This window comes from Carassius carassius, chromosome 9 (assembly GCF_963082965.1).
Source record: "Carassius carassius chromosome 9, fCarCar2.1, whole genome shotgun sequence".
Lineage (NCBI taxonomy): Eukaryota > Metazoa > Chordata > Actinopteri > Cypriniformes > Cyprinidae > Carassius > Carassius carassius.
This window is the reverse complement of record NC_081763.1, coordinates 29,363,482-29,651,839: the sequence shown is the minus strand read 5'-3', so window position 1 is coordinate 29,651,839 and position 288,358 is coordinate 29,363,482. Positions and strand designations below refer to the sequence as shown.

Sequence of the window (288,358 nt, the reverse complement as noted above, 5' to 3'; positions counted from 1 at the left end):
ATTGTAGTATGTTGAAATAAGTATACCAAAGGTACTACAAATACAAATAAAAAGTGTAGAAAAAATCATATTAATAAAAACAAAAACACAGGAAATGGGACATTGACGGTTAATCAGTATCAATATGATCAATACCTAACTTGATAAAACAATTATGTTATCCACATTATATTGCATCTGCAACAACATTGTGAACTTTTAGAAAGATACATTTGCTCATTTGCTTTCAAATGACTCATTATGCAAACACATCGCGTTCTCTGCACGACAGACCTGCGACTGGCAAATCACCGTGCTGCTTCAGTTCTAATACGCTAGGAAATTAAATGAAAAGTGAGGTGGAAGTTGTTAACTGTGAGAAGATGAGTGACAGGGCAGTTTAAACAGTGACAGGATACATGATGTAACTAAGTAACACTATTATGATGAACTAGTATGTCCCAAAGCTTGTCTGCTATTATGCTGCACACAAGTATGTCATTTTTCTTTACAAAAAGAGTAGGCTACGTATTTTTAGGGCACAGTATAAGCAGGCGAATTGGTAGGTGCCTTGAATATACCAGGAAGGTGCAGCTGAGTAAGGAGGTGGATGCTGAAGGCAGTAGCCCTTGGCTGGACATCAGATCTTGAGGGTCCCTGGTCGAGAGATCCTCCTCAGGCTCCATGGTCCCCTTGGGTGCAACTGCTGTCCAGTTATCCTGTCCTACATTATGAAGAGCAATAGATAACTGCAAGCATAGATATGGACCCGAAGCCTCAAAAGTCAAAATATTATGGGGTCTTTAAAGAAAACATGTAGAAGAGCATGCAAGATGTTTATAACCTCATGAGGCTAGTTCGAAGATAAATTATAGTGCTCTGTGCTGTCCAACCTTTGAAAGAGTGCATTTGAATAACTAAATCTTTGTGTTTGATTGCTATCTGACCTATATCATGCCTCATTTCCTATGTGGATAATATCAAAGGAGGCCGTTTTGACTAGGGAAAAATATATCCATGTCGGCTCCCTTAATAAATGGGCTTGTCTGTGTAGCTTTCATGCGTTTATAACCTGCGATGTCAAGTCGATCTGCAAACGCTGTCCTTCTCCAGGAACACAGTCTGTTAAAAATATTTCTGGATGTGTGCGGCGAGGATGGAACTCACTCACGGAAAGCGGCCTGTCTTTGGAATCTTCTGCGTCCAATCACATCGCGCTCTCCATGTCCTTTATGGATTCAAGTTGCACGAACGCACGAGAGCTTATAGAGCATGTGTGCGTTGCGTTTTTTGCGTCCCGGAGCGTCGCTGCCTTCCCTCGGGAGCAGCGGGGAAAGCATGTAGGTGCAGCTAACGGTGAAGACCGCCTTTGCACTCTAAACACCGGACTCCATGTTGTTAGTTTCGCAGGGATGGTGACGTTGGTGGGGAGGGGAAATAGTTTATGTATCAGCCTCGCTGTAACTCTTTCACAGCAGGTCGAGAGATGAACGACACCTGAGCAGTGCGCTAACAACGGCGCTGTCGCGTGCGCGGTGCTTAGCGGACTGTTTCAGTACTTTTAGTGCGTGAATAACGTTCTTATAAATGTCAAACATTTTAAGAGTTAAAAGAATGTAAAATGCTACAGTTCAAAATGGTAAAATTATTATAATTATATATATATATATATATAATTATATATATATATATATATATATATATATATATATATATATATATATATATATATATATATATTGTAATATTTTACAGGAACGTTTATGTTACAAATATAGAATTTATTAAGTAATTGTACATTATGAAATCAATTTCTTTTATAAGATTTTTAAGTCAGCTGTTATAAATCTGCTATATGAATAAATGGAAATATCAGTTACCTGCATGATATCAAGAATAATTGCTACTAATAGGCTACATCTGTATGTCTGTCTGTCTGTCTGTCCGTCTAACCATGTATTTGTGTGTGTGTGTGTCTCTGTCTTTATGTCTAAACACTATAATGTTCAGTCATACTGCTCATAGATGTCTTTGGTAACTGTTATGTAGCTACTATGCGCAAATACTGTAACTATTCATATTTTAGCAAGAAAATGCCTTAGAACTTTTAAAGCTATGCAATTATTTAATTAACAAATATTAAATAAATACATTGAATAATTAAAATCAAGCTACATTTAAGGTGAATTGTTTTAAATATGGTTTAAACCACAGCATTAGTTTTGTTAATTTACAAAATCATTTTAGCTAGATTTGCTGATTTTTTTATATTAATGTTATTATATATTAATGTAAAATAGGCAATGTGTGTGATCAAAATTATGTACTTTAACGTTATCAATTTGTAAAGGAACTTTGCTTTTTACCAAATGTAAAGGCAAATTAAAATATTTGCCCATTTCTAATATAATGTGTAAAAACAAACCAACCAACAAACAAAAATATAATAGATATGATTTTTAGAAGGAATTTATTATGCATTCATGTACTGTTTTCACAATTAGTTGATTGTGTTCATTGTTGCTGCTACAGTCAAGGCAAATAGCTTTGTAGAGAAAAGCAGAGAAACACACACACACACACACACACACACACACACAGATAATGTCTCAACTGTTACATTCTGTGAACCACTTAAGTACAATAAATCCCATTAATCATTTATCTTTTTACCTCCCAATGCTCCCATTTCTGGATTTCCCGGTAGAAGGTGTTTCCTGGGCATTCTGTGGCATCGCTCTGCCTCTGTCCATATAAGTTTTAATCTGAGGACAGTTGTCCTCCGTTTATATTGCAGCTTGGGAAGCCGTACCGCACCATGTCCATCACACTCTTGACAGGAAGGGTGGAGGTATATAATCACAGATGAAGCAGAACCCATAGCTTATAGAGTTGTACCCTTAAGTATGGGCTCCGACCCAATTCCAGCCACGGCCTTCGTATAGGTTTCCATCAGAACCTGTAACAAAGCTACTGGGCACAAACAATGATAATTATAAGAAATTAAACCACACAATCGGCTTTATGGTCGAAACTGGGACTTTCTTAACCTGTATCCCATGTCAGACCATCCATTGGTTTGCTTGTAGCGCTGCATGTCACTGGCACATTGGTGGTGCAAGGCCTGGAGGGTTGATATGTGGTGGATTAAAAGGTACGGCACAGGGAGAGACAGACAGAAGGGAGAACCACTGCATCTCCCCATTGAGACCTCGTAATGATCTTGGGACAGACTTGAGAGGGAAAAACGCAATATGAGAACATATTATTGCTACTGACAGATGGTGGTGTTTAGATGATATTATTAAAATATTTATAATTTAACAATGCTAAAAATAATATAAAATAGTAAAAATTGAAGGTGCAGTATGTTAAATTAAAAGCTAGTGGTTGAAATGGTTACTGCAGTCCAAATTCAATATATTGGATAGAGTTGTTTCCCTCTTCCCCTTCTCCTCAGACTCACACCGGTTGCCAGATTGAGGACATGTAACAGGAACATAAGGTGATTAATTAGCTATCCGCTGATTAATTAACTCATTAGTTCCTTGTTTGGTATTGTGTTCCATTCCATTGTCCAGAGTTCCATTGTCTTGTCTAAGTCTGTGTTAAAGGATTAGTTCACCCAAAAATTTGCTTGTGTTTTACTCACCCTCAAAAGCTGTGGTTGCTGTGTAAGTTTTGAATTAAAGACTGTTCTCTTGGATTATTTGTCTTCTTGTGCTACTTAGCTGCCTGTAACTGCATTGATATATCCTCATTTTAATAAACTTTTTGTCATATAATTCTTTTGTTGTAATTGGCAGTGGGTGAAATCCCACAAACCAAAACAAAAACAGACATTCCAGCACGGAACACGCATTTCAAAGTGGAAAAACTGGCTGTTCCATTGCTTTTCATATCTGCTCTGTTTCTTAGTATTTTTATACTTTAGTTCATTAAAAAAACTACTGCACCATTAAGTCAGCTTAAAATATATACTTAAGAATAACAGTAAATAAAAAATATAGCAATATTTAGTAAGACATTGAAATATTTAAATACATATTTCAAATATTTTAAATAAATAAAACAGTCTGTTAACATTAGTCATAAGTAAACTGATTTAGTTGGTGGTTTAAAACTATAAAATAATTAAAAACATTGAAAAAGTTATATTAAGATGTATTCATAGAAATAAATATTGTTTAAAATATTTTTTATAAGTCATCAGTGTAAAATGGTTAACATAAATAATTTAATTAGCTGAACACACATAGACAGATTGGTCAAACCCTTGGTTCATAACATCGTCCAGCCTCTTTCTCTCAGACTCATTTAAGTTGCGACGAACTGTTAAAGCCTGGACCATTTGTCTTTTTTAGCAAAGAGAAGCTGACAAGCTTTTTGAAGTTCATCCTTCGTTTCTGACTAATCAAACGGGCGCTGCGTCGTCAGGCTGGTGGCTGAAGTAACTATTCAGCAAGTCACTCACGATGGTTAGACGTGGAAACTTCTGACTCGAGGATGAAGCCGTTCATACTGACGATTGTTAGGGCAAATCAGAGACCTTTGGGGTTGCAATGCTATCCCAGAAACCTTAAGTGCCAAAAGGAACAGTGGATTGCTAATTGTGGACTTGATCTAGAAAAGAGGCAACCAGGTTGTGGGTCAAGGTTAAAGGGTAAAGGCCTTGGATGGTGGACTGCAGCCCAGCCAATATATTGTTCTTGTGAATAGGTGGAAACGGTGTTAATAAAGCTTATATTTTACTATATATCGAAGCAGCCCTTGATATCTAATTTACTTTGTGATATGTTCTTAGGATACACTATTAAAAATCAAAGCGCTTCAAAAGGTTCTTCAAGCGATGCCATAGAACCACCATTTTTTGGTTCCACAAAGAACCATTCAGTCAAAGGTTATTTAAAGAAACATCTCTTTCTTACCCTTTTATAATCTGAAGAACCTTCTTACACCACAAAGAAGCTTTTGTCATACAGAAAGGTTCTTCAGATGTTAAAGGTTCTTTATGGAACCATTTAGAAAAAAAGGTTCTTCTATGGCATCATGAAGCATCTTTATTTTTAAGAGTTTAAACAACCTGACCAGTTCACCAATTAGAAAAATAGCTAGGATTTTCATGGAAATTTCAATTTCAATCTTATTTGATAGAAGTGAATTCAGGTCAGTTGGGAAAGTTTTGACATCGAAATGACTGGAACAAAATGTCCCAATTATCCTGGATAAACCATGTTTTTTATAATCCAAAAAAAGTGTTATTCCTTGTTCTGAAACAGAGCGCAGTTTAAAGATCACTAGTCCTTTCAGTCCATATCATTATACAGTTATCATGGGATCAAAACTAGGCGCAGTATCTTAATCAGCTACTTGTTAAACATTTTGCAAATGATTGTTCAAAACTTACAGATGAATCAGGACAATAATAAACTAGGTCCAAAAAAAATCATATTGTGGTTGTTTTACTTCAATAATTACATTCAAAGCACAGAATCATAATTTTTACTTGTGTAAAAAAAAAAAAAAAAGCATAAAGTTTTTATGCGTCTGATTCTTGGAACTCACTGCCATGTTTTGTTTTTTAGATCATTTTTCGCATAACGGCTTTGGATTTGTAAAGTTGTTCAGGTGTAAAGAGGATTTTTACCATTTATAAAGTTGACCCTAAACAGCACATAACTGACGATAAACACATACAATAAACAAATGTACATACAAAATGTACATATTGATAACATAACGAGTGTTTGTGTACAGTTCATGGTATATGATTATGCAAGAGCACACATAGCCAAACTAAACTCAAAAAAACTCAACGAGTTCAACGTCTCTTTATCAAAGTTCCTCGCTTCATCATTCTATATCAAGTTTTTGTTTCTCTCTTGAACAGAGAGCAAATTCAAACTCCGGTTGCTTCTTTTGTGTTTGCGCTGCATAGCAGGAATCACCAACAAGACCTCAGCGATCCATTCCACTGTCGTCCTGGGGTTGCCCTTGAAAACAAGCCACTCGTAACCGTTCACAACAGTCCAGCTCCTCCTGCAGGAAAGAAAATAATCAAACATTGAAGTCATTATAGACCCATCATACTGGCAACATGTGACATGTGGACCAGAGTACTGAATGAGAGAATGGGGAAAAAAATGCTTAGTCACTGGGAACTGACTGGCTCCAGTGTTATATCTAGGTTTTATGTATAAACAATTACAGTATTCTATTAATATTTTTAATTGAACTTTAGATTTTTAATTTTTCGCTGGAAATATAACTACTGTACTATATGCTAATATTATTTTCTAATATTATTTGCAAATATCACCCATGTTATTCACATCTAAACTGGTTAGAAAAAATCATTTAGAAATTGCAATTAACACACTGAATTAAACATGACATTTTTATGTAGAAAGACTGAAATTGATTTTCTTGTAAAACATACTCCAATAATCTTTTTATTTGGTTTGTTTACAACTTACAAACATGTTACAGTGTATATGTGTGGCCTAGGTGATGCGAGCTTAGAAGGAAAGTCATCTCAGAGGCGAAAAAGCGCCATTTATTTTTGATGATGGATTACAAAAGTAAACTATGTCCTAGAATTATCCAGGCTGTTGTTGTAAATAAGAACTCATTAAGTTCTTATTTACTCTCTTTATTTAGGCTCATCCTTAAATGACAAGCCTGGTTAAATAAAGGTTAATTATAATAATATTCACAAACAAATCACATAAAAGAAAAAAGTAAATGGGGTCCATTTTGATTTCATGTTGACTTTAAAAACAAAATTTTACCAGGCTCTCCTCTCGCCCCTTTAGGTCATGCACTCGCTGCTTGAGCAGTTCCTCCAAACCAAGCGATGCATCTCTGCAATCGTTCACACCACGGGGAGAGTCCTCAACCAAGCTTCAAACATACATGATAAAAAAAAAAACCTGTCAGAAACCGCGTCTCAAACTACAAAATCTGATGTAATTCCACCAGAAAACTGCAGATTTGTTTTCATCATGCAACAATGCTACTAACCAGCAGAGGGTACCAAGCACATGTTCATGTACAGAGGAATGAGGCGAGCGAAGAACTGACACCAGCTGCTGAACCATCCCCATAGACAACACCGTATCTGAAAAAGAAAGTAGGATCGAACATGAAATTCTAGCTATATTTCCTTCCAAAGTTGTGAATTTAACCTAAATGCCAAACTGGGATAACGCATAAAATATTTGTGAATAAAGCACAGTTTCCATCCAACGAGTCAAAGAGAACAAAATCGTCACATAATCTGGCACTAAATATTACTAAGAAAAGTAGGAGAAGCATCAAAATATTATAATTTTCAGCTATAATAAATTCAACAGTAAATTTTTAAATGACCTAAACAACATTTGAGATGCTGTGCAATGAAATTGATCCCCTGGTTAGACAAGTTATCATTTCCCATCATGTAAACGTCACATGACTTTTTCGATGCACATGAAGAAATTTAAGCGGTAAATACTTTTCCGTCTTCTATTATTTGCATTAACTCTTTTTCAAGTCAAAAACCACTTCAATGGAGCGTAAAAACCTTGTGAATTAAGGGATTTTTTTCTACCGAATTTTGGTGTTTTCATTACTCGTTTATAATGCAAAATTTCAAAATGCGCATAAATGCGCAAATGCGCATAAAAACAGGGCAATGGAAACATAGTTACTCATACAATCTGACTCATGATGGTCTAGCCCAGGGGTGCCCAACCCTGCTCCTGGCGATCGACTGTCCTGCAAGGTTTAGCTCCAATCCTAATCAAACACACCTGAAGCAACCAATTAAGGTCTTCAGGCTCACTCAAAAATTAAAGGCAGGTGTGTTTGATTAGGGTTGGAGCCAAACCTTGCAGGACAGTCGATAGCCAGGAGCAGGTTTGGGCACCCCTGGGCTAGCCGAATGCGTCCAGATTCAGCACTACCTTTGTGTTCTGGATGACTGGTCAGAAGGTTTAACAGAAGGAACGCGGATTTAGTTCTCAGTTTCTCACTGTCTGACTGCATCCCTCTCATCAGCACTGAAAAGCCATCATGTGACAGGAAGTCCCGCAGACCTGCTTCCTGTTCCCGGACTAAACCTGCGAAGAGACAAGAGTTGTAGATGCTTTACTTCAGAGACAGTATAAAGAGGAGACTTGCTGCTGGAAGCCTTTCAATAGAAAAAAAAAAAACATTGTTGCGTCGCACAAAATATATACCGTTGGTTTATCAGCATTTGAAAAGTAAGAGCAAACGCTTTCCATGTTTTTTGTCGTTAACATCAAAGATTGTGCATCCCATCAAAACCTACAGTATTTTGAAACAAACTAGTCAATCAGTAAGAGCTGACAAATCAGATGTCCCTGCAAAAACCATGAACGAAAGAGAATATTACCCAGAGTACATTAAAACTAGTTGTTTTCTCAAAAAAGGTCAACGCACACATGAATTTGTTCTTGTATCTGCATTTCTATGCAGAGGAACCTAACAGCTAATTTCATTTAAACATTACTTAAGATGACTAAAACGAGATGATTAGATGATTTCTAATGACAAAATAAATTTTAGTTCAAAAGTTAATAGCAAATCCTGATGTGGTCATGAAAACATGAATATCCTGATATTCAGTGTAAAATCTTGCTCAATACCAAATCAACATATGACTTTATTACAGGTAAATATATGCACATTTATACTTACAGGACACTGCGTAGAGTGCTTTAACTCGAACTGTGCTGTTTGCGTCGTGATCTGTGAGTTGCAGGAGTTTCAGCAGCGCCCCCTGGTTTAACAGGTAGAACTGCACCTCTGGCATATTCTGGGCACAGCTGGCAATAAGCTGAGCCGCCCTCCATCGAATCCCGGCCTCGGAGTGACAGAGACACCGTGACATACACAGATCCAGCCCGCCCAGCTTCATCAGATCTGCAAAACACACAGAGATGTGATGCACGTGTTACAAGATGACAAACAAGGAGGTTTGAAAGGCAAACACACACACACCTCTGGCATTGTCCAAGTTCTCGCAGAGCTCAGAAAGCATTTCCAGCGCTTCCTCTCGCTCATCCTCCTCTTCCTCCTCCTCCTCGCTCTCTCTTCCCCTGCATTCATCTCTACTCAGCACTTCCAAACACTGTTTCATTTGCTCGACCTCATCCATCTGTCCTTTACACACTTCTGCAAGAGCTCCTCTCAGAAACTCAATCCTCTAGAAAAAAAAAAAAAGAGAATTAGACTTCTATTTGGATAAGAGAAAGTACTTCAATATGCAACACAAACATCAACACAACAGAAAACACTTATAAATCTGTCGGGAACACATTTCAGAGATTAGTAGAAATATTTATTGTCCAATGCATCACGATTCTCTCTTCAACGATTCAAATTTATATCGAAATAGATCTATGCATTAGTGTGAATGCAGCCTATTAAAACTGCCACTGTCTATGACCTCAACATTAATAATGAAAAGACAATAATGCAGTGGAAAAAAAAGAAGAACCCATAACTATGATTGTCTGTAAACTTTCGGAAACTTAAAGCACTCTCAAATACTGAAAATATTTTTTGTTTATCACTTGTAATTGTCTTTTTCCCCTTATTACTTTTTGAAACTATACGCAGTCTGTTACATTCTAAACGATTGCTTTATTATTAATTTGTAAATATTTTTTTTTAAAAGCAGTCTGCTTATATAATTTAATACAAAAGCATGAAACAAATTTGCTAAAAATTTTATATGAAATTGTAGCCATGTGGAGTAATATTTAAAGCTGAGGATGCAACACATCGTGATGCATCATTATATCGAATCACTGACATGAGATTCGTGATCTAATTGAATCGTGAAGCCAGTGAAGATTCACAGCCTGATCAGAGATTGCATGGTCGGTGAAATCACTGTAGCACCGTGAGCTCATCGCACCTCTTGTGTCATGGGTTCTCGTGGAGCAGGACCTTCAGACGCAGAACCAGCCTCCACAGCCATCTGAAGCACACCTTGCAAATTGCGGGGGTGATTCCTGTTACCTCTGCCTTCTGCCATCTAAGGAGAACAAGACAACATACTCTTTCGGTTTGCTTTTCGAACAGATCGATTTTAGAATATTCAATATTTTAATAGAATTTTAAGAGACACAAAATCACATGTTACAATTTGTAATTCTAAATATTTGTTTGGTTGACTTTGTGATAAAGTCATGTTGAGACCAATTTTTAATTCATTTTCATTATTATTTATTTCACTTAATGGCTATTTTGTCACAGTTGTTTTTTATGTGATACACAACACAGGTAAACATTTCTTTCTTTTCATTTACAGTTATATTTTCACATACATTTTTCTTCAAGTATATTTATTTTATTCCACTTTCAGATATTTTATCATAGATAATGTTGTAACGTATTTATCCCTATTTTTTAACTCACATATGAAATGGCCAAAATTCACTAATTTGGGGTAAATTTTAGATTCAGATTTATTTCATTATAAAAATCTTTAGAAACTATAATAAGCTTATCTCATATTTTCTCTAAACCATGTTTTTATTAGGTATCAAGATCTAAGGCACCCGGTGTAATTATATCTATATCTTATATACACACACACACACACACACATATACATACATATATATAAATATATATATATATATATATATATATATATAATTATAACGATTCACATTCAGAAAAATAAGAATCGATCAGAAAGCATAAGTTAAAAATCAAAGGAAATAGAATATAAACTAAATTAATTACGGAGATGCACAGAAGAACAGAAAAGTGGCATGTAACGTTAGGCCTTTTTACAGACTCAGGCTCAGAAGTGCATTCAAATTCATAACAACGCAATATATTAATTTATTTAATATATATATATATATATAATATATTAATTTATATTATTTAACTTGTATCTCACATATAAGCGTCCAACAGCCAAATATACAACGAAACGAAATCATTTTCTAGTCTAGGTAACGTTACAAAATAGAGATTAAAAAACAAACAAAGCTGACTTACGTTTGTAGATGCTGTGTGCCAAAGTTTAGTAGCGGTATCCGTTACACGCTCGTGTGTCAAACAGTTTCCAGCAGCAGAAGTAATAACGTGCTCGGCTATCAGAAACACCGCTAATATAAACTCTTCATCGCGGCTCCAGAAGCTTCCAGATCTTTGCGGCACGGCGGCGCGTGTGGAAACCGTCGACGCGCAAACGCGTCATCAACTTTACCGTAACGACTTGGATCCTCCTTTTAACCCTCTGTTGGTCGCAGTTAAAAGTGAACGAGCACTTTTTTTCCTGTAAAATAATTGTTATATATTTTTGTTTAATAATATTTGTACATTTTTGTTTTGCATTTTGAGAGTATGGTACTGCTCAATATTTATGCAATAATTATGATAATATTTTCCCCATTGAAAATAATAATAGCAAAAATAAGAAAAACAATTCAGAGCATTTTTATATTACTTTTCAAATATGGCAGTATTTCATGTTAAAATAGAGAAAATGCCAATTTCTGAATGCAGATTTGTGGCATCTGATGGGAGAAAAAAAGGGGGGGGGGACCTTCTGCAATTCCATGGTTTTAGCCACTTTAAATATATATATATATATAATTATTTCGTTTCGTTGTATCATGTGACAGGTTTTTACACTGCTAACTCATCTTTGCCTTTTATTTGATTTAATTCTTACTTATATTTTTTATAAGTAACCTTAAAAATATATAATTTGGTTTGTACAGCAAAATACATATCTGACCTTTTTTAAGTGAGTCGCTAAAGAACCGACTTAAAATATTAAGTGGGCGAATGGTTTAGAATGTTTACGGTAAGGTACAGAACGCGTCCAGTGTTGATGGCGTATGTGTGGGTCTCCGCGCATGCGTGTTTGTCATTGTCCGCGAAATGGCTGCGCTCGTGGGCGTCCGCGCGTGCCTCTCCGGTAAGTTACAAAACGTGTTAATTTTGCTCTTCGCGTGACATTGACATTGTGTCCACGCTACGAGTGTTTTGCGTGCAGACTCTATCATCTGTGCGTGTATATGTGAATGTGAGTGTGGACAGAGGAAGGATGCTGGTGCGCTCCACAAGCAAGGTCAAACTCCTCAGCCTGTGTCTTGTGGAGCAGCTTTAATGACTGCAGTGCATCAGCTTGCGCATGCATATATAACTTGGAACCCGTCCTGTGTCAAGATTAGACTTCTGGCATATTGTTTCAATCTCGTGCTATTTTCTAACAGCTGTGCAAAGAGACTAATGCTTTGATTCATTGGTTTTGCAGTGGCTTGATTTAATGCGATAATAAGCCCTGATTTTAAATAATGTTATAAATATTATGTACGTAGATGAACTGTTGGGTTTGTGTGTGACAAGTGACATAAAGCAGAATTTCCCCTCGTGTTTTCCAGCTCTGCAGTTGACCTCCCCGAGTTTACTGCACAGCTCTTACAAACTGGTGAGTGTTTTCATCTTCAAATGTTCAGAACCTCATGCAATAATTTCATTATCGTAGGGAGTAAAGTCAGATAAATTATGTCCAAATCAATTTCTACTTAAAGCTAACAGTCAATCAAACTGTTATATAATTTTTTATTTATTTATTTTTGCTATGTATGAACCTTAATGTCAGTAAGTTATAATATTTAAAGGAACATTTTACATAAGTAGTGTTTTTTCCCCTCTCTTAGTGTGCAGTTCCTCTTAGTCGAAGGAATTTCGCAGCGGAGGCAAAGAAGGTTTTCTCTCGTAGTAAACCCCATTTGAACATCGGGACCATTGGTCATGTAGATCACGGCAAAACCACGCTGACCGCCGCCATCACCAAAGGTGAGCTGATGACTTGCTTTCATCTCATAATAATCACAAAGTGGTGCGCTGACTGTGTTTTCCTCATGTGTTTGAATCAGTCCTTGCTGAGGCCGGCGGTGCTCGTTATAAGACATATGAGGATATTGATAATGCTCCTGAAGAGAAGGCTCGAGGCATCACCATCAACGCCTCACATGTGGAGTACACCACCGCTAACAGACACTATGCTCACACCGACTGCCCCGGACATGCTGACTACGTCAAGGTATTGCACACAGAAAACACATCTGAATACACTGCCATTCAAGGGTTTAGGGTAGCCTGAATGCACTGTAAGTCGCTTTGGATAAAGTCGTGCGCTAAATGTATAAATGTACGTTCAGTCAGAGAAGAAGTTGAACAAGGATGCATTAAATTAATCAGTAAAGGCATTTATAATAACAAATGTTTCTTAAGCAGTCAATCAGAATGATTTCTGAAGGATCATGTGACACTGAAGATTGGAGGAATGATGCTGAAAATTCTGCTGCGCATTACAGAAATAAATTACATTTTATTAGAAAACGGTTGTTTTAAATTGTAATGATATTTCACAACATTAATGATTTCAAATTAATGCAGCCTCGGTGAGCATAAGAGACTTATTTTACTTGTGTGTTCGTACATTATCATTGCACCTGTGTTATAAGAGCACATCTCTCTGTCTGAAGAACATGATCACAGGCACCTCTCAGATGGACGGCTGTATTCTCGTGGTGGCGGCGACTGACGGTCAGATGCCACAGACGCGTGAGCACCTCCTGCTGGCGCGGCAGATCGGCGTGGAGCACGTGGTGGTGTTCGTTAACAAAGCTGATGCCGTGGAGGACAAGGAGATGCTGGACCTGGTGGAGCTGGAGATCAGAGAGCTGCTCACAGAGTACGGCTACGACGGAGAAAACACACCAGTTATTATTGGATCGGCACTTTGTGCTCTAGAGGTAAGAATAGAGGCGGATGGAGATGGAGATATTTGATTATGCCTCCTATAAACAGTCATATTGTGAAATATAATCATTACTAATAACTAAGCATCAAATGAGTGTATTAGAATGATTTCTGAAGAATCATGTGACTGGAGTAATGATGCTGATAATTCAGCTTTGTTCACTGGAATACATTACATTTTAAAATGCATTCGAACATAAGGCAAACATTTGTTTAAGTTGTGATGTATGTAAAGGCAGTGGTGAAGAGACTGGAATGATGTGTTTTTTTGAACTATGATTGTGTGTGTGTGTGTTCAGAACAGACAGCCGGAGCTGGGTGTTAACTCCATTATGAAGCTGTTGGATGTGGTAGATAATTATATTCCTTTGCCAAAGAGAGATCTGGATAAGCCTTTCCTGCTGCCTATAGAGGGGGTCTATTCTATTCCAGGTCTGTGTTTTCTTCTTGTGGTACTGCTGGTGTAGTATCTGTGTTTGAAGTTGCTTTGGGTAAAAGCATCTCTAAATAAATGAATGTGTTTTATGTTTGTGTGCTTGACTGTATGAATCCTGTGTGCAGGTCGAGGTACTGTGGTCACTGGGACACTAGAGCGAGGGATGATCAAGAAAGGAGATGAATGTGAATTTCTCGGACACAATCGCAGCTTTAAGACCGTCATCACTGGTGAGAAATGTATTTCCTGCTCAATGCATAAACATGCATTTTATCTTTATAGGCAGTACTTCAGTGTGCAAAATACATTTAATATATTTGATATGGATCTTACATCTGTGTTGTGATACAAAAAAATAACACCCTTTGGTATTTGGTTATTATAATATGGTTATTGAATATATTTTGGTTATTTATATATATTGAATATATTTTTTTCAATATATTAACATATTTAAAACCGATTCACTTCTATTATGGCAAGCTAACTTGAAACACAAAGAAAGTGGTTTTTTTTTTTTTTTGTATTAATTTGAACATGTTCTTGAGCTTTGGTGCTCATCATGCTGTTAAAATTGTTTTCGTTAATTGAAATAAAATATCAATATTAGATTAAAGCTTGAAATTGTTGCTTTCAAGCTTGGCGGGCGTACACGGTGCGATTTTTGCTGTCGTTCGAGTTTGCATGCGATTTTTTTCAATCGTGTGGAAATCGCGTATGCTCGTATGGTCGGGGCTCGTGTCATTTGCGATGAATTACGAGCCGAGCAGAGTGGCTTACGAGCACTTCCCGACCTCCCGATCATTTTTAAACATGTCTAAAAAGTTTGTGAGCTATCGGTTTAAATTCGTGACATGTGTGCGGTTGAACGAGCCGATTTGTTGATTTATCTGAAGTAGAGCCCGACCGATATGGATTTTTGGGGGCCGATGCCGATATTAACTCGAAAAGAGCCGATTTATAAGCCGATATTTTGATTTAAAAAATAATCTGGATATTAGACCCATTTCCTATAAACTGCACTTACACAACATTCAATAGCAAAATATCTGCCTGTTCTATGTATGTGGGCTGTATAAACCATTTTCCAGAATGGATTATGTTAAAAAAAAAAAAAGCCTTAGATTACAGTCTCAATGACTAAACAATTGCACATCAAAAGTATATATTTTTTAATGATCAAAAAACAGTCTGGTTTTAAACATTTAACACTTTTACTTTCTTCCAGTTGAAGCTGGTTTTAACAGTCTGTGTGTGTACTGTAAATAAATTATAATACTAAAGTTAAAGTATTTGCAGAAGTAGTCCCACACTTTGCTGCTACAGCATTCACCTTTTTCAGCCATCTGTAGGCAGAAAGAGAGACATAGAAAGAATAAGCATGTGTATTAATAATATCACCATGTATCATTACTCATGTCATCATTAGAATTATAATAATAATAAACAGGGATCTCCTACATAGGCAAAAATGAGAAATATATATTTTTTATTTGTCAAGCAATAGGTATTACCTACTTATATTTAACAATATTATTTCAACATTTTCCTGTTATGTCTGTAAAGCTGCTTTGAAACAATATGTAAAAAAAAAAAAGCGCTTGTTCAGCTCACATTTATTTACATGTCCCCTCTGGTTTAATCATTTCTGACGCACCTACTGTAGTCACTATAACTACACTATATTTACTCTCACAGAACATCGTCTTGCCTACTATTACCGGAAGATTACGGAATCAATTCGAAGTTGAATGGTTAACGTTAGTGTCATGAACACACCGCTGTCAATTTTGAGAAGAACCACCTTCAAACAAGTTAATAGCAAGCATTTAAGGGGCCTGCTAAAAAGGAAGCTATTAGCGTTAGAGTAACGTAACCAGCCTGAATTCACCAAATTAGGGTAGCCTCTTCTTCCTTGCTTTTCTCTTAATTCTCATCAGCAGGACTAGCGCTATCGCTCGCTTCTTACAATGGGACAGATACATGTTTGCTGCTGACCGAAAGGAGGAACAACAGACTATGAAAGAGCTCCCGCTAAACGTTTTTAAAACTCCGCCTACGCCATAGCGCAGCGCAAATCGCGTTGTATCTGAAGGGCATCGCTGAAACCAGCGGCAAGCGCCGTGCATACCGCGTCCTGTGTGAAAGGCCCAATTACGCGCTCATTATGTGGGAAACACACTGCAATAGAATAAGAATAAGTTAAACCCTAACGTTATAGTTTGACCTCCTATTAACGTTCGCGCTCTTCCACTGATAAACATGGTATTAGCTTTGTGGCTAATCTAATATAGCAATGCATTAGCGGCTGTAAGTCATGTTACAGAATATTTAGAAGTGATAATGATAGGACCGTTAGCTAGAACTACCACACAGTTTTTATATACAGGGTATGAACTAAATCTACAATCATTTCACATGACGAACGACAGACTCACCGTCAAAACAGTAAGTTACATCTCCATGGCTTGGCTGATCGCTTTCTTCTGTAGTGGACTTCTGGCGCTGTTGTTAACTCTGGAGCTGCAGAGCTCCCTCTGGTGGGCACACTATGCAACACTCATAACATGAGTGAAGCATGAGACTCTGTTTCTCATGTTTCATCGGCCGTTATAAATGCCGATGCCGATTTAAATGCAATTAGCTTATATCGGCCGATAATATCGGCCGGGCTCTAATCTGAAGTTGACCAATCACGAACTAGGAAAACCACAGAAGAAGAAACACGAACAGGGCAGCGCCACGGCGAATGTGGACTATTGACCAGGAGGATAAACTCGCTGAAGTCTGACAGGAACAGCGAGCGCTGTATGATGTTTCTAGCAACGTGTACTATGCTTTTTAGTTCTCTCTCTCTCTCACACGCATATGTAGTTTATAGGGACTCTCCATAGACGTAACGGTATTCTATACTGTATATCCCCATACACTACCTCTATCCATTACGGAAAATGCATGTTTAAAATTTCTATTAAACACCGTATAGTATTTTTTAAAGCCATTTGGTTTACGAGGGCACAGGAATTGTCCTCACAAACCATGTTTACATTGTAATACCTATTTCAGATATTTATAAACCTACAAGAACACACACACACACAGGGTGACCAAACGTCCCGGTTTCCTATTGCTGAAAAATAACATGTACGTGTAGGAAACAGTCACAGCTCGTATCAATATTTTATATGCAGTTATGATAGAGGGAGAGCAGTTATATTAGGCGCGTTCGACTTGAAGCAGTGGTGCTTCAAGTCGAACGCATCTATCAACTTCGTGCGATTGCTTCTGGAATTCGCAGGTTGTAAAATCGTGTCGTATATCATCTCGTCCGTACGATTTTCAAATAAACTCACTCGTGCCGTGTGCGTGGACATACGATCTTCCGACCATCCGAATTTGCACCGTGTACGCCCGCCTTAACTGAAATAAAGTTCAAGTTGAAGTACTAAAATTGTTGAATTAAAAGCTAATTAAAATATTGCTGAATGCTTTAATAGTGTACAAATAATACTAAAACAACAAATATAATCATTATTATTATGTGTTTAATTAGTAACTTCGGTTGTTGTGTGATTTAAGTGTTTTTAAGCCATAATAATAAAATAAAAATATTAGGTGAAAAGTGTATAAAGTTTCCTAGGCAACTAACTGAAATAAAATAAGATTAAGTTGATGTTCTAAAACTGAAATATAAAATAAATTAATGCTGAATAGAAATGTTTAACAAAAGACTAATAAAAATGACAAGCACGTAATAAAATTACTTAAACTATAATTAAAATGAAAACGGAAAAGATAAAAATAAAAGCTCTTTTAAAAAATTACTTAATATTATAATAGTATATAAATAATACAAAAACAACTAAATTTTATTATTATTATTATTAATAATAAGAAGTTGCTTTAGTTCTATGGTGTGTGTTTTAAAATATAATATGAGATGAAAATGTAAAGAATCTTGCCTTGGCAACTAACTGAAATAAGTACTAAAATGGCTCAAACTAAAACTGGAATACAGATGATTTAAAGCTAAATAAAAATAAATTACAAAAGCACAACAAAATGACTAAAACAAAAACTGAAAATATGAAAGTAAAAGCTATTTCAAAACCTTAATAATATAATAGTATAATAATATAATAATATTAAAACAACAACAAAGAAAATTACAAATTTATTTTGTTGCTGTGCCACGTGTTTTTAAATACACTGACATTTTCACTATATCAAGAAATGATGTGGAAACATAATGGCTTAAATCAAATATTTTAAGCGGTTAATTATTTTTTTGGGGTCCAAGAGGCATGTGATACAGCTTCACGCAGAAATTCAACTCTGATTGCTCTGATCTTCTCTGTTTCTCGCTCATCCTCTCAGGTATTGAGATGTTCCACCAGTCTCTGGAGCGGGCGGAGGCGGGCGATAATATGGGCGCTCTGGTGCGCGGTCTGAAGAGGGAGGATGTCAGGAGAGGCATGGTGATGTGCAAACCTGGATCCATCCATCCACACCAGAAGATCAAAGCTCAGGTGTGTGAATCTAAAAACCGTCCTCTGCCCTACTTCACAAACCAATCAATCAATCATTTAAACTCTTTGTGTTCAGGTGTACGTCCTGAGCAAAGAGGAGGGCGGCAGGCACAAACCATTCTGCACAAACTTCATGCCGATCATGTTCTCTCACACCTGGGACATGGCTTGTATAGTAGAGCTGCTCCCAGGGAAGGTACGTTTTAGCTGAGCAAATATAATAATAATATCAGTGCTAGAAGGGTTTGCTCTAAATCTGTCTTTTTCTCCGTCTCTCTGTTCGTAGGAGATGGTGATGCCGGGAGAGGACACGTCTCTGATCCTGGCCCTCAGACAGCCCATGGCTCTCGACAGAGGCCAAAGGTTCACTCTCAGAGACGGCAACCAAACCATCGGCACGGGCCTGGTCACAGAAATCCTCCCCATGACAGACGACGACAAATACAACTGGGGCTGAGAGAGAGAGACGATGTTGATAAAAGAGGACACTCTTTGAGACTCTGGCGTCTGAAGCCTCTTTGGACTTGAGTTCTAGAAATGTTACTCTAGAATTTGAATTGTGGCCCTGTTTATATCGCAAAAATAAATCTGTTTGCTAAGGAGGATATATGTGTCCCGATTGATAATGTCTTCATGAACCCTTAAAAAAATGTAAGCCCACCGGTTTTCTACATGAAGAAGCAAGTATAACTCGAATTAGAAATTTGGAATAATTTCTGTCTATTTCAGCACATCAAAATGTTTAAATTAAATTATTCTTTAAGCTGTCAATTATTCACAAGGAGAAAAACAGTACATTTGGGAAAGTTTTCAAATTTAAACTGTACTTGGCTTGTCATTCCATGCTTTTCATCTGCAGACACGCGCTGGGTTATTTTTCAGTGTGTTTTCATCTGTCTAAAAAATGTGGCTAATGTAATAAAATTATTTCATTACATCCGTAGACTCAGCTTTGTGTCTGTTTTGCATTTAACCACCTTTCAACATTCTAAAAAAATTTAAACCGAAAAGTGTTCAGTGATTAAGTTGCAATATACATATTTTTAAACGTGTCAAACATGTCTTGACATTGAAATGGCAATTTTAATGTCCCAGTTATTCCTTTAAAGCGTGATGTTTAAATCAATACATTTGAGTGCGTTGGTGAATGATTTTAAAGAATCTGTGCTTGAATTTTGCGTTTTGACAGTAAACTCATTCATTAGGTCTTTGTTGTGACAGATATTTTAATATTAATACAGCAATTAAACAATATATGGTGTTCAGGAAGCTTTACAATTGCAACCCAGTTGGTGACTTTAACAAAGAAATGTCTTGGGTTGTATCAAGACTTCAAACAAACAAAACCACATAAAACAAATGACTAATGTGATTTACAGGTGTTGATCATATAATTAGAATATCATCAAAAAGTTCATTTATTTCATTAATTTCATTCAAAATTTGAAACTGGTATATTGCATTCATTCACTACATACAGACTGATATATTTCAAATGTTCATTTCTTTTAATTTTGATGATTATAACTGACAAATAAGGAAAATCCCAAATTGAGTATCTCAGAAAATTTGAATATAAATTAAGACCAATACAAAGAAAGGATTTTTAGAAATCTTGGCGAACTAAAAAGTATAAAAATTAAAAGTATGAGCATGTACAGCACTCAGTACTTAGTTGGGGCTCCTTTTGTCTGAATTACTGCAGCAATGCGGCGTGGCATGGAGTCGATCAGTCTGTGGCACTGCTCAGGTGTTATGAGAGCCCAGGTTGCTCTGACAGTGGCCTTCAGCTCTTCTGCATTCTTGGGTCTGGCATATCGCATCTTCCTCTTCACAATACCCCGTAGATTTTCTATGGAGTTAAGGTCAGGCGAATTTGCTGGTCAATTAAGAACAGGGATACCATGGTCCTTAAACCAGGTACTGGTAGCTTTGGCCCTTTGTGCAGCTGCCAAGTCCTGTTGGCAAATGAAATCTGCATCTCCATAAAGTTGGTCAGCAGCAGGAAGCATGAAGTGCTTTAAAACTTCCTGGTGTACGGCTGCGTTGAACTTGGACCTCAGAAAACACAGTGGACCAACACCAGCAGATGACATGGCACCGCAAACCATCACTGACTGTGGAAACTTTACACTGGACCTCAAGCAACGTGAATTGTGTGCCTCTCCTCTCTTCCTCCAGACTCTGTAACCCTGATTATCCAAAGGAAATGCAAAATTGACTTTCATCAGAGAGCATAACTTTGGATCACTTAGCAGCAGTCCAGTCCTTTTTGAAGCGAGACGCTTCTGATGCTGTCTGTTGTTCAGGAGTGGCTTGACACAAGGAATGCGAAGCTGAAACCCATGTCTTGCATACGTCTGTGTGAAGTGGTTCTTGAAGCACTGACTCCAGCTGCAGTCCACTCTTTGTGAATCTCCCCCACATTTTTGAATGGGTTTTGTTTCACAATCCTCTACAGGGTGTGGTTATCCCTATTGCTTGTACACTTTTTCTACCACATCTTTTCCTTCCCTTCGCCTCTCTATTAATGTGCTTGGACAGCCAGCCTCTTTTGCAATGATCTTTTGTGTCTTGCCCTCCTTGTGCAAGGTGTCAATGGTCATCTTTTGGACAACTGTCAAGTCAGCAGTCTTCCCCATGATTGTGTAGCCTACCGAACTAGACTGAGAGACCATTTAAAGGCTTTGCAGATGTTTTGAGTTAATTAATCGATTAGAGTGTGGCACCAGGTGTCTTCAATATCGAACCTTTTCACAATATTATAATTTTCTGAGATACTGAATTTGGGATTTTCCTTAGTTGTCAGTTATAATCATCAAAATGAAAGGAAATAAACATTTGAAATATATCCGTCTGTGTGTAATGAATAAATATACAAGTTTCACTTTTTGAATGGAATTAGTGAAAAAAAATTAATCTAATTATATGACCAGCACCTGTAATTTAATTATTTTACTATTCAGATAACTGTATTCATTATTTAGAAATACATTTGAATAATGTATTTACATTTTAAGTAAGATATGACCAGTATGTTTCTTGATATTTTTGTGGTATCAGTTTATATCTTAAAAGTATAATACAATTTACTTAGTCTTATTTTTATTTTTTTTGGAATACATATTTCTCCAATCAGATCTTATGAACTAAAAGCAGTTTGAACAGGTCATACAAACAGTTGTTTAATGGTCTACAAACTACGTGAAATGTTATTCGCAAGCTTTTAATATTCTGTCATATGACATTTCTAGTGAAATATTCATCGGGAGACTGAATACAGGATTTGATTTGATTGGATAGCGTGAGTTGATATGTTTTTTGGTCTTTGTGCCTTTGGTTGTGTGTGTGTGTTTGTGTGTGTGAGAGAGAGAGAGAGAGAGAGAGAGCACAATAACAGAAATGATTAAACAGTCCATTTTTCAATACTTACATGTAAAAAAAAACTATTATACTAATAGTTATTATACTATTAAAAACTATTATGCATCCTGTAGCTGTTAGGTTTTAATCTTAAAGATAAACTCAAGGTTTGTCTTTTGTCTCTCTTTAAATTGCAGTTTCACTGCAGCTGTCTGTTTCTCTGCATCTCTTTGATTCATTCTCTCTTCTTCCATCCTTTTTTCTCTAGATCAGGACTGGGATTCCATTCATCTGTTCATATGAGTCTGAAACAAGCGTTTACACACAAACTTTATCACATGTAAAGAGACACGCATGTCTTTAACACACACACACACACTCACCATCCTCCATGTTACTGTACGGACAGTCTGATCCAACCATAATTTCATACGACTCTGAAAGGAAGGATATAATATATATATATATATATACACCTAATATTTTGTTTGTTTATTTCATTCCAAACTGTACATGTGCATACAAACACATAATGAAACACTTGCCGGTGTCTGTTTGGTCTAGAGCGAGATCTTGTTTTTGATCTTCATCAGGATTGATATAGTCTGTGGCATTTTTAAAAGAGATTATCACACATTATCACATTCATTTGACTACTATGTGTTAAAGTGAATAGAATATCCGATCCCTGACACCCATTTGGGTGTGTGTTTGATCCCTCACCCTCATCTTCAGCGTCGTGCTGGAACTGCTGTGTCTGTGTGCGAGGCTGAGCATATAAACACCCCTCCATGTTCTCATACGACTCTCCATCTGAAGAGAAAAAGAGACCGAGATACTACTTATGCAACGTCCTTCTCTATAGGACTCACTCCACAGTCTACAGCTTTAATCAGCAGACAAAGTTTTGGGATGTATATTATGTTTAGTAGTGTTAATTAGGGGGGAAATCTTATTTTCGGCTAAATAAATAATTATGCCATAGACAATTTCAGACTTTTTTATGCCAGTGTCCTTTTTAGAACTGTACAATACAACAGGTTGTTATTGTTAACAAAAACTCCAATTATGCAATTGTATGCAATTGAAATAAATCCAATAAATAAAACTATAAATATTAGATGGAAAAACTAAATGAAAATTAGAAATGTCAGTTGAAGCACTAAATTTTTTTTTATATAAACAGAAATATATAATTAATAATAATAATAGAAATTACTAAAATTTAAATTATAATTCAAATAAGCTTCACAGTGTGCTGTTTGAATGCATATATATATATGTGTGTGTGTGTGTGTGTATATATATATATATATGAAGTATTGTGTCCTCCCTCACCTGTATCAGTCAAATTGCTAGGCAGTTGTAGGGTGTTGTTGTGAAGATCCTCTGGCCCCACCACTTCCTCTTCCCCCATTGCATCGGGGTTAAGATAATCTAAAACCACAACCATTTAATTGCACAGTAAAACCACTCACATAATTACTATTGGTCAGGAAATACCTTCATCTGCAGAAACATAATATGTGACTTTGTCTTGATTGCTGTAGATAGCTGCTTCTACATTCTCATAGGATTGTGTGTCATCTGTTGAAAAAACAACAATTAATTAATGACTGCCTTTTGAAATGTATAATGTCAGTGACCAGTTAAAAAAAAATTATAAAGAAATAATACTATGTTGAAAACTATGATTCGAACATCGTCTAACTAAGCTTTATAATGCATATAAAAGTTATTTTACCCTTTTTGTTTTCATTGGTAACCATATGTCTCTGAGTATTGCTCTTAGTGTACCTGTGACAACACATTCAGACACATGAATTAACCATCTTCAGTGCATAAAAATGAAGGGCAAGGCTTGAATTGATTAAGTAATAGTTCACCCAAAAATGAAAATTTGCTGAAAATATTTTCTTTCTTCGTCAGAACAGATTTGGTCACTTGCAGTGAATGGGTGCCGTCAGAATGAGAGTTCAAACAGCTGATAAAATTGAAAATTGAAAAACATTGAAAAAGTAATTTTGTCTGAATCAGGAGAGAAATATGCACAGATCAAGCAGTTTTAATAATTCATATCAGCTCTAAAGTAATATATCAGTGGATTTTGATGTGAGAGAACACCAAGAAATGGACTTTTTCACTGAAGGAAGCTTTATTATGGATTATGGACTGGCATTTTGGCCAGCGATGGGTTAAGGTTAAAAGAATGTTAATGATGGATTTGTTTCTTACAAACATGCAAGTTTTCATTTCACAAGACATTAATTGATGGACTTGAGCGGTGTGGATTATTGTGACGTTTGGACTCTCATTCTGACGGCACCCATTCACTGCAGAGCATCCGTTGGTGAGCAAGAGATGTACTGATAAATTTCTCCAAATCTGTTCAAATGAAGAAACAAACTCATCTAGATCTTGAATGGCCTGAGGGTGAGTACATTTTCAGCAAATTTCTGAAAGTTATTTCTGATAGTAGTGTACATTTTGGCAAACATTTACCCATCATTTGACAAAGAAAGAGACAGAGAGTAAAAAGAAAAGATAAGAAATGATAGGGAAAAAAAAGAAAATGCATCACCCAAAGTCGGTGTAAGTGGCAAAGTGTTCGTTTGTGTTTGTCCGCTGCTTTGCAGGTGCTGCAAGAAATAATTTTTTAGACTGTGTGTGTATATATATATATATATATATATATATATATATATATATATATATATATTTAGTCAGCATGAAGTTGGAGTGTTGACTATTTCTCTGTGTGTGTGTGTTTGGGTGTGTTCACACTTACCATTTCTGCGTTGTTGTGTTTTGCAAACATATGTGAACAACACAATCCCAATCAGAAATGCTGACGCAGGAACTGTGTAGAGTATCCAATCAGGTCGAGATGCTAAATGCAACACATACAAATAAATGAATAATTGAATCAGCAATTGATTTATAATGACGTAATGCTACACACAAACATACCTGTGTTATTAGAGTGGTTTTTCACTTGTCTGGAATCAGGAATGCTTTGGGACACGTTGTCAAACTTAGTTGTGTTCAAGCCTGTGGACATGTTTTAAATGTTTTTCTTTAGAGCTGAACGTTCACTTCATCATGCTGGTTTATAAAAAATAATGAACACACTTCATTTTACCAGAGAATATTATTTCAATCATTCTGCTTCAGAATTTAAATTACTTCCTATGTATGAAATGTTAATAGTAATTTCTAAGTCTAAAATCTGAATTTGATTGAAGGGTTCAAGATAAAATTCTCTTAAAATACATGAAAATATGATTTAAATAAAATTAGAAGCTATTCAAAACAGCAGGTCTCTGCCACTATTAGGCCAAAAAATTTTAAATAACAAAATAAATAAATAATCAGTTGCTGCCTTAAATTTTGAAGTTCAATCAAATTAGTTTTTTGTTTTTTTTTCAAGTCATTTCAATTGAAATGATGTTAAACTGACTTTAAATAAATTGAGTTGAATCTTGTATAACTTCAGTGAAGTTGAAGTTGATTAAATTATTTGGATTAACTTAAAGTAATGCGGGAAAAAACTAAAAATGTTGCCTTAAATAATTTTGTTCAGTGTTGTGTTCATTCTGTGATTTTAACATTTGAATCAAAGTAGTAAAAAGGTTTTTTTTTGAATAATAATCTAAACATTGTTTTGCATTATTAGTGAAATTATTATTAGTGAAATTATAAGGAAGAAACTGAAAAGAATGTTTGACATTCAGATTTTTCACGTGGTTTGACATTTCTTTTGAAAAACAGCATCATCGTCTAGATTTGCTTCATGTGACAGTCTTACTCTTTCAGTCTTACTGTTTCTTTTCATACACGTACAGACCGATCCCAGGGGAGGGACTGCATGTAGTTTTCTCGGCAGCTGCCACATGTTTCCTTTCTTTAACACGCTACCCAGAAACAAATATCTGCAACTGTATTTTCTCTGAAGTGATGTTTTCACTGTTAAGGCCTTAACTATCAAACATGCACCCAAGCACCAAAAATTATACTGTACTCCATAATTTGAAGTGCAATGTGTGGAAAAACTGCATGGCAATTAATAGAGACCAAAACCAATGATGTATTCCATTCAATGTATTCAATGTCTAAATAAGTTGTAGTTTAATGCTTAAATTTTTAAACACACAACCACAATTTCAAAAAATTCTGCTTCAGCACACAATCTGTATATTACATGCATGATTATAGGTCAGTATTGACTACTGTGGAAGATACCCCTTTTTCTTTTTTTTAAACATTATATAAACTGTTTTCCAGATAAATATGAAATATCAGCACTTTACTAACTCCTCCTGTCTTTACCTTCAGAAATGTTCCCAACTGTTGTGGTCATCTTGAAGCATCAGAAAGAAGACCTTGATGCACACGCAAAGATGGGCAAACCAGAACTGACAGTAAAAGAGAGGAGGAGGAAGACAGATGTGGCGGAAGGAAGGAGAAACGAGACAAAAACATCAAATGTAAAAAAGGAGAAGTGAGAAAGTAAACATATTGTAAACATGATCCTCACCCAACATGTAAATGACTGTCTTCACAAATAAACTTTCACTTGTCTTATATGCTTAGCATTTAAATGGAAATATAATAATGTCAGTTATTTAAATTATGTACTGAAATTGAAATATATACGGTAAAAAATGCTTCTGCAGTTAACAACTACACTGAAAAAAACAATAAGTAAATTTACTTAATTTTTATTTGGCAAGTTTTTTTTTCAAGTAAATTTAACACATTTGGAAATTAAGTAAATCTACTTAACTAAGTTAAGTAAAAGAAAAAAACTAATAAGTACATTTTATTGAGTAAATTTTAATTAAATAATATTAAATTAATGCATTTAGCAGACACTTTTATCCAAAGCGACTTACAGTGCATTCAGGGTAACAATTTTCACCTATCGTGTGTTCCCAGGGAATCAAACCCCCAACCTTGTGCTTGCTAATGCAATGTTCTACCACTGAGCTACAGGAACACTTCAAGATTTTGCGAAAAATAAGTGCAAATTTCACTTACAAATCTGATATAATTAAGTAAAATCAGTTGTTCTTTTAAATATTTTGGAAAATTAATTTGGAAAAGTTTTTACACTAATAAAAAACCAGAGATTCTAGAAATTTCTAAATGATATATTTTTTTTCAAAACAGTTTTATCAAATGAGGATAAATAGTCTCTCACTTCTGTCCCTTTAAACCAGTTTACAGCAAAGACAGCACGAAGGACTGGATTCACGTGATAAATATTCTGCAATTAAGAAAACAGACAAAAGAAATTGCACTGTAAAACCCGATAAGTAAACTTTACTCAAACCGTTTGAGTAAATAGATTGCCTTGATATAAACCATGTAAGTTTTAAAACTTTGCATTTAAGTAATTAAGTGATTAACTAAGTGCTGATTGAGAATTAGTGATGAACAGCTGCTGTTAACAAACAGAATCACTGAAGAGAAACACAAGAACTACTACAACTGACTTCAGACACAGCCTTAGATGAAATCAACTGAAATAAAATACATGAAATCTCTCAAGATCTGTTTAAACAACCCCACAAACAGCATCACCAGCTCCACTTATTAATAACCAGACTGACTTTATTTCTGTCAGACGTCTACAGAAGATCTTATTGAGAATGAACTAAGGTTTAGATGTTGATTTATTGTTTCATTTGAAGTAACCATGTTAGAGATCAGTGTTTGCTTTAGTTGTCCTCTTGACCCTTGATATCTGTCTTAATCTTTTCTCTGGCTGTTATAACCCTGTGTTTCTAAAACATGTTTGTTATAACCTAAGAGCCCAGAAGAAATATCATCAGATGTTAACCTGTATCAAGGTGTAGGTTGTTATACTTCATATTGGTGATGATAATCATCAATTGTTGATCCGTACGGAGTCTCATCTCTGATGAAGTAGGTGTAGTGTAATTAGTCGAAGTGGTTCTAGTAAAAATGACACTAAGAGCCAGTGGTTCTGTGATAATCAGTTAATATAAAAATGACTTTCTAAACATTTTGTACACATACAGATTTCTTCTATGCCAGTAAGTGGTCAAACACAGACATTAATAATCAGAATATGAACCTCTACAATGGTGATGATAAAAACATGCTGCAATGTATGCTGGGTACTATTGTATTACAAAACTCATCCATGGCTCCCAGCATGCTCTGCAGCATTTTTTTTTTATGGTCACCATTGTTGAGGTTCATATACTGATTATTGATGTCTTTGTGTGACTGTTTGACACCATAGAAGACCACACAGTTTGAAAAGTCATTCGTATTAACTGATTATCACAGAACCATTGGCTCTCAGAATCACTTTTACTACAATCAATCTAATAACACAACACATATTTCATCAGAGATTAGACTTCTTACTGTTCAATAATTGATGATTCTCATCAACGATATAAAAACCTACACCTAGATACAGGTTAGCATCTGATGATATTTCTTCTGGGCTCTTGGGTTATAACAAACATGTTTTAGAAACATATGGTTATAACAGCCAGAGAAAAAATTAAGACAGAAATCAAGGGTCAAGAGGACAACTAAAGCAAACACTGATCTCTAACATGGTTACTTCAAATGAAACAATAAATCAACATCTAAACCTTAGTTCATTCTCAATAAGAACTTATGTAGACGTAAAGTTAAAGAAATAAAGTCAGTCTGGTTATTAATAAGTGGAGCTGGTGATGCTGTTTGTGGGGTTGTTTAAACAGATCTTGAGAGATTTCATGTATTTTATTTCAGTTGATTTCATCTAAGGCTGTGTCTGAAGTCAGTTGTAGTAGTTCTTGTGTTTCTCTTCATTGATTCTGTTTGTTAACAGCAGCTGTTCATCACTAATTCACAATTAGCACTTAGTTAATCACTTAATTACTTAAATGCAAAGTTTTAAAACTTACATGGTTTAAATCAAGGCAATCTATTTACTCAAACGGTTTGAGTAAAGTTTACTTATCGGGTTTTACAGTGGTTTCTTTTGTCTGTTTTTTTAATTGCAGAATATTTATCACGTGAATCCAGTCCTTCGTGCTGTCTTTGCTGTAAACTGGTTTAAAGGGACAGAAGTGAGAGACTTATTTACCCTCATTTGATAAAACTGTTTTGAAAAAAATAATTTTACATTTAGAAATTTCTAGAATCTTGGGGGTTTTTTTAGTGTAAAAACTTTTCCAAATTCCCTTTTCCAAAATAAAACAGTAAGTAAGTGAAATTTTCACTTATTTTTCATAAAATCTTGGAGTGTTCCTGTAGCTCAGTGGTAGAACATTGCATTAGCAAGCACAAGGTTGGGGGTTTGATTCCCTGGGAACACACGATAGGTGAAAATTGTTACCCTGAATGCACTGTAAGTTGCTTTGGATAAAAGTGTCTGCTAAATGCTTTAATTTAAATTTACTCAATAAAATTTAACAGGTCAAGTTACATGTACTTATTAGTTTTTTTATTTATTTTTTTTATTTTTATTTTTACTTAACTTAGTTAAGTAGATTCTTAATTTCCAAATGTGTTAAATTTACTTGAAAAATGATTGTGCAAAAACTTGCCAAATAAAAATTAAGTAAATTTACTTATTTTTTTCAGTGATTTGTTGAGATAACTTAAATATCTAAACTTAATTAAACTTATAAGGTCAAACACTTTCTCAAGCTGAAAGAAGAATGCATTATTACTTATTCTAATGTTGACTTTTAAGTTGTGATCACTTTGTGATTTATAAACAATATGCACAGCTTAGTGATGTCATCTGCACTTTATTATCTTTTTCTTTCTTTATCAAGCAATCAGATATTTTCTTCACATATAAATATCATTCAAAACATCACAAGCGTGTCTTTATGAGTAACGTCCACTAATCACTTCTCAGAGGGGCTGACAGGAACAAGTCCGATTCATATTTCACCCCACAATCAAAAGAAAGGAATAAGAAAACACATTTTGCCAAACCATTGGTCTAGCTGTGTGTAAAGCTTAAGCACGCGCAGCCGCATTGTGATATCACCGGGTAGCGCGCGCGAATCCACGCGCAGTTCTTGAGCGCGCGCGAGCCCTGCTGGCAGTGCCACCGGAGGAGCGTGACGCTCACGGACTGCACCGGTTTACAAAACATCCCCTCCGGTAAAGAGCACGAGCGATCGGTCAAGCACTGTCCTTCTTTGACGTATCGCGGCCAGAATCGCGCACCCAGATCTTTCCACACCGACAGCACCGGGCACCGGGTGTACGACCACAACCACCGGCGCACCCTACGCTCCGTTCTCGCCGCCGCTTTGAGACCAGTGAAATCCAGCTGCTGGAACTCCAGAGGAATCGCTCCGGCGAGACAGGTCCCGTCCTCTAGCGTGATGTCGGTCCCGTTACCTGGAGTCGGTGAACCGATCGACGAGAAGACGGGGTCAAAACTGCTGCCTAGTTTCCGGCGCAGTAGTCGAGGAGCTAAATCCCTCTCTCCCGGTTCCAGCGCCGGGTCAGGGTCCTCATGCAGGTCCGGTACCGGCAGGTGATCGCTAGGCGACGGGCGCACGCGCAGCTGAATCTGAGCGAGTGCGAGCTGAACAGAGACGGACGCGCAGAGCACGAACGCAGGAGACACCTTCATTTCCACTCAAGCCAAGAAAAGTTCATTAAACGTCTGATTTAAGTTTATAGGTGAGGTTTATGAAACAAAGCGTGTGTCTTCTCTTTGGTGACTGAAGTCGGTCTCCTGATGAATGGAGCTTTTTCTTTGGAGGCGCCAAACGCGTCATGAGTTGCGCCGCTCGCCCTCGGGGTCCAGCTCACTGTGTCACCAGTGTAACAACTACAACAATCTCCCACAGGTGAGCTAAGACCCATGAACAACTATAACACCCTCCCACAGGTGAGCTGAGACCCGTGGACACCAGAATTAACTGAACTTAAACTGCATAACATTGTCTTTTTGGTATTATTTATATACTCTCTCACTTTCTCTCTCTCTCTCTCTCTATCTCTGATAATATTTAATGATTTAATAGATACATTAGTTGAATGTTTAATTCATTGATAGTATTGGTTAATGTTTTGTAGTATCTTTTCTATTATTCACTATTATATATTCCAGTATTTTATATATTTTTGGTTTTTATTTTAATTTTTATTTAATTTATAGTATTTTGTTACTGTATGTGCATTAGTCATTATTAATATTTTGTTATATTACTATTCCGGTTTATTTTTTATTTCAGTTTTGGTTTTAATTTAATGTTTGTTTGTTTTTTTTGTTTTTTTCAGTTAGTAAGTTTATTGCTTCTACTTAAAGGGACAAATAACCCAAAAATAAAAATGACCCCATGATTTACTCGCCCTCAAGCCATCCTAGGTGTATATCAATCAGAGTTACATTCAAAAATGTCCTGGCTCATCCAATTTTTTATAATGGGGGTGAATGGGTGTTGAGATTTTGAAGTCCTATAAAGTGCATCCATCCATAATAAAAAGTATTCCACATGCCTCCGGGGGTTAATAAGTGAAGCGATGCATTTGTGTAAGAAAAATATCAATATTTGCAACTATATAAACTGTAATATCTGTTCTGGTTCTTCTGAACCAGCTAATCAAGGTCTTTCTTTATTAATGACTTTTAATAAAATACACTTTTTATGATTGATGAACTCACTTTATTTTGTTTTAAAATCTCAACCACCATTCACTGCCATTATTACATCTACATTTAGATTATGCTTTTATGTAAAGCAACTTACAGTGCATTCAGGATACACATTTTATTTTTTTCAGTATGTCTGTTCCCTTGGAATTGAACCCAAAACCTTTTGCACTGCTAACACAATGCTCTACCACTGAGCCACAGGAACAGTGTATTCTGAGTCCATGTACAGTGGAAAAGTAATAGATCTAATGGGACGTTATATGTTATTTGACAGTAACATACTATTAAATGTACAGTCGTGGCAAAAAGTTTTGAGAATTACATAAATATTAGTTTTCAAAAAGTTTGCTGCTAAACTGCTTTTAGATCTTTGTTTCAGTTATTTCTGTGATGTACTGAAATATAATTACAAGCACTTCATACGTTTCAAAGGTTTTTATCGACAATGACATGACATTTATGCAAAGCGTCAGTATTTGCAGTGTTGGCGCTTCTTTTTCAGGACCTCTGCAATTCGACTGGGCATGCTCTCAATCAACTTCTGGGCCAAATCCTGACTGATAGCAACCCGTTCTTTCATAATCACTTCTTGGAGTTTGTCCGAATTAGTGGGTTTTAGTTTGTCCACCCGCCTCTTGAGGATTGACCACAAGTTCTCAATGGGATTAAGATCTGGGGAGTTTCCAGGCCATGGACCCAAAATTTCAACATTCTGGTCCCCGAGCCACTTAGTTATCACTTTTGCCTTATGGCACGGTGCTCCATCGTGCTGGAAAATGCATTGTTCTTCACCAAACTGTTGTTGGATTGTTGGAAGAAGTTGCTGTTGGAGGGTGTTTTGGTACCATTCTTTATTCATGGCTGTGTTTTTGGGCAGAATTGTGAGTGAGCCCACTGCCTTGGATGAGAAGCAACCCCACACATGAATGGTGTCAGGATGCTTTACTGTTGGCATGACACAGGACTGATGGTAGCGCTCACCTTTTCTTCTCCGGACAAGCCTTTTTCCAGATGCCCCAAACAATCAGAAAGGAGCTTCATCTGAGAATATGACTTTGCCCCAGTCCTCAGCAGTCCATTCACTATACTTTCTGCAGAAGATCAATCTGTCCCTGATGTTTTTTTTTGGAGAGAAGTGGCTTCTTTGCTGCCCTTCTTGACACCAGGCCATCTTCCAAAAGTCTTGGCCTCACTGTGTGTGCAGATGCGTTCACACCTGCCTGCTGCCATTCCTGAGCAAGCTCTGCACTGGTGGCACTCCGATCCCGCAGCTGAATCCTCTTTAGGAGACGATCCTGGCGCTTGCTGGACTTTCTTGGACGCCCTGAAGCCTTCTTTACAAGAATTGAACCTCTTTCCTTGAAGTTCTTGATGATCCTATAAATTGTTGATTTAGGTGCAATCTTAGTAGCCACAATATCCTTGCCTGTGAAGCCATTTTTATGCAACGCAATGATGGCTGCACGCGTTTCTTTGCAGGTCACCATGGTTAACAATGGAAGAACAATGATTTCAAGCATCACCCTCCTTTTAACATGTCAAGTCTGCCATTCTAACCCAATCAGCCTGACATAATGATCTCCAGCCTTGTGCTCGTCAACATTCTCACCTGAGTTAACAAGACGATTACTGAAATGATCTCAGCAGGTCCTTTAATGACAGCAATGAAATGCAGTGGAAAGGTTTTTTTGGGATTAAGTTAATTTTCATGGCAAAGAAGGACTATGCAATTCATCTGATCACTCTTCATAACATTCTGGAGTATATGCAAATTGCTATTATAAAAACTTAAGCAGCAACTTTTCCAATTTCCAATATTTATGTAATTCTCAAAACTTTTGGCCATGGCTGTACAGTTTTGGGGAGTCTAAAAGAAAATGTATAATTTACAGTGAAAAACTGTAAATTGACCAGAATGTTTTTTTTTTCTTTCATTTAAATAAATTAAAGTCATGTACATTATTAGTTTATTTTACACCTTATGTTGTTAAATAAATGTTTATTGCATTATTTTAGTGTGATGTGTGTTATGAAACTTGGATGTGGGATTCTAGGCCTACTATATTCACACAGAATATCCTTACAAGATGTAAATTCTTACTGAGATTTTTTACACCGATTTCCAGTCATTTATAGTCTGCTGTCGATGTTAAACAAGCCTGGCCTAACAATACTCTAGATTCACTATAGAATCTGGACCACGAGACACTATAAAAGGTTTGGACGTAGACCGTCTACGTGACAGAGTACAAATACATGGCCTTCAAGTTGACACTTCATCACACATTGAATGAATGACGCATTTTATCACTTTAAATTAATCAGTTAGCTCACTTCTCAACCTCTGGCCTATAACGAGCACTGAGTTTATGCCTTAAGGATTTACGTCAGTGACACCCCCTTAAAACATCCGCTTACACACACAGTAAACACATGCACAAACACACCCCTCACCCACGCGCTTTAATACATCTAATCATCAGGTCAAGCATGCCGGGGCAGCCTTCAGTGAGGTGATGCTTGAGCTCCTAGACAGACCAAACAACACACCCATGCAGAAACATATAGCTACACAAATACATGCATAAACAATAGAGAGGTCATATTAGCATTTTAAAGATTGTAACATATCATGTTCATTTACTCATGCTAAAAATACCTACATTTGGTCTTAGAACTAATATTGATTTGGGATATTATTTGAAATGCCTTACATTCTTTAAAAATATATATTTATTTGTTTGTTTTTATTATTATGATTACAATTTTTATATTTTTATTTTTATTTTTTGCAGTGATGTCATAGATTTTTTTTCAGTGAACTGTTCTTGAAATAACCATTTTATAGTGTGAAGAATATTTTAAAAAAATCTAAAGAACATTTTCCCACTCTTCATAACATTTTCTGCAATTAAAAGATTTTATGGATGTTAAAGATTCTTCATGGGCCATCAATGCAAATAAAGGAAATTGTGATACATTTATGAATAAAACAATTCCTAAACCGATGGTTGATTAAAATGCTCATGACATGACATGTTTATGTTGTTTTTAATATGTTCTATAAAGAATTGTCTTATAATTGTATATCTTCTAGTTGTCATTAATATCTCTGTATTTTCCTGTTTATTTATTTTATTTAGCTCTGAAAGATTTGGTTTTAACCGAATGGTTTCAAAATAAATTGAAAAATGTAAATTAATTGAATCATTAGTCAATAATTTCATCACTAACCAATAGCTAATAACATTTATTAGAATAGTAACAATATTTAATGTTAAGAGCTGACACTTCTGTAGTACATTTCGTTAATTGTTACAGTATTGTTACATATTATATATGTATATGATAATTTTTACATTATCATATTTTTGTTCTCTGTTTTTTCGTTTTAGTTAACCCTCGGTTTAACCCGCCCTCCTCCTCTTTTTTACTTTTAATTTTAACCCTTGGATAATTTAAACCCTTTGGTAAGTGATATTCACAAATAATGCTTACAAATGTTGCGTTCACCAATAATGCCCATTAATGTGCTTGTGTCCCTTTTTCAAGCATCTCTGTAGGACACATTAATTATATCAAATAGAAATGAATTTCATCTAATCTTACTGTCTGTTTTAACCATAGACTGTATACAAACATGGACGTAGTGTCCATGACGTCACCCGTAGACTCCTGAAGTGTGGTTTCTGAAGCCTTTACTGTCTATGAAAGTGTGCAGAGCGGGCAGTCGCCATCTTGGCAGCGCGTCACCGCGCGACTCTCCCGGACAATCAAAAATGGACAAAAAGGCGGAAGCTGACTCCCTTTTGCAGCCAGCCTCAAGCGGGCAGTCGATGAATTGGGGCCAGGCGGGAAGGAAGTCGACCGGAAGTTGAAGTCGGCCGCGTGCCGCCATCTTGTAGCAGAACTTCACTTGCGTTAGCATTCCATTGACTCCCATTCATTTTGGCGTCACTTTGACAGCGAATAACTTTACATCTGAGGCATTTAAAGACTCCATTTGTCCATTATTTATTTCTAAAGATACACGACAATGTATAAAGGGCTCCATTACCTTCTATGTTACATTATGGCCCCATAGAAACAGTTTTTGTAAAAATAGGCTAACGATTGCGTCATAACCACTCTGTCGTACAGTAGAGAAAATACCGTACAGACGTACAGGAGGAGAAGCTCGCAGGCAATCGGGGAGACATCAAGAGAGAAGCCCATAGATACAAGCCCTGGCGTTACATTTTAAAATACTATACAAAATAATTAATCAGAATACTTACTCCTGCTCACTCACGCCAAAGAACTCCTCGCTCAAGCTCGCCGTCTCTGCAAGATTAACGATGGCAGTTTGCCACACAGCTACTAGAAGATTTACAAATGTCAGACAGGTTGCTGACGTCATCAAGCTTAGTTTGAGTCTGCGCGTCAGAAACGGAAGTGCTAAAAATCGCAAAACTAAGACATATTCTTATGAAAACTTGTCTCAAATGAGTTCCAATGGGGTCGCTGTGTCCATTTCTTTTACTGTCCATGGTTGGGGCTCGGTTTTATCAAACAAACTTCAACAACATAACAGCAGTGTCAGCATAACCTCAAATACTCTGATGTGGTGTTTCAGTAATGAAGAGAGTTTGTTTGCTCAATTTTTCTTAATGTGTGATGTTGTGAATGTGAGAGGCCAGCTGTCTGACACAGGTTAGAGATTGGCGGGAAATGAAGGCATGTGTTTGGCCCTGCAGGGCTGTTCCCAACAGTAATGACGCGGGTGTGAGTGGTTCGTGTCCCACCGTTAAGCCGGCAGCTCACATCTGTCCTTCAATATTAATGTGCACCAAAAACAATGTGTAGCCTCTCTCCAAAAAAAGTGGTTGAAATAAAGTAACCTGTGCTTGACATTATTGCTGTCAGTGGCTTACAAATGGAAGTGAATGGAAGGCACTCTGTTATCATGTGTTCTTACTACATTTGCCTTTTATTTTACTGGCTTTGATTTTGTGTGTTTTCTTAAGTACTTTCGCATGATCCGAGAGGTCAAGGTCACAATAACACAATGTTTCTTTTTCTGATGGGTTTGTTCAAATTAGTGTATTGACAAATCCTATACAGAAAAGTTACAAAATATTTGTTGGACACAAAATCTATTTAGCATTTCCACTTTTATTGTCCATAAAATATAGTTCTGTAAACAGAAACACACACGTGGGGTAAGTTGTCACAAACAGAACCTGCTTTTACCTAAGTAAACATGGCACTTTATACAATGTATGTATGTACAATGTTTGACACCAGGACAAACATCATGTTATTCAGGCATTTTTGGGAAACACAACAAGCTAAATTACAGATCAGCATTTCTATAAAATATGACATATTCTTATGAAAATGTTGCCAAGTTATGACTCCCATTATAACACATCTTTTTCATAATGGTTTGCCCCAAGAGCACATTAACATGCAAATTTAGATGCAATGCATAGATACAATTTATAGAATAGGAAAACTAATTTTATGGACATTTTACACACATTGCATAAAGTAAAATAGTATCAATTCATTCTGTTAGCCTATATCATGATATAACATAGTTCAGAATCAACTTTGTACAAAGTTTGTTTAAAAATAGCCTGAAACCTAATCAGTGAATAAATAAATAAAATATTGTTTTTGCCAATGCATGCCATTAATTTGTTTCTTATGCTAAAATCAATGTAATGACATAAAAATTTATCAAAAAACTTCTGGTTCTCAAGAGGATATTATTATTATTTTGTTGGTTTTTTTATAGAATTGCAGCTGGTGGTAGATTAGGATAAACAAAAACTGTTGTATTACTGTTGTAATAATAATAATCATCATATCAAGGGGAAGTCGTGGCCTAATGGTTAGAGAGTCGGACTCCCAATCGAAAGGTTGTGAGTTTGAGTCCCGGGCCGGCAGGAATTGTGGGTGGGGAGAGTGCATGTACAGTTCTCTCTCCACCTTCAATACCACGACTTAGGTGCCCTTGAGCAAGGCATCGAACCCCCAACTGCTCCCCGGGCGCCGCAGCATAAATGGCTGCCCACTGCTCCGGGTGTATGCTCACAGTGTGTGTGTGTGTTCACTGCTCTGTGTGTGTGTGCATTTCGGATGGGTTAAATGCAGAGCACAAATTCTGAGTATGGGTCACTATACTTGGCTGAATGTCACTTCACTTTATTCTTTATTATATAGATATAATGATAGAAATAAAGTTGGATAAATAAACATTATAATTGTAACAAATTTTAGCGCTTTCTTATTTTAAAAAAAAAGGTTTTAAGATATTGTTGAACTTGTGTCTTTAAAAATCTATTTTGTATTTATTTATTTTGTATTTTCCCCTTTTGTTTGTATTTATGTTGCGGTTTTAAACACGTGCTTTGGCCACGCCTTCTCATCAGCTGACGGCGCGCGTGACACTGGGCAGTGTACTGACTTCCGAAAAAACACGAATCAGAGTAAAAGTATGTGAATCAACGGTAAGTTTGTTTATTGAAATGCAGCTGATAGTCATATGCGTGTCATGATCCGGTATCTGTAAGGTGAATGAATGAAAAGCTCGATCCGTACTTCCGGTGTGTTTGTTTACCTTCTGCTGCAACATTGTAACAGTGTAAGAGCACCGCTTGTTTTAAAAACGGTGCCATTATGTGCTAAATAATAAGAAATAACTATAATAATAATAATGCAGATGTTGACAGATCAGGATGTCCGTTTACATGGTAAGTTTCTTTACCGGGAAAATTAGTTTGACAGTACAAAGTTAAATGTTATGTGACATTTATGTCACAAAAATAAATAAAACGTTCTCAAAAAGGCAATGTTTGTTAAATCGTTGTATTTAATGGAGGTCAGGTAAGTTTATTTGCATAGCACTTTTAATAATACATATGAAAAGTACATAAAAAGTGCTTATTGATCATATAAGTGCTAAACGATAATCATATAATAGCACCTTCAGAAAGTTTGCACCATACACGTTTATGAAAGTACTTTCTATTTCTCATGTGGTCTGTGTTGGTTTGAGATGACCAATGACTAAATAAAACCAAGATGATTTATTTGAAGACTACATTAATGCATTAAATAATTTAAATTGTCATACGAACGTACATAATAATCTGTGTGTTCAAGATGCCCAGGGAATAAAACAAAACCAAGATAGTCCACTAGAAAGAGCTGATATTTCTGGTTTCTCTTCACAGGGTGTTTTTAAGTGTTAGCGGTGGGATTTCGGGAGAGATGCCGTCCAATAAGAGTGTCTCAGACGCCCCAATCACACAGTTTGTGAACTGTAGGATACTGAAAGACCACAGACTACAATGGTAACATATGATAGCCTACCTCTCATTTATTTACAATTATAATCATATGTTACAATTATATCTTTCTAAGATAAAGGATTTTTTTTTTTTTTTCAGCCAGCACTGATTCTCACGTATCAGAGGCTAACGGGCCTTTACCAAATCAATAACTATTGTGTTAGATTTTGGATATTATAAATGTATTCATTCAATGACTTGGTGTACCTAATATTATTTGTTTGAAAGCTGGTTATAACATTATGATAAATATCTGACCGCAGATGAAATGTAGACTTTTTGCACGTTTATGATTTTGAGGGGAAATCTGTGTGTTTGTAGGGAAGACCTGTGGGTCCGCGAGGGCAAGATTCTGAACCCAGAGAAGCTGTTTTTCGATGAAGAGGGTTATGCCGATCACAAAGTTGACTGCGGGAAAAAAATCATTGCACCTGGATTCATAGATGTACAGATAAATGGTAAACAAGACTCTGAAACCTGCATAAAGTTAATGTGGAAGTACACAGCAAGTTGACATTGTTACCTCCATCAGTTTATGTAAAAGTTGCTGTGTTCTCACTGATATCTTGTAATGCTAAGCTCCTCCCCTATTCACACTCATAGGTGGATATGGCATCGACTTCTCCCAGGCCAGTGGTGACATCAGAAGAGGCGTGGCTCAGGTGGCCAAAAAGATTCTAGAACACGGGGTCACTTCCTTCTGCCCGACCCTGGTCACATCTCCACCGGACATATACCATAAGGTACAATCTATACATCTTCATTAGTCTCTCAGATGCTCAACCGCACACACAAATAAATCTCTGCTGTTTTTCCTTGAGATATCTCTGTATCTTCATATCTTCAAAATGCTGGAACTTTTTTGTGCTCTTATGCTATTCTGTTCACAAAGGATGCATTTATTTGATCAAGAATATAGTAAAAACTGTAATATTATGACAATTTAAAATAATTTTTCTTTTTTAAATATATTTTCAAATGTATTTCTGTGATCAAAGCTGTATTTTCAGCATCATTACTGAAGTCTTCAGTGTCACATGATCCTTCAGAAATGAAATCAGTGTAATATGCTGATTTGCTGCTCAAGGAACATTTCCTTTTATTATCAGCGTTGAAAACAGTTGTGCTGCCTAATATTTTAGCACTAGTAATGCTGCTGTCGTTCTCTCCACAGGTCATTCCTGAGCTCAGAGTTCAGGACGGTGGGCCTGAAGGGGCAGGAGTTTTAGGCAAGATGTGCACACAAAATAAATAGACTTTATTTACTTCATTCAAATTGTGATGTCTGTTGACCTGGATTTTTAAACTAAAACTGAAACAATAAAGAAACATTTTTGTTTCAGGTATTCATCTGGAGGGGCCGTTCATCAGTGAACAGAAGAGAGGCGCTCACCCTCCTAAGTTCCTCCGCACTTTTAAAGCGGGGGGCGTGGCCGACCTGATGGAGACTTATGGGCACCTCGACAATGTCGCCTTGGTGACCCTTGCACCAGAACTAGCCAATAGCGCGGCTGCAATCCGTGAGCTGTCAGGAAGAGGCATAGTGGTGTCACTTGGTGCGTATGTGATTTCTTTCTTTCTTATTATTTCTGATCAATTTCTCAACTGGTTGAACATTTCTCTTTCCAGGTCACTCTATGGCTGATCTCTCTCAGGCTGAAGAGGCTGTGCAGAATGGAGCCATGTGCATAACGCACTTATTTAATGCCATGTTGCCTGTTAGTATCACACACACACACACACACATACGCATACATATTAATGCAATGGCATACATACATGCATGCACATTCAGTAATTAACAGTTATTTGCATTAGATTACATACGGTAAGTCTGTGCACACATATGCATGTTTAGAATAAGACCATATTCTGAGTATGCAATCGCACCATGCAAACATAGATTTTTACCCAAAAAATCTAAATCGTTTTAAAATGTGGAGATGCATACCAACACACCAGGTATTTAACATTTTCTTTTGTTATAGTTTCATCATAGAGACCCGGGCATTGTGGGATTGCTTACAAGTGATCGTATTCCACCAGGTCGGATGGTTTACTACGGTATGATCGCAGACGGGATACACACACACCCTGCAGCACTGCGCATCGCATACAGAGCTCATCCTGCTGGTATTCACACACACAAATCTGTTAACAAAACTGATCGTATAATACATTACAAAACATTTTAATGCATGCATCCCTGTTGAATTCTCTCTGCAATTAATAATTAATTAATTAGTAAGTTAATCCATGTGTAAGTATAGTGTATGTCATGTGTGTGTGTGTGTGTGTGTGTGTGGCAGGGTTGGTGCTGGTCACTGACGCTGTGACAGCGATGGGTCTGCCTCCTGGTCAACACTCACTCGGACAGCAGCAGATTGACATCCAGGGCCTTCATGCTTACGTCGCAGGTCAGCATCATATTCTTCCTGCTCTGTGTGTAGCAAACTAACCCAGATGCATCTTATATTTACTGTAGTAATAAATTGTTTGTATGTCAGTGGAGCAGTGTTAAGTTTAACTTTGCACTTTGAATTTGGGCCAATTTCTCTTTGCCAATTTATTTCTTTATTATTATTATTATTATTATTATTATTTACTTTTAAGATTAGATTATTTAAATTAAATTCAGAAGGTGAAAGGCATTTCCAACCTTGCTTTTACTCAAGATTTGAGTAAAATTCTTTGTAATATTACCTCTGTTGAGAGTTTAGAGTATTTTTTAATAAGGGTATAATTATTTAGCATAACTGTTTTAATATTTTTAATATTATATCATTTAAAATACTGAAAAACAAATAGCACAGGTAAAACATATATGCACAACCTTTTAAAAGTTTTATGTTTTTGAAAGACCTATTGCTCTTATTTATGTGATGATTTTGAGTGTTTTGTTTACATAGATTTGTGGTGCTATTCTAGAGAAATTTCCATTAACAGCATGTTTTATTCATGCATACACAATTTCAGGCACTACAACTCTGAGTGGCAGCATTGCGACCATGGACATGTGTGTGAGACACTTCAGAGAGGTGTCAGGTCAGTGTGTGTCTGATTAAGCTTGCATGTAGGAACTGGTTGCATGTTATTCTATTACAGCACTTTGTGTGTCTATCATAGAGGTTTTATACTGATGTTTGTGTTTGAGCGTGTAGGCTGTACAGTAGAAGCTGCATTAGAAGCTGCATCGCTGCATCCTGCTCAGCTGCTGGGTATCAGTCACAGGAAGGGAACTCTGGAGTTCGGCACTGATGCAGGTATAAATATGTCACTTATTAAAGGAACAATTCACTCAAAAATGACAAGTTACTGAAAATGTACTCACCCTCAAGCCATCCAAGATGTAGATGAGTTTGTTTCTTCATCAGAACAGATTTGGAGAAAGTGAGCACTTGCTCGCCAATGGATCCTCTGCAGTGAATGGGTGCCATCAGAATGAGAGTCCAAACACGCCTTAAAGATGGATTTGATCCTTACAAACCTGCAGCCTTTTGCTTCAAAAGACATTAATTGATGGACTGGAGTGGTGGATTACTTGTGATGTTTTTATCAGCTGTTTGGACTCTCATTCTGATGGCACCCATTCACTGTAGAGTATCCATTGGTGAGCGATACAAAATTTCTCTAAATTCATTCAGATGAAGAAGTTTTTTTGGGTGAATTACTTCTTTAAACTCATACACAATATTCAGAAAAGCTCAAGTGCATTTAATGTGATAATAGCAAATCACAGCATTGCCACTTTTGCTGTGGTTTTCCTGTCATCATATGTGATCCTCTTTGATAGAGAAGCATATACTAGAAAATATGAAGATCTAATTGCACATCTTAGGTGTTATTAAGACATAATTGTATCCACTGGATAGATGACGTGTTCAGAATGAAGTGTTTTTGATATGAAATTCATCGAGTTATGTGTGTTGTTTTGTAGATTTCATTGTGCTTGATGACACACTGACAGTCAGGGAAACCTACATTGCTGGACAGCAGGTCTGGAGGAAGTGACATCATCCAGAGGACTGTCTTCGGCTGGGATCGTTAAGAGTTTTTTGGTTAGAATTTTTTTCTGTTTTCAGACTTGGATCACCAAAAAGACACATCAGTGCAAAAACATACATGTTATTCTGTCTCATTACATTTAATTCTGTTGATTATGACACTCTTTATGCTCATGTACTGTAGCTGAATGCATCTTAGGGAATTCAAAAAAAAAGAGCCAGAAATCATTAAAAAAAAAAAACTTAAGGGTCCAGTATTTTAACCTACATAACCCAGTGCTCCCAATCTGATGTGAAACTGGACAGTTTAACCAACTGATTTCAAGGATGTTTATATTCTGTTCTTTTTATTCGTAGACATTTTTAAGGACACACAGTTTTCAGTATTATATTTTCAGTATACTGATAAAAATGTATTTTTGTGAGTGTGAATGAGGAAGATGCACATGATAGATGCATTAAAGATATCCAGCTTACACCGATTTTCTGTTTAATTCAATGCAACATTAAAACCCAATACAAAGAATTCAAATCTTATGTCTCGACGACACAACTTTATTAAAATAATTACTTAAATCTCACATTGAAAGCATCTTCTATTTAAAAAATGATATAGTTCAAGTTAATGGACTGATGGCTTGACTTCAAACGGAGTCAAACTCCTCTAGGTTGGTCTTCTGAACAACAAATCCTTGATCGGTCCTTCGAATCAAACACACATGGTGTGTGACCACTAGAGCTGGGCAAAGCAATACAATAAATGCAATATACAGAGATATATATATATATATTTTACATCCTGCCCAATGTTGTCCGGTGAAACAATGTTTATATTAAAGGCAATGAAAACCAATATAGTTAAAGTAGGCTGTTATCCATTATTTGCAAAAAATGGACTAAAAACACATTAAATTCTAACATTGTAACAATAGAATCTTAAAACAAAGTTCAATTCACTCAACTTAAAATAAAAGCCAATAAACACAAAAGAACAAATTGATTGCATTTTATATTTAAAAACCCCATTGCTGTGATCTGCGATCATAAAGTACACTTACGTGTAGGTTTAAAATTCTACATTTGACACGACATATTTGCATTTGATGGGGTGAGCCACATTAAACTATACATCTTAACTATATCTTATAGTTAACATTAGTTATTTTAAAGCCTTTAATATAACGTATGTCTCACGTTTAGGACAAATTAGATTATGCACTTTCCCCGGAGCAGCTCTGTGTCCTCTGCTATTATTCGGATGCACTCATACCAAACTACTGTATATCGATAAAAACAGCATTGCCTCATTCCATACCGCTTATACAAACTTGATATACCACCCAGCCCTAGTGTCCACCACATCAGTCTTCACCCCAGGAAAGTTGAAATGAAAACACTGGTGTCCAAATTTAGAGTTGCATGCCACCAACGATCTGGAAAATACAGCACCTGTACAAAAAAACTGGGTTTCATCTCTGGAATACATGATTTTGACTGTACTTCAACCCTTATTTAGTGCCTAGTGATGAAGTGTATAGATGGGTTCAAATTGCGCACTGTTCAAAAAGGAAGACAGGTTTGTTAACCTCACCTCTCCGGGTCGTATGGTGCACTCCAGGGGCCTCTGGTGGAGCTGCAGGTTTGGGTAGGACCGAGAAACCCAGGAGAGAGTGGTGTAGTTGGGATGGAACTCAGGTGCCTCGTCAGGGGGGTAAAGAAACCAACGCTGGAGAACACGAGCACATCAGTATATGGACAGGGAAAATTACATCTGTACTTAAGCTGTAAATAATGCATTTGTCTGAGTTTAGAGGTCCACAGACCTTCCTGCCGTAGATAACTTCAGAGTAGCCGGGACCATGCCAGTGAAACGGGACGCCAGTACCTGGTCCTGCAGGAGAAGGACATTGGGTCTCATTCACTAAGCATGCAAACGCACAAAACCATTTGTATTGATGCACTGGAGTGGTGTGGATTATTGTGATGTTTTTATCAGCTGTTTGGTCTCTCATTCTGACGGCACCCATTCACTGCAGAGGATCCATTGGTGAGCGAGTGATATAATGCTACATTTCTCTAAACTGTTCTCACGAAGATACAAACTCATCTACACCTTAGATAGCCTAAGGATGAGTACATTTTTAGCATATTTTCATTTTTAGGTGAACCTTTAAAGGGTGAAAATGTGTCCAAAAAAAACAATTAGCTGGATCAGAGAATATGTATTTGCACATACCAGCAATCCCAAAGCTATATGCAGGATGCATTAATGGAAGAAAAAAGGGTGGCGCTTTATACTCCTCAAACAGCCAATGCCACTCCGTGAAGTTATTGTCCCCGAAGAAGTACAGCGTATCTGAAATGGACACACATTATGAAATAATCATGTATGCACAGTGGGGAAAGCATGTAGAAAGTGCTGATTTAGTGTGTGTGTGCAGAGGATGAGAGAGAACTGACCACTGCCCAGGATGTCTTCAGGCTGAGGGGTCAACAGGAATTTCACAAACTCTTCAAACCGCACATCCACTATTTAAATATAACAGAGCAATATAAGTCACTTACACTACTGTATGGGCTCAGTATGATTTTATTGGCCATGCACCTGAAAAGAAAATGTAAAAGTGTGTTCATGCGTCTACCTTTCCTGTATGAGTGTGTATTGGCCGTGCTGAGACGGACCGTTTTCTCTGCGTATTCTCTCAACAGATTTGCTTTGGAACACAGGATGCGGAACTTCTGGAACAACCAATCAGAACACAGCACTGTTAGGAACGAATCAATTAGAACTTACAGCAATTATACACCTGATATACAGTTAAACCACAATCTTACTGTGTTATCTGTAAGCCCTCGGAGTATAACTGGTTTTGCATAAGCATACCTGTAAAATAAAATAAAAAAGTATATATATTCAGATTGTAATATTTAAAAAAAAATTTTATTACCATTTAATTTGTTTATTATCGTTTAAGATTTGAATTTGTATAAGAGCTGCTTTCCAGGATAAACTAAATACATAAAACAATTCAATGAAATGCATGTTTTTACGTGACTTAAATGTCTAAACGCTATCAACTCTGAATGTGTGTGTGTTGTTCTTACTCTTCAATAAACTCTGTGTGTGTTATTGAGTTCGCATCTCTGATCTCAATATTGCACTCGCCTTCATCCTCAATTCTGGAATCCAGTCCCCTGAAAAACAAGTACAATTAATCTAACTCACAAAGCTTTTTTAATTTAATTTTATTAGGTGGTCAATTGCATGGAGTCCGCATTTGAGATGGATCACGGTGTCTGTGTTTCGAAACAAAGTGACTGGCTCGGTTTGAGACACCATACGGTATTTCTCTCACCATCCTCCATCATCTCCACCGGGGGCGTCAGTGCAGTGAGGTGAAGCCGGTAACTGCACTAAGAAGAGCAGTAAAAGAGCCCCGACAGCCAGATCCATGTTTCTTTATCACCTGTCCGAAATAACGCACATGACACCACCTGACTGTTCCACCATCGACCGCTTTCAAAGTCCCTCGAGCCTCAGTTCCTGGTTTCAGCAGCGCGTCGTTGACCAATCAGCGGAGGCCACACTAGGATGTGGGCGGGGCCTCACGATTCACACAGCAGACTCTTACTTTTTTATTTTATGTTAATTGTAATTATATACAATAATCGTTAAATATTCTATTTTTATGTTTTTGTATTATATACCCCATAATAAAAAATAATGTGTTTTTTATGTGTGTAGGGAGGTAATATTTTCATTTTAGGTTTATGGGAATATGTTTATGATAGACTCATGAGTATAAAAAAGACATATTTTAATAATGTTATGATTGTAATGATATGTTTGTTCACAATTGTTTTTAAATCCCTAATACTTATGAACGATACAAAAAGTATTATTAATGTTATTATATTGTTTCTTGTATTATACAGATGTGGTAAAGCATAATGTTTAATATATATATAAATTTATATTTATGATATGTCATACTTGTTAATCTGCTTCATATTTTCACTGTTTTTAGGTTTTGTACTATGTACGCAATAATGAAGAATATTTTTACCTCAGCTTTATGAATTTATGTTTATATTCTCATTTAAACTTCATAAATTAATTTAACATGAATTAAAAACGAACAGGCAAGATATATATGTATGCTTGTGATTACTTTCCCTGATGCGTGTATATATATATATATATATATATATATATATATATACATATGTAATGTTTCTTGTATTATTCATAAGTTGGATGTGTTAAGAATAGTATTTTATATTCTAATAGTATTAGTAATAAACATTATTCTTTAGCATATCTGAATAATAAAAGAAACAATATAATTTCTTTTTATCTTTCATAAGTATTAAGGATTTAAAAATAATTACATTATTTAAAACTATCTTTGTAATGCTTTCTGTATTCAGAAGCTGGATGCGTTACGCATATATTTTAATATTCTAATAATATCAGTTAATATTATAAAATGTTGTTTTTGTTTTATTTTATTGTTTGACCTTGTTATTATTTATTTTTGTGTCAAATAACAATATTCATAAAACGTTTATATTAAATGCATTCAAATGGAAATGAAAAGTATGACGGTAGGAACCAATGTGTTCAGTGTGAGATCCAACACGGTCAGTAAACACAGTGGCGCCGCTCTGTGTGTCATTGGTGTGTGTGCTGTGCTGTCCAGCATGAGGGGAACATGAGGAGGTGCCCTCTAACATCACACCGCTGCTGCTGCTCTGCACTCATAAGAGAACATCACAAAAAGCGGATTCTACAGAGGAGGTAGACACTCAAGGAAGGTATGTTCACGTTTACACGAGTCTATCTTTTTAAACGTCTGCTTAGTGTGCGTAACGTTAGTAGCAGCACAAAACTGGCTGTGTCTCAAACCATAAAGAGCTGCTGCTTACCAAGACAACATTTTTGGGCATCATAAGCACGTCCCGGACGAAACCGTCTAAAGCTGCCTATCTAGCTCAAAAGGTTTTGAAACGCAGCCATTGTGCTTAAGTCAACTGCTGTCATGTTAAGAAGTACATTTACCATGACTATTGTTACATTTTAAACATAATATATATATAAAATATCATAAACATATAATATATTTTATTTTTAAGACACATTTTATTATTTGGTAAATTAGTAATTCTACTGTAGTTGTCATCCATCCACACACCAGTAACAGTGATTTTCTTTCATATAATAATTTATATATATATATATATAATTTGCATTATTTAAATGTATTCCACTGAAGTTATAATTAGAGTGGAACATTTCCAGAAATCTTCCAATAAATCCCAGGAAAATATATATATATATATATATATATATATATATATATATATATATATATATATATATATATATATATATATATATATATATGTGTGTGTGTGTTTAAAAAATCCTGGAATGTTTCCAAAATTTACTGGAAAATGTCCACTTTTTTGCAACCCTAGCTATTATCCGTCCACATCAGCCAAATTGATTATATATATATATATATATATATCAATTTGGCTGATGTGGACGGATAAATAACTATGATTACAGTGCAGCATTACCAATCCCAGCTTGTAGGCCTGCTCATATTTAAAATATATATATATAACTTTTCCAAAGTGTAAAGTGCAGCAACAACAGTTTCAGTATTTAGACCTGCTCAGATTTCGTTATAGCGTTGGCCCGATCGGAATTAAGAGCAAAGGTCTGTTTAAATGCCGACGGGAGCTGCATTTGAATTCCGGTCGTTTCTTTTCCTAGTTGTAGTGATGTTCACATAAGCGTGATGCCTTTTGAAATAGTGATGGGTCATGCGCAAAAGATGCGGCTCTGAGAGCCGATGTCTTGTAGTGAATCAGAAGCTTATTGTCTATGATCAGAAGAGCCGGCTCGCATCGAGTGAGGCTCCAAGTTTTTTTCCTTTCGCTGCTTACCTCAAGGCAGAACTTTGTTTTGATTGGTCAGCAATCGCATCGCGGCCAATCAGATGTGAGTATATGGGATCATAACATTATGTAAAAACCATAGACTGTAAAAAATATGGACAAAGCGTCTGTGACGTCACCCATAGACTTTCTGAAGAACGGGTTTGAAGCTGTTTATGGGGGGTATGGGCTGCGCCATCTTGGAAAATCTTGGGAAATCCTTACCCCGCCCACCTTCTGACGCAGCGCGCTTCACTCAGCTCGCTCTGCAAATTCGCTTATCTCTGTGTATATTTTAGGCAACGAAATATGTTATAAAACACCATACTAACTATTTTCGTTTTCATTAAAAGAAATCTTAAACACTATAGCTACACAAATGTGGTTCAGGCAACGCATATTGATTATATTCAACTACACATAACGTTTGCCTATTTATGAAAAAACAAAATATAAAACACAAACCTGCCTCTTTTCATTTTAAATATAATATAAAAATATTAAACATTTTATGGTCCAGGCAATATGTGCATTTGTACTAAACAACAGATTTTGCAGTAAACAACATTACAGATCATCTTCGTTGAATTTAAATTTAAAATGACAAAACTCAACCCAGTCTCTTTTTGTTAAATTTCAGTTTTATCAATATTAGCCATTATAAAAGTATAAGTAAAAGGTATAAGAAGCTATACAAATAAAGCAAACAATTCAGTTAAACATACAAAGTCAGCGCTCTAGTCTAACCATACATCGGTAAAGTTAAATAGCTTATAAAGTTATGAAACTTCCCCTCAGCCAAAACGATTGCCCAGGGAAAAAATTATAGATTTACGAGACCAAAAATCGCCCATTAGATATACACAAGATGAATTATATCTCATGTTTAACCACTACAGAGACACCAGAGTCCGTGGCATTGGCGGCAAACTTTAGAAGGTCTAGCTGAGGAAAGACTGCTTCAGGCGGGGTACATGAACGCCGAGCGCCCGGTAATCGCTGGATCAACTGGATAAAATTTTCATAAATCTTTAAATAAACCACAGATTTGAGCTTTAAACAACTACATTCTCGCCTGAAAACCTCTTAAAACTACATTTCATGATACAGAAACAGTAGTATTATAGACGGTTTCATCGGGTGCACGCGCCTGGACCTAAGTTAACTTCCGGTCTGTGTTGTGTATATCGGTCTGGCTGCAGTGCCTTCTACAAACGCAGTTAAAGTCAAGGTGATGAGTAGACTGAAGTTGGGGTCAGGTGGTTGTGCTGCAGGATGTGTTTCCCATACATTTATTTATTTTTGGAGACTCGCCACAATTTTAAAACTGATCGATTTTCAAAAAGGCTTCGCTGAATAAACATGAGTAACGTTACGTACTGCACGTTTAATAATAATAATTCCTTACATTTATATGTTTAAATATCAAAACGAGGCACAGGTGTTTTTATATCGCTGTATTTCTGAAGGAAGACTTGCGTGTTATATGCCTGATAAAGCAGTGTGTGTACGTACCACCTCTGCTTTGTTTACAGCTGTTACTGGGGAAACCTCTATTTCTCGCGCTTTATGTCTATGCTTTAAAACATCTCCTGCTGCCAAAGAATGAATTTGCATTTTCATTAAGTCCGCCTGATCCACGCGGCAAACATATTTTGTTTGTTATCAAAAAATATCTACTCTAGAGGGACTTGGCTGTTGTTATTGATTTTATTTGGAAGTCTACCGGAAGTTAAGTTAGGTCCAAAAAAGCGCGCATGCGCAGTAACGTTTGTTTATGTTGTGGTCGTTGAAACCGTCTTAAAAAATGGCGCTTCTTGTTGTCATTCTCCGTGGCGCTGCCTTGTCAGCTGTCAATCAAGCTGTCACTCAAAGTTAACCACACCCTTATTGCCATATATTTTATATCTAAATACGATCTAAACTAACGAGTTCGAAAAAAAATCACCCCCCTCACAGTTGTCAGGCACTCGGAAGCTATCGAAAAATACAATAAAAGTTCATGGGACCAACTTGTAAAAACATGAATTTATGCTGTGAAAACGGACATTTTAACATGGGGGCTATGGACATTTGCTCCCTTTTGGGACCTTCCCCTGGCGGATTTTCGATGTATTGCAGTTTTTCCGCACTTCCGGGTAGGCTTCATTTTTCAGATCAGAATGTTGCCGCTTGGTAAAAACAGAGAGCGGGATAAAGTGAAGCGGCACTCCACTGCAAGTTAACGATTTGTAACAACGTTAATGGAGGGGAGACTGTGTATTGTGGCAACATCGGTTCCTTCAGAGAGAATCTTCTCAAAAACAGGGCAGATAATCACAGAAAGAAGAAATAGTATCAGTCCATCAAAGCTGAGGCATCTGATTTTTTTGAATGCCAATCTTCACTGAGGACATTAATACTGTTTGCTTGAGTTTGGTTCTAGAATAAATGCACAAATTAGGCAATTATAAGGATTCTCATAAAAACACTGCACATGAAAGGGTTTTCAACACACAAACCATTAATTTTTGCAAAGTTATGGTAAAATAAAGGCCTACAAAAAAATCTTAAATTAAGAGCCATTCAGGAGTCGAAAGAGCCAGCTCTTCTTTGGGAGCTGAGCCAAAAGAGCCGAACTTCCCATTACTATTTTGAAAACTTTAGAATCAGCTGCAGGGCGGAATTTGCGCTGTTAGCGGAGACTTCCACCACTTAATATGTTCGTGTGGACACACGAAAATGTACCTATGTTCCGCACACAAAATATTGCATTCGGTACACATGTGCACCGTACCAAAAGCCCTGTACCGAAACGGTCCGGTACGAATACACGCCTAATATATATATATATATATATATATATATATATATATATATATATAACCAATTTGGCTGATGTGGATGGATAAATAACTATGATTATGGCATATATATGTTTTTTTTTTTTTTTTGTATTGTTTTTTTTATTCCACTGAATTTCCCAGGCTGTAGCTGTAGTTTCTGTCGTGTGATCTGAGCAGGAATGGTGGGCTATGATCCAAACTCCCCCGGCGCGGCTCTCACCCCGGAGGAAGCTGCTCTGGCCGGGTCAGCGGCGGGTATGGTCACCCGTGCCCTCATCAGCCCTCTGGATGTCGTCAAAATCAGGTTTCAGGTAAGGACTTTCATTTCACTTTCATTTCACTGAGTCAGAGGGCTCTTGAGTTTCCAAACTGTACATAATAATGAAATGAAAACATAAATATTAACACATTCAACTAAAGCTGTTTTCATCCACAGCTCCCACAATAGTCTCTATTCTAGTTCATCTGATTCATATAAGCATCCTCATGCCTAAAACATGAGTCACGTTTTCCCGTGGAATTTTAGTACCCGCACTCCCAAATCCACGGCTGTGCTGAGCAGCTCAGTTCAAAGAAGACTGTTTATCTGCTTTAAACTGGTTTCAGATGCAGTCCATGAGCTTGTTTTGTGCTTGAATTAGTTTGTTTTGTAGTGTCTGTGCCGTAGAAACTGATGGACAGGCCTCAAGGTGGCAGTGTTACACTTTTAGACCTTTTTTTTTCAGTTCTGATATAACAGGATCGTGTTGACTGTTTTGTGCATGCGTGTTGGTATGTGATCAGTTACAGATCGAGCAGGTGTCCTGGAGGAGTCGTCAGGGGAAGTACTGGGGTTTATGGCAGGCCACACGCTGTATCATGACTGAAGAAGGACTTCCTGCCTTCTGGAAAGGTCACATTCCTGCCCAGCTGCTGTCTGTGTGTTATGGGGCAGTTCAGGTACTTGGAGATAAATAATATGTATTCATAATATATATATATACATATAAAATTTTGATGAGGCCATGAAAATAGGAATCATCTTCCTGTTTAATTATTAAGCCACATAAAAAGATTTTGACCTTAGATTGAACCGGAAATTGTGAACTGACTCTATTGTAAGGGTAGAAAAAGATTCTCTTCTGTTTTAATTCTGCTACTATGTTTTTATTCTATTCTATTCTATTCTATTTGTTTTAGTTTTGTTGGCATAAATAAAGATCTAGTTATTCCTGATCATTGTTATTTTAGTATCATTTCTATATAAATGTACATATTATTTACTGGTTTTATATATTACAATTTAGCTTTCATTCATTTTATTTCAGTGTTTTATTTCTAAATATTTTGAATCGCTTTTATGATTTATATTTTTTTATGTGCTTGTCATTTCTATCTGTTTTTCTTTTCTTTTTTATTTGTTTGATTTGTTTTCTATTACATTTTTACTTCAGTTTTAGTTTTTTTTTTCATTTCAATTAACTTTAACACATCTATTTCAATTATGCTGTCAAGACAGTTTTTTTCATTTTTGTTTACATTTTCTGTTTTTAGTTCAATGTTTTATATTTTATTTCAGCTTTATTTGAGTTACTGAAAATAATTTGTAATAGTTTTAGTTAATAACAATAATGCAGGTCCCGATGTTGTTGCAGTAATAAATGTTATTTTCTATTTTATTCGTCTTTGAACTTGAAGCCGTGAATGAGTTAATATTCAATTCTATTCTACATGTAGCTTACCCTATTTGGTATTTTAGAAATATCAAACATTAGGGGTCATCCTTAACACAGTTGTAGATATTTGACACATTCTCTCTGTTTTGTCCTAGTTTGCGAGTTTTGAAGCGTTAACAGAGCTGGTCCATAAGAAGACGGTCTATAACAGCCAGACCCCAGGAGTGCACTTCATCTGCGGCGGTTTGGCCGCCTGCTGTGCCACCGTCGCCTGCCAGCCGCTGGACACCCTCCGCACACGCTTCGCTGCTCAGGGCGAACCCAAGGTCAGGGGTCAAACCTCACGAGTGTGATATTACGTGTCACTGAATAATTTTAATGCACTGTGTCTGAATGCATCTGAATGCATTCATAATAAATATCTGAATGAAAATGGCTCTAGTACCTGTAAGTGCAAGAGTCCTGCAGATCTCTTTTTGGCAGGCTGTAATGAATCCCACAGGTTTTCAAAGGTATTCTCATGTGTACAGATCTATCGTAACCTCAGACATGCCGTGGCCTCAATGTTCCGCACAGAGGGGCCCTTCGCCTTCTACAGGGGCCTCACACCCACCCTAGTGGCCGTGTTTCCATATGCAGGCTTGCAGTTTTTCTTTTATAATATCCTAAAGAATCTTCTGGAGCCCCAAGACACCAAATCTAAAGGTTAGAGTATGCTTTTTAAAATGTGTCATTTCAGTATTTTTTCATGCACTATTATAATATATATATATATATATATATATATACAATTTTTTTTATTAGGTTTTATTTATTTATTTGCTTTTATTATTCAGCCAATAAGAATTGTATATTTTCAGTGTTCTTTTTTAATTTTTTTGTGCTTTTATTTATTTCAGTTAGATTTTTTCGTTTGTTTAGCTTTTGTTGTTGTGGTTGTTAGTAGACACCTCGTGTAAGCTGCTGTTAATGCTGCTGTGGTGTCATGTCTGTTTTCAGGGGGTTTAAACAGTCTGATCAGCGGTAGTTGTGCTGGAGTCATCAGTAAAACAATGACGTATCCGTTTGACCTGATTAAAAAGAGACTTCAAGTGGCTGGATTTGAAGAGGCCAGGATGAAGTTCGGACAGGTGGGTGGAGGTTAAAGATCTGAGCTGCTAACAGAAAGACTAGATTCAAACCAAACAATAACAATTTCTGCTTGCTAGGCTAACTTCACTGTAACTAATTAATATCTAAACCTGCAGAATTACACTTCTGCTATTTATACCTGTAGATTATAGGCATTTTTGAGCTGAATACATTTTTGATTCAAAGTTTGGTGTCTGTAAGACTTTTTTTTTTTTTTTAAAGTAATTCATACTTTTATTCAGCAGGGATGCATTAAACTGATGGAAAGTGGCTGTGAAGACATTTAGAATGTTCCAAAAGATTCCTAATTTAAATGAACAGTTCAAAAGAATCCTGAAGCAGCAACTGTTTTCAACACTGATGATAATTCAATCTTTCTGGAGCATCAAATCAGTATATCAGAATGATTTCTGAAGAATCATGTGATACTGAAGACTGGAGTAATGATGCTGAAAATTCAGCTTTGATCATAGGATTAAATTACATTTTAAAATATATCCTAATTGAAAATTTTACAATATTATTGTATTTTTGATCAAATAAATGCCACCTTGGTGAACATAATTAAGAGATTTCTTTCAAAAACACTTTTGAAAGGTAGTGCACGTTCATCTGTTTTACAAATGAACTCTTATTTCTTGTGTTTTCTGTGCAGGTGCGGACGTATCATGGATTTGTGGACTGTGTGCTGAGGATCGGCAGAGAGGAAAGCCTCCGGGGTTTCTTTAAGGGGCTCTCCCCGAGTCTCCTGAAGGCTGCTATGTCCACAGGCTTCACCTTCTTCTGGTACGAGTTCTTCATCAATACCATTGTCAGCCTCAAGAGCAGCTAGTGAGAGAAACCTTACAGATGTGGAGATCAGCGTGGGTTTTAAGGTGTGTAGATGGACATAAAGTGAAGCGAAGAGGGACTAGTAGTTGCTCTCAAAATACAGCCACTGAGTCAAGAGCTGTTTTACTTCGCCAGAAAGATATTTTAACCTCTGGTTCGCTCTGCTGAAGCCTTGAACTGAACAGTCAGCTGAAATGTCTGTGTTTATGTGTAACCGTGAGCTCTACCTCTCTTGTGTCTCTCGACTGGAGACTTGAAAACCATTGTTACACATTTTAAGTTTTTAAGTTTTGTCATAATGACTGCATGTTTTGGTTTACACTCTGAATTAGGATTTATTTTTTATACATAACACTGGAAATCAGAATGCTTAACTTATAGTTTTGGCAGTTTTGTATTTCAAAAACATTTAAACTATATACTCGATATATTGCATGAAATATTCAGTCATCTGGTTTCTACAAATAAATTCATTTCAGGTCTTATGGGTTTGTTAGGTTGTTTTTTTATTTATATTTTACTTATTTTATGTCATGGTTAAGGCTTTTAAATGGTGAATGGTCAAATATTTTATGAATTACATTTTTAAAAATGGTATGTTCCGTATTTACGGACAGATAAAGTTAGTTTGGAACAGTTTGAACCTCCATGTATCCTGTTACTCTGGCTTTATTTCTGCCCATATTTATGTATTTATTTTATTGTACTTTCTCACTAACATTAGCAAAAACAAACTCTTCATAAGATCATAGTGCTTTTACTTTTACACCTGTGTAGTTACAAAAACTATGGAAGCCTGTTTCCGCCACTGAATAAAAAAGAAAACTAGGTAATTGCGACTTTTTATGTCACAATTCTGACTTTCTTTTTATCTCACAATCCTGACTTTCTTTTTATCTCACAATCCTGACTTTCTTTTTATCTCACAATCCTGACTTTCTTTTTATCTCACAATCCTGACTTTCTTTTTATCTCACAATTCTGACTTTCTTTTTATCTCACAATCCTGACTTTCTTTTTATCTCACAATTCTGACTTTCTTTTTATCTCACAATCCTGACTTTCTTTTTATCTCACAATCCTGACTTTCTTTTTATCTCACAATCCTGACTTTCTTTTTATCTCACAATCCTGACTTTCTTTTTATCTCACAATCCTGACTTTCTTTTTATCTCACAATCCTGACTTTCTTTGTATCTCACAATCCTGACTTTCTTTGTATCTCACAATCCTGACTTTCTTTGTATCTCACAATGCTGACTTTCTTTTTATCTCACAATGCTGACTTTCTTTTTATCTCACAATCCTGACTTTCTTTTTCACACAATTGCGAGAATATATCTCACAGTTTTGACTTTTTTTCTCAGAATTGCGAGTTATAAAGTCAGAATTGTGAGATATGAACTCGCAATTCCATGAAAAAAAACTCAGGATTCCGAACTTATGTCTCGCAATTCTGACTTACTTTTTTTCTCACAATTATGTTTATAACTCGCAATTGCAAGTTTATATCAAGCAGTTCTGACTTTATAACTCGCAATTGCTAGTTCATATCTCAATTATGAAGTCAGAATTGCAAGATATGAACTCGCAATTCTGAACTGTGAGATAAAAAGTTGCAATTACCTTGTTTTTTTTTATTTTTATTTAGTGGCAGAAACGGGCTTCCATAGAAAACACATAATGATCATATTACAAAAATGTATGGCAAACAAATGAGTGACATGCAAGATAAAAAGCAACTATTTTTCTAATAAAATTATTTTATTTAGATTTTCTTTGTCATCCTGTCCTGCTTTTATGTGTGGAGAATTAATTATTGCAAAGAATGTTTCCTAATTATTAGATAATCTTTAGTTATATTCAGATTTTTTGTTAATTGCCTAAGTTAATGTTAATGTTTATAAAAAAAAGTCATTATTAATATGCTAACAAATAAAACACGGACACACTGTAAAAAATATGCTTTAATCTGAATTATTTAGTATCTTTTCAGATTAAATCAACAGGATAAACCTCAACCATTTCTTCATTTTGTGTGACACTGGTTAGGCTGGATTTAGATTAAAAACAGCTACAAAATCTCATACTCAACTTCTAAAGTTAATTACCTCTGAATATTTCTCACATCGTACAACCTTTCGGCTTTCTGCGAGAATATACGACAACAGATAAAAATAATATTGTCAACAAAAATAAAAATCCCTGGGCAAAATTATAGTCAAGTATATTATTCTGGAGTGATATAAATCAATACCTTGCTGTAGTAACGGTAATGCTAGTAGGCTATAACTTACATAGTTAATTTACTATGAATAAAGATTAGCGGTGTGTGACTTCCTGGTAATTAAAACTCAAAGGTAACTAAACCTTCTTCGTAATAAGTCTGACTAATTAGGGTGCGGCCACATTTACCTTTGCATGGCAAAAATCCGAGGGCAAAATCTGGCCAAATCAATAATTAGAATCCGTGTGATTTGGTGGATTTGGAAACGTTTCCCTGTGCATTTTTTCACATCAGATTCAAGTTTATTCAAAATTTGCGTTTTCCCCTCGTTGAAACTTCTTAGTTTGGAAGTGGCCTCTCAGTAAGAGGTGCTTCCTGCATCACTACTGTACATTACTGACAAACAATGGACCTTTTTGCCTGTCAATTTTTTTTGTGTGAAAGGTTCGCTAAGTGACTACTCAGTATATACAGTATATCTAATAACATCATTGCATAGATTATTTTTCATGTTAAACCAATGATATGGCATGGATAAGGCATTACTCCTGGCCATGGTAGCTAAAGAATACTATTTTAACAGAGTAGGCCAAATCTCCAGTGTATATGAAGAAGTTTATGATGGTCATGGAGGTCACCACCACCAGATCATCCCGTGAACACTGGTCACAATTATTTGCGTCAAACACATATAGTGGCCAGATAACAACCGCAGTTGCGTACATAGCCACAGCCAGGATGTTAAAGCTAATGACCGCTTTGTCAAAAGAAAATGGAAAGATGGAAGACAGCTTGGCGATGGTGAGGAAAACAATCAGCAATGAGAAAACAAAGCATATGGAGTAGACGGCCACGCACCACTGCGTTCCTGGAACCACCTTATAGTCGGCGGGACTCAAAGACATGAATATGATGCAGGCGACGAATGTCTCCAGGATCTTGAGGAGACCAGGAACGGTGGTGAGGAAGCCGCTGGTTTCACCAGGTCGTTTGTGGACCAGCCAGACCTCAGCGCTGTACAGCCCATAACACAACCAGGACACTACAGACGCCCCGATCTGCCTGGAGCAGGAGGGGCAGGAGAAGAACTTGGGGTAGATGATCGCAATGGTGAACATCATAAGTGTGGCCAACATTGCAAAAGCCATGGTGAAGTCTTCCCAGGAAATGGGCACTTTGGTGTTCAGGTTGGTAAACTCCAAAATGATGATGAGGAGGGTCGTGAAACAGCAGAAGCACCAGCAGAACATGCACCAAGCCCAATGGGACGTTGCTATATCCCCCGCTGACGCTGCCAGTGCAAAGCAGATGCATGTTAGAAGCACCTCCACCATCCGAACAATGCCAATTGGAAGAATCAGTGATCTGAAATCCAAACGCAACATGACTGAATGGTTTCACAAATCCCAAAGCCTTCGTTTTGTTTCGTTTTTCAAAATCCCAATGATTTGATTCCTCGAAACTGTTACATTCTTTTGAGCTTCTTTGTGAAGTTTCACTGTGCCAGAAATGTCAACAAATCCATAACAGATCCTGTTAAACTCGTCTTTTTTTTTCTCCTCACGTCGTCCTCTGGTTTTTGTATTCCACAGGGATTCTTGAAAAATCAATAGCGAAAAATAAAAATTCAGTTCCTTCTCAGGTGGCAGCAAACATGTTTGATCATGCTGACACTATAGAAGCCGTTTCGAGTTTATCGCTTTTATGACCTTTCTCTAGGTTCTCATTGGTCGCTGGCCTGTTGTTGTCCTGGGAGCTGATTCCAAACCCTGAACTCTGGACTAGAGCTGGGCTCGTTCTAATCTTCACCTTTGGGCTTCAGTCCCTCCTCAAGATAACTTCTGGTTTGCAGTTATACTAGAGTCATTATTATCAAAGATCAATATCAAGTTGAAAATAAAGGTTGCAGTTACACTGTAAACCTGAAGTTGAGAAAACTCCCAAAATTTGAGGTAATCAGTTACGTCAAATTTTTTATAATTATGTCTCCAATTTTAAGTAAACAGAACTATTATTTTTTTACTTTGTTGTGCTTAATCAAAGTCCTTTTTTTTTAAACTGTCTCTGGCTTAATGCTGTACTTATGTATGTCAATTACTCTTAACTTGAAGCACTGAGTAACTTAACTCCTACATTTTGATAGCAATTAACATAAAACTTTCACTTATTTTTGAGTTGTTGCAGCTCAAGTTAGTAAAAAATTATACTTGCACTATTGTGTGAAACAATTCTTCCTGAGAATAAAAATTCAACTTTTTTTATGTGAACATTGTCAACAAATAAGAAAGCAGTAACAATACAAAATTATATGTATATATATATATATATATATATATATATATATATATATACTAGAGCCCGACCGATATGGATTTTTGGGGGCCGATGCCGATATTAACTCGAAAAGAGCCGATTTATAAGCTGATATTTTGATTTTAAAAATAATCTGGATATTAGACCCATTTCCTATAAACTGCATTTACACAACATTCAATAGCAAAATATCTGCCTGTTCTATGTATGTGGGCTGTATAAACCATTTTCCAGAATGGACTATGTTAAAAAAAAGCCTTAGATTACAGTCTCAATGACTAAACAATTGCACATCAAAAGTATATATTTTTTTAATGATCAAAAAACAGTCTGGTTTTAAACATTTAACACTTTTACTTTCTTCCAGTTGAAGCTGGTTTTAACAGTCTGTGTGTTTACTGTAAATAAATTATAATACTAAAGTTAAAGTATTTGCAGAAGTAGTCCCACACTTTGCTGCTACAGCATTCACCTTTTTCAGCCATCTGTAGGCAGAAAGAGAGACAGAGAAAGAATAAGCATGTGTATTAATAATATCACCATGTATCATTACTCATGTCATCATTAGAATTATAATAATAATAAACTGGGATCTCCTACATAGGCAAAAATGAGAAATATATATATATTTTTTATTTGTCAAGCAATAGGTATTACCTACTTATATTTAACAATATTATTTCAACATTTTCCTGTTATGTCTGTAAAGCTGCTTTGAAACAATATGTAAAAAAAAAAAAAAAAAAAGCGCTTGTTCAGCTCACATTTATTTACATGTCCCCTCTGGTTTAATCATTTCTGACGCACCTACTGTAGTTACTGTAACTACACTATATTTGCTCGCACAGACACATTCACAACAGACCTGTATATCTTCTCCTCTTCTCTTTGTGCAGTCTGAATCAAAACATCGTCTTGCCTACTATTACCGGAAGATTACGGAATCAATTCGAAGTTGAATGGTTAACGTTAGTGTCATGAACACACCGCTGTCAATTTTGAGAAGAACCACCTTCAAACAAGTTAATAGCAAGCATTTAAGGGGCCTGCTAAAAAGGAAGCTATTAGCGTTAGAGTAACGTAACCAGCCTGAATTCACCAAATTGTTCTCTGGACCTGAGGGTAGCCTCTTCTTCCTTGCTTCTCTCTTAATTCTCATCAGCAGGACTAGCGCTATCGCTCGCTTCTTACAACGGGACAGATACATGTTTGCTGCTGACCGAAAGGAGGAGGAACAGACTATGAAAGAGCTCCCGCTAAACGTTTTTAAAACTCCGCCTACGCCATAGCGCAGCGCAAATCGCGTTGTATCTGAAGGGCAACGCTGAAACCAGCGGCAAGCGCCGTGCATACCGCGTCCTGTGTGAAAGGCCCAATTACGCGCTCATTATGTAGGAAACACACCGCAATAGAATAAGAATAAGTTAAACGCTAACGTTATAGTTTGACCTCCTATTAACGTTCGCGCTCTTCCACTGATAAACATGGTATTAGCTTTGTGGCTAATCTAATATAGCAATGCATTAGCGGCTGTAAGTGATGTTACAGAATATTTAGAAGTGATAATGATAGGACCGTTAGCTAGAACTACCACACAGTTTTTATATACAGGGTATGAACTAAATCTACAATCATTTCACATGACGAACGACAGACTCACCGTCAAAACAGTTGATCGCTTTCTTCTGTAGTGGACTTCTGGCGCTGTTGTTAACGCTGGAGCTGCAGAGCTCCCTCTGGTGGGCACACTATGCAACACTCATAACATGAGTGAAGCATGAGACTTTGTTTGTTTGTTTCTCATGTTTCATCGGCCGTTATAAATGCCGATGCCGATTTAAATGCAATTAGCTTATATCGGCTGATAATATCGGCCGGCCGATATATCGGTCGGGCTCTAATATATACACACAAACCTGATTCCAAAAAAGTCGGGACATTGTACAAATTGTGAATAAAAACAGAATGCAATGATGTGGAAGTTTCAAATTTCAATATTTTATTCAGAATACAACATAGATAACATATCAAACGTTTAAACTGAGAAAATGTATAATTTTAAGGGAAAAATAAGTTGAACTTAAATTTCATGGCATCAACACATCTCAAAAAAGTTGGGACAAGGCCATGTTTACCACTGTGTGGCATCCTCTCTTCTTTTTATAACAGTCAAACGTCTCGGGACTGAGGAGACAAGTTGCTCAAGTTTAGGAATAGGAATGTTGTCCCATTCTTGTCTAATACAGGCTTCTAGATGCTCAACTGTCTTATGTCTTCTTTGTCACATCTTCCTCTTTATGATGCGCCAAATGTTTTCTATGGGTGAAAGATCTGGACTGCAGGCTGGCCATTTCAGTACCCGGATCCTTCTTCTACGCAACCATGATGTTGTAAGTGGTGCAGTATGTGGTTTGGCATTATCATGTTGGAAAATGCAAGGTCTTCCCTGAAAGAGACGATGTCTGGATGGGAGCATATGTTGTTCTGATATACCTTTCAGCAATGATGATGCCTTTCCAGATGTGTAAGCTGCCCATGCCACACGTACTCATGCAACCCCATACCATCAGAGATGCAGGCTTCTGAACTGAACGCTGATAACAACTTGGGTTGTCCTTGTCCTATTTAGTCCGGATGATAGGGTGTCCCAGTTTTCTATAAAGAACTTAAAATTTGGATTCGTCTGACCACAGAACAGTTTTCCACTTTGCCACAGTCCATTTTAAATGAGCCTTGTCCAGAGAAAACACCTGCGCTTCTGGATCATGTTTATATATGGCTTCTTTTTTAATGATTTATTTATATACTTTAAACAATTATAAAAAAAAATATATAAAAAAATATACAACATTTACAGAAACAGGGGAAGATGAAAATACACAAAACATTACAGAAGGAGATGCACTGAGAATTATTTTCCCCTCAAAACAAATAGAATAAAATAAATAAATTAGAGTACAGTACAATCACATACAGTAACAGTAAACATAGCAGTGTACTGGCCAGGCAATACAAAATTAGTATCAACATCTAGACTGGTGATCACACACAAAGAGCAGGGTCAAGCTGGAGAGTTTTGATATGTTCACAAAGGGGTTGCCAAAGCTTGATGAAAATGGTGCTAGGTCGGTGAAGAGAGTACCTAATTTTCTCCAGTTTCATAAAATAAAGAACATCTCTTATCCAGCGAGTGTAAGATGGAGGGCGAGGGCTTTTCCAATTCAATAGAATTAAACGCCTAGCTAAAAGAGTCAGAAAGGCTACGAAAAGTGAGAAGGCAAAGAATGGCCGGGCAGGAGAACCCCAAATAAAGCTGTGACTGGACAGAGTGGGATATCTGCCGAGGTAATGGCTGACAATGAGACAAAAATTTGTCTCCAAAAGGAAGACAGGGCAGGGCAGGACCAGAACATGTGAATTAAAGTGGCTGAACCAGAATGACACCTGTCACACTCCAAGTCAATAGACGGGTTAATGCGTGCTAACCACTAACAGTGGGCTCTATGAACCACCTTGCACTGTACGAGCCTGTGACGTGCGCAGAGGGATGAGGAGTAAACCCTGTTCAGGACTGCCCCCCATGTCTCCTCAGTACCCATGTCTTGGGACCAGACAAGGCGTAACATATCAGAGGAAGACTGCAAATGAACAATTGTATTCACTAATTTACAAATTGACCCTTTAGTACAAAGATCCACACCCAGAATGGTGTCTAAATCTGAAGGGAGAGATGCATTTGTAAAGTTGACAAATTTTTTTCGTACAAAATCTCGAATTTGTAAATATCTAAAAAAAAAAAAGTTTTTTGGAAATATTAAACTGAGAAGTCAACTGTTCAAATGAGGCAAAAACTCCATCGGTGTAAAGGTCAGCAAAAGAAACCAACCCAAGGTCTCTCCAAGAGGTGTAAGCACAGTCTAAAATGGAGGGGTAAAACAATGGGTTAGAATATATTGGGGATAACGGGGGTATTATGAACAGCAAAATGTCGCAAAAATTGGGTCCAGATTTTAAGACTGTTTTTAACAATTATATTATTTGAATATTTCATTGGGGACAATGTATACGGGAGGCATAAAAGAGCCGCCACGGAAGATGATTTACATGAGGCATTCTCAATATGCAGCCAGGATGGGGAGTTGACAGAGTTGCTTGCAGTGCTTTAAGTGGCCCAAAAGAGGTGCCGGTACTCTATTATAGCATATATATATATATAATTATTTTTATTTTTTTTTGATGACTCCACTCATCCCCTGAGGTAACAACACCTATAATGAAGGGGTTTTATATACAGCAGTCAACAGACGACCTTATGAAAAATAATAAATCCTTTTATTACTTGAGCTAGAAAGAGCTACTGAACATAAATAAAATGTGCAAAAGGATTAAAAAAAATACCCTTAGAAAGAGCTACTGCATTACTTCATTAGCTTGCGTCTGACCTGTAGCGATATCATTCAGGCTTGGTGGGGTGTCAGCCAGCGAGTCATCTGATTATGACTGTGTTGTTTTAGTACTCAGAGTCTGAAGCCAGGAGAGCATATTAAGTGTTGTTCACTGTATTTGTATTTTTACCGAGCCGAGTGTGCGCGTTTCACACACCCTCTCCGGCCACGTTGAGTCGTTGACACTGACAGCGACGCATGCGCTTTTCACTTGAAAATCTCAAGGGTGTATGGGTAATGTAGTCTCTGCTCTCGGTGGGACCAATTAGGAAGCGTGCATTGTGAAGGGCGCTCTGAAAAGCGGCAGCGCAGGCAAAGGATTAAAACCTCTATTAAAACAGATGTCCAAATGAGCGTACCGATATGCTAAAAGCACGTTCTGGGCGCACGGAGAGGTGGCGGTACGCTCAAGAGCTATATTTGGAAGTGGCGGTACTGAGCAGAGATGTATAGTAACGAAGTAGAACTACTTCACTACTGTACTTAAGTACTAAAAGGCGGTATCTGTACTTTTCTATAGTATTCTTTTTTTCTCCTACTTCCACTTTTACTTCAGTACATATTTTCGATGAGTTTAATACTTTTACTCCGATATTTTTTTTAATGTGCTACATCGTTACTCGTTACAATTATAAAAATGTTACGAATCATTCCATTACAAATAGAACTGTAGATGGCAGGTTTGATGAAGCTGGCACATCATTGAGCGAATCAAGCGATTGAGAAGACTGCGCGTGCTGACTGAACTGCTGTGAAGAGAGAGATGAACACCGAGCCGAGCCAGATAATGACTCGTTCACGAGTCAAGAACCGGTTGCATCGGTTTTCGAATCACCAGTAGTTCTTTCTGACAGTTCGATTCAATAAACCAGTTGAAGAAAACAGTTCACCGGTTCTTTTGCGCTCGACGTAATGGCGTCATTGGCGTTGACTAGAGGTCTTCACGGGTCCAAAAATTCGTGCCCGAACCCGAAAGAGACCCGTAATGTACTACACCGAACCGACCCGGACCCGTCTAATATTTCAAAAGCTGGACCCGGACCCGTGTAGATCCGAGAAATGCCTACCCGGACCCGACCCAGACCCGTATATTATTTGAAATCTGGACCCGAACCCGCCGGGAAGACACAGACCCGACTGGACCCGACGTTCACATATTCCACCATAAATTGCTATTACAAATCAATAAACCTGTTGCGAAAAATACAGCTTTTTGTCTTACCTAATTTAAAGAGCCATAGTCTCTCCTCCTTGTACCTGACTGCCTGTGATGCATTACAATCCTCCGACAAGAAATTTATTCATGTTATTCCTCTCGTTATTCCAAGTCCAAGCTGAATCCACTCATTATTTCAGTTTCAAAAGTCCACTTGATGTCACGGTGACGGATGACAAATGCTACTGTGCACATGTACATTCTGACTCGAGTTAATTCGCATAATAACTTCCACTGTTTGCCCTTTTGAACTATAATAACGATCGCTCGTGCAATGCCATGGCCGCTGACGTTATTTATTTGCTATCATCTGATCTCTGTGCTCTCTGCTCTGCATCGAGTCTGAATCTGAATGACTAAAACTTTAAGATTAAACGGTTCATTTATAATATTATAAAAATGGGAGAAAATGTAAAACGCGGTTTGGCGGTCCAAGTGTCCCTCACTGGTTGCCATAGAAACATGAAATGCGCTCGAGACTGCACATGCGTGCTAGCTGTATCAACCTAAAATGCTTTAACGCAGTTTGAGCGTCATAGAAAACATTCATGTGACAGTCCACCTCAGATTGTGTTGCTGATTTGAAATATATTAAATATGAGTGTGTCAAGTCTGCAAGCATTAATACCGTGCGTGCACTTGTATTAACTCTGAATCTGCGCGCTCTGCTTCTAAAAGCAGAGAGAGAGATCACTTTTTTTGGCTCCCTCTTTTCTTTTCCTAATTTTACAAGTTGCAAGTTACAAAAAACACAAGCAGTCTTTGATCATGGCCGGGTGTTCTCCGACTCCGAGTCCAATGACTCCGATCGCATGGGTATTACACACAATTTTAAACAGACCCGGGACCCGAGGTAATAGATTCGGACCCGACCCGGACCCGGCTGATGATTTAAAATATAGACCCGAACCCGTACGGGTCCCGGGTCGGGTCCGGGGTCGACGGGTCTCGGGTGCACTGTGAAGACCTCTAGCGTTGACTGCAAGCCTTCGGTTTACCTGCTAGAGTTGTGACGTTCGCGAACGAACCGATTCTTTTGAACGACTCATAAACATGAACGATGGGAGCCGAGTCGCGGCTGGAGGGGAGCCGTTCTTTCTGTCGTTCTTTTTTCCTATGCGTATTTCACACAGATGCACACAAATGAGCTCCTCCGCGAGACAGAACAGTTATAGGGGGAGGGGCGCACCCAGCGCAAGCCAACCCTTTATAGCGTGATGATATTAGTTATTAGTTGTGCATGTTCATTGCAGCCCACTTTGTTATTGTTCATTGACTTGAAGGGGCTGATGTCCTATTTGCAAAGTTTACAGTAGTAATAGTAGTATGTAGACATTTCCATTTTATTTATTCTAATTTTATCTACTTTAAATATTTTTTGTTTTCTATCAAAATGTTGTTGTGTGATGATAACAATGTTCTTGTGTGGAAGTGTTTGTAGTAAAAGCTGTTTTGCACAGAAATTCATTGCAGCCGGCTTTGTTTTTTTATGTTTATTTGAGTAGGTATTGTATGAATAACATAAGTCAACGTAGCTTTACACACACACACACACACACACACACACACACACACACACACACACACACACACACACACACACACACTTTGTACTAAAGGTAAATCCAAAATAGTGATGTCACTGTCTAAGCAGAGGGATTTGTGCAACCCTATGGAATATAGTCCACACATGACAAACGAGGTAATAATCAATATTTCAGAATAATTCAAACTCAGATATTGGTGTGTGATATCTGAGTTTTAATTATTTGACTACAAACCTCACCTCATCATTCCTCCCAGTGATTATTTCCAGGATAAACTGAGATGCCCCCAAGCTGGCTTAAAACTGACTAAATATTTAAAAAGAGCCAAAAGATGTTCTTTTGAACGGCTCTTTGAAAGGAACGGATCGCGAAGATCCGGATCCCCTCAAAGAGCCATAAATCCCATCACTATTACCTGGGCTCATAAAATTAGCACAGAATCAGTTCATAATCAATCACCAAAAGAATCAGTTCGGTTCAGACGCTCTGTGTGTCGGTTTCCTTTCACGCTGAATCACACATGTGCAGTATCATCAGCTCTCGAATCGGACACGTCTGACAGAAACGGTTCTTGACCACTTATCTATAATATACAGTAAGTTATATATATATATATCAGTGTTCTTGACTCGTGAACGAGTCAGTCTGTTGTTCGTTATCTGTCTCGGCTCAGTGTTCATCTTCAGTTCTCTCTTCACATCAATTCAGTCAGTGTACTGTTTGAGTAAATGAATTACTCTGGGATATTGGTTTGTTTGAACTCAGAGGGAGTTTCAGCCACATTAAAAAAGTTAACAGCTTAAGTCATTTGTGGATTAATGCGTATTGGAGACGCGAACCGTTTAAAACGATTCAGTTCGATTTGGTGAACTGGTTCAAAAAGATCCGGTTACATCGAATGATTCGTTCGCGAACCGGATATCACAAACTGCTTTGTTTTGAACTGTCTTACAACAGACACGGAAGAGAAGACAATGCTGAATAAAGTCGTAGTTTTTGCTATTTTTGGACTAAAATGTATTTTTGATGCTTAAAAAAATTCTGACTGACCCTCTGATGTCACATGGACCACTTTGATAATGTTTTTCTTACCTTTCTGGACATGGACAGTATACCGTACACACAGCTTCAATGGAGGGACAGAGCTCTCGGACTAAATCTAAAATATCTTAAACTGTGTTCCAAAAATAAACGGAGGTCTTACGGGTTTGAAACAACATGAGGGTAAGTTATTAATGACATAATTTTGCAAATTGGGCGAACTAACCCTTTAATCTGTTTTTTGTTTACAAAAAGTTACAGTCAAAGGAATTGTGATTGTCCTTTAGGTTAATCATTTGAAATAGTAAAAACAATATGTTCAAACTTTTGACTACTTTCTTTAATAACTACATAACACAATACTTGTACTTTTACTTTCAGTACTTGAGTAGTAAATTTTCAAATAGACTACTTGCAATACTTAAGTACAAAAAATGTTGAATACTTTAGTACTTCTACTTAGGTGTGGTGCTTAAAGAGCACTTCAACTTCTACTCAAGTCATTTTTTTGATAGAGCACTTGTACTTTTACTCAAGTCTGGGTCTCTAGTACTTTATACATCTCTGGTACTGAGTACCGGTCCACTTAAAGCACTGGTTGCTTGGCTGGAACCAGTAAAGAGTGGTGCGTATATTTGCTGCCCAATAATATATTAGAAAATTAGGAAGAGCTAAACCACCTAATTGTTTTGTCTTCTGCAGAATGCCTTTCTGAATCTTTGGGGGGTTTTTTATACCAAAGAAAACTAGAAATAGTAGATATGGCTTCTTTTTTGATCTTTTGGTGGATTGTGTTCACCGACAATGTCTTCTGGAAGTATTCCTGAGCCAATGTTGTGATTTCCATTACAGTAGCATTCCTGTATGTGATGCAGTGCTGTCTAAGGGCCCGAAGATCACGGGCATCCAGTGTGGTTTTCCGGCCTTGACACTTACCCTTATATCTACATTTTACTTTTCCGGCCTCTTATTGTTACCTGTCCCAACTTTTTTGGAATATGAAGCTCTCATGAAATCCAAAATGAGCCAATATTTGGCATGACATTTCAAAATGTCTCACTTTCAACATTTGATATGTTATCTATCTTCTATTGTGAATAAAATATAAATTTATGAGATTTGTAAATTATTACATTCCTTTTTTACTCACAGTTTATATAGTGCCCCAACTTTTTTGGAATTGGGTTAAAGAAAATTACAAGATGGGTATATAATTAAACAAAATGAATCACATTCAAAGGAAAAGACTGAATAACTTACTATTTTCAATTGTTTTTGAAGCCTTCTTATTTCTTGAGTTAGAAATAGTCCCAAAATAATGCTGCGTATTTCAGGCAAGCAAAACAAAAAAGTGGCTTTTAAATTTGTGTATATACATTTTTGTTAACCAAATAAGAATATTAAGTCTATTTTGTTTTTCTGTCAATGCACTTTTTTTCCAATTACCAAATCTAAACAAAACATTTTCCCCAAAGATAAGAAACTTCTTTATCAATATTCTCATTAACCAATGTTTCTATAAGAATTTAGAGTAATGGCAGTGCCAAAATAAATGCACAAGTCTCTGGGTGCTGTTTACAAAAAGAACGGTTTGTATCGATATCTTCTTTGTACCTATGGATATACGATGGATTATTCAAAAGGAAATTTCTTTTATCTTATCAGTAATGCAGTATTTAGTATTCTATTTGGAATCAGCCAAACTTTCCTCCGTGCATTATCAGAAACAAAAGCATTCCACTAAACTGTATCATCTGGAATTGATACAAATTCATTAAGAAATAACAAACGTATAGATTTTTGTGGCTGAGAATCAATGTTTTCCCACCACTGAAACAGCAGGATCTAAAAGAAACAGTATCTTTTGAAACAGTCTAATAACTCCATTTTCTATGGCATCCAAAACAATGGGGTAAATACCCCAAATTCTTTAGGGGTAATGGGAATATTAAAATGACAAAGAGTTTCTAGTTTAGTAAATGGCTATTGTCTTTCAACAACTGATTTACGATTAAAAGAATTTAATTAAACCAGTGCTGAAAGAAAAGAGATTTGTTTTTAAATATCTCGGCTATTCCAGAAAAAAAATATATTTATGAGGAAAAATTAGACTGATGACGTCAGACGCACTCTGAAAGATTTTAAATTGATGTAACTAAAGAAACAGTTTGTGTAAATTAAAACAACAAAAATTATTCCGGTAACCTAAAAAAAGTGTCATTTTCACAACCTCATAAATACTAGAAAGTTCTAAATACTTACCAAGGTCTATTAATTTGAACTAATTGTAAAGATTTAAGTTAACAGAACTCAATACAATTAATTACTTTGAGCATTAGGGTTTGATGCCATAAATACATAACTGATGGGGTTTTCTCTCTTTCTTTCGCTTTCTGTGCTTTCACTGATCTGTTTATTTGCAAACAACAGTAGAAGTAAGCGACAGAGAACGACAGAAAAGTCTGTGAAACCAAAATACATATCCATACACACAGACGCACGCATAAAATAAATTTTTAAATGATCAGACATGAAATGTTTATCATATAAAATGACTATTTTTAATCATTCCCATAAGGCCAACATATTTCAGAATTATTTTTTTTTCAGTAAACCGACAGGCAGTTTGCCAATCAACAAAATCAGTATGTGCATATTTAAAACTGCCTATTCTCATACAAACTGATGCAACAATCTGGTTACTTTTAATAGACTGTACATTTCACAACCTAAAAATGAGGAACCTCTCAAGTTTTCTAGGCAGGTGAAACAAAGAACACCAGACGCACTGAGTAAACCGTATCCACGATGTAGACGATCAGATTGATGCAAGTCATGCAGGTCACAACAACCAGCCTGCTCCAGGGACAGTTTCTGCAGTCTGGTGGTCTCTCCACTTTCTGGAAACTGTAGACGGGCCACACCACCACAGCCGTGAGGTACATTACAACCGCCAGTATGTTGTACCCCGTCAGACATTTGTCCAGCGGGAAGGGGATTCGAGCCAACAACCTGCCGATTGTGAGGATGATGATAAGTAGAGAAACAATGAAGCAGATTGAGTAGACGGCCACGCACCACTGGAGCCCTGGAAACAAGCTGTAAAAGTCCGAATCCAGACAGATGAAGATGATGCAGGCCACGAACGCCTCCAGAACCTTCAGCAAGCCCGGCACAGTGGACAGGAACCCGCTGATCTCCCCGGGTTTGGCTCGGGTCAGTCCCACCTCGGCTGCGTAGAGGCTGAAGCACACGCAGGACATCACTGTGGCCGCGATCTTGACCGAACATGAGGAGCAGACGTAAAACGTGGGGTAGATGACGGAAGCGGCCAACAGCATAAGTGTAGACAACATCGCAAAAGCCGTGGTGAAGTCATCCCAAGAGATGGGCACCTTGGCGTTCAGGCCGGTGAACTCCAGGATGATGATGAGGAGGGTCATGAAGCAGCAGAAGCACCAGGTGAACATGCACCAGGCCCAGAACGAAGTTCTGTCGTGGCCTTCAGAAGCCACCAGGCTGAAGGTAATGAGCGTTAGTGCGAACTCAAACAGTCGGATTATTCCCACCGGCACGGTGAGTGATTGAGTGTTCAGGGTTACCATGATGATGGTGTCGTTCCTCTTTAAATGTCACTTAAATTGATGAATTTGATGCCTTCAGCATTCAAAATGTTGTCTTCTCATTGACTTCTCTCTCATACTCCCCAAATTCCTTGGATTTTCTGCTCTTTTCTCAGCCTGATCGTTGTCTGTAATTCCAGCGTATAGTCTTCACACACTAACCTCACCCAGAAGGGAAGCGGTGCAGGGAGGGGCAGCTTGTTTTCGGCCACATCCTCTGATTAGTCATTACCTTATCAGTATCACCTCAGGAGATTGGCCCTGGTTTGTAAATGTCCAGTCAGTGTGAAGTTCATATGAGTGGAGTGTGAAGATAAGAAACTGGGTGGACCCTGAAATGTCGCTAAATAAGAAGATAAGCATCTGAATGCTGAAGGTGGAGAGAAGTGATGGGTTTGATTTATGTTCTGTAAATTACAAGAGCTCTCATTTGCGAAACAAGGCGGTAAAAGATGGAGAGATATGCTCTGGAGATGAGAAATCAAGCTCTCCAGAAGAAATCAGGCTAAGGTTCTCTCCATGCCATTGTGCACCAAAAACCTGCATGGCAGCTTTTTCCATGTGAAATTACACATGATCCAAGTGCTCATGCATACTTGTCATTCTTATTGCTCATTATTATTTTTATGCTTTCCCCCTAAATATTGTTTATATTTTGACCTCTGAGCTTGTTTTATGTATGAAAGGTGGTGTGAAAATAACATTGCATGTTTATTTTGTTTTTGATTTATGTTTGTTTATTTTAATATGCTTTCTTGTCATTCTTGTTGCTTATTGTTTTTCTGTTTTTCTGTTTTATGCATTTATAATGGTGACAACATCAATCTAACATCTTTATCTCAGTAGTTTGTTTGGGTCATGAGATCCTAGTTTTGTGAAATATTTAATTAGAAAAGTATGCTTTCATCACCATGCCTTAGTTATTGTCTAACTAAGTACTGTATAAAGGGAAGTGAATCTGAATATTGCAGTAGAAAAGTAAACAAATGAGGCTGTGAAATGGGTTTGTGTCTTGACAGGGATGTGTTGGAGAGATAGACAAAATGTGCTGGACTTTGACCTTACTGTAACTGTGTACAGAGTCAGATCACACCTACTGACTCAGACATTTACTATTAGAACTAAAAAAGTAGCACAACTCACCCTAAATATTGCATTGTATCTCATATCTTCATATTTACATTTATTACGGGATGAATTCTGTATGTTTCATGACAACTTCACTTTTTCATCATTGTGTTTTTATTTATTTATTCATTATTTATTTATTTTAATGATGATGATTTAAATGCTAAACTGAAACTAGGGATGTTAAATAGTTTATTATAAGAGACACAATCTCTTTAAAGACTCACAATGTTACATCATGTTTAATTTGAAGATAAGTTTAGTATTTCCGATTTATAATAAAAGGGTTAGCATAAATAGTGGTATATTGAACAATTAAGTGTCACTGGGAAAGTATATTATATAATATACCATAAGTATATTATAATAATAAAATAATAATAATAATAATAATAATTTGGGAAAACGTGCTAGTTTGTGAAAATGTAGCTATATATTATGAAATGTTTTAAACAATAATGTTTTTGTTTTTTTCCAATATGACAAAATGGTTAATTACAATTAAAAAGTACATTTAAAAAATACTATAAAAACTATTTATTTTATTTCATTTCATTTTATTTATTTATTTTTTATTAATGCAGGTACCAATGACACAAATACAGATAATATCACGTGCAAAGAGATGACATTACATGCAAAGCACTATTTATAGACATATGAAACGGTAAATAAATAATACAAAACAAAAGCTTTAACAAAATAAATTAAAAATATTAAATAAATTAACTGTTTTAAAAGCTTGAAGATTCTTGGAAGATGAAGTAGTTTGGATATACCGTTGAACCTCTTTTTCAAAAACAACATATAAAGGATTTCGACGAGTGAATTTACTGTGTGAATGAGGGAAATCCCAAAATATATGCATATCAGTTTCATATCAGGATTTAATTTAATTTCCTTTAGTTTGGAGCTCCCTGTCGTCACGACGCGCGCCCGATGACGCGAATGTCGTGCGCCGGAGGAGTGTAGTGTTGTTGACAAGCGTCCGTCGGATGTCATAATAACCGTGAACATATTTTCTCCGATGAACAAGATCAAAAATCCTTTTCACTCTTCTATGATTTTTGTTTCTCACGCCTTTCGCATGACGTTAGGTAAATAAACATCGAAACGGAAAGCATATGTAAAAACAGGGTGAACACATGATTGTGCTGTGTCATATCAAAATGATCAATACATGACCAAACAAACTAACAAACAGGTGAATCAGAAATGTGGATTGTTTACCTTTTCAATCTGTCTTTGAATACGAGGATTTTCGATTAAAATAAGGTATGTGCCCACCATACCCCATATTTTACTAATCTATTAATTTTAGCATAACATGATAATTTATCTATATTTGGATTCATACACTAGGCATCTAAGAATTAGACAACTGACATGTAAGTTAAGAGTCTAAACTTTTCAAAGTATGTTAATTTATGTCATGCTTACGTACTTCTAAAGGAGTGTATCTATAGCAATTTGTTGTGGTTGTCTTTTCTATTATATGTTAGTTGCTTTGAATATAATTGGTTCCCATGCTGGTTATATATATATATATTTCTTTTAATTAAATGCAAATAATTTTGAATCATTGATATGGAGTGTTGTTATTATTTACAAAAACAATGTGTCGGTAAATTAAAATAAATGCTTACATAAAATACAAACATGATATTGAATATTATATATTAACTATATTAGATAAAACATACTTAAATAATACTTATTTATTATAAATTATACTTGTTGAAGTACTACTAAAACCAAAACTGAAATCAAAATAAATGAAAGCCATCTAGAAATATAATAAAAATCAATAAAAATTGAAGAATAAAAAATGACCAAAACCTAAAATAAAATGAAAATGAAAACCAACTACATAAAAATAAAAGCTAATTCATAATATTAACAAACACTACAATAGTATAGAAATAATTCTAAGTGAACACTTTTCACATGCACAACCAACAAATCATTGACAATAAAACCAGGAATGTGCACTAAGTAAATATTCTGAACTTCGACTTACCTCGGGTGTCAAAGATGCTTAATTTCTGATCATGTGATCCGGCCAGCACCAAGTCCTTCTCGCAGGACAGACATAACACATTAGGCGGAAGCGATGTCAGCATCATTTTATGCTCCTGTGATTCAGATGTCAGGAACAAGCGTCACGGGGGAGGACGAGGAGAAGCAGAGATGCCCTGCTGGTGCTGATCCACAGAGTTCTCCCACCTTCACCTGCGATGACACCTCGCACTCTTTACCTGAGAGGTCCATATTCAATTCAGTTTCAACCTTCACTGTAATCTATTTTAGTTTACGGTATGATTTATTATTGACTGCAGTGGAAGAAAACTCGTGCATTTTCTTGAGTTCTATATGTTTGCAGACTTCACTGTAAGTTTCAGAGTCAGACTTGTGCATTTTGACATTTTACCTCACAGATTGGATTCGGAACCATCCGTTGTCGCTATGGAGACAAGCCCCTCCCCTTCTAGTAATGGAACAAGCCTTCTGTCGTTGCCATGGGAGATCGTTTCCCAGATCGCCTCACATCTCCCGGCAAAGTGTGTCATTAATGTGCTGCCGCAGGTGAGCTCTTTCAGATTCAGCAGACGGTTTGAAGCCCAAATTGTTCAAACATTTCTTTCACTAATTCTGTATGCAATATGAATACATTTATAAATAATAAGAATAAACTTTTTTTGTTTACCATTATATGATAAACAATTGTTTTTGTGCTCATGGTTCCTATACACCTTAAACCTTGTCGTTTGAAAATTTGAGGTGAATACTTTTTTATATATTTTTGAAAGAAGTATTTCATGTTCACCAAGACTGCATTTATTTGATCAAAAATACAGTAATACTGTGAAATATTATTACAATTTAAAATGACGGTTTTCTATTTGAATATATTGCAAAATGTAATTAATTCCTGTGATGCAAAGCTGAATTTTCAGCATCATTACTCCAGTCTTCAGAGCCACGTCATCCTTCAGAAATCATTCTGATATGTTGATTCGCTGCTCGAGAAACATTTCTGATTATTATCAATGTTGAAAACTGTTGTGCTGCTTCATATTTTTGTGGAAACCATGAAGCATGTTTCAAGATCTTTTGATGAACAGATCTTTTGTAGCATTATATAAGTCTTTACTGTCACTTTTGATCAATTTAATGCATCCCCGCTGAATGAAAGTATTAAAGGGATAGTTCACCCAAAAATGAAAATTATGTAATTAATAACTTACCCTCATGTCGTTCCAAACCCGTAAGACCTCCGTTCATCTTCGGAACACAGTTTAAGATATTTTAGATTTAGTCCGAGAGCTCTCAGTCCCTCCATTGAAGCTGTGTGTACGGTCTACTGTCCATGTCCAGAAAGGTTAGAAAAACATCATCAAAGTGGTCCATGTGACATCAGAGGGTCAGTTAGAATTTTTTGAAGCATCGAAAATACATTTTGGTCCAAAAATAACAAAAACTACGACTTTATTCAGCATTGTCTTCTCTTCCGTGTCTGTTTTGAGCGAGTTCAAATCACTGCAGTTTAGTGATATCCGGTTCACGAACGAATCATTCGATGTAACCGGATCTTCTTGAACCAGTTCACCAAATCGAACTGAATCGTTTTAAATGGTTCGCGTCTCCAGTACACATTAATCCACAAATGACTTAAGCTGTTAACCTTTTTAATGTGGCTGTCACTCCCTCTGAGTTCAAGAAAAGAAAACGGTTCACCGGTTCTTTTGCGCTCAACATAATGGCGTCATTGGCGATGATTGCCCTTGATTCAAGCCTTCGGTTTACCCGCGCTCATAACACTAGCACAGAATCAGTTCAGAATCAATCACCAAAAGAATCAGTTCGGTTCAGATGCTCTGTGTGTCAGTCTGCTTCACACTGAATCACACATGCACAGTATCATCAGCTCCTCGGCTCTCGAATCGGACAGAAACGGTTCTTATTATCTGGCTCGGCTCGGTGTTCATCTTCAGTTCTCTCTTCACAGCAGTTCAGTCAGTGTACTGTTTGAGTAAATGAATTACTCCGGGATATTGGTTTGTTTTAACCCAGAGGGAGTGTCAGCCACATTAAAAAAAGTTAACAGCATAAGTCATTTGTGGATTAATGCTTATTGGAGACGCGAACCATTTAAAGCGATTCAGTTCGATTTGGTGAACTGGTTCAAAAAGATCTGGTAACATCGAATGATTCGTTTGTGAACCAGATATCACTAAACTGCAGTGAACTCGCTCACAACAGACACGGAAGAGAAGACAATGTTGAATAAAGTCGTAGTTTTTCCTATTTTTGGACCAAAAGGTATTTTCAATGCTTCAACAAATTCTAACTGATCCTCTGATGTCACATGGACCACTTTGATGATGTTTTTCTTACCTTTCTGGACATGGACAGTAGACCGTTCACACAGCTTCAATGGAGGGACTGAGAGCTCTCGGACTAAATCTAAAATATCTTAAACTGTGTTCCGAAGATAAATGGAGGTCTTACTTGTTTGGAACGACATGAGGGTGAGTTATTAATGACATAATTTTCATTTTTGGGTGAACTATCCCTTTAAAGTCTTTCAAAAACCCTCTTTGACTCTTGTTGTACGTCTGTGTTTAGGTTTGTCAGACGTTGGGAAAGCTTAGTGAGGATCGCTTGGCGTGGCAGCTTCGGGCTCATAAACTCTTGAGTCCCGCAGCATCTTTCCCAGTCGGGCCAAAGGAAGATTTTGATTGGTCCAAGGCCTGGTCCAAGGTTTGGAAATGGAGCAGCTGATTGGCTGCTGGGCAGGGCATGAGAATCAGGCAGAGAGACAGGAAACAGCGGGAGAGAGACGGGAAGAGGCAGCTGACGTGGTGAACGGTGAAGCTGAGTGAGTCATCCAGCACTTCTTCACCCTTGGAGCATGTCATCCTTCCTTCTGGCCACATTGCAGATGTGAATTGTGTCCTACTTCTGGGTAGAAATGAGGCATTGTGCGCCTCCGGCTCTAGGGACAGAAACGTGAACCTGTGGGACCTTCGAGAGGGGCCCAGAGGCAAGTTAATTCATACGCTAGCGGGACGCGGGACCATTAGTACCCACCGGGGCTGGGTGTGGTGCCTGGCCTCCAGCGGACCTCTGCTGGCGTCTGGCTCGTTTGACAGCACCGTCAGGCTCTGGGATCTTGAAGCCGGAGGAGCAGAACAGCGGCTCATCCAGTCCAAAGCTGCTGTGTTATGTCTGTCCTGCGAGAGGGACATGGTGCTGGCCGGATCACATGATCAGAAATTAAGCATCTTTGAAACCCGAGGTAAGTCAAAGCTCAGAATATTTACTTAGTGCACATTCCTGGTTTTATTGTCAATGATTTGTTGGTTGTGCATGTGAAAAGTGTTCATTTAGAATAATTTCTATACTATTGTAGTGTTTGTTAATATTATGAATTAGCTTTTATTTTTATGTAGTCAGTTTTCATTTTCATTTTATTTTATATTTCATATTTGTTTTAGTAGTTGTAGTACTTCAAGTATATTTTATAACAAATAAGTATTATTAATAAATATTAAGTATGTTTTATCTAATATATTTAATATATAATATTCAATATAATATTTGTATTTTATGTCAGCTTTATTTTAATTTGCCGAATTTTTTTTTTATAGTTTTCGTCGTTTTTGTAAATAACAACATTGCATATCAATGATTCAAAATGGTCTATATATATATATATATATATATATATATATATATATATATATATATATATATGTATATATATATGTATTTGAATTAATATTCATACTTAAAAAACTAAATTTGGTGATAAATAACTGTTACAATGTTTAATATGAAAATAAATGACTTGGGTTGTTTATGTACAGAGTATATGTACAGAGGCCCCTAAAAAGTATTTGAACAATTAAGCCATAATGAGAAATATATACATTATTATTAGCATTACATAAGAAAATATCAATGCCTCTGCACTTTATACTGACAAATAACAATAAAAAAAAACTCTAAAGGTGAATTAAGCAGAATAAAAGGATCATGTGACACTGAAGACTGAAGTAATGATACTGATAATTCAGCTTTGCATCATAGGAATAAATTACACTTTAAAATAGACATAGAAAACAGCTTTTACATTTTTACAACATTTAATAATATTACTGATTTTACTGTATTTTTCTCCAATAATTGCAGTCTTGGTGAGCATAAAAGACGAAAGAATCGTAATGTCCCCAATTTAAACATACACATGTTGTATGTGCTTTAAAGAGGGCCAAATATTCAGTGAAGTCAACCCAGACACTGTGGTCTCATTTATGTGATACAGCTGCAGATCCACTGGTCAAGAGTCTTCGTCTTCACACTGATGCTGTGTTATGCCTGGCGTCTGATGACCAGTACATCTTATCAGGAAGTAAAGACCACACCGTCACTCTGTTTGACCGCAGGGCAGGGAAACTGCTGCAGAAAGTTCAGGTATGCACACACAAGCTAAAAATAAAAGAATAAATCACACAATCAATCGGCTGATGCATTTCTCTGTCCTCTTCTCACGTCTACAGCTGAGCTCCTACCTGCTGTCTCTGTCCTACAGTGCTCGAGAGGTGTGGGCCGGGGATAACCGTGGACTCGTGCACACCTTCTCCATGCACAACAGCTCCCTGACGCCCATATCTCAGGTTAACATCCACAGGTCACTGGTCACAGGCGTACACTACTCTCCTGGTGCTCTCTACACGTGCTCGTCTGACCGCACTATCAAGGTCAGTCTTCTGTCAGATAAGAAGGAGTTTAGCTGATCTTCATCCAAGGTTATGGGCAGCTCACATCTCTTATTGGATGCAGGTCCACCTCCCATGTGCTCCACCCAAGACACTGTGCACCCTCCACCATCAGGCAGGGGTTAATGGGGTATGTTGACATTTTTACCCATGATTTATCTATTTATGTTGATTAATTTTAGTTCTTTTTTTATATTTCCTTCAAGCGTGGGCAAAAAATTCATAAATTTGGGGTCAGTTAGATACTTAAAGAACATGACAGTGAAGGTATTAATAATGTTGCAAAAGATTTGTATCTCAAATAAATGCTGAAATCCTGAAATAATCCTGAAATAAAAGTATGACAGTTTCCATAAAAATATGAACTGTTTTCAACACCGATAATATTTAGAAATGTTTCTTGATCAGCAAATCAGAATTGAATCAAATTTCATAAAATTTTATCAAATTTTCTGTTCTCTATATTACTATTTTTACTGCATTTTCGATCAGATTTGACCATTTTATAACTGTATACAGTAGTTATATTCGCTGGGAATAAAAAAAATATTTTAAACATAAAAAAAAAAAATATTATGGCACAATTCAGAATAATAAGATTTATGTATGTTTGTATGTATTTTATAAATAACTAAGCCTATTATTCTATAGTTATAAAGTTATACTAATATACATATACATAATTTGTTAGTAACTTGCACCTCATTATTCAGATTACCTTTTCGCCATTATTTATTACATAACCATGTGATAGTGGCTATTTTTAATAATGCAGTGCATTAAATATTTGAATCAAATGAAAGATATATTTTATTATATTCTCTGTCTATTTGGATTTTGATGGATGCAAGCCAAAAAACTGGAATAAGTGCAAAAAGAGATTCACATTATTTAACACTTGAATAAAAAGACTAAAGACTCAAAGTACAAGTGAATTATAATTCTGATTGGATGAACCATGTTTTGACCCATGCATGTTACTTTTTACTGTGTGTCTCATAAATACTTGTGTTGGATGATACCACTATCACTCTTATCTAGCAGTTGTCTGTAATGGCTCGCAATAAATAAATGATTTTTCTCTTCCCAGTTAAGTGTTGAAGGAGGAACGCTGGCCATCGCTTCCAGTGACATGAATGTGGAAGTCTGGAGGCCCAGATGCTGAGAGTCTAAAAGCATTTGATTGCAGGGAACAACAGGATCCAATCAGTTCTTCAACTCTGTATTTCCAGGAATTTATCAATCCATTATTCTTTAATTTGTTTAATTTTACTGAACAAAAAAAGATGATGAATGTTTAAGGTGTCTGATACATGTTTTTAATGATTCTAGAAACTATATGACATTCACAGTTTTTCATCATTCTCTATGAAGAATATACTACGACTGCACACTCAAGTGTCCAAAAACGTTTCAGTGCTTCGTAACACAGGAACACCTTTTGTGATTTGTGTGATCAATACTTGAACATTTCAACATAATCAATGCTTAGACTGAAGACTCTCTGAAGCACACATAGTATACAATCTACAAATGAGGCACAATGCTTTAAAATGGATGCACTTCATGACCATAGCAAACTACTAAATATCCTAATGAAAAATGTTTACATTTATGAATTATGTCTAGTTATTATTGCAGACAGTGCTGTTGTATTGTTCTGTGACTGATTGAATGTCCCGTGATCAAATCCCCTTTCTTGTTTGTTTGGTTTTTAACAAATCTTTATAAATGTTCAATTTGATAATTGAGTTGGGTTTGTGAAGCAGTCGTTCTGAGCGCTGTAGAGAAGCAGGGCTGTTCACAGCAGCACGCACGTCTTCTTGTCTCTGAACGGGTTTGAGGACGCGGCGATGCCGGTCAGCAGTGGATCTGCTCTCCGGTGATCCTGACAGTACTGGACCAGCTGTGCTGCTGCTGCGGAAATCTGACACACACACACACACCCAACATATGATACACACACAATGCTATGGTGAAAACCTGTTATTTGGTTAACGCAATACGTTCCTATACAGGTATAAGCTGTCACCATTGGAAGATATTCTGAGTGACTGCTAAAAGCTAAAAGGTGTATATCATTATACCTTATTTACCCCTAAATGGTACATTTTAGTACTTTAAAAGTACACATTAACTCCTAAAGTGTACATAGTTGCTACTAGACTTACTTAAAAGATGCCTTCACTGAGGCCTTACTTTCAGTAAGGTACATTTTGAAAAGGTAACCCTTCAGTGTCGCCACCTGTTTTACGGTAAAAACTGCATTTAAAAAAATCCTAACGGGACATTAAATGTATTATTTCAGTTAAATAACGTTACACTGACGGGTTTTCAGTGAAAAGTGGTGAGCTTTGAGTCGAGAAGTAGATCGAGTTTGTCTTTCTGGTTGTGTGTCAGTAACAGATGTAGTAGATGTGAATGAAATATACGGCGTTTACTCTAAATGTAGGCCTACAATTAAAATGTTTCTCTTAAAAATAAAGGTGCGTCATGATGCCATAGAAGAACCTTGTTTTCTAAATGGTTCCATAAAGAACCTTTAACATCTGAAAAACCGTTCTGTTTCACAAATCTTTGTGGCGAAAGAAGGTTCTTCAGATAATAAAAAGGCAAGAAAGAGGTGGTTCTTTAAAGAACCTTTGAATGGTTTTTGTGGAACCAAAAAATGGTCCCTTTATGGCATCGCCTTTTTTCAAACCTTTTGAAGCACCTTGATTTTTAAGAGTGTACCATATTTCTTTACTGCAAAGCTTCAATTGCCTTTTCTCTCTCTCTCGACTATTTAATGGATTTGTTCAGCTTATATTATATTATATCATTGTTCTTGGAAGTCGAGTTTTTTTTTTTTTACTTTTTGCCATATCCACAAATGAAATGATAAACAACTCAAAAGATACACTATATTGTAAGACGTGTATGTGTTATAATGAATGCATCTCACCTTGACTCTCTGTAGTTCCGTCTCTAGTCTGAGCTGCTCCACGGCTCTCCTGGCCTGAAGAACATTGTTGCTGCAGTATGCGTCCATCACCGATAAACTGACACTCTGAAAAACGTGTTTATATGAACCTGGACATAACACATAGTATATTACTTGTGCTGTCTAATGAATGAATAATTAAATCTGGTAGATTATAACTGTAGATTTACCTCAAGTGTACACTTGGTTTGTTGTGTAGAGCTCAAATGCAGTTTCAGGGAAGAAGAGTTGTTGTCCAGCTTTTGCAGGCTTTTATGTCTCAGTGGGATGTTACACACACACACACACACACACACACATTTTATGTCTCAGTGGGATGTTACAGACACACACAAACACACACACACACACATACACACTGCTGGAAGCTTCAAAGCTCCTGTGATGTGGTCGAGTTCTGAGGTCACATCATCATTACAGAAATGTCATGAAAGTTCAGTAGTATTTGATTTCACTCTGGTGGTCATGAAACATCTCTTGAAATTGTTTAACTATGTGATATTTTCCCTCTTTAATGCATTAAAAAATTATAATTCATTCGTTGGTCACTGTATAATCATTATGCTTTGTAATAATATAATATTAATAATATAATAATTTAAATTTTAAATTTAATAATAATTTTTACAATATATAAACTCTAACTTTTGAGTTAGCTGACTTTAACTGTTCTTTATGCTCTTTCGGGTAATTTATTTGCCCCTTTAAACAAAATTAATGGCATCACAATATCTGTTTTAATTTCAATCTTATCACAAACACATAACAAAAGCAGTCTACTTAACGCACAACAGATGTATACTGGCGCTTCGCGTTTTGTATTTAAATTTTGTGCCGCTGCGCTTGCCGTAGTTGTTTGGAACATGTGGGTGATGATCAAGTGTGCAGTTCTGTGAGTGAGATCAGAAAAAGATCAGAAACACAGAAATAAACTACAAGCCGGCTATTACATACGTAACGGTTGGGTGAGTGAAATATTATTTTAAGAGATTGAAAAATAAATAGGAAAAAAAACGTATTTGTATTTACTTGTTAGCTTATATAATACTTGATCAATAATTTACTCTTTAAAGTGTTTGATCTCAGCACTGGAGCAGTGTGCTACCCTGGTAAAACTGTATTATCAATGTAAGTTATTACCCTGGTAAACTATTAAAGCAGCTGAGCTGTTTGCATGCTTGTGTTGTAGTTGTAGTCGGGCGATCATGTCTGATCAGGCTCCGTCTGTGGCGAGGGCCGCGGTGCTGAAGGAGAGCATCGCTCTGCCGGAGGACATGCCTCACATTAAAGGTTATGACTTCAACCAGGGCGTGGACCACAGAGCCCTGCTGCAGTCCTTCCTCACCACGGGCTTCCAGGCCAGCAGCTTCGGCCAGGCCGTGCAGGAGATCAACAAGATGGTGAGGTTGATGGGTGCTTATGAAAGTGACCCATTTTGTTTTTTAAATATTTGAAAGTCTCTTATGTTCACCAAGACTGCATATAATCAATAATAGCCTAAAGTTAAAACTGTAATATTGTGAAATATTATTGGAACTTAAAATATCTATAGTAATATACTTTAAAATGCAATTTATTCCTGTGATGCAGGAATATCACGATATTATAATTATTATCGATATTGACAGTATTGAGATATTTTGTGGAAACAGTGATATGCTACTGTTTGAAATTTTGGTAAAGTGTACATAAGAGATTAACACTTTTATTCAGCAAAGGTGCAATAAATTGATTAAAAAGGAAGTAAAGATATTTATAATGTAACAAAAGATTCTATTTTAAAAAGTGCTGTTCCTTTGAACTTATGTTCATTGAAGAATCCTGAAAGAACTATTTGTTTCCACAAAAATACGAACTGTTTTCAATATTGATAATAATAAGAGCATTAATAATTGAGTGTAATAAATGAGCAGCATATCAGAATGATTTCTGAATGATCATATGACACTGAAGACTGGAAACTTGCTTGGCCATTACAAATATAAATTAAATTTGTTTAATATAATTTTAATATACATTAGCATACTGCAGTTAAAAGTTGTTTTAAATTGTAATAATATTTCAATTACTGTGTTTTCTATTAATGCAGCCTTGGTGAGCAGAAGAACATGGTTTGTTATTTTGTCTTATGAAGCGACATTCAGATATTTTTAACTCCTGCCTGAGTGTTCATATACTTTTAGGGGCCCACTGTAATATTCATATTTGAAGATACATCAAATACTGATCTGACAAATTGTATTTGTTTTATGTTAGGAAAGGAGTACTGTGTAATTTTGTATATGTGACCCTGGAGCACAAAACCAGTCTTAAGTCTCTGGGGTATATTTTTAGCAATAGCCAAAAAAACATGGTATGGGTCAAAATTATAGATTTTTCTTTTATGCCAAAAATCATAAGGTTATTAAGTAAAGACCATGTTCCATGAGGATATTTTGTAAATTCCCTACCGTAAATATATCAAAACTTAATATTTGATTAGTAATATGCATTGCTAAGAATTCATTTGGACAACTTTTCTCAGTGTTTTTTTCAGTATTTAGATTTTTTTGCTCCCTAGTTGTATCTCGGCCAAATATTGTCCGATCCTAACAAACCATACATCAATAGAAAGCTTATTTATTCAGCTTTCAGATTATGTAAGACTGGTTTTGTGGTCCAGGGTCATATGTATACAACAATTCAGCACAACCTTAGCAATCAATTCTCAGTTATTTCAGAATCGCAGTCTTGTAGTTCTTAAAATCATCCACTAAATGTCATGACTACAAGTGTTCCAGCTCCAACATTGATTGTTTGTCATGTCTGGTGTATGTGTGTGTGTGTGTTTGAGTAGATAGAGAGGAGACTGGAGCCGATGCAGGAGAAGCATGAGAGCTGTGATTCCCATTCGTCTGCTTCAGGATGCACCATTTTCTTGGGCTACACATCCAACCTGATCAGCTCCGGTGTGCGAGAGAGTATTCGCTACCTGGCACAGCACAGAATGGTACGGCCACACTGTGACTCTGAATAAACACTGTGATCTATATCAGCTAATAACATCTGTCTAGGTCAGCCACCATCTATTCAGTTCTTCTAAAGTGCTATTAATGTTGAATGTGGTGTTCATGTTTTTGTAGGTAGATGTGATAGTGACCACAGCAGGAGGGATCGAGGAAGACCTTATCAAATGTTTAGCACCCACTTACCTCGGCGAGTTCAGTCTAAAAGGCAAAGAGCTACGACAGCAAGGCATTAATAGGTAAGAAAACGGTTCCTCGTTAGATCATTATGATTTTTATATGTAATTATTAATGCATGTAATTATATTTTGTGTCATAGAATCGGTAATCTCCTGGTACCAAATGAGAATTACTGTAAGTTTGAAGACTGGCTGATGCCTATCCTTGACCAGATGGTGCTAGAACAAAAAACTGAGGTGAGAATTAATATTTTCTATTTTAAAATTGTCCAGAATTGTGAGGTGTTTTTATTTATTTATTTTATTTCATGTGTAAATTAAATTGTTATTAAATTAAAATAAATATTAAATTACATTATATTATTAGATTAGGGTGTTTAAATATTTGTTGCTGGAACAAAAAAAGATGTGAGAAGTTTAGTTTAGTTTAGTTTTATTAAAAATGCCAACGTTATTATTATTTTTTAAAAATCTTATTTAATTTAATTTGTGTTGTTAATATTTGTAATGTTTTGGTATTTCATTTGTACTATGATTCCATGAGTGCAATGCATTTCAGTTTATTAAAAGAATATATTTAATGTTGCCCAGCATTTGACTTTTAAATTGAAGTTTTGTTTCGTGAGACTGTGCAATATTGCAGCAAATGTCTTTTCATCAGGGCACACACTGGACACCATCCAAAATGATCCACAGACTAGGCAAAGAAATCAATAACCCAGACTCTGTGTACTACTGGGCTTATAAGGTAACGCTTGAATTAAACACAGCTTAATCACCTTCACCTTGGTCCTTCCTCAAATTCCAGTGTTAATGATTGTATGACTGTGTTTCAGAATGACATCCCAGTGTTTAGTCCCGCCCTCACTGACGGCTCATTGGGTGACATGATCTATTTCCACTCATATAAGACCCCTGGCCTGGTGCTTGACATTGTGGAGGGTGAGTCTATCAAGATATGATAGGAATGCAGATCTGCAGATTGTTTCGTGATTTCATTATGGTCATTTTTGTATACTTCAGATATCCGGAGGTTGAACAGCAAGGCTGTGTTTGCCAAGAGCACCGGGATGATCATTCTCGGAGGAGGACTCGTCAAACATCACATCGCCAACGCTAATTTAATGGTGAACGCATGTACCCAAAAAAAAGCATGTTTGAAAATAAAACACAATGCTTTTCTCATCTGTTTTCATCCTTCTTAGAGGAATGGAGCAGATTTTGCGGTGTTTGTCAACACTGGTCAGGAGTTTGACGGCTCAGATTCAGGCGCCCGGCCAGATGAAGCCATTTCTTGGGGAAAGATCCGCATGGACGCCTCCCCTGTAAAGGTAAGATCCCCATAGGAATAATTTGTTAGCATGCTCTTGTTATTTTATGTTGCCTATTATAAATCTGATGTACATACAGCTAATAGACTTATAGCACATGATGATCTGGTGAACTGTGTCGTTGTGTTTGTGTGCAGGTCTACGCTGATGCTTCTATAGTCTTTCCACTTTTAGTGGCTGAAACTTTTGCACACAACGCCAGCAGGTTGATCAAGGAGGAGAAGAGCGGTTGAAGGTGTTTTTCTCTTTAAAAACCTATTTAAACCTCCTCACGGTCTTCCTGTTTGCTTGTTTTTCAGTGCAGGTGGTTTCGAAGCTCTATTTAACCGCATAAATCATGTTTAATTATCCATTTAAACAAACGAACATCTTAAGTTTATTATGGGCTTTGTGTACTAATGTCTGGTAAAATATGTTTAAAAACAACTTTACAAGGTTATCTTTAAAGTTGGAATCTGTTATTATTAACATAATTATTATTATTATTTTTTTAACCCGACATTGTTTTTTTTTTACTAGCTTTTATGTTTAATTTTGTACCTCTTAGAGATGGTAAAATGTGTATTTTATTGTATTGCATCCCTCACTGTTATGCACAACATCTTGTGTGCTGTTTGTGGATTTTATTTTGTCTTTTTTTATGCTCTCTCTAATAATTTAATTGTATGTGTGTGTATATATATATATATATATATATATATATATATATATATATATATCACACATACATTTAATTTTAATTAAAATGTGCTGTTTGTGGAGTACAATCTGGATGTAAATACTCCTTTAATTTTCAGAAAAAAAAAAAAAAAACAATTATGGAGAGTGTTCAATCAATAACTTACATTAGTTTATTATCATATAGCTGTTAAAATGCATGGACATTAATTAATGTTAAATAATTTAAAATCCAGTGTATGGTTTTCATCTTTTCAAAACAAGGTGCATTTTTATTGCTCTGTCACTTTAAGGCCAGCAGAGAGCAGCTGTGTTTCACTACCTGTAATCCACTACTGTACATTTGTTATTCACAAGAGACTCTGATTGAGTTTGTTTGGCCTGGGCTGAATAAATGGTTTAATTGCAGTGAGAAACTGTAGAGATGTATACTGTATTCAGCAGTTGTGATGTGAACGGCATGCGCTGTTATAACGCTTGCCCAGCTTTAGTAAATGTACAAATCAAGCGTTTTGACCAAATTGATCTACTGAATGTGTTGGTTTTGTTAGCCTAGTTTCAAACTTCCTTTTGCACATTTGAACTCACTGCAAGTAATCTGTCTTGAACTAAATAGTGCACATTTGAATTTGCATGCAAGGCATTACATTGCTTTCTTTTCTTTTTATATTTAAAACAGGTTGCATACAGATACATGGGCATACTTAAGTAGATGCCACATGAAACAAACTTATTTTAATATGTATAGGCTATTGACATTTAAAAAATTTTTTTCACATTAATGCATATTTAGTAGATTCTTTAATACGAAGTGACAAATTGCAAGACAGCATTAAATATATCCAGCATATATTTCCTTCGTTCCCGTTTGTTTCAGTACACTAGCCAGGACACTGAGTTTGAGCTGATCTTATCCAGCAGCACATTAGGCTACATTCCAATAAAACGTTCCCCCATGTTATGGATTTCCATTTTTCCCCATTATTGTCCCATTTGGAAATGCTCTCCTGCTCTTAAGTGTTTGCTTTACTGGCATGAATGTTTATTAAAGTCGTGCGGAGGATGAGTTGTGCGTTGCACTGGAGACATGGCTTTTTCCTAACCCTATACAATTTATTGTGTGTGTGGAAGGATTTATCAAGAGGAAATTTACACTGTGAGGCTGTGAATGGAAAAGTATGAGCACCAGCTGTCTTACGTGAAGACCTTGTTTGTATTCTTTCTTAAAGGAAAAGCCTTTAAAAATCCCCTTTAAACTAATGCTGATTTAACAAGATATATATATCCTGAGACTGAGAATTCATGAAAGCGAATACTGAAAATAAAAATAATATAATATGAAAAATAACTTAAATAATTCAGCAATATTTCTGATATTAAAAGTAAATGTAAAAACTGTAAAAAATATTCTTTACCACTTCTACTTCTATACAATGGGATATTGAATAATGCATAATAGAATGCGTTATTGAAATCAATATTTTTGACATTTGACGAGTTAAATCTCTCTCTCTCTCTCTATATATATATATGTGTGTATGTATATATAAATCCTTATGGATCACTACTAAAGGAATATTTCATAATGCATAATATAATGCTTAAAAACTTTATTTTTAACATTTTTTTAAAAGGCTAAATATTTTGAAATATAAAATGCTTAAATACAAACAAGTTATATTTAGATAATATAATGTAATACTTAAGTTATATACAATAATTTACACACAAATGTGTGTGTGTGTATATATATATATATATATATATATATAAAATTTATATCAATATTTGTTCTGAATAATAAATTTTTAGTTCGGAAAAAAAATTACCTTTCATTTTTATATATATAGGTTAATTTTTTGATTTAATCCTAACTGAATATGTATCATTTAGAACAAACATGGATTTATTTCTTCTTCCACACAATCAATGTCCCAGCTCTGCACCTCCAGCTGATGACCTCTGACCTCTGACCTCTGGATGTGCAGATAGAGACTGGAGGAGGAAGCGGCGCAGGGGTATCATCTGCGGGAGGCTCAATGTGCGGAGTCTGGTGTTCAGCCGGCTCTCTCTCTGATCTATTTACCTGTTTGGTTCCCATGGTGATCCGCCCCCCACTGCTTCACGGCTGTCGTAAACTTGCAGAGGTGTGAGAGCTCGTGTGCGTGAACTCTCTCGTGTGAGGTGCCACTGCTGAAAGAGTCCGCGAGGGAACTTTAGGAATCAACTTGAGAAATAACGAGAGCAGTTCGAAACAGGAAGTGCGATGATGTCAGTTCGAGCTCTGACGCAGCCGTCTGCTCGCGTTGACGGACGGGGTTCTTCTTTGCCATGGAGACAGCTTTAGTGTGAGAAAACATCCGGGGCTCTTGTGCTGTACATGAGCAAGCAGCGTTGTCCACACCTGGACCGTCCACGCGCGCGCGTCAGTGAGAGCAGCCCTCGTTCAGCTACAGCTCATCATTAAACTGCACCTTGTGGAAAATGTTATGATACGTAATAGAATGCATAACGGAAACATGATCGTTTTGATCATTCACCCGATTAAACATTTAAAATATTGTTAAATATAATATTTTAAAATACAACTGTCTTTTATATATATATATATATATATATATTTTTTTTTTTTTTTTTTTTTAAACAATATTATATTGAATACATTGCTAAACAAAATTAAACATTTTTTTATATAAACCATTGAAATTCATAACATCACAATTTTTTATATTTTAACATGCACACACACTCATTTTAAAGTATTCTATAAAAAAAGAGTTCATTTGCAAAACAAGAAGAGTTCATTTGCAAAACAATAACTCAGTTTTTAACAGTTCTCGGAAATCATGTTTTTTTCATTGTGCATTTCAATTAATCTCAATCAAACTGCAGTTGGGTTATTTTGACCAGGTTAAAAAAAAATTATAAATAAACCCAGTTAACTAAAAAAAAAACCCATGATAACATTATAAAAAAACATGATTTTTATTTTTTTTAATATAAATATATCTGTTATGTTTTTTCATATAAACTCTTCAAATAAATATAAATATAATAATTTATATTTCATATAAACTTCTTCTTGTGTTCCTGTAGCTCCATTGGTAGAGCATTGCGTTATTAAGCGCAAGATTGGGGGTTCGATTCTCAGGGAACACATGATAGGTAAAACTTGATAGCCTGAATGCACTGTAAGTCGCTTTGGATAAAAGCGTCTGCTAAATGCATACATTTTTTATTTAATTTAATTTTCAAATGTTTAGGAGTGAATGTGTTTATCAAATTATAAAAGTATAAATATGTTTACATTAATAATATAATTTTAGTATTATTTAGATGTAAAATATATTTGTAATTCCTATTTATTGTTAGGTTATTAATTAGGCTACATAATTTAAAGAAAATGCAAAAATAAATATAAAAATATATTTTTTCAAAAATGAAAGCAAATTTATTTATAATTTATTTTTTATTGATATATATATATATGTGTGTGTGTGTGTGTATGTATATTTGTATTTTTTTTATTTTAAACAGTATTATTTTAAATATATAGTTAAATCAATTTAATTAATTAGTATTTATAAATACACGCACGTTAAGTATAGAAGAAGTTTAATATGAGTTATTATTAATAATGTATTAATTACTATTATCGCTGTATTAATAAATAACTCAAGACGTGTGTATCTGCTCGCGCTCTGTAAGGTTTATTCTTGAACTCGACTCGTTTGGTCTCTTGTGGTTTGGCGATCAAACATTGAAATGTCTGTATTTGTATGTATTGTATGCGTATGTATTTGTTTCCATGGTCACTTGCTGTATTTTCCAAATGTTTGGCCCACGATGGCAGCTGAAAAAAAAAAAAAACCTGTTGACACATTTGAATGTTTACCGTTTGGGGAATTTGACAGAGAATTGAACGAAGATACACATGATGAACAGACGAAGAGGACATGAGGTGAGAGGTTTCTGAAAAAAACACTTACGACATTCTTTTCTAAGTATAGACTGCAAAAGAAACTCGACTATCTGCAATGCAAATAGCAAACGCTAGTTTCACAGACAGACGTCTGCTTAAGCCCTCTGAAGTGAGAAATGGGTTTAGCTTCTCTGTTAAGGATCTTTGTGACGCATACAAGACTTTTGGAACAATATTCATGTCAGCAGTATGTGAAAATGACGCCTCTGTAAGCAGCTCGCTAGATCTGGAGCAGAGCCACAATTATCATAAGAAATATTAATATACATCCATAAAGAGTAGCTGGGGATATGCTGGATAATGGGCTCATTAGCTTTGTGTGTCAGAGCAGTATTTATTATTCTGCTTGCTACTGCCAAGTTATTTGGCTGATGTATTTATTCAAGCTTCAAGATGACTCATAGTACACTTTATGCAAGGATATGAAGCAACAATGGTAACGGCCCATTACCCCTCAAAATCCTGGTGTAAAACAAGACTATATATATGTGTGTCTGTGTGTAAACTTTATTTCTCCGTTATTATTATTATTTCTTATTTCTAGGTTATTTTAGTAAAAAAATACACCTAATACACGACACATATAGGCTAACACAATAAACACACATATCATTTTAATAAATAGAAAATGATTAATATATACCAGATAAAATATAAAAAATATATTTATATGAAATAAATCTATTTTAATACTTATATTAATATTTTAAAATGCCAACTTTATTACCATTTATTATTTAAAATGCTACCAAACAACAACAACAACAAAAAAAAAACTAATGGAAACGTACAGGTAAGACTGATGTTTGAAAATAATTTTATTTGAAGCATTAAAATTGCCAATACATATTATCAAACAACTGAATGAATTTATGTTGTTTAACATTATTTAACTACTATTATATCTGGGGAAAATGTGAAGATTATATCATTTTTGTCACTTACATTTTGATACCTGTGACTTACAGTGTGGAGCAGCAGCGTGATCAGTCCTCTCTCTGTGTGTCAGTGTGTTTGGAGCAGAAGGCCACAGAGAGAAGACCAGACTCCTGTTCCTGCTGAACTGAGCCAGCTACAGCCATCCACTGATTATCAGCACAGCAGGCACAGGAGACCAGCCCACTGACAGACACGGACACACAGACAAACCAGGCGTCGATCAAACCAGTCAAACATTCACTGTCAATTCAGCTATTTTATAACACACACACAAATATATTGCATAAAGACAATTTTTTTTGCATTAATTATTATAAGCAGAAAACAAACAACAAAACCATTTTAGCACCAATATTAAAACTATTAATCTATAAAATAAATAAATCTATTTATCTATATTTATAAATCTATCTATCCATCCATCCATCCATGATATCAAGGCCACTCTTTGTTTAAATAGTAGTTTCAGCCTATTATTCCTCATGAGTAAAAAGCGATGTGAATCTATCAGAACTTTCTGTAATGGTTCGGTGATGTTTGGTTTTGTCTTAAGGCAGGCAGTGAAGGCATTGTTAAAATCACGCTTGAATTTTAGTTGTAAATGGGTGAACCCGTGCTTTAGGCATCTTTTGGCTTTCCCGTAAAGATACACCCGCCTGGTTTGGAGGAAATATGGTAAAAGATGACTCACTGGACCATTCAGCCCCCCCCGGTTGTTTTGTGTTTAATGCATCGTTTGGGTCTTGGATACAAACAGTTTCTGAATGGCTGCCGTGCCATAAATTCCGCCTTTGTGTGAAGAGGTTTTGTTGAAGCTGGACTGCCGGAGTGGTCACTTCGCAACTGTCCTAAACATCCCTGTTGGTGAACTTCGACATCAATGAAGAATACAGATGTCTACAACAGGGTTTCTCAACTCTTACCCTCTAGCTTGATAAGACTCACCTGCCAGTCACTTTCTAGTGATCCTGAAGACCTCATTCAGCTTGTTCAGGTGTGTTTAAAGCTCATTTCTGGAGGAAAGTGGACGTCCAGGGCCAGAGCTGAGAACCCCTGGTCTACAAGATTATCGACTGATTTAAAATAGACCCAAATAAATTACAGAATTATAATTGAGAAAAAGCACCAACATTAAATTATGCAATTTATAAATAAATAAATAAATAAAGCAAAAAATGTATTTTTAATTAATCTTTAATGAATAAATAAATGGTTCACAGGTCCAAATGCTATGCTAGTAAAAGTACAACTTTTCAACTTTCTCACCAGCTACTTTTACAACATTTTGGCTAACATTCTCTTAAAATTATGAACAAATGTTCTTCCAGTAACTAATAAAATGTTAATATAATGTTTATTTAGAGTTTCCTGGTCATTTACAGTGTTTTCAAAACACGTCTATACATCTTTCATGTAATGGTTAATTTTTGTTAAACATTTTAGTGGGATGCTCATCTATGTTTTGTTTCAGAATGTTCAGAGAACATTCAAACTCAACATTCCCATAAGGTTTGCAAAATTCCAAAATGGAATGTTATTATAACTTATTCTTTTTTTAATATCCTCAGAACAGTCAGAAAGCATGTTTTCATTAATGGGAACGTCAGCAAGACACTCTTGGGTCATATTTTTGTTAGCTGGGTTAGAGGAAGTTAGTGGCGGTAGGTGGTTCGCCTCCTGAAAAAAATCCACCATGTTTGATAAGAATTTGTTCCAGTACCAACAAAAGATGTTTATCCAAGTATTTTTATTTCCAGGCTACGACTCATTTGTTGCATATCATGTCAAACACCTGAGATGAAGATTACTTCTGACAAGATAAAAACAGGCCTGTCACAACAGCGCGAGACTGACGACAATAAGAAGAGTGCATCTTTAATGCAGTTTTTCAGGTACATTATATATGCAATGAGAATATCATGTCACAATACTTATTTAGTTTGATGTCACAATTGGCTTTAACGTCCCTTTTGCTGATTTTGGTCTAAGGATGGCAGAACTTAACCACTGTGAACAAAGAAGTTCAATGCAGTGTTCACAAGTGGGTTAAGTCCTGACACCACACAACCAGCAAAGAAATGAGCGTCAATTGGGACTTCTGTCACCACTAACAAATGTGCGAGACGGTCTGCATTCCTTCAGGTTTAGGGTCTCATGTGTTCAGGTGTGTGTTCGCAGTGCATATATCTGGCGTGTGTGCAGTCTCCGAGTCGAGTCCCTCACACGAGCCATTGGAAATCCCTGGCAATGTGATTCAGTCATTAGGCTTAAAAAATCACTCTACCAGGAATTCCCCTGGCCGGCAGAAGAGGAGGGTCTGAGCTTATGTCATTCTGTCTGAGGTGGGGTCTTACATTTCTATATCTGTCCTAACATATCGTACAGAAGGGCTCTGTGAGAACAGCAGACAGATAGCAAACAGACAGGACAAAAAGGGGGGTGGGGGGATTTCAGACAAAAATCAAAACGTTCTTTTTTTCTGTGAAACATGAAAGGAGATGTTTAGGAGAATGTCAGCACTGCTCTTTTCCATACAGTGCGCACATACAGGATGCTGAATTCTTAACTCCAGAATGTTAGCCAGCTATAAAAACACATCAGCTGGATGCAAGCTAAACCAAAGTGACAACATTTCTGCAAAATTATCCAACTTTTTGCACATTTTGCGGCACGTTCAAAGTGAAATATCCAGTGAATGGCACTAAAAGCTTCTTAAGATTATCAGAAACAGGTGAATGTGAATCTGGCAATGTTTTATTGTGATAGTTGTTGCGGGTATCGCAACAGTTTGGAAATAAAATGTTCAGAGAGTGGCTCTAAAAGGTTGCGTTTCTTAATGAACTAAATCCTGCTCTGAACATACCCTGAAATGTTAACAAACGTGAGTTAAAAATGCAGTTGCTCAAGCAACCATGCAGTTTTTGCTGGCTTCTACAAGTTTTTCAACTGCTTATCGAGTTAATTACTTGTGTATCACCGGACCGAGCACAGCACACATCACTGTATTAGGTGAGCTCCCAAGCAAAGTTACTTTAGAAAATCAATACTTTATGGAGCTGGTTATGTGATGCAAATGTCAAAATTGACAAATCATGCACTATGGTAAAAGTGGACTGAGGTCATAACACAGCATTGTGGAAAGAAATGTGTGAAAGTAAGTCCTTATTAATCAATATTCAACCTGTAATCAATTTCAGCACTAAACTGCAGTTGAATAGCATGTATTTTGGAGTTTTGCAAAAATGTTGCTATAGGAATGTGTTCACAATGGGCCTATGTTGACTTTAATGGTGCTTTTTGGAGCATAACAGGCAGCATGAACATCTTATTTTGGGTTCCACTGAAGAAAGAAACATATAGCACTTGTCTGTTTAACATGCAAAGTGTGTGTGTGTGTGTCTTCCAAGGCCACCTCATGTTTTGTCATGTAGTCCGTGGTCACTGCAGCTGGCCCCTCCTTCTGCTAGCGTCTGAGTGACTGGGCTTCCTGTAGACTTATAAAAATAGCTTTTCAATGACAGTTGGAAATTAAGTCAGAAAGACGTGCAGTCCCTGCCGAGTGACCATAAAAAAAAAAAGAAACAAACATTACGTATGTTACTATTACCTCTATTACTGTTCAAAAGCCTGTGTCTCATCTGGAGTAAAATGAAAAGAGTGACAAAAAACAGAACCTGTGAAGGATCTAGTGAATCTTGCAAGTCCCAGAGGACCAGACTTGTTTCACAGTTGGAAGAGTTTGGACCTGTAAAATCATGGCATTAAGTTCATTGATTATACAAATATTGGCACAATTTGAGACATTCCTGAGATCTGATCTAGAAGAGACACATCTTTGGGAACTACAGTCTTTTTTAAGAGAATCGCTCTCCATTTGCTCTTTATTTCACCTCTATTACGACAATCTTTCCTACAGCTACTCATCAGTTTGGAGTTTTTAAAGCAGAAACATATTTTCCAGTTGTAACATGTCACTTCGCATTCTCGTCAAACTGTTTTCCCCTCTAAACATTTATGAAGGAACATTTACAGCATCGTAACCAGTCGACAGAATCGTTCCAGTTCCTCACAGCGTCTCGAAATTGTGAATACAAATGACAGCACTGAAAAAAAAGGACATGAATATGTCCAGACGCAGGGGAACTCCTAGCTTACGTAAACCAGGAGCATTATGTTTATTGCTTTACATAAAATATCCCGGATGCTGCTGCGAGTAAACCTGCCTGCTCTAAACCAAGACCTCCATTACTTATAGAGCACTGAATATTTGTGGTGCTGTATTTGTTTCAGGTTTTTTTCCCTGTGCACGATGAGACTTTTCAGTTGAGTGTTACAGAGAGACAGTCATTTAGATGCTGATCAGAGGATGTGGCCTGTCAGTCTAACATGCACAGGCCCCACAAAACAGTAGCTGCAGTTAAAAATGCCTGAATTTCATTTGATAACAAGATATCAAAGCAAGTGCATGTAACCTGCATTTTAAGGATATTTTCTCTTTGCTATCTTTTGCTCAATGTTGTCAACAAATTCACACAGGTTTACTATAAGAGTAACTTCAGGTGTAGTCCATCACATTAACTATGGCCTTATTTAATATTTCACAACCACAAAATGATTACTTTATCAATAATAAAAAAAATCTGTTGTTTTATCATGTAAACTCTTCTTTTATTTTTGTGAAATGCTTTGACTGGAAAGTGTCCCTGTTTTAATAAATGACACTTGGTTTGATGTGTAATGGAAAGACATTTTTGATCTCACGTCTACATCCAAGTCAGGATTGAACTCAAATGTCTAGTTACCGAAAGCTGCAAAAGAGTTTAAAGCATGATATTTTCCCCTTAGAAAAATCATTATGCGTTTTCCACACACAAAAAACGCGCCTGAAACGATGCATTAAGACCGAATATTGCTTTTGAAGGGCATCTGGACCATCTGAAGCGCTGTGATGTGTTTTCCCGATTTTCAAATGCTTGAAATCATCCACCCAATCTAGACTTGATGAAGTGATGCCTCACGAACCAGAAGATTTCTGTCCATTAATATTTTCCATCAGATCTTTCCTTTCAGCTTTTTCACCCCTAAATTGAAGCCACAGTTGTTCTTTTTGCCAGTGATCTCAGTCTTTCCTCTCACTGAAGACAGCGTCTGGTGTGATGCAGCCGATGCGGTTACACCTCACAGAGTAAAGGAGTACAGTTGTCCTCATGATGAGGAGTCATACTTTTCATCCTGCAGTGTTGCAGCTAATTTTAGGGATTGAAGAAATACCCACAATATCCCATTGGCTCTGCTGCTTGCCAGCTCTGTATAGTTGCTATTAAATTAGAGTGTGGTTTTGCCGCGGTGGGTAATCTGATACCGGACATAGGATTGGATGCACAAGTTTAGGCCCACACTGCATCATTATTCATATTCATCAAGCAGATGCAAAATAAAAATAACACAAGAAGCATTTAAAAATAATAATAATAATAAACACAAGTAAAAAAAATGATCAATTTCTCATATTTACGTTTTTATCTTATTGCACATGATCAGATTATCAGATTTAAAAGTGAAATAAAAAAAAATGAAACAGCAGATGACTGAATGACTCAGCGTAAATCCTGCCAGACGGCTTCTATAAGCGAGCGTACAGTACTCCACCCTGCCCGTGGGGATATGTGTCTCATTTATTCATGAGCTTCATTCATTTAACTCAAAACCAAAGTGACTGACACCAAATACAACTTCTGCAGCGGCATTCACTGCAAAGAAAAGATGCTCGTTTTCTTTTAAATAGAGCGTAAATTCGCAGCTCATGGTTCTCGTGCTAATATCCCTGTAACTTTACTCCAGATACTGTTACATCCCATCCTCAGCAGCAGCCATTAACTTCAGCATAGCGGCCATGAAGAAAACACTCAGCAGCAAATGCAGGAATCCATCACACTTGTTCCACTTGCGCCTTATCTCTGCACCAGTCCTGAGGACTCCTGCACTCTCTGAAAAGTGGGACGGGAAGGTTTTCAAGCCCTTTGAACCTGTTTCTCTGTCTCTCTAGTTTCTCTCGCGGTCTCAACTTTTCATTTTTTTGGCTTAATGAGCACATCATGAGGCTTCCTTTTCTGTTACACACTAAACTATATAATGTAACTATTTCATACACTTCATAATACTGTACAACTCACTGTTGTCTCAAACATTTCAGTATTTACAGTATAGTGTGTAATATTACTGTAACTCAATTTTATACGTTTCACAATACTACTGTACATATTTGACAACTTTTTTAAATGTTTACAGTTTACTATATACTAGTTAACTGTAATATACACTATGCTATAAAATACATTTAATACTAATATACCATACTACACACTTTACCATACTTTATTATTGTTACTGAATATATTGCAACACTATTTGATAAACTTCACAACCCTACAATTTACTATATAATAGAGTGCACACTTCACTGTAATATAAAATAAATGCTTCTTTCTTTTTTACTATAGTATACTGTGCTACACACTTTACCACACTGTGCTACTTATTTTATTATACTACACACTTGTATTGTACACTATAGAATATCATACTAAACAGTTTGCTGTACAAAATGCTTCAATTTGTACTATACTAAAGTATATATTGTAACCATATTTCATACACTTCACAGTACTACACAATTTACTACATATTAAAATTTACCATATACCGCAACACGCACTTTGTTATGCACTACATACTAAAACATACTTGTCTACAGTATATAAACTACATAAAATATAATATACAGTATATAATATACTGTACTACACTACAAAATATCATACTAAACGCTTCGATACACTCTACTACACTACTGTATAATGTAACACTATTTTATACATTTCACTAGTACAGTTTACTGTATACTCGAGTACACACTTCACTGTAATATGAACAATATACTATAAAACCCTTGTTTTTTTTACTATAGTATACTGTACTTTATTATACTACCCTACAGAGTTTCATACTGAACCATTTGTTTTACTAAATGCTTCAATATATTATACACTGTTCTAGACTACACAGTTATTTAACTGTGTTATATTACCATTTCACACAACTGAATAAACTATCAGGGTTTCTCATTCTTATTCTGAAAGAGCACAAGATGAATAATCACCTCATGTAGCTTTCGCTCTCTTGTGATCTAGCGCTTCAGCTCGCACTCCCGGCTCGGCCTTTCTGTTTTTGCCACACTTCCTCTGGACGTTGTTTTGGCTGTGCAGCGTCTGGCACGGTCTTTCGGGACTTGAGAACAATGAGAAGAATGTTTGAGCTTTTCTCCACAGCCTCATCCTCGCACTCCTTGTTCTGAGAGCGTTTTTATGACCTCCGCTTCACGCCGCACGGACTCATGTCTGGCTGACAGATGTCGCACAGTTGCTCAGACGGTCCATTCAAAGAAACTATTTACGGATGACATTTCTACTGGACGCTCAAGTGGATCACTTGTCTGGCTGAACTCAAAAAGTCCGCCCGACCATCACCAACTACACCACAAACCTCCAAAGTGCTGGACATTGTTTTTTTTTAGAGAGCAAAATGCCTTGGAGACTTAAAGAGCAATAGTGGAGAAACCACATGCAGATGTTATTCAAAGTTCAGAAGTGCGACACTGGCCTCTTACCTGGGTGATCTGACTGCTTTCTGTCTCTGGATCGCCTCCGTTCAGAGCGTGAGAGGAACCTTATAGCAGTTGTGTCTCAGAGGGAGTGTCCGGCTCCTGTATAGACGCTATGAGTGTTTATATAGGAGCGAGAGAGAGAGAGAGAGAGAGAGGTTCGTCTGGGGGCCAGACAGGCTGAAAGTGAATGAGAGCGGAGTGAGAGAGACCAGTGAAGGGAATTCCTATTTGTATAACGTCAGAAGTTGATCCCTCCCCTACATCAGTGTGGATCACAGGAAGAGGCAGGGACAATTATACAGCAGAAGAGCTCATAAAAAAGAGACACTGTTTCCCTCTACACACACAACAAGAGTCATGTTAAGTAAAATGACTCTTATTATAATATTTTACACCTGTTGGTCATTTTCAGACACTTACATTCATGCTTGTGCTTCATTTAAATATTTGAATTCCATTTACAGCATGTCAATATTAGGTCAGAAGGACACAAAGAGGGTCACACCTGTGCAGTGTTTAACAGGACAAACACTAACCCTCCTCCAGCGCTCAGAGACATGTGTTTACTCTGAGCTCGTTCACACTTTATGACTGTCCTCTCCTGCCTGGCCGAAAAAAGGGTCCGAACAACTGCGCACTGTCTGGACATCACACATTCCTCACACACCAGTCTCAAGCATGCTGCTGTAAGCACTGAGTCGCACACTGACATGATGGATACATTCAGCTTCCATCCAGGTTTTGCCACATATCAAAATATTTTTTGGCTAGAGTTTTTATATGCGTTACTCTGTTGCGTGTTTACAGTCAGCGGTCAGGGTTTCGTAGTGTCAGATAACCCACAGAGGGTTTGATTTTGTCATATACTGAATCAGAAAGTTTGTCCGTTATTACATTTGGCACACAAGCTTGAGAAGGATCATTTTTTCAGTTCTTTATTCTGCATATTGTTGCTCAAGTTACAGCATGGGAATTATTCATTTGATTAATTTGTGACCTCTAATGCAAGGATAAGGGGTAAATCATATAATCTCACATTCAAATTTAAAATTCTATTTCAAAGTTCACAGTTCACAATACAAGGCTGTTGTATATAGACATTCATGAATGCTGTGATAAGGGTTCACGTGTGTCTTATCTAAAAGTCAGCATAGATACTGTGTGTGTGTGAGAGAGAGAGAGTCGCAGACACTGACTCAGGCTTCTATAACTGAACTAGTCTCGGCCCCCTTAAAAATCAAGTTTGGTTGTCATGACAGCGGGGATCTAATTATACAAGCATTCCTCAGAGGAAACACAAGCTCCTCTTCTAGACACAACGCTCTTTTACTCACACATCAACACACAATAAACACAACTTGTGCTATTAGGAAGTGTAGTACAGTACTGTACTCATAGAAAATCATCTAAAACCAAACATTCTAAATACAACAATAAAACTAAATATATAGTAAAGAGTGTATGATAGAATATGCCATTTTTACCTAATAACTCTTATACACAAGTGTATTAGTACCAGTGCTATTTTAGTTTTATTTATATACTAATACAGATTTTATTAATATTTAAATTAGCTTATATTTTATATTTTCAGTTTTGGTAATTTTAGTATGTGCTTTTGTCATTTGTATAAGTTTCTTTTATATTTCTGTTTAGCTTTAATTTATTTTTTATTTCAGTTTTAGTTTTAGGACGGAACTTAAATTTATTTATTTCAGTTAGTTGCCAAGACAAGTTTTTGAAGTTTAAGTTTTCTTTTTATTATTTCTGGTAATATTGTAATTTATTTAAGCTTTATTTTAATTACAAATTAAAAAAAATTTTTTTTATATAGTTTTATTTAACGATAACAACACTGATTAATACTGGTGTACTGGGAAACACACACACACACAACCTTATGTCTCTTTTAACTTGGGCCACTAAGCAACCACCAATGCCCTAGCAGCCACCCAGACACAAGGAAACCCACCCTAGCAACCAAATATGCATTAAAACCACTCACAAAAACTAAACAACGGTGTATAGAAATGCCCTAGCAACCGCAGAACAAAGCAACAACCAGTCAAAACACCTTAGCAACCAATTTATCAATGCCCTAGCAACCACAGAACACAGCAACAGCCAGTCAAAACAATTTAGCAACCAATTTATCAATGCCCTAACAACCACAGAATACAGCAACAACCAGTCAAAACACCTTAGCAACCACATAGCAATGCCCTAGCAGCCACACAACACTGCAACAACCAGTCAAAACACCTTAGCAACCACATAGCAATGCCCTAGCAACCACACAACACTGCAACAACCAGTCAAAACCCCTTAGCAACCACATAGCAATGCCCTAGCAACCGCACAACACCACAACAACCAGTCAAAATACCTTAGCAACCAATTTATCAATGCCCTAGCAACCACAGAATACATCAACAACCAGTCAAAACATCTAAGCAACCCCATAGCAATGCCCTGGCAACCACACAACACAGCAACAACCAGTCAAAACACCTAAGCAACCACGTAGCAATGCCCTAGCAACCACACAACACCGCAACAACCAGTCAAAACACCTTAGCAAACACATAGCAATGCCCTAGCAACCACACAACACCGTGACAACCAGTCAAAACAACTTAGCAAACACATAGCAATGCCCTAGCAACCACACAACACCGCAACAACCAGTTAAAACACCTTAGCAACCAATTTATCAATGCCCTAGCAACCACAGAACACAGCAACAACCAGTCAAAACACCTTAGCAACCACATAGCAATGCCCTAGCAACCACACAACACCGCAACAACCAGTCAAAACACCTTAGCAACCACATAGCAATGCCCTAGCAACCACACAACACCGCAACAACCAGTCAAAACACCTTAGCAACCAATATATCAATGCCCTAGCAACCACACAACACCACAACAACCAGTCAAAACACATTAGCAACCACGTAGCAATGCCCTAGCAACCACAGAACACCCAAAACACCTTAGCAACCACATATCAGTGTTCTAGCAACCACAGAACATGCTGACATAAATGACTTTTGTAAGTTGAGGAAAATGTGTAGGTAAACTATTATCGGCAAATATGTTATACTTCACACAGGCTTAGCTATTTTACTTGCACAACTGGTGCTTATTAATTATACAAAATGTTTTAACCTTCAAAATTTTCTGCATGTGTATGACAATCACTTGCATTTACATAATGTAACATACTGGAATGTGTTGGGACAGGCAGTAAAACCCTATGGAAACAGCAGGTATTATAATGTTGCTTTAGGGGCCACTGCTAATCCACAACAACAACAACACACACACACACACACACACACACACACACACACACACACACACACACACACACACACACACACACACAAACAAACAAACATTAACACACACAGCAGTAAAGCCCTGTCTGGATGCATTTGCTTTTTCATTCCAGGCTAGTCATATGGGTTTGTCCTCGATTTCTCAGTTTCTCTCACACTCACTCCTTTTTTTCTCTCTCTGGTATTTATGTGATCGCAGTTGCCACGGCAGCATGAAACACAAACACTGTGGCGGCAGACAGGAAGTGCGTTTTGAACCACAATGGCGTCACTGTGGCTGCTGCTGTGTAGCACTCGGCCTGCTCGTGTTGTCTTCATGATATTATCCATTACTGTTACGCACACCGCGCACTGCTTGCAGCCGTTAATAGTATTGATTTTCCAGCTGTCTTGCTCACTTCTATGCTGATTTCTCTTTTTGTCAGTCATTAAGTGTAATATCAGAGTGTGTGTTGTGCTCTTGGTCCTTGAGAGTAATTTGCAGCAGATTTTCTCATGAGTTGCTATGTGTGTGTGTGTGGGCCTATTGCAGTGTGTTACATCAGATTCGTACTACTGTTTATACATCATTCTTTTTCCTCTCCGTTATTTTCATGGTCGTGTCTAAATATACCCAGCTGAAGTAAACTCTTAACGGGACCTCCCTCTCCTCCATTCAGACCACCTTTCTGTCATGTCTTCATTTTCTTGTTCAACTGTGGTAATTCAGGTATTGTCATGTACGATGATACCGATCTTTCAGGTAGTTTGATAATGACAGCTGCACTCAAGGAACTGCCCAAAAAAAAAAATGAGTGCTTTATTTTTTATTTTATTTTATTTTTTAAGCTGTGGCTCAGCAGCTAATGCACATAATCTGACATACTGAGCCAAGCACATTTGACGTGCAAAGGGATTGTTTGTTCACCCAGAAATGAAAATTCTGTCTGAAACACAGATCGGATCCCACTGACTTTCATTGTATGAATGGACAGTTCTTTAAACGTATTTGGTGTTCCACAGGAGAAGAAAAGCGAGTAATGAAGACAATTGATTTCTTTTTCATCAGGGGTCACAGATTGGCATGAAAAACTGTAGCTTAACTAAAATGTTATAAGTTAAAATGCTGCAAGGGACTGAAATTGTTTATATCAACTAACTTTTTGGCTGTTTCTAGTACACATTCTTTTCCTCCTGACTGAGGGCCAAATCTGAGTGCACTTGACCCCCCTCCCACTCTCTTTCCAGCTGACCAGTGTGCTGCCCATCAGCTCCCAGAATTAATCTGCATGAGACCCTACAACTGTTTCATTTAAAGAGCAAAGCCAATATGAAGCTGCAGACTCGGAGCCTGAGGCTGCTGCATCTACAGTACAACCAGCACCCAGAGTCCCGCATTCTCAGTCCCCTCATTTTTCGAGATCAATACACTACGTTATCTCACGACCAATTCGTACGTATCTAACGAGGTGGCTAATAATTTGTATGACCTCACTCGTACGATTTTATACGATTTGTCAACCCCTGTGTCGGTTAGGTTTAGGGGCGGGGTTAGGTGTAGGTCATTCGTACAAATTCATACGAATTGTGCAACTCGTAAAACAAAGAATTTGTACGAGTGTGGTCGCCTAAAATATGTACGAATTGCCGTGAGATAGGGTTGCAAGGGGTCTGAGAATGCGGGACTCTGGGTGCAGGACTGTAGAGGCTCCGAGTCTGCAGCTTCATACTACTCAGCAAAGCTGGAAAAACAGATGCTAAACAAACAGATGCTTTTTAACAAAAAATGTACTCTAAGCAAACAACAACAATCAAGCACTGCCCTAGCAACCATCCACAAACCCCTAGCAACTGCATAACATTTTGCATACGCATTCACAATTTCTTTATGAAGTTTAAGACAGCACAATAGTAATAGTCAACAGTTAAATCTGAATTGAAACCACTTAAGCATTAAATAAGGTCCTTTTACAGTGTAAATGGGAAATGAGACTAAATGATCCCAGAAAAAAAGGAAGTGAAATCAACAGCACTTCCTTTGCATGAGATCATTTTAATGAGATCATTCACTGTCACAATGACACACTGCTGCTCTCAGGCCTCCCTATAAATAAATGCACATCTAATATACTCCCTTCTTTAATATACCTCCAAAATACACCTTCTTTGTCTCTTTTTTCACAGTGATGCCCTTCTAATGCCACTCTTTCTTGGTAATGTCCGTATACCTCACCCAACACCCACAGTCTGATAAATGTGAGCCCTTGAATCCATTACCACACAAACACAGTCTATATAATTGCCATACCACTACTGCAGTCCATTATGCATGCTTTAAAATCTGCTCAGCAACATTTAGACCTGCAGTAAAGGTACCTAGAAAGTGCATTGCCTAAAATGGCTCTGCATTATTGCAGTGATGTATGTCAGTAACATATACCATGTGTATTGCTTAAAAACAACACTTTAGCAACCACATAACAGCCCATTGTGGTGACAAAAACTTTATTTATGTGCAGTTCCAAGTGACATCAACTGACAACTAGTGTTTGGCTGACAACTCGTGTGATGTTGCAATGTCAGGTTTATGCATGTGACCATTAACCTACATAAGTGCTGAGTAGTACATGTAACTCATTACATCTAATCAGATTCCAAAATTTAAGCGCTTGTAATTAGAGAATGTTACATTTTAAAATGATCATAATCAGAATATATTACTTTTTAAAGGTTAAATGATTACATATTATTCACACAATGGCAGTAAATTTATTTAATTTTAACCCAATTCTTCTTTTGTCTTAAATATTCCTTTCTAAAACCATACCACTTTTATACATTTGGAAAGTCTTCCAGGTTTTCAGCAACTCACTTACCCCCTGTCGTTTATTCATGAACCCCTGTTTGGGAAACTCTGGCATAATGTAATGGTTAGTACACTTAATGATGCTGATAACAAACACTGGATTATTTTGGGGGTCAGAAGTAATCTAAAAGTAATCATAATACATGTAATCCAGTAGATTACATAACAAACTATAATTTGTGTCATGTAATTTATAATCAGTAATGCACTAGAATTCATAAGTGATCTACCCAGCACTGCCTACCATTACAAGTTTATAAAATGTACGTAAACTTTTCTCCTGTGGTATACCGATAAATCCGAGCAATTTTCACTGCAAGTTCACGGTTTACTGTGAAGGTGATTATTAGGGCCTTCTGACATCATATAGTTGGCAGTGTTTTTGCCAACACACAATGCTGGTTTTGGTTGAATAGATTTTTGGTCATTTTGGCAGAACGTTTACAATGAAGAAATCCAGTGCATTCCCAAAACACACAATGCTGAGGTTGACCACCATGGTGTAATAAGACATCCTGGATTCTGGATCTCAGTTACATGCACTTGAAAAGTTTGTTTTAGTCAGACTACAACTTTCATTTGCCTTAAAAAGTCATGTCAACACTTTAAAAAGTAAAAGCATTTAAAATTCATGCAAAAATGTTGTTCCTAACCTGTATGACTTTCTTAAGTGTTTTTTAAAAAAAAAATATTGTATCTGTCTTAATACAGTGAAAGCAAGACAATGTTTTCTGGTCCAAAATATCTTCTCTTGTGTTAAGCAGAAAAAAACAATTCTGAACTGTCTCTTTAACGGTCCCCCTGACTGCTAAATGGCTACTTACTGAATGTAGATACTACACTGCTGTCATCGCTGCACAGCTGCAGAGTAATTACAGAAGACTGCACTTAAAAGAAACAGTAGAGATTATGTTTCCAAAAGGTGCCACGAAAGCATGTGAATACCATGCTTTGAGTACAAAAAAGCTAAAAGCTATTAAATATTTTCACTGTTATTGTCCTAGAAAAAAAGCTTATTGTATGATGACCTTTTGTGACAATATGCCCCAAAGCATGTGGTATAACACTGGAAGCCTGACATCTAATAAATAGTTCTACATTTTTCAATTTAAGTAAAACATCTATGAAAAAAAAGAAAAAGAAAATAATCTGTCATCATTTACTCACCCTCATGATCACTGTTTGGTTATTGGGCGAATCCAAGGATGATAAATGTTAAAACAATGTTTTAATAATTGTTAATTGAATATATGCACAGTTTATTCCTGGTTTTAGATAAACCAGCTCAGTCATTTCCGGTCAACTGTTAAAATCAGTTGTGCTATAAGGGGAGCGCCCTTTTCTCGGCCATTCACAATCTGAAGAATTTGTATTTTTTTTGTCTAGACTAAGAGGACCAAATGTCCACGCATACAGTTTAAGGAATAACACACGCGAGTGTAAAAAAAAAATTACACGAGTGAGTCTGCAAAATTGTTCCGCGAGTCATTGCTGATTGACTGATAACTTGCAGGCAACAAGACACCTGATTGAGCCGATGTCAAAGATAGAGTAATAAACATCAGCATGGATTGCACGACTTATATACTTTTGATGACATTGTTCTACTAATTTAACCATGGAAAAAAGCTGCTTAATCATAAGGAGAATGACTTAGTAAACAGGAAAGGGCGCAATGTTTGAAACTATGCAAATTGAAATTGCAAATTGAAAATACACCTAATGGAAACATGTCAAATTTTCAAAAAACTCCCATATATCGCAAAAAAGTTTTTACGCTTACATGAAGTGGTTTTTCAGACAATTCAACAACATTCATTTTAGACACATTAACAGGTCACCGGCCGTACATAAAAGTCACATGATCCTTTTTTAATCTACCATAACCTCCAAGAATTACCTCATAATTGGCCGCTCTCAGGTATTAGGGGCTTTCCTTGCCATTACTGCTTGAATTACCTCATATTTACACTGCACACGTCTGCAGCACATTTCGTCTCCAACAGGGCCACCGGAGCTGACAGGTCCCTTTAGTCAATGCTTGTGTTTATATCAGCTGCGGCCCAGCATGTTTCAGAAGCGGCTCTCCGCGCTGCTTCGCTAAAGATACACATCTTAATCTTCTTTGATTAAAAATAATGGCTAGTGTGATGGTTGAGATATAGGCCCTGTCCTAAAGGCAGAGGTGGGTAGAGTACCCAAAAACTGTACTCAAGTAAAAGTAAAAGTACTTCTAGAAATATTTACTCAAGTAAAAGTAAAAGTACTAGTCTTGAATAGTTACTTGAGTAAGAGTAAAAGAGTATCGGATAAAAAATCTACTCAAGTAGTTAGTTACTAGTTACTTTGGGTCATATATACTGAGCCTATTTTTATTTAGATATATAGATAAAATGTATGTAATGTATGTGTGTGTGTATAAATGTATATATTTCATCATCCTTTACTCCAATTTATGTAATTTATTATAAGAGCTTGTCTGTTTACTTAAGTAACAGATATAGGTGTCATGCCATAACATATTTTTAATACGACTGACTTTATATTAAATGTGAATTTAACATTGAAAGTTAATGTAATTTAAATATTGCTACTAATCTTTCATTGTTCAGAAAGAGAGCAAATAACATTTACATTATTAAAGATAATTTTCACTGACAGTCTAGATTTCAATCACTCTCAGAAACTCCCATTAAAATCACTGAAACTGTTAACACTGTGAAATCAATATCTTAATTAAAGATTCGTACACACATCTGCACTTTGTTGTTCCTGCGAGAGAATTCGCCAGAAAGAGGTATTCAGTCAGGAGCGAGTGAAGGAAGCACCGGCATTTTAGCGATGACTCATCTGAACACCTCTGATTGGCCAATGCTTTAATAAGCTCAAAAGAATCATGTGTGATTGGTTATAATGCGCAGCGCTGTATAAACGCATCTATCTCTGGCTCAGCGCCAGCAAGCGATCACAGATCTGAATTTAGCAGCTGACTTGCACCAGTGTGATTGTATTAAAATTAATAAAATCTTAATCGGCTATTTTTTGTCTTTTGGAAGCTTCATTCAACTTGACTCCCCTCTGTTATAAGCCACACACGTACAACAAACTAATGTCACAGTGGTATCGTGTACTGTATCGAATGTAGCCCAAGTTATTACCTGTTAAACAGTAGACAGCACACGCGGTGTTCATCTAATAAGGATCTCCATCGCTAGCAAATAATAACCTTTGCAGATTTCAATTCAGTGCAGTTCCAGCCACGTTTTCAACGCTCTTTCTGTTCTTAAACGTTACAACTCCGAGTGAACCACTTCAGATGCTCAGCGCGTGCGGCAGGGAACTGAACGACTCATTCAAACTGATTCATGAACCAATTCACTCGTTTGCCAATTGGTTTGATCAAGCCTTTGAACAGTATTGACTCAAAAGAATGAATCATTCGCGAATGGGCATCGCTCATTGCCCAGAGAAAAGTAGACGGCGCGTTTGGAATAAACTGAAGCATTTATAACATTTATTGCATTAAGATAAAGTAACGAGAGGAGCGTCGCCCACAGTAACGAAGTAAAAGTACAGATTTCCCCCCAAAAATTTACTCAAGTAAGAGTATAAAGTACCCATCTTTAAATATACTCCGAAAAGTATTCGTTCCCCCAAAAAATTACTCAAGTAAATGTAACTCGTTACTACCCACCTCTGCCTAAAGGGCACACTTCATGTGCACTTATGCAATTGACTGTCGAATATTCAGTGACGTCAGGTTGACCACTACAATATGGCCAATGGCTTATGTATAGCACGTCCCATAGAAACAGTCGCTAATGAGGTCATATATATATCTATGGTGAAAACACCCTATTTGCTAATCAAAGTGCCAGGGTATTAACATATTATAACATCACTGTATATGGTACATTCATAATCTAAAAACATACTCCAACAATACAAATGTACTACAAATGCTGGAGTCTACTTTATGTGAAGTGACATTCAGCCAAGTATGGTGACCCATACTCAGAATTTGTGCTCTGCATTTAACCCATCCGAAATGCACACACACAGAGCAGTGAACACACACACACTGTGAGCACACACCCGGAGCAGTGGGCAGCCATTTATGCTGCAGCGCCTGGGGAGCAGTTGGGGGTTCGATGCCTTGCTCAAGGGCACCTAAGTCGTGGTATTGAAGGTGGAGAGAGAACTGAACTGTACATGCACTCCCCCCCACCCACAATTCCTGCCGGCCCGGGACTCGAACTCACAACCTTTCGATTGGGAGTCCGACTCTCTAACCATTAGGCCACGACTTCCCCTTATTTATCATCACGAAATTGCTAAACCGTTTGCGATTTGACTCATGGAGTGAAATATTATCCCCTAAATCGAGCTGTTTGCCCAGTAAACTGAGGTGTGAAGTCGATGGGTGGGACCTTCCCTATCCCTCCCCTCACTCACACACTCGCAGCCGGCCACTTACAGGACAGATGTCCCGTCTCTCTCCCCGAGCTCTTGTCCTTATTTGGCTTCCATGAGAGAGTGTGGTTGTGTGAATCGAGAACAGAGAGAATTTCCTCCTGACTGTGACTCACTGCTGCTCTGAATCACTCATGCTAACAAAAACACTGTGTGGCCATGGAGACGGGGCCTGACGCCCTCTCCGGCCGTCTGCAGCGGCAGCAGCTGCCCTTCACTGACAAAAGGGAAAGTGCTGGAATCGGATAGTGCTTCAAACAAAATTGTGGCATTACTATTACTATAAGCTCGTTTGAGCTGTAAATTTAAGATCACAACCACGGGAATATATGCAGACTTCACGTAACGCGAGTACATAGGCTATTCTGCCAATCACGTGATGGCAAAACAGATCAATTATGCTATATTTTTTGTGTTTGTGTGTGATTTAGCTTCATGCAGGAACAACGAGTCCTCATCTTTCGTAATTCATCTTTTTGGCCGAACTGTTTTGAAATTGCTGTCTTTTTAAAATGAATATTATGCATATGCATGCATGAAAGTATGCATAAATGTAAATTATAGGGGAAATAAGTTTGTTCATTTTAAAGTCAGAAGTAAAAAAAAAGAAAAAGAAAGCTGTCAAAATTTACCTTTATATTAATTTCTCTTAATGTTTTCCTAGTTGTATTTGTAAACTTGTATAATTAATTATATATACCTTCAAGCAGAAATGCATAGTCAAGAGTAACTTCATGATATAATGTCAGCAACCTGATGCCTGAAGCAATGTTTGCAGCAGCTTGTTGAATCAAGGTAAACTGTATTGGGTAAACTTTCCATACACAAAATGTTCATGCTGCATACTTTAGATATAATTTGAGCATTGCAGTGTCCACTAACAACTCAAGCTATTTTTGGGGCAAAGGAGGTAAAAACAGTTTATAATTAAGAGTGCAGTGGCTCAAAAAAAGTATTTAAACACTTGATTATGCATGAATATCATTGCATTGATTTCTAAAAATGTAAATAATTATTAAAACATGCCCATTTTAAATTTCCAAAGAAATTATTTTAATTGTTTAATTAAAATATGTACAATATTTTATTTGTAATTCAAATAAAATATTTTACAATTCTGATTTTAATGTAATATTTCTTAAATATGTTTTAGATATTTATATTCATATTCAGTTATATTATTTAAATTAATTAAATTGTAAAAGAAACTTTACAAGCAAACAATTTCAATTAAAATAATTAAAAATACTAAAATAATAGCTAAAACAAATGTGAATAATATATTTAAATGACATATGTATATACACACACAAGTATTAAGTATATTTTGTGGTCATAAAGTGTAAGTGGATTATGTCTATAGATAATGTGATGATAAACACCTGTGGTTAGGTTTGTGAACCTGAGGTCTTCATAAAAACCACTCAAACACCAGCTAAAAGACATTTAAAGACACTGAGCAAAAATGAGGAAGAATGGGAAATCCGTGAAGAGAGCATTTGGGCACAGATACAGATGCTTATCTAATGCAGCATCACACATTTTTACACTAAATGCACTTTGGATTTACAGTTATTTTATAGTGTATGCATCCAAACACATTAGGAAGGTTTCTTAGAAAGATTTTATTTCGTTGCTGCCTAAACATGTTCCTGTGTTGCATTACACAGCTAGACAAGTATGACAGTAAACTGCTTTACAGACTTAACCCAGACTTTACAACTTTTTGAACCGTCCTGGGATCTGTAAAGTGTTTTCAGAGATTATGAGGGATTTATTTTGTTCAGCAAAAGACCTACAAACCCTAACAAGCACATGCACTGATTCGTAATGTGCTAGCTGGTCGTCTTTTTATTGCATGCTAAATTTAAAAAGAACAAACAGGATTCTTTTTCAGAAAATTCTTTTATAAAGGTTCAGTCGTGTAATTCCAGTGGTCTAGTTTTTTTTTATCAGACTGTATGACTCTGTACAGTCCACTATGAGATCAGTTATTTTTATTTTCATTGTAGCATGTCTTATATGACTATATTGCTCAGGTTTCTAAAGCGTGTCCTCAGAGCAAACAGACACTCCTGTCTCTAATCTAAAGACTGAAAGATCCGCTCACATATCATTCACGGCTCATGTTGTCATCGGGTTGTGGCTGGACACATTTGCTCGTGTGTCTCACAATGAGTGAACGTCCAGGTGAAAAGGGTGAAAGAAAACGAATGGAGGAGTGTTTGTGGGGTTTGTTTTACATATGGTGTGAAAACTGCAGGGAATGAGCCACATAGACGAGAACAAGGGGGAGCAAAAAGTGACTGTAACGTAATCGACAAAGTTCAAGATTTGAGTGAGTCATTGTGGTTTATATTATTAGTGGTGTAACAGGCCTACAAGCATCACTATTAATATCGCTCATACTTGTGGTTAGGAAATTAAACTAACTGTGAGTATTTGTGCTACATGAATGATTCCTCAAATCATGTGTCTTGTCGAGATGAGATGTGTTATTATTTTTCAGCGTGATTTGACTTAGATTTCCACCTGGCCGATGATTAAACGGGTGAAAATAAATCCCATAGCATGCTCTGATGGACACGTATGGAAGGAGCAGAATATTCTGGAGACTTGGAGGTGGGCTCTTTTGATTCACGCCAGTAAGGAGCCACCTAGCAACCCAACACAACACCCTAGCAACTGCGATGCAACACAACAAAAAGTCAGAACACATTAGCAACGGAAGAGCATCATGGCAGCAATCTTTCCACTGAATCCAGAATACAGCACAGTCAGCTCTCATCTACAACATCTGATAAACAACTAGAAAAAAACCTAAGCAGATTAGACAGAAAAAATACACTCTATATTTCTGACATGACCATTGTTTGTTTTTTTTGTAAGAGCATCAGAATAAGAATATACTGTATATTAGTAAATATAACAACCCTTTACTTCATCTAATATTATAAATAACAAATATATAATAGAATATTAAATAGTGAAAATATATAAATTCTTTCTAATAAAACCATACCAACTATACATTAGAATTACTAGAATTTATTTGGAAGAAGAGGGTATATTCGAAAAAAAAAAAAAATATATATATATATATAGTTATAAACTGATACATTTAGGCTGATATTTGACCATTTTGTGATTATTGGCACATCTTTTGTCAGTTAAAGTTGACAAAATCCACCAATGACAATGAACACTATTTGTAATCAGTAAAATCTGAATAAAAATGGGTAAAAATACGGTGTAAATTAAATATAAAATTTTAAACATCATATTTGCCGCTGTCATTATACACACACACATTCTGTGCAATCATATAATAATGACAGCAATTTAAATTCTTATTATATTGAACTTGAATCATTTATTATCGGATTTATACTAGCCAGCCTATAGTATCATTTGATTGATCATTTTATTAAATATGATCGAACATTTGCATAGCTTTACAACAAATATTTAAGAACATAAATACCAAACGACTAAACAAACTAAAGTGACACTCTCTGCTGATGAATGCATTTAAATCAACACAACAATCTCATTCAGAATGTGACTGTGACACTTTATTGGAAAAATAATACTAACACGAATATTTCTGATCAGAAATGATTTCCCATTACTGCTCATTGCTTAAAAAAACAAAAAAAAAAGCAAACTAGCCTACATGACTACATTAATACTAAATTGCAAACATAGAACATATCATGAATTATTAAGATGAGTAATAGTAATGCTGATGCTATACATCACAATATGTGTGCTGTAAATGCATATAGCGTTCTCTCAAAAGCGTTCATGATTGTTTGTGAATAATGGTGGCAATCTTATATCCCGAATCAGCCGTGACAGAGATGAGTTTGAGGGTCACTGTCATAAATCCATTATGCACAAAGTTCAGTGAGTCTCACAGCATCAATACTGTTTCAAACATCACTTCCTCAAACCCATTCCTCTATAGATAAGGTATGCGTTACTCTTTATTGTTTTACAAGGTTTGTTTCCCTTCCTAAACCAATTTGGCTTTGCATGAATGTGACTTCTTGCATGCCATCTGTCTGTCGGTATCCACGTCCCAGAATGCACCAGTAGAAAATATATACTGTAAAGACAGCAATGGCTCTTTGTGGCGTGTTCGATGCAGAAGTTTCTCTTCTCTTGCAGTCGACCCAGCTGTAAGAAAGCAGCATGTGTTATGAAGCTCCCTCTGGTGGTTCAACATGTTCTCCTGGACTCCTTCTTCTTTCATAAATGAAGCCCAAGAGTGCATAAACAGCGTCCTCTAGTGATGAAGAAGTGCAGATTCCCCTTTCTGGGTCACTCCGGTGTTTTCTTCCCTTTTAAAATTTCAGTAATTGCAAGAAACCTGATATCCAACAGTGATGCCTCCCTTCAAAACAATCGAAACTCATCAGCTGATCAGGTTGAGTAGAGGTTGTTTTCTTTGGCAAAAGAATAATTCTTATTCTTCCGATGACTCGCAGAAATGAGCTTTGGTCCTTTTAAATCCAATAACATGATTTTGTTCTGCAAAAGCACGGTCTATATGCTGTTCTGTATAAGAATCTCATTTGGCGTTTGTATTCCATGTTGTACGTTATTGTAAACGTGCTATACTGAAGTGGCCCGAATAAACAGCAAGAACACAAAATGATGCAGAAAACCTTCTTTTACGAGCAGCTTGACCATCAATTCTAGACTTTCTTAGCCATTTATGAGATAGAAATCTGGTCGCGTAACTCACATCATCCCCTCTGGGTGGGTTTTTCAACTTTTTGTGTTTCAAGTCTTCATTTTCTACAAAAATAGGTGCCTCTTTTTCATCAAAAGCAGTCGGGTGTCCAGGGCTTTGAATGCAACACATGTCTCTGGGAAGGACATTCAGAAATTGCTAAAAATCTCATGCTTCTTGTTCCAGTCCATCTGGGGCGCCTTCTTTCTGGAGCGCTTGGCGTGGGCTTTCTCTTTAGCCTCGGCTGCCGTGGGACTCAGACACAGACCTATTTCTTCAAACGGGTCGAGAAGATGGCTGCTGCCCTCCCTCGAGAACTACACACATAACACAGTTTCAAACAGCCACATTACAGTATGCTTATGAGTATTTGGCATTATTTTTTACAAGTTTGCTGACGTTTAAAATGTGTTTGAACACATTGAAATTGTTTTTTGACAATGCATGAATCTGCCATACATATAAAATAGAAATATATTAATTGCAGATGCATTTGTGTTGTTTTGGTCACCTGTGTGTTGGTGTCCTGACTGCTGCCATCGGAGTATGTGGATCGAGAGGACGTCCCGTTCACGTGTGGGCTGGAGGAGCCGTTAGTTAAGGACTCGTCAAAATCTGTTTTAATAAGAAGAATAAATGCTCAGACTGCTGTTCATTTACTGAGATCAAGAACAGAGGTTTATCAGTATATTGTGCATGAAGACCCTATTCATACAGATGTGCTGTGATGCCAGCTTCCTCGAGAGGACCATTGCCACAGCTGCAAACCTTGAGCTGGCTCTTCAGAAAGAAAGCTGAGCTGTGGGATAAAAGCAGCATACATCTATGCCCTGATCAACCTAAACTGGGTTCAGAGACCTGACAGCAGAAGATTTATTCTTCCAGCATGAAATGCATTAAAATCATACAAAGAAAATGGCTAATAAAAAGCAAGTGGACTGGGCTGGAAATACCTTCCAGTGAGCCAAATCAGGATCCTGCCAAGTACCAAGTATCTAAGAGATGTCAATAGCCTGTTCAAGGTGTTCAGCTCACTTGAACTTTAATCGGAGCCACATGTCTGCTGGACTGCTGGAGAACAGACGGGACGGGATTCAGAGAACATGGATTTACTGTACCAGAATGGCTTTTGTTCAGAGTTTCACACCTCTGCATAGAGCCCTGAGAGGAAGCCAAACATCTGTCTGTTTCTAAACCTCAAAAGCACCGGAAAAATGTCCAACTCCCCCTCAAATCCCAGGAAGAGGAAATCAAGACTGCGCATACAAACTGATCGTGCAATATTGCAAAATTCTGGGTCGCCTGGGCTCAAAGTCATCTTTATTTATTGATGACCATTCAAAAGTAGACGTGTTCGGCCTAAATAAAATGATAATGAAAATTGAATATTGAATATATATAAGCATGCCTGACTTTATAGACATACAATACAGACCAAAAGTTTGGATACACCTTCTCATTCAAAGAGTTTTCTTTATTTTCATGACTATGAAAATTGTAGAGTCACACTGAAGGCATCAAGTGCTATTTGACCAAGAAGGAGAGTGATGGGGTGCTGTGCCAGATGACCTGCCCTACACAGTCACCGGACCTGAACCCAATCGAGATGGTTTAGGGGTGAGCTGGACCGCAGACAGAAGGCAAAAGGGCCAACAAGTGCTAAGCATCTCTCGAGGAACTCCTTCAAGACTGCTGGAAGACCATTTCAGGACTACCTCTTGAAGCTCATCAAGAGAAAGCCAAGAGTGTGCAAAGCAGTAATCAAAGCAAAAGGTGGCTACTTTGAAGAACCTAGAATATGACATATTTTCAGTTGTTTCACACTTTTTTGTTATGCATATAATTCCACATGTGTTAATTCATAGTTTTGATGCCTTCAGTGTGAATCTACAATTTTCATAGTCATGAAAATAAAGAAAACTCTTTGAATGAGAAGGTGTGCCCAAACTTTTGGTCTTTACTGTATATACTTTATAACAAATATATTCTATATAACAAATCTCAACTACTTGTTGCTTGTGATGTCACAAAAAGCGAAGAGTATTATCACCTGGCTGTAATCTCCTAAATTCAACTATAAGGCCGGAGGATATTAAGACATTAATTTCTGTGTAGCTGCTTTGATATGATGTGAACTGTCAAAAGCACTATACAAATATATGTGACATGGCTTATATTGTTCTCTTTGAGATTACAGGTCATGAAGAGTAAGTCTTTAACTCGACCTTTGACATGGATGCTGGTGGGAGTGATGCCCATCTTTTTGAAATGCTCGTCTGTATCCGGATCCACCACGAGCAGACGCGTCTCATTCCCGCCGTTCTTGATGAAGGCCACAACCTCAGCATGTCTCATGCTTTCAATGTTCACGCCATTCACCTGCACAGAGTTTTAATACAGCAGATGTTCTGACTTTAAAACTAAAGCACATGTTAAAGTTTTTGTACAACAACAACAAAAAGAATATATTGACCTGATTTGAGTATGCATTTAACTGTATTCATATACTAGATATATTGGACATGTTACAATGGTTATACCATCTACAATGAAACGAATACAATGGTCAGAAAATACCATGGTATTAGTTTCATTGTAGTATCCAAAAAACATGACTCTTGTGAGTGATGATACTTAAGAGTTTATATAAAAAATAAATTATATAATGTGAAATAAAATATTATATATATATATATATATATATATATTTTTTTTATAATTGATTTCACAAAGTATTTAAATGGTACTGTAAAGTACTTCATCCTGGTCGAAATGAAGCCTAGTATTACCATTTGCCATGGTTTATTTTTCTTTTTCATAAACATTTAAGGAGAGAGGAGTTCCATTGATGAACTATAAAAACATTTAATCCGTAGATTATTCTGGGGTGAATCTTTACTTCTGCATCAGTGACTTTAATCATATGTAAAAGCTTTATTTATCCCCTGATAAACCTGTTCATTCAGTTGGTCTTATAGTGGCCGCTATTGTTTGCTTAGCAACATGTTTTGGGGTAGAATTAGGTTCCCAACAAGTCGAACAGAGGAGAGACGGTGAGAAAGACTTTTTTACCGAAATTACAACCAAATCAATCAAAACAAAAACAAGGGCATGAGAGCCACCCGTGCTCCCCTTCTGCTGAAGGTGATTTAATCGGAGTGCTTGTCCCGAGGACAGATGGAGCGTGTGCTGTGTTCAGCCGAACCCCATCAAATATTAAGAGTGTTACTGTGGCCTGAGCAGCCGGTGGGTCTCAGGTATCAGTGTCCTGAGGTGTGTTTCTGAAGACTGAAGGGGGCAGGACTCTCACTCTTACACTGACGCTGGAGAGAAAGTCAGTTTGAACTGCACGCTCAAGAACATGCTGTCAGAGCCATATTTCACAAAATAGATATTTTGCTTAAAGAAAATAAAGACTTTTTTTTTAAAGAACCATTAAGATATTTTTGCATTGTGATGATTTTTTCATTAAAATTGGGCACATTCATAATTCCCATTATTGATGGTTGTTCGTAGATGCTCATCACTGCAATACAGTATTCAATAAATTCAAATTAAATAAATAATAAATAAATAATAATAAATGAATAAAATAAATACATATTTAAAAAATGGCTTTAAATTTCACTAAATTATATAATAAATTATGCTGAAAAAAATCTAACAATTTTTTATTATATATATATATATATATATATATATATATATATATATTAGTTTTTTAAATGTTGATTTTAATTTGTAATGTAATTTTTTTATTTTTATAAAATGTATTTAATGTTTCAGTAACAATGCAGAGTAATAAATTATACTGCTTTAAAGCCTTGTATAACAGAACTAATATTTTTAGTCATATATAACTTGCACATTTCATAATGGTGCATCATTTGTGCATTGCATTGATTAAATTTGGGGTAATGTGTTAAATCCACACTCAATCCAACTAAACCAGACGACTACATGAGTTAATGGAGGTTATGAGAATCGCAAATGTAAGCTTCAGCAGTATGTTATTTAGTTTGACTCAGTCTCTCAAGCACAGAAATATTTTGTGCGAGTCATCATACAGTATCACACGCCGCCCACATGCATCTGAATGTGATGGATGGTCTCTGTGTGAGTGTGAATGCACAAGTGAAATTAGAAAGTGTGGGTGTCTATCTGGCATCATCACGGTGTGTGTGGTTTCCCTCATGGGAGATGACAGAGACTCACCTCTATGAGTCTGTCCTGTGGTTTGAGCCCAGCGCGGTCAGCAGGCGAGCCGGGGTCCAGAGCCCGTATGTACTGACCCGGTCTGGACCTCTCGCTGTGGAGATTAAAGCCGTAACCCATCTCGGAGCGCACCAGGTGACACAGCCTCGGCAGCAGCTCAGATGGATCCCGTGATGAGGGCTGAGCCTCCTGTGACAGGACAAATAAAGACACTCAGATACACAGAAACCTAAAGCGTAATCTTAGGTTGGAAAAACAAAAACTCTCTTTTATAGTAGTGTCTTTCCAGATGGTGGTGGTGGGGGGGGGGGGTATCTGCCAAAAATACACTTAATTCAAAGGGGAAACAAGTTTTCATACCCCAACAACAAATATTTGTACTTTTTTTAAGCATAAACTGAATTTTGTTCCATTTCTCGGAAAAACAAGAATTTTTTGCAGTGTATGCAATATTATTGCTTTGACTTGATCAATTTAAGACTTTGTACCCTGATTTAAGACCTTTAATGTGTGTGTGTGTGTGTGTGTGTGTGTATACAGTATGTACATAGTGGTACATTGACATTATTTGATTGGCTGATTAACAAATGTGTTAATTGTACCTAGAATCAGTTTGAATAATGAATCAAAGTTAATGAACAAGCTTCGGGAAAGTTTTTTTGGGAACTGTAAAAATAAGTTTTCATTTTGAAAAAAAAAAGAAAAAAAAATTATATATATATATATATATATATATATATATATATATATATATATATATATATATATAATTTTTTTGTACATTTTATTTATTACAAAAGCTTCTGGTGTTCATTGAGTAAGGATCATCTGCTAAATGAATAATTAAATGTTATTAATTGCGGTTATATCAACCATCAAGGTTATCAGTCCACTCCTTAAATGCATTTAATTTTGTGTTTATTGTCATGATTTCTGTGTTGTTTATGTGATCTTTTGTGGAAAACATAACAACAGGGTTACTTTCGAAATGAATTCCACCATTGTGATTTGAGTGCTTGAGTTTTCCTCATAACGTGTGTAACGGAAGGTTACAAGTGACCAACCAATGACATGATCCCAGCCAGGAAATCTGCCACTGATCCAAGACTGAAAGTGGAAAGAAATACACAACAATGCCACGAAGGGCAGTTTGACAGTGCAGTACACCTGAAAAACTGAAAGCGAGGTCAGCAGAAGAACGGAAAGATGCTGAATGTATGAATAACAGCACATGAAGCATTATCAGCCTGCAGAGGAGCAAACATAGCCATCACGTCATCATAGAAACCACAATAAAGTGTCACGATGACCACGTCAAAATCTATTTATGCTTTTAAAAAGGTTACAAGATGACATACTCCTGCATATTAGGTGGCGTGTGCTCGTGCATCACAAAAGCACAGCTGTGACCCTGGAGCACAAAAGCAGTCTTAAGTCGCTGGGGTATATCTTTAGCAAAAGCCAAAAAAACATTGTATGGGTCAAGATTATTGATTTTTCTTTTATGCCAAAAATCATTAGGATATTAAGTAAAGATCATGTTCCATGAAGATATTTAGTAAATTCCCTACCGTAAATATATCAAAACGTAATTTTTGATTAGTAATATGGATCGCTAAGAATTCATTTGGACAACTTTAAAGTTTTTTTTTTGCACCCTCAGATTCCAGATGGTTATATCTCAAACAAATATTGTCCTATCCTAACAAACCATAACTCAATGCAAAGATTATTTATTCAGCTTTCAGATTATGTATACAAATTTAGAAAAATTGACACTCATGACTGGTTTTGTGGTCTAGGGTCACAATTAAATTTTTCTTCTCAAAAAACATTTTAAGAGCTCGGAAGATGAATGTCCAGACAAATGGCTGATGTTCTCAGTCTCGCTGTCTGTGTTTGCTGTAGTTTGACCTGTTTGTTGGGTTGAGAGGCGTTTGACTGACAGCCATATGTAAGTTGATCTGACTGGCTGGAGACAGCAGACCCCCAAACGCACATTGTTTGAAGGAAAAACAGATTACAGCATTTCTGTTACTGATATGTCTGAAAATGGCACTTATATGTTACTATATCAGAAAAAACACACGTCCATCCCACCTCCTCAACACAGCTGACCTCTGATAGAACAACTACTGTTCGTGAGAAACCAGAGAGGAGTCTGGGACTGAGAGGAGGAACAAGCATTTCTCTGTTTCCCGCACTTCTACTGTTCTAAATACTTCCATACGGCTTTATGATTCTGTGCCTCAAATAAACCTCCCTGCTGAGCCATCAAGAGTTATAATATTTCCATTGTTACACCCCTCTGCTCTTCCTGTCACCCTGGGTTCCGAGGTTTCTGTTCCCGGCTTGAACACGGAGATGAGTGGGATAAGTATGGGAAAACACTCGGCAGATGAGAGCGGCAGATGCGGCACAAAGCATTCCTGAAACTTCCTGTCACAATAAGACGCTGCCTGTGTGTTCCAAAGCATGGGCTTGTAAAATGATACAGAAGCTTCTGAATTATTGACACTGGGACCTCTGGGATTTCTCGCACGTGACTGTAATTAACCCTTTCACTGCTGGGGCATCCAGAGCAAAACACAAATCCCAACAGAAAAAACACACTCACATTTATTTTGAAGCTACTGAGTTTACTCAGAAAGTAATCTACCAAATCAAAAGCCTAATGGTTGGGTATCAAGAACCGACTTATATTCAGATTACAGAACTAATGACTCTTATGAACCAGTTCTTTTTGATGATTTAAAAACACAGTGCAATCAGTGTAGTCTGATTCATCAAAGAATGACTCTTAACAAGTAATTTCTTTAGTAAATCAAAAACTTATAGTGCAACTAGTGTACTGTAGTGCAATTCCTGTACAAATGATTCAAAGGAATTGGTTTGAATGGGCAGGTTATTTTAGTGAATCAAAACAATTCAGTACGGCACAACCAGTGAAGTCTGATTCTTGAACAAATTAGGGCCCTAGACAGCTTATCAGAATTACCGGCCCGAGCCCGACCCAAGCTCGTCTTTTTTCCCCCTTCTCCCTAAACAGCTTATACTACTGTTTCAGCTATTAAAATAGTTCAGTTTCGTAGCCTATGTAATATCGATTAATTGTAAAATGTAAAAGTTATTATATTTTGTTTTGTTTTTTTATTAAGTTCATTTAGAATTTTTTTTTTAAATATAGCTTAAGTTTTAGTTTTTTTTAAGTAATGACCAAGTGGCCAGCAGCAGTCAGTGAGCCTTGTTTGATCAATTTAGCCTTCTCAAATCATCACGATTTGCCAACAATAAAATCTATAGATATAAAACAGTTCAATCATATAACAATGTTTAAACGTTAAACCTACCGTATTTTCCGGACTATAAGTCACACTTTTTTTCATAGTTTAGCTGGTCCTGCGACTTATAGTCAGGTGCGACTTATTTATCAAAATTAATTTGACATGAACCAAGAGAAATGAACCAAGAAAAAACATTACAGTCTACAGCTACAAGAGGGCGCTCTATGCTGCTCAGTGCTCTTGTAGTCTACCACTAAGCAGCATAGAGCGCCCTCTTGCGGCTGTAGACGGTAATGTTTTCTCTTGGTTCTTGGTTCTAAATAAATGCAACTTAAAGTCCAGTGCGACATATATGTTTTTTTCCTCATCATGACGTATTTTTGGACTGATGCGACTTATACTCAGGTGCGACTTATAGTCTGAAAAATACGGTAAATAAATGTGCGCTAGCCTATATCCAATAGTTTGTGTGGAGATGCGTTGCAGGACATAGAGGTGCCAGCACGATCACTTTGCATTTTTTTCAGTGGATACGCCGTCATTTTTGCTCATAAATGTAAGAGTAATCATTTGTAACTGCAAAGGGTCTACTTTTGTTTGTGAGCACTCACAATATCAACAAAACGTTGTGCTTTTATAAAATAAAGGAAACAAACATGATGTGCTTTCTGCCGTCTCGCCTTTAACAGGAGTACAAAATGAACCAAAGTGAAAACATGCATCGCAGACATGATAAATATATTATCTATAGAAAGATTTAAATGATTACTTAACGAAATAAAACAAACTGAAAACAAAAACTCTTTCATTATAATCATAATCCCTGAAGATGCACTTCCCTCTAAAGGCACAACTAATGAGGAGATGACGAGTCAGGATTGGCAACTTAATACTTGTGACACAGACTCAGAAAACATTAGTTTATTAGTAAATAATTTAAATATCTCATTATTTCCCCCGTCATATTTACAGTAATTACTTTTGCTGGTGCTTTGCGGCAAGCTTAAGCCTATTGTGTGTATTTTTACACAAAACTGTTCAGCTGCGCTGACAGCATGCACCATAGGCCTACTGCCGCTGCGGGACAATAAACATTGTTGAGTCACTTTTGACAGTCGTGGTTAACATACAGAAAACCGCACAAACATACAGCACAAACAGTGAAGTCTGATTCTTGAATAAATGACTCTACTGAGTCAGTTATTCTTAGTGAATAAAAAACATTCAGTAAAATTTTACTAGCCTGATTCTCAATCAAATGATTCTAATAAGCTGGTTCTTTTTGATGAATCAAAAACATACAGCAGAACCAGTGAAGTATGATTCTTGAACAAATGACTCTACTGAGTCAGTTCATTTAAGTGAATCAAAAACATCCAACGGAAATAGTGTAGTCTGATTCCAGAATGAATGATTGGTTTGATTGGGCCGGTTCTTTAAGTGAATCAAAACAATTCAGTACAGCACAACCAGTGAAGTCTGATTCTTGAACAAATGTCTCTACTGAGACGATTTCTTTTTAAAGAATCAAAAACATACTGTGCAACAAGCACAGTCTGATTCCTGAACAAATGACTCAAATGGTCTGATTCAGTTTTAGTGAATTAAAACCACTTAGTACAGCGTAAATACAAATAGTGCAGTCTGATTCTCAATCAAATGACTCTAATGAGCCTAATTGTGAGCGTTACTTCACGTGTTTGGTGTATTTGCCACATATCTGTTCTTCTCACGTTTGTAATGTGTGTTTGTGTGTGTTGATGATGCTCCACACCCCACACCCACGTTATCAGTCCAGCCCAGACAGCCTGCAGCCGTTGACGCGACACGGGACGGGACCCAGACGGCAGGACGCAAAGCAGAGGGGCCCCCACTGACGTGATGCCTTACGGCTCTGCAGATGGACAAACTGACACAAGCGTTTCACCCCCAGCAGGAAACACAGGAGGGAGTCACACAGGAAGTACACAGATCAGAGCAGGGAGGAGACTGGAAACACATACAAACATATGAACACATTTTTCCACATGATATGGATATTCCAGCATACAAAACCATCCTGAAACGGTCTTATTTTTGGGGGCAAGAGACAACACTAACTATAATACCTGTCAAGTCCTTAAAAAAAGTTACTCCTACATAAAAATCATCCATTCTGCAGCATGTTTACCTTTGGCCTTATTCACAACCAATCAATCTCCCAAGCAGAAGACATCTCCACACAGCGGGGTCATGTTACGCCGCCCCCCTCGAAGCTGTGTGACCCCTTGCAAGCATGTTGAATCAATTACAACAAATTCCCAAACACTTGCGACATGACTTTCTCCCCCAAAATCATGTTTTACGAGTGCAACACCACCAGAAGTACAGTTTTAACACATTAGGTAACACACATGATAAAACATGAGAGTGTAATATGAACAATGCTAACTGAAAGACTTTTCATATAATGCATTATGAAGGTAAATAGTTATAATGTAATATAACTCGTATGTGTTCTGGTAATACAATTTAATCACTGTTATAAACCCTATCTATTGTTATACCTGTAGCTATTGCAATGCATGATGTCCACTACAGTAGTCAGACTGTGTGAGTGCGTGATGTACATCCAAACCAGCATGGGGCGATAACCTTTGACCTTTACTCACAATCAGAGCCACAAGAAATCTGTCAGCCTTAAGATTTGAATCTGAAGGAAGACTTTCATTCAGCAGGGATGCATTAATTTGATTATAAGACATGTAGATATGGGAATGTGACACTCTATTTGACCATTCGCCGGGAGTTTGATTGACAGGCAATCTGACCAATCATAATGCAGAATCTGCCATTTTTCTGACAAACAAACCAGACATGAGAGTAGATTTATGTTTGTGGAATTGAACTTGACAAATGGTATGTATTGACATCTTTCTGCAGCTGAAACCAATTATCTTCTGATGTTCAATCATGTTTATTTTGTGCTATAACTAGTAAAGAGAGGAAAAGATGATCGGTTCATGTGCCGCTTGAACTGAGGTGCTACTGGGATCTGTCACAACACATTAAAGAGACACAAAACTATATTTATTTTGATCAAAAAATGACCAAATTTGAATATTTGATATCAAAAGAAACCTGCTCTGTCCTGTCTGTTGGCACATTTTCAGAGTCCTCTTTGCTCCGCGATGTATTTTTCACCGTGTGAGAATTTGATGTGTTGTGAAAGAGCACCATGGCTTGTCGGACGTAACAACAGTAACTAAGTGGGGGTGGTGTCTTTGTGAAGGGTCAATTGTGTAATCACTTCTCCTAAAAACAAACCAATGAAGCTCGCACTTGTGTGAATGAATCATTAAGCTCAGCTGTGTTTGTCAGGACCATGTGTTAAAGAGAGAGAGCCAGCATTGAGGCCCACGCAGCGTGACCTGCTCCACGGTTACATCACATCCACGCTCTACATTCATATCCTCTGTGTGTGATCACTAATGTGTCTAGAATCTCCTCGCTTTCAGCCTCAGCAGCGGTTTTTTAATCAATGGTTCACAGAAACACAAATCCAATCATCCTGAATGAAGAGGCCTTAGCCGAGTTGTTTGGTTTCAGTTATGATGTTTCGAACTGTCCCTGAATTATTTTTTTGATGTTAAAATACTTTCTACTACTCCATCTTAATATACAGACAAAGTCTGGGGTCAGTAAGATTTTTGAATAAGTATTTCCAAGGCTGCATTTATTTGATCAAAATACAGTTAAAACAGTAATATTGTGAAATATTTGTACAATTTAAGTAACTGGTTTCTATTTGAATATGTTTTAAAATGTAATTTATTTCAGTCTTCAGTGTCAGGAATATATTTATTATTATTTGTGCTGCTTCATTTTTTTTTTTTTTTTTGTGAAAGTCATCATAAACTTTTTTTTCTGGAATTATGGATTAATAGAAAGTTCTAAAGAACAGCATGATTAAAAATAGAGATCGTTTGTACCATTACAAATGTCTTTACTGCCACTTTTGATACATTTCATGCATCCTTGCTGAATAAATACAAATAAGTACAATAAGTACAAATTTCTCTCTCTCTCTCAAGAATAAATCAATAAATATTTATTTTGACTCAAAAAAAAGAAAAAAAGAAAGAAAAAGGCCACAAATTCTAAAACAAAAATAAAAATGTAACAAACTGAAAAAATAACATATTAAATTACAATAATATAGAGAAAACTACTTCAAAAAAAATAAATAATATAAAAATATCTGAATAATAATAATGGGAAAACAACTAGTGAAAACAAACTTATTTTTTTATTAATAATAATAATAATAATAATAATAAAAAAAAGAAAACAGCTACTGAAAACGAAAAAATAAAAATGCAATAAATCTCTAGTCCTCCAAGCATGCTTCTCCAATCCTGGACAATGAGTGATGCGTTGGGCGTCCCGGTTGGGTGACGAGAAGGGGCTTTAACTGAGAGAGAGAAGCCATGTAGTTCCTGAAGTTCAGTGGTGTGCACATACAACACATACACCACAACCAAACCAGAACTAAAGCATCAGCATGAGAGTCTGCAAACCAAAACTAATCGCACCACAAAGGATTCGCCTACTTCAAGCGACAGTTCACATGAAAATGAAGAATTCTGTCATCATTACTTGCCCTCATTTCATTGCAGACCTTTATGACTTTCTGTCTTCAATGGACACAAAATATATTTAGACAACAGAGATTGTCAGTGAGGGCCAGTGTGTTTAACTGTATAAACAAACAAACAAAAAAATACATTTTGGGTGAACTGTGCCTTTTACATCATCATTGCATCAATAACCAAATAAATAAGTGGAATTTATTTTAAAATTAAGACGGCATAAGCACACTTCTGATGTGAATACTGCAGGATACATTTTTGAATTAATCTAATCTAATAATTTTTCAATATTTATAATTAATCAATAATAAATGTTCATATTTTATGAGCATTATATTATATTTCTAATATTTCTTATAATAATATTATTATATTATTTTACATTTATCTCGTCTTTGCATTACATAACAAAAATAAAAAATCTAATCAAACTAAGTGGCATTGTTGTTTATAATTAAAACATGCAACTATTGCACAAATATTTACAGTTTCTTAAATAAAATGATATTATATAATTATTATAATATTTCAAATATTAATATTTATAAATAAATAACTTTATACACACACACACACACATTATATATTACATATTAACATAGTAATTATACACACACACACACACACACACACACATATATATATATACAAGATTTTACATTGACTACAAGAATCTCTATACAACTACAGTGGAATTGTATAATCATTTTAAAACTGTAAGCAGCTCAACTATAAAAAATGGTCTAGTTTCATAAGACTGTTTGACTTCAGGCATCATAACAAATATATTTATACGAGACAGATGAATCCAAATGGCATAATGCAGCCAAACTCTGATGACTCAAACCACAAACACTCAGTCAAACAGTGCAGAAAGGCAACAAAAACAATACTGGACCACATAGGAATCCATTTTTTATAAGGTGAAACCACACATCGGCTTGTTGAAATTTAAAGTGCATAATTTTTAGTTAGTTTCCATGGAAATATAGAGCCAAAGTGGCCTTTAAGAGCAGTTTGACTGGTACATGCCTACAGGGATATTAGTCCACGAATGATCCAGTCACACTGAGTGTTGTTCAAGTATGCAGACATCCGAACGCTGCCTGTCACATGACGTACGTTCGGCTCTAACTTTCCCATGATGCTTATGTTTCAATACACCAAACGAAAATCATCCTCTGGGCTCATGGATGATAGTATATACAGATGATCTGTATGCCATGACTATCAAGGCCAGAGTTTATCCTCACTCATCTCTTGCACTCAAACATTCAGTCATATGGTGTTTGTTTAGACAGATGTGTGATGCCGAAGCAGATGGTTTCATTCATGCCAGCGAAAAAAAGATGTTTGAAAAACAAGAAGGAGACAAAACGATTGGAGAACTGGAGACTTGGATCTGTTTCGATCTCACGAGCGTGTGTGGAAGTAGGTCAGTGCAGCATCGCTCCAGATCTCACGTTCTCTGACCCAGATGACTGTCAGCACCTCCAGACAACAGAAGTGTGTTTCACTTTCTCAAACCAACTCGTTCAACAGCCTGAACTTTGCCTGCGAGCTGCACAAACAAACATGATTCTAAAATGATTCTCCATGTACTATATATGATGAATATTTGTCATCATTTAGTCACCCTCGCTCTAAACCTGTCTGACTTAATTTATGTGAAGAAGAGAAAAGAAAATATATTTGTCTGAAAAGTAAAGTCAATGGGGTCCAAAACAAAAAATGCATCTCTTTGATTTTCGTTATATGGACATACAAATGATGTAAAGTATTCACACACACACATATACATACATATATAATGTACTATGTATTTATATACAATAAACTTAAAATATATCGGCTTTATAGATACAAGCAGGGACAGAAGTAAAGATGAGCTGAAGTGTTGTGGAACAGCTTCAGGCTGTTGTCTTGCATGTGACAGTGATTTAAACACTTGAACAGAGTTTAAGGGTCACAAATCAAAGCCAGACAATCCCAGCAACAATTAGCTCAGGATGGGAACAGGGCTGTTTTTTTCTAAGTATCCCAAAGCTTATTCAGTTTACTGTTTTATGAACATTACGAACAGCTTCAAATGATCATGTAATTCTTCCATATGGGCAACAGCTGGAAAAGGACTACTCTGAAATCTGCTGCATTAGTGACTGGATCAGTGATCATAATGCTTTCTTTTGCATGTAACTCTTCCTAGAGCTCCTTGAAGGAAAAAATGAAAGGGAAAGACGTAAGGAGTCCAAATGCCTTCCCAGATTGCTGAATATGACAATTTGCTGAGTATGAAAAAAAAAAGGTTAAAAAGGCCAACAAAAATAAGAAAGCACTTACTCTGGTTGGGAATTAAATCTGAAATATATCTATATATCTACATATACACATTTCAGAAGACTATTTGTTTATTATTATTATTTTTTTAATTCTAAAAACAATAAAACAACAAATCAGTAAAACGATAAGAAACAAATCAAAAAAATGAAATAAACAAAAAAAATGACAAACAAATAAAACAATAACTATAACAACAAACAAACACTAAATGAAAACACAGATAAAATTATCAAACAATAAATAAAATAAATATCTATACAACAATTTCTAATTAACTAACTAAATAAATATTTTCAAAGTTTTCCAGATTAGTGTTAACAAATCTTTGAAGTTTATACCTAGAGACTGCATGATATCCATGTGCAGAAGTCATATTTAGCCGTTTTGTGAATTATATTTGTATGTGAATTATTCCGCACTTTGGACAGATGCTGATTCTGATTAAAGTCTACATGTGTTTACCAGTTTCTTCTTTTCATTTCACTCTGTGTGGACCAGTGATTCATGGTGACTCACAAACCCTCTTCGAATGGTCTGAGTTTAAGGTTTCTACCCCTTCCTAGGACCCCTTCCTTTATGGCTCAGGACTCCCATATCACCTCAAACACACACACGCACGCACGCACACATACACACACACACACACGCACACGCACACAACATGCTTCCAAAGACAGCCTCTATTTCCTGCCTGCGAGGTTTCATAATGTATTTGGGCTTCATAAAGTGCTCCTTTCTGATACTAACTGTCCTGAAGATGCTGCATGAGGTCAAGTGACACTGGGGCAAGTTGTCACAATGTAGAAGTGGAAACCATTTTGTTGGGGCAAGTTGTCACATGTGCTTGATATGTTGTCATTTTATACACACAGAGATGGATAATTTGTGTTAGAGGCACCAAACCTGGAACTTTAAGCAATGGTGTGATGGCAGAATGGTTTTATGAGTCATCACTTTCCTACAGTCAATGGATGATTTGAATACAACCAACTGTTAAACACTGAGGGGAACCGTCCAGTCCAATGACAGGTCTGTATGAGCAATAATATCAGCCAATATGAGGCACAATCTAGAGTGGGCTTGGAACACCAGAATATGGCTTTTCCAATCCCCAAATCCAAAGACTATTATTATCAGACATTTTGGAGAAGAACATTTCCATGTCCTTTAAGGAAGGAAGAACTGGATGATATGCTTCCACACAATTCAAGTCTATAGTCAAACGTTGAGTTGATCAGATTATATGTTATGAAAACAAATGCTGAAATTATAAGATAAACATGTTTTACAGCTTGATGAGAACATGTTAAAGTTCCAAACTGAACTTTTTATTCTTCCCTTCTGTTCTTAGAAGAACTCAGAATGCAAAACAGTGATCTAAAAACCGGCAAACGGAACATTAAGAACTTTTGAATCTCCAACATACCATAAAGCAACACAAGAACCACACGAGTGATTTAAAACCATCAAGAACATCTCTTTAGGTCATACATCACTCCAAAAAAAAAAAAAAAAGATATTGGGGTGATATGAAACATTTTTACTACGTCCTACGTTCATCTTCCAAGATTTCTCTTGGCATTTTATTCAACCTGAGTTGGACTGCCAGAAAGGAATCTAAATCTGTGAGTAAAATCAAGTGCTTTACCAGCAAAGGCTCAGATTTGCAGATGCTGTCCTGTGTAAACATCTGCCGATGAGCTCTGCTCCGTTCATCTTCTGATGGATATCAGAAACCGCTCTGTTTTGACCTAGTGGGCTGCTGCGATGTTAACGGTTGAACATTATCACACACATGTGGCTGGAACACACCCACCCGCTCACACGCTCTGTCTTTCCCACTCCACTCCATCTTGTTGAAACAGCAGTGAATTATGCAAACCCATTTGGAAAGTGGGCTTTAAGTGTGAGCAGATGTTGGACGTATGCATTAGGCTGAAGAAAAGACAGATCTAATATTTAAGATCGCATACAAATATTGCATTAACAGACGAATGGCGGCCATTTTTTGCCATGTAATATCTTCAAACATGATCTACACTTGCTTACAGATGTTAAAAACCACACTTTTAATGGCTAAACAAACCCCTGAGCCTTAGTATTATACACTTCAGCAATTAACCTGTCCAGATATGTTTTTGCTACAGACATAAATGATTGCTCAAATCATGTGGCTTGTTGAGGAGAGATGTGCTAGTGTTATTCTATGTCATCAGACAAAGCCATTTTGCCTGGAAAACATTACAATGGGTAAAGAAAAACTGAATCGGAGACTTCGTGTAGGCACTTTTGACTTGAGCACATAAGCAAACACTTAGCAACCACCCAGAGCACCCTAGCAACCACCCATAGCACTCATTCAGAACATCCTAACGACCACATACTGTAGCAATGTGCTAAAATCTGAGAATTTAATGGTGTTATTAATGCAAACCAAAAACTAATTCACTTCAAGTAAAATTAGTATTTTTACACAGCATACAAACTTAAACAATATGTATTGTGAAAGCGCTGTACAAAATAAACTTTAATTGAAATTAATATATGGTGCTGAAGTTTCAGGTATATATATATAAAAAAAAACATCCTTTTAAAAGGACAAAATCCAGGGACTGGCTTTAGTAAATGAATAAGCCGTGGGAAACATGGTAATGTACTGGAGAAACTCATAGAGCAGCACATTTACTACAAAACAATTACAGCGTCACACCTTGGACACTGACCAACCATGACAGAGCCAACAAGATAATATCTGAGTTACTCACATAACTCATTATTGTTTTAAACTCAGCAAGCTAACCCATTAATCCATGCTTATGGTAGCATAAATGATGACCAAACATACTTTCACTGAGACTCAATAGGAAAAACTAATCAATAACCTCTAAATAAACAGCCTATGAGAACTAGATTTAACTCTGGTGACATCACTCAGGCCAGCTGTCCGAAAACATCCAGATGTTCATGACGCAAAAGACATGCATGTATATTTTAGGCGGGAGGGGAGGGCTGACAACGTGGGTTAATCGAAAGGTTCTACACTCTTAAAAACAAAGGTTCCAAAAGTGATGTCAGAAGAACCATTTTTGGGTTACCGCAAATAACTGTTCTTAAAATGATAGTTCACCCAAATATCAAACTTTGCTGTTAGTTTACTCGCCCTCAGGGCATCCGAGATGTAGATGACTTTTTTTCTTCAGTAGAGCAGTAAAGAAGATTTTAAACTGATCCGTGGCTCACTAGTTCGTTTATGTAATCACGAAAAGATTAAAACCGCAATTCATCGACTTACCGCTAGAGGCTGGCTCCAAAAGCGAGTCAGTCCTATAGAGTCCCCATGTTAAAATGCCCAACTTTACAGCAGAAAAAAATATATTTACAGCCTGATTAAAAAAATGATTTTGGTCTATATAGCTAATTTTGCCTTTCATGAAAACTGTGAGGGGGGTGGAATTTTTCATAACTCATCCATTTAAATTATTTTAAGCCTTTACAGTTCTGCATAATTAAGGGCTTGGCCCCTTGGGTGACAGGTAGATTGCCGCTGCGGTCACCGCCAAAGTGCTAGGTGGGCGTGGCTTCAGCAACCAGCTCCCGCCTCTTTGCCCATTTTCAATTATCCGGGAATGAGTTGCTGCCAAGATGGCGATTGCCGGCTCCGCCCACTTTGAGTTTCAAAAACGCTCTTCAGAAACCTACGGGTGATGTCATGGACACTACATCCATGTTTTTATACAGTCTATGGGTGTAAAACATGGATGCACATAAAGTGAATAAACTAGTCTTCATCAGCTCACATTTTTACACAAAGAGAAACCAGAAAATCTTCAAGTGCTGGGTTCACGCATGCACACATCACTGGCTCATCGGGCTTCGTTCTGAGTCTGAACGGCTTCCCCCGTTCAGTGACGGCTGGAAGAACTGGAGCACTGAGTGAGTTGGCAAAAGACAGGAACATAGGATATATGCTGGTATTTTAGCTAATTTGGGGTGACTGTCAGACAGTCATAAGTGAGTTTTGATTGAGTAACTTGAGTCACGAACAGTTTCCAATGGTTCAGTTTGATTTGGTGAACTGGTTCGACTAGTTCAGCAAAAAGGAACTGGTTAAAAAGAATGATGCATTCGGGCATCACTCCAGACCATTTGCCTGAGGCTCTGGATTACAGGTAATAAATAATCTTGCAAATAATGCCCAGTTTCTTGCACAGACTGATCATTTTGCTTCATAAGATCTCAATATATCATCAGGAGCCACAGGTATTTTGAGTTTGTTGATATGCTGTTTTTTTATTTAAAAAAATGGACAGCTGCTTTTTATGAATCACCAAGGACCATGATTTCAGCTAAAAATCTTCTTGACTGAAGAAAATAAGTCACCTTGTGTTGGCAGATAGGGAATGGATCCATACCTTCTTAGGAGCTCGTGACGGAGGTTTCCTGATGGGTTTGGAGATCTCAAGTCGTTTGGACACCGAGCCGTTGCCCTGTTTACTGGTGGACGGTGAGGGAGACGGGGTCGTGGCTGCAGGACTCATCCGGATGGCCATATCTTCCGTGCAGGAGAGACGCAGGCTGCGGAAGTACTCGTCAGTCTCTCGATCAATCACCAGCAGTCTGGTCTCATGTTCCACGGCTTTGATCCGCTGCACCACCTGAGCACAAGAGAAAGAAAAACTATAGGATGAGCTCTAAGAGATGTGCTTTCCACTGCACTTACATTCACACGGTGTTATTTGATCCTCCTGTCAAAACTGGAACTGCATACACGCCAAAATACCAAGACTTTAACAAATGTATCATATTAGTATGTCTGAAGACAGATCTGGTCATATGGTCTCCTGCTGTAATGCTGTAAAGCTTCCAGCTGCTGTCAAAGCTTCAAGGCTCTGTGAGAGTCAGTGCAACTAAAGATATGCATGGAATTTCATTGTTTGTTCACATGAAATAGAACATTTTCCACTTATGTCAGAGTTTCACCACAGGTTTCTATGGAAGCTTGTTTTATAGCTCGAAAAAAAAATTGTCTGAATTTCGAGAGATACATTTGTGAGAAAAAAGTAATAATTGTAAGATAAAAAGTAGCAATTCTGTTTTTTTATTCTGACAAAAAAAAGGATGGATTGTGACATATAAACAAAAAAAATTGTGAGATAAAATATTGCAATTCCATATTTTATATTCTATGGCAGAAATTGGGTTTCATTCGTTTTTTGATATGCAATGCAATTTATTTTCCATGCGAAGTTGGGTCAGTCGATTTTTTAAATGTCTTTGAAAGACATCTTGCTCCTGATCACCAAGGCAGCATTTGTTTGATCAAAATACAGTAAAAACAGTAATATTGTAAAATATTATAATATATTTGAAAATGTAATTTATTCCTGTGATCAAAGCTGAATTTTCAGCATCATTCCTCCAGTCTTCAGAGTCACATGATCCTTCGGAAATCAGTCTAATATTCTGATTTGTGGCTTCAAGAATCATTTATTATTATTATCAAAGTTTGAAAACAGTTAAATTTGTCATCAATATAAAGCATCCTTGTTACAGGTATACTATACATTGCGTAACAACAAACACATGCATGATGGCCAGTGTAACTGTTGTGAGGGTGGAATATGCGAGATCATCACAGGTGTGATGTACCTGATGGTGTGTCTCTCTCTCCACGTTCTCGCCGTTCACCTCCACCAAACGGTCACCCGCGCGCAGTCCCGACGCCTCTGCCGGGGACGCGCGCTCCACTTTCCGTATGTACTGTCCGGTTTTCCCTTTCTCTCCGTGCAGATGAAACCCGTAGCCGTTCTCTCCTTTCTTCATCACACACAACCGAGGCTTCAGATCGCTTGCCATTGTATCCCGCTCTTGCCTTCACTTCCAAACTTGCAATGAAATCCAAGCGTTTTTGATTTTTCGAAAACTTAATGCAGAGGTTTACAAGCAAGCATCGTTTCGGTTCTGTATGGGTACTGCACAGTCCAAGGTGTTTTACAAAAATGTGCATGCAAGTATCCGACTCAATGCATTAGATATAATAGACAAAAGCAGGAGGATCATCTCCAAATCGATTATATGCTTCTGCGAGAAAAATGCATTGGCGAAAGCAGCCTGTGTGACTACCTGTGGATGTTCAGAGACGCATCCAAAACTCCTCCAGGACACATTCTGCCCACGGAGAGAGAAACGCAACGGGTGCCGCGGTCCACTCAGAAACTGCGTGGCGTCGAATAAGACCGCCCATTATCAGCTACATCAGAGGAGAGGCCAAAGAGACTTTAAAGCGATGCTTTCGGGACGCTACGCGAAAAAAAGGCTTCACATATATATATATATGTATGTGTGTGTGTGTAAACAACGACTTTAAAAAAGCGGACGCTAACTTTTACTGTGTGTAAAAATAGGCTAAACACGTGCGAATTACCGTTATTGATTTCAAAGGGGATTTGGGCATTTGAAGGAATTTTTAACGTCTGCTGAACTACCGATTCTAAACGTAAAACTAATTTACAAGGCGTAATCTTAAACACTAAACACACACAAAAAGGAGGGTTCAAACCTTAATTAATTGGCCATCTCATCATAACTGGCGTCCTACAAACCAATAACAATTCAGTTAATGTAGCCCATATGGAAATAATTAGACGATGCTACTAACATAAGTTCAGCGCGTGACCGTGGTATGAACGAAAGAAAGAAAGCGCGTGGACAGAAGAAAATAGTCTGGGGCTTATAGCACAGACTCATGCGCAGTTTCGCATAAAATATCAATAAATAATGTGAATTTGAGAACATTTCAAGTCACAACCACGCGCACTGAGGGCAACAGCAGCCTGGCTGTGCTGCGCTCTAGTGGCCACTTCTGGTACTTTCATTAGACGCACTCATTTAATAAAGCTTGTCAGTATTTTAATATATATAATAATGAAACCATAAAAACATTTTCAATACTTGAATTGAAGTAAAATATTATATAAAAAAATATAAACAATTTTATAACATAAAACTGGTTTAAAAATGCAGAATTGCTCATTTCTGGAATTCCAGTTTAGTGGGGCTCTATAAAAGGGGTTCATCCTAATTTTTTGTAGGCTCTGCCAATAATCATTTATTAAGGGTATATGACCTCATTAAACATTTTTGTCAAATACCCAATTACCTTTAAAAAAATATCTACAAATAATTACTTATAATACTCACCGTCCTATAGTTCCAAACTTGTATGACGTTTTCTTCCATAAAAACATAAACAAAAGGTAAAAATATATAAATTACTATTTACTTTTTTAAACTTATTTTAAAAACTATATTTTTAATCCCCACTTCAATTATAAAAACAAACAAATAAAAATAATACTACTACAAATATCCTCAAAATTACAATTCTTTACTGATACAACTCATAGTACTGTAGCCATTTTATAACAAAAAAACAAATAAACAAACAAAACTAAATATAAACAGACCAATATGCACCGAAAAGCATTTTACAAAAACACACCGCACAAAGTCCTATTTCTTAGCTAAATTTCCATAAAATAAATAGTCACGAACAAATCAATAGTATTTTACAAACGGACTCTTTTAGTTCAACACAGCGTTGACGACGCGGTTCAATAAAACCAACCCCTGCCTTTTTAAACAGATCCTATGAATCATATAGGACTTGTGCAACTTACATTTCCTTTATAAAGACATAACTGTGCATTGTCTACTTTAACTAAGATGCTTAAAAACACAATAAAAAGGAAAATGATGACGATGACAGGGCACACCCCAGGGCACACCCCTTATGTAAAATAAACACTGATATAAGTCAATTAAAAAGGTCTAATTACAATAAGTTACATTCCTGCAGAGTATCGTGACTGAGATATGACTACTTATGAGAAACAAACAACAGAGTAAGTGTTTTATGTCTAGTTTTGTTCAAATGTACACATATTAGTCCACATGTGGTCCATAAACATCCATTGCCTTCTCTGGAAAACCATCGGAGGTCAAACTAGTGTCTCCTGCAATTTATGGCTATTATGAGAAAGAAAAAAACCTTTAAAAAGCATTAAATGAAGTACCTGTTGGGTGAGAAGTTGTCTGGGTCATATTCTATCCTATATATATATATATATATATATATATATATATATATATATATATATATATATATATATATATATATCTGTATAACAATATTTCTTTTTTACTTTATTACAATAAAAAAAAATCAAATGAGTACAAATTAAAAAGCAGTTGAGCAAATGCTATTACAAGTTTTATTTCATTAATAATAATAATAATAATCATAATCATGAGAAAGCTTGCCTTAAGATTTGTTAAAAAAAATGTGAATTTTTTTTGAAAAAATAAATAAATAAAAAAAATAGTCACAATGCAAAAATATTGAAGTAACCCTGAAATAGGATTCATTTTGGATGAATATGATCCAGACATAATCTCATCAGGTTTGTGGGATTTAGTGGTTTATCATTGGTAAAGTTTTTAAACCAACAAACACTCTCTCTTCTAGCTGATGGCCACTCTCTGTCACCGTGCAGACCTGCGGCAGAGACCGGTGGACGAGGCTGAAGTCAAGCTGGGATACTTACACTAGTGTGTCCTGAACCTCACAGCTCTCTACATTCAGAAAACAAAACAATGTACACAGAATGAGAGAAGCATGTTCTGTCTGAAGGCACAGATACCTCTACGTGTGAGAACGCATGGGGCAGGAGCGGAATACAGGGCCCAGCCGTAAGGGCATGAATCAGTGCAAGAACAGGGAAATGAGTGGGAATCCTTTACCTTAAACACATTGCTCTTTCCCACTGTGCTCCTTGTAACTCTGTTTCGGCCATCATTCGTATTAAAGTTTAAAAAATGTAGCTGCAAGCCCAGTTTAGTCCGAGCGTTTCCTGTATGTACATAAAGGGTTATATAGTAATGTACAGCGAGGCCTGATCACGGAATGTGAGGTGCGCCGTGAACTCTGAAGCGATACAGACAGGTGTATTCGGGATGACCCCAGTTCGACAGCACTCGCATCTCAATGATCTGAAAGGCCTTGTCATTCTTCTCCTAGAGAGAGCGAGAGAAAAAAAAGGCAAAATGAAACTTCATCGTAGTTCAATTCCAAAACCTAGTAAGCAACATAACTAAAATGCAACTACATTAAAGACTGGTATGGAACATAAAGTGCATGGAAGACTCAATTTACAATGTATTCCAAAAGATTTTGGCAGTGGCAAGTTGCTAATAACACTTCTTTTGTTTTTCTTTTTTTTTTACTAGCTTGTTGCAATCCATTCTTGGATAGACTTCTCTGAAAATTAGACATGCAATGGCTGAATTTGGCTAAGCTAACGACAGTAAGCACAAAGAAACAAATAACACACAAATAATCGATTAAAAGGTGCATGTTTAATTATATTTAAATATTTTTACAGCTGCTGCCTATCTTTTGGAACATCCTCTTTTTATTTTCAAATTCCATTTTATTTATTTCTTTTCCCAATTTTTTTTTTCAGTTTTATAGATCTTAATTCAATTTTATTAGCCAAAATGGATGTCTAATTAAGATCATTCATGAAACATTAACAAATGAATAATCTATTAAGATTTTAAGAGTACATTTAATAGAGCCCTACTAAAATTTAACAATTTCAGAAATTCTGTGTTGTCTTAGAATTTTTCTGATTTCTGTGTCATTACAAATTTACTATCAAAAACAGTGATTATGTAAAGAATGCATACAGTTTTAAGACTTTCCTATAGTTTTCTCAAATGAAATGGTGAAATGCTTGTGAAGAGCTGCTCTAATAGTATTCACAGACACTAGTCCATATAGTGATTTCTTTACATGTACAGCCCTACTTTTGATCCATTCATCAGAATTTGACCAAATCATGTAATGCATGTTATAGAGTAAATTCCATTTTTATGACAGCGATTCTGCTCATTCGGCATATTCCATATGCACATATTTTACCATAACGGGGAAGATCTGGAGTGATTCTCCATCTTCTTGATAAGTGTAGTCACCGAGCAGTTTCCCTTCCTCCTGGTATTCATCATCCAACCCCTGCAGACGCAGACAGCAAGACTTACATATTGCACAACATGGGACTACACACCACTTCTTAACACAAAACTCATTGGGTTAAGCATAAATAGTAGGGGTGTGCACGGATAGTCGAAAATTCGAATATTCGTTCTGCTCTAATTATTTGATAAATAAAAAAGAGATTCGAATTTAGCAAAAAAAAAAAAAGTTCACAATAAAACCAAATTTGGTCACTTTCTGTGATTCTCCACGACATATTTGAAGGTGTATGCAAGCAAAAAATAATTAATGAATGAATAAGGGGCCATTCACATATCGCGCCTAATAACGCGTGGAAAAGGTTATGCGCGCCGCTTTCTCCTTCTACCAAAGTGCTCGGGCAGAAGCGCTCCTGAGGCTAAGCAACAATGACGCGCTCTCTCCATGAAGACGCAGAAATTTCAGAAAAAGGATAAATGGATGTGCAGCACAAAAAAAAATCGCTTTCAATAGCTCTGCTACTAAATTTATTTCAAAATGGCAATCCATATACAGCTATGATCAGCAGTTCCTTCATCTTGGCTGAGCTTTCAACGTTGTTCAGGGAAAGGATGAAGCTGAATGTTTAGTTCTTATCACATGACCTGCGGTGCGCTTGTGGCATTCTGAAAGTTGAGATGTTTTTAACTCGATGCAGTGCGGACACGCCTGGAAAAAACGGGACCGCGACCGCGTCGCTTCCATTATGAGCGCGCATACCACGCGCTTATATTGGAAATAACGAACTTGAGCATGCAAAAGACGCGATATGTGAACGTCCCCTAAGAACTGTGGTCTTCTACAGTACTTCAAATATGCCGTGGAGAATCACAGAAAGTGACCGAATTCAAGAACATTGTTGCGGCATCTCTCAAGCAACGAATAAACACCGCTAACTTGGAGAATGCAGTGAAAAATCCTCTTCTCGCGTCTGCCCTAGACCCATCGGCACAAACATCTCAGGTTTCTCGATGAAAACATGAGAGAAGTAAGAAAAAAAAAACTTTTTTGCTTTTTTGAACATTATCAGATCATTTCCCTTGATGTGAGTGGTGCGGATGCAGCCGCCACCAACGATGAAGAAGATGCAATGCCCACTCGTCGGAAAAGGCTGAGCCAGTTCTCCAGCGATGATTACAGAGAGTCCAGCCGAGACGAGTGGGAACAGTTCTTGCTGGAGCCATGTATTCCACCAGATGAGGATCCCATTCAGTGGTGAAACGAAAACACGAAGCGCTTCACAAAACTGATTCGCTTAGCACATCGTTATTTGTGAGTCCCGCCAACGTCTGTGCCGTCAGAGCGCGTTTTCTCCACGGCCGGCCTTATTGTTAACAGACTAAGGAGCCGACTTTCCCCCGATCATGTTTACATGCCCGTATTTCTTAACAAGAACATTTGAAACCATAGAAAAAAAGAAAAAAAGATTTGCTGACAGTTTAAAAGTTAAGTGTAAGCTACATTCTGTACAATAGCCTAATTGCTGCAGGCTGCTTTACGTTTTTTCTTTGTTCACTTTTTTTTTTTTTTTGCTTTTAATCTGTACTTTTGTTTGTTTGCACGCATTGTTAAAGGTTTTCAGCTACAAAACACGATGTGTAATGTTCAAGCTTATTGTAAGCTTGTTCAAAATGACGAAAACAAATGTTGCTGAAAAATAACATCTGACTCATTAAACTTAATTTAAATAAACGAATATTCGAATATTCGTTTTTTGTGAGCTCAAATATTCGAATGTGATATTTGTGGAAAACGCCCATCCCTAATAAAAAGCCATAAATATATGCAAGTACATACTCATACATCAGACATAAGTGCACATTCTTACATAGACAGAGAATCGTCGAGGTGCGCTGCTGATGTTTGCAGAGGGAGAGAGGCTTTTGGGAATATGCTCCAGGCAGAAGGAGGTAGGGATCACTCTTAAAGAGAGCCTGATCACCAGATAACCTTGGGAGCCTTTAAATGCCCAGCAGTTTCCTGGGTACATGTCCGGCTACAAAGAAGACAGAAATTGACATCACACATTGGGGTCTTACATTTATTGTTATGTATGATGCTAGTAATTCACAGATTTACCTGGATGACGACACGTGGCGACTGCGAGAAGTACCAGAGCGGGATTCCAAACAGACTCATGAGTGCGGTTTTTGTCTCGTACGTCTCAGAACAGCGTGTGCTGAGGATACTGCCACCTGCACACACATGGGTCTCACGTAAAAACCTCTTTGCAGGGCCAGTGATGTTCATATATATATATATGTGTTTTGCAGACGCGCTTACCTCCAGACTCCAGAGCGTAGTCCACCTGTCCGGTGCGATCCTCAGAGTACAGCTTCAGCGCGCGCTGGACAATCAGCTGGACTTGCTGGGAAATTGAGGGGAAACATGCTTGTTATTAGAAAAGAGATTTAAATGGCATTGGCATGTGAACAAATATGGCCCATTAAATTCATTTCAATGATATTCTAATATACTGGTTGCTATTTGATGTGTAATGACATTTTAGTTTAGATGTGATGTTAGCGAGTCCATTTTAAGAGCAACATTTTCCCTTTTAAGTCTGGAGTCAGTAAGATTTATTTAAAGTTGTTATTTATGTTCACCAAGGCTGCACTTACTTGATCAAAAATACAGTAAAAACTGTAGATAGTATGAAATAGTATTACAATTTAAAATATCTATTGTCCATTTTAATATGTATATATTCCTGTGACGCAAAGCTGAATTTCCAGTCATCAGTGTCACAAGATCCTTCAGAAATCATTCTGATATGATTGTTTTATGCTCATGAAACTTATAATTATCATTGTTGAATACAGTAATTATCAGTTAGCAGTTATTACAGCTTAATATTTTTGTGGAAACCCTGACAGATCTTTTTCAGGATTCCTTGATGAGTATAAAAGTTCAAAAGAACAGTATTTGTTTGAATATTTTGTAATATAAAAAAATGTCTTTGTCACTTTTGATCAATTTTATCTATGCTCGCTAGCATTAATTTCTTAAAAAAAAAAAAAAAATTATATATATATATATATATATATATATATATATATATATATATATATATATCTTACTGATCTCAAACTTTTGAACACTAATGTATACTAAAATAACAGTGGTTGTACCTCCTCTGACATCCCAGCAGCCCCGGCGGTGTGGGCAACGGTCTGAGTAATTGTTTCAGCTGAGAACTGCTGCTGTTGGCTCTCCTGCAGCTGCAGGGACAGATTTCCCAGAATGCTGTGCTCCAGGGTCATGAGGGTCGCAGTGAGGTCAGAAGAGCGCATGTACTGAGATGCCAGCCACGGCAGCAGGGGCTCGGGGATCTCTGCTTCACCTCTGTCACGACCGTACAACAGCGCATACAACTGTTCTTTCACCTGTGCTGACACCTGGGGAACGAATTTGATTTGACATTTTATATATATATATGTATATATATAAAAAATGTAAAGAAAGCAGGACAAATGTATTATGTGCCAAATAACCATTACATACGGTTTCATGTATGGTGTCAAGTTGGTCACATTTTCCTTTGCATCCCATCACCCCTTGCAGGTCTCCTCTGATGCGGCCCAGCTCTGCTTCCAGCCTCTGAACCTCAGAGAGCAAAGCATCATGCTTCTCCTGAGAGACTCCAACACTGCAGTGTGAAACACAACCGCAAACATTAATACTGAGACAGGAAGTGCCAAAAACTACTGCTTTTGCTGGTGATTTATGAGCATGTCTACCTGACAGGAGCCTGTACTGGAGTCTGCTGTGTTAGATGGATTTCCTTTGATCGAGAAGAAAATTCAGACAGAATTAGATGAATGAGTAGGATCAATACTTACATTTGTTTTGTTTTTTTATAAATTAGTACTTATAATCAGGCAAGGATGCATTATATTGATCAAAAGTGACAGTAAAGACATTAACAGTAATAAGAAATGTTTCTTTAGCAGTAAATCAGATATTAGACTGATTTCTGAAGGATCATGTGACACTGAAGACTGGAGTAATGAATGCTGAAAACTCAGCTTATATAAATTGCATTTTAAAATATATTTACATAGAAAACAGTAATTTTAAATATTACAGTTTTACTGTATTTTTACTAATCAAGTTAATGCAGCCTTGGTGAGCAAGAGACACAAAAAATTTTGAACAGTAGTGCATGGCATTTTAATTATTTTATATTAGCTGTTGCAATTTCATAGTATTTTCTGTGACAATTTAAAGTTTAATCATCTGTAGTGATGAACATCAGCAACTTCTGAGTCTGAAGACATGGGAGAATGATCTCTAAACTGTCGTTTCAGTCATTGTCACAAAAGTGTGAGAGTGTGGGATATACCTCAGTTCTAGAGTTCAGGTTCTTCAGCAGGAGTTCCAGCTCTGCTAGTCGAGCTTCAAGACTCGTCTGATGCTGCACATGCTGTTCCTCAGTCTGGAAGACATTGGGAGAGGAACAATACAACTAACATTCTTAAATAATATTATGATAACAAGTACAGCAAGTATTTTATTTCATATTTGATAGATAAGTAACAATTTTTAGGGAAATATTTTTTTAAAACATCAATGACATTTCTGAATAAAACTGTTGCCTACTAACATTAAAAGCAGAACTGTGAAATATACTTTCATTTTTTTTATTATTATTATTTATTTACTTAAAAAAACAAAAACAATATTACAATAACTATATAAAATCTTTGATTTTGTTATATGATATAAATTTGCAAAAATTCCCAGGTAAAAAAAAAAAATATATATATACATATATATATATATATATATGTATATATATAAAAAAATTTTTTAACCATTTTTTTATTTTTTATTTAAGTCTTTATTTATTTATTTATTTTTTTAAGAAAAACATTTAATAATGAAATAATTGTTGAATTATAACATTAAAAGCAGGACAGCCCCATAAAATATTTACTTTTTGGTGATCCTTTTTGACGTAAACATAATTAAAGATCAAAACAAAGAAAACGACCTAAAAGAGAAACCTAATGGGTAAAACATGAGATGAGCACACATTCTGACCTCCGCCCTGCTGACCGCGCCTCTCTCCATCTCTCCCTTAAGCGTGGTGAACCTGGGCTCGAGGAGCTGAGAGACCCACAGGCTGAGACTCTCTCTGTCGGTGCGTGTGTTCATCTGCTCCTGAAGGGCCTGAACCAAACCCACGGCCTTCTCATGCTGCTGCTTGGCCTTCAGCTCCCCCTGCTGGACACTTTCCCACAGCGCCGCCACACGCTGTTCGAGCCGAGCCAAACGCTCACTGTTAATAGACTCTGATGCAGTCTGAAAGTGTTCAGATGAGATTTTGATTAGAATTCATGTTTTTTTTTTTCTTTTTACACATATGATTTGACTCAAGATATCATTCTATAGTGACTGGTCCTGGTTTGTAACCTGTAAGAAGACCGGAGGTGGGATGTGTTGTTCTTCAACCAGTGGTTCTTTTGTGAAAGAAGGGAATGCTGGGAAAGAGGGAAGAGAAGGGAGTGGTGGAAGTGATGCGAAAGAGGTGACTGCTGTTTTCAACTCTGTGAAGTTTACAGCCGGAAGAAAGGACAGAGCGATTGGTGGGCCGAGGTACCATAATCCTATAAACAGAGAGAAAGAGAAACTTTAAAAGACAGGATCTCTAAAAATCACTTGGTCTTTAATCAAAAGCTGATATAAGGAGTTTATGGACATTCTGTTACCAAAAAAAATTAACAAAATAAAAACCACAAAGACACTTTTCAAAGGGATTTCAGTGCTACACAGTCAAATTCCAATCATGGATGTGAAGAGGGAGAAAGAAAGAGAATGTGTGTGTGTGTGTGTGTAATCCTGAATACATGTGAAAGTAATTCAAGAGAATAAAAAAACCCATCTGGGTAGAACTACAGATGACTGCACAATTGTGGCTGTTCATCATTGCCAGTGGTTTCGTGAAGGAATGTTTGGATCAGTATAACAGTTTCTGTGCCACCAAAATGAATGGCCTGTTTTTAATAGAACTGTCTCTGTATATTAGACTAATATGAGAATTGGAGTCTATTATATGTAAGTATTTCAAGTGTTTTAACATATATAAATATGTACAATGCTACACTTTTTGCGTAGAACACAACTGGCTTTGTGATATAAACTAGTTTAAAACCGGATGAAAGTGCTGAAATCAACAAATCGCCGTCATTTACCATTGATTTACTGTAGCAACAATAACTGCATCATGGTATTGTGCCAACTATGTGGGATATTTATATCACATTGTATTATATTATTAAAATACATATGTTTTAAATGTTGGAATATGGAATATAATTACAATAGTTTTTGTAATCAAGCTATAGCGTTTGTGCATTTATACTAAATGTATATTTAAGCTACTCTTTTTCATCCAAATACCTAGAAACAATTTTTTTTACCATGGTATTTAGGTGCTGTTTGTGTATGATATTTAACTTAAGGAAAAAAGTTATATCTGACCATGTCTGGTTTCTACAATTTTCACATAGGAGCCTGCCTTTAAACTTGAAAGAAATAAAGATTTGATATTTATCATAATTATCGATATCAACCAATTTTGCCATATCACCATTTAAATGACTTTTAAATGATCTTATCAATCTCACCAAACAGCAGAAGTAAGGGTAGCAGAAACAGAAGAAGCTTCAGTAGTTTGGGCAGACACCTGACAGACAGAGAAAATACTCTCAAAAACAACATTTATCATAGGCACACCAGTCACAATATTTGCAAAAAAATTACCAGCACATGATTATAGTGCATTAAAAAAAGAGCCATTATTTCTGTTAAGGATTAAACACTTCAAACTTTTACCTGGTGAGAAGAAAGACGTTGATCAGAGACATGAGCGCGACCAGCTGATACCATCCCGTTCCCAGCCACCAGAAGGCGCCAGTCGCTGCTTTCCCTGTTCAGAGCACATGTGCAAGAGCAGAAGAGGAAGTTACATGGAGTGAAAGTTAGGCCACGTGCAACATGACAGGTTTAAATGGTTTAGGGAAGAGAATTATTAGTCAAAGAATCAGAAACAGAGATGGATGGACTCCAACCACCAGAGCTGAAAAGCTAAGAAAGGAAGTGCTGGTTAAAATGATTTGTCTTCAGACAGAAGTCAAGTGGGATCGCTTGAAAAATGATCAAATAGATGCAAAAGTCTAATAAGCCAAAAACCACACTGATATGAGAGAAAGGAGAAAGTAAGAGACAGAGACAAGCATGCTGGAGTCTGGATTTAAATGGACCTGGAGAACACACTGCCAACCACAGAACGGACTTCAGCTTCTGAGTCACGAATGCACCGGCGGAGCCGAAACCTCGGCAGACCCGCAGAAGCCCGTAACCTGAGTGTGTACCATCAAAACAGAACACAATCAGACCACATCCAGCGATCCAATCCATTTCAGTTCTTACACAGTAGCAAATTCTTTCAGCTAACAAACGGACAGAAAACAAATATTGTCATGAAAGCTTGTGGAAAGACGACACAAAAGCTTCTCTACTGGCATGAGACATTGAAGTCGACGTCTACTGGGAATGTGAGTAAAGATCTGAAGGTGTATAACCTGTATAAGAAACAAGGGCCCACAAGGCTGCCAATACATGGCGGGTGTAGGAATAGTGTTTGTGCTCCGTGTGCATCCACATGTGCTGTTTTCCTTTACAGTCATCACCTGAAAATCAGCAGTGGCCACAACATCAGCATCAAAAGACACATGTGTTTTCAGTTTGATCACAGTACATGAATTGAAACGAGTAAATTCAAAATAATAAACTACTGTTCAAAAGTTCGGGGTCAGTAAAATTTACTTTTAAAATATATTAATACTTACATTCAGCAAGGATGCATTCAATTGATTTAAAGTGACAGTAAAGCACTTTTAGAATCTTACAAAAGACTTTCGATTTCAAATGAATGCTGTTCTTTTGAAAGTTCTATGCAAAGAATCTTGAGAAAATGCTTTAGAGTTTCCACAAAACATTGATAAGAAGAACAGTTACTTTCAATTATTTTTGATCAAATAAATGCAGCCTTGATGAGACCCCATTCAAAAACATTGCACCGATCCCAAACTTTTGAAAAACAACAGTAAATTAAAATCTATAAAACAATACTTTTTAAAATGACTGAAAACCACTGAAAATATAACATACATTATAAAAAGCTTAATATTTAAGGACAGGACATCTACATAAAAACATCACAAATAGCTCAAGTGTCTGGTAAATTTAGACCGTAGATAAGTCTATTGTCCCAGACCTTTTGATTTCCCATGTGTTTCTCTGTTTGACAAATGATCCTTAAACTGGGCTGTCATTCAGAATGGGTCAATCACATGCTCTGTTGACCATCAGGCTTAGGTTCTGCCAATAAACTAGCTGTCCAAGGACATAATCTAGAGCTCAGCGGTCACAAACATGGAAATCTACTCTAATCGGCATGTGGTTCACTTAATCTAACATGCTTTACCTAACAAAAAGGGATCATTCTTGAAAAACAGCTAAAGAGACCACTTCGAAAGTGACAAAATACAGGTACACTGACAAAATATAACATAACTTCTGCAATCCAGACTTCTGTTGATGCTGCTTCACTAATATAAAATGTTGAGACACATAAAAGTCCATGGCACATGTTATAATAGTTCAGTGGCTGTAAATGCTTTTGCACTGAAGGACTGTTTAGGAATCCTGTGTGAACTTACAGAGTGACCCGTTGAGATTGAGATGGCTGTCCGTCGTCACCAGATCTCGCACGTTCACACTGCCACAGTAGCTGTCATGAGCTGAAACACACATACAGCAAATAAGCACTTGCTCATCTGAAATTTGAGCATGCTTTTCACTTTATTTCACAAAAATCGACTGGGAACTTACATATAAACACATAGTATTACAACAAAATTACACATAATGCAACTGGAAATATTTCCAAATGGAAAATGGGAGATTATTTTCTTTTACATTTTTACGGTGCCGTCCTAATTGGTCTACTTCAATTAATCATGGCGAACCAAAAATCAAGATGTTGAACAAATTATTGAAACAAAAACACACAATATGTGGGTTAAAGAAATTACTCACCCAAAAATTAAATCTGCTTAAAATGTGCTCACCCTCAGGTCATCTAAGATGTAGATGATTTTGTTTCTTCATCAGAACAGATTTGGAGATGTATCATTACACTACTTGCTCATCACTGGATCCTCAGCAGTGAATGGGTGCCGTCAGAATGAGAGTCCAAACAGCTGATAAAAACATCAGTAATCCACACGCAGTCCACTCCACTCCGGTGCAACAATTGACATCTTGTGAAGGGAAAAACTGTGTATTTGTAAGAAAATAATCCGTCGTCAAGGTGTTTAAACTTTAAACTATTGCTTCTGATCAAAATACAAGTCCATAATCCATAATAGCTCTTCTTAAATCCATCTCCTGTTGTCCTCTAACATCAAAAGTTATTTAACTGTTTGGGACAGTTTCCTCATGTAAACTTTGCTTGATCTGTGCATTTAGCAAGAAGCGAGGTTTTAAAGTAAAAAAAAAAAAATGTTAATGATGGATTTGTTTCTTACAAACCTGCAGCTTTTATCTTTGCAAGATGTTAATTAATAGACTGGAGTGGTGTGGATTACTTGTGGATTATTATAATGTTTTTATCAGCTGTTTGGACTCTCATTCTGACGGCACCCATTCACTGCAGAGGATCCAATGGTGAGCAAGTGATGCTATATAATAATGCATCTCTAACTCTAATTCTCCAAATCTGTTTTGATGAAGCAGCACATTTTTCTTCAAATTTTGTTTATTTGTGTAAACTATTCCGTTAATAAAGTGTTCTGAAATATGGAGAGGCATGAAAATGGAAACGATGTTTGTGAACTGACACGATCATGTCCTCACCTGTCTTGTCAACACGGTTCAGAGAAGTGGTCATAGTGGCGACTGCAGCTGTCTGATACGCTGAAGACACAGATGTGGAGTACGGTAAGGAACATGCCATTTCATCCTCCTTCCCGTCGGCGTGGAACGAGCAGTCTTTACAGATATAGCCGTTAGCCAGATAAGTGTACGCCTCTGTTTTACTGATGTCTCCATTCTCCAACAGAGAGCTGTTAGCATTTCTTCTTCTCCGTGCTGAACACAACATTAAGAAAATTCCAAATAAATTAATAAAAAGACTCAAAGCACACTGTTCACCCTGATGTGATTCAAAGAGGACCGATGATAACCTGACCTGATCTTCAGATCGGAGCAACTAACAGCATTATTTACTCAGTTAACTTAAACAAAACCTTGAGTTTCCTACAAAAACACTCGCTTATGCATAGTTTCATAGTTTAAACAGTCAGGATTAAATAGGCAATAACTACAGTCTGATATTTGCCATAAATTATGCCAATTACATTTGGTAATTTTCGAGTTTTCATGAAAGATTACAACAACTGATTAAAGGAGTCGTTCACCCAAAAATGCACTCAACCTCAGGACATTCACGATGTAGTGGAGTTTGTTTCTTCATCGCAACAGTTTTGGAGAAAGATTTTATGAGCTGTTTTGCGGCACCCATTCACTGAAGAGGAAGTGATGTAATGCTTAATTTCTCCAAATCTGTTCTGCTGGAGAAACAAATTCAGCTGCATCCTGGATGACCTGAGGGCGAGTGGGTTGAACTGCCCTTTTAGGAAAATTAAACAAGGATGGTTTTGACTTCATGTTGACTTCTTGCACAGTCGTGAAAGGCCACTGACCAGAGTATGTGTGTGTTGTGGAGCTCTGTCTGAGTGTGGACTGATCCAGCAGGCTAGAGATCAGAGATGCATCACTGGCTGTACTGGTGAAACTCAAATCTGACAGGGTCTGGTCGTTCTGAGCAGTCGGGGTCACAATCTGAGACACGCTCTGAGACTCGTACACGGATGAGCCCTGCTGCTGCCTCCTGCTCCGCACAGACCTTTGGGAAAAATACAGTGGGTCAATTACATCTGAAAACGAGTATGCACTTTTAGTAGACCCTGCACACAGCCACGTGTCACTGCCACTAAATTGCAATTTATCTGAAATTGTGCAGTTTTCCCTCATTTGGCGCATACAAATAAAGTGTATATTTAAAAAGTAAGGAATATCTTCTTCCAGTAGTACACTCTCACTGAGAGCAGTGAGAGTTAAATCCCAGTTAAGATCTTTTATAAATGATGCTAGGTTTCATAAGGATGCACCATATAAGATCACATGATCACACATTTTTGCTAACGGAATAAATGCAGTTAATCTATATATACACACACTTGTAAGATCTCTCGTGCTCACCAAAGCTGCATTGATTTGATCAAAAATACAGTTAAAATAGAAATACTGTGAAATATCACAATTTAAAGTTTATTTAAAGTATATGTTATGGATTTCAGTGATTCAAAGCTGAATTTTCAGCATCATTGCTCTAGTCTTCAGTGTCACATGGTCCTTCAGAAATCATTATAATATGCTGCTCAAGAAACATTTCTTATTATGAATCCTGAATAAAAAACACCATCCACACTGCTTAATTAATATTATTCACTGAAAGACAAAATACTACTTGTAAAAATACTAATATTACTATACTTGCATGCTTGATTTTGTGGCCCATGAATAAGTACTGGCAGCTAAGTTGTACAAACTTGCGTTAAGTCATGTAAAATATGTGCTGCAAGGCTGACTGCACAAACATATTTTTGGGGGGAATTTCCATTTTTAGCATGTCATTCATTATTCTTCATTCATTTAAACTCAAGCACTAGCATGTCAGTCATTACAGGAAAACCTCTCCTACTACTGCACGTTGAGATGCTGACTTTCACTACTTGTATAGCGATTTCAAAAAATCTTTAATTGCAGAATTGCAGATTTCAATTCAATTAATAATACACTTGAAGTAAAGATGTCCACAGTAATAAGACACAGCTTTAAACACTGCTTTAAAAGTTGAATTTTCCAATTATGATGAGAGAAACATGCCACTCATTTCACGTAGAAGAGCTGGCATGAGGCTGTGTGGGTTTCTCGATAAGAAGTGATGTTGTACAGTTGGTCTGTTATCTTATACTGCCAGAGAGATGAAGATCTGACCTGCTGACGCTGCTGCTGCTGGTCTGCTTGTAGGAGCCGGCATTGTGATTGCCCGTGAGCTCAGTGAGGCTGGGGTCACCATAAAAACCACTGCTGGTCTGTAGTCTCAAACTCCGGCGAGACATTCTGGGCGAGTCGTAGACAGGATTGATTTGGTGCTCCTTCTCAAACTCAAGGGCTGCGGTCGAGTAACTTGAGCTGCAGCGGGGAAAACGACATGTAAATTCAGATATAAGATCAAGACAGGCAGCACAAACTACTCACTTGGTAAAAGCTGAGGATTACAGTTCTCATATTTACAAGTTAAATCCTCAGACACCTGCAGTGTGAATTCATTTTAACTGAGCACATTTGCATGGAAACAATACTGGAAGAGAAATTCAAATTTTGAATTTGAATGACCCGGGAAAATTCCAAAAAAGAAGGAACATTATGAACTTTTCAAAGCAATGGATATAGGTTAAAGCTCTCTGGGGCTATAATTACAGGTGACTAATGTGAGTTATGCACCTGCCCAAAATCGCCCGGCCCTTAAAACTGGGCGTAGCAGCAAGGGAGTTCCCAGTAGAGGCCTACGGCAAATCTACAGGCGTCACAGTCCTCCATCAAAGACAAAGAAGAAACTATTGAGAAGATGACAACTCCACACAAACCTGTCTGCCTCAAAAACTCTGACTTGATTCAAAGAAGAAACTCTTCACTTAAACTCTATTATATTAATATTGGCTAGAGATTAAGCTCTAAATGAATGAATAAGGTATTTAATGGGAAATGATTTAATGTGGATGCTGCATGTCATGTTACCATTACCCACCACCATCAGAGAATCAAGAACATGTTGTTAATGTGTACTCAAAGTCAAATTTCATGTAAACAAAGTTTGGGAATCCCTGCTCTTGGTCAACGCTCTCAAACTCACTGCTAAACAAACTGAAGTGTGCTTTTATAAACATCAGGATAAAGCGGAATATCTTTAATGGCCTCCCAGCTTCTAGATCTAAACATCACTGAACCATAACAGGAAGTTCATTCTAGGCCTGGGCGATAAAACGGTAAATTCATCATAGGAGTTCGTTTATCTGAGGATATTTCATGAACTGCCAGTTAAGCAATAGGCCAACATTTAAGTGAATGAATGGCAGGTAATATGCAGCTTTTTGTGTGTTTGAAACTAGCGCCAACTTCCCGCTCACTCTTGTGAAACCAATAAGGAAGTGACTAATACTGTAATTCATCGACTGGCCGCTTGAGGCTGGCTGCAAAAGCGGGTCAGTCCCACAGACTCCCCATGTTAAAACGCCCAACTTAACAGCAGAAAAAAAAAATGTTTACAGCCTGGTCCATAAAATGATTTTGGTCTACACAGCTAATTTTGCCCTTCATGACAACTGTGAGGGGGGTGAATTTTTTTATAACTTATATTAAGCCTTAAAGTTGTGCATAATTAAGGGTGTGGCCACTTGAGTGACAGGTGGATTGCCACTTTTACGTCGAAGAACAAAGCCTATAGTTTACATAATAAATAATTTTTAGCATCCAGATACGATGTGAATATGGAAACATTTGGATTTGTGCAGAACGAGAGAGGTAGGCTTCAGTTTTGCTTTTAAATTAATTAGTTTTGGCTTACAACTTTAGAGGATATGTTGTGGAGAGAAGGGAACTAAAATAGCCTAATTGAGTTTATAATATTTTGCTTTATCTACCGGTGTTTTAGTCTACATTATTTCTCAATGATTATAAAAAAAAAAATAACATATTCAAAATAAAATAACTTTTTATATCTTGAGAAAAAAAGGCCTACTGTAATGTCTTTAAAGCATTGACAGTATTTTATTTTGTTTAATACATTTGGTCAAAATCTAGAAAAGATGATGCTGTATTGGCTATGACTAAGCACAAGATTTTATGCAACTGACCAATATCGTTATTGGCCAATAGTTGTTTGTTAACATTTGTATCGGGCAAAAAAAAAAAAAACTATCGGTGCATCCCTAGTTCAAATAGTTTATTCTAGTTTTATAATACTTTATGTTTTTTGTAATTTTGCAGTTTAACTGCCTCAGTCCTCATAATGGGCAATAATGTTGACAATGACATACATGAAAAAAAGAATGGAAATAAAGTACAAAAATACAAACAAATCCTAAACTTCTGAAACCAGTATTCCAAAGTATTCAGCATTCAGTGTATAAAAGGAAAAAGTTGCTTGTGGATTTTAAAAAATCTGGCCAAATAAATCTCAAAAAGGCTAAATCAAACTCCTCATATTACACAGTTAGCAGAAGTCAATGACTGTCAGATCAGATCAACAAATCAGATCAGAACAGTATCAAAAAAAACAACAACTGAGCTTGGCACAAGTCAAGTGTAACCACCACAGCAACCAGAACACAAAAAAACAGAACTGAGAAACAGAGCAAACATCTTAAAATTACAGTCCCTTAAAGGCAGTGTCTTCCTGTGAGAAATACCCACTGGACGTGTGGCACATCAGATCAGCCTGAATGAAACACTCCCTTGAAAACCTAAAACTTCACAGAATTACTAGAAGGCCCTTTATCTTCAGCATGCACACGCTCATATGACATCATACATGTTACAGATCAACTCCTGAAGGATCACTTCTTTGCCAATTTACAGCTGGTTTATTAATGTCAAAGGAAATGAAAAGGCATAGTTGCACAAAACTTGCAATGATTGTGTTTTATAAATATACTGAATTAAATATATTAACTCCATCTAAAGAAACAAACAATGAACTAATTGCGTTTGTGATTAGGGAAAACATTTAATTCCATTTCTTTCCCTTAAAAATTGTGGTTTAAAATGAAATTACGAATAAACTAATAAAACACAAAAAATATCACTGTAAAATTACAATACTTATGGCTGTCTTAATTTATTTTATTTTCAAATGTTAAACCACAAACTTAATTTTTGAATTTATTGTTTTTACTTGGACGTGTAAAAAAAAAAAAACGCCTATAACTTTTGGCAACACTTTACAATGAGGTGTCATTTATTAACATTAACTAACTGAACTAACAATGAACAATACATTTGTAACAGTACTTATTAATCTTTATATTATATTTAGTTGATGAAAATATATTTTTTTTTATTGTTTATTTTTTCATGTTAGTTCACAGTGCATTTATATTAATTTATATGCAAATTTTTGACATAGTCGTTGCACATCAGTATCACAGGGAACTACACTGCGACCAAAATGGTGGCATATGCGACCTTTTGAAATGCCATTGCGACCCTAATTTTTATGAGGTCGCAAATGTATCACTGATTATTTTTGTACCTACCTTATGTTTTAGGCAATATGCAATGATTTACTATGAGCATTTATTAAAACAGAAATGTGTATTTAAAAAATACGTTTTATAACGTGCTCTGAGCATTCAACACATCAAGTTGGCTTCAGCCCCGCGATGGGGGAAAGCTGAACTGAGTAGTTGGTTACTCGCGCGCTGTGTTCGGTCTGCACGAGAGAGCCGCGTCTCACAGACAGCAACACTGAACCGAGCTCTCCTTCAGGATGTTCACCTGAACGAACAAATACAAATCGCAGTTTGAACAAACAGAGAAGCATGCGAAAGAGCTTAATTCAGCAACGCGGTGTTCAGGGCGCAAGCAGAGACGCGTCTCAAAGTCTTCTTGCTTTTGTACCGACAAATACATACTAAATATGTGAAAATACCTGTCTTGGAAAGTGTGTTCGAAAAAGTCTGTGGTTATGTCTTAAGTGAAAGTAAAGAGTTGAGAAAGAAATCGGATGTGTATCATTATAATGGATGCACGGTCTCTTAAAGTGACCGCGCCTAATTTACTAGCTCTGCTGTCAGTGTCTTTAATGTATGAAAATGAAAGTAAATCACTCACTGCCCTTGATTGAATTACTTTGTAGTTTTAATAAGAATTTATCCACAGTCAAACCAAAAATCTGATATAATTGATTATATAGTTTTACTGGTGGGTGCAGGACACGAGTTCATTTATGTGAGTATAGCAAAATACAGTGATCTGTGAAATATTATACCCCAAAATTCTTCATACTGTAGAAGACCAGTGAAATTGATAAAAATATATATATATTAAATTAGGGACCTGACCATGTTTTGATTAAGTGTTTATTTCTTTAATTGCTAATGCAAACTTTTCATACCACAGACTGAACAAAATTAAGCATTGCTTGTTAATTGTTCAACAAAGTATTGATAGTTGTGTAAATATTGTCATACTGACAGTTGTCTGAAGTTTTGGTTGATTCCATTACAAATCTTTCTATCAAAGTTATCTGACATTATCAAGAGGAATTTGTTCTGACACAGTTTAACTCTGAGTTCTTGTCATATTTTATTACCAATTTCTAAACTATAACAAATAAACTGTGATAATGTGAGAAATGTTGAAGGTGTCTGAATACATTTTGGTTTGACTGTGTATTTTATTTTACAGTGCCATTTTAAATTAGTTTTTGGACACCTACAAACTAAAAAAAAAAAAACGTAACCATTGTGTAAATAGCACAAATAAATAAATAGAACGGACATACAGTAAATATTAAACCATTTCAGACAGGGCCCACTGTACAACCTGCACCAGGGCCCCTCTAACCCCAGCTACGGCCCTGGGTGAAGGTACCAAGACGGAGCAATGCACTGTATGTACTGTAAGAAATAAAACAAGAAGGCATGTGGTTTAAAAGATGGCAAGTAAAATAAAAAGCACATCTATATGCAATACAGTTTCATTATTATCCAGAGCGGCTTACTATAAAAAATTTTGTGCGACCAAATTTTGTTTTGCACCAGTAACTGAAAAAGTTAGTCGCACAAGTACCACCAGTGGAAAAGATTAGTGTAGTTCCCTGTATCAGTATGAATGTTTTAGTGCAGACAGCAGGCACAGAAAGGTCAAAGACCGCCCCAGAATCCACCCTCCAAGCGCTGCCATAGAAATCTGATTAGAGAACACCTGGAGCTCTCGGTGAGATTAAGAAGCTCACGGCTCTCCAGTGTCTGAGCTCAGAGGTCAGGGCTTTATTTCAGAGCGCTACTACAGGACCTGAGTGGGGTTAACGGTCAACAAGCAGCATCATGATTGTTGATTACTGCATCAGCTGACCCTCTTGACCAATTACTCGCTTCCCACTTACAATCTCAACACTTTAACCCTCTTCCTTCACTTCACTACAATATTGATTATTCTGGTAACATTCACTGTCAGTATCTATGTATATGAATACACTGGTTTTAAAATTGTAATGCAAATAAGCCCATAATTATATAGACAAGCAATATTATCCAGGCTACACTGTTTTGTATTGAATACAAACATTTAAACATTAAAAACTACATTTCTAAATTTGACATGCTACAAGAGAATAACTGGCCATAATATATAATAACATTATATAATAACTAGTAATAATAATACAATTAATGTATCACTACATAATGAAAGCTGGATTTAACATTTAGTGCATAAAAATATACAGTATTAGAGCAAAAAGTATAAATGTTACTTATATAAAAAATAAATAATTAAATAAATAACTCAAAAAGGCTTCTTAGGGTAAAAGATATTTTGTGATTGGTTCTTACAATCTTCCAGAAAAAGAGAAAACTACTATCAGAGGGAAAAGGCGTTGTGGTTATTCAAATTCTGAGTTATCACTTCCTTTACAGCTCAGCTAAAGCAGAACAAAAACACTATTAAGTAACTTCAGTGCATTCAGCACACACACACACACACACACACACACAGCTGTCAAACACTCCAGCAGCTGCTGAGTGTGACACTGCAGTGAAACCGACTCAAACTATTCTGGTGCAAGTATTCCCTTCACGCAGGATACTTTCCCAACATGCACATCTTCTACAATCCTGCCTAACCTTAGACTAAATCCCTAGAGTTCCCAGATGGCCAAATTCAGAAGCAGCTCTATTAAGAAGATTCATATTTCCTGGTGCTTCTGTTGTGTTCTGTCCCAGTTCCACACAGGTTCCTCAGACAAGGCAACACGTCACACACATAATATGAACAAAAATACACAAAACAAGTACAAACTCTCGATACACTGCAAACAACTTCATGCAATCAGCCGTCAAACAGAAACTGCACTGACGGTCTGCCAAATGAGAGTAAATACCACTGTATTTACTCGCCGTTTCATCAGTAATTCTACTAGTTACAACAGAACATGTTAACTTTCTAGTTAAACTGAATTACATTCAGCCCTGTTCTGATGTAAGTGAGATGACACATTTTTTTGAAATAAGAGGAGAACAAAAATGAACAATGAGTACAAATGTTTTGCCAGAGCCTGCATGACTCAATGAGGAAAGATTAGCAAATAGTTGTATTGTGACAGGGACAAATATCTAATTTAATAATAATAATAAAAAATTATTATATATAACCGTGGCTCTAAAACCATGATATGAACTGAACCATGAGACTGTTACATCAATACCCACGCTTTATATATAATTTAATAATAATAATACAAAAGGATTTTAGAAATATATATATATATATATATATATATATATATATAAAACGGGGGTATTGATGTACCAGTGTCACGTTCAGATCATATCACGGTTTTAGAGCCACGGTTCAGTTCGCTGTGGGGGATCATGGGATGGCACCAGAAATGCTCTAAAAGAACACTAGCAATTTAATAATAATAATAATATTAACAACAAGAATAATTGCTCTCTGTCCAATGATATATGGCCTGATATTGGTACGATTGTCAGAATCACAATTTTGTAACGGGCTAGTATATCATTAATAATGATTTTTCTGGCCAGCTGTCCCTGAGGCCTCTAGATTCCCCTCTGACTGCATTCATCTTAAAAGGGATTCAGTAGTTTTCACAAAACCTCAATGTGCATGTGTTGCTCTGCTGTCGCTGTGACATGATTACACAGTCGCTCTTAGTACGCATGTCTTTCCCTGTCTGACACGCACGAGTATCTCTAATTTGTCACGTCCCTCTGAGTGCCAGTGACAGATGGCTCAACGGTTTATCACTCGATCTTTTTACCCCGGTTTCTTCCTGAAGGCCACAGTCGTGCACCTCACACGGACACACTCCAGCGCGCAGCCACAGCCAATGAGACCGGAGCGGTCCCAGTAAACATAAACAAGTAAACATTCCTGAGTAAAACACAGATGTTTAGACCAACCTGAAAAAGGATCCAGACACTGTGTTATATAAAATCGAAAATACAATAAATTCAGAATATTAAATAATACCAAGTAACCAAAAATAAACCAAAAAGATTATTTAATATTCTGAATTTGTTATTTTATATTTAGATTTTAGTATATGTTTTTTTTCCCTTATAGGCATTTGTTATTTTTTATTAGTTTTTTTTTTTTGTAGCATGACATCATTAAATAAAACATAAGTTTAAAATAAATTAAAAATAATAATAATGCAGTCACGCTTACTTTAATATTATTTATTATTTAAATTTGATTTTATATATTTTCATCTTTTAGTTTTAGTACAAGTTTTAGAGATTTTGTTAGTGGTATTTGTCATTTGTATTATTCTGGAGGCATTTGTCTTTTGTGTTATTACTATTAATATTATTTAATATTTGCATTTTAGTTGTATTAATTTTAGTACTTCAACTTTAATCTCATTTATGTTCAGTACATACCAAGGCAACTTTTCAAAAGTTTTTTGAAAGTTTTATGTCTAACATTCTTATTTTACTTTATTTCAATCACTAAAAATTATTCTTTACAGTTTAGTTAACAATAAAAACACTACCTAGACAACTAAAACCTTAAATTATATTATTATTGCTATAAATAAATAAATAAAAACAATATAAAATAATAATTAACATTTAAATAAAATTAAATAAAGGTTTAGTCAAGAAGTCATTTTTTCAGTTAAGTGAACTTTTATAAATAAATAAAAAATTAAAGTTCAAAAGCTTTATAACTATATCCATGGTACAGCATGCCTTTGGTTTGCTATGCTGTTTTCATACAATGGCAATTACACATTACACAAATCAGCTTTTTATCACTTCAGTTTTGAAATTTCAAATAGCGGTTCCCAAACTTCAGCTCCCATTTCAGATCCACTCAAACTCTTGCTACTCCTGGTTCACGGACCCGAGGCGAGCACCGGCTCCGACACAACAACCTGCATGATTTCAGTGGAAACGTGGTATCAGTCAGTGCAATGAGAGGGGTACAAATCATTATCTGCAAACCAACGTCAACACGTCTGCACTGTTTCTGCTCAGCACACTATTTTCTGCAAACCATCTAAAATACATTCACAACCAAGGGTGTTATTACACAAATTCACGTTACCGAGCCATTCAATATTCAGTGTAACTTCATAACTCGCCTGGGGTCATCAACTGTGAAAGCAGAAGCACCACACCTGCACGCCATCATCCAACCCAAATAATACTCTACTATACATTTGACTTGAATATAACTGTTGGATAATGATTCAAACACAGATTTTGATGTCTTCCAATTGGAACTAGTGAAGTTCTTTGTCTACAACCAAGAGCTCACAAGACTTGAGCAATAAACAGGTTAAACCTGACATGGAAATCCTTAAACAGACTAAATTCAGGATTATTTGCTGAATATCAGAAGTTTATTACCGGTTACACAAATCTCTGTATGGTTTACTAGAGGTGAGATGCGTTAGACAGAACAAACGTAGAAAGTACACTGTGGTTCAACCCAGCAAGTGTTTCTTCATTCTCACAGTGATCTCACCTGAGTGAATAGGTATATCCCGTGTTATCTGGAGTACAGTGAGGAGGAGTATACGTGTGCAGAGGGGAAAAGTCCATGGTTACTCGCTGAGCACGCTGTGAAGATCAAACCAGATGTGAAGAGCAGACTTCTGAAACTACAGCAACAGCTAACGTGTGATGATGGGTGTGACTTCAGTGTATAAACATCACAGTCACACCCTTGAAAGCATGCACACACACACACACACACACACACACACAGTCTGCGGTTCAGCCTGCCTCTGGGAGGAATCCCGATCAACAACAACAACTTTAGTTTAAAGGTTTAGTCTGATTCAGGTGACTGAACACAAAGCTAGTGGTAACTATAGACAACACCTCTTTCAAAGTAAAAACTGTGCTCTTTAATGTGGAAACACTTCATCTGATATTGTCAATCAAACAGGAAGTGATGGACCACACCTACACCTACAAAAATCACCAACACTGTCCAGTGTGACTCAGGACAGCGAGAGCACAGAAACTTTAACATGTAATGCATTTACGCAGATATAGTTTTCTATAACTTATCTAGCCAGTCATGATTACTGAAGGAAGACTTTTAACATATTTATAGAAACTGCACTCACAGAGCGCAATTCTCAGACTATTAAATATCATTTTGTAGCTGAGCATTATTAGCTACACTTATAGTTCATAAAAAAAATAAATCACAATTAAATAATTAGGTATCATGAACTACACACACACAAAAAAAAGAGAAAAAAAGTTCACTTAGAAACGGCTAGTAAATTTCACAATAACAAAGAAACAACAAGAAATACGTTTAATTAAACTTAATTTAAAATCTTTTTTTAACAGTGTAAATATCCACAATGTTTGTACAGTGATTATTAATATTATATTTATGTTATTCATATATTTTTACATTTAATAAAAAACACATTAAATGAATTTTATAATTAATTACCAAGTTTTAAATAAATATATCATAATTAAATAAACATTAATATTAGGTAAGTATGTACAAAAATTAATCACCAGTGAACAAAAGTATATTTATAAATTAACATGAACCTGAATATCTTAAGATTGCTTAATGTAAATAATGTAGGCACAAAGTTGCAGTTGTTAGTTCATGACACCCAATGCATTAACTAACAAAATCTAACTTTACTGTAAAGTGCTACTTAAATTTCCATTGTACTTTATCATTTTATTCAATCACAAGTTTTGGTTTGTTTAGTCATCTTTAGACTAGCAGAGCTTAAACTAACCTAAACAAAAAGTAGGCGTTTAACTCTCAACTTCAACTAATTATATAAGTACTAAACTCATTATGAAGTTGACATGAAGAATCAGCTGGATCAAAACTGTCCGGACATTTTCAAAAATGCTGAATAAAATTATCACATTTATCACAATATTCAGATAATAATAACAATACACTGCATTACCGACACTGCAAGTCGAATATCATGTTTATTTTGTTTACCTTTCCTCTAAATGCATGCCTCGACATTGTCAAAACCAGAGGAGATCCAGAAAACCACTCTCCAACACCTAAGAGACAGGCTGAACGTCCAGAGAAAATCTTTCCCACCTCTTTTTTCTGGTCTAAAACGCACATTTCACAAGCCCAAACAAGCAAAGCAATGTATCAGACACAATAGTGCAAAAACACAAGTCAACAGTGGGAAAAAAAAACCATGAGCTCCTTTCTTTTGTGCATAAACACAAGACAAAAAAAGTCCTGATTTATGTCTTCTTCTTGATCAGTTGTCAAACCTTCACGCGCACCTGCAGCGTTATCTCTTGTGGAAAAGGTGCATTTGCATTTATAAACAAGATAGACGCACAGCTCTCCAGATTTGACGTGTCTGCTACATTTGGGATTGCAACATTGGTTGCGTCTCAAAAACTAGTGAGCCGCCTAAATAGACAGCACATTTGGGAATCGCAGTCGTTCAAATCGACCCGTATATGCTTCTGAGAGAACGTTCGATTCGATGCACGAGAAGTGACTCGATTTCATTGTTCAGAATGAGTCTACAATGCTGACTATGTAGGCAGCTCACTAGGGTTTGACACACAGCCTTGGATTGCTCCACTGTATAAGCGCAGTTATTTTATCTAAACGCGTAAAGGGGTTTCTACGCACTTAACTAGTGTTTACATCTTAAGATTTGTATAATATATCATATTTCTTACAGAAATAAAGCCCCGGATGAGGGAATGACAGTTAATCCAGGGCCATGTTTTCTGTCAAGAGTTTGGAAAGAAAGGAGCTTCACTGACTGTCCACCAAAGATTGGATCTAAAATACACTTAAAATATCAATGTATCTGTGCATAGGGCTTGAATGAAATCATAAATAACAAGGAAATATTCCAGCACTTGCCAGTTTGACCCTCAGTTTCTATAATCTCTTGTTGTTTTGAACGTAGTCCCGTTCGGAAATGACAATCCGGTTCAAGGATGCGCAAAATCCGCGCCGCATCTCGACGGGAATTTAAAGATGAAACACACAAAAAAAACAAAAAACATAAATAACTGTGCATCCAAACACCAGATCCTAAATCCGCGATCTTCGTGGGAATAGGCAAAAGTTACGAGTTTGACTCAAGATTAGTACTAGGAAAATCCCAAAATGGCTTCCACAACAGAGTAAAGCCAGACGGGTTGAAGTCGTTCCTATGGTTCCTCCTATTTTCCAGACTCAACTGTCAATCACGCGTCATACTTTAAATCTATTGGTGGAAAAGACGCGAGTCACGCCTCCCCGCTCTACGTCACACAGCTTCGGCGATGAGGATTCAAAAGCGCTCGTCAGTGAAGCTGTGAACAGCACACGCACTTCAGCCTGCAGCGGGGTGAATACGGGCTTTTGGAGTTAAAATAGGCAGATAATACATGGAAAGAGAGCTTGTTGCTCAGTCTTTACGATTAAATACCAAATGCAATTTTTAAAAACAACCTGAATCTGACTTAACAGTCTCTGGCAAATCTGTTAACATTTTGCCCAGTAATTTTTGTCTGTTTGCTCATAAAATACACATTAAAAGAAAAATGCAATTCGATTCCTCCAAAAATAACTTAAATACACTTTTTCAATGATGAACATATTTGCACAGTTTTTTATGTTGTAGGCAATTTTCAGAGTGTAAAAAACAACTCATAAAGTAAAAAATGCATGGTTTTAAGTATATGTATAACTTGTTTAATATTTATAAAATCCCAGATATCTTTATTTGCCACTGACTCACGTATTTGAAGACTGATTAATGAGATCAATTCATCCATTTTTTCTTAGCCAAATAATTGTGCCAAAGTTTAAAAGCAGCTACACACACACACACACACACACACACACACACAAACAGAGAGAGACAAGAAAAAATTAAATAAACAAAAAAACTGAAAACCACAAGCTTTGCAATATTAGGCAAAGCAATTCCAAAGCTGACTCAAACGGGAACATAATTTTTCTCTAGTTTTGGCACACAATAACAGCCACTAAACAGCCAAATCACACCACACTTGAAAAACAATCCACTTCTCTTTATAAATCACAAACCATACCGTGTCACTTTATGTGAATACAGCTAACTTACACAGAACACAACAGACAGACACTGTTATTGATCCCCAAAGACAAATTCAGATGCCAAACACTGCAAATGTGGTCAAATGCTTTGCAATCATTATGAATATAGAGCAGATACACAACTGTAACCCATATATTTCTCAAGAAATAAATTATGGATTCCCAAATAATTCTTAAAATGCAGATCTTTCAGTTGGCTCACAGTCAACAAGTGAAACTTGAATGCAAACTTTCGCACAGTGTACACCACAGCAACCCAATGAATTGCATGATCAGATTTATGGGTCTCTCGGTGACTTTATACAGTAACTAGTGCTCAAGGCTAAACACACGAGCAACAGCGCCATCTGCTGCTCTGACGGTGCACTGCTGCAGCTGTCTGAAGGGTGAAGTACACCACACAGGGTGGAGTTACCAACGTGATATTATAGCTTACAATTCAAACTCACTGCTGCTAGACAACTAACACGATTTTAAAGCAAACTGCGGTAACGTTATAATGCTGTTATACAATCATTTAAGATCTAAGTTACTAAAAGTGAGCTTGCCTTCAAGTGAGGTAGAATTTAAAACGTTATATATTTGAAACTATGTCAGCCTGTTCACTATTATTTAAAAGTCTCAGATAATCACACTGAATAAAAAAATACGTTACGTCAGTTTAATCGCTAATCACTCACTGTTTCTGTCTTCCTGAGGTAAGTTACGTTACTTCTGCAAACTCGCCCAGGCGGCGGCTGTCCAAGTCCACCGCTAAAGTCCTTCAAATACAAACGGTCGACTTATAATGCGCGTGGAAATCGACGAATCGGAGGGTTTCTGAAAGAAGCGCGTCCAGTTACAGTTCACTGTCTGTCTGTAAGTTAATCGAAAGTGAAGTTAACCGGCATCTCCACACGATCCTCCACGGACTGACCAAGGAGTTTGAGCAGGGACTGGAGTCTGGCGCGCTGCGGAAAACCCCGCCCACAGCAACCGAGGCGCGTGAGTCACTACGATACTGGAAAACACATCACTTACCATATTATTAGATTTTTTTTTTTAATCGTGTGGTTTCCCCCCCTTGGTTATTCGTATATTGTTTATATGATGTATCTTATTTTTTATGTAATCTGTTTTGAGCGTTAAATGTGTGTATTCACACACATACATGAAAGAAAATTAAGATTAGAAAGATTAAAAAATAAAAATTATATACATTATACATGCACACCTACCTAAAAACATATTTGATTTAACAAAAAAGTTAAATATTATATGTATGTATTAAATGTATATTTTTTTAAATACAAATTATATATACAGTGTATATATACATGTATATATATATATATATATATATATATATATATATATATATATATATATACACACACACACACACACACACACACACACACACACATATATACATGAAACATATTTGATTGAACAAGAAATCAAAAGTATATAGATAGATAGATAGATAGATAGATAGATAGATAGATATAGATACATTAATTGATTAAAATTATTAAAAAAAAAATTAATTAATTAATTAATGTGATTTTTATTGAATATAAATTATTTATATACATACATACTGTACATACATGGAAAAATAGTTTAATTAAAATTATACTATTTAATTTAAAATGTAATTTTAATTATAAAAATACAGACATACATGGAAAAAATATATATATTTATTACTGCACCCTTCCTAATTTAGCCTTTTAAAACAAGTTTTTTAAGTTACATATTTATAAATAGTAATATTAGCGAGTAATGAGTAATACAACAGGAAAAAGCATGTAAAAAAGTAGTTAATTTAATATTAAAATAGTTAAATTGAGTAAAAGGAACGTCTTGTTGTTGTTTCTTAGGCTAATACTGTATTTAATAATTCATTCCTTTAGTCATTATGTATGTAGCTTATTCTAATTCTATCATTTAATTAAAAACATTGTATCCATATTAGCGGAAGCATCTAGTGAATTTATAGGCCTGCTACAGTAAAGCTAATATAAAAATGAATCTGTACCTAAATGTATCCGGTGTGAAGGAATCTTCCGGTGGCTTCACGTCCGTCCAAATGAACGGATAGAATAACGGCGAGTGAACGGGGCGGTGCTGATGATGCTGATGAAGACCGTGCACACTCGACACCCGGTGAAGGACAGATCAGAGGCACCGTGTAGTCTTCTGCGTCATCTGGATACACACTAATCTAGTTTCCTAGCTTTGTTATCATTCTCTATCTACGTCCAATGAACATCAGCACAGCGACATCTTACAGAGTCACAGTCGCATCTGTGGTAGACGGAAGCTTCTGTTGGTGCACTCTATGTAATTTCTCTTATTTACTCAAACAGAAGCTCTGGGCTGCGTTGCGATAAAAGGTAGGCTGACTGCTGAGATTTTAACATCTGTGCACGGTTATCTAAAAATGCATTTTTACTGATAAAAGAGCAGAGGAATGCGGAGCTGTTTATTATCTACAGCTTACGATAATGTGCTTCTATACATAACACTTGCATTTCAATATTCAGGCTACTCCAGCTGTGTAGAGCGCTGTAGAGAAATCATGGACAGCTACGAGAATTTCTGCGCGCGCATTCTGTGTGAGCTGCTGGCGGAAATGATGCGAGAGAAGAGCTGCAGTACCGCACCTGCTCGAGGGGTGGCGCACTCGCTCGTCTGCTTTCATGGCAGGCCGCTTTTGTCTCCAGTTGTGAGTACAACACATGATAAATGATATTTTACAAGACAACGAGATAGTCAGACATGCTGTAGACTCTCAGAAAAAGGTCCCAATATGTACACTTTATGTCCTAATATGTACTTTTTGAATTGCAAATATGTACCATTTAGGAGGAAGTAATGTACAAAGATGTACCTTTTAGCTTTTTTACCTCAGGTGACAACTTTGTACCTTTTTTTCTGAGAGTGTAGTTTGATTAATTATGTCTCATAAAGTTTAATGTTACAATGCAAACGTTTAATGTTACAATGCACAGTGCACAATTCATTTCCGGTAACACTTTAGAATAAGGTTTCATTAGTTAATGTATTAATTAACACAAACAAACAATGAACAACACATTTATTAATGTATTTATTAATCTTTGTTAACGTTAGTTAATTAAAATACAGTTATTCTTTGATAGTTAATGCTAATACACAGTGCAATAACTAATGTTAACAAGCACTTTTGATTTGAATAATGCTTCAGTAAATGTTGAAATTAACATGAATTAAGATTAATAAATGCTGTAGAAGAATTGTTCTCGCTTAGATCATGTCAGCTAAAGTAGTTAACTAACATTAACTAATAGAACCTTATTATAAAGTGTTACCAAATTTTCTTTGTGATAATAAACTTTAAACTCAAAAGAAAGTCTTAGCAAAAAAAATATATATATATAGTAATGAAACATTATTAATAATATTTAAGTTTGAGTGGCACCTTCAAAATCAGCAGATAATTGTCTCTTATTTTCTGTTGTCTATTATTATTAATATTATCTGCATTGTGTTTTTCCAGCTAAGTGAGAAACAAAGAAGGGAGATGGCTGAATACAGGAAAAGAGCTTCACAAATGGAGGTAGAGAGACAGATTCAATTCAAAAACCTCCTCAATCAGATTCAGACCATTCTTTGGACCAATAAGGTAAGAAAATTAGTGTTTCCTCAATTATAGGCACTTTTATGTCCTGTAGGGACTTACTTATTTTTATTAAAACAAATATATTTACATTTATTTTCAAGTCTTTGGAACTTTTACCCCTTGATAATACATATTTTTAATCTTTTTATGATTTAAAAAAAAATCCAGATATTAAACATACCATTCTATAACATAGCATTGTAATATAGTACTGTTTACTATATTTCAACAAATTCAGATTAGGTGAGAATATATGTACTTCTTTTAAAAAACATATTTGTTGCATATTTACTGTCATATCATTTTTGCACTTATGTAAAAGCCTCCAAAAACATTGGACATGCCAAAGTTTTCAGAGCAGTGCCTGACTCCATCTCCAAAAACAGACAACAGGAATGGTTTTACAGCACTAGATAATGCAAATCTTACAGCTACTGGGGCCACAGAGCCGTACATCTTCTCTAGTCAGAAACCAGTGACCCCTTCAGCTGTTAAGAGAGAGAAATCTGCGGAAGAAAACCAAATGCAAGAGGAAACTGAAGCTGAAGGAGTTTGTCTGCAGAACCTGCTGAAGAAATCACGTGAATTCATCGAAAAAGAGCAAGGTAAACAGGGGTCAAAGGTCAACAAAACAGTTGATCCACTCTCTGAAAGCCCGTCGGATAAAGAACACGGCTGTTCTTTGGATGGGACTGCATCTGGTTTACCCTTTTATATTTCCTCATCAAACCAAACCTCTCCCAGTAACCTGATAGACCCAGAACCCCACCGCGGACGTCCTCGTACCATTTCTGCTGGCAGTGTCTTCTTTTCGTTCCCTGAAAACCCCAACCAACTGAACATTACAGCACATGCAAGGCCACAGGAAGTAAAAACAATCGCGATGCAGGAAAGGAAGCTACTCGGAGTGGAAAATGTGAGTAAGGGTCGATATGATGATCACTCTGGGTTGAACGAGACCGTGGGACGATTAGAAACATCTCCAGTGGATCCTGAACTCACAAGCCCTCTGTTTCGAAGGAGATGCCACACGCTGGATAGCCATCTGTCCTCAAACCATCAGAGGCCCGTCATAGACCGGAGCCAGGAGAGAATGCCTCGGTTTATGGCCGGGGTCACTGCGAGAACACCCACTCGACTGTCTCCTCCTTCACCCATGAACAAGACTTTCACACGGGACAGTCCCACAGCAGCATTCACTCCTTTTGAAACCCAAAGAAACAGTGTTATTAGCACAGCACTGAAAGAATGGAGAACAGGTAAGAACAGAGCAAATGAATACGCTATTAAAAATAAAGATTCTAATTAGAACCAAAATGAGTTTCTGTCCAATGACATAAACATTCTTAAAAGAACTTTTCATTCAAGCTCTTTAGGAAATAGTCATGATCATAATGCCAAGAACCCTGAAATATGATGATCCTCTTGCAAAGGACCGTCTTCTTAAAATATAGACTTTTTTTTTTCAACTTAAATTCTGAAGTGAAAACAAATGATTCAAATATGAATAGAAATATTTCCATGTACACTACCATTTAAAAGTCTGGTGTTGATTTTTTAATAATATTTTACATATTTTTGAAAGAAGTCTCTTATGCTCACCAACACTTTTAACCCCAGTTATTTAAAAACATTAATGTTGCGAAATATTATAACTATTTAAAATAACACTTTTCTAATTGAATGTATCTTAAAATGTATTTTTTTCCTGCGATATAAAGCATAATTATTACAGTCTTCAGTGTCACATGATTCTGATATGCTGATTTGCTGCTCAAGACACATTTCTTATTATAAGTGTTGAAAACAGGCATCGCTTAATATTTTGTTGTGGAAACCTGATACATTTTTAAAGGTTTTAATAAATTGAAAGTTCAAACGAACATCATTTATTTGAAACAGAAATCTGTAACATTATACATTTGATTCATTTCATGTCTCCTTTCTGAAGTATTAATATCTTTCAAAAAGGATCAATAATTATGTTTTTGCAGAGTGCTTCTATAATAATAATTAAAAAAACAGCTTTAAAAAGACACTTTTCCCTGTTTTCCCTTATCTAAAGAACTCAGAAACCAAAACACTAATATAAATAACCAATAATGTCACATCAAGAACTTATTGGACCATTGAAGGAAGAACCATATAGCAACTCAAGAACCCAATTTGGCTACAAGATCAGATTTCCAGCATTCTTTGATAAAGTATCCTCTCAGTTGTGTATGTCTTTCCTTAAGATGAGATGCAATGGCAAGTCCACACTCTAGAAGACATTCAGAGGTCTCTGGAGGATGATTATGATTTCCGGATGTCGTGTCTGATGGAAGAGCAAGAGAGAGAGCAACTGCACCTGAGTCAGGTCAGCACTGGATCTGTTCCTAACCTTTGTGAACTACAACTGCCACATGTTTACATTCACACTCACATCTGCTATGCATCAACTGGAATAGAACACACACAAATATTGGGTGTGAAATATGAATACATAAGTTTCACTTGGATGGAAGTTTGACTTGGGTTTGGGTTTTGATATGCATCATTATGTTTATTGTATATTCTGACATTAGTTTGCTCTTCACTCAGGAGTCGGAGGAGTGGGTCAGGAGACTGAGGGGTCAGGGTGGTCTGAGTCCTGTCGCGGGCGAGGACGGGTGTGAATTCAGGGTAACTGGTGAACGTTACACTATACTGAGCCCCATGTGCCTTTTAAGCCCAGGAGACAGATCACCAAGACACCCCGTGCCAACCACTGGTATTATTTCAGCCCATGATTAATGTCTTAAATTTGCTACCACTATGTTTAAATGGACGTTGATTTATGGAGGTAAATATGTTAAATATATTGGTATATATTAAAAATATGCTTTTAAGGAATAGTTCAGGCAAAAAGGAAGATTCTGTCATCATTTACTCACATTTGGTGTTGTTACAGTGTTGTTACTGTTAACTAAATTGTTAATTTGAATTACATAAAAAAAAAATATATATATATATATACATATAAGATAAAAAACAATAAAATTAAATAAAGAAAAAATCTTATTTGTAACAAAGCTGAAATAAAATAAGGTGTTAATATGCATACAAAGTTTATAAATGTAAAAATGTACGTTTAAGTTCTAAAATGACTATTTAATGAAATTATAATGAATTAAAGCTATATAGAAATCTATATAAAAAAACAAATAAAAAAGACAAAGGCACATAACAAACTGATAAACTTACAACACAAAAATAATTCAAAATATGAATAAATACCATAATAGTTTATAAATCATGCTAAAATGACAATGATTCAACAAACAAAAATGCAGTCACGTGGAGTGTATTTAAGATGCTTTAAGTTCTTTTTGGAACTTTTTTGGTGTTTAGATTCTAAACTTTAAAGCAACATGGATTAATGATGATGTAATTGTGATTTTTGGGTAGACTCTATGGTTCATGTACTATTGTATATATGCATATCTGTCTGTATTTCTACGTCTCAGGTTTCCCTTCAACCAGTTTAGATGTGGAATCACCACCAATACAGACTCCCATTTACATGAGAGGCCTGAATCACAGCACAGCAAAGAGAAACAGGCTGAGTCAGGTTGATTTTTAATGTGCTTTTACAACTGCAAATTAGTCCATTTATAGTGCAATAAGCTTCAATAAAGAGTATGAGAAAGGTGTATTTAAGAGTTGGACTCTCCCGGTTTGTGAACAGGTTGTGACAGCGGAGCAGCAGAGGGCACTGTGTCACCTCACTGCTATTGTGAAGGGCTTCCTCATCAGACGACTGCTGAAAACAGAGAAAGTCAAACACCTGCGGCAAACCATACAAGTGAGAACACAATATAGTGTTCACATACATGCTCATTAAAGTCTTACAGGATCTATCGTCCTCATACGTGTGTATTTCGTCAGGACACGCTAGAGTTTATACGTTCATTCATCACTGAAGCTCCTCAGAGGAACGACTCTCTGACAGAGCAGGATCTGTCTCTGCAAGAGCGGGTCAGAGCTCAGGTGCCACGCTTGTAATGCTTTGATACTTAAAGAACATTGTGTACAGCATCAGAACTGCAACTAAATCCTTCAGTTTTGTGTCCGTTCCTCTTGCAGTTACGTGCGGCCTTATTTGACATTCATGACATCTTCTTCACATGGTCTCCAGAGGAGCGTCTGTCTCTACTGCAGCAAGACCGAGAGCTGCTCACCGAGAGAAAACTCCGAGAGATGGTAGCTATCATGACACACCTGCGATTAGGTTTCATGGTTATTGGCTGACTTTCTTTCATTTTGGTCCGTTTTGATCCTCGGCCATTGCTGAAGTGTTTGTTTCCTCCCTGTTTTGGAAAAGTACAAAGTCATTTCCATATGAATGTGCAGCTGTGCAGGTCAGTGTTTCTTGCCAACACACGTACAATTTTATTTGGCATGCAGGAAAAAGCAAAAAGCCCCAAGGACAAGGTGATTATATCTGCTGCTACTCAGAAATCTCTTGATAGAAAGAAAAGGTGAGTGAGCATGATTAAAAATACTGGAATTAGAATTTTATTAGCAAAATACTGTCATGTTTTATGCATTTTTTTTTTGTATTTTAGAGTAATAACTGAAAAACGTTTTTTGAGATGCAAATGGTCATGTACAGGGTCCAAAATTAATAATTCAGCTGGCACCAAATAAACAAAGCATTGGACATTTGGATGTTATTTATTTATTTAAAAAGCTATATATATATATATATATATATATATATATATATATATATATATATATATACACACACACACACACGCTTTAATATTATTATATATATTTTAAATAATTATATATATATTTTTAAAGTACACACATTCCAAACTTTTGGTCTGTACTGTATATATATATATATATATATTATATTATATACATATATTAAATAATTTTTTAAAAGAACTACTGCTTTTATAATATTATTTTATTTACTGTTTATTAATACAATGCTAAAATGCTTTTTATTTATATGTTTCAGTGCTTGCTTACTAAATGCTTACTAAAAATGTTCTTGTATGTCATCAGAGTCGGTGAATCTCCAGGTCAGACCAGAAGAGCTCAGAAAACCAAGAGTCCTCCTACAAAAAGGTGAACACAAAAACTCTCCAAGAGTTGCAAGAAATCACTTCACAGAAGCAAAGACAGCAACTTCACACATTTAGTACTCACTCTGCACCATGCAGTTCATAGTTGCATAGTTTTCCATCAGTATTCCTGTGTCTGTGTGTTTCGTTGAAGGGTCCTGCAGCCCAGTCAGGGCCAGAACGCTCTGGTTTCAGGCCAGCAGCTCCTGCGCCCCGGGTCAGTTCTTCTCATTCTGCTGACTATGATCACGTAATCTCCTGCTCCTGCCATTTCTTCTTCTTTTATGCTGTTGTTGATGGAATTTGAAATTCAATTCAGTCTGTGTTGGACGCTTGCAATGCTGAAAATGCCACAAAGCCTGCCAGAAGAGTCACCTGACATTTAAAATTGGCTGCTTTTATTTGTAAATGCATTTGGCAGTAACCCATGTAGGTATTTAGTCAAGTGAAGTCTGACTAAAATATCAATCACTGTATTACATTGCAAAGAATCACTGTGTGGACATGAAAGCTTGTATGTTCTGTGGAACGCATTGTACATTTGCAACACCTCAAACTAATACACAACATTGCGTTTACATTGAATAATTGTAAATTTAATAAACAAACTTTGAATGCAATATTGTATTAGAAAACATTCCAAGTAAAAATGTTTTATGTGTTTCAGGAGTTACAAGAAGACTCCAGAGGAAAGAGTTCAGCATTCTGAGAGGCTGAAGAAACAGCATTCACTGGGTTGACCTCATATACAGTTATGAACAGAATATGAAAAATAATATTGTGCTAATTATACTTCTAAAAATACTCACTTGCTAGCCTGCCATCTCATTGAATTATGACTATTAAATATCATTGGTATCTAGTTCCTCCCATTCTATTCTACTACATACCACATATGAATATAGAATTAGATATTATTTTGTTTCTTCTAGGTTACAAAACAAATTATAATCCACAGTTATACTAAATTACCCTTGTAGAAATTATTACAAATTCTGTAAATGTGGGACTACCTGTTTTCCAAATAATAGAAGCCTGCACTGATAAAGAGAAAAGTTAATGCTGCTTTAATGCTACAAATTCATATGAAAATGTCAGAATGTTGACAGAATGTGAAATAATAGAATAATACATCTCTGTGAAAGGTACAGGCATTTCTCCAGAAGTTAATAGATTGTATTTGATCCACTAACACTTCAGTTGAATTTGTGTCTTTGTGCTTTATCAGAATACTTTACTATTTATAACTACAATCATATCACTTGTCTATGAATGTATTTGCTCTTGCCTTGTATATTTAAGAAGCACTTCATGCATTTGTGGTAAGAAATGTTTAAATGAAACAATTAAATGTGTAATAAACATGTTTATTTAAATAGAAAAATGTGAATTCAGTGTATAAATATACCAGTTTCAAATAGAAAGGCACATTTCAAACAATTACTTGAAAGAAAATTCATTTTCAAATCTGTAAAACCATCTCAGTGAATGTTTTCATGAACAATATGGTCATATGTGAAGTCATTCAATACAAAACACACAATATTACTTAATATTATATGTATTTTACAATTATAATATAATAAAATTTACTGATGACAAGGGAACAACAACAACAAAAAAAAAAAAACCCTTTAGTTCAGTGAGATTATCCATTCACACATTTTGTGATTTTGTTCTGTTCGCATCTGCATAAAGCACAGTAAAGAAACCGTATCATCTCTGTTATGTGTATTTCTGAGAGGAAGAGAGAATGTGCTGAAGGAGTTTATGGCAGTACTCAGGGCTGCGCTGTTTCTCTCTCACAGCCTCCGTCTGCTGCTGTAAGAGACCTCCATCAACCTCACTGGCCTCTTTCAGAACCTCTGTCACAGAAAAAAAGACAAGGTCACGTTTACATTTGCTTATTACATCAAAAGACAAAAATATAGCGGAGCCTTTGTGCAGTGGTAATGTAGTTTTAACTTCACCATCCCATCCAATTAAAATATAATAAAAATGTCAGATTCAAACTTTATAAAAAATACAGAAAAAAACAGTAATATTATGAAATATTATTACAATTTAAACAGTTTTTTTATTTGAATTTATTTTCAAATGTAATTTAGTCCTGTGATCAAAGCTGTATTTTCAGCATCATAACTGCAGTCACATGATCCTTCAGAAATCAGTCTAATATGCTGATTTGCTGCCCACGAAACATTTCTGATTATTATCAACAGTGAAAACAGTTGTGATGCCAGATATTTTTATGGAAATTGTCAAATTCTTTTTTTTCAGGGTTCTTTGATGAAAGTTCAAAAGAATAACTTTGATCATTGTATTAAAAAAAAAAATTATGATCACTAGCACACACATTTCATTATGAGTGGTCACTTTGATCTCTCTCTCTCTCTCTATATATATATATATTTAGACAGAGAGAGAGAGAGAGAGAGAGAGATTAAAGTGACAATTCATAATTAAATTTATGACCACAATTAATTGGTCTATTGATATTCTCCCCTTCCACTAACTCTGATAAATATGATTATTTTGAATGTGATTATTACTCAAATGCAAAAGCATCCATAGTTTTAAAGTTACAAATAATAAAAAAGAAAAGAAAACCTTTCAAAGTCAGCTCACCATTTAGGAACAAAGAAAAGCTTATAAAGCTCATGTGTGTTCTTTCAGCAGTCGTGTCTTTGTTGTGGGTATTTGGCTTTATCCTGATTTGTTTGGTCGGGGGATTTACTTTTATCCTGTGCTTTATACTTTTGTAAGCGCACCAGAAAACAAGGTTTTCTTTGTGTAAAGATACGAGTGAATTTCCTCAGTAACTCAAGCACAGTGCTTGGAATGAGGGATTATGGGATATGGCAAGTGTGGTGTTATAATGGACATTAATCAGATCTGAGGCATCTTTGAAATACAAGACATGTTTAAAAAAATAAAATAAGAAATACAAGATGAGATTAAAAGGAGGAAAACAAGATCAGTGCATCTAACATTTTATGCTGTTTGAGCAGGTGCTACATTTGAATTCATGCTTACTTGATAACTGTTAAAAAAGTATTTTCTATATATTATGAATATGGGTAGTATGAATGAAATTCAGACGTACTACATCTGCCACGTTGTTACTGTCACCCGTGTGTCCATTGAACGCACACTTCAGAATGTCACTTGAAGTAGAGGTCATCCGGGTACTTTTCGCCTACTGTTTTACGAATACTATTATCTAAGTCAAACTACACGCCTCACATACTGTTTTTTGCATACTACATAGTAAAGAAGTGCGATTTTAGATGCAGCATCTGTTTTTTTTCCTATGATGCCGAATATTGCTGAAAATAAAACCCTTTGGTATAATACAAATTAGGGCTGTCAAGTGATTAAAACTGTATTGTGATTAATTACATGATGTGCCAATAAATTAATCGAATTAATCACAAATTAATTGCGATTTGGGCTGAGAAATGACCTCCCCCAAAAGATCATTTAAAATCATTATAGTATTAAAAGAGAAAATCCTTGAATAGACATTTTAAAAAAGTAGCTTTAGAAAGAAATATTTTGATCCAACATAGAATTTCTTAAATAAAAACGTTTAAGGCCACAACAGGTGTGTTATGGAAGGCTGTTTCCACCACTAAATAAAAAAAAATAAAACAAGGTAACTGCAACTTTTTATCTCATTGACATTATAACACGCAAATGCAAGATAGAAACTCACAATTCCGAGAAAAAAAGTCAAGAGTTGTGAAATATATAGTCACAATTCTGAGGCTTTTTTCCCCTTGCAATTGCGACTTTATATCTTGCAATTCTGACTTTCTCTTTTTCTCAGAATTGCGAATTATAAAAGAATTGCGAGATATAAACTTGAAATTGAAAGTCATGACATTTTGCCAAGTATGGTAACCCATACACGGAATTGGTGCTCTGCATTTAACCCATCCAAGTGCACACACACAGCAGTGAGAAGTGAACACACACCCGGAGCACTGGGCAGCTATAGATCCAGCGCCCGGGGAGAAACTGGGGATTCAGTGCCTTGCTCAAGGGCACTTCAGTCACAGGTGTTGAGGGTGGAAGAGAGCGCTGTTCATTCACTCCCTCCACCTACAACTCCTGCCAGCACCGAGACTCGAACCAGCAACCTTCAGGTAACTAGTCCAAATCTCTAACCATTAAAGTTGCGAGATATAAAGTCGCAATTCTGAGTTTCTTTTCTCGCAATTGTGACTATATCTTGCAATTCTGACTTTCTTTTTTCTCAGAATTACGAGTTATAAAGTCAAAATTGTGTGATATAAACTCGCAAATTCTGAGAAAAAAAGTCAGAACTGCGAGTTTATATTTAAAAATTCTGACTTTATAACTTGTTTTATTTTTTATTTAGTGGCGGAAACGGGCTTCCATACTGTGTCCCAATTCGTGTAATTAAGCACTATTCTATGCCATGTAGCATAAATAAGTTCATTCACACTGAAACTTCCAAAAGAAAAAGTACCCTTTAAATACCTGGCACTTAACCGAAAAAAATTAATAATTTTGGAATTTTAGACACTTCATGCACTCAACTGTCACAACTTTAATTATGTGGTGGAGGGGGAGGGGCTATCAGACTCAGATTATGAAGGACAAAATAACTTTATATAATTCATAAACTACATGTTTGAGTACATAGTTCATAAGTACATAGAGTAAAAGTGCATAGTTCATTATTCAGGGTGCAGCTACTGTCTCACAGAATCAACGTCTCACTTGATTTGTAGCATTGTTTGGAACTATTTTCATTTGTGAAACTGACCAAACACAGATAATATATTGACAATATTGTGTCTAAAATGTAACAATAATAAATTATTGTTTTCTCAACCTGTATTTGCAATTGTGCAGATATTCACGAAAAAAGCTCTTGCTCGTGTGATATCACGTGTGATATTTACATATGATATAAACAAGCATAATAAATCACATGAAATTCACACGTTAAAACAACAGCCCTAATACAAATGCACTGACTTCATATCAGGATCCTGGTTACCCTGTCAGGGCGTAAATTGTGATATCGACCGGATGACTGTACATCATGGCCTATTTACTATACATACTTTTTCAACGTCATTTGGGGGGTTCAAAGCTTAATTAGGAGGTATGAAGGGTTTCTGAACAGTACTGGGTGTGCGAGTGCACTAGGACACATTGACACAGGATTATGGGAAGGTGTTGACAGCCCATGACTAGGGATGGGTAACGTTACCGAAACCTGGTATTAAAATGGCCTCGGGGCTAAATTATGAAAGACCGTAGTATCAGTAAGATCTGACGGTATCGGTTCTGCTTTCGGTACTGGAGGGGAAAAAATTAATGTACTATGTATTTTTGCTCAATAATGTTATCGTGCACATTTTATCTCACCAAACATTTCTAATGTGCGATCATATTAAGACGTTTGTCTGTGAGATCTGCGAGATCTCTCATGCGCGCCGCGGAGGCTGTCTGTCAGTCTCACACACACACACACACACACACACACACACACCACAACGCGCGCGGCGCACGCACACAGTACGAAAACTCCCGCTTAATACTAAAGAGTGACGATGGCGAAGAGATTTGCTTAATAATGTTATCGTGCACATTTTATCTTACCAAACATTTCTAATTTGCGATCATATTAAGACGTTTGTCTGTGAGATCTGCGAGATCTCTCATGCGCGCCGCGGAGGCTGTCTTTAGTGATGGGAAGTTCGGATCATTTTACCGACTCGGACTTTTGAGTCTCGTTCAGCAAAATGAACGAATCTTTTTTCGAGTCATTTCGTTCATTTTAGCAAAATGTAATGAAAATGTTATGTGTTACTTCCCCAACACATCTAGTACGTACGCAAACGTTGATCCCACTAAAAACAATACAAAACTAAAATGCTATAAGATACAGAAAAAAAAATTCCTTCTTTACCTGGGTCTTCAGTCTGTGATTAGCTCACTTCACCTCTTATCTGACAAGAGTCCTCGGGTTTAAGTCATTCCTTAATCACGTGACAGCCACATACGCAAAACTAACGCAATCTTGAGTCGGAAAGAGAATTGATTAGTTCATCTCATGAGTCTTTCGAGTCTCGGGTCGAGTTTGACTCGTTCCTTAATCACGTGACAGACCCATACGCTATTTCTGTCACTGTGTTTTTGTTACTGTTTGTTGAGGATCTGTGGTTTGTTATTATTTTATAAATAAATAAAACCCTGTTATAAATAAAATATTGATTAATTTGTCTTTTTGACTGTCTATCGGTAAATAAACACTAGGCTATATAATAATATAATAATTCAAGCTTACAATAAAAAGTATTTATACTAGTTTGTTCATTTTTACTCCAATTTTGAGTTTGCTAGTATAATAATTGCTTTTCCTAGGCAGACTTGACATATTGGTGTAATATATGTATAAGAAGATTGCTCAAAAAAGGACATAATGACATATACATTAAAAGCAAATAAAATTTTGAATTTGAATTATTAATGTTAGTTTAAAACATTAAGGTTATGATAACTTCAGCTTTAACAGTTTTAACCCAGCTCAGAGTGAGGAGGATACTTCAGATCCTGGTGCTACTGCCAGTGCAGGGGCCATGTTTTGGGAAGACTTTGACGAGAGGGTAGCAAGCTTGAGGCCTTCTGCTACCTCTTCTAAGACCTCAGATGCAATAAAGGTGCAGGCCTACCTTGCAGAGCCACTCTTACCCCGCACATCAGACCCTCTGGCCTGGTGGAGGAGATGTTCACCAGTATACAAAAGCCTTTCTGAAGTCACAAAGACAAGACTTTGCATTGTGGCCACATCTGTGCCATCTGAAAGAAATTTTTCTAAAACTGGGCAGATTATCTCAGATAGAAGAAACAGACTCAGCCCATCCAAGGTCAGGGAGCTTGTTTTTTTTAATGCAAACATGCCTTAAAGCAAGTCCTAAAAATATAGCCACAGTGTGTTATTTATTTTAAAGCTTATTTATTTTTATTTATTTAGAAAAAGACTAGCTTGTTGTGCAATATTTTTGTTGTTGTTGTGATTTTAAAGGTAATTTGTTATTGTTATAAGGCTCCGTAGCTTTAGTATCTCTTCATTTTCATTTATTTTTATTTAAATGGTTTAAAATTATTTGGGGAATAGTTATACTCTTTGATATAAAGTTTTTATTTTGGCACAAAAGTGTTATTTATTTTAAAATGTATTCATTTTAAATTATTATATAAAAAAAGCAAAGCTTGTTGTGCAATATTTAGTTTTTCTTTTTTTTTCTTTTTTTATATTGTACTTTTAAAGTTCATTTGTTAAGGTTATTAGACCCTGTGGCTTTATTATCTTTTAGTTTTATCTTTATTATACTTTTTTATTATTTTGATTTATTTTGGAATAGTTGTCCTCTTTGTTACAAAGCTTTAATGGCACAAAAATAAACAATAAACAACAATTCAAAAGTATGTACACAGTGTTTTTTAATGTTTATAAAGTGTCATATGTTACAAAAGTATGGTTTATACAGACAATCTGATTTAATAATTACTCTAGCCAATGTTGTCACATCACGGGACAAAAGAACGAACAACCCGAAGAACCGAAAGATTAACTAATCAATTCTCTCTCCGACTCAATACTGCATTCTTTTACTGTCTATGGTTTTAGCGTACGGGGCTGTCACGTGATTAAGGAATGACTCGACCCGACCCGAAGACTCATGAGATGAACTAATCAATTCTCTTTCCGGCTCATATTGCATTGGTTTTAGCGTATGTGGCTGTCACGTGATTAAGGAACGAGTCAAAAACCCGAAAGACCCGAACTATGAACTAATCAATTCTCTTTCCGGCTCAGACTGCATTGGGTTAGCGTATGGGGCTGTCACGTGATTAAGGAACGAGTCAAAAACCCGATAGACCCGAACTATGAACTAATCAATTCTCTTTCCGGCTCAAGACTCCATTGACTGACAGGTGAATCCATAGACATGTATGGTGAATCACTACTACTAGAACAGAACCTATAGAATAATGCGCATGCGCGACTGAACGAATCACTCCCCGAGACGACTCGTTCTTCCCGAGTCACATTAAAGATTCGTTCAAAATGAACGAATCGTTCAAGAACGACACATCACTAATGCGCATGCGCGACTGAACGAATCACTCCCCGAGACGACTCGTTCTTCCCGAGTCACATTAAAGATTCGTTCAAAATGAACGAATCGTTCAAGAACGACACATCACTACTGTCTGTCAGTCTCACACACACACACACAGACGGCGCACGCACACAGTACGAAAACTCCCGCTTAATACTAAAGAGTGACGATGGCGAAGAGATTTGCTTAATAATGTTATCGTGCACATTTTATCTTACCAAACATTTCTAATTTGCGATATTATTAAGACGTTTGTCTGTGAAATCTGCGAGATCTCTCATGCGCGCCGCGGAGGCTGTCTGTCAGTCACACACACACACACACACAACAAGAACGAGCGCGGCGCACACACACTCATAAAGGGGCCGTTCACATATTGCATCTTTTGCGCGCTCAAGTTTGTTAATTCAAATGTAGGAATGGAATGGAAGCGACGCGGTCGCGATGCGCACGCGGTGCGACGAGCTCGTTTTTTCCAGGCGCGTCCGCACCGCATCGAGTTAAGAAACATCTCAACTTTTCAGAATGCCGCAAGCGCACCGCAGGTCATGTAGCTTCCTCACCTTTTCCGTAACAACGTTGAAAGCTCAGCCAAGATGAAGGAACAGCTGATAGCTGTATGTGGGTTTTTAAATTAATTTAGTAGCAGTGCTACTGCTTAGCTTAGCAACGGCAGACTCCTCAGGAGCGCAAGTGCCCGAAGGATTTGGGGGAAAAAAATCAGAAAGTGGCGTGCCTAGCGTTTTCCACTCGTTTTTAGAGGCGATATGTGAACGGCCCCTTACAGTACGAAAACTCCTGCTTAATACAAAGAGTGACAATGGCAGAGAGAGCAAAACGTTCCAAAGTGTGGTTATACTTCACTAGAGTTGATGCAGACAATGCTGGTTGTCATAAGTGCAACAAAATTTTTCATGTAAGGGCGGAAACACAAGCAATCCGTCAAAGCATCTTTCAAAAGTGCATTATGTGCAGACAGAGAAATGCAAAGTTTTCGACTGCCTAACAACACAAAGTACCGATAAGAATACCGTTAAAGTACCGGACCGTTAAGCAGTATCGGTAAGAGTAGTAATACCGTTAAAACCTTAACGATACCCATCCCTACCCATGACCCTGCTGGAGGCAAGCCAGTAGCAGAGGAGCGTGTGATGGATAGAGTATTAAAATGCAGGATTAATGAGGCTCTTTGAAGTGAAGAACAGGGAGGATCAGAGAAGTGGATCATAGACCATTAACACAGACCTGAATCACTTCAGCAGGAAGAGGTTTATCTTAGTGTCGACATGAATATAACTGTCATCAGTCACAATTCAAGTCAAAACACCAGAAGATTACAGCAGAAATGAAATATCGCGATCAAAAAACTCCTTACCGAGGACTGAATCCTGGATTTTGGTGTCGGGGTCGTCCATGTAGAGCAGCAGCTGCTGGAACAGGAACTCCAGGTGTTGGCGGCACAACTGAGTGTCATAGTTCTTCCCCAGAGATGAAAACCATGTGCTCAGAGACTTCAGCGCTTCGACACGGACGTCTTCACTGCTGTCATCCACACGCTTCAACAGCTCTGAACACACACACAGACACACTCATGAAAACATCTACAGCCTCACACACACTGAATTATGAAAGTGTGCAATAACAACAATTATTATACACACAGATATGCTTTATTTAACCAGGAATCTGGTATTCATTTTTCAACAGAGAAAACTGATTTCTTTTTTAATTTAATTAAATGCAAAAAAAAAATAAAAAAAATATAAAAATAAAAAATAATATATACATATATATATATATATAAATAATAATAATAATAATAATAATAATAATAAATACTGCATTGAGCAGTTAACACACATTCATATGATGTTACTGTGGAAAACAGTGACCATTTTTACACTATTTAACATTGTTAGATGCATTTCAGTCTATCATTTTAAATAACATCTTTAAATTAGAAATAATGGTGTTATTTCACCATTCCTTGGTGAAATAAAAAAATAAAAGACCTTAGAGCAGATGTCCTGCTTAATTTGATGCAATGAAAATAGAAGTACAATTTATTCAACATGTGACCTTTTGACATCTTATGTTCTCAAACCCTGTTTTTGTCTATTGGACTGTCCGATGAAAACAACAAGAATCAGGTCTGTTTCTCGACTTTCATTGATGAGTTGAGTCTACCTGGATAGATCTTGTTGAGTGAGTCAGCGCTGAGCTGTTGTGCAGTGAGTTTCAGCAGTGAGTGAAGAGATCTGCAGGCCAGAAGACGAGCCAGTTTAGAGTCTTCCTCCAGCGCAGAGATCAGCTGTGTACCGAGAGTCTCCTCCACCGACAGAACCTAAAACAATATCAAATATATACACTAATTCATCATCAACTTTTTAGTCAAATTACAGAACTTAAAGGGTTAGTTCACCAAAAAATGAAAAATATGTCATTAATAACTCACCCTCATGTCGTTCCCAACCCGTAAGACCTCCTTTAAGATATTTTAGATTTAGTCCTAGAGCTCTCAGTCCCTCCATTGAAGCTGTGTGTACGGTATACTGTCCATGTCCAGAAAGGTAATAAAAACATCATCAAAGTGGTCCATGTGACATCAGAGGGTCAGTTAGAATTTTTAGAAGCATCGAAAATACATTTTGGTCCAAAAATAGCAAAAACTACGACTTTATTCAGCATTGTCTTCTCTTCCTGGTCTGTTGTGAGCGTGTTCATGGTAGTTTAGTGATATCCGTTTGCGAACGAATCATTCGATGTAACTGGATCTTCTTGAACAAGTTCACCAAATCGAACTGAATCGTTTGAAACGGTTCGCGTCTCCAATACGCATTAATCCAGTCAATCGTTCGTTCATTATCTGGCTCGGCTCGGTGTTCATCTTCAGTTCTCTCTTCACAGCAGTTCAGTCAGTGTACTGTTTGAGTAAATATTGATATTGGTTTCGGGATATTGGGATATTGGTTTGTTTTAACTCGGAAGGAGTGTCATTAAAAAAGTTAACAGCTTAAGTCATTTGTGGATTAATGTGTACTGGAGACGCGAACCGTTTAAAACGATTGAGTTCGATTTGGTTCTGGTTTTGGAACTGGTTCAAGAAGATCTGGTTACATCGAGTGATTAGTTTGTAAACCGGATATCACAAACTGCAGTGAACACGCTCACAACAGAGACGGAAGAGAAGACAATGCTGTCACATGGACCACTTTGATGATGTTTTTCTTACCTTTCTGGACATGGACAATATACCGTACACACAGTTTCAATGGAGGGACTGAGAGCTCTCAGACTAAATCTAAAATATCTTAAACTGTGTTCCACAGATAAATGGAGGTCTTACGGGTTTGGAACGACATGAGGGTGAGTCATTAATGACATAATTTACATTTTTGGGTGAACTATCCCTTTAAAAACAAAATGCTGTTTCTTGCTGTATGCTAAAGGTGTTCCTTTAGCTCAAGTTTTAGAGCATTACGTTAGCAGTGCAAGGTTGTGGGTTCGATTACCAGGGAACAAGTGTCAGGTAAAAAATGTTAGCCTGAATGCACTGTAAGTCGCTTTGGATAAAAGCATCTGCTAAATGCATAAATTAAATTTAAATTTAGTTAAATTTAATTTATTATTACGCGCTGCGCTGGGAAAGCTGCCCCGTGCAGGACAGCTAAGAGGCAGCTGAGAGCAGCAGTCCTGACAGCCGCGGCAGATCGACCCGAACACCACACCAGATTAGGAAGCAACAAATCCTGCAGGACCATCTCCATGTATTCAGCAAACCCCCTAAAGAGAGAAACGACAGCAAATATGACGGACGAATGTCATGTGAACTGACCTGCTTTGAAATGACCTTAAATCAGTAGGTCTTTAATTACATTTTTTGCAGCATATTTGCTCAAAGAAATTCCCTTTGGGGATTTCCAGTGATGTCTTCGATGTCTTTCAGCGACGATAAGAGGTAGAAATGATTCATCAAATTTTATTATAAAATGTGTGTGGTGGCTTTCCTTTGACTCTCCTCTTATTTCACTTCACACATCAAAGGCCCACATGAAACGGAGGAATTTGAGGTGAACAGTATCATACACCACATGAAAAGAGGGCTACATATCTGAACGGGACTATCCTGACATGTTTATCCATGTATTTAAGCAGTGGTGGGATACTGTAAAATATCAAGTGTTCAAAAGCTCAGCTGTATTGTAGTTAACCATTGCTGTTCTCTCTAATGCTGACAGCAAGCTTGGTACATGAATATTTCATCAGGAGCATAAACATATTCTGGAATGATACAAACTGCACAATAACTCCATGAAGTTCAGGATCTGTATCGGATGAACTGACCCCTGTGAGTCCAGCGTGTTGCTGGCGTCCAGCAGTAGTTTAGACAGCATGGTGAAGATGTGAAGTCTCATCTCAGGGTCTCGACTGGGTTCAAGGCAACTCCTCAACAGAGGCATGAGGGCTGGAAGAAACTCTCCCACCACTGGACCTGAAGGAAGACATATAATAGGAGAAAAAAATAGATTGAGGATGTGAACTGATTTAAAGTGGTAAATTAAACTATTTTAAATAGACTTACTTTGCACTACTATATGCATTTTGCATTTTATTTGTCAATATAACTTTTTATATTATTACATTATATTTTGAGGAATATTTATTCCACTCATAGTATTTTTTTAATTATTAAAATTAATTGATTTTATAAAAAAAAACTTTAATTGTTTCATTCAGCAAGAACACTTAAAATGTATCAAAAGTGACAATAAAGACATTTACAATGTTACAGAAAATGTATTCTATTCATCAAAGAATCTCTAAGGATTTTTTTTTTATCTCAGTTTCCACAAAAATATGATGCAGCAACACTGTTTTCAAAATTGATAATAATCAGCAATGTTTCTTGAGCAGCAAATCAGCATAATAGAATGATTTCTGAAGGATCATGTGACGCTGAAGACTGGAGGATCACAGAAACAAATTACATGTTAAAATAAACGAAAACAGAAAATCAAAATTGTAATAATATTTCACAAGTTCTTGCACTTCTTTAATGAGTTTGGTTCTTAGATTGTGTGATGCTTCTCTTTCCACACACTCACCGGACTGCATGGCGATGATTTCCAGCTGTGTTTTCTGAATGGAGTGACTGGTCCAGGTGTGATGTGAGTCAGACAGCCACTGCAGCAGATCTGCCATGTGCTGCCGGTACAACTCACACGCTCCACTGAGACCCTGCACCTCACACAAACACCTCACGGACTCCTCTGCCTGAGAGAGAGAGACAGAGAATAATCTTCAGGTCATTGATGCACTTGAATTAAGTATATCATGTTTTTTAAAATAATTTCCTATTTCCTAAAATAACCTGAGCAGTTCCTTTGGACATGCAATACGATTTTTTGTGCAACAAAAGGCAAGACCCTGCAGTGAGTTCATTATAATGAACCCAGATTGGTCGTATCTAATGTGTATAGCAGAATCTGTGTATGGGAAAGCTTCATTTACACCATTCGTGTGTGTGTGTGTGTGTCTTTACCTTGTTGCGTTGTTCCTGCTGCGAGGCGAGACTCTGGACTGACACCAGGACCTTCAGCAGCTGCAGACTGATGACAGCACAGTCCACCTGACACACACACAGCACAGCGTCCACACACACCAACAACTGATCCAGATACAGCGCCTGAGAGACAAAAACAAAACAAACATTTGAAACATTTCACTTCACCACATTTTATTACTTTTGTTTAATATTAACTTTGTCATTTACTCCTTTTTGTCCTAATTTTCTATTATACACACACAATCACACACACACACTTCTAAGCTCTCTGACCTTGTAAAGCAGTCTAAAACTCACTAAAGCTTTTCTTTCCATCAGTCTCTGTTGTTTTCCTGTCCCTGCATTTTTACCCTCCCTTAAGACCTCCGTGTGTCTCTTTCCATGCAGTGATCACATGTCTAGACAAAGTGGATCCTGACACTGTTTCCTCCACTCAGCGTGTCTGTCATTAACAGGGCCAGGATGATTAACCTGCAGGTGTTTTCACTGGCCTACAGGAAGTGTGTGTGGGGGACACATTTACTACTAAATTTAGCACCGCAAAGAATTATGACTTTCTCTTTTTATTTATATTCAGGATTAGAATATGATTTATTCATGCAGTTAAATACGTTAAATAATTAAATAAAATAAGATTAAATAAAATATTAAATACAATGTATAAAGACATTATTAGGGTTATGTTTATTAGGTATAAAATAAAATAAATGAGGTAGACAGGGTTATGCACAGGTAAAAATAAAATAAAATAAAATCATTATTATGTATTGTAATTTGACAGCATGGTCTTAGTTTTGAAATATATATAACCCGTGATTATTATAATGAGTGACTTACAGATCAAGAAAAGCTTTTTTTCCATTAAGCAATGGAAATAAGGGACTTATTTTCAAGATGTCACCTTATGAGCAGATATCTAGATCGAATTAACTCTGGTAAAACAGAAGCATGTTCTCCAGTTCATGCCTAGGGCCATCAGAGGAGTGACTGACAGGTCTGACAACTGTCTGCCTCTTCTAGGCCATAAATGTAATCCGGTCTCCACAACGGCTCCTTAGCAGACGGATGTCTCGTCCCAACCCGTCTCCAGCTCTGCCTTTTTCAGGACAGAGGTGAGCAGGCCACAGCTGTCCGCTACCATATGTAATATATATATATATATATATATATATATATATATATATATATATATATATATATATAGTTTGCCTTTCTTTAGACAGCTGCAATTTACATTCCTGCTTGCAGTCACATAGCAACACCGAAAACGAAACACGGAGAGCTAGTGCTTCTGTTTTCCATGTCCTGAAGGCATCGCAAATCCAATTCATAACACATCACACAAACGCACACCTTGTGTTAAAGACCCACGACATCTAGCAAACACTCAAAGGAGGACTGCAAGCATATTATTTCCATGTCTTGTTCCTACACGATACTTTTTTTCTCGAGATGGTTTTGGAAAACAGACAGCTGAAAGTGTACTGACAACATGGACATCAAAGAGCAGCTTGACATCAAAGCGTCAGAGTACAGGAAAGATCAGAGCATCTGCCTGTGTTCACTCAACACTGGCTCTCACTGCTGCTCCAGCGACAGAGGCTCGAGTCAGAGAAAACACCAAACAAAAGAGAGAGATGCATTATTTACTGTGGACATACTCGAATATTCACTCAACACAAAATTTCCCAGTTCACCCAGACCATTTCCTGAAACCAAGAAGTGTTATTTTAGTAGAATTTTTGAGGTAATATGATTTTTATAATGATTTTTGTTTATATACATTTCTATACGTTACTAAACTTATAGCTATAAAGCGTATAAACTAAATACTTAAAGCTATAAATACACAAACACACACACACACACACATATATATATATATATATATATATATATATATATATATATATATATATATATGTGTGTGTGTGTGTGTGTGTGTGTGTGTGTGTGTGTGTGTATATTTATTGGGTTATTTTGATTAGGTTAAAAAATAAAAAAATATTACAGCTAACTGTAATGAATTAAACCTTCATATTCGGAAGAAGGAGGCGGGAACCGGCGGACAATCAACATGAAACTTTAATTACAAAAATAAACACAAAACCGCGCAATCACTCCACCGGCCTCGCTCCCATGTCCCTCGGCCCCGCCCCACTAGTCACACTAACTAACACAACTCAACACAATAAAAACATGATAACTTAACCCCTTAACTGTCACTCACATTTTTGAATATAGACTTTATAGTGCACGATTCAAACTTACATTTTGAATGAAAACATTTTGTAACATGCTATTAATGCAATGTCTGATTTTAAAATGGGTGTTAAAGGATGAATTTTGAGATTTTAAGTTTTCAGTTGATATATAATTTCTGATGATTTCTAAAATGTGATAGAGAAAAAGGCAACGAAGAAGTCTTTTTTTTTAACAAAGGTCAGAACTCCTGTTATAATGTTGATTTCTGAGGGTGCACTCTTGTTATAAATTAATCGATTACTTTTCCTACATAATTTTTAACAAAAAACATTGGTAAAATATATATTTGGTCTTAGGCCTTTACAACGATATATAGTTTGTCAAGATTAGATTAGATTTAATTGTAATATAGTGAAGTAAATGTAGGCGTCCCATGACAGTTAAAGGGTTAATAAAAAAACATTTTTTTTTTTATTTAACAAAACTGAGTTTATAAATAAACAAATAAAAACTTTATATATAAATTTTAAATAATTAGTACTAAATAATTGTGCATGTGTGTGTTATAGTGTGTCACCATCTCACGGACAATGCTTTTTAAGACATGTTATTTAATGGAAAGAAGACTGAGATGAAACGAGATGAGATCAAGAGATAAAACACGGAAAGCTGGCCCAAAGTATGGAGGATTGTGGTGGACACGGGGGCAAAATTAGTCATTTTACTTTTAGTGCTTCTAATAACACTACAGAGGAAATTCCTGCAAAGCCCTCAGGGGTGGTGACTTGGCACCAGCGAGATAGCAAACTCAAAAAATAGAGTGTTATTTTTGATATCAAAGCGAGCCGAATGTGGGTTGAGAGGAAAGTAGGGCCAGACTCATGGGTCTGGGTGGGATTTTTCCACTCGGCCTGACAGAGATGCATCCTAACACATCTGAAATGTATGCAATAAAAGACATTCTTCAGGAAAAAGTAGCTTTGAAAGGCTTAAGTGGAAAATTAAACGAGTCGATAAGCATGCAGATGGTTATTTTTAACAGTGTGGCTTATCTTTTTATAAAACTGGGGCCACAATTTTCACTGGAGGTCACTAAGTGACTGTGCTGTAGATCATAGTGGTCATTAGCGGCCAATGTTATTGGTTGTCTGCAGAACTGCAAATGCGCATGAATTCCCCTTAAAACAACCAAAATGGTCAAATCTAATTGAAAATACATGAATACTGGTCTTTGCCATCACTGTGTGAACACTCTTTGGACACCGAGCACTCGAGAGCAGGTTGAAAGCAGAAAGCTCATCGTCTCTCACCTGTTGGGACCCTTGACAGACTTCAGGGTGTGCAAGTGTGTCTCCAATTTTTCTCAGGTGAGGTTGTAATGCCTCTCTTGAACTCCCTCTTAATATGGCCCCCAGAATGGTGAGAGGAGCCCAGGGAGAAGCAGACGAGCAGGAAGTGAAGTCTTCAACATGAGGCAGGAGCAACTTGAGATAAACCTCTGCACTGACGAACGCTCCCAAGAGCTTTGCTGATTCCAAACACTGTCGAGAGAGAGAAAAGATTCATACATATCGCTTTAAAAATCAAGGCAATCAAAGCTGATAGTAATAGATGTTTGGCACTACATCCTGTATTTTTATTTAGCTCCAGACGTGCTTCATCTAAGCTCTTTCTGATCTATGCATGTTGCTTCTCTCGCCAGATAAAGACGTAAAATACTGCATTACTTAGCTTAGCTTGGTAACTTTGTTTTCTGCTTATGATGAGATTGCTTTGATTATTAGATGTTGTTGTGTGTTGTTAGTAAATACACACTAAAAAAATTACATGTATGTATATGTCAGGTGTGTCTGTGTGTATATATATATATATATATATATATATATATATATATATATATATATATATATATATATATATATATATATATATATATATATATATATATTAGTGGTGGGCACAGATTAATTTTTTTAATCTAGATTAATCTCACTCTGATCTTGAAATTAATCTAGATTAATCTAGATTAAAATGGCTCATTCGAACTCTGCCGAAGGCATTCAGAATATGTGTGTTACCCAAATAAAATTGACAAACAGTAAGTCTTTGAGACGGGGTTTATCAAGCTACGTGGTGCATTAGAAAAGGGGCTCATCTCCTGTTTCCAAAATGCATCACAAAGTGGTTGAAAAAGCTGTAAACTAATTCCACATTGCACAAGGTGCAAACAACCTTACGCCTGTTTCACACATACTCCGTCTGCAGTGTGTATGCGTTGCATATTTTTTTACGCACCCATGTTAACGGATTCCAGTAGCGTTCCAGGAGCGTTGCGTCTGCAGCAGTGCTGCAATCGTTTACGTACAGAGTAACGAACTGCAAACGCGTCCTGTGTGAAAGCACATCGAGTCCGTGCTGCACCACATAGGTAACCCACACGGACTGCATACGCACTGCAGACGGAGTATGTGTGAAACAGGCGTGAGCAGCGCCGTAGCTGGGGTCAACGGGGACCCGGTGAAGGTTGTACCAGTGGGCCCTGTTTGAAATTGTTTAATTTGTATGTTCGTTTATTTTACACAATGTTTAAGTTTTTTTTTCAAGTTTGTAGGTGTCAAGGTACAGAAACCAAATAATTGAATGTAAAATAGCACTGGATAGTCTTCAATGTAAAAATGAAATATACAATCAAACCTACAATTATTCAGACACCTTCAACATTTCTCACATTATTACAGTTTTGCTATATATATATATATATATATATATATGCAGGAAAACTCCTTTCTTACCAAAAAATGTGTTCCTTTCCCCCACTTCCTTCCCTTCGCCCAGCTCACTCAGAATGGTCATTAGCAAAATATAATGTTCTACATGAATGCAAGTGATATTAACAGCTATGCATCCTTTACTCTTAGATTTAGATGATTAGATTTAATAAAATAGTATACAAATACAATAAAGAATGATTTGTAGAAAAAAGTGAAAATTTCATTCTGCATTCTAAACATTCTAAAGAGAATGATTTTTTTTTTATTTATTATAATTTTTATCAAGTTTATACATCTTCAGGTACTCTAATAGTGGGTAGAAAAGATTACAGTGAAATAAAAAACTAAATGTGTTCCTAATAATATTTAACACTTTCATAATCATTTCATTTTTCATGCCTTTATTCATGAACATACACAGCTGCCTTCTATAATTACATCAAACTCCTGGTCTACTCCATACTGCTTTGGTGAAATGCTAAGCAACCTCACTGAAATGATGCTCCTGATTGGCTGTCTGGTTACCTGAGCTCTGACGTCAGTCTCGGGGTCTGCGCAGGTGTGGTACAGCACTGTTAGCAGAGACTGCAGGTGTTGTGTGCAGTGATCTTCAGCATGCAGCAGCAGAACCCGCAGCAGCTGGGCCGTCTTCACTCGCGTCTGCACTAACCAGTCACCAATGTCCCGGGCCACAGCAGGAAGCAGCTTCGATAGATTCCTCACCACCAGCTCCCTGCAGCCCAGCCCGGGACGCTCTCCTGTACGAGAGAAATGAAAAAGATTGGTTTTATTCCCTAGTTCCCATGTACAGCTGGTAACCACTGCATTGTTTTAAACATACTTGTACACTACCTAAATGTTCGGGATCTCTACATTTTTTATATGTTTTGGAAAGTACTGTGGTCTTTTATGCTCATGAAGTATTCTTTTATGCTCATGTTTATTGGATTAAAAAAATACAGTAATAATATGAAGTTTTAACTGTTTTCCATTTGAATTTAATTTTAAAATGTAATTTATTCCTGTGATGCAAAGCTGAATTTTAATGCTTCATTCCAGTCTTCAGTTTTACATGATCCTTCAGAAATCATTCTGATATGCCGATTCGCTGCTCAGGAAACAGGTCTCATTATTATCAATGCTGAAATCAGTTATGATGCTACAGCATATATTTTGTAAATGAATATTTCTTGATGAATAGAATGATGAAATAGAAATATTTTGTAATGACGTGACATCTAGATAACCATACTTTCACATCCAGGTTATCTTTCTGCCCTCTTTCTATTTTCTTCTCAATAAAAGTGGAAAAAAGAAAAAGCTACCATCTGCCATCCCACAAGCTTCTTCCTACTTTCACTTAGAGATGAAATAAACTTCCACTAGATCAGACCTGAGGGGCTTTTATTCTAGGACAAGACAGTTGAGCAGGGGCTAAAGTACCTCAAATGTTATTTGAGCGTTTCACCTAATGTTTCTAATATCATGTAGACATATTTAAGATATCTAATGTATATGTACAGTATTTAGTATCCATAAAATGTATTTTAAGGAAAGAGAGACATTGTGTCATTAGTGTGTCCTACCTCCAGATGTGTAGAGGGCAGGAGCAGGCAACCGAAAGTCCATCTTATCCTTCAGATCATCCTCGTTTTCCTTCTCCCATTGAGATCCTACTTTTCTCCATAAGTCCTCAGCAAGAGACCTGAATGAATTTATTTGGAATCACAAAATCATACATTTTGTAAAAGAAATGGCTAAAGAGAAAAAGGAAATAAACATCACAAATATACTTTTTTCAGTCAGTAAGGTTTTTTCATTTTTTTTTTTCAAAGAAATTAATTTTTTCATTCAGCGAGTATTCAATAGATCAAAAGTGACAGTAAAGGCATTTATAACGTTACAAAAGATTCATATTTTAAATCAATGCTGTTCTTTTAAACTTTCTATTCATCAAAGAATCCTGAAAAACATTTCAGCTTTGATCACAGAAATAAATTATATTTTAAATATATATTTAACTAGAAAAATATATTTGAAATGGTAGTAATTTTTCACAATATGACTGTTTTTACTGTATTTATGGTCAAGTAAATGCAGCCAAACCCAAACTTTTGAAAGACAGTCTATACATTTACATGGAATTTGACTAGTTTCCATGACTGTTTTCACCTGATTTCAGGGATCTCATCGCTGAGGCTGCTCAGAAGCAGCGGGATGAGCTTGTGGAAGTAGGAATATCTGTCCGGCAGCCGGAGAAGCCAATCACCCACGACTACAGTAACAGTTTTCCTCACCTGAACATATTACCACAACAATACAGCATTACCACGTGGGAAAAACAACACTAACATGCTTTGTATAACAGGAAGCATATTTCATATTTAGCAGAAGAATTTCTTGGAAAGATACCAAAGACAAGCCATTTATTAAATAATGCATCAATCAATTATTGATTTTACAGGAAAGCGGCTGCCAGCTCACCCGCGGAGAGTCGTCAAACAATCTCTGAGCCAAGTGGGACAAAACGTCATCTACGTTCCTGCCTGTGCTGTGCTGAATGACTGCACCGATGGCCTGTGTGACACAAACTCTCACTTGGGAGTGCTGGTGAGAAATCGTCTTCAGCAGGGGCTCCAGGAGACTCTCAGCCTGCAGGTGAAAATGATCTGGGAAAACAGAGATAAATAAAGTTCCCCTGCAGTTTTCCACCAAAAAAATAAAAGCTCTAAGATTTAATGTTTAAAAGCAAAGATCATAAATATAAGTAATGCAATTTTACTGTTTTTACATGACATAATAATAATTACTACATTTACACTCAGTATTACAATACTTTACAGCTGAACTGTATTATAGTGATATTTATTTACTGAATTGTTTAATTGAATAATAAAAATAATGAATGAATTTGTTCTTCCTGTTTTTCAAATAATGCACATACAGTTTCAATAACTGTATACTTACACTAACCAACAAAAATACTTACAGAACATAAATTTTCTCATGATACTTAATTTTTGCTTTTAGACCCTGACTATAGGCAGAGCCGGACAGTAACGGAGTACAATTACTTGAGTACAGTACTTAAGTACAATTTTGAGGGATCTGTACTTTACTCAAGTATCATTTTTGGGGAGTACTCATGACTTTACTCAAGTACATTTGAGAGGCAAATATTGTACTCTTTACTCTGCTACATTTCTATCCATAACCGTAAGTAACGTTACACGTTACTTCTTCGGCCCCGTCCACACGGAGACGGAGCTTACCCCAATCCAATCTTTTTTTTCCTCGTCTCAAGAAATATCTGCGTCCACACGAAACCACAAAACGATGTAGTATACATGCCAGACCAGCAGGTGGCGCTGTAATTCTTGTCACAGAGATACACTTAAAATGGAGAAGAAGACATGGTCTTGCTCATAAACCTTGCACGTGGTACACAAACGACCATGGAATGGAACAATACATTTACTAATTTGTGTTAATGTTGGTTAATAAAAAGACAATCGTTCAGTATTTGTTCATGTTTTTGTTGCTGTTACGTGACGTAGAGGTGTCTGACTAGGGGCGAGAAGTGGGTTGATGACTTCATCGTTTCAGAAAATATACGGATTCGCCGTCAAAACGAAAATGCAAAGGCGGCGTTTTCAAATTTATCCACTCTGGGACCCAGTTTCAAAAAACATCGGTTTCACTCATCCAAAACGGCGGATCTGTGAGGACGAAACGCCTATCCGATAAAAAAATTGTGCATATTCACAATAACGCATCTCCGTGTGGACATAAAAAAAGGAAAAAATAAAAATCTTGGAAACCCTCAATTTGTTGTTTCCCTCTCAAACGTGATAGGATTGTGCAGGCGCCACCGATTGTGACAGCCTATCAGCAATCACATTCAGCTTTCTTTGCTGATTTAGTTTTATTGATTTGATTGATGAAAAAAAAAAACAGAAACTCACATGTACACACAATTGTTAGCTGAATTTTCTTTTCTGATATTACACATTTATGTAAGCTGAGCATTTGCTTTGATGTTCTCGAGTATGCTGTGTTTAACACAGTCAGGTTCAAATGTGGGTTCAAAAAAACCCATTAAAACTCTAGCAGAGGTTTGTCAGAGCATTGCCATTGTTCCATTGCCATGTACATAACTCCAAGTAGGACGTTTCTGTACATAAATGTAAGCACTGTGGCAGTAGTAATGCAATATTTAGAAAATGTACTCTTGTACTCTTCATACTCAAGTACTTTTAAAAACAAGTACTTCAGTACTTTCACTTAAGTAGACATCTGACTGTAGTACTTTTACTTGTACTTGAGGAAAATTTTGCAAGGGGTATCTGTACTTTTACTCAAGTATTGAAGCTTTGTACTCTGTCCGCCTCTGACTATAGGGATAATATATACACACACACACACACACACACACACACATGCACAAGAAACAAAGTATCTAAAAAATTATTTAATTATGTTGAAAACAGATTTCTAAAATTGGGAAGATGTTTGGCTCATGTTGCATAAACCATATCAGAATCGCAGGCATTATTAGAATTAAAAAATATACTCACCAACAATTTTTTACTCTCATCTGTTAATTTTACGTTAATTTTAAACCTTAGTCGATGACATCAGTCTGGCCATGTTACCATGACAACCAACAACCGAAGCCAAAACTTTGCCACTTAACTGTATAATGCATCCAAACGGACATATTACTCGACCTTTATATATATATATATATATATATATATATATATATATATATATACACACACACACACTGTATCTCGATTATCAACAGCTTGAGGGCCACACTTACCAGGAATACTCTGTGCAGCACTGATGACGCATCTACAGCTCTCTTTCTTGACTTCAGGGAAGGGATCAGTGATGGTTCTCCGCAGGATCTTGATCATGTCCTCCAGGAAGGGGGCCAGTTGTCTGCCGCACAGCTCCATCACCAGAGACAGCGTCTCCATCAGAGCCAGCCTGAGCTCCTCCGCCGGCTCCAGGGTCTCCTGTCCCCCGAGCCTCAGCACCAGCGCGGGCATCAGGTAGGGCAGAGCGTCTTCTGGTCTGGGGACAACTCTGATGAAGCCCGTGAGGATCTGGATCGCCGTGTCTCTGCACGTTTCCGCAGGATCTGACAGACATTTCAGCAGCGCCTTCAGCAGACCGTCGAAGAGCTCCTGCAGCGCGCCGCTGGACAAGCGCTGCTCGATGGTCTCTCTCTTCACTGCTTCTAGAGCTCGTCTTCTCGCGCTTTTGTTGTCCTCGTTTAAACAGTTCAAATGGCGAGCCAGAGATTTGAAAACATCCGCTGCTGCTCGCTCTTCACTGGCGGCCGCCATTGCTGCTTCACGTGTGTTGTACTGTTGTTGTTGCCTGTTGTCATGGCGATTGTTGCCACTACGACTGTAGATTGCGACAGCTCAGATTGATTTACGGTCGATGTTCATGCTAAACATTTTCAACTTTATTTTACTTTCAATGCTATTAAATACAGAATTGACATACAGAAAACATACAACCTTTTTCTAAAGGAATAATAATAATCAAGATAGATAGATAGATAGATAGATAGATAGATAGACAGATGATGAATGGATGATGGATGGACGGACGGACAGATAGATGATGGATGGATGGATTGATGGACAGACGGACAGATAGATAGGTGATGGATGGATGGATTGTTGGATGCACGGACGGACATATAATCAGATAGACAGATGATGGATGGATATACTGGACAAAGCTATAAAAGATGAATCACATTAGAATGATTTCTAATGAAATGGTGGTGGATGTCACATATAGTTTTTTTTTTCTTTAAATAAGTATTCATTAGATTTAACAAACCACGAAACTAATTTTGCCTCCATGCAATTTGAATAATCACATGAATAATGTAAGAAAAATCTGCTTTTTATTTCCTAATCATGCATTTTTTATGTTCCATAGCTGCTCATTTGAAGAAAAACTAAATCGACATAAGCACAGTCACCTCTGCATATAAATGTGTTCAGTCACCAAACATCAGTGTTAGCAGAGGTCAGGTCTGTGATCTCCAGCGCGTGAAAGCATGCGCGCTATTCTGCGTGACGCACAGACCTGCAATGACGCGAATTGGCTGCAGCAGCCTATCATGAAATAAATAAATAAATAAATGGTTCTAAAAAGCAAATATCAGTCTCAACCCATCAACATCCTACGTAAGAGTTATATTATTTTTTTGATCTTTTAAATTACGTACTTTATTGAAGAGTAGCCTTCTAATGTCAGCGTCCAATCGGGAGGCGGATTGACGTCACACAGCAGGACCAAACAAGCAGCATCCAGGAGCGCGAGCCTTGCACCTCCGCCTCATAACGGTAAGACAAATAAACACCAAAACGCTGTGACACACGCCACGTTTTTTTGCTTGATACACCCACAGAAGCGGTGTTCAAGATAATAAATGGCTAAATCTAAATTATTCACCGCATAGATTTGTATTTAGAAGCGAATAAGCTGCGATAAAAGCATAAACAGGTGATCTCTGAGTGATGCTCGACACACCGACGCTCTGTTTTTCACGCACGACTGAATGCGGTATCTGTTTCGTGAACGCATAGGTTGAAATTGCGGATTAAAGCTTCAGTTGCCGGTGGTTTTTGGATGGTTGATGGGAATTAATGGCTGAAGTGAAATGTAAACGTGTAAATGGCCTGTGTCATAGTCATAATGTCAATCTGCATCTAGGCACTGTGTTTGTGTATTTGTATTGACAGTGCATACATATTGAATATATTGTGGATTTAATTGGTAAGTCAGCAGGCAAGCTTATAAAGACACACAGACTTAAAGAAAAAATGTCTCTCTTCACCCCCCCCCCCCCCCCCCATTCGCTCTTTTCTCCTGCAGCAGTGATAGAAGATAAGATGGCCACCTCCTCCTCCAATCTGGAAGAAGATGAAAGTCTGAAAGGCTGCGAGGTTTTCGTGCAGAAACACAACATACAGCAGATCCTCAAAGAGTGCATCGTCAACTTGTGCGTCGCCAAGCCCGAGCGGCCTATGAAGTTCCTGCGGGAACACTTTGAGAAGCTGGAGAAGGTGCGTTACTCTTTACTGTATTTGCTCTGCTGGTGGTTGTGTTTGTAGAAGTTGTACATTTGCATCGGAGAGGGTGATGGTTAGGGATCTGGGATGTCGTTTCATTTCCATGGAGCTGGAGAAATGGGAGCTGGAGAGTTATTGAGATCATTGCTGTCCCATTTGACCTAGCACTTAACCTCAAGATGCTCCGGGGGGATTGTTCCTGTAATTTGTGTATCGTACATTGCTTTGGAGAAGAATCTGGCTGAATGCATTGTGATACAGTGTTAATAAACGTCTTCTCCTTCTTTCAAACATTCACGATCATTAACTGTCTTTGTACTAGTGCTCACAGTGAGGTTGGTGTTCTTTTCGTGTCTTAATTATTGACAAGTGCAGCACAATAGATAGACAGAACTAATTGCAGGTTTAGGATCGAGTAATTATTGGTTTCCATAGAGCTCCTTTGATCGGTTTCTTGTGCAGTTGCAGATTGTCTGAAACGAGTAGACGCTACGCCTATGTACTATATCAGGATCTGTGAAAAATCTAGAAAGTTTGTTTGCAAGTTTTAAAATGGATTTTGGATTTAGTAGGGCTTTACAGAAACCAAGCATTCAACTGATTATAATAATGTAGAATGTACATTTATTCTCAACCTTTTTGAATCTGAGGCCCCAGACTTTCCATAACAATATTCAAAGGTTTAAGTATAATGATTTTTAAAGAAAAACACTGATGTAGAATAGTGACTTTTTGCTGTATTCTCCTTTTTTTTTTTAATATAGTTGGTTAAAATACATTTTAAGAAGTACTTTGTACTCAATTGTCCTGTTGCATTATGTTTTGATTATTTATTAAGACAATACCTGTTAAAATCTTGGATACTTAGTAGTGTGGGCTAAGGCAAGTATTACTGTTAGGATATTATTTATATTAAAACCAATCATGTAAATAAAAAATAAAAGTTGCACAGATGTAGAATACGAATAATAGATTGCCCAAACATGCACTACTGCTCAAGAAGTATTTAGAACATCTTTGTCCTATTTCACTTATGTATTTACACAATATCTGTTGAAATAAAAGCTTATTATTAGTATTAGCTGAGGCAAGTGTTACTTTTATGATACCTCAAATCATGTTATTTTTATTTGTATTTTTGATGAGAGGTGTGCTGTCACTTTTATAATTGATCAGACAAACAGTTTTCGCCTGGAGGACAATAAAACAGAATATCGGACTTATGACTCTTCCGACTTGAGTGAGTACGTTTTCAACTAAACAGAACACCATAGCATCCACCCATCAACCAACTTAAAACCAAGAAATTCTATTCTATATGAATAAAAGTATTAATTTCATAAAAATAAAAAAACAAGAAAACACACAGACCCCAGACGGTAGTGTACTTTATGTAAGAGGAACTTTAATGAGCTTGAGTTGTTCAGTACTATAATCAGCATTCATGTTCCCTCTCAGCAGACAATTAGGAGGCATGCTGGTGTTTTTTGATGTTGTTGCCTAATCTCAGACTCTGTGTTCTGATCTTATGAAAGTCACAGCAGTCATTTGTTTAGCTGGAGGTGCCAGTAACTGCATCTACACTCAGCAGCAACTAAACATCTTCTTTGATCATGTGCTCCAGGAACAACAGGCTTTTCATACTGGCAGACGCTTTGGGCTCGGGCTTTTGTTAGGAATGCGTTTCTGCTGAGCTACTGTTGGTTTAGGTAGAGCATCAAACAGCCGAAGGGATTGTGTATTCATAAGACGCAGCACAAGACGACGTCTGTCCCTGTCTTCTCCTCGTGATGATAGCTTGTGTTTTCCGCGTTATTTAGTATCATCGTGGACTGAGCTGCTGGGTGAATGATGTTTACTGACCCACTTGCGTTTTAGTCATAGATGGGGTTTAATTGCTCACACGTTCTCTCTGTCTAGCACCTTCTGTTCATTTAGAAAGATGAAAATGCACGGGTTGCTAAAGGATATACACCCTTAACACTGTGTTTGTCCTCTTTTCTGAATGTTGTGTCTGTAAAAACTGTGCCGGATTAAAATCTTTATGTAGGGCACTAGGCAACACGAGGAGAATTTTTTAACGAGAAATAGAAATGATTAGTATTAGTAGGGATGCAAGATTATTAGTGAAAGATTTTCATGTCAGCTAGACCAATATTTGGCCAATTTGAGATTAGCATCAGGTAATAACATGTCCTCTTGCTTATTTAAATTCAAACTTAATTTGATAAAATTGTGTATGATTACAACCTCATATTTCAATTGTTTGTATAGACACTAGTCTAATTTTGTGTGTGTGTTGTGTGCCAGTGCATCGATGTGCATCGATGCACTGGTGAGTGAAATGATCTTAATGGGCATATTATCTCATATGTTTTTTTGCTTTCACAGATTTCAGCGTTTATTTGGACTCTTTCAGTGTTATTTCATGGAAAGGCCTGTTGATGGCTGTCTAAAGCTTTGGAGAGAGAGCATGTGTGTGTTTTGTGTGCATTTGTGTGTGTGTGTGTGGCATGTGCCCAGCTGTTCCTTTGCATCTGCCTGCCTTCACTTTGGTATTTGCGCCTTGGGATGTTTAAGAAGGAGACCATTTTATTTGTGAAATTAGACTGAAATTAGATTTATAGTGGGCAGAATACTATAGAGCAGAGGTTTTTACATTTTTACCATTAAGGAACTTAATGAGAACTATGGGTTAAAAATAACTGGCGCATAATATCAAAATATATTATATGTGAAATGTCAAACAAAAAAAAATCAAATAAAAATATTATTAATTTATAGTCTCTTCATTTTTATGAAAAAAATAAAACGATAAAACAAACAAACAAAAAAGTTTATACAAAAAGGATATATTGGAAATGAAGATGTGCTTCAGTGTCATGTTTTTTTTTTCTTCCTATTTTTCCCTCAGACTCTTGTAATATAGCACGGTGCATAACTTTAATATACAGTATGTAGGATAGAAAATGTTTGACACACAAAAATGTTACTTTTCTGCAGATAAAATTAGTTAATAGACATTCAGCATTACAGTATAATTTCGCCTAAATTTGCCTAAACTGTTACAGCACATTAAAAATATTATAACAGTCTTCACATTAACCCACTATAATGAATGTCACATTTAGCTGTGACTTTAATATTGCACATAGTATAGTAATATAATGATACTTCTGTCAATATCAGCTTTCTCTGTTTGAATGAGAGATATCTGTTCATTTATTTCCATAAAGCCCCCCCCCCCCACCATAAGTTTATTTTTCACATTCATTTTCACAATAAATGACTAGATAAATGACTAAAACATTTGGTTGTTCTATAAACATACTGTATGTGTCATATGTAATGAAAATGTGTTTTTCTGTTTTTCACCACATATATAAAGTAATAGTAGTACAGTATGACTCTGTGTAGAGCCTACAGTCTCTGGCTAGTACACATCTTGTTGTGTCTCACACACACACACACACACACACACACACACACACACACACACACACACACACACACACACACACACACACACATCGTTTGTGCTGTGGCATGCAGCTTTATTGTTCTTCCCTCTTTCACTGTCTCTTTCTCTGGCTCTCAGTGAAATCTCAGTGCTGTTGTGTCTTCTTTCTGTGCTCACAGTAGGTTTCAGTCTTTTAGATTTTACGATCTGTAAAAGTGATTTGTAATGGTAGCTTCACCCTCTTAGCGTTCACTGTTTTCCCACTGCACAGATTTTTGGGTGTCCTGTGCGATGGGAATGAAAATCCAGATGGTCACAACCCACTCAATGTTTTCAAATGGATGTTTAATCATACGTGTCATTCACTTCCTCTCTCCACAGGAAGAATGCACGCAGATCATGGCCCGTCAGAAGTCCAACTCTCAGTCCGACTCTCACGATGATGAAGTGTCTCCTCCTCCTCCAAACCCGGTGGTGAAGGCTCGGCGCCGGAGAGGTGGGGTCAGTGCCGAGGTCTACACAGAGGAGGATGCCGTCAGCTACGTCAGAAAGGTTTGTGTGGATTATATAGCTATTGTGGTTCTGAATAAAACTGCAGTTACATTTGCATTATTTTCAAGAATGCTATTTAGGATGTTTTGTATTTGTCTCAGTCGCCCCATCAGATTCACTGCTCTTCAGTATAAAGTAGACATTCACATCACATTTGACTTCCATAATATTGAAATTGAATATTGAGCAGAAAGTAACACAGGACTGGATTTTATTCAGTGGGATTCGATTGGATGGTTAGGTTGTTTTATTATTGGTTAATATTGTTTTATGTATTGATTTATTTTTCTTTATTATAACATCCACAGATGAATTGTGCACAATAAAAGGAACATTTTAAAGTAATTTAGTAATGAAAGTTGTTTTCATTTTATGTAAACAAGGATGACTGTTATTTTAGTATTATGTACAATTATGATAGTTGTTAATATTTTTAATTAGCATTTTGTTATATTTATTATACTTTTATATATTTTATATGTTCATTTTCATTTTTTTGTTTAACTTATTTTAGTTGTAGTAATTTTGCTATGTGCTTTTGGTATTCTTTTATATTCTTATTTAGCTCAGATTTATTTTTAATTCAGTTTTAGTGAGTTTAGTACTTCAGTTTAAACCTATGTATTTAAATTTTTTGACAAGGCATGTTTTTTTTCTTTTCTTTTTTTTTACATTTAAATGTTTCATCTACGCCCCCCCCCACCCCCAATTATTTAAATGAATGAAAATGATTTTTATCTGTTATAATGTTAGGTAACAATAATAGACTGATAGTTAATGAATTAGTGGTGATTGATGAGGCACACTTGATAATTTTCTCAACAAACCCAAAACCCTAAGCATTAAACACTGGTTCATAATACTGTACACCCTGCACCATTTGTGCTATGAATGTAATTCTCTAAGGCAATAAAATTATGATAAAACTGGAGAAAGGGAGACCAGAATATCTTAGAAAATTGAGGTTGGGCTCTTTTAACTTGGACCAGTAAGAAAGCACCTACTGTAGCAGCACCTTATCAACTGCTTAGTAATGAGCTTGAAAAGTGATTCAGATCACATTAGCAACTAGCAACATCCTCAACATTTTTCACAACACAACGCTCACTATTCATTGAGGAAACATGAAGAAATTTCAAAAAGCCAAGAAAAATATAATAATTTCTTTGTTTTATGAGTGACCGTCTACTTGTTGTTTTCTTTGGTTTTAGGTCATTCCAAAGGACTACAAGACAATGACCGCCCTCGCCAAAGCCATCTCTAAGAACGTGCTGTTTGCCCACCTGGACGACAATGAGAGAAGGTAAATGCATGTCATCTGAGGTTGTTTGTTGTCAGGTATATAAGTATATAAAGTGTGGGTTTCCTGTAAATAACTAAGATGTACGTAAACACAACCATATTAATGGCTCAAAAACAAGACTGACAACTGTATTCTGCTGCCGTGTGAACAGGCCCACTGTATTTCTCATTGGCTACATACACAATGTAAAGATTCAGGAGTGACAACTGCATTTAAATATGGGAGTGAATCCCCTAAATTATTGTTTCATGTGTGGACGGAACATAACTCACTCTCAAAATTGTAATGACTGACACCGTTATTACCATAGCAAAGTCTTGCACGATTAGTATCTGCTATTTTTAACTTAAGTGTTATTAGAGTCACCAAAGACTTAGTATATTTGGCGGTTTTGATCCGTCGTGTTTTCTTTATGTTTGGAAGGCTATTTCACTGAGCACGCTCTTGAAGGGTTGCCATGTCCACTTATTATGAGAGACACTTATTAAGTGTCTCTGGGGTTGTGGTTTGGACTTGCCCCATAAAACAATCCAGTTTACGGAGTTAATAAAGTAGGCAGGTACAGGCCTCAATATTATGGTATGTGGCTTATTTCCAAGATAACACTTTTAGATTTGAGTCTATTATGGCCTTTTTCTTATTAGTTTTCTTTTTTTCTTGCAAGATCTGGCAACACTCATGTGTCAAAACGTACCCTGGGATTTCTTGCACCGCACATCCAGAAGAGAGAGAGTACTCTTGATACGTATATAAATACGTTTTTAAGCTCGGATCCAGACACACTGCGTAAAATTTCTGTAAATGCGGTTGTCAATAGTGATTTCAGTTGCTCAACGCAGCTGGTGGGGTGAGGGTGTGAGTCGTGTCAAGAGGGGCTTGAGAGTAGCCACTGTATTCGCTCTGTTGATCTCTTCACCATGGAAACCCATGTCGAAATAAACCATGCATTGTGTCTGAGCATAGTGGAAAGTGTGTTTTAATGCGGGTGTAGGGAAATAGTGTTGCTCGGATTGTTTCATTTTGGCTTTCAAGTCCAGGAGATGCCACAAACCCTAAACAACAACGAGTAGAAAAAAGCCTCTCCCAGTCCACCAGGAATTTCGCTCAGGTTGAGTACGGAATACGGTTTCACTGCTGAGGAGAATCCATTATCCATGCAGATCCACCATGAAGGGAGCAAACTCTCAGCTTTCTGCTTTTAGAGCTTCTATGAGAACATGCGAAACGGCCCAAATACATAAACTCCCCAAAACATCCCGTCTGCACTCAGCTGGAAATTCACCACACTTATCATCAGCTTTCTTGCCAGGGACTGCAGATGCGCGTTATCGGGTCTTAAGATTCTTGGCTGTTGTGAATATCAGCATTTATCAGAATTACAGGCAAATTAAGTTGGAAAAGACTGATTTTGTGCAGTGCATCATCTTAAGGCGAGGCTTGGCTTGTCATTTCTCTTCTGAAAGCTCCAGAACGCTCTTCATATTTCTGATTCAGACTCGTGGGGAACATTAATGTTGTTTCCATGGTTATGGAGTCTTGGCTCCTGGCAACGGTCTCACACAATGTCCAATTATCTGCATGTGTGTCTGCAATGCTGTCAAAGCAACAGGCTTGATGTGGTATTACCGAACATGACTCTGCGGTATCTGGGAAATGACAGGATAATGACTTTATGTCAAGATCTTTTCATTGTTTTATAGAGTTATGTTAGTGTGAGATGTTGCAGATTCACTAATAGCAGTCTGGGTTTCTCTATGCATGCAGTGAACACTGTAATATTTTTATTAACATATTAATGCCTGCTGTATATTTATTGCTATATAAAGATAGATAGATAGTTTGTGGACATTAAGATTTTTTTTTTTTAGAAAGAAAGACATTTTATTCAGGAAGGATGCATAAAATTTTATAATAAAAAGTTATTAAAAGATATTTCTATTTTAAATTAATGCTGCTCATTTGTATTTTTTTATTTATCAAAGAATGCAAAAAAAATATCAATGTTTCCACAAAAATATTAAGCAGCACAACTGTTTCTAACAGTAATAATAAGAAATGTTTCTTGAGCAAATCATCATATAAGAATGATTTCTGAAGGATCACGTGACACTGAAGACTGGAGGAATGATGCTGAAAACTCAGCTTTGCCATCACACAAATAAATAATGAATATATTATTTTTAATAATAATTTTTAAAAGTATATATTAAAAATATATATTCAATATTCAAATAAATTTCAATACATTCAATATTCAATTAAAAATATATTCAAATTAGTGGAAAACTAAAATTAAAATGGAAATCATAAAACATATCAACAGGAATGCAATTAAATATAATATACATATTATATAATAATACAGTTATATAATATATAATATTATATAATATATAATATAATAATACAGTATATATATATATATATATATATATATATATATATATATATATATATATTTCAGTGATGCGCGGGTCAATGTATTAATAACCCGCACCCGACCGACGTTTTCAACTAACCCGCCCGCAACTCGGACAGCAAAAAAAGAAAAAGAAAATATTGTACCCAACCCGGTTCCTGACCCGCATTTTTTAAAAGTAGTAAATGCTCATCATAGCGTCATTTGACCATAGATGTAGGAACAAGGCAAAAAAAAAATCCTTATATTCTAATTTTGTCAAGCATTATAAAAAAAATCATCAACAAGCTCATAATTTGTTCTAAAATAGTGTAGTCTGGCTATGTCTATTTTGATGTTTCTGTTCAGCAGACAGTGATGTTTGGGTTTGTTCCGATCAGAGCTCGTGAGCGGAGAGTGCCTTTCTCCATATATTGCGCTCCGCTCGCTCATTCCGTGGGGTCTCGTTCAACCCAGATTGGCCTGCTGGTTCGAAAATATGCAAGGAGACATTTAATTGTGTAGTAATAAACTGGTGTTTTCTGTGTCGCTGCAAAGATGAAGTTGACGATGCGGACTCGCCATGAACGCCAGAGAGAAATGCACATTTCATATGGATTACATAATCAGAGAGTTATTTTGGTTTTAATATTTTCGTTTAAAAATAGACATTTCAAGCTTTCTGTAATATGTAACCTATATTTCTCAATTCTGTGAGGCACAAGCTGAGTTTCGGCGTCCTCCAGTTCACATGCAATGCAAGTGATCCTTACTGACACGACCATTTGAATGGTAGTGAATGTAATTATTTTGTTTGATTATTCGTCTATCTTGATCTGTAGACTCTAGTCTACTACATCCCAGATTTGTGCACAGTGCAGTAAACTCAAAAAGCAGCAGCATACACAAACCAGCTAACATGTTGAGCGAGAGTCATATGCTTTGCAAATATCATCACCATTGGCACAGATTTGGCTGTTGGCTCTTGCAGCCATTCACACATATGGCCATATATAGTAGAACATTGCTTTATTATGCTGCAGTCAGTAAGAGTTTCTTGTTAAGATCATGGGCAGATGTAATCAGCACTGCTGGAGCTCAACATTACAGCTAGATACTGTAAGGGTGTATCTGGCATGTGGTATAGCCCACCCTAGGGTCCGCCCTGAGTTAGTTGTAGTCTAGTGTGGTTTTGTTGCCATGGCAAATAAAAACAATTACCTCTCGATGGTATGGGAATAGCTCATTGGCACAATCTGATGTTGAACTTGACATTGGGAGTTAGGTCAGCATGAAAGAAATGTGAGTCATCAATAAAAAGCTGAATAACAATATTCTAGCACATAAAAAGATCTTTCTATTTTGTTTATCGTCTATTTTAATACGTTCTTTCAGGAAAAAGAATGATTTCTGAAAGATCGTGTTTCTGAAGGATCCTTTGTGTTCAAGATTTAACTCGTCACAGGTTTCTTTGAGACTGGTTGAGAGGTTTAGGCTTTTCACATACATTTACATTTCTTTGCCTGTTTTGCTTGCATAATTAGTGTTAAAAAAAGGCCACTCTTTCCATTTTTCTTTCTTTATTTTTACATTTATTTATTTTTACATTTATTTATTTTTACGTTTTTACTTTACATCTAATTGTAATGCTGTGTCATTTTATATATCTTTGTAGAAAATGTTTTTTTTATTTATTTATAACCGTAATATTATTTATTCCACTGCTGTAAGAGTATTAATCACATATATCACAAAATAATTTTACAGTGCTAAAAGAAATCTATATTCTCCTAAAATGGGCTTTATTTTCTTTTTGCCAACTTTTATACATTTTTTTAGCATTCCCATGAATTTTTAATGATGATTCTCATTAATGATAAAAAGTCAACATAAAATATAACGGCAGTATGACAAATTTGGGGGTAAAAGTCAAAAACATAAAAATATAATTAATATTGCATATAAAATGCACATCACAAAATAATTAAATATAAAATGTATTTTCTTTATGCAACGATTCTTTTTTTGTTTTTTTATGCCCTGTTTTTCTACAGGTTTTGTGAGGATCATGTGTTGTTTTTGATCATGCTATGCCAGTGTATATTTTTTAATCTCTAGTTTTATCTATGTTGTTGATTAAGCAAAAGTGAACATTTTCAGTGTTATTTTACCCGCGAAAACACAAGTGGACATCTGAACCTACAGAGTCTTGATTTGCACTAACAACATCCTATATGGGGCCCCAACTCTCTCTCTCCTTCCAAAGGGGCCCTTCAGCATCTCAAACAACAGAGCTTTGTGTTCTAATTAAAAACCAAAATACCAGAAATCAGCAGTAATGAGTGCTTGAGCTGCACCGAACCACTGAACTGAGCAGTACTACTGTACAGTACATACAGAGGCATTGTTTATCTGTTTTTACAGACATTGTGTTTTGGTTTTTATGCACATTTGTGCACGTACATAAAGTAAGTCACTTTGTGCAAATACGTCATACTTTCTAGAATTAGACTGATAAGCTTGGGGTTAGATTAGCGTGTAAAATAATGTTTTCCTTGTATAACATCATCACAGCTCCAGAGCACGGGTAACATCATGCGGTTAAATGTAATAAAAGCATGGTTAGTTTGATTTTAAATGGTTTCGATGGAGGAAAAGATCTCCTGATAACTCAAAGTGGCTTTATCGTGTCCAAACATATCTGTTTAGCTCCCCTTTATAATGTTAACCTGCTCTAAGCATAACGTCTGTCTGGTTTCCTGCTCATATCTGATATAAACTTCACACTGTGGTTGTGGGGGACAGCTGTTTCACGCACCTGCGGACCAGACAGTACTGTTAAAAATGACCTTTAAAGTAGACGGTCACGCTTTTGTAATGCTAGCTAGTGTGGCTATTGAGTTTCATGTGCGGTCCAAGTCCAGAAAGAAAGGTGGATTAGGTAGAACTATGTCACAAAGTTATTCATCTATTTTATTATAACAGTTTTTTCATTTAGCCAGAAAATGTTCAAGTAAAACACTGATGGAATTCTAAATAAAAGAGAGAAAGACAAGGACAAATGAGCTGTCTTTATGCAGACTGAGTGAAGTGTGTGTAATTTGTTAGCATTCTTCAGTGGATGGATGGGTCTGTGTCTGGAGAACCTCAAGTCTGTCGTCACATGTGCACGTTAGCTATCTTTGTCAGTCGTGCATGTCATTTCGCACTATATTATCAAAAGAGTCAATTTTTTAAATCAAATTAATTTATATAATGCTTTTGGCAAAACCCATTGTATCAAAGAGCTGCTTTACAAAAAAATAAAAAATAAAATAATGTATTGCCCTATGTGACTAATATATATATATTAGGGGTGTAACAGTTCAGTTTGTATCACAAGTAAATGCAATAGAGCAAAGATACAAATAAAATAAACATTTCTTTTCAGGTATTTTAGTCAGCTCTAACATTATTTTTAGGTACAGAAATTGAATAAAGTAATCGAGTGTAAAATAACATTGCATATTTGAGGTTGAAACGAAGTGTTCGAAAACTCAAAATCTTACAAAAAAAAGTTTTGCAAGATCGAAAAATAAGATTTGCAAGCTTGCAAAATGTTAAAAAATAAAAATATCTCTGCAAACATTATGTTGTTTTTTTGTATTTCCTTCTTCAGAACTGCAACACTCTTTTTAATTGTGTTGTGCAATCATTTTTTCAGAGTTTCGAATTTGTCACGGTTCTCCCAGTGTATAGTTTGTTTTCCAGATTTGAAACCTTGTTAATAGTGATCTGAAAACTGGTGTGCGAATAGGTGAAGCTTTATTTGCTTTGCTGTCTGCTGACGTACAGTCCAATCACAAGTCGTATTTACTGGAAACGTGGGATTGACCGACTGCTCCGCCAATGACAAAAGCGCACAGGATACGCAAAATAAACATAATAATGTATATTGTATGCATGCAAAGATGTATATATCTAACTTTGTATATATTGCTAGGCGATAATACATTCAACAACATACAATACCAATCAAGCAGTTGAGATTTGCTACATAGTATTTATCATTTTACTGTATGCAGGTAAGATTGGATATACTTTTAGTAGTTGTATTTATATAGCCTATATTATTCATTAAAAAGAGCTCACCCATAAGTATTCATGATATTTTGATCTGTAAATATGGTATGGGTTCTTCCTTTACTGTAAATCTATGAATTATTTTGTGGCTTTTCCTGCTTCAGGCAAAAATCGTGCATCATTTAGAAAATTAGCGCATTTCTTCTTAACAAGCCGCACAATTTGAAGTTTTTTGTCTTTAGCAACAATTTTGTATGGGACGAGTAGTTTACTGAAGTTAAACATGCACCACTAATAATATGCTGCTTATTAATTCTGGCTGGGAATCATATGAACACTTAGACATGCAGTGATATTTTTAGTTACTGTTGGCTTGTCGGTACTTGTGTTCATTCTTATAATTGCATTTTGTACTAGCAATATTTTTGCAAATGATAACTAAAGGTTTCCATTATATATGACCAAAGATTTATTTCCTCTTCATGGTACGATTATGAGGATTACTTTGATTTATTGAGCTTTAGCTGTCAAATCAATGCATAAAACTGCGTGCTGCAGCCTGCCGGAGCGCACGGATGGCATTGGGTTTTCAATGAAGTTCTTGTAGGAGTCGACACTCAAACATGAGTGCAGTCACTCTGCAGTGCAGACGCACAGTCTGAAGCTGAAATGCACAGGTCAGAATGTGACACTGAGCTGATTCATTTCCTGACATGAACTCAATTTACTTTACCAAAAGTATGGGACCAGTCAGGTTTTTGTTTTTTTTTAAAATAAAATTAATAATTTATTTTCAGCAAAGATGAATTAAATTGATCAAAACTGGCAGTATAGGCACTCATAATATTACAAAAAATTATATTTCAAATAAATGCTGCTCTTGTGAACTTTCGATTCATTAAAGAATCCTGAAAAAATGTATTACTGTTTGCACAAAAAATATTAAGCAGCACAAATGTTTTCATCATTGATAATAATTAGAAATGTTTCTGAGCACCAAATCAGCATATTATAATTATTTATGAAGGATCACGTGAAAATTCAGCTTTTCCATCACAGGAATAAATGACTTTTTTTTTCAAACAGAAAATTTGAGCTTTTTAAATTGTAATAATATTTCACAAATATGCTGTTTTTACTGTAATGAAGCATTGCTGAACAATAGAGATTTCTTAAAAAAATATTGTATTTTATTTTATGTATTTTAACTGTATGATTTGTATCTTGTAAACCTTATGCATTGACATTTTATATTTGTCACAATCATGTATGTCAGCCTGCAGTATCATGTTTGTTTAGTTGAATTTTTTTTTCAGAATTTTATAACGCTACCTATTCATTAAATGTATTATTATCATTTTTTCTGCAGACAGATTTAGTTAATCCAGTGCTGGTTTCTCTAATCTGTGTGTGTCCTTGTGTTCACATAAAGTAGAGCATGCAGCTGGGGTAATCCACCAGTTAAGCAGCGAGTAATGACCCTTCTGGCCTTTGACCCTTGACCCATCAGCCTCTGCCCTTTGCTCTTATATCCCAGTGCTGATGGAGAGTGAACATCTTTGGAAACAACAAAGTGCATCACATCATTAATGAACTTTTCCGTGAAGCTCCTCAGAACAAACAAATAGTCATTTCTGAATAACATCTGATCTTTTCTGTTTATACCTACAGTATCAGTCAGAACTGTACATTGCAAGTACAAACTGAAGTAAGTCGCACTGATCATCAACCTTTTGGTTTGGAGCAGGGCCGGCCCTGACCAATTTGCTGCCCTATGCAAAATTTTACCTGGCGCCCCATGCATCACAGCCCATTTCACCCTGTCATTGTGTTCATGATTTAGCATATATATATATACACACACACACATTACAGCGGAACTGTTTCCAACACTCACACATAATAAATCATCATATTAGAATGATTTCTAAAGGATCATGTGATAGACCGGATGTCACATGTGACACTGAAGAATGGAGTAATGATGCTGAAAATTCAGCTTTGCATCACAGAAATAAATGATAATTTAAAGTAAAATAAATTGAAAACAAATTATTTTAAATTGTAATAATATATCACAATATTACATGTTTTTCTGTATTTTTGATCAAATAAATGCAGGCTTGATGAGCAGAAGAAACTTCTTTCAAAAACATTAAAAATAGTAATGTTTCCAAACGTTTGGCCTGTATAGTATCCCCCCAAAACTGCACAACTGTAGAGTAAAACATTAATAAAAAAGTGATAATAAAAAATGCGTCTTAAAACTGACATGATTGTACAAAATCACAGTCTGGGGACTCAGAACTCAGAACAACTGCTAACATTAAGTTTAAGGTAAAAATAACTGCCATGAAATTATAGTATCTTACTCCTATGCAATAAATTGTTCATTCACTACATCTCTTTACCTCTGTCTTTATCCTCTTCTCTTCTTTTTGGAACTGTATCTATCGCAGACTATGCTCATTTATAATGTGTCATGTAAATTCGGCCTTCCGTCACAATCAGGAAACTTTCACCGTGTCTAGAACTGGCGCGAGCTGCCAGGCCCGTTTCTACGAGCTGTGTGTTAACAAAAGCAGTGCTGTCTACATTGGATGCGGCGTCGGGCACGCTACACAACAAATTACCAACAACTGATCGCGCGCGCTCTGTTTCTGACGCACTTCAAGCACTCGATGGGCGGGGGAAGATTGAAGAGCCGGACTTTTTTTTTTTTTTGCTTTATTTGGTAGTATTTCGAATTAATGGTTTTTAAATAGTAGCCTATTCTAAAAAAAAAAATGTAAAAAAAATTCACTCGTTCACTCATTCTGGCGCCCCTATGGATGAGTGGCGCCCTTAGCATTTGCCTATACCGCCTATGCCGCGGGCCAGCCCTGGTTTGGAGTGTTTTTTAGCAAACACAGCTCATAGTTTACCTGATAGGCCACACACACAGCTGAGGACTTGTAAGGCGAGTTTATTGTCTCCCAATCTGTTTTAGGCTAAGGAAATGGGAAGCAGAGGAAGTTGCGGTGAATGCTGAATCACAGCTTCAGAGCTCAGGCTAATGGAGGACACCTTTGACACTTAGATCTGCCTCATAATCTGCTCAAATGCTCCCACACCGGGTGGCTGTCCATTTCCTTTAGATATGTGCTCGAAAGATGCACTCTTCAGAAGAGCCAGAGATAAACAGAGACAAAGCCGCTCTTTATGAAAATACTGTATGTGGTCTAGTCGTTAATCGTAAACACTAAATGTTTGATTTAGTGCCAGACACTCCACTTTCACAGTTGATTTAGTTAAACATGGCATTTAAGAATTACAACAAAAACACTTTTACTGTAAAAACAGTATAACAATTTGTTAAGATACTCCAAACTAACGTTGACTTAACTTTACATTTTAAGTCAATATTTAGCAGAATTTGATTACTCTAGAAATTTGACTCAACTAATTAGTACAAAGCATTCTTTTAGTATACTTTATATTTAACAATATTTTGTATTTTGTATAATTAGCTTTTATATTTATATTATTAGTTGAGTATTTCTATTTAGGTTTTTATTTCAGTTTTAGTTTTAGTAAATGCAGTTCTTCAACTTGAACTTATTTACCTCTCTTTTTTTTTTTCTTGTTTAAGTTCAAGTTCACCTCCATCTAAGATTTATATTTGATTTGATTTCAATTACCAAAAGCTGAATTTATTTATTTAACAATAACAGTGCTGCTTAGTGCTTTTTCTTAAGTTTGATGTTTCTCCATGAAAAATTGTTAAGGTTTTGTGGGTGATTTTAGCATGTTGCTATGAATTTACTTTTTTTATTTTATTTTTGACTGGTTTTGTTGTAAACCAAGAGAAAGTAAGCCTGATTGTGTGTGTCTGTGTGTGTATGGTTAAAATTTATTTTAAATTTCACACATTATTTTACAAAAAAGAAAATTAAATTAAAAAAATTAAAAAAATTCCCTATTATTCAAATTCAAACTATTATTCAAATTCATAATATCTGTTTTCAATTTGAATATCTTTTAAAGTGTAATTTATTCCTGTGATGCAAATCAGAATTTTCAGCATTATTACTCCAGTCTTCAGTGCCACGTGATCCTTCAGAAATCATGCTAATATGATGATTTGCTGCTCATGAAACATTTCTGATTATAATCAATGTTCAAATCGCTTTTGATCAATTGAATGCCTCCTTGCTAAATAAGAATATTAATTTATTTCAAAAAACGTGTTAGTGGCCCCAAACTCAATGGCCCCTGCAGTTTCACTCTCTATCCTGTAAGAGATGCTGTTTCTCCAGTGACTCCAGATGATCCACAATCAGAGCCGGTTCATTTAGTGCCAGATAGCAGAGCGGAGAAAATGAGCACATGGCGTTACATCAGTCCTGTACGCTTATCAACACTGTATAATTTGAAGCTGTTAGGTTCGTGCGAGCTGTTAAAATCTGGCCCACGGGAAGCTGCGATGTTTGGCTGTGATGTGGGCCGCTTTTGGGAGGCACTTGACAGCTTCCACACAGGTGTGTTTGCTCTGGCAGCGGCGATGTCGTAAGCGCTCTCGAACAAACACACACTCTCCCCAGGAAGGAGGAGGAAAGTGGCTGCATGGCTAATGAATAGCCTTAACTGACTTGGCCCGAGGATGTTTGTCTGGGCAGTTTTACAGCAAGCTTGTGTGTGTGTGTGTGTGTGTGTGTGTGTGTGTGTGTGTGTGCTGTCCCCAGCTGGAGGTTTCACTCTTCTTTCTTCCCGTGCAGAATTACTGCAGCAGTTTTACCCTGTGATTGTCACTTGAGCTGTTGTAAAGTGCTAGTCTGTGTGTGGTCAATATTTAGCATAGCATACCTCTGAAATTCACTAGAACTGAATCTGTGAACATTTCTGAAAGGAGAAAAGTGTGTAATCAACTAATAACTCTGTACAGTTGGCCATATTTACAAATTATGTGTTTTCACATATAAGGGTGTATTGCTTTAAATAAAATAAGATTGATTTATTTCTATATGTTTGGAAAATATTCAGGTGAAAATTATTTATTATTTATTTATTTATAAATTATTTTATTTAGTTTTTTTTACTTAGTTATTAACATGTTTATACATTAATATTTATTTTATTTATTTAGAAATTAATGTATATTTTAATTGATTTAATTTCAGCAAAAATTAAAGCACTATTCATTTATTTAGTTATTTACTTACCTAATTAATTTTTATTTACTTCTTTGTAAATCTATATTTTACTTTCTTGCTTTTATTTATACATTCAGTTAGTTAATTATTATGTTATTACATTTTTATTATTTATAATTGCATATTTATGTATTTTTAATTAATCAATTTTTATTTATTTATTTATTCATCCTGGTAGTTAATCCGTTATTTATTTACTTTTTCATTGATTTACTTATAAATACATATTTAAAAAAAATATTTATAAATGAAAGTTTTTTAATTGATTTAATGTCAGCAATAAGTACATTTTTCCTTTTGTTGTTATTTACTCATTCTGATATATTAATATTTATTTTCTTATTTGTATTTATTTATTTTGTTAGTTATTTACTTATTTTTTATTTATTTATTCATCCATTTTTACCTATGTATTTTTATTTACACATTCATTAATTCAGTTAATCAGTTAGTTATTTACTTATTTTTAAATCTATATTTTTATATTACTTATAAATACATTTCTGTTTTATTTTAAAATCTATATACTTTCAGCAGCTTCTTATTTTGCATTACATATCATAATTCAGCACTTTGTCTGTCATCATCTTCCCTGTTCTCTGGACATTGACATCCGTTATTAAAAAACACTCATACCAGTCAGCCGTTGCTTCAGTGTACAGTTGTCTGTATGCCGTGTGATTTGTGCCTAATGAAAGTGAATGAATCAGAATAATCAGTAGCAACTGGATCTGTCTTCTGCTGCCTTTCTAAATGTGTTCCAGTTAATGCAGTTCCAGCCTTTTTAGGCCTCTTTTCCTCTCCCGTCCTCCTGTGAGCAGTGTAAACAGCTTTTCCCGTTAACACTGGACAAAAGGGAGTGAGCTGTTTGTGTTGAGCTCTCCTCTTCAAACACATCTCTCCCTTTCCTCTGCTGGACACAGAGAAACAAATGATTCAGGCCAGGCAGCGCTTCCTGTCAAGTGTCAGACACTTTACTCTGTGAGAAACACAGAGCCTCTGTCCTCGCAGCACAACACACTTTTCGTCTTTTCTTTTTTCCGTCCATGGTTCAAAAGGGTGAATCTCATGAAGAAAAGCCAGGTCATGCTTCACCTTAAAACCAACAGAATATTTTGAATAAGGAAATGTAGCCTTTTTTAAGAGCCATTGAGGTTATCATTGTTGCGTTTGAATTCAAATGAAATGTTCATAATGGTTATGTGGGGGGGGGGGGGGGGGGACTAATACAGTAATCATAATCTGAATATGATTTTTTTTTAAGTCAACAAATTTAAATAAAGTAAACCAAAAACAAATCAAAATAGTAGAATGATGTAAAAAGACATAAGACATAACTTTTGCTGGGTTTCCTCTGTTGGTCTGACCTTTTTTGGACAATGTCATAATCTGTTACTTTTTAACTTGATAACGTGTGCCAAATATGTAAGGATCTGTTTTTCCATTTTGCAATATCATACTGAACTGCAAATCACATTGCTCAGATGTTGATCTTTCATAGCTCTGGAGAATTCATGTGGGTTTGTCCATGTATTAACATTGTCTCAAATTTGGCAATAGGCAAAAATCAATCAAATGTTGACCTACAGTGACCTACAAATTCAACAGTTTGAGGTCTGTAAGATGTTTATGAAGCTAATTTAAGAATTTTTTTTTTTACAATTATTATTACAATATAAAATTCTTGTTTTCTATTGCAATATATTTTAAGATGCAATTTATTCCTGTGATCAAAGCTGAATTTCCAGCATCATTACTCCAGTCTTCAGTGTCACATGATCCTTCAGAAATCATTCAGATGCTGATATGCTTCTCAAGAAACATTTCTTTTTGTAATGCATGCTGATAACTGTTGTGCTGCTTAATATGATATAATTTTTGTGGAAACCATGACAAAAGTTTAGTAGAACAGCATAATGTAACTGTATTATTGCTGTTACTTGCGGAGCATTAATTTCTTTATTTTTAAAGTATTACAGACTCAAAACCTTTGAACGATGTAGATTTAAAATGAATGTGGATAGCAGCTCAGATCATTTTGTGTTGGAAGGATTTAATGAGAAACATTTGCATTCATACTGAGATCTTTGGCATTTAATTGCAAGATTTGCATGGTGTCTTGTTGCATATTGCTGGGATATTTTCTAAGATTCTTGTGGAGACAAGATTTTTTTTTCTCTGGAGATGAGACGAGAGACTAAATAAAGCCATTTGCTCTGCTTTTAATCTCATTAGTATCATTCTGATTATTTCCTTTGTATGGTGATGTTTAACAGTGGATTCAATTGTCTGAAACTGACAATTATGACCATTGTTTCTCCTTCCCTCTGTTTCAGTCTGTCTCTCTTTTCCTCTGGCTTCCTCCTGTCTTTCTGCTGTCTTTCCTCCCTCCCAAACATTCATGCATTCTTTCTTTTTCCTGCTTTATTAAAGCCCACTGTCTCCTTCAGCTGCTTGTGAGGTGTTTTTGGTCTTGTCTGTGTGGTGTGATTCGTGCACGATGAGCTTGACACATTCGCTGCAAATGCATTAAACCTCAGTGTGAAGGTTGTGATGCTTGAGTCTTCAACGCTATAAATACTGATTCATTCAACTTGATTAAATGCCATTTAATCAGTCTTTCTGACAGTCAGGTACTCATTTGAACTTCTTTGGTTTGAATGGTTCCACTGTAGATGAATCCACCCATCACTGAAGACAAACAGGGAGACAGACAGACGTATAGACTAGACAGACTGCATACTCCGAGCTCAGACAGACAGATGGATCCCAAAGGAAAAAGTGCATCCAAAACAGCTCCAGTGTAACACATAAAAACACGTAGCTCGTGGCCGGTTTTCCCTGCCTCATAGCAACCCGCTGCATCTGTCTGTCTGTCTGTCTGTCTGTCTGTGCGATACATTTATCAAAAGTGATAGTACAGACATTTATAATGGTACAAAATAGTTCTTGAAATTCTTGAAAAATCTTTTAAAGAAATCTTTTGAAGAATTCTGGAGAAAAACAATCACAGTTTCCACAAAAATGTTGTGTGACACAACTTTGTTTTAGAATGAGAATGATTTCTGAAGGATCATGTGACACTGAAGACTCAAATAAATGCTGCTGAAAATTCAGCTTTGCGTGACAGGAATAAATTACATTTGAAAATATATTAAAATAGAAAACAGTTGTTATAACTTTTACAAATATTTCACAATATTACTGTTTTACTGTATTTTTGATCCTGTTAATGCAGCCTTGGTGAGCATAAGAGACTTCTTTCAGAAACATCAAGACATTAAATAAACGGTAGTGTGAAATAATCAGTATGCACCCAGTATCTCATGAAATGCATTTTTTGTTTTCAAATGTTACTCAATTTTGTCATGAAGTGCCTCATTTCTTGTCACTAAATTCATTTAGTCCACAAAATGTCTGGTATTTTGTCCAGAAGTGGTGGTTTAAAGTTAATTACTAGTACCATATTAGAAATACATTGCTTTAGTACACATTGTTGCTGAGAAAGGTGTTCAACCAGAACAATACTGTAGTTGTCAGTTAGTATGTAGCTTGGAGGATTAACTGACTAAATGGTGCTGATTTAGACCTGTTTGTAAGCATCTATCCTTATTAAGTGGCTGTGTCTCGCAGATAGCGTGTCTCAGGATTGATCTCTTAAAAGTACACAGGTGTGTGACTAAGAGTCTGACTCTGTCATCTGTTTAACACACAGCATGTAGCAAATGAAGCAAACACCCAGACCTGGTGTGGCATTGTTCATACAATGAGATCCAAAACATGCTCTACTTAGCTTTTACTGTCTAAAGGCTAAAGAGTTTGTTTCTTTGCATTCAACTGTTTTTCTCTTGACGTTTGTGAGTGTAAGGCAGACTCAGGCTTGTGTGGAGAAATAAAAGAGACTTACAGTAATGTTGGTGCTTTTAACACTTTCCCTTTGAAAGAGTGAGATTCAATTAAAGAAGAGGTGATGATTTAGGAGCCTCATTAGATTTTGCGGTCACACATATGCACATGAAAACAGTCATTTACAGACCACTGTGCAGACGCTCAGCGACATCTCATCTTTTCCTTCATAGGGTGTTCTGCTTTGTGTCTTCAGCAAAGTATAAATGTCCCTGAATGACACGAAAAACAACACAAGCTGGGATTGGTAGCTTTACATGTATGTCAGCTTCATTCATTGAGCAGAATAAAGCACACTGGCACACTGGAAAAGCTTATTCTTAGTTTTAAGTATAATTGCCAACAAATGTCAAGAGCTACACTTCCATTCAAGATTTTGTAATGTTTTTCAAATAAATAGTTTTTTTAAAAAGTCACCATGGCTGTATTTGTTTGATAAAAAAATACACTAAAAACGTTATTATTTTGAAATATTACAATTGAAAATACCTGTTTTTATTAGAATATATTTTAACATTTAATTTATTCCTGAGTCAAAGCTGAATTTTCAGCATCATTACACATGTGTCATATGATCCTTCAGAAACCATTCTCATATGGTGATTTAATGCTAAAGAAACATTTCTATGATTATCAATGTTAACAGTTTATCAATGTTAACAGCTGCTGTTTAATATTTTTGTGGAAACTGTAAAGAAATCTTTGAATAGAAACTGCTTTTTTTTTTTTAATAGGAGTCCTTTGTAACATTGTTAATGTATTTTACAGTCACTTTTGATCTGTTTAATGTGTCCTTGATGAATAAAAGAAAAAGAAAATAAACAAACCTTTTGAATCTAGTCAATTATGCCCCATGGCAGTACGTCATCAAACAGCAGTAAACGTCACTCACTATATTAGTTTGTGGTTTTGTATGTGAATTGTGAATACTCTACTTATTCTTTTTCCCAGAAGGCTGTGCTCTACTTATCCTTCATAGTGACTTCAACATCCACACTGACGCGTCTCATGTTCTTCAGTGCATCCCACCATAATTCTGTGGTCTCTGTCTAAACCCCTCCATATGTTTTATCACTTATATACTCTTACTCAAACCCATCAACTTTTCCTCCTCCCACTCATTCATGGACAGGTTCAGACAAAAACCTTGTTCCTTCTCATGTTGCTGTCTACCTCCTCAGTTTTTTAATTCCTTCTCCTGCTCAAAAGACCAGCATATGTTGGTCAAGACTTGGTTTATGCCGGTTAGTGCTGCTTGGTGCTAGTATGAAATGGTCAAACAACATGGTGTTTTTGACCCAGGTGATATTGTCAGTTGAAATATCCATGTGAGGACACCAGCATCTAAAATACAGTGGTTGTTGTTTATGATATCCTACAATTATGTGTGTGCAGTTCAGCTCTTGGTGGGAAAAAAATTAACAAAAGTGAAGAAACAGTTGAAAGTAAATTCATTCATAAATGGTTTATTTTTTTCTCATATACACTCACTGGCGACTTTATTAGGTACACCTTGCTAGTACCGGGTTGGCTTTAGTACTGCCTTAATTCTTCATGGCATAGATTCAACAAGGTGTTGGAAACATTCCTCAGAGATATTGACATGATAGTGTTCCACCACATCCCAAAGCTGCTCTATTGGATTGAGATCTGGTGACTGTGGAGGCCATTTGAGTAAACTGATCTCATTGTCATGTTCAAGAAACCTGTCTGAGATGATTTGTGCTTTGTGACATGGAGCATTATCAGAAGTAGCCATCAGAAGATCATAAAGGGATGGACATGGTCACAACAATACTCAGGTAGGCCGTGGCATTTAAAGTGAAAGTGACGTGACATACAGCCAAGTATGTTGACCCATACTCAGAATTCGTGCTCTGCATTTAACCCATTCAAAGTGCACACACACACAGCAGAGAACACACACACTTAAATCTGCAGGTAACTATTTAAAATGCTCAACTGGTACTAAGGGGCACAAAGTGTGCCAAGAAAATATCCCCCACACAATTACACCACCACCATCCTGAACCTTTGAGACAAGGCAGGATGGATCCATGCTTTCATGTTCTATATGCCAAATTCTGACCCTAGCATCTGAATGTTGCAGCAGAAATCGAGACTCATCAGACCAGGAAACATTTTTCCAATCTTCTACTGTCCAATTTTGGTGAGCCTGTCCGTATTATAGCCTCCATTTCCTGTTTTTAGCTGACAGGAGCGGCACCTGGTGTGACCTTATGCTGCCGTTGCCCATCTGCTTCAGGGTTTGACATATTGTATTAAAAGATGGTATTCTACATACCTTGGTGTAACGAGTGGTTATTTGAGTAACTGTTGCCTTTCTATCATCTCTAACAAGTCTGCCTATTCTCCTCTGACCTCTGACATCAACAAAGAATTTTTGTCCACACTACTACCGCTCACTGGATATTTTCTCTTTTACGGACCATTCTTTGTAAACCCTAGAGATGGTTGTGTGTGAAAATCCCCGTAGATCAGCAGTTTTTGAAATACTCAGACCAGCCCGTCTGGCACCAACAACCATTCCACTGGTCACTTAAATCCTCTTTCTTCCCCATTCTGATGCCACTATAAAATTTTCATGTTGCGATTAATTGCTAATGCTTTTATCACGGTATACGATAATATCACAATATTGAAATTTAGGTTTAACAAAAATAACTGATTATTTAAATAAAATCATGTTTGTTATCTTTATTTTATAAAAGCACAACATTTTGTTGATATTGTGAGTGCAAACAAATAAAAGTAAACCCTTTGATGTAGAGGAGAGCGGTGCACAAAGTAACACTTTTTGACTTTCTCAGTTTGTGTAAATCCACATGGCATTCAGAATATATATATATATATATATATATATATATATATATATATATATATATATATATATAAAACTTATAAATAAAACTTTTACAGTAAGTTACCTTTCTTTTCTTTTTCAGGATTCATTGATGAATAGAAAGTTCATAAGAACAGCATTTATGTGAAAGAAAATTTCTTACTCTTACTTTTGATCAGTTGAATGCATCTTTGCTGATTAAAAGTATTAGTTTCTTTCAAAAAACTCTTACTGACCCTAAACCTAAGAACCATTTTAGGGGAATTGAACCTGTAACCTTGCCATAACTAGCACCACAAGGTGAGCTAAAAGAGCTTTCTTTCCTTATCCAACCTTGTAGTACTTCTCAAACACTTCCCACCCACACCTTTCTCAAATTTAAGACCTATCTCACCACCGCTCATCACCTTCTCAGTGCCTTTTCCCTCCTTTTACCTCAAGACTCCTCTGATCATTTCTCCGTCTGACTTCATACTCTGTGACATCACACTTTGAGTTTAACCATCCTGGTCCTTGTAATGGCTACTCACAGCTTTGTTTTAACCACTTCACCTCGCTGAAATAGCCGCGGTTCAGTTCTCCAGGGAGCCATCATCATCATCTCCCACTGAAATCGTATACATCTTGTAATGCCGCAGGGCTGTGAATGGGTTCGAGTGCCGGGGAATCCCCGCAGCCAGACAGCTGATGAGAGCTCTCGTGGTGGAACGTTTTAAATAAACATTCTTTACACTCAGTAAACCTCTAAAACCAAGTGCTTGCAACCGAAGACCACCTACAGTACCAGATGCTCCATTATTTGCTTTCAAGACTGGAATATGAGCTTCAATGCTTCTAATCATTGCATTACTGCTTTCTCTGAAGTAAAATTCATGCAATTACTTTTATATTCTTAAATATGAACTCAAAGGAACTCATTTTAACAACCGCTTGCTGTTTCTACATGTTTTGTTGGCCTTGGTTGCATTATGACCAGTGTTTGCTCAGGCTAAATATGCAGTGTTGTTATTGTTAACTAAAATCAAAACAAAAACAAAAAAATGTTTTTGCTAATTAGATAAGAGCTGAAGCTAAATAAAATGTAAATATTAGATGATAAACCGAAGCTTAAAATCCTTAGAAATGTATAAATGTTGCCTTTGCAAATAATTGAAATAAAATAGTTGTAAGCTGAAGTGCTAAAATTACTAAAACTAACTAACTGATGAATTATATAAGTACATTAAAGCTAAATAGAAGTATTAAAAAACAATAAAAGCTAGAATAGCACAAAGCGAAACATTAGATAAAAAACTTAAGCAGAAAAATATAAATGGTGCCTTAGCAACTAGCTGAAATGTTTTAAGCTTAAGTGCTTAAATGACTAAATAAAGGTATTTAAAATAATAAAAATGAGAAGAACGCATTGCAAAATTAATAAAACTTCAAATAATATGAAAATAAATAAATGAGAGTATATAAAGCTAGTGTAGGATTTACTTTGAAATGATTTTTACTCAGGACGATTTCACAAATAATTACAAAGAAGCAGGTAACATTGAACTGACTAATGTAAAAAGAATATTTTCTTGTAAAACGTACCCCAATAATTTTTGTTTTATTTGCAACTTCAAAAAAATATTTTTTTACGGTGTAAAATATCATTGGTTGTTGCTCATCTTCCACTTTTTTTTTGTCACAGTCATAATTAGTTCCTCAATTTGTACGCCTTGAGATGTCAAACATATTTACATATTTAGCATGCAAACATAACATAAATACAACTACTGAAGCACAGAAAGCAGCTGCAGTGAATAAACACTCCCTACAACCGGCAGCAGTAAGCAGAGAGGTGTATTGTGGGACTGGAGTCAGGGCTCATGTGTAGTGACTGACACACCAGTGGAAGTGCATTATCAGGGTCATAAACTTGTAACACTTAAGACACTCTTTGCTTTCACACAGACACTGTTGTGTGGTTTTGTTTCTTGTTTGAGGGTGTGTGTCTCGTAAAGGACAGAGTATGTGCATTTACTATTAGTTTGTTGTCTTTTGTATGTTCAACACATGTGTTTCTACGGTGAAAACGCGGGGTGAAGGGTGTGATGCAGCAGCCTTAACACGGTCGGGTTGCACTTGATCTCTGTGACTAGAGCATGCATTTGGTATTTGTTTTTCCAGTCATAAAGCTGACACCTGTATTACCTCTATGTTTTACTTCTATTTTTGAATTTCCAATGATTGAATGAGAGATTCATCTAATGTATCTCTTTTTTTTCTCCCAGTGACATATTTGATGCCATGTTCCCGGTCACACACATCGCCGGAGAGACAGTAATCCAGCAAGGTAAAGTGTGGAAAAACCTTTTAATTTCACACATACAGTACATGTTACCAAATGATCAAAAGTGAGATCTCTACACTGATAAAAATGTGTAGAAACAGTTTTCTTCAATAGATTGATTTGTATATCTCACAAATAATTACAAACAAATGGCAAGTGATACGTTGAATTAAATTGGAAATTTGGAAGCAGAAAGACTGAAGTATCTCAAAGCATATGGAGACGGTAGCTGGAATCTCCTGTTGTTTCTCCAGAAGAAAAAGACCCCAGAAATGTGTCTCCAGAAAAGATCTCAACTGTATTTAGAATACTAGAATATAAAGCCAAACAGAGAACAATGCTCTCTATCCTATTCTATCCACATTCAGGCCTGTGCCAACAGTCACACTAAGCAATTTTAGGAGAAGACAAGGCTGAATGATGACACCCTCATGTTGAGCTATGGAAGAACAACCCCAAAGTCAAAACTAAGTGCTGATACTAAGTGTACAAATGCATTGCAGATTGTTTTAGTTTTGTTAAAAGGAATGGTGGGTGATGAGGGTTTTTTCTACAGTCAAACAATGAGCTCTTTTTTGGTTTCATGTGGAGTTCATAAAGCGATAGGGAACAATGAACTGCATGCACGTATTACATACTCTCTGTGCAATGCAATTCTTGAACCAGAGTTTCGAAGCATTTATCTAACATGGGCAGATTGCCCATAAAATAGATCTAGGAATGTGCAAAGTTTTGTTTGTGTGTGTGTAGAAGTGTGCATGTGTGTGTTTTTGTTCTCGTCAAATATTTGACTGCACTCTGTGACTCAAGGATATGTTAGCCAAAAAACAGAAACTTCAGAGCAGAGGTGATAAAAGACAGGAAGACAGGAACAATACTAAGAAAAATGAGCTGAACGGGTTGAAAGAGAGAGAAAGAGAGAGAAATGGTGTGTAAGCCACTAGCGACCGGTGAGTGTGTTAAGATGAATTGCTTGTGTGATTTATGAGTGCTTAGTGTGTTCGGTGTTAATTAGCCCCGTGAACCCGCGTGAACTCGGCAGTGTACGGCTCACGGGCGCTTTTAACTCTTCGGCATGCGCAAACACACACGCTCGCTACCAGGATCCCAAACACCAATTTCAACACACACTCAGACAGAAATCCTGTATGTAACCTGTAGCCTTTAACTTGGAAATGTTGGCTTCTGGCACACCCAGCTATCCATTAAAATCTCTCAAATGGGCTGTAGAAGATGAAGCCTGGGAATCATTTAGATGGCACTGCTCTGGGAGGTGCTGATGGTTTTAAAGTGGTGTGCCATCTTTTATCTTTGATATGCACGACTCTGTGTGTTCTTGGGAAACGGGGAGTCGGGAAGAGATGGAATCTGGGAATTAGACGACATTATTTATCTTTTCCTCCTTTCTATCTTGAATTTAAAGGCCCCATGAAAAGAAAATTGGAGTTTGGTGGCTTTTAGGCTATTTTCGTTCTTGTAGATGCTAATGCATGCTTAAAAGGTTGCAAAAATTTACTTTTAACAGATATAGAAATGCATTTAAACTTTATAGTCAACCATTCAAAAGTTTGGGTTCAATATTTTTTGGTGAGACTTCTTTTGAAAAGATTATAAAAATCTTAGCGACCGCAAACCCTAGTCTTTTTCCTGATTGGAACAAACTCATTTTTTTCTTGTTTCGTTTTTAGGTGATGAAGGGGACAACTTCTATGTGATTGATCAAGGAGAAGTTGACGTGAGTTCAGTATTTCATACCTGTTTCTACAGCCAAACCCACATGTATGCTGTCATATATGCAACTTATTAAGATAAACTCATCAAGTCAACTTTCTTAAGGCCTAAGAAAGCAAAGAACATGTCGTCATCTGCAATACATTCATCTTTGCAGCAAGTAGGGTGGCTCTTATGAAATGTGCAACTTTTTTTTAAGACCATGAATTTTTTTCTTTTTAATATATATATATATATATATATATATATATATTAGGGGTGTAATGGTACGCAAAAATCACGGTTCGGTATGTACCTCGGTTTTAACATCACGGTTCGGTTCATTTTCGGTACAGTAAGGGAAAGAAATGCAAACATTAAACTGCAGGTTGTTCATTACTATAAACTTTTTTTTTAACAATTTGTTTACACTTTTTTAAAATACTTTTTAATAAAATATATATAAAATAAAAAAAGAATAAGAAATAAAATACTGCTGCAAAGTTCTCCAAATAAAATACTCTCAGTCTCAAACCAATATCATATAATAAAATATAATGAAAAATATAAATAAATAACTATGATTACAGTGCAGCATTACCAATCCCAGCTTGTAGGCCTGCTCATATTTAAAAAATATATATATCACTTTTCCAAAGTGTAAAGTGCAGCATCAACAGTTTCAGTTTTTAGACCTGCTCAGATTTCGTTATAGCGTTGGATCAGAATTAAGAGCAAAGGTCTGTTTAAATGCCGACAGGAGCAGCGTTTGAATTACAATCATTTTTTTCCTAGTTGTAGAGATGTTCACACTCGCATGATGCCTTTTGAAAACCTTAGGCCGGTGACACACTGGCATATTGCACTTGTCAAACATAGTCTATTTTGCCGTCAATACTGTTGACGGTGTCCTTTATCAGTAGGCTTTATATTTATGAAGTATAGATATTGTTGTCGTGAATACAAGATCCTGGTCTGTCGGTGGTCTCCCTCTATATCACCTACAGCAGCAGCAGTGCGTCAGCGCCGTGTCAGGCACGATTCTGGTGTGTAAAGACACAGAAAACTCGAAGCAGCCGGCACGCAACTGACACACAGCAGAAACGCCACGCTCACGCCACGCAGCCAGTGTGTCACCCATAGACATCATGTCTATGGTGTCACCGGCCTTAGAATCAGCTGCAGGGCGGGATTTGTGCTGAACGCGGAGACTTCCGCCACTTAATATGTTAGTTTGGAAACACGAAAATGTACATATGTTCTGCGTACAAAATATTGCATTCGGTCATTCAGTACACACGTGCACCGTACCAAAAGCCCTGTATCGAAACGGTCCGGTACCGTTACACCCTTAATATACATATATATATATATAAAATAATAATTATTATTGGTTTCATTGGTATTGGTGTCATACATTTAAAAATGTATAAAAAAAAAGAAAAAAAAAATCAATGCACTAACAACGGTTGTGTACCAATTTCCTTAATGCAAAGTTAAATTGGGTTTTCCCCATTGACTTGGAGTGGAGTGAAATGTTACCTGGGCTTGTTTTTGTGACATTCACCCAGTTAGGGTGACATCTAATAGTAGATCTGTGCTGTATGATAAAAATCTTACCCACTGTTTTTAACATTACAAAAAAAAAAAAAAACTGGACCTCTTACTGCCATTGTTTTACCTTCCCGAAATGGATGGGCCATGGATAAAGTTCAAGTGAAATGATGTGTTATTATCTCCACAGAGAATCCACTTCCCATGTTTTGTTTTAAAGAGAAGATAAGAAGCTTTAAAATAGATTTTCTTTGTAAATGCATTTTTTTTTTGTTCTCTCAGAAGTTGTGTTTATCACCCTGGGAATCTGAAATAATTTCCAGTTAGTGGTAAACAGGATTTTTTAGTTTACAGGGGCCTTTTCCAATTTATTCTAGCATTTTTTCCCCCCAAGAGTCCATTAATAATTGCAGTCAGGGCTTCTCGAACTGAAAACAGTCATAGTTTAGTTGTTATGACCATTTTCCACGCCCTCTACGACCATTTAAACAGACTGTTTTTGCTAATGTACATTTAAGATATATAAATTATCTCATTACATGTAAAAACAACTAACAGCTAATATAACAAGTTGCTGAATAATAAATAGTAAATGTGAATGAATATGAATAAAAAATATATGTGACTTTTAATCAATTTAATGCATCCTTGCTGAATAAAAGTGCTTATTTCCATTAAAAAAACTCTTTTTAACAGTAGAGCATAAATGTGAGCAATCATATGTTAATGTGCTCATGCTTGTGACATCATAACATTGACAATTTCTGAGATTTTAGAGTATATGTCTACGTAATTCGTCAAGCTTTATTTTACAAGATCAAGAAAACCCTGCTGATCTCAGTATTCTTAATGTTTTATACAGTCTTGTGTATGTGCTCAGTGATCTGCTGTGTGATATATCAGTACTAATATTTCTCCTCTGCTCTGGATGAGCTCTGAGGGCACGTTGAGTCAGCACTGGGTCACTGCCACATCAAACTGCGGCGTATCGAGCTCTTGGGACAGAGCGAGCGCACTGAGACCAGCAGAACCCTGCTCGCTCAGTCCACCGTGCTAATGCTGTTAAAAAAACATGCAAAATACAGACATTAACCCATCTTCTCATGTGTGTAAGTGAGAAGACACAGCTCCATAAACCTCTCAGACATACGCAAACGTGCTGGAATGCATCTCGAAAACGACGGTGATGTCTCTCATTAGCAGAAAGGATAAATCTGCTGTGACTTTGGAGCGCGTCGTACTGCATGCTAATCAGGAAAGTTGGAATTCATTAACACGCACACACTCTCATGAAGAAAACATGCACTTTCAGTCACTTGAAGTAATATATGACTGAAGGAATAGTTAACCCAAAAATTTGTCATCATTTACTCACCCTCAAGTTGTTCCAGACCTGTATGAATTCCAAACTTCTGCTAAACACACACACACACACACACACACACACACACAAAGATATTTTGAAGAATGTGGGTAACCAAACAGTTGCTGGCAGCCATTGACTTCCATAGTAAAAACAAAGTAAAACATAGTAAAAAAAAAAAAAAAATGTTTTTCCATTTTACATGGAAAAACAAAATGCTATAGAAGTCAATGGCTACCAGCAACTGTTTGGTTACCAACATTCATCAGAAATCTATTTTTGTGTTCAACAGAAGAAAGAAACTCTCATAGGTCTGGAACAACTTGAGAGTGAGTAAATTATGACAGAATTGTAATTTTTGGGTTAACTATCCCTCTAATATGTGACAGTGGGCTTATTGCAAGAACAGTAAGCCCACTTTCTCACCTTAAGTGACATGTTGGCCGGCTCTAAGGAGGCTGTGACCCGAACCTGTTCCAGTGGCCGGTCTGAAGAGAAGAGATACCCATGGAATGTGTCTTAGATGGCTGGCAGGCCGCCCGGCACAGGCTGGACAGAAGATGAGCATTTATTTCTGCCCCATGTGTTAGCTTTTTTTTTTGTTATCTCTCCTCATAAATTCAACAACTGGATTGTGTGTCCACAGGTGAAACCTAACCAGCCTCTGTGGAAAAGGAGAAAGAGGCTCCTTGTGCTTCTCTGTGTGTGGCTGTTGAAAACCACATGCTGACACACAGATTAACTGAGATATTCTCTTCGGTAGCATCTTACGGTTATGCCAAAAGAGAAGACAAAATGGGAAAGAGTCTTAAGGTGTTATCTAATTCCTCGTAAGACACTTTAGAGAATCCAACCAGGTTGTGAAGATAGAAGGAGCGAGTGTGTTATCAGATCACCTGTCTGACTATGAATGCCCTTGACTATCATTGATATGAAACAAGAGTTCTGTCAGTCCTTGAAGATGGACACAGTATTAATTTTTATAATATTATTCAAAATGTAAAAGGTGAATTTCACAAGAAATGTGTGAAGGTAACATTACAGTCATGACAATATACATGTCATGATAATAAATGCACTTCAAAAAAAATCTTCTTTCAAACGTTTTTTAATAAATTATATTATATTATATTACATTACATTACATTATTAATGCAAATTAGATTTTATTTTACATTGAAGTAGAATCAAGAATTTTGGCAATCTTGGTATATGCTTAATTGCCATGAAAGTCGTAATAATTCTAAAAATGGCCCAATGGATAAAACCAATCATTATTTCCCAAAGATTTTTCTGTTTCATCCAGAAGTATTATGGAAGTCAGTTGTGTTGTAAATGCTGTTTTGTTCAATTAACCATACAAATTATGCAAATTATGCAATTAATGTGCATTATACAAAAATAAGCAATGATCTTTCCCTCTGCAGGTGTATGTAAATGGTGAATGGGTGACTAGTATTGGAGAGGGTGGTAGTTTTGGAGAGTTAGCCCTGATATATGGAACTCCTCGAGCTGCTACTGTGAAAGCCAAGACTGACATGAAACTGTGGGGAATAGACAGAGACAGCTACCGACGCATCCTCATGGTAACACACTCACACACTTACTAAATAACATCAGTAATGTCAGAATTGTCAGTTTTGGTCCCTCGATCCACTCAGATGAGAAGCATGACATTCCAGATTGCAGAGGTGGAAAGAGTACAAAAATATTCTACTCAAGTAAAAGTACCATTACATTAATGAAATTTTACTTAAGTACAGGTAAAAGTACCAGTCTAAAAATCTACTCAAGTAAAAGTAAAAAGTAGCTCATTTAAACTTTACTCAGAGTAAAAATTACTTAGTTACATTTTAACAGTGGGAGGGAGTCAAAATGGGACAGGCCAAGAGTGTCAAACTCAGTTCCTAGAGGGCCACAGTCCTGCACAGTTTAGATTTAACCCTAATTAAACACACCTGATCTAGCTAATCTAATCATTTAGGTTTATTTGAAAACTACATGATATGTGTGCTGGAGCAGGGTTAGAACTAAACTCTGCAGGGCTATGGCCCTCCAGGAACTGAGTTTGACACCCCTGGGATAGGTCTATTAATCTCAAACTAGTTGTTTTTAATTAAAGGAATCAGTTATTTAGAATAATAAAACATTTGGGCTGTTACCAGGCAAATCAGTATCAACAAACTCATCTTTTAATGCAGAGGAAATGCAGAAGATTAATTGGAAGTGGCATTTAGATGTATTACACTGTTTAGTGCAGACAAGAATGCATTTAACCTGCAGTTACAAATGCATGAATAATGTTTTGATATACAAGACATAAAATGTTGAATACTCATTTGAAATGATAAGAAATTAATTATTTAAAAAAATCAAAAGATACTTTAAATGTGAAATTAAAATGGCCAGTATGTGTCAGCAAGTCACTGTTAATAAGTGAGTCATTGCGATTGAACCGAATCATTTAAACGGTTGATTCATTCAGGAACGAAACACTCTCACGTTGCTCAGAGACGCAAAACTGTGCTTTGGTGGCTGTGTTTGGAATTATTTTCTGTTGTAGAAATAGAGCTAAAAAGGCAATATGGTGTCTAAAACGCAAGTCTCTTAATTAACTTGTTTACTGAACTGTTATATATATGTATGTATATATTCATGATGATTTTTGGAGGAAACGATGGCATTCTTTGTGTGATTTTGATTTAATATATGAAATTATATAAATATGTGAATTTTCTGCCCCTATATCTTCAATTTTGTGATCATTCTAAATGCATTTTAGGAGACTGAATCACACAGTGAAAGAACGCACTATAAATGCGCGCACACATCATTAAAACAAAAATAGCACACTCCTCGCCACGGTCTTTTTAGCTAATTTGTGCTAAACCTCTTGCTAAAATGTCAAAGCTTCATTTTAACCACCAATGCAACGATGCAATTATTTAGCTTACCTCTACATTCTTGCGCAGGGTTGATGTTTTGTCGAGATTTTATAAGCTGCTAGTTTGGTCTTCCTAGGCAAGTACAGCTTACACTGCATAATAGAGCATACATATGGCCAGGGGTTCACTTCATTTCCTTCGAGTTCAACTTCAGAATATGACGGGGTTTCGTTTTCAGCGGTGTGTCTGCACCACTAACGCCTGTTTTGTCTGTCTGCATCTTTCTTGTGATTTTAGCGCCAGTTTGCCCTCCTGCCCATTATTTACTGACGTAGTTTCCAGGGAGCGATCTTTTTTTTTTTTTTTTTTTTTTACTCAGTAATTAATGTGTTTCAAAATGTAGCGAAGTACAATACTTCAAACAAAATATACTTAAGTAAAAGTAAAATTACAGATTTAAAAAATTACTTTAAAAAGTATTAGTACACAAAAAAGCTACTCAATTACAGTAACGCGAGTAAATGTAATTCGTTACTTTCCACCTCTGCCAGATTGAAACTCTTGACTAAACTTTCCACCCTTTGGCATTCTTTAAGTCAGTCCTTACTGTCTCGCTCAGCAGCGTAATCTGCACCGAGTGCTCCATCTGTAGCAGTGTTTGTGTTTGAAGAGTGTGTATTTGTGTGTGTTATGGGAATGAATAAATGAATATTTCTAATGGCCTGCGAGCCTCTGTGGAAACTGTTCTCCACAGAACCTGACAAGGAACCAGTTTAGAATTTTCTGTCAGGCCATCGTTTGTTTTTTTCTTTCTCTTTAGTGTCTTCCGCATTTTCTTATGCAGACACAGACTTTTCAAGCTGAATTATTCTCTTAACACACACACACACACACACACACACACACACACACACACACACACACACACACACACACACACACTGCGTTCTGTCAGATTTCAGCTGAGTTGCTCTTAATTAAACCAATAAATTATTGTGTGCGTAGCTGCAGTCAATTAGAGTCAGTAATTAATAACGTTTTTTATAAAATGTGTCATATTCATATGTTTATAAAATGTGTCATAGTGTCCGCAGTGTGCATAAAATATTGACGCTGTGCATCATAATGTGTGTGCAAATATAACTGGACAGTATAGAAAAATAATCTGAATATTTTCCAGCCTTTGATTGAAATGATTTTAGAAAAAATATTTATTTAATTATATTTTTTACATGAATGAGAATTTTAATGTTTTTTTTTATGATTGTACAATTTGTACAAGTTTAATTTATGCTGATTGTAATAGAAGATATAATGAGAATTCATTTTTTTCAGCTATACTGTATATTATTCATTTAAAAAAAGTATATATTATTTTTTTTCATGAACTTTTATTTTTTTATAAAAAAAAAACTACAATCACCCAGTTATTTGAGTAGACATTTAAACACATAAATTAAAATAGAATGTGCCATCAGAAGTGCTTCAGTTCACATTGTATACTCGTGGTCTTTCTCATTTGCTGTAGTAAAGAGATCCCCACCGACACTTATTCAAGCTCCGCAGAGTCTGTCTGTAGAAAATATATACCGGTACTGTTTATTTGGGAAATGTGGGTGAACTAATCCATTAAGCTTGACCAGCACTTGCCAGACCGCTGTAGATCACAATGTCATGCTTCTTAGATGTTCTGATGTTTTTGTATCTTCTTCTCAAACACCAGGGGTGGAGAGGTCACTGACCTCGAAAGAGAGAAGAGCTTCACGGTCAGTCAGTGACTGGACATTTGTGTATACGCTTCGTTGTCTCTGATTTGAAGGTGGTTTAATTAAGAAAGTTTTACAGTCCATCTCAGACGAACATTTTTACTCAGATGTTTCTCCTAAAATTAAATGGACTCAGATGACACAATTGTTGACATGCAGAAAGAGAAATAAAAATCTGAGCAAGCCACATGAGATGACTTAAATCTAAAAAATCTGTCTCCACTTCTCCATTTAATCTCATTCCTGTCTTGAAGAAACAATTGAGACAATACGAAGTTCATTTGTGATTTTTCTCTCCTACGAGACAGTCTCCACTTAATGTGTTTCTGTGTATAAGAGAGAGACCGAGCCGAAAAAGACAAGACTAGGCACAAAGCCCAAACTTTCCTTTAATCTGGATGTTTATAGTTCTTCTTCAGCAGAGTGTTTGAGGAAAGTCCCCCGGCTTTGTTCTCAGCGCCGTGTTTCTTATTCTTGTTCCGTAGAGACTGATTAGAGGCCAGCAGATTCTGTTACCTGATGTCCTCCATGTGTCTTTTAACTGCTTCTTCAATGTTTTTCTAGGGAAGCACGTTGAGGAAGAGGAAGATGTATGAAGAGTTCCTCAGTAAGGTGTCTATACTTGGTAAGTAATGAGAGCTTAAGTAGAGTCCAGTCAAACTATTTTGATCTGTAAAAACCATTCAAGAATAAATTGTTGCATTAAACACAGATACCTTGTGTACTAAAACATGGGGGAAAAATAGTCAGTGAAACTATTATTATAAAACATGTTGCATTAAATGCAACTCAAATTTGTGTACTGTACTAATACCATTTTACAAGTCTCATTTGTTAAAGTAATTTGTTTAATTAATAAAAGCATGGGTTTATGCTTCATTTACACATAAATTAGCTGCCATTGTTTTATAAATGAGGCCTGTTGAGTTTAAATAATCTGAAAACCTCTAGTACACAGAAAAAAAAGTTGGTCTACGTAAATTTCCAAAAAGTGGTTCTGTACAAGCTGAAGCTTCTACACTTTTTAAAAGTAAAGGTTCTTTATTAACATCTGTGGTTCCCTGAAGAACCTTTAACATCCATGGAAACTTTCATGGCACAAAAGTTTCTTTGTAGTAGAAGAAGGTTCTTTAGATAAAATAAAAAGTTCTTTACACTAAGAAAAAGAACTGTTGACTGAATGTTTTTTTGGGTATCATAAATGGTTCTTCTATGGCATCGCTTTGGAACCTTAATTTTGAAGAGTGGGTGCCGGATTTGAAGAACCCTTATTTCTAAGAGCGTAGCCTTGATTGACAGACAAAGCTGTTGCACACAACGCCAGTTCTACCCTGACTTGCATTCCAGTGTGTTTGTTTGGTGAGAGAGACAAAGAGGAGCGAGAGGGATGAACATCAAGACGGTCAGTTCTGCGGTGACCCCTCGTCCTTCAGCACCCTGAGGTCACTCCTCGCTCTAAATGAGGTTATTAAATGGCTGAACAAACACACTCCTCCTCTCGGTTTCCTCTGGTTTTCTTTTTCTGTGTGTTCTCCGTTTCACAGCCCTGTCACGGCCTGTCTTCAAACGACCAGCTCTCTCGCTCTCTTGGCGTCTTCATCGCCTAGGAGGGGGGCATGTTTTTGTTTGCGCAAGATTTCTTTGAGATTGCGGTGAAATCGGCACTGTTTAGTGAAGTCTTGGAGTGTTTTACGATGGTTTGTAAGGTCTTGACACTTTTGATTTCTTGCACGATAACAAAAAAGCTTTTACAAAATAAATTTTTTTATGTTGACTGATTTTGAGGTGGACTTTTGATTTTGACTAGTAAGCAGTCACTTAAAAATCATAAAGAACAACCTAAAAAACCACTTAACAATGTGCTAACAATCATTCATAATAATGGCTGGCAGATACTGAATACATTATTCATAATGTAATCATTTTGACTTGGCTGGTGATATAAACATAAGCAATGTTCAATTGATTAAATTTTTTTCATTTGTGAGTATGAGAGTGTTTACCCAACTATGATGTTTCAGTGACTCAACATTCAAAACTGTTATGAGGTATATAAAGCAAATATTTCAGTTTGTCATATTTATGTATATAAATAAATAATACTTATTAAATATAAAATATTTAAATATTTAATATTATAAAATGTTGTTTTTTCCTCATTAAACAGAATTTAATAGTATATACAATATATTTTAATACTAAAATAATATATATATATATATATATATATATATATATATATATATATATTAAATATTGTCTTGTCTTTATTATAAACAGGAACAATAAACAATAATAAGCAAATGTGTATTTTTATTGTCATGTTGGAGCATGTAAATAAACCATGTAATAATTAAAGATTTTATATATATATTATTAAATAAAAATCATTTGTTTTTGTCTTTGGTTAAAAAAATTGTGGAAAACATACCTTGATTATTCATATTAAAAAGATTTTTTTTAAATGCATTAAGATGAAAAAAACTTTCAAATATAACGATATGTATTGAATTACAATTGTTTTTAAGTTTGTCATGTTGGTGCATATAATTAACAATTTAATAATTAAAGATTATATATAAATATATTTAATATTATTAAATATTAATTGAAAAATTATATTCTGTCTTGTTCTCATTTTAAAAAAGCAATGATAAGCAAATATATTTTTATTGTCATATTGGTGCATGTTAATAAAAATGTAATAATTAAATATTATATTTAAATATTTTAAATATTATTAAATCAAAAATAATTTTCTTTTTGCCTTCATTGTGTATTTTTGTATATTACATTACAATATTCTAAAAGAGTAAGGTGCTAACATAGACACCCGCATACACACTCTTTTTCTTAGCTGAAGCATGCAATGTTGTTTTTTCCCTCACTAACGGCTCATGTTACGACTGAAGCAGGTGGACCTCTGCCCAGGCGTGAGGATGTCTTAGCCAGCCTGATAAAGTGACCATTAGTCTGGGGCATGCAGACAGACCAGCCCCAACACAAACACCCACCTCAGCCCCACACACGACCGGTCACCCCTTTTGAACTTTTTAATCGTTAACACTATATGAGAATGATTGTCCGCTACTGTCCTGCATTGGGATGATGGGAAATGAAGAATGACAGAGAGAGCAAACAGTGAAGGGCAGAGGCGTTCATTATTGTTTGCAGCTGGAGGATGGAGTGGCTCTGCAGAAGTCCAGAGGGTATGAGTGTGGTCACGGTCGTGTGTGGTACGCCTGTGTGATGGATGCTGGAAGGTGGGAAGGGTTTGTGGAATGGGGTGGGTATTGAATGATGGCTTTGGTGGTTTCTTTTTTCACGGCCATGGCTTCAGTAGTCCACGAGCAACAGAAGCTCTTCTAGGTCGATATGCAGTCCTCACATTCTGCAGGAAGTTCATGATAAGCCTGGGTGTCTTTCTGATTAGTCGGTTTATTTATTAAAGCATTAGTCGGAGTCTCTGATGACACACCCACTGCTTGCTCAAGGACCACCAGATGCTCGTTGTACACACACACACACACACACACACACACACACACACACACACACACTCACACACTCACACACACACAGGTCTTTCAATGGTCTCTTGGACTTTTGGTTAGATGGATATTCAACAAGTTTTCATTTTAACTTCTATGCCTTTTATTTCAGTGCATTGCTGCTTTGTTTGCACCATGATGTTTTAGTATTTTCAGATTTATAACATCTAGAGGTCTTATGAATCACTTGTTTTCCAAATGCATTTATCACGAATGCTGCTGATCCATACACATAGATTTTGAAACATTTTTGGATCGTTGTAACAACTGGGTGAAGGAGTGGCAGGAAGCAAGTGCGAGATTAATGATATTTAATGAAGACAATGATACAGACAGTACTTGAGACACAAACAACGCTGGGAGGAATGCACAGTCCAAGATGGTGGTGATGAGTGACGAATCCGGAAGGCGGATGTGAGTTGGCAGCAGGAGAGGGTGACACAGGAACTGCGGGGAAGTGAGCCGAAGGTAAGTGGTGTTGCTTGGTGGTGGGTTGCATAGAGTGGACGGGGTTCCGGGGAGAGACGGACATCCAACGCAGAAACATACAAGAAAGCAAAGCATAGGTCATAAACATGAAACAACGTTCTCACGAACACAAGACGCTAGACGAGCCAATATATAGGGATGAGTAATGAGTGACAGCTGTTGCTGATGACAATTAACGGAGACGCCCACAAACTAATCAGTGCTGACGCGTAAAACACAGACTTCACCCACAAAGTGCAAAACCCAGAGATCACAGTTTACCAACCGTGACAGTACCCCCCCACCCTCTAAGAACGCCTCCTGGAGTTCCCAGAAGGGCCTACCTGCTGATTGTAATCATCAATAAGAGAGTGATCCAGTATTTCCCTAGCAGGTACCCAAATCCTCTCCTTCGGACCGTAACCTTCCCAGTCCACCAAGTACTGGAATCCTCATCCCCTCCGTCTCGAGTCCAGAATACGATTAACCGAATAGGTCGGTTCCCCATCTACGAGACGCGGCAGCGGGGGAACCGGGGTAGGCGGATTAATACGTGAATAAAACACAGCTTTAATTTTGGACACATGGAAGGCGGGATGTATTCTCCTGTACGCTGGAGGTAGTTTGAGGGGGACTGTCAACGGACTAATGATCTTGGTGACAGTAAACGGGCCAATGAATTTGGGAGCTAAATTGTTAGAAACGGAACGGAGAGGAATATTGTTAGTAGAAAGCCACACTTTTTGACCCACGACGTAAACGGGAGGCTTTGACCGGTGGCGATTGGCCTTGGCCTTAGTGCGCTCCCTCTTCCGGAGCAGAGTCTCGCGGACTCTGGTCCAGGTGCGGTGGCACCTCTGGACAAATGCGTGAGCGGAGGGGACCGCGACTTCAGATTCCAGACTAGGAAAAGCTGGTGGCTGGTAACCTACGCTGCACTGAAACGGAGAGAGGCCCGTGGCTGACACTGGTAACGAATTGTGAGCGTACTCCACCATAGAGATTTGTTGGCTCCAGGAAGAAGAATTCTTGGAGACCAAACATCGCAACGTTCTCTCTAAATCTTGGTTGGCTCGCTCAGACTGCCCGTTACTCTGGGGATGATAACCGAAGACAGACTAACCGTCGCTACCAGCAATTTACAAAATTCCTTCCAAAATTTGGATATGAATTTGGATCCCCTGTCAGAAACCACGTCTACTGGGAGGCCATGTAACCAAAAGACGTGATCTAGGACAGTGACCGCTGTCTCCTTGGCTGTAGGTAATTTGGGCAAGGGAATGAAATGTGCCGCCTTCGAGAACCGGTCCACTACGGTCAAAACGACCGTCATGCCATTAGAGGGCGGGAGGGCGGTAACAAAATCTAGTGTGATATGTGACCAGGGTCTCGAAGGGACAGACAGCGGTTGAAGAAGCCCATCAGGAGGCCGGTTAGACGACTTACCACTGGTGCAAACTGAGCAAGCCAAAACAAAATCGTGGACGTCACGAGCCATAAGTGGCCACCAGAATCGTTGTTTAACTAACCCCTTGGTTCGGCTTATCCCTGGATGACAAGCAACGTTAGAGCAGTGACCCCACTGAATAACTTCGGACCGTAAATCTTCTGGCACAAATAACCGATTCGGTGGTCAACCGGGCGGAGGCGTTACCCCTTCTAAGGCCGTCTTGACCTTCGAGTCGACCTCCCATACGAGTGCTGAGACGACTATTTTCTCAGGTAAAATACACTCAGGAGTCACCGGGTGGGCGGAGGGATGAAAAAGACGTGACAAAGAATCGGGTTTGACATTTTTGGAACCTGGGCGGTACGACAGAGTAAAATCAAAACGACCAAAAAAAAGTGCCCACCGAGCCTGCCTGGAATGGAGTCTTTTGGCAGTTATAATGTACTCTAAATTCTTGTGATCAGTCCAAACAGTGAAAGGTACCCCTGACCCTTCCAACCAGTGACGCCAATCCTCTAAAGCTAATTTGACGGCCAACAATTCTCTGTTACCAATGTCATAATTGCGTTCAGCAGGAGATAAACGTTGTGAGAAAAACGCGCAGGGATGCATTTTATCGTCCGAGGCAGCACGTTGGGAAAGAACTGCTCCTACCCCCACCTCTGATGCGTCGACCTCCACCACGAACTGCCGTGTGGGATCAGGAGCTACAAGGATGGGAGCCGAAACGAAGCAGCTCTTGAGGTTGGTAAATGCAGTTTCGGCTGCATCCGAACACCTGAACGGAGTACTGGGGGAGGTCAAGGCCATCAGAGGTGAGACTAGTTGACTGAAATTACGAATGAAACGTCGATAAAAATTGGCGAACCCCAGAAACCGCTGTAGGGCCTTACGGGAATCTGGAGATGGCCAATCTATCACAGCCTTAACCTTGTCAGGATCCATACGTATTCCCTCGGATGAGACGATATACCCTAGGAAGGGAACAGACTGTGCATGGAATACGCATTTCTCCACCTTGACAAAAAGCCCATTCTCGAGTGCTTGGAAAACCCCTGGCGAGTTGGAGAGCCCGAACAGCATCACCAAATATTCAAAGTGCCCCCTAGGGGTGTTAAAGGCGGTTTTCCATTCATCCCCCTTCCTGATGCGAACCAAATGATAAGCGTAAAATAAATCCAATTTTGTGAATGCGGATGCTCCCTGTAACCTCTCGAAAGCTGAAGATATCAACGGTAATGGATAGGTGTTCTTTATCGTGATGTTGTTCAGCTCTCGGTAGTCAATACAAGGTCGCAGAGAACCATCCTTCTTACCCACAAAAAAGAATCCCACCCCCGCTGGAGAAGAGGAAGGGCGGATGAACCTTGATGCCAAGGAATCAGAAATGTATTTCTCCATGGCCTCCCTCTCCGGAATAGAAAGAGAGTAAAGCTTGCCTTTAGGTGGAGACTTACCTGGCACTAAATCTATAGCACAGTCGTAGGGACGATGCGGAGGAAGAGAAGCAGCACGGGACTTACTGAACACCTCCTTCAGGTCCAAGTACTCTGCGGGCATGTTTGATAACACCATGGTCTCTTTCTGAAAGACAGAAACAGGCACAACAGGACAAACAGAAACCAGACAAGACTCATGACAACTTTCACTCCACAAGGTGACTGTGTTGGAACCCCAATCCACTCGTGGATTATATTTGATTAACCAGGGGTGACCTAAAACAATGGGAGCTACAGGGGAGTCCATGAGGTAAAAGGATATGGTTTCACTGTGGTTGCCTGAGGTGAGCAGAGTTTTGGGTTCAGTGTAGTGGGTGACGTGTGGCAGTTCCTGGCCATTGAGTGCGGTGACATGGATGGGATGAGACACAGGAAGGACTGCAAGGTTCAAGTGACGTGCAAGGAGAGAGTCAATGAAATTACCTTCAGCCCCAGAGTCCAGAAGGGCGTGACAGTCGTGAGTGTGGTTCTCCCACCGCTGTTTCACCGGAAGGAGAGCTGATGATGTGGTTGAGGACTTCCCGGCGGAGATCCCACCTGATAGTAGCCTCAACCTTACTACCGGGCTGGCTCTTTTTACCGGGCAGGAATGGATTGAATGCTCCGAGCCACCGCAATATAAGCATAGTCCTTGGGACCTCCGCCGCTCTCTCTACCTCCGGGAAAGCCGAGCTCTACCCACCTGCATGGGTCCGTGATCGTCGACGGGACCAACCATGTTCTCTCAACTCGAGCGGCCCCTTTCCGGAGAGACGTAATGGCATGTAGAACTGACTTGTCTACCCAGGTGGTTAATCCGAGCATCCAGCCGGAGTGCCAGGTCGACTAGGCCGTTGAACATTGGGGGCAGCTCGAGGAGGTAGATCTCCTTCTGAACACGGTCGGCCAGCCCATGAAGGAATCGATCCCACTGCACCGCCTTGTTCCACTGGCATGCGGAACCGAATGGAATAGTCCGCCACCGATGATTCTCCTTGTTTGAGGTCTGAGAGCTGGTGAGCGGCCTCCCTGCCGAACACCCATTTCATCTCTTCGGAGAGGGTGTGGAACGAGGCGCAACACGGATGTTGATTCTCCCACACCGCCGTCCCCCATAAGGTGGCCCTGCCAGAGAGTAGGGTAAGAGCAAACGCAACCTTGGACTCCTCTGTCGCGAAGGTGCGGGGCTGCAATGCAAAATGCATGGAACATTTGTGAAGGAAAGTCTTGCAAAAGTTTGGCTCACCGGATTAACTCTCTGGCGCCGGAAGTCGCGGCTCTGGCCAGAAGTGGTCCTGGGAGGTCTCCCGGGGGACGAGCGGCGCAGGTGGTGCGGTGGGCGCAGTGGGAGAGGTGAGTTGATGAATCCGCTGGGTGAGCTCGGACATCTGTGTCACCAGCGCTTGGATCGCGCGTCCGGTGTTCACGATGCTCTCCTGCTGCTGATCCATGCGGTTGACGATGTGGTGAATGAATTCAGACAGTGAAGTGGTGCTCGCTGCTTCCATGTTTGGAGAGAGCGTTCTGTAATGCTGGGTGAAGGAGTGGCAGGAAGCAAGTGCGAGATTAATGATATTTAATGAAGACAATCATACAGACAGTACTTGAGACACAAACAACACTGGGAGGAATGCACAGTCCAAGATGGTGGTGATGAGTGACGAATCCGGAAGGCGGAGGTGAGATGGCAGCAGGAGAGGGTGATACAGGAACTGCGGGGAAGTGAGCCGAAGGTAAGTGGTGTTGCTTGGTGGTGGGTTGCGTAGAGTGGACGGGGTTCCGGGGAGAGACGGACATCCAACGCAGAAACACACAAGAAAGCAAAGCATAGGTCATAAACATGAAACAACGCTCTCACGAGCACAAGACGCTAGACAAGCCAATATATAGGGATGAGTAATGAGTGACAGCTGTTGCTGATGAGAATTAACGGTTTACCAACCGTGACAGTCTTACTGTCACCGTGACAGAGTTATTGCTTCGGCCAAGAATTGATTTAAAATGCTAAAAATCTAATGAGTTGTGATTTGGGAAAGTATTATTCAATATTTTAAAATATATAAATAAAAATTTATTTGCATGCACAAATTAATGGAGATGTAGCACACTATCATTTGCATCCTCATGCACATGCCAATAATAAATTGGCCCAAATATTACATGGCTGTTACTACTGAAATAAAATGCTTTATTTTTATTGTCATATTGCTGCATGGAAATAAAATTTGTAGTTAAATATTATATAGAAATATGTTTAATATTATTAAAAAATTATATTTTTTGTATTCATAAAAAATAGCATTGTGTAGAAAACATTGATTGATCACATAATATTGATACATATATCGATTACAATACATTGATTATCCATTTAAATTATATCTTTTTTTAAATGTGTTTATTTGCGTTAAAAATCACAGCTATTTTCTATAAGATGAAATACGATAAAAATGGGATCCAGCACTTTTCATTTTCCCGTCCTGGACCTCGTTGTTTAAATAGCAAATGCATTTTCGCCCATGGGTGTGCTGGTCTAAAAAAGAGGTGTGTTCAGGCGAATTGTTGGTGTCCTGCTTTTTCAGGAACTAGACCATAGAACATAGACCAACTCAAACGTAGTCTGTGGCCCCATATATATATATTTTTTTTTTATTTAAAGAGCATGTTAGTAAAAAATGCGCCTCTGGGTGGATCCACAATGCGTGTTCACTTTGCTTATTACACACAGGGATGCGCAGCATCACACAAACATGCCAAATATAAAAAATGAAAGGATTACAGTGTAAAATAATATTATTGTGTATGCTACATAAATATAAAAATGTCATACATGTCATAAGGGATAGTCATTGCATGTATCAAAATTAGGTCGCTTTGTTTGCTCTCTGAAGATGCCTTCAGTTAAAATTCTTACATTTAAATAGCGAATCCGCCAAGGCGTGAGAAGTAACTTGCTCTTAAAGGGAATGGGAGATGAGACTCTGATTGGTTTATTGCATGCTATGCCCAAAAACACACCCATTACTCATTTGGAGAATAGGAACAATGCTTTTAGTCCACGCGCCAGGAGCGCCGACCATTTTTCCTGTCGTTATACAAGCAAAAGTGGATTTGGAAACCCCTGAGTGCACATGCGCCGTGCTCTTTAGACCATGCACTTAGATCGTTAAAATATGGCCCTTAATGTGTTTACGTTCAGGTTTCTGTGTGCAATCTTAAAAGAATAGTTCACTCAAAAATGAAAATTCTGTCATCATTTAGTCATCCCAAGTTGTTACTTTCCTCTGCTGAACACAAAAGAAGATATTTTGTAGACTGTGGGAAACACAGTATGGAAAAAAATATATTAATGACAGAATTTTGTGTTTTGGGTGAACTGTCCCTTTAAATAGTTTAAATAGTCTTTCCTTAAGACACATTGTGAGAAGTATTCACAGAATAATATGAATAAACTTTCCTCATTGTGAATTGGATTGAATCAAATTGTTCCTGAATTAAAGTGTAAACCTTGTAAATTGAATTGATTCACTCTTTCCCCAAATCTTCACACCCCCTAGTAACATTAGATGTCATTATTATTATTGTTGAACTTGAATCCTGGGTTCAAGCGTTGAAGTTGCAGCTGTTCATGCCCTTTAAGATCTGAAAAGGAAAATCTGATTTAAAATGTTTGGCTTCCTTAACATTAAATGTTTGTGATTTGCAGAATCCCTTGATAAATGGGAGAGGCTGACTGTGGCCGATGCCCTGGAGCCTGTGCAGTCTGAAGATGGAGAGAAGATCGTAGTGCAGGGAGAACCTGGAGATGATTTCTTCATTATTACAGAGGTATGTGTAGAAATGACTGTTTGTTCATTACAGCTGTTAAAGAACAATCCTACCTTTTTGGTAACCACATTAACAGTCTTTTAAGTACTTGCTGTCTAGAGGAGAATGGCTCTCCTTTGGTTCCGCCCAAGGCTCCTTGAGGAGTTTGGTCCTGACACTTTCTAAAGTTTGGCGAAAGCAACATTTTAACTTTTACTGCAGTGCAATCTAACGTAAGCCAAAGAAAGTTTCAGACCATCCTGTTGGATTCCCAGTACTTTTGGAAATCTAATTTGTGGTATTCCTGCTTGATTTCATATTGATCTGACTCTTTCCACACCTTCTAAATAGATCAAACTGAGCTTTATGTCATGCGTGAGAGCCCTAGAGTTGTTCTCAGGCAACCCCTATTGTTAGAAACATACTTAATTAGGATCAGTATCATGAAGCTTAAACTCTGAATTGTGTGAATATTGAATTATGACATTGTAAGTGAGTTTGCAGTGGAGTCCTATTATATATTGAATATAGTGTGCATGTAAGTTTATTTCTGCTTTTTTTTTTTATCCTCTGTTGAGTTAGCTGACAATCTCACTTTGTGCTGTCAACACCAAAGAGCACATTTACATTTCTGAAAGCCCTCGTGGTGCTGATTCAGCATTCTTCTCATTCTCTGCCAGATCTTTGAACGATATTTTGATTAACTCCACATTTATGAAGATGTTGTGAAGTCTGGAGGGGGCTCTTTTCCCGTCCGTGCATGTGCTCATATTTTCAGTGGCGCTCTCGTTTTTCCTTCTCATTCTCTCCTCCACGAAAGTTGCAGAACTAATATCATCAGGCTGTTGAGTGAAGTGGAGCTCTAAACCTTCATTTGGATGCCTCTTGTTCCTTGACCTGTGCTCCCATGAATCCACCTGTTTATTCCTTGCTTATACATGGTGATTCCTAAGGCAAGGTTGGGTTGGTGTTTTGAACAAACCTCTAATTACTTGTAAAGTTTGGTTCGTAACTCTTCCTGAACCACATACATGAATGATAACTCTAATCACAAGGCTCGTTGAGGAGATATAATGGATTGATGATTCATTACTATCAGACAAAAATCCCATTGAAGGAGAAAATAGATTTTTGGGTTGGCCTGCTCATCATTTTGATAAAACATTCCTGATGTCAAGGAGCCAAACATCACACAGTTGAAACTTTGCATTACTATTGTATCTGTTAGATTTATTGTGAATTTAATGGAGATTGATGACGCTCAGGTAAAGTCGTGAGTATGTGCATTTGGAAAAGGCTTTTGTAAGAATTCTTCCTTTGGGGAATGTTATAAATCTGAGACTGATGAGCCGTATAAATTGAGTCTGGGACAACACACATTTGTAGCAGTAAGGTTAGTCAATGGAAGGAGACGCTCGCCAGTGTTGAGTCTGTGTGAGTGTGACCGACTACGAGTGTGGGAAACCATTGAAGAGTTTGGGGTCAGTGAGATGTTTTTGAAAGAAGAATTTATTCTCACCTAGGCTGCATTTATTTTATAAAAAATGCAGTAATATTGTGAAATATTATTGCAATGTAAAATAACTGCTTTCTATTTGAATTTGTTTCAAAGTGTAATTTGTTCCTATGATGCAAAGCTGAATTTTCAGCATCATTACTCCAGTCTTCAATGTCACATGATCCTTCAGAAACTGTCTTTTTTTTCTGAATCCTTTGATGCATCGAACAGCATTTATATAATTTTTTTTTTTCTTACAGTGTAAATGTATATGCTATATTTTTCAGTGAACACTTGCTGGAAAAAAAAAGTTGCTCAGTTTTGTTATATTCCATGTTCTGTTATTTTCTATTCACTCTGCACTTTTCTGTTCTACTCTGCGTTCTATTCTGTTCTAATCTATTGTATTTGTTCTATTCTGTTTCTATTCTATTTACTCTTTACTGTTCTATTCTATTGTAATTGTTTGTTATATTCAATATGTTCTGTTCTGCTCGTTTTCTTCAGATATATTCTGTTTTGCTTTTTTTTCTGTTTTGTATTGTTCTGTTCACTTTGCTCTGTTCTATTCTCTTTTTTTCTGTTTGCTATTCTGTTTTCTATTTCAATTTTTCTTTGCTTTTTTGTATTCTCCTACTCCATTATGCATTTTTATCATCTTGTGTTCATCTTGGGTCAGGGAAGAGCAGGGCAGAGGGACAGATAAAAATAAATTAAGAGAACTTTAGCATGAGACACGGCTCTGCCTCGCTGCTTGTTTGTCTCTTTCTCTTCCTCCGTCTCTGCCTGATTCCCAGCGCGGGGTGGCCAGCGGTTCAGTGATGGAATGTGGGCTGCAGACTTTCACACAGGGTCAGGCCCAGACTCCAGACCTGAGCGAGGGAACCAGAGACGGCTTTAAAACACACTGACACAGGCTTGGGAAGGGAGAGATGTGTGGGTGTCATTGTCCAGCTCTGGTCCCATAGTTCTTCCTTTTGGCTTCTTGTTTGTCTTCTTGACAGCCACTGTGAATGAAACTTCTTCCTTTTATTTTTCACCTCTTTCATTTTTGTGGTTTGGACCATCATTCATACACACACCCACGACTAATTACACACTAAACAGGAGGATCAAAGGACACATATTGACAAAAAGTTTGTTTCCTGCAGCATTAAAACTGACATGTTGTTATTGATTTATCACATTATGGTTCTGCTCCAAAGCCTAGTGAACTGCCTTGCTGTCTCCTTCCAACATCAGGGTGACCATGTCCATACAAACTCTTTTTCATGGACATGTCCTGGCCAGGATTTCTAAATAGCCTAAATTATCTGGGATTTGGCTTTGTTTTCTTTTGTTGACATGCTTTCTACAGTCATCATACAATCTGTCTATCTGTCTGTCCTCTATAGATCATACATATTCTAGATCCCACCTTCTGGCACCCTTTAATTCAATTATGTAAATTATGTACAATGCCTGCATGCTATTGGTCAAACTAATTCAGCATCTTAGTCCAGTTTATATCGGTACTGTTTCAAATACTCTGTGTTTGAAACCGTGTTATCTTATTATCAAGACACTCATATCATTTTTATTAATATAGATTTTTAATTAGTTTTTATTATGTCTATGTAGTTTTTAATCATTTTTATTTTAGTACATCGTTTAACAAAATGAAAATTATTTATATTTTTGGTTTATTTTGTTATTTTATTTCAGTAATATAATTATTTTTAATGTTTTTTTTACTCTGTTTTTATACTCTGTTTTGGAAAACACTTGTTGTTTGATTGTTTGAGTCACACAGCAACTATGCATAGATGCATCACACATCACACATTAATGATTTCACCATGTATAATGTTCCATCATCTTAATTTGGGCTGTGGTAAATGTGATGATTCATGGAATGGTTTATTACCCATACAGCAGAAGGCCAGTTAGAGATCTCTGTGCCATACGTCTGCTGAATTATTTGCATTTGGGTGTTTGTGTTTGTATTTTGTGTGTTTTAAATAGGTTTTCCCACAGATGCTCATTGTGAGACTTTTAATTTAAAAGTAATGCAAAACCAACAGCTCCAGGGCATCCCTGTGATGTCATACCCCTGGAGAGCACGTCCCCAGCCAAGATCCTGCACATACCAGGACACTGATCCACTGGGGACACATCGAAACATTCAAAGCTTAAAACTTAGCTTAAAAGCTTTTTTAAAGAAAAAGGAAGAAAGAAAAAAGTGGACTCTTTCATTATGTACCACATAATTACAGTCACATTCAAATCGGAAAAAGATGAAAGCCATCCCTGGCATATTAAAAATTCAATGTTCTGACTTGTTTCCACATTTTCTTTCAGGGTTAGGTCTTTTGCACATTAAAGTTATTCATAATCATTGCAAGTAAGAGCTGGTCAGAAAGGACTGTACTGTTTGAGAGACATATATGTCTAGTCTCAGACTATGACCTGCCCATAGATAGATAGATAGACAGATAGATGGATGGATGGATTTTTCTCAGCTTGCCACAGTGCTTTTTGGGATTACTGGGATATACTGTATGTGATTACTGCCTTACATTCTGGCCAAAAGACGGAATGATTATACTAATCAGTAATTTGTAACTTGTAAGATAAATAGTGATGTGTGATTGAGCGTGAGAAAATAAAACGTTAAGTATAGTTCCGCCTACTTCATCCCATGAAAGCGTGCACAAATATGCATTCCTAACATACACACATCAATGCAGGAGATGCAGAGGAGAAGATTCATTAGTATTTCAGAATCAGAAAGAGCATTTATGCATTAAGGCAAATGAGATGGTGTGGTTCTCTTAAAAGAGACTGAGTGGTGGAGAGCCGCCCGTCCAGACGCCACAACCAGACTTTACTGAACGTGAGTAAACAGCAAGTCTATTGGCATCCCAAACTCTTGAGTTTGAGCAATTGAGCTTGATGCCCTCAGGTAAAAATGGTAGCATGTACATATATGCATGAGTTACCTTAACTATATGCTTGACTGAACTGGAATGTTTGTGTTCTAGACAATGAACAAGATGTTGGCAGTGTGTCTGATTCTTCATATTGGCAGTGAGGCAGTCCCACAGCTGTGGACCTCTGTAACACAGTCTTTCCATCAGCAGATGTTCGTACAGTGCATGGAAGATCCAAGCATCCTGTGATTGAGACACAGCAGGCAGTAGGGTGTTTTGAGATCTGTCAGGTAGTCTTAAATACTATATTACAGAGCTTTATAAGTTAGCAGTGAAATATCATAGACTTAGACCTGATTTTGTCATTTACTGAAGAAAATCTGACTAGTGCTCAACCATGAAAAAGTTATCCACGTAGGTGGTTGCTAGCTTGGTAATACCGAACTCTGCTACTTTGCTTTGCTTCATAAATAGAGTCTGAAAGGGCATAGTTGACAAGCGTTTTCTTTCTCATAGGGGGGGCGCTTGTCTGAAGTTTAAGATAATTGGTTACCCGTAAACCAATCACATAATGTTTGGTTATAATGTGTGTTTTTCGCCGCCTCGACCAACTCGAACTTCCACCGAAAACACAGGAATGCTGCGAGAACAAAACCATCGAGCGAAATACCGGAGTGAACATGGCAGTACACAATCACAATTATCGCCTTGCCGGACTTTGGCCTCCCTAGTTTCTCGCTGACGATCGGTAACAGTTGATAAATGTTTTCCCAAAACCTGTCGGGCCTCGGGAGTAGGGCCACAACTTCACCTCCATTCAAAATGTGAAACAAACACTCTTCTTGTTTTGGCTTCAGTTGGCAAATGGCAGGAATATTCTCCACAACAGAGCAAAAAGCATCCCGTGTCTCCATGTCCGTTTTCGATTTCCCTAACCTTAACTACAATCCTAAATTCGGTGCTTAGCGTCTACATCACAGCTCTCAGCCCGCCCTCTGTTCATTGATCGACCGGCTGTTATGGAGCCAGAGGAAAACTGGGAGATGGTTCGCTATCTCAGTCTGAGTATATCTGAGTAAATTTTCAAGGTGTTCGTAGATGTCAAAAATGTTAAAGTTCAGCTCAAAATTGACCATAACACCGGGATCTTTACAATTGTGGAAAACAGTACAGAAGAACCATTTAGTTTTGAAGGGGCATAATTGTGTTTCATCAGTGTAGCAGTGGAAGTTTAATGTTTATAATGATAGAAATAATAACTCCAGGATACAGCTTTGATGGACACTATCCTTGACCCTTAATTTTCATACTTGACCCGTGATTTTCCAGTCTTCCTAGCAGGATGTTAATGTCAATGGGGTCAACTGTGTGCTGAAAGCTCCAAAGAGATCCAGTAGTGCTACAAGTGAGAGACAGCCATGGGGAGTGGGCAATATGTTACTGACACCTTTGACAAGCGCCGTTTTAGTCTTCAGCAACGCTGTTTAAAATCATGTCAGTGTCCACTAACAGTTTGAGTGTAGACAACAACTCCTTTGAGAACAAACAGCTCAGGTCTGGCGTCCATCAAGTGCTTAGCCCCTTCTCACTGTATGTGCTCTGTCTTAGTAAAAATTGGTATGCATTGCACTGATTTCCACTAATAAGGAAATGAAATCCAATCAAAATTGGACATGCAAATAACTTCCCGGCTACAAATTGTTGCTGTTGATGTGCAAAGCCCTGAGTGACACAACAAAATAATCTGTAGATGACCTCTTGACCTGCTACCAACCCCCACATTTACTCACTAAATCCTAGTTTACTCAGTTACATAAGGACCTTGTATTATTCTAATTATGAATCAAGCAGATCCAATAGTCCTACCAGCTACAGCCCTGGTAAGTGGACAATAATCTGTTACTGAAGACTTTGACAGATGCTATCTCAGTAATTATCCACACTAGACTGACACTGGTTTATAAATATATATTTAATAATATAAGTCTGTGAACACTAAAAATATGTTTTTTATTTTATTTAATAATTTAATAATAGTTGGGTTTTATTTGTTTTTAATCGATTATTATTATTATTATTATATTTACATTTATATTGATGTAATTGATCTAAATTTATATATTTATTTAGTAATATTTATTATAATATAATAATTCTAATTATTATTTTTATTATTCGTTATATTTTTATTTCTTCTTTATTTAAATTGTTAATAAAAGTATTATTATATTATTTTATATAATATTTTTATATTATTTATTTGTTCATTATTTATTTTTTTTCTATATCATTTATGCACATTTAACTTCTCTTATATTACAGATTTGTGCCTGTTTTACTTAAAAAAATATATTTACATCACTTACTGTACATTTTTCTAATTATTGATTTACATGCTTTTTTTGCATTTTTCACATACTTCATTTTGCACTGATTAACTGCTTTTAGTGTTTTCAATGTCTGTAGTGACTACGAATAGAAAAGCCCTGGCCTGTGAGCCTCCCTCCTTTTACTGTTGTATTGTGGGTAATGTATTTGTCCTTGATGTGACAAATGTGACAAAACGTTTGTGTGTCCTTGTTTATCTTTCTAAATGAGTTTTTGCATTGTAGTGTGGGCCGCTGCATGCAGTGGAACTCTATAACTGTTTAAAAATCTCAACACTGACAGGCCCAGGTGTGCATGTACAGCATGTATGTGTGTTCCGGTCTATGACGTGTTTTCGTATGTGTGTGTGCGAGTCACAAAGTTGTCTAAATCCTGTACACCTGCAGGCATACAAAGCAAATAATCTCTTTTTCAATAATCCTTCTGACGTGTCTCAAACTCGAGACCGTGAGCAAAGCTGATCGGTCTTCTTTTTTTCTTCTTTTTGTAGATTTCCTCCTCATTAAGTCTGCATATAACTTTCTCTTTCTCTTCCCAGGGAACAGCATCTGTTCTGCAGCGCAGGTCTGATAATGAGGAATATGTTGAAGTGGGCCGCCTGGGTCCGTCTGACTACTTCGGTAAGTGTTGTGAGGATCATAGAGCCTGCAGCGTTGGGCCAGAGTCTTGTAAATAAGGGTACAGAAGTGCCTGAGCCAGACAGGAAGAGTAGCTTTCCTAACAGGTGGCAGTTCGTCATGTGCAGGGCTTGCAGAATGTAGATCTGTGTGCTTGTTTACCGTCAGTGCGGTTTACACTGCTGCACCACAGGCGCACTGATCTTTGTCTTATCACATGACATAGAGAGTAAAGTAATATTTACATTATATAGCGAGACACTGCTTTTTGTATCGTGACTGTATAATTTCAAAGCAGTGTGTTTGTGTTATCAGCATACAGCAAAGGCAGTGATTTTTAACTGATGACTGCTTAAAGATGGAGAGAGACATTACTGCAACACTAGTGTCACCAAACAAAATGGCAGAAAAAGTGATTGTTTTAAACAGATTTTCGAAACAGTTAGGGTTAGTGAGGTAGTCCCTCCTCAAACCACTGGATTGAGTCAGTGTTGCACTGTTAGGCTGCTCAAATAGCGCAATTACTTATTAGTTTCTGCTTAAAAATTAAGTAAATGTCTTTAAATGTTTAAATGTCTTTAAATACTTTACTGTTATGATTTAATTGACTTATAAAGTTAATGTTCTTACATTAATAATGTTCTTGTTTTTATCATTATTTGCATTAATATATTATTTATAATAATGATGCACTAATTACAACTAAATATTATTACATTTAATTATTTTAAAAAATGTTTCATTTATTATATATTTATGATTTTGGCCCTCTTTTAGTTATTTTTATGTAACATATACATCCTTATCATTATTCTAATCATTGTTTTACTTAAATTTTTAGCATACTGTAACATACTTTGTATTGTACTGATTAACTACTGTTTGCAACTTTAGTAAAATAATATAGAGAAGCCCTGACATGTAATCCTCCCTACTTTTATTTTCAAACATTTAGTAAAACAACATATTATTCTATTACATTTTTTGTCCATTAAAATCTACACATTTATGTCATTATATACATTCAGTGTTCTTGCAAAAACCATATCTGTTTCCACTCTGTCTGAATCAGACTGACTGTTTTTGCTACTGTACCTTTAAGACTTCTATAAGTAAATAAACTATTGCTATGACCAGCTGACCTCTATGTAGTGGCATAGTTCACATTTGTTCATTAGGGATAGCCAGGTTACTAAGTATTGAACAGGTGTTGTTAATTATGTAAATTTAAGCAGTACCAAAACAGAGCCCTGAGGGACACCAGACCTGATGCCATAACACATTTGTGATTTCTTTTGTCAACCTAGTATTAATTAATAACCTGGATGCTTTGGATATTATACGTTTTGAATGTTAGGGTATATAAGATAAATTTTATGCCAGAGGGAAAAAAGTGAGAAAAATCCAAATTAATTACTATCGTATGTAACCTTTGAAACAAGTCATTAAGCTAATCTATGTGTGTTTGTTTTATTTGTTCAGGTGAGATAGCACTGCTACTGAACAGACCCCGTGCGGCCACTGTCGTGGCCAGAGGTCCGCTCAAGTGCGTGAAGCTGGACAGGCCTCGTTTCGAGCGTGTCCTCGGGCCCTGCTCTGAGATCCTCAAGAGGAACATTCAGAGATATAACAGCTTCATTTCCCTCACAGTTTAACCCAGCCATCCGACAATTGTCTAGACCTCTGGCAGGTTACTTGGGTGCCTGGTTGTATAAAATAATGTGTGAGGTACTTCATCAGTTTTGCTTAAATCATTACCTTTACTCTAGTTGAGTTGCTCTAAACAGGGTCGACAGTAGATAATAATAACTTCTTTTATGCAGCCAAGCATTCAATTTTTTCTTTTCTTTTTTTTAATTGCGAGAAGCACAAGTGCTCCAACTTTCTGCTTTTTTCCTTTATGTGATTTTCTTTTTCATATATGCACTTTGAATTGACCTATGCTGTCACAAAGCTTTATTTCTGCAGATTAGGAGAGGAAATGAGGTGCCTATATAGACTGATATGAAACTTCATGTGGCATTTGTAAATGTCCTACAATACATGATGCATGCAGACAAGAAATGCATTTTGTACACTTGCAATTCAGCGTTGTAAGGGAAGGTAATATTACAGATGGTATATGAATGTGTTTATTTTGAGGAAAGAGTTTTTTTAACCTTTGCCTTTTAACTGTGTGTTTAGCATGCTGTGTTTAACCCCTTGTGGGTCAATTTGCTGTCTTGTTCGAGAGCTCTGACCCTCTGATGTGAAATCTGTTAATTGAAAAGTGTTTTTTGCTGTTCTATAATTATATTTTCTTCTTGGCTATTCCATCTATCCTTAACCTTCTCTGAGTTGTGTTTCTTCAGCTGTAATTAATGGGAAAGGGTTTGTTACATTTTAAGACAAAGGTTTTAATAGAGGACAGCTATAAAAGGGGTTTTCATGGGAGTCTCGCTGAAGTTTCAATGTGTTGTGAGTTAAATCTGTATGCTGTTGCTTTTCTTTTGTTCTTTACAATGCAGTTGTATTACACACAAATGCACATCCACACACATGCTCTTACATCCTGGGGCCATGACATCGGCTGAATCTCATGAAATCTGTCAAGAACATTTCCAGGTCGTATTTCACCACAGTTCCCCAAAACACAGAAACACACACACGCACAATTTTGGTCCGAAGTGTGACATTTTTGTGTGTGATTCACCGGTTTATTATGAAGTACTTATAAAAATGTTCCAGAATTGAATAAAAATAATAACATTTGTTCTCAATACCTGCTTACAAGAGCATTTTGGCCATTGTTTGTGTTCAAAACATTTACCTGTTTAATTCACCTGAGGCTCAAAAGTGCTGTAGGTTTTTTTTGTTTGTCGTGAATTAAGGAGAGTGTTGGTTTTTTGCAGTTTAGTTTATTTCGATGAATAAGTTGAAGTTTATTTGAGTGAATTTGGAAGGAGCGATTGTGCATGCTTTGTTTTTTGTTTTTTACAAAATAAATAGCACTCATAAACACACACACAGCAACTTTTACACACTTTCTGTGACTCAAATCTTTAGGCCAATAAAGAAAAGCTTCTGAACACCATTAAATGTCTAGTCGCTGTTTAATGCATCTGTTTGTCTCTTGAAACCCCCTATGATCTTTTCTAGATCACCTTATCATTCTTCCTGTCTGACTCCCGTTCACCCCGGATCTCTCTCTCTTTTGCTCTCACTGTCAGTCAGATGTCAGCTTGTGTTGTCAGAGGAAGGGGAGGCCAGTGAGATTAAACTGAAGCTTTTGGCTTTGACACATTCCATCTGATCTTAACGGCACTAAATCAACTGGGGAATGTACTCAAGCCTGCCAGTCAACCACTTTAAACACACACACACACACACACACACACACGCACACACACACTTGATTATAAAAGTTTCATGCTGAATTAACTTTTTATTTTCATTTTTGTCTGTTTTTATTAAGAATTTTTTTTTTTTTTTTTTACATATCAGTTGTTTTGCACGTTTTAAGGATATTGATGTTTGTGTGTGTGTGTGTGTGTGTATTACATATTAAGTTTTCGCATGCTTTTAAAGGAATTTTTAAATTGTTTGCATGATTTAAATGTATTAATTTTCTCTTATTTATCTGTTTTCTAATAATTATGCTTTTTAATTTAACTGATGGAATTATGTATGTGTTAATTTTTGCATGTTTTAAATGTTATCTTTTTTACCAACTTTGTTTTAATTGACTATTTTAAACTTTTTTAATGATACTTTAATACGATTTTATTTTTTAATTCTTTGCATGTTTTCAAAATTTGCATTATCTTGCCTTTAATGTTGCTTTAACTGTTTTGCATGTTTTAATGACATTAGTATTTTTTATTAGTTTTTAGATATAAAACTTAATTTTTCATACTTTAAAAAAAATCATTTTCAGATTTTTTATAGCATTAAAATGTAATATGTATATTCTCTTTTTTTAATAATTATGCTTTTTATTTCATTAGTAGAGTATATTAATTTATTTGCATTTTTAACAAAATTTAGAAATTTAAAATTAATTTATTTGCATTTTTAACAAAATTTAGGTTTGAATTTGGCATTTTTTAACTAATGAGGCATTTTAATTTAACTTTCCTAATAAGGCTTTGTAAATTCTTTGCATGAATTTAAAAGTTTGAATTTTCTAGCTTTTTATGTTCCTTCAATTGTTTGTTTGTTTGCACCACAATAGGTTTTTTTTTTTTTTTTTTTTTTTTTTTTACAGTCAGTTGATTTGGAGCATATTTGCAACTAGAGTCTCAGTAGATTACATTACCAGCACCCCACCCCGTCATGAATCATTTAACAGATTTGCTCCCGACTGTTACTTTGAAACACTTTGATATTTAAGCTTAAATTGTATAACTACTAACATGTCATCTTAATGTCCTAAACTAATTCCTGTATGGCATTATCAATGAACATCCACATTACAGTTAAATCCTGACCTGCTTGAGTCGAGCACTGGGATGCGCTGTCAGCTCTAATGAGAAAACAAGAAAGAAAGGATCAGAGGAAAGGAGGAGCAGAGGTCAATCAGGAGAGCACCAGATCAGGTCAGCAGATCACAATCTCACTGAATAATGGAATTCCACCAAGATTCAAAGGAGTTAATGGAACAGGAAATAGAGCCATGATCTGATTACAGTTCAAACACTGTTCTGACTTTTGGAGTTTATCAATTTCTGCCGGAACTCAAAGCATCAAATATGACAACATGCACACTATAATTATAGACTGACAGATTCAGATCTAGTAATATGATCATATGAAGTATGTAGTCTAATTTTTTCCCCATGTATGTATATGCTTGTGTGTGTGTTGTGGGCTAAACTGAACTGAATTTTTCCACATACTGTATATGACCAATCAAAGATTTATAACCAAATTCCCACAGGACATTAGACACTTAGAGGATTCTCTTCGATGTGTTTCCTGTTTGGTGATGTAGTGTCCATTCACCTGCCTATATAAAGAAGAAAAACAGCCCAAAGACAGTTAAGTAAGCACAAGCAATGGATCTAATAAATCATTCATTCATTTCACTCTTTGAAAGAAAAAGAAAAATGACCACTCGTACTAATTTTTGTTGTGCGCAGTATACATGGAATATATATATATTTACACACACACAATATAATATAATTCTAGGTACTTTTTAGGTAATTTTGTTAACATTTTTAGTACTTAATAACTAAAATGAATAAATAAAAGCTTAAAATGTAAATAAAAACAGAAAAAAATTAACTAAAAAAGTCTTTATTTTCAGGTTTGCTGAAGTATGCAATGTGTACTAGTGTTGTGCTACTGCTGCATTCCAAACGTGGCCGGTGTTAAGTAGACATGCACTTCACTGGCACTGAGAGCTGCTGACACACACACTTTAATCTGCTGGAAGGATGGAAGAGTCTCAGGGGGGTCATTTACCACTAACAGGCACTCAGACAGTATTGTGCTGTAACACAAGCATGAGAAATGAACAGTCCATTATTACTTCTGAATTCTCTGATCGATGGCTCGTTGTCTTCAATCACATGTGACCTATACTTAAGGTCACAAGATAATTCTGACCCCAGGGGGCCTTTCCATCAACCACTGCATGTGACAGGGCTGACTGAAGCCACTTAGATCAAAACATGAAATATACACATTTTATTTCAATTTATTTGTACCGATGTGAAAAAGAAGTCCACTTAGCATTCTTTTAGAAAGAGTGCTTATTAGGGAAATAATGTGCTTTAAATGAATATGCGTGAATATGAGTAATGTTTTCTTACTCTTGATTGCTTTTTTGGTTCCATATAGTTTAAATTTAAATTAAATGTAATTAGTTATATTGGATATATGTCATTTCATAATTGCTTTGTCATTTTTAAAGCTCACTTTCAAATGTAAAAGCATTTATGGAAAACTAATAAACATACAATATGTTATTTTTATTTAAGCTTGTATATCATATATTTAAACATATTTATAATTACACATTTGTAATTTAGTACCTTCAAACATATCTTTAACTGTAACATTAAAATAAGTGCACTTATTTTAAGCATGTAAAATATTATTAAATTATAATTGATTTGTAAATCTTTAACAATGACTTTATAAAAAGTGCATTCCTGTGTTATTAATTTTAATATTTAATATTGAATAATATGTGCAAGTACTGTTTTTTTATAATTAAAAGTCTAAACTACACTACAAGTGCACATTTAATGTGGTAACAATCGTCTAGAAAATCTGGAATTCCTTAGCCGCTTCTGGATCTGTTGCTTTATTGCTTTCATATAACAGTAAAGAGCCAAACTCCTCTAATTTTCTTTTAAAAGCTGGCAGCCTGCCTGTGGCTTCCAGAGGAGCTGCTATGCATCATGGGAGGGGGCTTTTAACATCATGAATACCTCGATGTGTGTCAACAGTTATTGTTGATGACTTACATCGGATTCCCGTGCCACACACACTCATTTACTGCAGCTAAATCAAAAAGAGCTGGAGCTCCCCATTCACATTGTGAACACAACAAGATCCAGGGATGTTTATAAGGGCCTTATACATTTCTACAAGTCTTACAGCCAAGAAACACCTGTTTGTGATTGCTATAGCAAGCACTGTAGTGTCTGTTTTGGAGTGTTTTGCTTTAATTGCCATCTTTATGGTGAGTCAAGTGGTTAGTTTTTAATACAATTAAAGAATGTGGCTAGTAAATGGGAAAACGTAAGAGCAAGAACATGCAAGCTGAGGGAGTGCAGTTGCACATACACTGACGCATTATTTAATTTTTTTTCCATTTTTCTATTTTTCAATTTCACAGAATTAAAGCGCCATCAGAGGCAATATGATAGAGACTAAAGAATGATTTTATTTAATTTCATTGTGTTTTTTTATGTTATTGCATTGTTTATTTTATTTTACTGCATAGCCTAGTTTTATTATATTGTGGTATTGCATTTTGTTTTGTTTTGTTGCATTGTTTTATTTTATTGCATTACCTAGTCCCCCAGTTTCATTTTTTTATCATTCTTATTCATTTTTTATTAGTAATTATTATTATTATTGTTGTTGTTGTTGTTGTTATTGTTATTAATTTGCATTGATTTGATTTGCTTTTTTGGCATTGTTTTATTTCATGGCATTGCATTTTTTGTTGCATGTTTATTTTATTGCATTGCTTTGCTTTGCATTTTTTATTATTGTAATGCATTACATTTTTTATTTTATTGCATCACATTGCATTCATTTATTTAATCGCATTTCACCTTTTTTGTTTAGTTTTTTTAATTAATGCTCATGCCAATAAAGTGCTTTGATGTTGACAGTTTGACAACTGATAGTGAATCGGAAAACTGAAATGAAAGACTTTCCTTACAGATTTCTCTTCTGAATAATCCCTTGTTTTCTCAAACTCCTCAGCCTTGGGCAGGACTCCAAATTGATCTCGGATGAAATGCAGAAATCTTACAGATTTCAGGATCGTCTGCTTCTCCTCTTCCTCCCTTGTTTTCTCCCTCACATTCACTCTAGACAAATGACTAGAGAGATAAGGTGTGAGCCGAATCTGACATCCCATTTGCCGCAATCAAGGGCTTACAGCTTTAATAGAAATCTTGTTGTGCTTTTTCAAGGAGCCAGTCAACTTAGAGAAAAGTCTGTCATTCTTTTTCTTCTCATTTTCTGTTGTTTCATAGCTAAGTGCATTGCGAACATTTCGTCCATTCAGAGATGTGAAGCAGCGAAATTGTATATTCTGTGGATTGATTTTAAATGGAGGACACTGACAGTGTTTGGCCTCCGGCGGGGGCCAAGGTCAGACCACCAATATGTGGTAAGACCCCTGTCTTCCTCTTTCTCCTTTCCCACATTCCACGCTGCTCTCACATGTTAAGAAGTCGAGCATATGACAGGCAGCAGAGCTGCAGCAATTACCCTAGCACACCTCCTCTGTTTGAGGGCTGCGTGTTCAGGCTGGTCCACGGTGTGTGTGGATGTGAGTTCAGTGACGTTTGGCAGGCTCTTTTTTAATCCAAAGCAATTTATTGGTAATACTTATCGAGTTGTCTTTTGTCACGAAGATGAGATCTAGGATAAACTCAATTTCCTGGGTCAAATAAATGTTTTATCACACCTATAATCTGTATGTTAAGATGGCAGGAGCTTAACTGTTTGATCTTATCTCCCCATGTACTGTATATGTGCATGAGTGGGTTGTGTTGTTTCTTGTGTTCAGGACCACTGCACTTCTGAGTGATGCTGTGATCTTCAAAGAAATCACATAAACATTGTTTTTCCGAGGATCTATAGGACATGCCGTCTTGGAGATATTGTGAAGCTTAGTCAAAATTGTCTGCTCACATTCCTACATTTATAACAATGTTTCCTTTGTGCTTTTGATTTATTTAACTCATGTACCTGGACATATATTTTATTATTTAATCTTTTTATTTTATTTTGTTGCATAGTATTGCATTAAATGACTCCTTGGATGGCACTACTGAGGTGGATTTTATTATTTTATTTAACAATGACAATACCAACAATGACCTTGACAATAAAGACCTAGACAAACTGTTCGCATGCTCTTTAAAAGTTTTTCCTCGCTTCTTTGTCCTCCTCCCCCTCCTGCATAAACTCTAATAGCTGATGACTTTGCCACATTTTTAATTAATAAAATTAAAAACATCAGTGCACAATTTTCCACACCACAATCATGCACATCTCACCAGCAAACATACACTCATTCACATCCTTCTCTTCACTCTCTGAGGCAGAAGTCTCCAAACTCATCCTTTCTAATCACACTACTACTTGTCCGCTTGATCCTATTCCATCTCATCTTCTTTAAGCCATTTCTCCTGCAGTTGTACCTGCACTCACTCACATCATTAACACATGGGGTTTTCCCCTCAACATTTAGACAGACTCGTATAACTCCTTTAAATTTAATTTCTTTTAAATTTCTTTTAAGGATTTTGCTATGTGGTTGTCAAGGTGATGAGATATGGCTCAAGTTTTTATTTCTCCTGAAATAGCTACAAAAATAAACCCTTAACTGTAAGTATGGACTGTAAAAAAACACACTGAGGTTCAAAGGTCAGACAAACAAGAATTCAAAATAGTTTCATAAAACATCCTCCTATTGGTATTGCTGATGTAGACGAACCCAGTAAATGTTCTGGCAGAGTAAAGGAACGAATCCGAGTGATAAAGCAGGACTGACAGAAAACAATAACTTCACACGTACATTCTTTGACTGTGATAGTCTGAGAGCAGATGACTCTGTAGTACACACTGGATAGAGGTCAGATTCCTTGGTGGAGTAACGTTATATACCTTTGGACAAGAATCTTTTAATTACCTCTATATAAACGGTGTGTTTGTGTGTGCGGGTGTCTGTGCTGTGATTCAGCTTGTGCTGTGTCATCACTGAAGCTCAGGGAGAAACAGCTAGTTTCCTTCAACTCTGACTCACACTGATATCAGTGGAGGAGCAGACGAGTGTGTGAGTTTGTCTGGAGATGAAGCTCTGTTTTGTTTACTCGTTGTGTAGTTTGGTCATGTAAAAAAAAAAACAAGTCTGAAAATAGCTTTAACAGAGTGCTTTATTGATAGAGGAGCAGCCCTCCTCCTCCTACTCAATCTCCAGCAGTAGTTGAGAGTGTAATGAACTCTGATTACATCCTGTCTGCAGCATTCTCTAGATTTACATCTATCTATCTATCTATCTATCTATCTATCTATCTATCTATCTATCTATCTATCTATCTATCTATCTATCTATCTATCTATCTATCTATCTATCTATCTATCTATCTATCTATCTATCTATCTATCTATCTATCTATCTATCTATCTATCTGTCTGTCTATCTGTCTGTCTGTCTGTCTGTCTGTCTGTCTATCTCTGTATCTGTCTGTATGTCTATATGTGTGTGTGTGTGTGTGTCTGTGTCTGTCTGTCTGAATGTGTGTGTGTGTCTGTCTGTCTGTGTGTGTGTGTGTGTGTGTGTCTGTGTGTGTGTGTCTGTGTCTGTCTGTATGTGTGTGTGTGTGTGTGTGAGTGTGTGTGTGTCTGTCTGTCTGTGTGTGTGTGTGTGTGTGTGTGTCTGTCTATGTGTGTGTGTGTGTGTGTGTGTGTGTCTGTTTGGCTGGCTGGCTGTCTGTCTATATGTGTGTGTGTGTGTGTGTGTGTGCGTGTGTCTGTCTGTCTGTCTTAAACGTTCACATTTTTCCACTAGGCTTCTGTCATTCTTACTCTCTTTGCCTTATAGGACTCCACTGTACTTCTGATGTAGCCTGTGGAAACAAACATTCAACCACTTCTGGAACATATTCCACAACTTTATGGCTGTTTTTACTGGATGCCAGCTTCTGTGGAAGTCTTTACTGGGCATGATGTTCTTATAGGAACATACTGCTCAGCTGCCAGTGAAAGCACTTTTTAACGGGGAATCCCTCTCAGGTGCCAGCTCACTGCATTTCATTCTCACTTTCTTTATTTGACTCTACTCATTTGTTAATAATGTCATAAAAGAGTTTATATATTTATTAAAGTGCCTTAATAAAACCTAAGAAGGCTTTATTATTCGTGATAAAAAGTGATACCTATAAGGGTAAGGGAAAACAAACAGAATGTGAGTACAGAAATGGATCTTTCATTTACTCTATTCAATTTTTTTTCCTGTTTTCAGTTTCCAATCTTTCACAACTGCTTTTCCTCTCCTTGCATCATTCAAGTTTCATTTCCTCTGATCGTTGTTCCTCCTTCAGATCCTCTCAGTCAGTCATTCAGTCGGTCACTGTTCATCAAGATCGGATCCTCTCGTCTTTCAGAATGGGTGAGTAACTCACAGCTGGACTCTGGGATTTTTTCTCATGTCATTTATTCGCAATTCTGCTGAAAGCACAAGTAAAAATAGAGTAATACAGGAAGACCTTTATTGGTAAATAGAAACTATTGGATAAATATAAAACTTCAGGCGACTTCTGAAGAAAAAGATATTGCCTATAGGCTATATCTGGGGGAAGTCGTGGCCTAATGGTTAGAGAGTCGGACTCCCAATCGAAAGGTTGTGAGTTCAAGTCCCGGGCCGGCAGGAATTGTGGGTGGGGGGAGTGCATGTACAGTTCTCTCTCCACCTTCAATAACATGACTTAGGTGCCCTTGAGCAAGGCATCGAACCCCCAACTGCTCCCCGGGCGCCGCAGCATAAATGGCTGCCCACTGCCCCGGGTGTGTGCTCACAGTGTGTGTGTGTTCACTGCTCTGTGTGTGTGCGCACTTTGGATGGGTTAAACGCAGAGCACAAATTCCGAGTATGGGTCACCATACTTGGCTGAATGTCACTTCACTTTTCACTATAATTTTGTAGCCTATTTATGTAACCACTGTAGAAAAATGATAAAAAAAGTAAAAATAAAAGACTTGTACCTCAGTTTTTATTGTTATAGAAATGCACACACTATTTTATTTAGTTTTACAAAAAGTTATATATATATATATATATATATATATATATATATATATATATATATATATACAGTACAGACCAAAAGTTTGGACACAGCTTCTCATTCAAAGAGTTTTCTTTATTTTCATGACTATGAAAATTGTAGATTCACACTGAAGGCATCAAAACTATGAATTAACACATGTGGAATTATATACATAACAAAAAAGTGTGAAACAACTGAAAATATGTCATATTCTAGGTTCTTCAAAGTAGCCACCTTTTGCTTTGATTACTGCTTTGCACACTCTTGGCATTCTCTTGATGAGCTTCAAGAGGTAGTCACCTGAAATGGTCTTCCAACAGTCTTGAAGGAGTTCCCCGAGAGATGCTTAGCACTTGTTGGCCCTTTTTCCTTCTGTCTGCGGTCCAGCTCACCCCTAAACCATCTCGATTGGGTTCAGGTCCGGTGACTGTGGAGGCCAGGTCATCTGGCGCAGCACCCCATCACTCTCCTTCTTGCTCAAATAGCCCTTGATGCCTTCAGTGAGAATCTACAATTTTCATAGTCATGAAAATAAAGAAAACTCTTTGAATGAGAAGGTGTGTCCAAACTTTTGGTCTGTACTATATATATATAATTTGAAATCCTATACTTGTATGTGAATAGTGACAACTAAACTGGTTGCAGGTGCTTTTTTGGGTTTTATATAATATATTTTATATAAGTTTTTAACGAGAACCAGTTTCATCAACACATTTTACATACAAATTTGAGATTTAAGTGGCTCGGTAAGGGGCTGAAGGGTTAATCTTCACTTGCAGCTCCAGCCAACCGCCTCCTCGAGCGCTCCTCGGTGATTACGGAGCGCGAGGGGAGGCGCATATATTCCGCAGATCAGAAGTGCATGAGACAGCATTCAGTGCACGAACTCTAGAGAACAAGATCAACTCTGAGCTCTTTGCTTTTGCTTTATTCATGGATTCTAACCTGGGATTGTACTTTCACTGCATGACGACCTACTTCCAGATCCAGTGCTGAGCTCTATATGAAGTGAATGGACTCATACACTTTTGTGTAGAATTTATCTTTGAGTTTTAATCTATATATTGACCTATGCAATGCAAAAGGGTTTCTGTCTTTGGATTGTTCAGGCTTGGAAAGCCATGAGAAAATTTTGCAAGTGAAAACACTGTTGAGATTCAAAACTAGGGCGCTTTGGACCAGTCCCAGCACCTGGAGTACCAGGACAGTTTGGATTCTCCTCTGTGGACTTGAGCTGGTGCTTCGGGTCTTTTACAGGGAGATCCCTTCAAGGTATGGTTCTGGACTCTGCGCTCAGGAGCGGTTCCAAGGCTCCTTCAGTCTGCATCTTTCTTATTGGGCGGAACCTTGACATTGGAAGGAGATGAGAACCTTATTCTGCTGCTTTCTGCTCCTCACCTCGCACCTTCTGCTGGCAGCTGCTGAGGTAAAGTGCCAAATACCCCACAAAAACTGAACCTTGTTAAATCCACAGCAAAGCTCTGGCTTGTCGGAGCAGGTCGTAGAGTTTAGCCTAATAGTCCACCTTATATATTGTCATATAGATTTGAAACGGATCAGTCTCTACGATTTATGAGGTCAAATTTATTATATTTTTTTCTCCCCCAGTAATTTTCTGGATGATGGGATCAATGATCTATGGTAAATGTGTCTTAGATCCATATAATTATTTATTTTTTTATGGTATCAGTTGCGTGTGAACACGTGAAAAGTATATCAGCTGTTCTCTATATCTGGAACATTTACAGCGTTCTTTTATTAGATATTTAACAGTAGGAAGGTTATTTAAGATTTGTATCAAACATTTATATAAGACAAAGAAGTGCATTGTGTCACCTCATCGTAAATTTACATTTATTTATATATGTGTATGTGTAGAGATATAGATACGCCTGTAAAAATAAGGGGGGGGGGGGGGCAATCTGAGGCTTTTTTTTTTTTTTTTTTTTTTAGCTCATTTAGCCATAATTGGCAGTGTGATACTGATATTTCTACAAAAGCTAGTTTTTAATAAAACATGCTGTTTTACTGTACAAAATCATGGAAACAGGGTTGACTATTGAACATCGCCCCCTACTGACAAACCTAATAAACTGTCACATAAAACTATAAAAAGAGGAGACGACGCTTGTGATTGTATTCAAGATGTTATAATAACTCCGTATAATTTTAATGCATTTTCCATCATTTTAATAAGGGAGAATTTAGATGGAATATATTTTATATATATAAATATAAAAAATATATAAATATAAGGAGAACAGATGATATTTCTTCTTTTAGTCCTATTTTATTTCCATACAGGCTAAATAGTTTTGTTGTTGTTGTTTTATTTTACATTTGTAACGGGAAATAACCTATACTGTAGTGAACTCGATTTTTGTTGATGTGATTAGAAAATGGTTCATCAGAATGGCTTTTTAACTTTTCAGACTTTTATTTTACGCTGCTGTCACGCAGAAATACACTTCTGTGTCGTGCTAGATTTGCCAAATTGCAAGTGAGCTCTCTTTATGTCGGCAGAAGGAGTTTGCAATCCCTCCAGATTTCCTCGACAGACTGTCCCACAGCGAAATCAACAGCATCAGCGACCTCCAGCGGCTACTGGAGGTAAATTCCCCAGGTAAACTCTGCTCATTGTCTTCTTGACACCTCTGTGGACTTTGTTCCACAGCTAATCTCATGTGTCTCTGTGGCAGGGCTGTTTACAGCTGTTTGTTGTAGTTGCTGTGGTTTAAGTGTAACGTCGTACATGTCACAAAGCCGTGGAGCTGTGTTTTATGAGTGGCACAAAACAATTTAAAGGTATCGTTTATACTGACCAATGGGTGGAGACTCATAAATAGTTCTTTGCAGATTGCTTCTGTTTTTAGAGCCACGCATGGATCTTATTCCCAGAGTTACATCACGGCGAATGGGAAGCCAAGTTTTCCTATACTTAAGTTGTCCCCAAGTGGTTTCATTTGCCCACTATAATTTCATTTACAGGGGAATTACCGGTAATTACACACACACACACAAAAGCAAGACAGTATAATTTGGGGTATGAGTGTCACCAGTCTGGTTTCTGTGGTGAGAGAATAGGTGTGATAGGTGTGCAGGGGGGACGGGTTGAATAATGATAACAGAGCTTCGCCTCATGTCATAAATACAAGTCCTCTGGGCATGCAATGTTGCAACAGGAGTGTTGATGTTAACAGTAAAACGCATGAGTGAAATATGCTTTTTGTACGGGGTTGAAATCTCATGTTCTGCTGCTAGTTTTCCTCCTTCACCCTCATTTAGTTTGGATAATATTACAGTGATCACTAACACGAGCCGTCTCCAAGTTCACTTGAGCTGCTATTTACACAGGCACTTGTAATATATCAAATGGTGGGGCTCTTTTGAAGTTTAATAGAAAATATCTGCCTTAAAAAGGTTTTTTTTGTTGTTGTTGTTGTTGTTGTTGTTGGTCTTTTTGGTTCCATTGGTTAGAATTAGTGTGCACTGCACTGGAGTAAATAAGCAACCTTTATATGCTATGTGAGTTATTTCACAAAAAAAAAAAGACATTACATATTTCTGTGCAAAATCCTTAATAGACCTACAATATGCTAATTAAATTTTTTTTTTCTTTTTTCTTTCTTTTTGATTTTGGGGTGAAATGTAACCTCTGAATGTTTCAAATAGATACAACATTTCTAGTTTTTAGATATAGTATTTTTTACCGGTGTCCTCATAAATCAGGCTGTCTGTCAGACACCCAAAGGCTAGTAAAAGATGCCTGACGCCAGTGATGGTATATTTTCAGATCTTTTTAAAGTCAGACTGTTCAAAGCCGTCGCATGTCAGTCAAAGAGAAGGACTTGAAGAGGTTGTTTTCATGTTTACTGCAATCATAAAGTTTAGTTTCTTAACCTCACCCTCTCAGGGACCAAAGTTAAGATCTATCTAAGATCTTATAAGATCTAAGCAGGGTTTTTAATTCTTTATTTCTGTGCATTGCTGAATATATGTCTATGATAATCAAAAAGTCTGAATTACCTTGTTTTTTAGATATCAGAAGCTCTGTGTGACTATCGATATCATTGCTATTATTGTTCAAGCAGCTATGAGCATTTTCCTGTTTTTCATTCTGATTAGTCTCATTTAGGAAGCAGTACCAGGATGTTGTGTCTCAGATCAGAGCGTTAACCTCGTCAACTGTCCATACGAGGAGCGAATGATGAGAGGAGGAAGGCACAGATAGGTATCTCCCTCTAATGGACAGATAATTAGAGGTCATGAAAGCAGTGACAGTGATTTAGGGAGGAAACGGTGTCTCTCTTTGGCTGAGGTCAGCACACATGACCTCTCCGCTCACCTGGAGCAGGCCGCACTTGTACTGTGCCTCCCAACAGCCTTTTAACTTCTCAACATCCATCTGTCTGCCCTACGCCTTCACATCCAGAAGAAAACGGCACAGATGGAGGGACGTCCTTTTGTTTGATGAAAGGACAGCTGTCAATCCGTGAAGATGGGCTAATGTTGTCCTTTGTAATTCATTCAGAGAAAGCACACACACACACACACACACACACACACACACACACACACACACACACACACACACACACACACATACACAGAGATAGTTAGAGACACAGGCCTAGTGGTTAAAGATCTGCACTGGTAATGCAAAGATTATAAGTTCAGAACCAGCAATTTGCACAGTTAGTGGAAGAGTGCTTTCATCAGCATTGTGTGATTGTGAGGAGGGCACATGAAAGTGGCTTGCTGCAGGTAGATCGTACCTTTAATTATTGTGCTGCAGGCTAATGTGGCTAAAAATCACCTGCCAAATAATACTGTTTTACAATGTTATGAGAGGAGAGGAGCTGAAGGAATAAAGCACAATTCTGTCATCGTGTAACCACTCATTTGTCTTTCCAAACCTGTATGACTTTCTTTCTTCTGTTGAAGAAAAAGAGATGGAAATGAGACGTTTAGCAGATCTTTTCCATACATTGAAAACAGAGACAGACTGATTAAACACCATTTTTGACTATTGTTATCAGATTGATGAATGATACTTTTAAAAAATTAATACAAAAAATAAAAATGGACTTGTTTCAGTCTGAGAAAATCATATGAAAGTGCTTTTGTCATTTTTAAAATGTGAGTACATTTAATAAAAAAAAATAATGTAATTGTAATAAATTTAAAATATGAGTAAATATGAAATGAGAAAAATTTTCTTATGGTTTTCTCAGATTGAAATAAATCCGTTTTTGGTTGAGAATATTCTGATGTACTGATACTTAATACTTAAAAAAAATATATTATATATATATAGAAGGTACACATATCCCAAAAAAAATAAAAGTAAATAAATAAATAATAATAATAAAATAAATAAATCCAGAATTTTAAGCCATTATTCACTGAAAATCTCTTCACCATAAATCTAATTTGCTCATTCACCCATGTTTAGAACAACACAAAGAAATGTTTTATTTCATTCCTTCACAACATCTGATGACAAAAATGATTGTTTTTTTTGGGTGAGCTATTGCTTTGACAGCAGTTCTTTCTTTCAGATGGTTGTCTTGTGTTTTTGTGTTCTGAGTTTTGATCTGAACATGAGAGAAGGTGTGTTGTGCAGGATCAAATGCTGAGCTCTCTCTCTCTCTCTCTCTGCGGGTCAGTGCTTACTCTTTGACTGAATCTGCAAAACAACTTAAAATCAAAGGCTTCCATTCGATAGGAAAGATTAGACGAACTAGAGACACAGAACAGAGTGGGGCTTTTGTTGTCATGTCACTTGTGTTTCCTGCTGCAGGACTGTGTGTGTGGTCAAGCAGTCTTTTAAGTTCAGCGAGTGTGTTTTGGTGCTTTGCTTTCTCAGCATTCCTGACGGTCGCACCCTCACAGATCAGAGCTGGGCGCAGTTCTTCTGCCACTAACAGATTAACCAGTTTGATGTTTAACCGCACTGCATGCTTGGGGAAACTAAACCCAGCTAAAATACTGTAGAACAATATCAGATAACAAATTTAGTTCGGAAATTTCTTTAGTGCATATTGTTATTTGGTTACAAATAGTTATATATATATATATATATATATATATATATGTATATATATACATTCATATCTATCTATACTATATATAAATATATATAAAACTTTGAACATGACAAAATGAGCAAAACTATTGGAAAAATTATCAATAAAATGAATAAGAAAACTTTTTCAGTATTTAATTATCAGTTTTATTTATTTTTATATAAATATATATTAAAATTTTTGTTTGAATTGTTCACAAATAGTTTTTATTTGTCCTAGATATTTATCATATATTTGCAATTATATATATAATATTCTGTATTTGCAATATTTTTACCATATAAAAACAATTTGTGAACAATCAAAAAGAATAAAAATATACTAAAACATTTATTTCGATTTCAATTTTTCAGTATCTAATTTTATATTTCATTCCTTATAACACAGCACCATAAATTGTTTATGCCACTGAATCATGGCACATGACACATTTATATGTCAATCAGAGTGGTCCTTTTGGCAAAATATCATATTTCACATCATATTTATGCTTACAGTACCTGAATGTCTACCGCTCAAAGTGAAACTAGTTTAGATCTAGGAATAAAAGGAAATTATTTCATGTTTTACAGGGAGACGATCTTCTTATTATGTCTTTTTTTCACTCCCAAATGCAAATTCTGTCATCATTTACTCACTCTCATAGTGTTCCAAACGTTTCTGTTGAACACAAAAGAAGATGTTTTGAAGAATGTTGGTAATGTTGGAATGTTGGAAAGCGTTTTGTGCATTAGTCGGCATGGTCTGTGTTGTTGGTTATGTTGCATCACATGATCAATTCAAACCTTATTATAAATATGAAGCTTTCATATGCATCATGCGTTGTTTAAACAGCACTTAATAGCTGAACTGATTTTGTTTGTATTCAGGAGTCTTACTCATTTGTACCAGTGGTAAATCCACTCAGGTTGTCAGGAGTTCAGATTTGTTCTCCGGGCATGTCAGCGCTACAGAAGACATTATAATAAACTTGCCAACCACATTCAGAGCCAAAATGACATCGTTCCTCCAGAAATCCATCGTGATGAATTTCCAATTAAGCTTGTGAATAAAGCAGCCATTGTTTGTAGAAAAATGAGTTTCTGAAGAAGGAAATTATTTCATGCTTTGGTGCCACTCACAGCAGTGCCATTTCACTTCTTAAGGCTGCGGGGCATCTACTGGAGACGTTCAATAGCTTCATTGTGGATTCATCTTGGCTTGAAAGGGGGGGAAAGTGATTTGTCTTTTCACTGAGTAACATGAAAGTAATACGGATAACTTGTGTTTTGATGAGGTCCTGGAAATGAGGTGATTGAGGAGGTCAAACAGAAGCACCATCAGAAGAGCCATCACTCACACAAGGCCACTTCCTCAGATCTCAAGAGTCTGCAGCTGTCCCACAGACGGAAGAGGAGTGTCGGTAAGACCTGCTGCTCAAAGACATGTCACATTCAGTTTAAGAAGTGTTTCATAAATGAGCAGTTCTGTCTCTGGAATCTGATTTGAGGAATTCTGCAGTTGCCTAGCAACCATAAACAGTTTATGAACTGCATTGCTTGGCAGGACGATTGATGATTTATGCTGCTTCATTGATAATAGTTTAATTATTGCCATGGTATTACTATAGTGCTTATCTTGTCCTGCTTTTGTGCATGGCAATTTCGTTGTGCACGAAAAAATTCAATAATAACAATAATATTATTATAGTAAGTATATTAAATGATTGAAATGACTCCAGAACTAAACATCTACAATTGGTGCATTTCCGGTGTTCAGCACATAAAAAGCATAGGATGTCAGTTTTGTTCAGGAAATCACAATGATCTGGAGCAGTTCTTTATTTGATTATACATGAGAGTATTTTGATTGGTGGTACATGTGAGGTCATAAATGTATCCAAGCCAGGAAATTCCAAACATCCAAAGTTCATGTCACAGCTCGTTGAACCGAACAGAGTTCACACTGGCACATAGAGCTCTGACATGCGCTCTTCCTTCCCCTTCACATCAATCGTGGAGCGCAGCGGTGTGTGTGCGTGCCTTTGTGTGTGTTGGGATATTCTGGCCCCTCTGTACCTCCCAATCACACACACAGAAAAACTGTTCAGGCCTCAGAATAGCTGTGTGCCATTTTAGTTACAATTGTTGCTCTGAAAGAGATTAAACCTCCAGATTGAATGCTGATCTCAGTGCTGTGGTCAAACTTATTTTAGTCTAGGTAAATACAGAGGCTGAGAGATATTAAAAAACCCTCTATAATATCTGCTACTAATGCAAAAGGGTCTTTTTGTTTTGCTGGATCGCATCAGTTTCAGAGAAGCACACTGAAAAAAACAAATCAGATTCTGTAACTACCAAAAATGAACCAAAAAAAAAAGGTAATTCAGTAGTACTGAATGATAACCATATTCATGTGCCATGGTATTTTAATTTAATTTAATTTTATAGTTAATTTTATAGTGATTACAGTGCCACATTCATGTTCTTTTAATTTATTATAGTTTTATTTTGTTAATATAGTTGTCAGGATCTTGGATCGTCGGTCTTGTTTTGCCCCCGTCTTGGTTCCCTTATTTGGTCATGTTCCTGTCCTTGTTTGGTTAATTAGTTTGATTGTCATCCTGTACACCTGTGTTTCTCCAATAATTCACCTGTATAAAGATCCTAGTCTGTTCAGTCTGTATTTGTCAGGTCTACTTGTTTGCTTCGTGTGCGCTTATTGTGTCTGGATTATTAAAGTCTGTGTTTGCTATTCCGCGTCTCCATTGTTCTTTGCTCCACGCTCCTCACAGTAGTGACTAACAATAGTTTAGCGTGGTTTGCATGTTTTGTATTTAGTTTAGGGTGATTATGATTGAGCTAATTAAAGTAGTATCTTGAAGATACTTTGCCTTGAATTTATTCTAATACATTAATTTATCAATGTGTGTTTCTTTCTTGCGTCCAGTAGAGGAAGCGGTTCCTGCCATGTGCAAGACACGGACAGTGATCTACGAGATCCCCCGCAGTCAAGTGGATCCCACCGCTGCAAACTTCCTAATATGGCCTCCGTGTGTGGAAGTGAAACGCTGTACAGGCTGTTGCAACACTGGCAACATGCGCTGTCACCCCTCCAAAAAACAGCACCGTACTGTCAAGGTAAAAGCAATGCATCAGCAGTTCTGTAAAGCCATTTAAATGCGGGGAAGACAATGTTGACTTTATATCTTAAGCAGCATAGATATCAAGGCCACACCCACTCTAGAGCCACACCCATTCCAAGCCTCACCCCTTTTCTAAAAAGCAATATTTCACAATATTACTGTAATTTTAATCCAATAAATGCAGACTTGGTGATTATTTTCACACTAAAGAATCTTACCAACCCCAAACATTTCAACAGTAGTGTGTATATATTTATTTATATGAGCATTTTTTGTTATTTATTTGTTTGTTTATTCATATTAAGCAATCTTCTGAATGGACGTTCAGTTGATTGTATACAACTATCCATTTTTCCGCATAAAATGAATACAGATGTAAGTGTTGTAAGATTTTTTTTCCAGCTCTGAGCACAGGGATGGGACGAGAATATATTATGTGTGTTTCTTTCCAGCTATGGTGGTATATATTTGAGCAAATACTCTTAAGAGATGTATTTACCCTTCCCTCACTTTTTCCTTCTCATCCTAAAAAAGGAGCAGGTCTGCACAAGGTACTGCTGTTCAGAGCCGCAATATAAAAAAGACTGACTGTAACTAGGCTTCGCTGCACAGGGAGTGTGTGTGTGTGTGTGTGCATGCTTGGCCACATTTCTGGTGTACTTTGCTTCATTGCAGTGATAAGCTTGTTTCAAAGGAGACACTGCTGGGTGTGGAACATAACACCAGATAATGAGTCTATCAACACTTACTGGAGTTAAACTTCACCTACCCCATCCATCCATCTGTCTCTCTGTCTATGTTTCTGCTTCATGTTCTTCATATTTCCTTCCTTCCTTCCTCCACCTAACGTTGCATTAAGGCAAGTCACTTCACTCCTCAGCTGTTCTTATCATGCTAGCACAGCTCCTATATGCTTGAGTTTGGTCTAAAATATCCAAAACTGTTGGCTGTTTCAGTAACTCATTTCAAATCCGCAATTAAATATGACAAATGTTGCTGCTTAAATTCTAAGTTTTTCTACAAAAATGTACATTTTTGTGTTAGGTGCAACACATGTACATGCTCCTATCAAAAATACATTTGGCTCTTTTAGTTGAAATCAAGATTTTCATTCCTACAGGCACCATAATGAGTGATGCATTTTCTCCTGTGCGTTTCTCTTCTGTACAGTCTCTGTTTGACCTTATTTCCCGTTCACTTTCTCTCTTGCTATCATCCTGGTGTACAGTACTAATGATTTCCCCAGAAATGCTGTGTTGCAGTGTATGTCTCTTGCCTTGCTAAAACACACACACGCTTGCATGCAAACATCACACAGTACTACAACAACAGGTGAGAGCAAGACCACATTCAAACATTTGACACCAGAAAGCTAAAGGGACATTGTAGATTCTGTCATCACTTACTGCCCTTCATGTCTTTACAAACCTATATGACTTTATTTCTTCAGTTTAACAATATATATAAGTTTTTAATTATTCGGTGAAAATCAATGGGGTCCAATATTCTTTTGATAGTTCAATATTTAAATATATTAATTTAATATATTATTGGCATACCGGAGGAAAGGGTTTCCTCCGCATCATCAATGAACAAAGCCACTGTGTTTACCTTGAAGTAGGAATATCTAGATAGGCAGCTGAGAGTGTGTGACTGCTGTTTGTTTTATTTTCATCACTGGTTAATCGGACTGCTAAAGTTACTAAATCCAGCACACCGCTGTTCTTTCCTAATGAACAAGAGACTAAGTGAGGATATTCCTGATTTGGAATGTTTGCATGCAAGTGTAAGAATACAGCATGTGATGTGGTTCAAAAGGCAAGTGTTTGTGTTTGGATGAGCCAGATTTGAAATCCTCCTTCAGATCAGTGTAAAGGGAAATCATACATGGTTTATATTGGCCCTGGAAGCAGGAGGTGTGTTTTGAGTGTTGATTTTGGGTGTTAAAGAGCCTCAAATGGCCCAGGTTAGTGAGGATACGGGCCCCATCTCTGACGCAAACACTGAGGAAACACAAATAGTGTTAAGTCGAATGAGCGTCGTATTAATATAGAAAATACAGCAGAGTAGTCCAAAAGAGCCTGTTGTATTGGAGTGGAAAGGCTGATGTTGCTGGCTGACAAAACCTGAACAACATAGCTCTGTGTTCAGAGATACATTTACTGTAAGCCCATGTTAACACGGCCTCACTTTTTTATTCATGTGTCTGTGAAGTCCCCCCCACCCTTTTTCTTTCTTGTGTGTTTTTTTTGCATGCAATGGGCTGTAATTGCTGTCATATCTATAAATCTGTGTTCTTTTCACTCTTGGCCTTTCTGCTTGTGTTTAGGGACGTTTTTAATGGGCTACGACAGTAAGTGCAGAGATTAAATCACCTTTTCTCCTTATCTTTGTGACTGTCTAGGTGCCAGTGCATGTGTTTTACAGTAGAGATTTTGCCCATACTCTTTCTGTAACTCTAGATATGCAGGTCATGATACAAAAGTTTCCCTTATTTCCCCGCCTCCCAGCATCCCTTGTTCCTGTTCTGGGCTCTCTTTGTCACTCACTCAATAAGAACACTTGCTCCCCACACCCCTCTTTCTTTTCGGGTCACCCCACCAGTCACCTGCCTGCCATCAGACCCCCACTCTTTCTGCAGCTCTCGGGTTTGCTTTATCCACGGTGTTTTGTAGTCAGATTTACCCACTGACAGATGTGCAGCAAAACTGCCTGTCCCTTGGCTACGTGTCCAGTTCCCTTCGTTCCCATGCTAATTACCCATGATGCACCTCTCCTGATGGCCGTTCTTTCTCTCACCCTTTCTTTATCAACCTTTCTTGTGGGGAAATCCCAATGCCAATTATCCAGACCCTGGACAATAGTCCTCACAGAGCGCAGGGCGAGTCAAAGGGGGTTGGGTTTGCTGGAGCCGGGGCTGGATCAGATGTCACACCATTAGAGCACTGCGCAGAGATTTCACAGGGCTTTCATTGCGGTGGAAAGCACAGTAGTTTATAAATAGAGGTAGGAAGGGCCTCCTGAGAAACTTTGGGCTTTTTATAAAACGCATTCGAGTTTGTGGGCGAGCCCGTGGGAAGTTTGGACTTGTAACCAAGATGCAAAGTCAATGGTAAATTGAATGGAAATATTGGGGTGGGGGCAGCAAAGGATGGTGCAGGGACTCTTTTATTTTATTTATTCTTATCATGACCCTTTGCTGAACCCCTTATCCACCCCCCCCCCCCCCGACCAGTTCTCAAGCCCCTTGGTGTCTGTCTCACCCTTCATCCTCAGTCATAGAACATTCTTGCACGCCATGGGCTGTTTTAGACTTGGCTCTGTAAATATAACCAAGTTCAAGAATGCCCAAGAGGAGGGAGAGGTGGGCAGCAGACAGAGGGAAAGAGGTATAAACGGGTGTACAAAAGAAAGAATCCTGTTTCACTATCTCTTGCTCCCTACCTTCATTTTGACGTTTCTCACAGTGGTTCCCAATCCTGGTCCTGAAGGTCTCCCTATTCAAACACACCTGATTAAGCTCATCAGCTCATTAGTGAAAACTCCAAGTCCTCAAATGTGTGTGTCAGATAAGAGTGACACCAAAAACGTGCAGTGTTAGGGGTTCCCCAGGACCAGTATTGGGAACCACTGCTCTATAGGTTTGTGGGAGTGTCGGGTTGCATTATTTGTTCCAAAATATTAAACCAATTGCACTTGCATGGTAGGCTGAGTTTTTATTTGCACTCTTTGAGTCATGCACTGAATTTAGTGATTGTGTTCGAAGCCAGAAAAATGCTCCATGGAAGCAAACCAATGCTTACTTGAATGCTTAGCCAATGCATTGCAAATGTGCAGTCCCGTTATGATCACTTTCTGGGTTATTAATGATGGAGCCAATGGAGTACCATTCCTTACACTACAAAACCTCTTTAACAGCCCATAAAACAAACTTCTACTAAATTAAACATGTATTTCCCTGCTAAAAAGACCAATTAAGGGGAAATTTTGGGCAATGAAATGGGAAAAATATTATTTTTTTCAAAAGTTTAACTTATTTGAACTTGGGACACAATTGCAACAGTTAGAATCATCTGTCTAGTAGTTTCCAACCATGTTCCTAGAACCCTGTCAACGCTGCACATTTAGCAGCGCTGCACATCCTTAAACAAACACACCTGATTCAACTCCTAAGATCATTAGTAGAGACTCCAAGACCAAAAATGGGTGTGTCAGACAAAGGAGACATACAAAATGTGCAGAGTTGGGGGGTACTGATCCAGGAAAAGTGTTGGGGACCACTGCCTTAAGGCCCAGGTATACTTCACTTTCCGTGTTCTGTTCGGTCTCACACACAGAGTCCACACAGCTTTCAAAGTATACTTAAATGTGGATGAGTACAACCTAGTAGACTCATTCTGTCACAACATTCACTTTGCGACTGTGCTGTTGTACACAGACAGTTTGCACAGTGTTTGTGTGCGCATATGTCAACAGACATTTCTTATGATGAAAACAGTGTGCGGAAAATCATGGAATGCAGACGGCCAAAGTATAATTCTGCTTTAGACGAGCATTACCAATGAACAGACCAGGTCTAAACATATTCCCACCCACCATTAATACATGCAGCCAAGCATTAGCAGAACGGTGAGAAGACATACAGGCTGGAACGCTAAAATTAGCTCAACAAAAGGCACAAGTTGACCCCTGTGTAAGGCTAAGTGGTTATTTTGAGTTTAGTGTGCGGCAGTGGGGTGTTCATTGTGGAACATGTAACTGTTAACAGTTAAGAATATGTGCTGTCATCCTGAATGCTACACAAACACACTGAAACACATTGCTAACCTAACCTGGTCTTTCTCTCTTCTTCCAGGTGGCGAAGGTAGAGTTTGCATCACGTAAGAGAGCAAAATTGAAGGAGGTGCTTGTCCGGTTAGAGGATCATTTGGAATGTGTTTGCACATCACAGCATCACGTGATCGAGCATGCGGAAGCAGACACAGGTACATATTTCATGCATACACTGAATATTTGGCCTGATTTTGAATGATTATTTGGCTATGACTGTGCACTCAGCGGCCTGTAGCATTGTGCTGTCACCGCAGACAAACACACCTGTGTGAGCTTGTGTTTTACTATGTTGGGCAGTGATGCAATTGAATGGATAAGAGAGACCACAGGTGTGTGCAAATGCTGAAACCCATAAAAGTATGTCTGAAGGTTCTCCTTCAGGTTCAACAGGTTCCTGCTCTTGTGTGTGAAAACCTTGTGCTTAAATAAAATGGTTGGAAGCTCATGAGGCTCAGATATTTATGAAGTGCAATTACAGTCTGTTTTACACCTTCCCGAGGCCATAAATTCTTCCTTTTAATCTTTCTTGCTTGCTTTCCCTTATCTACTCGACCACATTCTGGCCATCAACTGCTTGCACCGTTCCCCAAAGTTGTGTTTCCAGGCCCACGCACAGTTAAAAATGGTAAAAAACGGAAACACAGAAAGCAAGCAGTGGCAGTACAGATCAACAAGGATATTCAATAAAAAGGAAACATTTCCTAACACTCAGTGGACCAAAATATCCTGCAGGTAGGACTGCTGTGGACCGAACCACTGCCACTTCACAACCAATCATTGAAATGGACTGATCAGGAGAAAGAGCAAGACGATCAGTCATTAGAAAGAGAGAGAGAGAGAGAGAGAGAGAGAGAGATTTTTGCACTTTCCCTTTGCTGCATGGTTCACGGGATTGTCTGTTCGATGCAACTTATTTAATCTACATACTTTGTTCCAAACCAATTGAGCCATCTTGCACAGCTTACCTAGGCATCTACTTTCTAAGGTGACATTTAAATGGAAGTGACTAGTTTGGAAAGCTTTTCATAGACCACAACTCTGCACCCCACTCAGAGACTCAACTCAAATTTATTCCAAAAAACTGTATTAAAATGCTAGGTAGCTCAATAGGTTTTGGAACAGAGCTTGTGTGTTTGGATTGATGGTTTGGTGGACTTGATCACAAAGATTGTTCCTTTCACCTTGTTCTTTCTTTCTTAAATGTGCACAGACTGTTCATTAATACACATTAAAATCACTGCGTGGTGGATATGGGTCACTCACACACAAACCGAATGGCATACTAAAGAATCACCATCAAATCAATTTGAAACTGCACCAGATTCCACAAAATGTGATTGCTTGTTAACAGCTGTTTTGTTCTTTTTGTCCCTCCAGTGGACATGAGGTGAAACCACATCAAGCGAGCGATTGAAGGACAACAGTGGCTACGTAATGCTCCAGCAGCACTGGGACTTTGACCTCTGAACTATTACCCTACTGACCCCATTGCAGTTCAAAAAATATATATACTGTATCCAGAGGAACATTGTACACAAACACAATCCCAAAGGTGCTTTCTACAACTCTGTCGAACACTGAAGACAAACAAGATTGCTATTCAGTTAATTATTAAGTGGTCAAACACTGGGCGGAAAAAGTGAAAAGGACTATGTTTGTGTCGATTCTCTGTTGTGTATTTATACGACTCTTGGAAAGGTCAAAGATGAGGAGAAAGTCTTTTGGAGAACACTAAATTTGTAGAGACCATGAACTTCACATGCTTGTGTTTGGATCAACTCATGCAGGAGTCAGGATGTCCCTGAAGGATGGACTAATCATTGGACTTCAATCCTCATTCACAAAGACGATGAACATATTAAAGGATGTGCTGCCATATAACCTTGCTAAAATGGAAGACGATTTTCTGTTGTTCTCTGCCTTAGTCCTCATGGGTCCAGAACATTGAAACTGCTATTTCCAATGTGCCTCTACAAAGTTTTGTCCTTCCGAAGAGTTCACATGCCTGTCTGTTAACAAAGACTTACAGAAGGCAGTGTAATGCAGTCATTATGCCAGAATAAAGTATTTATGTATGCGATCTGTCTTTCTCACACTCTCGGTTTCTCATTCTAATGTAAGAACAGCTAATCGTCAATGATCCGGAAGTATTATCAGTAACATTTTCGCAATATTTCATTCATTCTTGCTTATATTTTACAGCTTCTCAAAACTAGGTTTTTGTCCTGGAAATATGTTATATAAAGACATGTAAGAGACAGTTGTGGAAAGATCCTTTATTTTTGTTAAAAGTATATTTATAATGCTAATGTAAAATCAACCATAAAGTATGTTTATGTATTGTGTTTTCTGTTATTGTGATGTAAGATGACCCACTGAGAGCAAATGATATACAGTATCAACAGGTTGGCCATCACAAAAGCATCATTAGTCTGAATATGTTGGTTCATTATTTTCTTTACCATAAAATAATATTTAATGCTAACATACAAAGAGAGACAAAGATCATTTAAATAGTTAATAAACACTTACCTTAGGTAGGAAGCTTTGTAATAAAGATATACAAATCAATATAGAGTACATTTTTATCACATTCACACGCAGAAGACATCAGAAATTTCAGATTCTGGTAATTTGATTTCTAAATTATACACACACTTACCTTTCGGTCCTTGAATTTTAAATGACCTTAAACTGAGGTGGAACTTCTGCTGGGGAAGATTTCGTAAACTGTTTAAGAAAAACCTGATTGCCACAACTTAATTTTTGCCCATGACCCTGTTTTCATTTTGGTGTCAAGCATGGCATGAATTCATTCAGAATACTCAATGTGGTTTTCTTGCATATTTTTGTGCATGTAAATAAACTCAATGTTTTTAGGGAGGAAAATGTTAGATGGTGTTTAACAGGATCTTCTGTGCAATCAGCACTCTTTATTGAAATTTCTGAGGACTGTATTTATGATATTTATAGTCTGTTTCAAAAGTGCTCTGGCAAGAGCTTTCATGTTCTTCCAGGCCGGTTGTTGACTCTGGCTCAAGTCGTGTCTTGCTGCAGGGACTCCAATGGTTCTTGTCATTTTTGACACATGCCAGACAGATGGAGCGGTCCTGGCATTGGCTCTACAACAGAATTCGGCACTTTGTCACACTTCTGACCCCTGAGTGGCATGTCTGGTCATCTAAAGAGCACCTGGAGGTCTGAATCACTGTAAATCACAGAAACAAACTGTGGAGACAGTTGAAGGGGTGGAGCAAAGCTTTGACTCATTTTATTCTTTGTGCCTTAATGTTTGTTCTGTATTTAGAACAGTGAGTCATGCAGCAGTCTGTCTGGTACAACCCATATTAACTTTCTACAACATCATGGGTATTTGACTAAAATATATACAGCTGGGCTGAAGTTACCATTTTGTGGTTTTAATTACAACATGATTAATCAAATTTGTAGGGTTGGTTGTATATTTGTGTAGTGGCATGTTACCTGATTTAGCTCTGTAGCTACTGTGGTTTTGTTATTGTTCTGTGTCACTCTTCACTTTGGCAGCTGGGTGATTTAGATTGTTATGCTCAGGTGTTGGAACCTGCAAGTCTGTTCAGTGTTTCTGTACTGAACTGTTTGTAGGTTTCGACAGTGCAATTCACTTCTGTCAGTTCCTTAAATTGTGGCAATCTCTGGTCACACGCACATTCTCCTGTTGTCCCAATAGGAAGTATATCCCGACCATAGTCTTTTTCCATCATTTTTTTAAAAAGTGCATTCCTACATGACATTTACAATAACAGGACGTAGGATCATTGGCAGTTATGCGTGAAATACATTAACTTTATAGTAAGAAAGTGTAAGAAGAAGCATGAAAATATTTCCGGAATCATATTAGCTGTACAAATAATGATACTCATTTCCAACACAAGGTTTGTGTACCGGGGTGGATGATGGAACTACAGGTGGTTTGTGAGACTGTGTAACTCAGTGGATATTTCAAGTAAATAAAGATAAAAGTGTTTCAGCTAAGAAGAAGAATCCTGCACACTATAGGACAAGAAATCTGATTGTTCTTTGTTGAATCCATTTTTCTCCTTACTCCCTTTCACTCTTATGGCATTAGGTTACCCAAGGCCGAATACCAGTAATCCTTTAATGTGTTGGAAACTTGGTTAGTTTTGTTAGTGGAGTCCATTGTATCTAGAAAAACTGTATAGGAATCATGTGTCACAGTAGAGAGACCAGATGTAAACGTAGTATCTATATGGCATCAAAGAAAGCATTAGACAAAAAGCCTCTCAATCATTTCCAATTTGCTAATGGAAATGTGCCAATAATTCATTATCTAGCACATCGCTTTGTAGGGACAAAGTCATCTCACTGTCCCTTAGAGTAAGTGTTGTGTAAAAGCTTTTGAACTAGGTCATTTCAGGTTGTCCACATCATGGCCTACAACTGAATTTTTTGTATGTCGAGGTAAATCCACACCCCAAGTATTGAATATTGATGTCTGAACATGTATTTTAAACCAGAATCTTCTCCAAATTCTATATGTTCATTGAGGAAATTGACACTCCAGAGAACGCCATGCTGTATCTGACCTGGTGACTTGGCCAAAATACATTTTAAGAAGCTTGCTCCTACAGACCATAATTGCAAGGTGGGGAATTGAGCAGTGCTCACCATGAAGAGTGCATTGAAAGAGTGTAGACACTGGATGGGCGAAGCTTAAAACCCCTTCCCGCTGCTGACAGATCATGGGAACCTTGAGTATATAAAGGTTGCCAAGAGGTAAAATTCCAACTAAGCAAGTGACTCTATTTTTGTTCTCTATTAAACATAATTTAACACCAAACAATACAATGACACAGGTATGTTCCAGGGAATTTGAGGGGCAGACAGAGAAAACTATTTCAAAACAGTCCTTATTTTTGCAGTTCTGTTTGGTGCTACTAGTGGCACAGAAATTACACACTTGAAGGTGAAGTGTGTAATTTCCACTGTGATTCTACGTTGATGTTGTGCAAATCCTCCCACTTTCGTGCATCTTTCATTCTGCTGATACAGATTTTTTTTCTCCCTGCGGTTGGCTTTGGCCTGTCCTAGTCAGGAACAGTGGACAGTGGACATGAGACTCTGGTCAAGACATCCCGGCTCCAGCGCCTCTGCACAGTCTGTATGAACCCTGGAATGTGAATATGAGTGCATGCAAATGTGAGAGGACACACACAGAGGTATCATTTCCCCAAGACCTCACACAGTGACAACAACTATTTATTGCCAATAATGTGCCTGGTACCTCGGAGTATGCTGAATAATGAAGTGGCCTTTATAGCAAGATGATCAACCAATGGCAGCCTCCTATGTTTGAGAATCATCACTTCCTCTTACAATTAAAATCTGTAGATGTGTACATTTCATGTAAATCAGCAGTATGTACAGTGGCCTCAAAAAAGTATTTGAATACTTACTGGACACTTACCAGTAAGCCATGCTTAAAAATGTCTCAATTGATCTGCACTAGACACAAATTGTCAAACCAAGTGGCATGCGCAAACAAACTATGTTAGAGTTTTCTAACTTCACTTAAGAGTCACTTTTACAAACATTTAAAAACAAATCTTTTTTTTTTTTGGTTATATATCAGTTCCCCTTATGTTCACACAGGTGGAGTTCATCATATTACTTTAAAACATGAACATGCTCCACAAATTTTGATTACCAGAAAGTTTCCAAGAACTTTGTCTTTATTTTGAACATATACTTATATGTGCAAAAAAATAAATATGCATACCTGTATATTGATTTTCCATACTTTGAACCCAACAAATTTAATTTTATATATATTTTTTTTGATATTTTGTAATATAACACCAAGACATTTATACATTTTAATTGCATCTTTAATGTCAAAAAACTTTTTAGTGCCACAGTATCCATATACACATTCAAACAAAGATGCATGATGACTCTATTAAAAGAACCTGTAATGGAACATAATAACACATTGCATTCACTTCTGAGAAGTCCTGTTAACAGAGACATTAAAAAAAAAAAAAAAAAAACACGACAGAGACACACAGAAGAGGGAAATATGTGGCGGTGTCTTGGATTGCGCACTGTCTCTCAGGATAAGCGTCAGTGGCCAGTTTCATCCGTTTTGGAGCCATGTGGTATCTGGAGGTTTAATTCAGAGCTAGGGCTCATCTTGTGCTCTCTTTCACCACAAGTGCCTTCTTTAGCATCTGTAAATATTAGCTCAAGACTATTTTAGATATAAAATAATTTTCTGAAAGGAAGCCACCACCAGTGATAAGGAATCCATTTAAATGAAGCTTCTGGCATTGGGGGACATTTATTATTTGCGCAGCAAACGAAATTGACTCGGTTAAAGCATTCCTGTAGATATCCAAATTCAGAATGGACATGAGGTCCTTCAGAAGTTAAAGGTGAAGTGTGCGATTTCTGCACAACTTGACGTCACAATCTAAATTGCGAAATGATTTTATTTGTTTTATGTTTTTTATACTTCTACATGTGTGCTAAAGAAGTAGCAATATCTGTAGTAGCTCTCCAAACATCTTTTCCTGCTCATGTCTAAAAACTGGACTTTGCAAATTGTGGACTGATGAGTTTGTTCTGTGAATGACCATCTACTCATTCAGCTTTCTATCTTCATGTTCCCAAAGATTCATTTCCAGAGCACTAGTGTAGCACTAGCTCCCAGTGGAGACGCTGAGCTGGCAGTAAATGTCCAACGCTTCTTTATAATTTAAGATTGTTCAGCGAGGTGGAATTTCAGTTTTAAAACGTAGGTTTCTAGACAAAACTACCTCCACTTCTCTTGTTTTTTGTTTTTTTACTTAGTGACTCATACTGTCAATACCAACTGTGTATGTCACTTTGCATATACCTTGCTGTCCATGACTCAATGCTATCTCAAAAGAATAGAGATTACGATTACAGGAGATGTCATGGAGCATCTTTATCCAGTTTTTTTTTCCTCAACAGACCTCTTAAACACAGCCAGATGATCAAAACATCACAGATATCCATTTCAGATGGGTAGAGGAATCTTTCTATTTGGCGGAAACCTAAACCATCACCCACAGCAGTATTGTAGGATAGTGAGCGCCTCTCTTTCAGGGGTTCCTTAGCAGGTCTAGACAACAATGTAAATCACATAATATATGTTGTGGATGAGCTCAAAGCTTATGATTACATCCGGTATTTCTAAATACACCAACATCCAGACATATTACTCTCACAAGTGCTACGCCAGTCGTAAAAACCCATGCCAAACTTGGTTTAGCTTGGGTGAAACTGGATGACCCCTTATGGTGTTTGTTTCCATTTCCTCACTTGTGCTTCCCAACAAGCTGGGCGACCCTTCCTGGAATGTTCCCACCCCCCCAAGTTATGTCATAAGTTATTTTGACAGAAAGCACAGGATAATTCTTATTTAGGTTTCTTCGCGTGAATGGCCTTTGTTTCTTCTTAGCTCTACATGGCAGCACAAACATGACCACAAACATGTGACCTTCTCTGAATGACAGCCAGTCCAGCACTGAAAAAATCCATGAAATCAGTGTTATGCAATTAAAAATACAAAAAATACAGTATAAAAATACAGTATATTTGGGGAATTAGCATGTAAATAGGTCATAAAGAGGCTGCTATGCGGGGAGGTCACTTGTGGGTACCTGGGAGTGGAGCTTTCTCAGGAAACGGTGAGTCAGGCCATTTTGAATGTGTCAACAATCCCTCTATCCACTTTTTTGGACTCAAAGAGCGTGTTGTTCCCTCAGGTGGAGACTTAGGGTCATCCAGGTGTCCCAAGCTCATGGAAAGGTTTAGTCAGCTGGTTTTGAGAGGCTGTTTGAATAAGCCTGAGGTCTGAGTGTATATAGGCTTTGGAAAATAAAACTAATTTAATGGTAAGAGTGGAACCCAGTTTATTAAACCAATTTTGTGGTGATGCACATTTGCAAAATTCAGCTTTTATTGTCCCTCATATAGCATTGCCTGGAAAACACTTTATGTGTCATATGCAATATTTAGAATTAAAAACAGGTGTTTAGACATTATCTATTTTTACATCTCTACTCTAAAGAAAAACTCTTAAAGTTTCAGAAATTGGATGAAGCTTATGAAAGAAATTGACATATAACCATTTCCCCCCAGATGACACTTAAAGGGTTACTCCACCCCAAAATGACAATTTTGTCATTAATCACTTACCCCCATGTCATTTTAAACCCATAAAAGCTTTGATCATCTTCGGAACAAAATTTAAGATATTTTGGATGAAAACTGGGAGACCTGTGATTGTCCCATTGACTGCCAAGTAAAATACACTATCAAGGTCCAGAAAAGTTCGAAAAGCATCGTCAGAATAGTCCAGCTGCCATCCTTGGTTCAACTGTAATGTTATGAAGCGATGAAAATACTTTTTGTGTGCGAAGAAAAAAAATAAATAATGACTTTCAACAGGGCCATATTAAGACAGTGTGGTCAAGTGTACCTCAAAAGCCCCAACCCCCCACCCCCCCGGACATAATTAAGGTGATTTCTCAAATCAAATGTAATTTATTAACTTGTCCAACTACCGTATTTTTCAGATTATAAGTCGCATCAGTCCAAAAATCCGTCATGATAAGGAAAAAAAAACATATATAAGTCGCACTGGACTATAAGTCGCATTTCTTTAGAACCAAGAACCAAGAGAAAACATTACCGTCTACAGTCGCGAGAGGGCGCACAATGTTTTCAGGGGTAGACTACAGGAGCACTGAGCAGCACAGAGCGCCCTCTCGCGGCTGGAGACGGTAATGTTTTAACTTTAACTTCAATGGTTAACAGGGAGAGTACAGTCAATCGCTTCTGTGTCATTGTCGTCCTGAGCTCATTCTTCACTCGTTTTAAAAAAAACTTTCGATCCCTGGAACATTTTGAATTGTAGCTAAACGTCTAGCGTCCTTGTCTTTCTTTAACTTCCTTTTTGCAAAACCACTCAATTGATGTCTGTCCATTTTGATTCATTTTCTGTAGCCGTTAAAAGAATTACACATTTCCGCGTACTTGTTGTGGACCAACTCAACTCTGACAGATTGGGGACGGAAGTGGGGGACTGATAGTGGTCATGTAATCTTTATTTATTTATAATTTATTATTATTATTATTGTTGTTAAGTTAGTGTTCATAAATGAGTTATGTATGGTCTTTTAAGAATTTCAAGTTAATAATAAAACAATTTACGAAAAATATTTTTAAAGCTTGTGTCATGTGGTGCCCCCCTAGTTGTTGTGAATGGTTGGTGCCCCTGGGCACTGGCCCAAGTACCCTTATGGATAATCTGGCTCTGACTTTCAACAATTTTATGAATTTAATTGAATTCAACAATTTGTCTCCTCTGTGTCTCTCTGCATCACTGTAGCGCCATTTTGGAGAATATCAAAACGAATGAACGAAGCTTTTATGGGGTTTGGAACGAGTGATTAATGTGATTTAGTGATTAATACATTTTCATTTTGGGGTGGAGTATCCTTTTAATTCTATTATATGTGCCAACATTTTGTCAGCTTAGCTGCTCATGAATTCACACACAGCACTCTGCACCAAGAGAGCACGTCATGATGTTAATCTGAAATCATACGTTCAGGACCAATTTCT

General features: G+C 36.8%; 19 protein-coding genes and 1 long non-coding RNA gene across 27 annotated transcripts; 8 read left to right on the top strand and 12 right to left on the bottom strand.

Moving 5' to 3' along the window:
* Positions 1–2,640: 2,640 nt before the first annotated feature.
* Positions 2,641–5,346, bottom strand: pglyrp6 (peptidoglycan recognition protein 6). The gene is given in 7 exon segments (XM_059559150.1): positions 2,641–2,835; positions 2,838–2,949; positions 3,030–3,093; positions 3,096–3,118; positions 3,120–3,171; positions 3,174–3,212; positions 4,231–5,346. Coding segments are annotated over 7 exon segments (585 nt in total). The 5' UTR covers positions 4,331–5,346.
* Positions 5,347–5,425: 79 nt separating this feature from the next.
* On the bottom strand, positions 5,426–11,212 carry hspbp1 (HSPA (heat shock 70kDa) binding protein, cytoplasmic cochaperone 1). Its single transcript, XM_059558862.1, has 8 exons — positions 11,008–11,212; positions 9,908–10,027; positions 8,986–9,190; positions 8,683–8,907; positions 7,926–8,081; positions 7,003–7,099; positions 6,771–6,882; positions 5,426–6,018 (listed from the first exon to the last, which is right to left on the bottom strand). Exons 2-8 carry the CDS (start codon positions 10,025–10,027, stop codon positions 5,938–5,940), a joined length of 996 nt encoding a protein of 331 aa, XP_059414845.1. The 5' UTR covers positions 11,008–11,212; the 3' UTR covers positions 5,426–5,937.
* A 613-nt stretch (positions 11,213–11,825) lies between these two features.
* tufm (Tu translation elongation factor, mitochondrial) lies at positions 11,826–19,690 on the top strand. Its single transcript, XM_059558861.1, has 10 exons — positions 11,826–11,935; positions 12,402–12,448; positions 12,681–12,819; positions 12,900–13,066; positions 13,512–13,781; positions 14,088–14,220; positions 14,350–14,454; positions 18,602–18,753; positions 18,830–18,949; positions 19,040–19,690. The coding sequence occupies exons 1-10, from the start codon at positions 11,899–11,901 to the stop codon at positions 19,208–19,210; spliced, it is 1,341 nt and encodes a 446-aa protein (XP_059414844.1). The 5' UTR covers positions 11,826–11,898; the 3' UTR covers positions 19,211–19,690.
* Positions 19,691–22,593: 2,903 nt separating this feature from the next.
* On the bottom strand, positions 22,594–26,537 carry LOC132148672 (uncharacterized). The gene is made up of 9 exons (XM_059557371.1): positions 26,446–26,537; positions 25,087–25,167; positions 24,905–25,006; positions 24,698–24,755; positions 23,861–23,913; positions 23,620–23,703; positions 23,455–23,553; positions 22,840–22,929; positions 22,594–22,721 (listed from the first exon to the last, which is right to left on the bottom strand). Exons 1-9 carry the CDS (start codon positions 26,474–26,476, stop codon positions 22,609–22,611), a joined length of 711 nt encoding a protein of 236 aa, XP_059413354.1. The 5' UTR covers positions 26,477–26,537; the 3' UTR covers positions 22,594–22,608.
* Positions 26,538–29,897: 3,360 nt separating this feature from the next.
* nog5 (noggin 5) lies at positions 29,898–30,888 on the bottom strand. Its single transcript, XM_059558860.1, has one exon. It carries the CDS (start codon positions 30,746–30,748, stop codon positions 30,104–30,106), a length of 645 nt encoding a protein of 214 aa, XP_059414843.1. The 5' UTR covers positions 30,749–30,888; the 3' UTR covers positions 29,898–30,103.
* On the top strand, positions 30,791–46,512 carry amdhd2 (amidohydrolase domain containing 2). 5 transcript variants are annotated; one of them, XM_059558854.1, is made up of 13 exons: positions 30,791–30,968; positions 39,001–39,120; positions 39,439–39,575; positions 39,721–39,860; positions 40,292–40,346; positions 40,461–40,673; positions 40,747–40,835; positions 41,106–41,250; positions 41,427–41,534; positions 42,094–42,162; positions 42,279–42,380; positions 43,055–43,175; positions 46,375–46,512. In XM_059558854.1, exons 1-12 carry the CDS (start codon positions 30,895–30,897, stop codon positions 43,126–43,128), a joined length of 1,326 nt encoding a protein of 441 aa, XP_059414837.1. In that variant the 5' UTR covers positions 30,791–30,894; the 3' UTR covers positions 43,129–43,175; positions 46,375–46,512. The 5 variants fall into 5 exon arrangements, with proteins under 5 accessions (XP_059414837.1, XP_059414836.1, XP_059414838.1 ...); XM_059558853.1 differs by lacking the exon at positions 46,375–46,512 and having other exon boundaries at positions 30,792–30,968; positions 43,055–43,270; XM_059558855.1 differs by lacking the exons at positions 30,791–30,968; positions 46,375–46,512 and adding an exon at positions 38,150–38,274 and having other exon boundaries at positions 43,055–43,270.
* jmjd8 (jumonji domain containing 8) lies at positions 43,648–46,617 on the bottom strand. Its single transcript, XM_059558859.1, has 9 exons — positions 46,478–46,617; positions 46,227–46,316; positions 45,957–46,005; positions 45,764–45,860; positions 45,582–45,650; positions 45,358–45,477; positions 44,945–45,012; positions 44,713–44,847; positions 43,648–44,570 (listed from the first exon to the last, which is right to left on the bottom strand). Exons 1-9 carry the CDS (start codon positions 46,573–46,575, stop codon positions 44,490–44,492), a joined length of 807 nt encoding a protein of 268 aa, XP_059414842.1. The 5' UTR covers positions 46,576–46,617; the 3' UTR covers positions 43,648–44,489.
* Positions 46,618–47,756: 1,139 nt separating this feature from the next.
* On the top strand, positions 47,757–56,345 carry slc25a19 (solute carrier family 25 member 19). 2 transcript variants are annotated; one of them, XM_059558852.1, is made up of 8 exons: positions 47,757–47,939; positions 52,037–52,206; positions 52,679–52,834; positions 53,706–53,876; positions 54,081–54,255; positions 54,550–54,680; positions 55,337–55,558; positions 55,624–56,345. In XM_059558852.1, the coding sequence occupies exons 2-7, from the start codon at positions 52,075–52,077 to the stop codon at positions 55,511–55,513; spliced, it is 942 nt and encodes a 313-aa protein (XP_059414835.1). In that variant the 5' UTR covers positions 47,757–47,939; positions 52,037–52,074; the 3' UTR covers positions 55,514–55,558; positions 55,624–56,345. The 2 variants fall into 2 exon arrangements, with proteins under 2 accessions (XP_059414835.1, XP_059414834.1); XM_059558851.1 differs by having other exon boundaries at positions 47,758–47,939; positions 52,073–52,206.
* Positions 56,346–58,165: 1,820 nt separating this feature from the next.
* Positions 58,166–59,442, bottom strand: LOC132148671 (myeloid-associated differentiation marker homolog). The gene has a single exon (XM_059557370.1). The coding sequence runs from the start codon at positions 59,122–59,124 to the stop codon at positions 58,282–58,284; it is 843 nt and encodes a 280-aa protein (XP_059413353.1). The 5' UTR covers positions 59,125–59,442; the 3' UTR covers positions 58,166–58,281.
* Positions 59,443–70,835: 11,393 nt separating this feature from the next.
* On the bottom strand, positions 70,836–72,612 carry zgc:77748 (Myeloid-associated differentiation marker homolog-like). Its single transcript, XM_059557368.1, has one exon. It carries the CDS (start codon positions 71,904–71,906, stop codon positions 71,058–71,060), a length of 849 nt encoding a protein of 282 aa, XP_059413351.1. The 5' UTR covers positions 71,907–72,612; the 3' UTR covers positions 70,836–71,057.
* A 1,651-nt stretch (positions 72,613–74,263) lies between these two features.
* fbxw9 (F-box and WD repeat domain containing 9) lies at positions 74,264–81,588 on the top strand. The gene is given in 10 exon segments (XM_059558848.1): positions 74,264–74,327; positions 75,199–75,317; positions 75,491–75,638; positions 77,682–77,816; positions 77,819–77,931; positions 77,933–78,354; positions 79,384–79,532; positions 79,619–79,819; positions 79,902–79,967; positions 80,928–81,588. Coding segments are annotated over 9 exon segments (1,428 nt in total). The 5' UTR covers positions 74,264–74,327; the 3' UTR covers positions 81,003–81,588.
* On the bottom strand, positions 81,567–83,111 carry gng14 (G protein subunit gamma 14). Of its 2 annotated transcripts, none has more exons than XM_059558850.1 (3): positions 82,991–83,111; positions 82,782–82,886; positions 81,567–81,764 (listed from the first exon to the last, which is right to left on the bottom strand). In XM_059558850.1, exons 2-3 carry the CDS (start codon positions 82,866–82,868, stop codon positions 81,639–81,641), a joined length of 213 nt encoding a protein of 70 aa, XP_059414833.1. In that variant the 5' UTR covers positions 82,869–82,886; positions 82,991–83,111; the 3' UTR covers positions 81,567–81,638. The 2 variants fall into 2 exon arrangements, with proteins under 2 accessions (XP_059414833.1, XP_059414832.1); XM_059558849.1 differs by having other exon boundaries at positions 82,782–82,909; positions 82,991–83,108.
* A 536-nt stretch (positions 83,112–83,647) lies between these two features.
* Positions 83,648–88,027, top strand: dhps (deoxyhypusine synthase). The gene is made up of 10 exons (XM_059558847.1): positions 83,648–83,787; positions 84,011–84,220; positions 85,657–85,809; positions 85,943–86,064; positions 86,145–86,241; positions 86,666–86,752; positions 86,841–86,946; positions 87,028–87,131; positions 87,210–87,335; positions 87,473–88,027. The coding sequence occupies exons 2-10, from the start codon at positions 84,026–84,028 to the stop codon at positions 87,566–87,568; spliced, it is 1,086 nt and encodes a 361-aa protein (XP_059414830.1). The 5' UTR covers positions 83,648–83,787; positions 84,011–84,025; the 3' UTR covers positions 87,569–88,027.
* A 6,635-nt stretch (positions 88,028–94,662) lies between these two features.
* LOC132149527 (uncharacterized) lies at positions 94,663–100,775 on the bottom strand. The gene is made up of 2 exons (XR_009435032.1): positions 100,601–100,775; positions 94,663–96,421 (listed from the first exon to the last, which is right to left on the bottom strand). It is a non-coding gene; the product is annotated as an uncharacterized LOC132149527 (long non-coding RNA).
* A 14,631-nt stretch (positions 100,776–115,406) lies between these two features.
* On the bottom strand, positions 115,407–136,708 carry LOC132149526 (Na(+)/H(+) exchange regulatory cofactor NHE-RF2). Its single transcript, XM_059558846.1, has 6 exons — positions 136,122–136,708; positions 134,885–135,127; positions 120,218–120,406; positions 118,228–118,381; positions 116,514–116,617; positions 115,407–116,319 (listed from the first exon to the last, which is right to left on the bottom strand). Exons 1-6 carry the CDS (start codon positions 136,326–136,328, stop codon positions 116,152–116,154), a joined length of 1,065 nt encoding a protein of 354 aa, XP_059414829.1. The 5' UTR covers positions 136,329–136,708; the 3' UTR covers positions 115,407–116,151.
* A 2,668-nt stretch (positions 136,709–139,376) lies between these two features.
* Positions 139,377–163,804, bottom strand: sun1b (Sad1 and UNC84 domain containing 1b). Of its 2 annotated transcripts, XM_059558843.1 has the most exons (21): positions 162,949–163,804; positions 161,473–161,567; positions 152,683–152,880; positions 151,326–151,528; positions 150,478–150,711; positions 149,280–149,360; positions 148,140–148,247; positions 147,819–147,917; positions 147,391–147,484; positions 147,183–147,241; positions 145,969–146,162; positions 145,597–145,857; positions 144,896–144,988; positions 144,291–144,334; positions 144,055–144,199; positions 143,682–143,948; positions 142,834–142,918; positions 142,630–142,745; positions 142,379–142,546; positions 140,458–140,550; positions 139,377–139,547 (listed from the first exon to the last, which is right to left on the bottom strand). In XM_059558843.1, the coding sequence occupies exons 1-21, from the start codon at positions 163,081–163,083 to the stop codon at positions 139,431–139,433; spliced, it is 2,889 nt and encodes a 962-aa protein (XP_059414826.1). In that variant the 5' UTR covers positions 163,084–163,804; the 3' UTR covers positions 139,377–139,430. The 2 variants fall into 2 exon arrangements, with proteins under 2 accessions (XP_059414826.1, XP_059414827.1); XM_059558844.1 differs by lacking the exons at positions 147,819–147,917; positions 148,140–148,247.
* A 3,130-nt stretch (positions 163,805–166,934) lies between these two features.
* LOC132149524 (centriolar coiled-coil protein of 110 kDa-like) lies at positions 166,935–175,007 on the top strand. The gene is made up of 12 exons (XM_059558842.1): positions 166,935–167,773; positions 168,587–168,712; positions 169,032–169,968; positions 170,947–171,068; positions 171,293–171,461; positions 172,198–172,301; positions 172,419–172,535; positions 172,619–172,720; positions 172,817–172,933; positions 173,138–173,211; positions 173,756–173,818; positions 174,482–175,007. Exons 1-12 carry the CDS (start codon positions 167,627–167,629, stop codon positions 174,552–174,554), a joined length of 2,151 nt encoding a protein of 716 aa, XP_059414825.1. The 5' UTR covers positions 166,935–167,626; the 3' UTR covers positions 174,555–175,007.
* Positions 175,008–175,160: 153 nt separating this feature from the next.
* Positions 175,161–197,950, bottom strand: dnaaf5 (dynein axonemal assembly factor 5). Its single transcript, XM_059558841.1, has 13 exons — positions 197,356–197,950; positions 195,012–195,196; positions 194,700–194,824; positions 194,114–194,232; positions 193,053–193,285; positions 191,067–191,297; positions 187,528–187,671; positions 187,091–187,259; positions 186,330–186,477; positions 185,618–185,768; positions 184,173–184,329; positions 183,361–183,552; positions 175,161–175,679 (listed from the first exon to the last, which is right to left on the bottom strand). The coding sequence occupies exons 1-13, from the start codon at positions 197,885–197,887 to the stop codon at positions 175,540–175,542; spliced, it is 2,526 nt and encodes an 841-aa protein (XP_059414824.1). The 5' UTR covers positions 197,888–197,950; the 3' UTR covers positions 175,161–175,539.
* Positions 197,951–198,757: 807 nt separating this feature from the next.
* Positions 198,758–254,870, top strand: prkar1b (protein kinase, cAMP-dependent, regulatory, type I, beta). Its single transcript, XM_059558840.1, has 11 exons — positions 198,758–198,910; positions 199,443–199,633; positions 203,481–203,651; positions 204,863–204,954; positions 225,640–225,701; positions 227,387–227,433; positions 231,753–231,911; positions 235,541–235,601; positions 245,630–245,751; positions 253,067–253,148; positions 254,628–254,870. The coding sequence occupies exons 2-11, from the start codon at positions 199,460–199,462 to the stop codon at positions 254,798–254,800; spliced, it is 1,143 nt and encodes a 380-aa protein (XP_059414823.1). The 5' UTR covers positions 198,758–198,910; positions 199,443–199,459; the 3' UTR covers positions 254,801–254,870.
* Positions 254,871–265,510: 10,640 nt separating this feature from the next.
* pdgfab (platelet-derived growth factor alpha polypeptide b) lies at positions 265,511–280,781 on the top strand. Its single transcript, XM_059558839.1, has 6 exons — positions 265,511–266,081; positions 267,179–267,278; positions 272,021–272,146; positions 273,673–273,863; positions 278,724–278,853; positions 280,079–280,781. The coding sequence occupies exons 1-6, from the start codon at positions 266,019–266,021 to the stop codon at positions 280,090–280,092; spliced, it is 624 nt and encodes a 207-aa protein (XP_059414822.1). The 5' UTR covers positions 265,511–266,018; the 3' UTR covers positions 280,093–280,781.
* Positions 280,782–288,358: the final 7,577 nt, after the last annotated feature.

Bases quoted from the DNA above. Each gene is read 5' to 3' on its own strand.
- hspbp1 (XM_059558862.1), bottom strand. From the start codon at position 10,027: ATGGCAGAAGGCAGAGGTAACAGGAATCACCCCCGCAATTTGCAAGGT. The intron at 9,191-9,907 runs GTGCGATGAGCT...TTTTTTTTCTAG, and splicing joins GAGAACCCATGACACAAGAG to AGGATTGAGTTTCTGAGAGG. The intron at 6,883-7,002 runs GTTAGTAGCATT...GTATGTTTGAAG, and splicing joins GTGCTTGGTACCCTCTGCTG to CTTGGTTGAGGACTCTCCCC.
- tufm (XM_059558861.1), top strand. From the start codon at position 11,899: ATGGCTGCGCTCGTGGGCGTCCGCGCGTGCCTCTCCG. The intron at 11,936-12,401 runs GTAAGTTACAAA...CGTGTTTTCCAG, and splicing joins CGTCCGCGCGTGCCTCTCCG to CTCTGCAGTTGACCTCCCCG. The intron at 12,449-12,680 runs GTGAGTGTTTTC...CCCCTCTCTTAG, and splicing joins TGCACAGCTCTTACAAACTG to TGTGCAGTTCCTCTTAGTCG.
- LOC132148672 (XM_059557371.1), bottom strand. From the start codon at position 26,476: ATGACCACAACAGTTGGGAACATTTCTGAAG. The intron at 23,914-24,697 runs GTGATGCATTTT...GTGTTGTCACAG, and splicing joins GCCACTTACACCGACTTTGG to GTACACTAAGAGCAATACTC. The intron at 23,554-23,619 runs GTATTTCCTGAC...TTGTGGTTTTAG, and splicing joins TTATGTTTCTGCAGATGAAG to ATTATCTTAACCCCGATGCA.
- nog5 (XM_059558860.1), bottom strand. From the start codon at position 30,748: ATGAAGGTGTCTCCTGCGTTCGTGCTCTGCGCGTCCGTCTCTGTTCAG.
- amdhd2 (XM_059558854.1), top strand. From the start codon at position 30,895: ATGAGTTGCGCCGCTCGCCCTCGGGGTCCAGCTCACTGTGTCACCAGT. The intron at 41,251-41,426 runs GTATTCACACAC...TGTGTGTGGCAG, and splicing joins ATACAGAGCTCATCCTGCTG to GGTTGGTGCTGGTCACTGAC. The intron at 42,381-43,054 runs GTATAAATATGT...GTTGTTTTGTAG, and splicing joins GGAGTTCGGCACTGATGCAG to ATTTCATTGTGCTTGATGAC.
- jmjd8 (XM_059558859.1), bottom strand. From the start codon at position 46,575: ATGGATCTGGCTGTCGGGGCTCTTTTACTGCTCTTCTTAGTGCAGTTA. The intron at 46,006-46,226 runs GTAAGAACAACA...TTTATTTTACAG, and splicing joins CACACAGAGTTTATTGAAGA to GTATGCTTATGCAAAACCAG. The intron at 45,651-45,763 runs GTAGACGCATGA...ATATTTAAATAG, and splicing joins TACACACTCATACAGGAAAG to TGGATGTGCGGTTTGAAGAG.
- slc25a19 (XM_059558852.1), top strand. From the start codon at position 52,075: ATGGTGGGCTATGATCCAAACTCCCCCGGCGCGGCTCTCACCCCGGAG. The intron at 53,877-54,080 runs GTCAGGGGTCAA...TCATGTGTACAG, and splicing joins CTGCTCAGGGCGAACCCAAG to ATCTATCGTAACCTCAGACA. The intron at 54,256-54,549 runs GTTAGAGTATGC...GTCTGTTTTCAG, and splicing joins CCAAGACACCAAATCTAAAG to GGGGTTTAAACAGTCTGATC.
- LOC132148671 (XM_059557370.1), bottom strand. From the start codon at position 59,124: ATGTTGCGTTTGGATTTCAGATCACTGATTCTTCCAATTGGCATTGTT.
- zgc:77748 (XM_059557368.1), bottom strand. From the start codon at position 71,906: ATGGTAACCCTGAACACTCAATCACTCACCGTGCCGGTGGGAATAATC.
- gng14 (XM_059558850.1), bottom strand. From the start codon at position 82,868: ATGGACGCATACTGCAGCAACAATGTTCTTCAGGCCAGGAGAGCCGTG. The intron at 81,765-82,781 runs GTGAGATGCATT...TGTGTGTGTCAG, and splicing joins CGGAACTACAGAGAGTCAAG to ATTTCCGCAGCAGCAGCACA.
- dhps (XM_059558847.1), top strand. From the start codon at position 84,026: ATGTCTGATCAGGCTCCGTCTGTGGCGAGGGCCGCGGTGCTGAAGGAG. The intron at 84,221-85,656 runs GTGAGGTTGATG...GTGTTTGAGTAG, and splicing joins TGCAGGAGATCAACAAGATG to ATAGAGAGGAGACTGGAGCC. The intron at 86,242-86,665 runs GTGAGAATTAAT...TCTTTTCATCAG, and splicing joins TGCTAGAACAAAAAACTGAG to GGCACACACTGGACACCATC.
- LOC132149526 (XM_059558846.1), bottom strand. From the start codon at position 136,328: ATGGCAAGCGATCTGAAGCCTCGGTTGTGTGTGATGAAGAAAGGAGAG. The intron at 118,382-120,217 runs GTGAGTCTCTGT...AACTCTGTGCAG, and splicing joins CACAGGACAGACTCATAGAG to GTGAATGGCGTGAACATTGA. The intron at 116,618-118,227 runs GTCGAGTTAAAG...TTATTAAAACAG, and splicing joins CACCAGCATCCATGTCAAAG to ATTTTGACGAGTCCTTAACT.
- sun1b (XM_059558843.1), bottom strand. From the start codon at position 163,083: ATGTGCGTTTTAGACCAGAAAAAAGAGGTGGGAAAGATTTTCTCTGGA. The intron at 147,242-147,390 runs GTAAAAGTTTGA...TCTGTCTGTCAG, and splicing joins AACGTCTTTCTTCTCACCAG to GTGTCTGCCCAAACTACTGA. The intron at 144,200-144,290 runs GTAGACATGCTC...TTCACACTGCAG, and splicing joins CCAGTACAGGCTCCTGTCAG to TGTTGGAGTCTCTCAGGAGA.
- LOC132149524 (XM_059558842.1), top strand. From the start codon at position 167,627: ATGGACAGCTACGAGAATTTCTGCGCGCGCATTCTGTGTGAGCTGCTG. The intron at 167,774-168,586 runs GTGAGTACAACA...GTGTTTTTCCAG, and splicing joins GGCCGCTTTTGTCTCCAGTT to CTAAGTGAGAAACAAAGAAG. The intron at 169,969-170,946 runs GTAAGAACAGAG...TCTTTCCTTAAG, and splicing joins ACTGAAAGAATGGAGAACAG to ATGAGATGCAATGGCAAGTC.
- dnaaf5 (XM_059558841.1), bottom strand. From the start codon at position 197,887: ATGGCGGCCGCCAGTGAAGAGCGAGCAGCAGCGGATGTTTTCAAATCT. The intron at 185,769-186,329 runs GTCAGTTCATCC...TTCTCTCTTTAG, and splicing joins AACACGCTGGACTCACAGGG to GGGGTTTGCTGAATACATGG. The intron at 175,680-183,360 runs GTAAGGAGTTTT...TTTCTGTGACAG, and splicing joins AATCCAGGATTCAGTCCTCG to AGGTTCTGAAAGAGGCCAGT.
- prkar1b (XM_059558840.1), top strand. From the start codon at position 199,460: ATGGCCACCTCCTCCTCCAATCTGGAAGAAGATGAAAGTCTGAAAGGC. The intron at 203,652-204,862 runs GTTTGTGTGGAT...CTTTGGTTTTAG, and splicing joins CCGTCAGCTACGTCAGAAAG to GTCATTCCAAAGGACTACAA. The intron at 231,912-235,540 runs GTAACACACTCA...ATGTTTTTCTAG, and splicing joins GCTACCGACGCATCCTCATG to GGAAGCACGTTGAGGAAGAG.
- pdgfab (XM_059558839.1), top strand. From the start codon at position 266,019: ATGAGAACCTTATTCTGCTGCTTTCTGCTCCTCACCTCGCACCTTCTG. The intron at 267,279-272,020 runs GTAAACTCTGCT...TGTTTTGATGAG, and splicing joins ACTGGAGGTAAATTCCCCAG to GTCCTGGAAATGAGGTGATT. The intron at 272,147-273,672 runs GTAAGACCTGCT...TCTTGCGTCCAG, and splicing joins CAGACGGAAGAGGAGTGTCG to TAGAGGAAGCGGTTCCTGCC.